General features: G+C 58.4%; 2 protein-coding genes across 4 annotated transcripts; one reads left to right on the top strand and one right to left on the bottom strand.

Moving 5' to 3' along the window:
- Nucleotides 1–47,470: 47,470 nt before the first annotated feature.
- Nucleotides 47,471–187,806, top strand: COL5A1 (collagen type V alpha 1 chain). 3 transcript variants are annotated; one of them, XM_055401113.2, is made up of 66 exons: nt 47,472–47,999; nt 81,449–81,616; nt 87,399–87,612; nt 88,661–88,823; nt 102,604–102,735; nt 104,037–104,174; nt 104,889–105,140; nt 106,044–106,211; nt 106,320–106,376; nt 108,461–108,502; nt 108,708–108,770; nt 115,102–115,176; nt 115,918–116,010; nt 117,369–117,425; nt 118,202–118,255; nt 118,560–118,613; nt 119,874–119,927; nt 121,062–121,115; nt 122,214–122,267; nt 123,563–123,607; nt 124,470–124,523; nt 125,057–125,101; nt 125,565–125,618; nt 125,835–125,879; nt 126,793–126,846; nt 131,790–131,834; nt 132,164–132,217; nt 135,795–135,839; nt 136,452–136,505; nt 138,515–138,622; nt 139,265–139,318; nt 141,361–141,414; nt 144,672–144,716; nt 144,845–144,898; nt 145,837–145,881; nt 146,363–146,416; nt 147,352–147,405; nt 150,245–150,298; nt 151,090–151,197; nt 152,862–152,951; nt 153,043–153,096; nt 154,271–154,378; nt 157,116–157,223; nt 158,176–158,229; nt 159,437–159,490; nt 159,587–159,694; nt 163,428–163,481; nt 163,578–163,685; nt 164,832–164,885; nt 166,539–166,646; nt 167,276–167,329; nt 167,596–167,649; nt 168,384–168,437; nt 169,002–169,055; nt 169,864–169,971; nt 170,079–170,132; nt 170,223–170,276; nt 170,564–170,671; nt 171,745–171,798; nt 172,635–172,670; nt 173,039–173,092; nt 173,667–173,922; nt 174,825–174,937; nt 178,091–178,159; nt 181,607–181,840; nt 187,290–187,806. In XM_055401113.2, the coding sequence occupies exons 1-66, from the start codon at nt 47,867–47,869 to the stop codon at nt 187,434–187,436; spliced, it is 5,553 nt and encodes a 1,850-aa protein (XP_055257088.1). In that variant the 5' UTR covers nt 47,472–47,866; the 3' UTR covers nt 187,437–187,806. The 3 variants fall into 3 exon arrangements, 2 of the variants coding, with proteins under 2 accessions (XP_055257088.1, XP_055257087.1); XM_055401112.2 differs by lacking the exon at nt 178,091–178,159 and adding an exon at nt 177,961–178,029; XR_008682561.2 differs by lacking the exon at nt 187,290–187,806 and having other exon boundaries at nt 47,471–47,999; nt 177,961–178,159; nt 181,607–181,679.
- Nucleotides 187,807–210,517: 22,711 nt separating this feature from the next.
- LOC129539675 (ficolin-2-like) lies at nt 210,518–242,248 on the bottom strand. Its single transcript, XM_088841005.1, is given in 12 exon segments — nt 210,518–210,750; nt 210,753–210,857; nt 210,860–210,946; nt 211,928–212,062; nt 212,911–213,041; nt 213,297–213,423; nt 213,811–213,843; nt 214,816–214,848; nt 215,238–215,294; nt 217,327–217,440; nt 218,737–220,035; nt 241,868–242,248. Coding segments are annotated over 11 exon segments (1,068 nt in total). The 5' UTR covers nt 218,822–220,035; nt 241,868–242,248; the 3' UTR covers nt 210,518–210,589.
- Nucleotides 242,249–280,218: the final 37,970 nt, after the last annotated feature.

Genomic DNA, 280,218 nt, shown 5'->3' with positions numbered 1-280,218 from the left:
TTCCTGCTCCACTCTCTCCCTGGGGCTGTGCCCCCCGACCCCAGGCTGGCCCTGCTCAGGGCATCACCACCCTAGACGCCCACCCTGCAGCCCTGCTTCCCCTCCGCGCCAACCCGCACCAGCGCCGCGATCCCTGCCGGCCGTCTGTGTCCCGAGCTCAGGCCCCACCCTCCACCCACGCCTGGAGCACGGGCCCTGGTCACTGTCAGAGGAATAACAGGGCCAGACCCGACTGCGCTCACCCGCCGGCCTCTCCCGCGCCCCCGTTTCCTCCGGGCCCGCTCGAGGGGAGGGGCGTCAGGGACCCTCCCTCTCTCCCTCCTCCCCTCTCCCCTCAGCCTGCCTTCCCTCCTCTGTCTGACCACCTCTCTCTTCTTGCGCCGGTTTCCCGGGGGCTCAGCCTCGCGCCTGGCACATAAAGCAGGCTCCATTAGCACCTGTAAACGGCCACATGTGTGCAGGGGCCTTGTGGGAACCCCTGTGGGGACTCAGTCCCGCCTTCAGCAGATAGACAAGCATCTCCGGAGTGCCAGGCACACCAGTGCTGTGCTGGAGCCCACGCCGTGGGCGCCCTGTCCAGTTGGCCCGGGCGTCCCTGGCTCTGTCCTGGGAGGGCCAGTCAGGGCGGGGGGCCCACGTGGACCCTCATAGCCTGTCTGCCCTGTGAATGGCTCCCTGGGGCCACCCTCTGGGCCACGCACTGACTGCAGGCCCCTTCTGTGCTTGGGGCAGGTGCTGATCTGCCTCTGGAGGTAGGGCTCTGGAGCCGGGGCATCCTCTGCCGCTGGGAGCTGGGGCAGGTGCCTACACGAGTGGGGGGCCGCAGTGCCGGGAGGCTGTGCCCACCCCCTCCACTCCAGACACTTCAGAAGGACACTCCCCACACAGGGTTGGGCACAGAGGGAGGTTTTCCCCTCCACAGGAGGCTTGAAGGGGTCACCCTCCTTGTCCAGCCAGGTGGCGGCCACAGAGACCTCATCACCGGGACCACAGAGGGTTCCTGCAAGGGCTGGAAGGGCGTCGGAGCACGGAGGAGCCAGAGGAGACCCAGGCCCGGCTTCAACACTGCAGTTGCCCAGTGTGGCTATTGGCAGTCACAGGGACGCCTGCCGTGGACGGGGGACGAGCAGGGCCTGTCTCAGTGGGTGCTCCATGCAGGACTCCGGCACCCATGACCCCCTGCCTTCCTGTGCGGGCCCCGCCTGCCACCCGGAAACACCTACTTCAGCCGACGCACCCAGGAAGGTCTCATGGATCAGTTCATCGAGGCCTTGCCCCGGGCCCCAGATGCTGCGTGTGCCCAGGATACACGCCTGAGCCCCCATTGCCCCGACCCAGCCACAGACCCTCTCGGAAGGGGAGGCGCGTTCCTGCCAGAACACCGCAGACTCTGGGGCGGGAGCAAGCTCCCCGCCCTCCTGCCCGGGCCCGTTTACTCCGTCTCGTTGTCCCAGACTCAGCCTCAGTGCTGCTTTCCAAGAAGCCCTTCCTCAGCCCCACCGGCCAGGGCCCCTTGTCGCACACCCTGGGGCACCTCCCCTCCGGGGTGTGAACCTCTGCTCCATCCGGAGCCTGCCGGGCGCCCAGCTCGGAGGGCCCTGAGGACCGCCTTCATGTGGAGGGAGGACCTGTCGAGGTGTCTGTCCCCACAGAGGGGACTCCCAGGGGCCTGGCCCTGAGTGAGGCCGCTGGGGTCTGCAGGGGAGGTGGAGCGGGCGGGGATGGAGCCCACCCCCCGCCACGGCCACAGGCCAGCCCCTTGGCCCTGGCCGAGCTGCAGGTCCTGTCCGGGTCTCGTGCCGCCCTCCATCAGAGGGGTGACATCAGGCCCAGCAGCCCTGGATCCACTCGAGGAGGCGCCGGGGCCCAGCGCTCAGTCACACAGCAGCCTCCATGTTTGGTCGAGGTGATGACAGTTCAGAATCGGTTGGCTCTGGCGAGGACCAGTGTCCTTGATAATCCAGGAGGGGAGGGCCTGACTCACCAGGGCAGAGTGGAGGCTTCCCTGAGGGGCGGAGATCCTGCCCCTGAGAATGCAGCCCGGCCGTGCTCCACCCCAGCAGTAGTCTGCCTGTGGGTTTCCCCATTGCCCAGCCAGTCCTCAGGGCCCATGGGCCAAAGCCTGCAGCTAAGTCCATTCCCATCTCCTGCTAGTCTGCATCTCTGCTTGACGCTGACCGATACGAGGTTTAAGGAGCCCACAGGTCTAAGCGTTCAGCTCCGACCCTGCGTGTGGATTGCGCTGGCTGAGAACCGGGCCTGGTGACCCAGTGGGTCTGCATTGCAGGAGGCCGATGGTAGGGAGCTTAGGACCGTGGGTAGGGAGCTTAGGACCGTGAGCAATGACGCTGGCCCATGGAGTCACTGTGAAGTGGCCTCGCTCTCTGGCACCTCAGGCTCCAGCTCTCGGCCCTCAGAGGCTGCAGAGCCCAGGGCCAGTCTCTGGCCTTGGAGGCAGACACGGCCAGAGCTCAGAACGTGAGGGACTAACTGTGGTCTGGCCTCACAGTCCCAGTGCTGTCCACCTGCAACTCGAGGACAGGAAAGCTTGCTGATGGCCTCGCAGAGGGACAGGACCAGATCCTGAACCTCAGAGTGGGTGAAGCCATTGCAGGCCCGTGTCTGCAGGGCTGCGGGCCCCTGCCGCTCTTCACTGCTTTGACATCCTCCTGCCCCACCAGCAGGGGGAGAGCCCCAAATGCAGCGCTCACAGTGACCGGTGGATGCCAGGCTCAGGCTCACTGTGGATGGCTGTGCAGGTTGCGTAACCTCAGGGCTCTGTCCACAGGCCAGGATGTGGCCCGTGCCTCCGGGAGTGGTGCAGTGGCCGTCTGCGCCACCGACACCATTTCCATCCGGGGCACCCGGTACCATGGGCTGAACATTCGTGTCCCTCCAGTTCCACAGGCTGAAGCCCTAACCCCCACCCCATGGAGATGGTACTGGATGTGGGGTCTTTGGGAGGTGATGAGATTTAGCTGAGGTCCTGGGGGTGGTGCCCCCAGGCTGAGATTGGTGTCCTCACTAGAAGAGGAGGAGAGACCAGAGCTCGCCCTCCGCGTCGACTGAGCGCTAAGTGACCCAGGGAGACGGTGGCTGTCCACGAGCCAGGAGCAGAGTCCTCACCAGGAGACAAGTCTGTGGGCATCTCGATCCCAGATGCCCAGCCTCCAGATACAGGGGAGACAGATGTCTGTTGCTGGAACCACCCAGGCTGCGGTTTTCGTTACAGCAGCCGAGCTGGCTAACAGGATGGTCATGAGTGACCCCCGTGCCGCCTACGCCTTGTCTCCACCTCTGCGGCTGGAAGAAGCTGCACACTGAACCGTGGCCTTGACCCTTCCCCGGGTGGCTAAGATTTAAAGGAAACGTTGCCGACGAAGAATCAGGAGATGGGACAGACCAGGGCTGCATGCCAGTCACTCCCCGTGAGTACCTTGGTTTCCCCTGGAGATTCTCATCCATGGCCTCTCCTGGGGCCAGAGCTCCATGTGTAACACTCAGGGGGCTGGGAGACAGCCTCCAGCTGGCACTGGGCCCAGCGGGGCTCCTGCTGCTCTGTGACTTCCTGGGCATCCCGGCCCCTCCGCCCTCACGCTGGTCTCGCTCGGGGGTGGGTGGGGCAGACCCCGGACGCACGCCCTCCGCCCACCCACCGCGAGGACCCAGCCTGGCCTTGGAGCCCCGAGACTTCTTCCCTTCTCTTCCTTTTCCTGTCTCAGCTGAGATTCCTTTGTGGCTCCGTCAAGATAAAAACCTGGCGTCATTGCCCTCCCTTCTTTCTCCCATCTTCAGACTTTTCTGCCTTGAACACCTATCCAAACAAAACTGAGATTGAAAGGAATAGATGCTTTTCTAGCCTGTAATCCCGTCTGAGCCCGGCGTCCCTATGCCTGCCTTCTTGTAACGAGCGAACATGCCACACACACCTCTCAACCCCCAAGCGCTGGGGGTTCCCGACAGCCCCACGGGGCTCTGACGATTCACTGGTTAGAAAAGCCGTGTCCAGGGCTAGACACTTGCATTCACGCCGCATAAGGACACGTAGGCTCTCTGTTTCTCCCTGCCAAAGGCGCTCCCTGCGGCCACGAATGGCCAATGCGTGTTCGCGGGTCCAGCACTGCTGCTCCGAGTCACAGCCCACGCGGGAGGTGAGCGGCCGCGCGTCCCCACCAGGCCCACCCGGAGCGCAGCGCTTGAACACGGAGGCCTGGAAGGGGAAGGTGGTTCCGCCCGCCTGTGCCAGGCCGGCCGCTGAGCCGGGCCTGCGATTGTCATTAGCGTGCTGTCGCCAGCGGCCACGGCCAGCTTGTCAGCAGGGCTGCTGGACGGGAGAGACTGGCTGTCCTGGAGCGACGAGGGCGTGGGGCTCCCGGGGGTGCACATCCCCAGCTGGTCCTGGCGGGGTCTGGGGGCTCTGCTCCATGGGGAGGAGGGCCCCCCAGGTGCGACCGTCCTGTCCTGTTCCCATGAGAAAAAGGGCGTGATTCTTCTCTAAATCACCTAAAACATGTGGATTGTTCAGCTACAAGCTGGCCGCTCGGGATCCAAGTTACATCACCTGTGGTTGTCTGGCTTGAGGCAGAGGAGGAGACAGCGACAGACCCAGAGACGGGGACCCAGAGTCGGAGGCGAGGAGTCGCCGAGGCCGACAGAGCGGCAGAGGCAGGGGGCCGGCAGAGACGCGGCGGGGACAGGGCCTCCGGGCCGGCAGCCCCCGCCAGCCTGGCCGAGGCGCGCATTCCCTCCTGGGGTTTTCACTGGAAACCAAGCTCTCCAACGGGAGCTCCGTCACATCTTGAGCTTCAGCTAAAAACGAGTTGACTCTGAACGATCAAGCGGAACCAGGGCTTTAGAAAATTAGACAACTCTGTCTTTGCCAGGGTGGAGCAGGCTTCCTTTCCAAAGGCGAGCCCGCTGGAGATCCCCGCACAGAGCAGCGTCTCTGACCCACGGGGGCTGCAGGGAGGCCTGAGGACAGAGCTCACGCAGGGGGTCGGGCGGTCACGAACAGCCACCGCGGGGCTGGCCCAGCTGCCTCAAGCCCACCTGCCCCGGCTGCCCCGCCCCTCTCCTCCTGGCCTTCAGGTGGGTGAAGCCCCACCCCATCACCAGGCTTTTCCAGGTTCTGAACAGTGTTAACTGGGGCGGACTCTGCCTGGGAATCTGGCCTTGCTTGCCATCTCTGGACAGGTATGGCAGATATTCCAGTATTCACCAGCATCCAGCCCCCTCCAGGCCTGGGTGGGGAAAGGCCGGTCATTTCTCCACAGAACAGGTAAAGGGCCGGTGCCTGGGTTGCGGAATGCAAGTGTCAAGGGGCACATGTTGCCTGAGGGAGAAGCACTCCCTTGTTCTTTTAAACCATGAAGATGGTGGGAGATGTTTGTTACTCAGCATAACCAGGCCATGCTAACTCGTACAGAAGGGAAATGTCCCTTCCTCACTGAAAAGGTCTGAGGTGTCCTTGGAGAGGTGACATGACTGCTCAAGATCACGACCCAACTAGCGGCAGAACAGAGTCAGCACCTACGTCTGGTCTTTAACCAAAGCAGGAGCCTGGGGGCTGCGGGGAGGGGCATCTGGCTGACTTGCCTCTCGCTTCTCCTGGGAATTGCTCAAGGTCCCTTCTTATGATTCTGTCCTCATAGGAGGACGAAAAACGTTCATGCACGAAGCAGCAGAAGCCAAGATGGTCTTGCTTTCTCTACAACATGAAATGCCAACCGAACCACCACCCTCAGTGCAGTTCAGTTCAGCCACTCAGTCGTGTCCGACTCTCCGCGACCCCATGAACCGTAGCACGCCAGGCCTCCCTGTCCATCACCAACTCCCGGAGATCACTCACACTCATGTCCATCGAGTCGGTGATGGCATCCAGCCATCTCATTCTCTGTCGTCCCCTTCTCCTCACGCCCCCAATCCCTCCCAGCATCAGAGTCTTTTCCAGTGAGTCAAATCATCGCATGAGGTGGCCAAAGTATTGGCGTTTCAGCTTCAGCATCAGTCCCTCCAATGAACATCCAGGATTGATCTCCTCTAGAATGGACCGGTTGGATCTCCTTGCAGTCCAAGGGACTCTCAAGAGTCTTCTCCAACACCACAGTTCAAAAGCATCAATTCTTCGGTGATCAGCCTTCTTCACAGTCCAACTCTCACATCCATACATGACCACGGGAAAAACCATAGCCTTGACTAGATGGCTCTTTGTTGGCAAAGTAATGTCTCTGCTTTTTAATATGCTATCTAGGTTGGTCATAACTTTCCTTCCAAGGAGTAAGCGTCTTTTAATTTCATGGCTGCAATCAGCATCTGCAGTGATTTTGGAGCCCAAAAAAATAAAGTCAGCCACTGTTTCCACTGTTTTTCCATCTATTTCCCATGAAGTGATGGGACCAGATGCCATGATCTTTGTTTTCTGAATGTTGAGCTTCAAGCCAACCTTTTCACTCTCCTCTTTCACTTTCATCAAGAGGCTTTTGAGTTCCTCTTCACTTTCCGCCATAAGGGTGGTGTCATCTGCATATCTGAGGTTATTGATATTTCTCCTGGCAATCTTGATTCCAGCTTGTGCTTCTTCCAGCCCAGCGTTCCTCTTGATGTACTCTGCATAGAAGTTAAATAAGCAGGGTGACAATATACAACCTTGACGTACTCCTTTACCTATTTGGAACCAGTCTGTTGTTCCATGTCCAGTTCTAACTGTTGCTTCCTGACCTGCATATAGGTTTCTCAAGAGGCAGGTCAGGTGGTCTGGTATTCCCATCTCTTTCAGAATTTTCCACAGTTTGTTCTGATCCACACAGTCAAAGGCTTTGGCATAGTCGATAAAGTAGAAATAGATGGTTTTTGGAACTCTCTTGCTTTTTCCATGATCCAGCAGATGTTGGCAACTTGATCTCTGGTTCCTCCGCTTTTTCTAAAACCTGCTTGAACATCTGGAAGTTCACGGTTCATGTATTGCTGAAGCCTGGCTTGGAGAATTTTGAGCATGACTTTACTAGCGTGTGAGAAGAGTGCAATGGTGCGGTAGTTTGAGCATCCTTTGGCATTGCCTTTCTTTGGGATTGGAATGAAGACTGACCTTTTCCAGTCCTGTGACCACTGCTGAGTTTTCCAAATTTGCTGGCATATTGAGAGCAGCACTTTGACAGCAAGATCTTTGAGGATTTGGAATAGTTCAACTGGAATTCCATCACCTCCAATAGCTTTGTTCGTGGTGATGCTTTCTAAGGCCCACTTGACTTCACATTTAAGATGTCTGGCTCTAGGTGAGTGATCACACCACTGTGATTATCTGGGTCATGAAGATCTTTTTTGTACAGTTCTGTGTATTCTTGCCACCTCTTCTTAATATCTTCTGCTTCTGTTAGGTCCACACCATTTCTGTCCTTTATCGAGCCCATCTTTGCATGAAATGTTCCCCTGGAATCTCTAATTTTCTTGAAGAGATCTCTCGTCTTTCCCATTCTGTTGTTTTCCTCTATTTCTTTGCACTGATCACTGAGGAAGGCTTTCTTATCTCTCCTTGCTATTCTTTGGAACTCTGCATTCAGATGCTTATCTCTTTCCTTTTCTCCTTTGCTTTTCGCTTCTCTTCTTTTCACAGCTATCTGTAAGGCCTCCCCAGACAGCCATTTTGCTTTTTGAAATTCTTTTCCATGGGGATGGTCTTGATCCCTGTCTCCTGTACAATGTCATGAACCTCCGTCCAGAGTTCATCAGGCACTCTGTCTATCAGATCTAGTCCCTTAAATCTATTTCTCACTTCCACTTATAATCATAAGGGATTTGATTTAGGTCATATCTGAATGGTCTAGTAGTTTTCCCTACTTTCTTCAATTTCAGTCTGAATTTGGCAATAAGGAGCTCATGATCTGAGCCACAGTCAGCTCTTGGTCTTGTTTTTGCTAACTGTATAGAGCTTCTCCATCTTTGGCTGCAAAGAATATAATCAATCTGATCTCTGTGTTGACCATCTGGTGATGTCCATGTGTAGAGTCTTCTCTTGTGTTGTTGGAAGAGGGTGTTTGCTATGACCAGTGCGTTCTCTTGACAAAACTCTATTAGCCTTTGCCCTGCTTCATTCCGTGCTCCAAGGCCAAATTTGCCTGTTACTCCAGGTGTTTCTTGACTTCCTACTTTTGCATTCCAGTCCCCTATAATGAAAAGGACATTTTTTTGGGGTGTTAGTTCTCAAAGGTCTTGTAGGTCTTCAGAGAACCGTTCAACTTCTGCTTCTTCAACATTACTGGTCGGGGCATAGACTTGGATTACTGTAATATTGAATGGTTTGCCTTGGAAATGAACAGAGATCGTTCTGTCGTTTTTGAGATTGCATCCAAGTACTGCATTTCGGACTCTTTTGTTGACCATGATGGCTACTCCATTTCTTCTAAGGGATTCCTGCCCACAGTAGTAGATATAATGGTCATCTGAGTTAAATTCGCCCATTCCAGTCCATTTTAGTTCACTGATTCCTAGAATGTCGACGTTCACCCTTGTCACCTCCTGTTTGACCACTTCCAATTTGCCTTGATTCATGGACCTAACATTCCAGGTTCCTATGCAACATTGCTTTTTACAGCTTCGGACCTTGCTTCTATCACCAGTCACATTTACAGCTGGGTGTTGTTTTTGCTTTGGCTCCGTCCCTTCATTCTTTCTGGAATTATTTCTCCACTGATCTCCAGTAGCATACTGGGCACCTACCGACCTGGGGAGTTCCTCATTCAGTATCCTATCATTTTGCCTTTTCATCCTGTTCGTGGGGTTCTCAAGGCAAGTATACTGAAGTGGTTTTCCATTCCCTTCTCCAGTGGACCACATTCTGTCAGACCTTTTCACCATGACCTGCCCCTCTTGGGTGGCCCCACAGGGCATGGCTTAGTTTCTTTGAGTTAAACAAGGCTGTGGTCCGTGTCATCAGATTGGCTAGTTTTCAATGATTATGGATTTAGTATATCTACCCTCTGATGCCCTCTTGCAACACCTACTGTCTTACTTGGGTTTCTCTTACCTTGGATGTGGGCTATCTCTTCACGGCTGCTCCAGCAAAGCACTGCCGCTGCTCCTTACCTTGGACAAGGGGTATCTCCTCAAGGCTTCCCCTCCTGATCTTGAATGTGGAGTAGCTCCTCTTGGCCCTCCGCAGCCGCTGCTCCTTGGACGTGGGGTTGCTCCTCTCGGCCGCCGTCCCTGACCTCGGATGTAATGGAACATTACTCTGGCACATCATAGAGCCTCTGTGGGCAGCACCCGTCAGCTGGGAGAGCCAGGCTGCTCATGGGACTGGCAGAGGCCTCTCCTGGGGCCCTCGGTATTCTGGGCAGGGAGCCGGGCCCCAAGAACCACCATCCTTGAAAGACCCTAGATTTCATGCCCAGCCGTTGTAACCCTGTGGGGTGGCAACAGGAAGGCGTCCTCCTGTAGGCAGCAGGCCCTTCTTGAAGATCTTTCTGAAGGGTGCCCTCCAGCTATGCATGGGGGCCAGATGTGGACCCCCACTGAAGGGAGGTCATGGGGTGGGCAGGGCAGTGAAAAACCCTTCCAGATAAATCCTTTCACATTTGGCTACAAAGCTGAAAAATGCATACCTGTCTCTGGAAGGCCTTTAAGGAACAAACTGAAGAGTGTACATTTCTAGAATAGTTGCCTGTATTGTGTGATGCTTTGGGACATGCGGGGGGTGAGGGGAGCGGGGGTGAGTCTGTTTTTTTGGGGGGGGCCTCAGTTTTTCTGTTTCTAGAAGAAAAACATAAAACCCATCTCTCGAGGGCTACCTTAGTCCATGGCTAGATTATCGGACGCAGTTGATGGTTTGGTAAGGACACTCTCCCAGCCCCCATCCTGGTCTCTCACCAACATTCCAAAAGTTTTGGGTGATAATTCACTATGGGGTTTTTCTGTGATTGCTTAAGGAACATCCTTATCCATGGAGTTCCAGGACACTCCGAGACATCATTTGAGGCTCCTCAGAGAATCCTAGAACCCGGGGTCAACAGCTACGCTTGTGGTCTGAGATAGTGAAAGGGTTGAATTCAGTTTCTGGGAAGGTTAACCTGTGACTAAGGCCTGTCCAGAGCTAGCCAGCCCCCATCGCCACCCCCAGATGGAGCAGACCGAGACGGCACCGGGAGCCTCCGGAACAGCACCCCCCCCACAGCCCGCCCCCGCGGTGGGCTAGCCCCGAGCCTCCGTCGGCTTTGGTTCTGTGGCTTTTTCCAAACCCAAGGCATGATTCATGTCCCAGAGCAACTCGTGGAATTTCTGAGAGCAGAGCGCTGAGGAGTCTGTGCTTCTGAAAGGCTCCCCTGCTCCCACCTTCAGCAGCGGCTGGAGAAGGAAGCTGGGAAAACACGCAGCGCATTCTTCCTGCATGAAGCACCGTCCCCATCGGGGAGGACACAGTGGCTGAGAGCCTGGTGACTCCTGGCGTCTCCACTGGCGCTTTGTAAATTCGTTCAGGCTGATTTTATTTGACCAGCCCACAGGACAGCTCACAGTTCACAACGCTGTCATTTGCTGGCAAAGCCTGTGGATTATCTCTTCCCATCGCTGTCGCTTTTCTTCTCAGAGCAAGAGGATGCCAGCCAGAGTGGAGGTGGGAGGCCCGTCCCCTGTCCTAACTGAGGACCACGGCCATCCCCTGGCCAGGTGGTCTCCTGGGAGGACCTCTGGTGCTCCCATACAGAAGAAGGTATAACAGAGCTGGCAGAGAGATGAATAAACCTGTCTAGTTAATTGCTGTTTGATTGCCCCATGCCGATGAGAACAGGCTGTTTTCTGCTGAGCTTTTATCTGGAATGGGTCTCATTCCTGCCCCGGAGCAGAGCAATGAGAGATAAAAGCCTCAGAGCAACAGCGGTCTCTGTGGGCCTCTGAGCCTTCGGGGGAGCGACAAGGCCGCATTTGTGCCACCCACAAAGGGCCGCGGGAGAAGGACCCCCCAGAAGGAAGGGATAGCCTGTGGGAACTCGTGCAGACCTGGAGTCTGCCGTGTGGGACACGTGTGGGGTGTGTGGGCACTTCCCTTACACTAGACAGTCCCTCGGGCTTCCCAGGTGGCTCTGTGGTAAAGGATCCGCCTGCCACTGCAGGAGACTCAGGAGATGCCAGTTCCACCTCTGGGTCGGAAGATCCCTTGGAGAAGGAAATGGCAACCCGCTCCAGCATTCTGGCCTAGGAAGTCCCAGGGACAGAGGAGCCGGGTGTGCTGCAGTCCGCGGGGTCTCTGGGAGCCCGCTGAGCCCAGACAGTCCCGACTCTGATGCTGTCCATCCATTGATTCATTTGTAGGTCTTATTTTTTAATTTTGGAAACGTTTCCTTAGTTGTCTGCACCAGGTCTTCCTTGGCACTCGGGATCTTCCCTCTTCCTTGCAGCTGCTGCTGCTGCTGCTAAGTCGCTTCAGTCGTGTCCGACTCTGTGTGACCCCATAGACGGAAGCCCACCAGGCTCCCCCGTCCCTGGGATTCTCCAGGCAAGAACACTGGAGTGGGTTGCCATTTCCTTCTCCAATGTGTGAAAGTGAAAAGTGAAAGTGAAGTTGCTCAGTCATGTCCGACCCTTAGCGACCCCACGGACTGCAGCCTACCAGGCTCCTCCATCCATGGGATTTTCTAGGCAAGAGTACTGGAGTGGCTTGCCATTAGGAGGGATCTTTATTTGTGCCACGAGAACTCTTAGTTGCAGGATGTGGGATCTAGTTCCCTGACCAGGGATCGAACCCAGGCCTTCTCCACTGGGAGCCTGGCGTCTTAGCCATGAAACCACCAGGGCAGTCCCTCAGCTTTATTTTTAAAAGCGGTTTTAGGCTCACTGCCAAGTGGGAAGTGCAGTTTGTCGCACACCCGCTCGTCCCACACACTCCAATTGCAGCCCTCCCCCACCCTCCTCGCCTCCTCCAGGGCTGAGACACGCGATGGGCCTGCCTGACGTGTGGTTGTCACTGGAAGTCCACAGTGGCCACTGCAGTCACTCTTGATGGTGGACGTCAGCGGGTTTGGGCAGATAGACACTGACGCGCGTTCATCCTTGTGGTTTCATAGCATGATTTCGCTGAGTGAATTCACTCTGAGAATCCCGACAGTCCTCTGGGCTCTGTCTGTTCATCCCCTCTTCACCCCGATTTTTTTTTTTTTTACTGTCTCCATAGGTTTGCCTTTTCCAGAATGTCATGCAGTTGGAACCACACAGTCTGTAGCCTTATCAGATTTATCTTCTTTCACTAGTAATGTGCATTTAAGTTTCCTGCTTGTCTTTTCAGGACTTGAGAGCTCATTCCTTTTCATTCCATTGTCTGTATGGACCACTGCTGATTCATCCGTTCACCTTCTGAAGAACATCTTGGTTGCTCTTAAGTTTCAATAATTATGAATAAAGCTGCTGTAAAGGTCTGTAAAGTCAAAGCTATGGTTTTCCCAGTAGTCACGTATGTATGTGAGAGTCGGACCAGAAAGAAGCCTGAACGTCGAAGAACTGATACTTTCGGGTTGTGGTGCTGGAGAAGACTCTTGAGACTCCCTTGTTCTGCAAGGAGATCAAACAAGTCAATCCTAAAGGAAATCAACCCTGAACATTCATTGGAAGGACTGATGCTGAAGCTGAAACTCCAATACTTTGGCCACCTGATGTGAAGAGTCGACTCACTGGAAAAGACTCTGATGCCAGGAAAGATTAAAGGCAAAAGCAGAAGGGGGCACAGGGGATGAGATGGTTGGACAGCACCACTGACTCAATGGATGTGAATTTTGAGCAAAATCAGGGAGACAGTGGAGGACAGAGGAGCCTGGCGTGCTGCAGTCCACGGAGTCACACAGAGCCAGACACGACTTAGTGACTGAACAACAAAACCTGCTATAAACATCCATGTGCGGCTTTCAAGGTGGACGTTTTCAGTTCATTTAGATGAATATCAGGGAGCACGACTGCCAAATGAGATGGTGAGCTGTGCTTAGTTGTCTCCCACAGGGGCTGTGCCGTTTGCCTTCCCACCAGCCAGAGTGAGTTCCTGCTGCTCCGCATCCCCCCAGCACGTGGCGGTGTCTGTGTTCTGAACCTTTCGTGTGCTGACAGCTATGTGGTGCTACCTCAGCTCATAATTGCTTTGACTTGCATTTCCCTAATGACATGTGGTCAAGAAGCAAGTCAGAACCCTGTAAGGAACAACTGGCCGAGAGGGGCAACCTGGGGTAACAGGCAAATTTGGCCTTGGAGCACGGAATGAAGCAGGGCAAAGGCTAATAGAGTTTTGCCAAGAGAACGCACTGGTCATAGCAAACAGCCTCTTCCAACAACACAAGAGAAGACTCTACACATGGACATCACCAGGTGGTCAACACTGAAATCAGATTGATTATATTCTTTGCAGCCAAAGATGGAGAAGCTCTATACAATTAGCAAAAACAAGACCAGGAGCTGAATGTGGCTCAGATCATGAACTCCTTATTGCCAAATTCAGACTTAAATTGAAGAAAGCAGGGAAAACCACTAGACCATTCAGATATGACCTAAATCAAATCCCTTATGATTATACAGTGGAAGTGAGAAATAGATTTAAGGGACTAGATCTGATAGACAGAGTGCCTGATGAACTATGGACGGAGGTTCGTGACATTGTACAGGAGACAGGGACCAAGACCATCTCCATGGAAAAGAAATGTAAAAAAGCAAAATGGCTGTCTGGGGAGGCCTTACAAATAGCTGTGAAAAGAAGAGAAGCGAAAAACAAAGGAGAAAAGGAAAGATACAAGCATCTGAATGCAGAGTTCCAAAGAATAGCAAGGAGAGATAAGAAAGCCTTCCTCAGTGATCAATGCAAAGAAATAGAGGAAAACAACAGAATAGGAAAAACAAGAGATCTCTTCAAGAAAATTAGAGATACCAAGGGAACATTTCATGCAAAGATGGGCTCGATAAAGGACAGAAATGGTGTGGACCTAACAGAAGCAGAAGATATTAAGAGGTGGCAAGAATACACAGAAGAACTGTACAAAAAAGATCTTCACGACCCAGATAATCATGATGGTGTGATCACTGACCTTGAGCCAGACATCTTGGAATGTAAAGTCAAGTGGGCCTTAGAGAGCATCACTACGAACAAAGCTAGTGGAGGTGATGGAATCCCAATTGAGCTATTTCAAATCCTGAAAGATGATGTTGTCAAAGTGCTGCACTCAATATGCCAGCAAATTTAGAAAACTCAGCAGTGACCACAGGACTGGAAAAGGTCAGTCTTCATTCCAATCTCAAAGAAAGGCAATGCCAAAGAATGCTCAAACTACCGCACAATTGCACTCATCTCACACGCTAGTAAAGTCATGCTCAAAATTCTCCAAGCCAGGCTTCAGCAATACATGAAACCGTGAACTTCCAGATGTTCAAGCTGGTTTGGAAAAGGCAGAGGAACCAGAGATCAAATTGCCAACGTCCACTGGATCATGGGAAAAGCAAGAGAGTTCCAGAAAAACATCTATTTCCACTTTATCGACTATGCCAAAGCCTTTGACTGTGTGGATCAGAACAAACTGTGGAAAATTCTGAAAGAGATGGGAATACCAGACCACCTGACCTGCCTCTTGAGAAACCTATATGCAGGTCAGGAAGCAACAGTTAGAACTGGATATGGAACAGCAGACTGGTTCCAAATAGGAAAAGGAGTACGTCAAGGCTGTATATTGTCACCCTGCTTATTTAACTTCTATGCAGAGTACATCATGAGAAACTGGGCTGGAAGAAGCACAAGCTGGAATCAAGATTGCTAGGAGAAATATCAATAACCTCAGATATGCAGATGACACCACCCCTATGGCAGAAAGTGAAGAGGAACTCAAAAGCCTCTTGATGAAAGTGAAAGAGGAGATTGAAAAAGTTGGCTTAAAGCTCAACATTCAGAAAACTAAGATCATGGCATCTGATCCCATCACTTCATGGGAAATAGATGGGGAAACAGTGGAAGCAGTGTCAGACTATTTTGGGGTGCTCCAAAATCATTGCAGATGCTGATTGCAGCCATGAAATTAAAAGATGCTTGCTCCTTGGAAGGAAAGTTATGACCAACCTAGTTAGCATATTAAAAAGCAGAGACATTACTTTGCCAACAAATGTCCATCTAGTCAAGGCTATGGTTTTTCCCGTGGTCATGTATGGATGTGAGAGTTGGACTGTGAAGAAAGCTGATCACCGAAGAATTGATGCTTTTGAACTGTGGTGCTGGAGAAGACTCTTGAGAGTCCCTTGGACTGCAAGGAGATCCAACCAGTCCATCCTAAGGGAGATCAGCACTGGGTGTTCACTGGAAGGACTGATGCTGAAGCTGAAACTGCAATACTTTGGCCACCTCATGCGAAGAGCTCACTCACTGGAAAAGACTCTGATGCTGGGAAGGGTTGGGGGCTGGAGGAAAAGGGGACAACAGAGAATGAGATGGCTGGATGGCATCACCGACTCGATGGAGGTGGGTCTGAGTGAACTCCGGGAGTTGGTGATGGACAGGGAGGCCTGGCGTGCTGTGATTCATGGGGTTGTGAAGAGCTGTACACTACTGAGCGACTGAACTGAACTGAATGGATGGAACAACTGATTGGTTCAAGGTTGAGAATGCAGTCCGCAGGGCCGTCTGCTGTCACCGTTTGTTAACCTCTGCGCTGAGCACATCATAAGAAATGCCGGGCTGGGTGAGTTACAAGCTGGAATCAAGATAGGCAGGAGAAACCTCAGCTACCTCAGATACGCGGATGATACCATCTGATGGCAGAAAGCGAAGAGGAACTAAAGAACCTCTTGATGAGGGTGAGGGAGGAGAGTGAAACAGCCAGCTTAAAGCTAAATATTAAAAAAAACTAAGAGTGAAGTAAGCCAGAAAGAAAAACACCAATACAGTATACTAACACATATATATGGAATTTAGAAAGATGCAAATGATAACCCTGTATACGAGACAGCAAAAGAGACACAGATGTATAAAACAGTCTTTGGGACTCTATGGGAGAGGGTGAGGGTGGGATGATTTGGGAGAATGGCATTGAAACACGTATGTTGTCATATGTGAAATGAATCACTAGTTCAGGGTCGATGCATGTTATAGGATGCTCAGGGCTGGCATGCGGGGATGACCCAGAGGGAGGATAAAGGGAGGAGGGAGGTGGGAGGGGGGTTCAGGAGGGGGAAACTTATGTAAACCCGGGGCAAATTCATATCAATGTATGGCAAAACCAACCAATATAATATTGTAAAATAATTTGCCTCCAATAAAAAATAAATTAACTACATAAAAAATAAATAAATAAATAAATAAAAAAAATAAAAAAAACTAAGAGCATGGCATCCGGCCCCATTACTTCACGGAAAATAGAAGGGGAAAGGGTGGAAGTGGTGACAGATTTCCTCTTCTTGGGCTCTGAAGTCACTGTGGACGGTGAGTGCAGCCATGAAATCAGAAGATTGCTCCTTGACAAGAAAGTGATGACAAACCTAGACAGTGTGTTGAAAAGCAGAGAGATGACCCGGCTGACAAAGGTCCACACAGTCAAGGCTGTGGTCTTCCCGGTGGTCATATATGCCTGTGAGAGCCGGAGAGTCAAGAAGGCAGAACACCGAGGAATCAATGCCTTCAAACTGGTGCTGGAGAAGACCCCTGAAAGCTCCCTTGTATGGCAAGGAGATCAAACCAGTCAATCTTAAGGTAAATCAACCCTGAATACTTGTTGGAAGGACCGATGCTGAAGCTGAAGCTCCAGTACTTCAGCCACCTGACGCAAACAGCTGACCCATTAGAAAACTCCCCGATGCTGGGAAAGATTGAGGGCAGCAGGGGAAGAGGGCATCAGAGGATGAGATGTCTGGATGGTATCGCCAATGCAATGGACACGCACTTGGGCAAACTGCGGGAGATGGTGAGGGACAGGGAGGCCTGGCGTGTTGCAAAGAGTCGGACTCGACGGGGCGACTGAACAGCAGCAATGACATACGGGGTATGATTTGGCATTGTGCCTGAAGAGTCAGAGCACGCTGGCCTGCTGCCTCGTGAAGTCACAAAGATTCAGCCACGAATTAGTGACTGAGCAGCAGCAACAAGACAAAGTCGTCTCCAGGCCCTCTAGGTTTTCTCTTATGGTCTCTCCCACGGGTTTTGTAATTTTGCAATTTGCATTTGAGTCTGTAATCCATCTGAGTTCATTTTTGTGAAGGTCTGTATTTAGATTCTTTTTGTTTTTGCACGAGTCTGCCTAGTTACTCCAGCGCCATCACTGAAAGGCTGTCTCTGTCTACCATGTGGCTTCGTGTCTTTAAACAAAGTCTTATTTTTAATGTTGGATTCGTCGTATGTCGTGTTCTTTGGGCCCTCCATGATGTATTTGCCCAGCTTCTGTGTTGGATTCTGCTTTTGTGTTCTTGTATCGTTTCGCTGGTGACTATCATTTTACCGTGCACTTGACCTAGGGTCTTTGCTGAGTCAAAGCCTTGGAGTGCTTCTGTAGCCCTTGACACATTGTCCTCAGAAATCTCAATTCAATTTGCCATCAAGATGGAAAAGGTCCCTTCACCCTAAACTTGCCAGCACTGAGGATTATCCCTGGAAAAACCTTGGTAAGTTGGAAGCTATACTGTTCCAAGGTATCCTCCTTTGGTTACTAGTTAACTTGAATGTTTAGTTCAAAAGTTTATTGGGCATTTTTCTGTGTGTTAATTTTCTGCTCATGTCATTTTAGCCCTTTGCTTTATGGGTTTGTAATAGTTTTTCAAAAGCGAGGAGTGTGAATCTTTGTCTTCTGTATTTCCACATCTTTCTCCAGTTTGCCTTGGCCTTTACTATGATTCGCCATGTTTGTTTTGCTTTTTTACTAATGGAGGTTTAAATATATTTTTTATGTTTTTTCCCTTTGCTTTTCATGCTTACCTATGTCTTTCCTACCTGCGATTTGCGTAAATATTGTCCTTTGCTTTTAATGTTGTTTTATGTTTTCACTTTTTACATTTGACTCTGATTCATTTGGACTCTGTTTTGGCAAAAGATGGAACTCTAGCTGACTGTTTTTCTAAATGATTAATTGGTTATCCAACTCTTGGCTGGGTTTTACATTCTATTTTGCTTATTTATTTCTGGCTGTTCTGGGTCTTCGTCGCGGCGCTCGAGCTTCTCAGTGCGGAGGCCTCTCCCATCGTGGCTCGCAGGCTCCAGGGCACCTGGACTTGGCAGTCGCGGCACACAGGCTTAGTTCTCCACAGCATGTGGGACCTTCAGGACCAAGGACTGAACACGTGTCTCCAGCCTTGGCCTGCGGAATCTTTACCACTGATCTACCGGGGAAGCCCTTGACTAATTCTTTAGTGCTTATTTACTTATTTTTGGCTGCATCTGGTCTTAGCTGTATCATGTGGGATCTTTTGCTGCGGTGTGTGGCCTTTCTCGTTGTGGCGGGTGGACTCAGCAGTTCCTGGTCCAGAGGTTGAAAACCCACCTTCCAGGGTTCCATCCCTGGTTAGGGAACGAAGATCCTACCTGCCACTTGGAAGCTCCACGTGGGTTTAATTGCCATGTGGCATGTGGGATCTTAGTTTCCCAACCAGGGATGGACCCTGCGTCCCCAACATTGGAAGGTGGGTTCTCAACCACTGGACACTAGCGAAGTCCCTCAGTTCTTGGGTATTTGGTGAAGAATCTTTTGTAGCTCCACTTATTCGAAAATCTACTTTTACACTGTCTGCTTCTAGACCTTTTGTTCATTCTTACTGATTCTTACTATTGTGACATGAGCTGGTGCCGTACAGTTAAAATTACTGAGGATCTATGTATGTACACACACACACACCCACAACTTCATTATAATGATTGGTTCACTTGATATAGAGGATGAGGTTTCAGGACCTGCCTTCAAGCTGGAGAACCAGGAAAGCTGACGGTGTAATTCAGTCTGAGTCCAGGGCCTGAGCACCGGGTGGGGAGGTGTCTGGCATGCTGACGCCTGAGGACTGAAGATTGACCTCCCAACTCAAGCAGAGAGCAAAGCCTCTCTCTCTCTGCTTTTGTTCCATTCAGGCCTTCGACGGACTGGATGAGGCCTCTCTGCATGGGGGAAGGCCATCTTCTTTTCTCAGTCTACCAGTTTAAATGCTGATCTCTTTCAGAAACACCAGACATACCCATAAATAACATTTTAATAGCTATCCGGGCTTCCCTTAGACACACATAATTATCAGGTTGGCACATACAATTAACCATCACAATGTGGGACAGTGCACGTCATGACTCACTATTATTTTTCCCCAAAGGCCTTGGCTACTATTCTCATTCATTTATTTGAGATTAATTTTAGAATCGCCTTGTCAAAATGCTCTCCTGGCAAGAACAAAGGGATTCTCGGAGGCAAAATGACTCAGTACACGTGGGCATTGATGAACCAGAATGGGCCTTCACCACAATGATCTTAGGTGACCGTCAGCTTCTGTGTTCATGGCCTTCCAGGGGCCAGTTCTGTTCAGTCGCTCAGTCGTGTCTGACTCTGTGACCCCATGGACCGTAGCACGCCTCCCTGTCCATCACCAGCTCCCACAGTTTACTCAAACTCATGTCCATCGAGTCAGTGATGCCATCCAACAACCTAATCAAGTCGTCCCCTTCTCCTCCTGCCTTCAATCTTTCCCAGCATCAGGGTCTTTTCAAATGAGTCAGTTCTTCTTATCAGGTGGCCAGTATTGGAGTTTCAGCTTCAGCATCAGTCCTTCCAATCAACACCCAGTGCTGATCTCCTTTAGAATGGACTGGTTGGATCTCCTTGCAGTCCAAGGGACTCTCAAGAGTCTTCTCCAGCACCACAGTTCAAAAGCATCAATTCTTCTGTGCTCAACTTTCTTCACAGTCCAACTCTCACATCCATACATGACCACGGGAAAAACCATAGCCTTGACTAGATGGCTCTTTGTTGGCAAAGTAATGTCTCTGCTCTTTAATATGCTAACTAGGTTGGTCATAACTTTTCTTCCAAGAAGTAATCACCTTTTAATTTCATGGCTGTAGCCACCATCTGCAGTGATTTTGGAGCCCAGAAAAATAAAGTCAGCCACTGTTTCCACTGTTTCCCCATCTATTTCCCATGAAGTGATGGGACCAGATGCCATGATCTTTGTTTTCTGAATGTTGAGCTTCAAGCCAACCTTTTCACTCTCCTCTTTCACTTTCATCAAGAGGCTTTTGAGTTCCTCTTCACTTTCCGCCATAAGGGTGGTGTCATCTGCATATCTGAGGTTATTGATATTTCTCCTGGCAATCTTGATTCCAGCTTGTGCTTCTTCCAGCCCAGCGTTCCTCTTGATGTACTCTGCATAGGAGTTAAATAAGCAGGGTGACAATATACAGCCTTGACGTACTCCTTTTCCTATTTGGAACCAGTCTGCTGTTCCATGTCCAGTTCTAACTGTTGCTTCCTGACCTGCATATAGGTTTCTCAAGAGGCAGGTCAGGTGGTCTGGTATTCCCATCTCTTTCAGAATTTTCCACAGTTTGTTCTGATCCACACAGTCAAAGGCTTTGGCATAGTCGATAAAGTGGAAATAGATGTTTTTCTGGAACTCTCTTGCTTTTCCCATGATCCAGTGGACGTTGGCAATTTGATCTCTGGTTCCTCTGCCTTTTCCAAACCAGCTTGAACATCTGGAAGTTCACGGTTTCACGTATTGCTGAAGCCTGGCTTGGAGAATTTTGAGCATGACTTTACTAGCGTGTGAGATGAGTGCAATTGTGCGGTAGTTTGAGCATTCTTTGGCATTGCCTTTCTTTGGGATTGGAATGAAGACTGACCTTTTCCAGTCCTGTGGTCACTGCTGAGTTTTCTAAATTTGCTGGCATATTGAGTGCAGCACTTTGACAGCATCATCTTTGAGGATTTGGAATAGCTCAACTGGAATTCCATCACCTCCACTAGCTTTGTTCGTAGTGATGCTCTCTAAGGCCCACTTGACTTCACATTCCAAGATGTCTGACTCTAGGTGAGTGATCACACCATTGTGATTTTCTAGGTCATGAAGATATTTTTTCGTACAGATTTCTGTGTATTCTTGCCACCTCTTCTTAATATCTTCTGCTTCTGTTAGGTCCTGTTTTTTCCAGTGGCCGGGGCACAGCAAAAGACCACAGCATGTCTAAGATTCTAACAGAGTCTATTGCTGCAACTCCAAAGGACTCACAACTGTGTTATTAAATATACCTGTAATGTTCCTCTGGGGACGCCAGGAAAGTGATATAAAGAATTTGGTGTTGAATGGAGAAAAATTTCTCCCTAAGAATTTATAAGCACAAAAAGCCTGCACATGGTTTGCAGCCCAAATTGAAACTACCTGGATGATCCACAGAGTCTCAACCTAAAACTTTAGTTTAGAAGCTTATAGTGTCCGTGGTCATGGGTTGGCAGCAGTGCGGTGCACTCAATTGAAGGGAATATAAAGCTTGTCTGGGGAAACTCGCCTTTCAATCAGGCCTCAAAGAATCACCAAGTTAAGCTCACTTCAAGAGTTTTGAGTTTATAGTCAAACTCACTCTACACACAGGGAAGCAGAGCCCCATGAACTAGACTTAAATGAAAAACAAAAAGCAAAATACAGGAACTGGCAGAGTCAGCCACACTGGACCTCACACACCGGAAGCGTCGGAAAGAACGGAGGTGTGTTTAGCACGTTTAAAGGAGTAGAGAGGAGACTGAAATGTGGGCAAGGAGCAAGAGCGCATTTAAAGAAACAGCCAAGCAGCTATGGAAAGAGCCAAGTGTGACGGCTGAAATGAAGAGATTCCAACCGAAACTAAAAACTCAACCGATGCGTTTAACTACAGATCAGACATGATAAAAGAGAGAATCGGTAAGCTGGGAGGCAGCAGTTCAGGAGTTGCCCTGGAGAAGCTCCGAGAGCAGGAGATGTGAGAGGGGTGAGGATTTACAGGGATAAAGTGGGAGACTTGATTCCGTCTAATCATGGGGAGTAGAGACAATATTTGGTGAGACGATGAGCGAGAATCCCAAGAACTGATAGAGACTCCAGCCTTCATGTCCTTCAATCCCATCACATCCAAAGCAGGGCACATAAAAACTGTCTCAGAGACATGTCTGTGAGAGTGCAGAGCCCTAAAGCATAACAGAGTAGATGAAAAATGCCAAAGGGAAAAAGGCAAATTTCCCACAAAGGAATGGCACCTGGACTGACGTCTACTTGATCAGTATAAACAGTGGACCCAAGAAGAAAATGGAATCATTCTTACATGGCAAAAATATAATTATTTACCTTGAGTATATGTACCCAAATGGAGTATCTTTCAAGAATTCAGGAAAAATAAAACTGTCTCTATTAACAAATCTTCCCTGGAAGAAATTCTAAAGGATGTATGTCAGACAGAATGAAGGTAATCTCACGTGGGTGATTTGATGCAAGGAGAAATGGTCACCAAATTATGTAGGCAGGAAAGGTAACTAGACATTGACAATGAGAAGCAACACAAATACTTTATAGAGTTTAAAAACTACCATAATAGAAAAGTCAGGGGACTTCCCCGATGGCAGAGAAGATAGGAACCTGTCTCTCAGTGCAGGAGACATGGCTCCATCCCTGGCATGAGAAGAGTCCACATTCTGTGGAGCAGCCAAGCCCAAGCTCCACAACCACAGAGCCTGCGCTCTGCAGTCAGGGAGCTGTATACTGAAGCCCTTGCGCCCAGAGGCTGTACTCAGCAGCAAGAGGAGCCCATGCACCCCGGCCAGAGAGCACCCTGCTCTCCACAACCAGAGACAGCCCTCACACAGCAGCGAAGACCCAGCACAGCCTTGGAGAAGGACATGGCAACCCGCTCCAGTGTTCTTTCCTGGAGAATCCCAGGGACGGAGGAGCCTGGTGGGCTGCCGTCTATGGGGCTGCATAGAGTCGGACACGACTGACACGACTTAGCAACAGCATATATATACATACTTAAGTCAGGAAGGAATGCTTGAGTCAAAGTGTTTTAAACCTTCATAGTTTGGGAGGAGGGCAAAATAGCAATTGACTTTGAATTCTGATAAGTTCAATATATATGTTAAAAAGTCTAAGGCAGCCATTTGCAATATAAATAGTGTGTTTAACTATATAAAAGGAAAATTGGAATAAAAGATTCAATCAAATAAAAGAGAAAAGAAAAAAAAAAGGCAAGATAAATACGTATAAAATAAGTGTTGCAAATACATCCACATAGCATCGATTAAAATGAACGTAAATAGTCTACAAACCCCCTTGCAGATAAAAAGGACACCCAAACTCCGAACACACAGGGTGACGCTGATGGATTTTAAAATTATCCTGAGTGAGAGACGGCAGTCACAAAAGCACAAATACTGTATAATCTTGTTCATTTGAAATTCACGAAAAAGCAGGGCTAATCTTCAGTGATCAAGCTGATAACATGGTTACCTCTGGAGGTGGGAATGGACTAAGAAAGTCAGGACAGAACCTTCCTGTTCTGGCAGGAACAGGAAATGATGGAAAAGTCCAATATTTGATCAGGTTAGTGGTCATATGGGTGCTGACGTGTATAATTCATTGAGATGCACACTGAAGATATCTTGCATTTTACCCTGTTTAACTGTATGTTAATAAAATACTGTTAAAATTTACCACTAATGATAATAAAATTTGAAATAGAAAATACTTGGAAATGAATCTAATAAAGTGTGTGCAATACTTCTGAGGAAGGAAATTACAAATTGTTTTAAAAGACGTGGAAAAATTTAAATAGGTGGAAAGCCATTATGTTCGGGAATGATGGAGTATCATGTCAATCCTTCCCAAATCCGTCTGTTGATAATGCAACTCCAACAAAACTCCCGATTTGTGAGTGTGTGTGTGTGGGCGCATGCGTTAATGACTACAACTTGAAAACTTTTATATTTGAATGTAAAGAATTTGAATAGAAGATCAAGGAATCATAAGCAGTAGAGATGCTCCTGAAAAGAACAGCGCTGTGGTAGAATTCAGACTTCCAGATCTCAAGGACGGTTAAAGAGCTGGAGTAACTGGTCTCAGAATGTTGCAGGAAGCCATGGGTGGCCGACGGCACCACACAGAGAGCGCGTGAAGAGCCCCGCAGAGCAGCGCTGCAGACCGAGAGGGGAGAGGGTGGGCCTCTCGGTGAGTCGTTACAGGGCAGCGGGCTGTCCGCGCAAAGCTAAAGAAATGAAACAAACTGGACCCCGGACACCTCACCGTATTTTGAAAAATTAATTTAGGTTCTAAGGGAGATCGATCCTGGGTGTTCATTGGAAGGACTGATGCTAAAGCTGAAGCTGCAATACTTTGGCCACCTCATGCGACGAGTTGACTCACTGGAAAAGACTCTGATGCTGGGAAGGGTTGGGGGCGGGAGGAGCAGGGGACGACCAAGGATGAGATGGCTGGATGGCATCACCGACTCTGTGGACTTGAGTCTGAGTGAACTCCAGGAGTTGGTGATGGACAGGGAGGCCTGGCGTGCTGTGATTCATGGGGTCGCGGAGAGTCGGACACGACTGAGCAACTGAACTGAACTGAACTGAACTGAAAGATCTTAACTAAAAGGCAAAATGGTGCAACTCTTAGAAGATAATATATGGTGATATATTTACAACTTCTGGATAGGAAAAGATTTCCAAATACCATAAGCATAAGGCTGGATTTCACTGCCTGCATTAAAATTCAGGACTTTTGTTCATTAAACAGAACTTGGGTGAAGAAACTACTTGTAACCCTTCTAACCAAAAAAAAGTGCTAGTGATCAAAATTTAAAAAGACTTTCTATAAATCAAAACGTAGAAACATGGTCCAAAGACTTCAAATAGGCACTTTCAAAAGAGGACACTTGAATGGTCGGTAAACAGAAAAAGATATTCCATATGATCAGTAACAGGGCAATGCAAATTGAATCCAAAATGTTACACACTTGCACATATCCTTGCACATATTGGTAAAAATTAAAAATTATAAAAATAACATGCTTGGCAAGGATATGAAATAGCAAGCATTCTTCTTATTGTTTCTTGGAATAGAAACTGCTCTTCTAAGTGCTTTGGAACAAAATTAAGTATTGTCAGGTCAAGCCGAATAGGTGCCACCGAATGACCTAGACACCTGTGGACTGGCAGCGCTGTTTCAGGATGCTGTGTGCTCTTGGAACGATGTTTATCACGATTAACAACAACAACAACAAAATCCCCCCAGTCCTCACTGACACTGGGTAGAATACAGAGATGGTATCACACTCCTAGCATGGAATAAACAAGAGCAGACATGCACAGAGAACCAAGGCTGCACTCGACCCAAGAGATGAGTCTCAGAGATAAAATGTTGGCAAAAAACACAGGAGGAAGAGAAACACACAGGGTGAGTCCATTGATGTAAATTTCAACAGCACGCACGCTGACAGACATAGAGATGGAAGAATACAAGGCAGAGCTCCACGGGAGCCACGGAAATGAACAGAGGACCCTCAGGAGGGGCGTCCCCTTGGCTGGGAAGCCCAAGGTGGGAGGCAGGGGTCACACGGGATGACCAGGCCACATTGGTCTGCTCAGGGTCCACAGAGAGCTGGCCCCTCAGTGGTGAGTGGGCCAGCAAACGGGGGAGGTCCAGAGGATCTCTGGGGGTGTCTGCGCCCTGACCTGCACTGTGGCCCCATCCATGGCGCCAGCGAGGGGTCTCGTCCTGGCTTTCAGCACAGTCCAGAGACCCTGCTGTCTTGAAACAGCAATGGGAAGGGCAGGAGGGGATTCTGAGGATGGAGGTGTGGTCCTGGGAGAAGGTCTTAGCCCTCAGAGCAGTTCTCAGAGAGGCTGGTGTGTGAAGATGTCCGGGGCTGCCTGGGCCCAAGGAGGTAGCTGGGAAAGATGGAGTGAGTCCAGCCTTGGAGATGCCCTGAGCCGCTGACCTAACCGCCCTCAGCTACACTGCTCAGCTCTTCTGCGTCTCCTGCCCCTGCCCCGGGTCTCAGAGCTAGCATCCCGGGGCTGCCACGACGCTGGTGCTCCTTCTTATGCGACCTCCGGGCAGAGCCGCCAGCCCCCTCTACCCTGACGGTTCAATCCCCAACCCCTTCCCTCGGGCCTCCGATCTCCAAGTCCCATCACCGGCCTGCACGTCCAGCCTTCTTGGCCCCAGAGAACTCATCTCTAGTTCATAGCACTAGATTTTGCGAGGTGCAGCAGAGAACCGACCCTGCCCTCTGACCCTGTGGTCCCCAGAGTCCCCAGACGTGGCTCTCCGGGGAAGGCCGCGCTGCAGGGTGGCCGGCAAAGCCCTCTCTCCATCACCGCACATCGCTCAGGCCACCCCACTTAGAACTGGCAGCTTTGATGAGCTTCCCGCAGGCCTGCACACGTGGGCTTCCTCACCCTGGAATGCCATGGGCTGGCATCCCCCCGATGCTTAGACCATCTGCTCCGGAGCCCCGCGGCCGGGCCGGAACCCTCCTTGGCGGCACTCAGCCCTCCTCTCGGCTCTCCTGCCAGACAGCGGGTTTGATGTTTCGCATTTCCTCTGCTGCACCAGCGCTCGTCTCTCCTGAGGCTCCTTCACTTCCCCTGCTGGGATGCGCAGACATGCCCAGCCTGCCTGGCCTCCCCCGGGGGCCGGGGTGGACGTGGAGCCCCGTGACTCCCACGCGGGGCCCAAGCCCCTCCCGCACCTGGCCCTGCATGGCGGCTCAGGCCCATCCCGGCAGCTCCAGGAACCTGGGGGGCCCAGGATCCTTTGCAGAGGGAAGAGGGTGTCCGTCAGGCTGTGGGGCGGGTTCTGGGTCCTGGAAGGCGGGTCCAGCTTTGCAGAGAAAAGTGCGGGGAAGAGAAATCCTCGAGAGAGGGGCTAAGGAGGAGGCCCAGGCCCTGCGGCGGGGGCGGCTCCACAGGCACCCACACGTGCTGCTGTTGTTTGGTCCTCAGTCTTGTCCGACTCTTTTCAACCTCGTAGGCTGGCAGCACGCCAGGCTTCCCTGTCCTCCACCGTCTCCCAGAGTTTGCCCAGACTCATGGCCATTGATGATGCCATCCAACCATCTCATCCTCTGTCGTCCCCTTCTCTTCCTGCTTTTAATCTTTCCCGCATCAGGGTCTTTTCCAATGAGTCGGCTCTTCGCATCTGGGCTTCGGCTTCAGCATCAGTCCTTCCAATTCAGGACTGGTTTCCTTTAGGATGGACTGGGTGGATCTCCTTGCAGTCCAAGGGACTCTCAAGAGTCTCCTCCAATACCACAGTTCAAAAGCTCCGGCGCTCAGCCTTGTTTATGGTCCAGCTCTCACATCCGTACCACCGCTCTGACCAGATGGTAAGTGAAGTCCTTTCACCGGCCCAGGTGTGAGCACGCTCTCCGGCCTGCTGTGCTCTCCCCAACGCATTCCGAGGATGTGGGGACAGGACTTTGCCCCCAGTCCTCAGTCTGGCAGAGTCAGGGTTCACCCAGGTCTCCAGGGTGCCCCGCGGCCCCTCCCGCCTTCCCCACGGCAGACCCTAATGATCTGTCTCCAAGTCTGTGTGTTCAGCGGATGGGGCGCCTCTTGGGCGGGGTTTGTACTCTGCCCTCTGGGAGCCCCGTGGCAGGAGGACTGGCAATGCCCGGGAACCCCAGGAGCTCGGGAACTGCCCTGGAGACGGAGCTGGATCAGGATGGGCGAGGACCCGAGCGCCAGGCCTCATCCTGGGGGGCACCCAGGGACGCAGAGGTGTCAGCGTTCGTGGCGCCCTGTCTCCACCAACTGTGGGTCACCCCTGAACCTCGGTCTCAGCTCCGCCTCCTCCATTTCTGACGCGTAACACTGGGAACCTCTTGTCTTGCTACACGTCCAGTCTTCTTGGGGGGTTTTGGACAGGATGCCACAGCAGCCGTGTGGGGTCTGAGGGGGTTCCCATCCATATGGCCTGGATGCAGGGCTTCTATGGGGAGCACAGCAGCCTCCTGGCTGCACTTCTGCTGGGTGTGGGGGAAGGGAGGGGCCATCTGGAACGATACACGATCTGTGGGCCGCCCCCTGGCCTTGTCAAGAACCACCCTTGACACTTGGGGGATTAGGAAAAGCGCTGCTTCATGAAGACCAGACCCAGGACTGAGCTTCCCGGGAAGGGCAGAGGGCAGGGGGAGGGCGGAGGGCAGAGGGCAGGGGCCAGCTGCGTGGTGACTGCGAGCCTGGGTTTACCCTTGAGCACAGGCCCCAGAGGAGGCAGGGTCTGACCCCATGGCCACGCTGTAACTGAGCCTCAGACCATGCAGTACAACCCCCTCTGTTCTGGGCAAAAGAAAGAGCACCCAAGGGTCCTGGCCAGCTGGTGCTTGGACAGCACCAGGCCTGACACTGGTGCCCTTCACGTGTGTTCCCACAGCCCCCGGGCTCCAGCAAGACAGGCACCCGGGTGAGTTGCTGGTGCTTCAGCCCGTATGCGGAGTCTCAGCAGGACCTGGAGGATCTCGCCTGCGGAGTGTCCACTGTGGGCACTCAGACACCGGGAGCTAGGAGCGGGGCCCTGGTGGACCCTGTGGGGTGGGGTCGCTCTGCGCATCTCCGTGTCCTGCTGGGGCCACAGCCTGCAGCACGCCCAGCAGGGCACATACCACAGGGCTCGGTGAGGGCACCCCGGGTCCCTGAGACCCATGGCCCCCTCCCCCGCCCTGAGTTTTGACTGGCAGAGCTCACCCATGGCTGCCTGGGCATTCTCGCCGAGACTGGTCGCCCACACGACCTCCAGGGCTCCACCCTCGCCCACAGCCGACGTGTCCTGTCCTCGGACGAGGCCCGGCCACTCCCGCCTGGCAGCCACCCCGTCCCCAGCTGGGGAGGCTGGCAATTGTGGTTCCCGGCCCTCCCCCTGCTGACCTTCAAGTATCAGTTTGGTGTGGAGATTTATGGACTGGCGTGAAATTGCCATCTTGAGAGGCCCAGAAAGCTTTAAATAGGACAGCCTGTCCCTGGAGGCTAGGCTCCTTTGGGGATGGGGGTGTTTCAGGCCAGTGCTGTGTGGGGGGCAGAGTGGCACAGTCATTGAGACAGTCATTGGTGAATGCTGTCGCCCCGGTGACGGAGTGGTCGTTCCTGTGGCCAGACCTGCGGAGAAGCCCCGGCTTCTGATAAGGCAAGTGCTCCTGACAATGGTGATTTTTCTCACGGGTGGGATCAGGCCAGGGCACAGACTAATCCAACCTCTCCTGGTAAGGTCAATCCCTTCCCTCTCACCACTGGACACGTCCTTTCTTTCAGGAAGAAGACTGCATCTCCAGCTTCAAGGGTGTCTGGGGAGATAGGCCAACTGGGCTGAGCCTCCCCTTGGGATTGGGTGTATGAACCAAGGGCCACCTTGTAGGATCAAAGACCCCCCAGGGCTTCAAGACTGGACATCTGCGCTTGCACTTCACAAGGGCTAACGGTGGTTTTTGTGTTTTTAAATGGTTGATATAGAAAAGCACCAAAGAATTGGTGCTTTTGAACTGTGGTGCTGGAGAAGGCTCTCGAGAGTCCCTTGGACTGCAAGGAGATCAAACCAGTCAATCTCAAAGGAAATCAACCCTGACTATTCATTGGAAGGGCTGATGCTGAAGCTCCAATACTTCGGCCACCTGATGCAAAGTGCTGGCTCACTGGAAAAGACCCTGATGCTGGGAAAGATTGAAGGCGGGAGAAGCAGGCAGCAGAGGATGAGGCGGTTGGACAGTACCATCGCCTCCGTGGACATGAGTTTGAGCAGACTCCGGGAGATGGGGAAGAACAGGAAGGTCTGGCGTGCTTCAGTCCCTGGGGTTGCGAAGAGTCGGACACGACTGAGTGGCTAAACTTCAACAGACAACAAAGCCGTGGGACATGACAGAAACTGGTTAGAACCGACTAGGTCCAAGATGGAAGCTCTGATCCAGGGGACCTTGAACCTCAGGACATGCTCGATGGACCACATTGGAGAAAGCTAAGTGACATATCCGTGGCTCCACGACAGTTCTGAGACTGACCATCGAAGACCAAAAAGGGTGGTGACTCGATTCCTGGAAATCTTGGCCCCTCCCCAGAAGAGCTGGAATAATCCTCGCCCTCGTGAGCCCATGGAATCACCCAGCCCATAAACGCCAGCCAGCCCGCATCTCAGGGCCTCTCGCCTGCTGCGAGGGCCCACACTCTGCCTGTGGAGGGCGTTCCTCTCCAAATAAATCCACTTCTTACCCATCACTTAGTCTCTCACTGAATTCTCTCTGCGCTGAGGCATCAAGAGCCCGAGCTTCTTTAAGTCCCGAGACCAGACGCGTGATTCTCAGGTTAAAGACCGTGGGGTCAAGTCCCGGACGGAGTCGCGTGCTTCTCAGCCGAGTAACGGAGGGCAGACAAGGCCCTCCATGCCCCATCACCGTCCCGGCCCCCAGCCCCCTCCTGGAAGCTGTCTGTGCTTACCTCCAACTGGAGCTTCCCTGGTCCCTGTGCTTCTGAGAGCTGCCCTCCCTCTGGCCTCCCTCCCGCCTCCTCCTCCTAGAATTAGTCTCAGTGTCCTCCGAGCTTACACACCACTTTGGACAAGCTTCCAGGAAGGAGCTCTTGGGGAGCAGCATAGGGAGGTGCCGACTGAGCCCCTAAAGCCAGGGCCCATGGTCTGTAGTAGAGCGGGACGTCGTGCCAAACCCGGCCCCTGCCACTGAGCCTCAGCTCCCCGATGACTGAATGGGGGCCCAGAGCCATCTGACATCACATGGAATCAGCACAGGGTCACGTGAGAGAGGCTGACTTTGGACGGGAGGCCGCTGGGGGGCTCCAGGTAAGGGAGGACAGGTTCTCGGGGATGGCTGGCCAGAGGTGGAGGGCTAGCAGTGTCACTCAGAGCCCTCCTCTGGGTCCTGCTGATGGATTTCACAGAACTTAAGTGAATCCAGAGTGGATTTTACAGACTGTGAATGGATACGAGTCAGCATCAGTCGTGCAGAGACTGAGGGCCGGGCTCAGGCCAACAGCAGATGAGTCATTTTCAAGAAACTAGTTTTTGGCTCCCTGGCTGATTCTCCGTCCTTTGGAAAGCTGTTTCCATTAAAACATTCTGGAGGGCTGAGGATATTTTTCAGTGGATTGGGCTCACACACGAGCTCTCTGACAATTACAGGGTTTTTGAGCCGCCGGTTTCAACATTGAGACGAGCAGTTGCATTGCTCTTTACCCGGAGTGCAGCAGACCACAATTTGGAGAGGCCGAGGGAGCCCAGGAGCCGAGGGAGCCTGTCTTTCACCTGGCAGACATGGAGGCCTCAGAGATGTAGATGGAGAATTGACTGAGCCTTTGGGGCCAACTGGGCTGCTCAGCAGATGATGGACACAAGTGAGAGCCCCTGGAGCAAAGCCCCATGCATGGGAAGCCTCTTCACCAGCTTCGGGGTTTTGCCACGATGCTGGGCCTCAGTGGCCTCAGAGGCTTGAGGCGGGGTATCTGTTAGTTTCTGTCTGTGTCCAACTCTTTGTGACCCCATGGACTGTAGCCCACCAAGCTCCTCTGTTCCAGGGATATTTTCAGGGAAGAACACTGGGATGGGTTGCCATTTCCTCCTCTAGGGGATCTTCCTTACCCAGAAATCGAACCCGTGACTCCTGTGTCTCCTGCGTTGCCAGCAGATGCTTTACCCACTGAGCCACTGGGGAAGCCCTGGTGCTTATCAGAATCACTCAGCAGCTTCTCATGCATGCAAATCCTGGGCCCCTCTGGTCAGCATCTCTGGGCGAGGAGCACACATATCTGTGTTTTGAACCCATGTCCTGGCTGACTGTGGGCCTGTGGAGGCTCTGGACCAACACTGTCTAAAGTCCAAAAGAACTCGGTGCACTGACGGGAATGCTCTATATTTGCCACTTGTGGCCAAAAGTTACCTGTGGCCATTGGACACACGCATTGTGTCCAGTGGAACCGAGGAACTGAACTTTACATTTTATTTCCTTTTGATGGATTTTAAATTGATATTTAAGCGGCCACGTTCTGGCCAGTTAATGGCATAGCGCAGTTCTGAAATGGCCGAGCTGGTTAGGTCCATGGCCACGCAGCACTAGACAAGGGTCAGGCATGAACTTTACAGCTGAGACTTGCTGAGTGCATGCGCTGTGCTTGGCAGAGGAGGAGCTCATAGTGTGTGTTATTCCATTTCATCACCAGAACCCAGGAGGTAGAAGCTCAAGTTCAGTGGGGTCAGTGAATTGCTCAGGGTCGTGACACCAGCCAGCATTTCCAGGCAGGGGTTTGTCAGTCTGTCTGTGCAACTGTTCAAAGATGTTCACTGAGGTGTGGTAATACAAGAGTCAGCTAGCTTATGTCTGGGTCTTCAAATTCTCTCAGAAAGAGTCTTCAGAACTGAAAAGAGGAGCCTCCAAAGTCCCTGAGGAAGAGTGGAACCAAAGAATCACCTGGCCATCTGGTCTACCTCATGCAGAATCTATGCACACAGCATCGTCCGCTTTCCAGAAGCCCCATTCCATCCGCTCTATGGTCTCAGGAAGGCCCGCACCAAGCTTACTTTCTGGCATTCTGCTCACCTTGACTCTGTACCCTGTGTCCTGCACGTATGTTAGTCACTCAGCCGCCTCCAACTCTCTGTGACCCCACGGACTGTGGGCCACAAGTCTCCTCCGTCCATGGAATCCTCCAGGCAAGAACACTGGAGTGGGTAGCCATTCCCTTCTCCAGGGGATCTTCCCAACCCAGGGATCAAACCCAGGTCTCCTGCATTGCAGGTGGATTCTTCACCACTGAGCCAGCAGGGAAGTCGCTCAGTCATGTCCAACTCTTTGCGACCCCATGAATTGCAGCACGCCAGGCCTCCCTGTCCATCACCAACTCCCGGAGTTCACTCAGACCCACCTCCATCGAGTCGGTGATGCCATCCAGCCATCTCATTCTCTGTCGTCCCCGTCTCCTCCTGCCCCAATCCCTCCCAGCATCAGACTCTTTTCCAGTGAGTCAACTCTTTGCATGAGGTGGCCAAAGTATTGGAGTTTCAGCTTTAGCATCAGTCCTTCAAATGAACACCCAGGACTGGTCTCCTTTAGGATGGACTTGTTGGATCTCCTTGCAGTCCAAGGGACTCTCAAGAGTCTTCTCCAGCACCACAGTTCAAAAGCATCAATTCTTCGGTGCTCAGCTTTCTTTACAGTCCAACTTTCACATCCATCCATGACCATTGGACATAATCCCAGAAAAGCCTCTTTTGGCTCTGGGTCCACCTACCTTGAGATCAGCATGACTCTGAGCTCCTTAGTCACCAGTTGGCCTGCCAGTAGGGCTGGAGAATAAGATGTATCTGGGGATGTTCACTGAAAACTGTGTTTCTGCAGAGGACAGAAGCTGTCTCAGTGTCTCCAACACCCACCTCCCAGCCCCCTACCCCAGCATAGCTGGTCATCATCTGTACCTTGGGAACCTCACGGGCTTTCCTGAGGGTGAATGAGACTTTCTTGCCAGTTGACTCACTCAGCCTGGGGCTGTTGCAGGGGGCGGGGGGAGTGTGTGTGTGTGTGTGGTGCAGAGTCTGTGGAGCAGTGAGTCTCATAACAAATAGAACCAAGAATAGGTCAGGCAATGGTTGAGCCCACAGAGCCTCCTGCCTTGAAAGTGGACACTTTCTCAAACAGATCCAGTGGCCTCTCAAATTCACATCCCCATGTGTGTCTGCACACAAGCCTACATCTCCCTTTGGATCAAGGAACACAGGTTCCCCAATAGGTGGTCTCTGCAGAGAAGGGAAGTAGTAGGGGCTTAAGCAGTGAGGACATTCGGGTATAAAGATGGGGGCCTGAAAGCACAAGGGCGGACCTGGGAAGACTTGGCCCAAATTCCAGCTTGGACGTTCCCTCCCCTTCCCTAAGCCTCAGGTTTCCTCTACAAAGCAGAAGCAACAGCATCCGTGTTTCAGGATTTGTTGTAAAAATAAAATAGGAATTTATGTCTCAAGTACTCCCAACAGTGCCTGGCAGGTACCAGACCCTCTGTTCTCGAGGTGTATTCCTTAGACCGTGTCATCATTTTTGTATCTTGGAGTAGCCATTTCCCATGGAAACAAAAACTGAACCAGCGGCTGGGGGAGCAGAGCTCTCACCTGGGCTTTGTCACACACAAGCTGTGATTTTGGGCAAGACTTGGCTCCCAAGGTGTCCTTTACTCTTTGTGAGTTTCTCACGGGGGCAAAGGAAAGCATGTGTTTGAAAGCATGGTCTGAACTGCAAACAACAAGCAAATAGAAGGAAATATTCATTATTCAGTGGATCGTCTCCATCTTTTTCCCAAAACACTAAGTTAAGACTGGTGTGAACAGATGCGATCGCTGCCCCTTGCCCTCAGACCACCAGTCAACACAATTTTCAGTCTATAGTGAGCGTTTTAATTTGTTTAAAGAGGAAACAAAATAAGACAGGGTACGCTGTGTCTGGGGTGTCCAGGTGATGGTCTGAAAGAAAGCCAATCAGTCGGTTGCTGGGAAATGCAACCCCAGACCCTGACCCCCACCCCGAGGGCAGGGGATGGGAGGCCAGGAGCCTCATCATTCCAGGTGCCCTTCGGGTGGGGTTTGGGGTGGGGACATGGACCTCCTCCGCAGGCCCGTGGAGTAGGCATGAGTGTCAACTCAGGGCTTGTTGAATGACAGCGTTGGCACAAAGCCTACCTCCAGAAGCCCATTCAGCTGTGAAGCTCTGCGCTTCGATGCGAAGCAGGGGTCTCTTGGTCACCAGGCATTGAATTCTTGCTACAGGGTAGGCCTGTGCAAAGAGCTGTGTGTCTGTCCCCTGCTCTTGGGAGGACATCTGGTGACTAAAGCAGGAGGAGTTGGACATGCCTCGTCAGTGGGCCCAGGAGGGATTCACTCACAATGCAAGTGAGCTGAGTTTTGAGGGGCTTCCCAGGTGGCGCTGTCGGTAAAGAACCCCCCTGCCAATGCAGGAGACGTAATGAGATCCGAGTTCAATCCCTGGGTCAGGAAGGTCCCCTGGAGGAGGGCATGGCAACCCACGCCAGCATTCTTGCCTGGAGAACGCCAGGGATGGAGGAGACTGGTGGCCTACAGCCCGTAGGGCTGCAGAGAGTCAGACACGACTGAAGTGGCTTAGCAGACGAGATGAGCCCTGGGAAGGCTCCCTGTGGCGCTAAGACATTTCTGGAGAGACAGGAAAAACTCCTCCCCCAGAAACCAGTGGCGTTTCTGGTCTCCTCAGGGCCCATATGGAAGGGCTCCTTTTCCACATGACAGTCCTTCAAACATCTGAGGACAGCTGTTTAGAAAAGACAGCTTCTTCAGAAAGCAGATGGCCGCCCCACAGGAAATCTGAGCTTTTAAAATGGATAAGGGAAAGATCTGCCCGCCCAGCCTCCCCTGAATGCCCGAGACATCACTGAAAGCTTCCGGGGAAGATGCCGGCCACCACCCAGGCCTCGGGGAAGTAGACAAAGGTCAGAGAGCCACTTAGGGGGAAACCGTTTGGATGGTGTTAATGTCTAATGACTGAGGGTAAGGAAAAAGCTTAGCTTTGTAGCGTTTGCCAATTTCTACGGTGTAAAGGGGCTTCCATGGTGGCTCAGTGGTAAAGAATTTGCCTGTCAATGCAAGAGACACAGGTTCGATCCCTGGGTCGGGAAGATACCCTGGAGGAGGAATGGCAACCCGCCCCAGTATTCTCCCCTGGGAAATGCCATGGACGGAGGAGCCTGGTGGGCTACAGTCCAGAGGGTCACAAAGAGTCGGACACGACTGAGCGACTAAACAGCAGCCACAGCAACAAAGGAGCAAGTCCTCCCACCACGGCTGGTTTCCAGAAGCACACGGCTGGCTGCTCCGAGCTGGTCCAAGCCAGCTCCAGCCCACCTCTGCCCCGCGCTAACGTCTGGCAAGAAGACAGGCCTCGGGGGAAACAGTCAGGGTGAAGATTAGATCTTTCGGGGTCTGCAGAGGTAACGGCGAGGTGGCCTGGGTGGCCTGGTCCCTGGGATGGTGGAGCAGGGGCTTCTAAGAGTCTGAGAATTGTTCCTGTGTCTGGAGCTCTGAGTATCCGAGGTTTGCATTCTGGCCCATTTAGAATTGAATGTGCCCCCAAGGGCCCACTGTTGGACTCTCCCCGATCCAAAGTCTGAGTGACAGCAGCCGGCCCGGACCAGGCACTCCTGCCTCCAGGCCAGCCGGTTATTTTCTCCCATTGAATCCTCAGGAAAGCCCGTGACGTTCCCATGGTACAGATGGGCAAACTGAGGTTCAGAGAGGCTGAAGAGCTCAACCAAGGTGTGCAGCCCCCACCCCACCCAGGAGCAGGTCTGATTGAACTACCTCTCTGTCTCACGAGTCAGGGACAAGAGTCAGCGTCTGTCCCTGGGGTCAGTGCAGGGAGGGGGCAGCCCACAGGGGTGGCTCTGGGAGCCCCCAGCAGGGAGAAAGGGATGGAGTGGACCGGGGACCCTGCCCACAGAACTCACAGGTGTCCTGCCCGGGGTGGAGAGCCAGGCCGCTGCTGCTGAGACCTGCGGGGTGGAAAACTGCAGCCTGGCTGCTGCTGGTTCCCATTAAGACAAATCTCCTTGTTGACAAAAATAAAGAGAACCCAGTCGAAGCCAGTCTTTGCCGTCGGCCCGCTGCTTTCATTCTCCTGCGAGGAGCTGGGTCCTGTGTTCCAAACTGGCTCAGACCCACAGGCTTCAAAGGGGAAATTCCGAAACAGGCAGGGGCCTTGGCAGGGTGCCCCCGAGAATGGAAGTGCCCCCTGGGGGGAGCGGCCCGGAGTTGCCCGAGCCCAGGGTCTCATTAGCGCCCGACACATTCTGTCTCATTTTCCTTGGCACAGAGTCTGCGTTTTCCTAGGCTGGGAGGTGGGACGTGAGTGCAGGACGGATGGTCCTGGCACGCTGGGCTGCAGAGCCAGCATTTTCTGAGCCAGGCAGGTTGGCAAGCCCGAGGTGTCACCGATGGGCCGGGCACTGGGCAGGTGGGCCCCACATTACCCCTGGTCTGGTGGGAGTCAGCTGGTTTCCCACGTCTTTGAGTTTTGGGTCTCTGATGGGGGCATGGGGAGCCTAACTTGCCTGATTTATTCATTTCTAGCAGAGACATCACGTTGCCAACAAAGGTCCGTGTGGTCAAAGCTATGGTTTTTCCAGTGTTCATGTATGGATGTGAGAGTTGGATTGTAAAGAAGGCTGAGTGCCAAAGAATTGATGCTTTTCAACTGTGGTGTTGGAGAAGACTCTTGAGAGTCCCTTGGACTTCAAGGAGATTCAACCAGTCCATCCTAAAGGAGATCAATCCTGGGTATTCATTGGAAGGACTGATGCTGAAGCTGAAGCTCCAATACTTTGGCTACCTGATGAAAAGTTGACTTGTTGGAAAAGACTCTGATGCTGGGAAAGATTGAGGGCAGGAGGAGAAGGGGGCGGGAGAGGAGGAGATGGTTGGATGGCATCACCGACTCGAGGGACATGAGTTTGAGCAGCTCCCGGAGACAGTGGGGGACAGGGCAGCCTGGCGAGCGCCGACCGAGCAGCGACAGCGCAGCGGCTCTGAGGAAGCACCAGCAGCCGGGTTCTGGGGGCCGAGTCTGAACCGAGGTGCCGCGGGGCCGCGCTCTCCCTGGGGAGGGGCCCTCCTGCCTCCTGCAGCTGCGGCAGCTCCGGGCACCCCCGGGCTTGTGGCCGCATTGGCTGGGTCTCGGCCTCTGTGGTCACGTGGCCTCTCCTTCGCCTGTGTCCCCTCCGTGTGTCTCTTGTAAGGACGTTGGTCACGGGAGTAAGGCCCTCTCCCATCCCGCCTCTCAGAGCCCAGCCTGGTGTGGCAGCCCCCCCAGCACCCCCTACGAGACCCACCCCTTTGGCCCAGCGAGCGGACAAGCGCCACCGGGCCAGGTCAGCTGAGGGGCCTGGCCTCAAGCCAGACCCGCCTCCCGGTCTGCCCCCACCTCGAGCCCACTCCAGGTGCCCCACGCTCTGGGCCTGCCCATCCAGGCCCCAGCAGACCGGTGCATCAGAGTCCGGCGCTTGTCATAGCAAACGACTACAGCCACGTGGCTAAACCTCAGAGGCTGACTCTCCCCCGGTTCTGGAGGCCAGAAGTGCAGGGTCGAGGGGCCTGCAGGCCGAGCTGCTTCAGGAGGCGCCAAGGGAGGGACCTTTGTCCCTTCCGCCGAGTCCAGATGTTCCTTGGCCGCGGGCCGCGCCACTCCAGCCCCGCCTCATCTTCCTACCGCATCTCCTCTGTGCATCTGTTTCCAATCTTCCTCTGTCTTCCTCTTCTAAGGACACTTGATGGACTTCAGGGCTAAACCGAGAGATCTCCTTATCTCAGGGGCCTTAACTAGAGAGCATCTGCACAGACTCTTCTCCCAAATAAGGTCACAGTCCAGGCTCTGGGCATCAGAGGGTGGGCGTGCCTTTGGGGGCCACTGCCAGCATCACGCAGCCAGACCCGCCCGGGGCCCCCAAAGTCAGCTCTGCACCCCCTCCCTTCCCGGCCCTGAGGGTCTGTGTGGGTCTGCGGGCACAATGTCTGCTGGGGGCAGCTGGGAGCGGGCACATGTCCTGGGGTGGACGGTGGATCCTCCTCCACTCGGGGGCTTGTCAGCCCTGGGGTCCATTTCTGAATGCTCCGAGTCTGAAAGCTCACCTGTGAATTGGGGGTGCTCAGCGTGAGTGAGTGACGGTTAAAGAAGGGGACGCAGCTACTGGGTCAGTTCCCACCAACGTCGTCGAAAACACCCCCACCCCCGGAACCCCAAGTCACCTGCAGCCTCCCAACTGCTCAGTTCAGAGACTTGAGCTCAAAGATTTGGAGGAGCAAATGAATTCGGTGTCTGCATTGAACTCCGCTTTGGGACACTCACTCTAAATTCTATATTCCCTTCTATTTCCTCTTATGGAAGAAAATCTTACCTGGGAGCTATTTCCATTAAAAATATTGATTTCATGTAAAACTGAAAACAAAACTAGGACCTATTGGAAAAAACAACGATACCGACGAGGCAGTGCTGGGCATCCCTGGGCAACGTGCGCCCACGCGCAGGGCTCCACCCATGTCTGTCCGCTTGCTGGCTGCCTTGTCCCCGCTGAGGCTCCTGCCAGAGGGGACCTTGCTCTCGGGACATGAAAAACACAGCGGGTTCTCTGTGCCTGCTCCACCAACCCCGGGCTCTATGCGTTGACCTCGGAGACTTCTCGGCCTCCGAGGTGGGGAGTGCGTGCTTGAAGCCCAAGGCACAGAGGCCTGTTTCTCTGTGTCCAGGACTGCAGAGGCTGGAGTGGGGGCCCTGGGCACACGACCTTAGTTGCATAAGACTTTGCAGATGTCAGGCAGTTGAGAATCTCGAGAGGAGGAGGCCCTTCTGGACTGTCCAGGGAGGATCCTTATGAGAGAGGGAGGTGGAGGAAGCTTCAAGAGCAGATACACGGGAGCAGTCAAGTCAAGAGGGCAGCCAAACGTGCAGTGATGAGGCCGCCAGCCAGGGAGCCCAAGATGCTGGCAGAGGCTGGGAACAGACCCCGAGGGCCTCCAGAGAGAGGGCAGTGCTGCTCACCTGGACTTCAGAAACACAGGGCACTCCCGGCGCTTCGGTCACCCAGGCAGTGGGCATTATTACAGCAGCCCCGGGACACACCTGCAAGGACCAGGGTGAGGCTGAGGATCCCAGGACATCAGCAGGGCGGTTTCGAGGAATGGGTAGGGGTGAGTCCTGCCTGGACTCTGTCCTGCCCAGGTCAGCGCCACTGGCTTGAGAGGTGAAGAAAAATGACCCGAAGGGTTTTGCCCCAAATCAGCATCCAGTTTGGAAAAGCTGGGAAAGACTGAAGGCAAAGGAAGAAGGGGGTGGCAGAGGATGGCGTCACCAACTCAGTGGCCATGAGTTTGAGCAAGCTCTGGGAGATGGTGAAGGACAGGGAGGCCTGGCAGGCTGAGGTCCGTGGGTCCCAAAGAGGTGGACAAGACTTAGCGACTGAACAACAGCGTCTAGTTTGCTTTTCAGGAATACCTGATGCCAGCAAGTGTAAAAATAGACCTCCCACCATGAAGCCAGCGCTCACACAGGGCCCCGCTTCTCCTTCGGCTGCTCTGAATTCTTCTTCATTTGTTTACTTTTAAGAGATTAATGTGTTTATTCACATGGCTAAGGCACATTCCCTATAATTAGAGAAGACTTTTGTTTTCACCTTATGAATTCTTGTGTGACTTCCTTTTCAAAACTGAAATATAGTTGATTTTTTTTTTTTTTTTCAGTTAAAAAACAGAGGCCACACAAGAACTCATGAAGTTGATTTACCTGCTTGGCTACTGTTTAAGCTGCAGAGGCGCGGTCCTCGGGCACAGCTGTCCTTGGGGCCGCGTGGAGAGGGGCTCGGGCCCCTCAGGCTCCAGTCCCCTTGCCCCACTCCCTCCTGGAGCCCACCTGTGGCAGAGGCGGAGGGGGGTCTCCTATGGACGTGTCCCGTGGCCGGGAAGTTTCAAAGAGCAGGTGCCCAGCTCCCGGGAAGGAGAGAGTGCTTGCCTCTGATCGCCGAGCAGTGGACGGCGCCATGCGGGAGCCCTGTGGGGGGAGACCAGGGAGGCAGAAGGCACAGGTCTGTGGTCCCCTCTCGGGGCGTGACGCCCTCACCTGTGAAATGGGGCGGTGGCCCGTGACTCCTCACCGGACACAGTGGATGAAGAGCCAGAGGCCAGGTGAACGGGGCCTTGGAGGTGGCCATGGAGGGGCATGAGAAGGGGGCGTTTGCATGGAGAACATAGTGTGGCCCAGCCCTTGTGGGTTGAGGACCCCTGAGGTGGGGAACTTCACCCTCTCATCAGTGGACAGGCAGGTGCTGGGGTGCGGGGGCCCCTTCAGGGTGATGGGCCCTGCACACACCTTCTGCAGCCAGCAGAGTCCACAACGAGGGCACTTGATTGGCTTCCTGGCAGGCCCCCTGGCCCCTGCACTCTCTGCCCCATCCCCACCCCAGCAGTGCAGCTCCGTGAGCTTTCCTCTGGGCCTGAGCTCTTCCATGCCCTCCGCTGGTGGGAACTTCCAGGGAGGGCATCCTGGAGAGGTGGCAGCTGGCCCTGGGTGACTTCTCTGGGACCCTGGGATCTGAACTTCCGTGTTAGCTCCTTAGGGAGCCCCCACCCCAGATGTGGGAGTCCTCAGATGCTGGCCCCCAGTCACCTCTGCCCAACACCTCCACTCACGGGCCAGGGCCTTATCCCCTCTGAGACTCTGACCCTGAAGGTGAGCATGTGCTCTGTGCCCGGAACAGATCCTGCCTCACCTCCAAAAGCAATCACACAGGCATCTGTGAAGGGGTCTCTCTGACCCATTTTCCAGATGGGAAGCTAGGGTCCGAGGCAGTGCTGCACGCCCGGGGCACTTGGCTCTGGGCTCCAGGGACACCTCTGCCTTCACCTCCCGAGGAGGGGTCCCATTTGGGCCGGTGGGGAAGGAAGCATGAGATCCCCAGGCTCAGTAGACGTCACCCTAGGCCGCCTACATGCCCTTTGCCCCTGAGCAATGGTGCTCTGGCCTCTTACAGAGAGCTCTTTATGAGAGTCAACACGGATTTTTCCAACTGACATTCTTCTGGGCTGCGAACTCAACCTCTGCCTGTAAAACATCTCCAGGAGGGTAACCTGTCCACCCAGTCTGAGGCTGAGAGGGATGGTCCACATCCCATTGTCTGAATAATTGCAAACTCGCCCTCAGCGTCAAAGCCCAGGCTGTCCGTCATGGGCTGTTTTGCCTGAAATCCCATTATTTCAAGTTCACTTGGCCCTGGACAGGAACACAGTGGGCATGACATGGAAACAGCTGTGCTGCACGGAGCAGGGGCGGGCCACACGGTGAGGGGCTGCCAGGCCTGACTCACCCACCCCATGCCAGCCGGTCCAGGGTGCCTCTGCTGCGGGCACTCCTGGCATCAGGCTCCCTGTCCCTGCCCCCAGTGGGGGGCGACTCTCTGACTGCCGAGAACCCTGCATCCTGGCCTTGGGTTGACACTCTGCAGTCACGAAGAGCTCCAGCCTCGGGCAGACTGGAGTGCTGGGTCTGAACCATGCCAGCGGCTGAGTCCTGGCTGGTCTGCTGGTGCAGGGCTGCGAGTTGTGGTTGGGCGCTTTTGGGGGGAACAGCCCCTGCCCTCTGCTGGATTCCAAGCTGGCTGGTGGGAGAGGCCTTCACTTCTCGGAGGTGTGGAAGTTCTGGCATAGAGGAGAGGGCTTCACGGGGAAACCAACGGAGAAAGCCCATGGGGTTCTAGGAGGATCCCGCAGCCCTGGGGAGCAGGGTGACCGCCAGGACGGGAGCCCCAGCTCCTGGTTTCCTGTGCTGCTTCTTTTCCTACCTGGTCTTGGGTTCACACAGCAAACCCTGTGGAGCACAGGCTGGGGCCTGGACCGGCCTGGGATGCTGGGGCCAGGCCCCCTGGGAGGAGATGCAGGCAGAAGCACGTTTGGAGGCCCGGCTCCCCCCCAGCGCAGGCTGCACCCGAGGCGCCCACACGTGTCACAGGGAGCTCGCTGCATCTGCCTGCAGCCCAGGGCTTCTCCTCAGGAAGAGGGAGGTGTGTGAGCATGAGGGGAGTGGAGAGACGGGAGGGAGCCAGTGCGGGGCGGGGGAAGCTGTGTCTTAGGTCGCTGCTGTCGTCCAGTCCCCCCCTTGGCTCATGCCTGCCCCCCTGCTCCCTGGCCCGGTGTGGACACATCACAGCCAAGGCGCTCAGCTCTACGAGCAGAAGGAGCGAGGCTGTCCGTCAGCCGGGCTGGAGCAGCAGGCACGGTGAGCCACCACTCAGGCTCCTCCCGCTGGACAGGGTCCAGGCCACCCCTCGCCCCTACTGTTCTGGAGAACAGACAGCCCCCACCCCAGGCTTCCTCAAAGGCCCACGGACCGCAACTGCTGAGGTGTCCTGGGTGACTGATGCCTTCCCCCACAGGTTTACACGCTGAACCCTGACCCCCAGCACTCCCGGATGTGACTGTCTTTGGTGAAAGGACCTTTAAAGAAGAGACAAAGTCGCCTTCATTTCCGGGTGAACTCAGCGAATGTGAGTTGTCCTTCTAGGGAGAGAGCAGGACACGGCCTGCAAGGAGGACAGACGTGGGGGGACGCAGGCCGTCATCCGGCTCAGGAGCCGTCTCTGGGGAACCAGCCCTGCCCACACCCTGAGCTGGATGTCCAGCATCCGGGGTTGTTGTTGTTTAGTCGCTAAGTTGTGTCTGATCTTTGCCGCCCCGTGGACTGCAGTTCTGCAGGCTTCCCTGTCCTTCACTATCTCCTGGACCTTGTTCAAACTCATGTCCATTGAGTGGGTGATGCCATCCAACCATCTCATCCTCTGTCATCCCCTTCTCCTGCCTTCAATCTTTCCCAGCACCAGGATCTTTTCTCAATGAGTCGGCTCTTCGCATCAGGTGGCCAAAGTATTAGAGCTTTAGCTTCAGCATCAGTCCTTCCAAAGAATATTCAGGGTTGATCTCCTTTAGGATGGACTGGTCAGATCTCCTTGCAGTCCAAGGGACTCTCAAGAGTCTTCGCCAGCACCACAGTTCAAAAGTATCAGTTCTTCGGCGATCAGCCTTCTTCATGGTCCAGCTCTCACATCTGTACATCTCGCAACTCACAGCCTCCAGGGTGAGAGAGCACATTCTGGGTTCAAGCCGTCTGGTCTCGGGTACTTTGTTGAAGGCACCCAAGCAAACCCGAACCCTGAAAGCCTGCCATCACGGGAGCAGCCCTCGGCCACTCCTGCCTGGGCTCCCTTCCACCTCCTCTGTCGCGTCACAGAGAAGGTGGGGAAGTACACCGTCGACCTCGGCCTTAAAGTGGTAACTGTGGAGGGCCGTCCGGAGCGAGAGCCGCCCCGCCTGAGTCCTGCTGGCTATTGGAGGGACAGCCTGCGGCCTGGGGGGGCAGGGAGGCGGCCCCTGGCCTGCCGAGGCTCCAGCCTGCAGGGGGCCATGGGCAGGGCCCGGGGTTGGGGCTCAGCTGAGGCAGAGGTGGGCTCCTGGGGTCAGCGGGATGAACAGCCTCCGTCCTCCCAGACGGCGGTCTCACATGGTTTTGGGGCCCATGTGGGGGCTCCGGCATCCAGTCCGGCTGGGCCACCCCAGCTGCTAGTCCTAGAACGGGTGGTCTCACGGCTCCCAGCCTCCACGTCCTCCCAGCCCAATGGGAGGGGTTTTACTCAATTGGGCTGGTGGTGTGGGTGAACGGGGTGAAGCCCTGAAGGGTCCAGCAGAGGCTCAGAGGGGTCGGAGGGAGCCCACCTGGCTGCAGGATGCAGGAGAGGGCAGGGAGGGCGCGAGGGGGCCCAGTACCCCGAGGGGCTCCTCAGGCCTTCCTGGTCCGGCTTCTCATCCACAGGGATCCCCAGGGGCCAGCGTCCTTGTCCCTGCTTCCCAGGGAGGAGTGCTAAGGGCCAGAGCCAGGGAGGAGCTTGAGGTCCGGGGCTGGCGATCCCTGCCGCTGGGCTGCAGCCGAGCGCGGGACTCCAGGGCTGGCCTGGTCCTGGGCACCAACTGCAGGACACAGCTGGGGACACAGTTGCCGGAGGCAGGTCTGCAGCACCTTCCCTGGGCAGCCGGAGGGAGCCTCAGGGCCGCCCCACAGCTGTGGGTGAGTGCGGGGGCAGCTCCAGCCACTCAGCCTGCAGGGCAGGAGCTCCCCAGATCCCTCCTGGGCCTGCTGGGCAGTGAACCCCTGGGAGGCAAGATCACTGGTTCCTCTGCCTCCCCCAAGGCTCTGCGAGCTCCCACCTGGGAGAGGGGGAGGGGGAGAAGGTAGCCCTTGCTCCGGGGGGCTTCCCCAGGAAGGGTGGGCTTCCCCAGGAAGGGTGGGCTTTCCCAGCCAGCCGAGGACCCCAGGAGGCTGGGTGGCCCCTTTGGGTGGCAGGGGGAATGAGAGAGGCCACAAGCGGGCCGTGCTTAGGGCCTGTCGTGGACACTGAGACCATGATCCGTCGCTTGAAAAAGTCGGCGAGGAGGCCTCACAGCAGAAGGGGAGGTGGGTGGTGGATCCCAGGTGCAAAGCTGGGCACACCTGGCCTGGCCTACGCTCCGCCAGGTGCCCTGGGAGACACAAGGCCACGGACGGCCAGGGGAGCTCAGAACCCTGGGTGCTGGCGAGTCCCTGCCACGGTGGAGCGCCGGCCGTTGAAGTCAACGCTCGGGGCGGGACCGAGTGGGACCCTGGAGCCAATTACAGGCGAGGAGGGAGGCTCACAGCTGAGCAGGTGCTGCTTGTGGCTTCGGAGCTGGAGCCACCGCGTGGCATTTCAGGCCCAGGGGAGGCGACGGGGGTGAGGCAGGGCCGGGGACGAGTGTCTCGGTCACTACAGGCGTCCTGGAGCCCAGAGGGAAAGAAACAGTTTCCAAAGGACTCTTCGTTTTAATCAGCTGCGGGAGGGTCAGGGATTCTGCTGGTGTCAGCCACCATGAGGCATTGTTTGCAAGGATCTGGGCAAGGTGATCCCCTTTTTCCTGCCCAAAGGCAAATCTGGGTTCAAATTTGGGCTTGGCCACGGGTGGATGCGCCGGTACTTTGAATAAAAGTCCCTCACCCGCTCTGATCCTCACCTTCCTTATCTGTAAGGGGGAGACATGCTGTGTTCTTTACGGCTTGTGTGACCTGGCGCAAGGGTGGCTTTGAAGTGGCCAACACACAGGTCTGGCTGGGTGCTGGACCCCCAGTTGTGGCCAGGCGTCACAGTCACCCTCCCACCATCCTGGGCGGACAGGGAAGGGTGCTCAGTTTAGGGGTTGTTTTCTGAGTTTCTCAGTGGGCTAGAAACTGACCTCCCCACCCAAGTCCAGGCACTGATGAGCCCACCTTTGTCTCAAGCATTCTCATTGCTGTGAGGTCAGCTCTCTGGGGGACACGGTGTCCCTTGACTATCAGCTCTTGGGGGACCAGATGCCCATCCTGAGTTTCAGGTGTCGGGAGGGCTGGCAAGCTGGCACAGAGTCACCGGCGACTCACGGAAGAGCTCCGTGTTGCTGGGGGAACGGAGCCCTGGGTCAGCATTATCTTCTGCATTATATTAACTAGACCACTGGCCTGTGGTAGCACCCAAGGCTTCAGGGGAAGCTGGCCTCCCCTAGTGGTGTGGGGAGGGGGCGTTCCAGGGGCCAGGTGGGCTGGGGGCTCAGGGGGTGTCCGCTGGAATTTCTCTCTCATGAAGGTGCCCCAAGGACCAGCTCCAGCTGACCGGCACATGAATTACAGACCTGCACACAACGCACACCCGCAGATCACAGATGTGATTCACACAGGTTGCAAACAACAAGGAAGAACTGTCTAGACCAGAGAGGACACTTCCCTTCACTTTGTGTGTTCCGTCCTTCACCCGAGCGCGGCTTGAGAGGCAGCGCGAGGCCGAGCCCGCAAACCCCCCTCACCCCCTCCCCCGTTTACAGAAGGGCGCAACTGAAGGGCGTTTGGGGAATTTCACGTCCAGTCTGGGGGCCAGGGGCGGGGTTCCCAGCACCACTTCAGCTTCGCTGGCTGAACTGTCTGTTCAAAGCAGAGGGGATGGCTTGGGTTCTGAAGAGCCCCCTGACTTACCTTCCCTCCCCTTTAAAAACCAGCACAGTTGCTCTTCTAGGAAGGGGTTTGAGGGAGACTTCAGCAGGCTTTTGAGGGGGCGGGGTGGATATTTCCGGGCTGGGGGAACCAAATGGAAGGGGCTGCCGCCCACCACCGCAGCTGGGAGGCTCCAGGGAGACCTCTAGGAGGCTTAAAGACGTGGAGGAAGAGAGGCAGTGAGTGCCCCACGGTGGTCCGGGGCAGCCGAGTCCCCAACCCTCAGCCTCGGCGGCTGTCACCTCCCAAACACGCGTCTCCTTGGCTTCCCTTTTTGTGGCAGAGGGGTCTCCACGCAGGAAGAGCGAAGGGGAGGGGGTGCTGGCGAACTCCGCCTGATTAATATCCCAGATGTGTGACCTCCAAGCTCCCCCCGGGGGACCTCTCTGGAGTCCAGACCTCAGCGTGGGCACGGATGCCCAGTCTGCCGTGCGGGAAGGTGAAGAGCGGGTCGTGGGTCGGGGTGGAGGCGCCTGCTACAGTCTTGGGCGCCCCGATCTGGTTGGATTGGAAGTCCAATCTCCACCCAGAAGAGGAGCTCTCAACTCCAAGTACGTGAAAAAGTTAGGCGGGGTGAGCTGCAACTTTTTTTTAACTCCAAATGCTCGAACTCAGGGCGCCTCCACACTGGTTCTGGGGCTCGGCCAGGTGTGGGCACCTGGGGCGGGAACGGTGGGGGTCCAGGATCGGCCTCGGGGGGGGGGCTCCGTCCGCGCGCGCACGCCGGCAGAGCAGGCGCCGTGCCCGCTCGGGTCCCCGCCCGCCCCGGGCCAGCCCCTTCCTCGCCGCCACTCGCCCGCTGGCCCCACCTCCCCGCCCGCGGCGCCCAGTGGGAAGCGGGGGCCGGCCCGGCCGAGCCCAGCGGCCGCTCTGATTTGCTGCGGGCGCCGGGGAGCCCCGGCCTCCGCGGGTGCCTTCCAGGAGCGAGGGCGGGAGGGGAAGGGGGAAAAGTGCTCGGCGCCCGAGGCGAGGTCGCACTCCTCCTTCGTCCCCGCGGCCGGCGCCGGACCTCACTCGCGCGCAGCGCCCAGGGGAGCGAGTCGCGGGGCGGCGGCGGCGAGGAGGAGGCCAGAAGGACCCGGAGGGGGCGAGGAGGCCGGGGCCAGCGAGCCGAGCGGGGTCCCGGCGCCCCGCGGACCCAGGTCGAGCCCTCCCGGCCGTGGGCGAGCGCGCCAGCCGACCCTCCCGGGGGCCACGGCCACAGAGAGAACGGGCCGGCGGCTGCTCCCATGCCTCGCTAAGGTCGTGCCGGCCCCGCTGAGTCCGCGCCCCGCGCCCCGTGCGTCCCCGCGCGCCCGCCCCGCGCCCCGCGCCGCGCGCCCCTCCGGCATGGACGTCCACACCCGCTGGAAAGCGCGCAGCCCGCTCCGCCCGGGCGCCCCGCTGCTGTCCTCGCCGCCGCCGCCGCCGCTGCTGCTGCTGCTGCTGCTGCTGCTGTGGGCGCCGCCTCCGAGCCGCGCAGGTAAGGGCGCGGGGCGCCGGGGCTCTGGGGGCCGGGCACCTCCGGGGCCGGCACGGCTGTCATCCCCGGGCGCCCGGCCTCTTCTGCGCCTGCACGACCTTCCCCGCTTGGCCTAGGAATGCGCGGCCCGAGACTCCGAATGCCATTAGCTGGGGGCCCCGGAGAGGGAGACGTGCTGGCACAGTCCTCCCCCGCGCCAAACGGGCCGTCCGCCGGGGCCGTCGGGGGACCCGAGGCTGGGGCTCCGTGTCGGATGCGCCGGAGGGGCTGTCCACCAGGCAGGCGGACTTTTGTCCCGAAACTTTATCTTCTCTGTCCCACATCGCAGGCGCGCTGCACAACTTCCTTTCCTGAAACCCGGGAAGGGTCGCCCCCTAGAGTCACAGCGGGTCAGTTCTGGCCGGGCCTCCTGGGATGGGGGGCCGCGAGGGTGGAGGGCGGGGAACAGGAATCCCCCCTCCCCCAACTTCTCTTGGGAAGCAGTTTTTCTAGGGTTTGCCGCCCAGAGACGGGATTCTAGGCGCAAGGCAGGGAGATGTTACCGGGTCTGGGCTGCCTGGGGTTTTCAAGATATACAGACGGGGTTTATGCCAGAGGTCTGCCCTTAGAAGGAGCGGTCTCCTGCAGGCGGCGTCCAGACAGCCAGCACCCACAGGGCGCCTGCTTGGATGCCTGCCGCCCCCACTGCCTCCCACACACTTTCCTGATGTTGGTGGTGTTCCAAGCATCACTTCTGGGGTTGTCTATCCCGTGGGGGTAGGTCTTCCAACACCTTAGTCCTCAGAGCTCGTGGCCCTCAAAGTCTCCCATTAGCTGATGGGAGATGGACTCAGAGCAGGCTCAGGGGGAGTGCAGGCAGAGGGAGGTGGCCCAGGGGACAGCTGGACCAGCCAGGGGTCCCCCCCACCCACACACAGAGAAAGCACCACTTTAGTGCCCTCACACTGCTCTGCTTTGTAGTTTGAAGACAGACAGGAAGAATCACTTCCACCTTCCACTTACCAATCAAGATATTCTGTCCCTTTTTGCTGGCACGTGAGCGCTTGGTGGGCCTGACAGGGAGAACAGGAATCTGGGTGTCCAGCTGGTCAGGGGCTGGGGAAGGCGTGGGGAGCCTAGCCTGGCTTTGGGGGTCTGGGATCTCAGCCCTGGACTGCCACCTGCATCTCCTGGATCCTGAGCTCAGCTCACAGGCTTTGGGTTTCTCCTGGGGTCATTGGAGGTGGGGGACAGCAGCAGCCTCCAGGGAGGTGGTGTGGAGCGGGCCAGGGGATGTGGTCAGGGCACCCATGTTGGGCATCCGTCAGGGACAAAACCACATAACCCTGCCCTTGCTCCTCTGCTGGGCTTTCCCCCAGGAGGTCAGGTGGGACTCCTTCAGGGGAGTCCACACCGGCACACGCTGGGGCTGGGGAGCACGCAGATCATGTGTTCATCTGGGTTTGGAGCGGGCTGTTCGCTGTCTCTGCCCCCTGCCTCCGCTTTCCTGTCCTGACTGAGGTGGGCACCGGGTCAGCGCCTGGGCCGCGGCTGTGGACTTAGACATTGGCTCCTGCCGAAGAGACGTTGAGAGCCTGCAAAGAAGCCACCTCTCTGGGTGGGTTTCGCAGACCTCCCCTCCCAGGGTGGGACCCTTTTGGAAGGCACCGTCAGTCCGCGGGAGCGGCTGTCCACTGAGATCCAGGGCGGGGGTGGGGGGTGCAGCTCGTCTCCTCTCCATTTTGAGACTCACCAGATGTTTTCTGAGTTCTCTCTGAACATGGCTCTTTTTCCTACCTTCTTCTTGGCCAAGTGTGTGAAGGCATGAAAAGTCAGATTGCATTTGGGGCCGTTTAACATTGTAACGGGCAAAGGAGAGTAAGTGAAATGAAACATGACCCCAATATTTGGAAATTGAGGTCATCTCCTCGGCACGCCATTGGTTGACGCCGGTCACGTGGTCGCTTTTGGCAATTATTTGGTTGGAAGAGTTGTCCAAGTTTTGTGGGACTTGACAGTCACCAAATGGTTAAATTTCCTCTGACTCAATCCAGTTGGCTGGAAAGACAGCCTTTTCCATCTTCTCCTCCCCTCCCCTCTCCTCCCCATAAAAGAACAGTCAGGGGGAGGGGTTCAGAAGCCAAGCTGGTTCCCCAAGCCTCTCTCTCCTCTGGTCCAGGTTTCCGTGGCCAGAGGGCTTGGAGCTGGGGTCACTGCCACCCGGCAGTGGCCACGGGCAGGAGTCCCCTCCCTGGGCTGGAAGCACAAAGGCCCTTCTCCCAGTGCTGCTCCGGGGCTGTTCCTGGGGTGCCGGCCAAAGCCTGCCCCACGACCCCACCCTTCAGATATTTCTGGACTCTCCCCACGGCCACGCCCTTCGCTGACACTGCCCGCCTGCCCGCCCTGCCTTCTGGCTGTCTGGCCCTGTCTCCCATCCCTGCCTCCGCCCCGGGTCACAGAGAGGGGCGGGGGGCGCAAGGGTCTGGGGAACAGACCCCGACGGCCTCCAGCCCCTCACTTACCAACAGTGAGCCCCCGAGGGTCGAGGAAGAGTCAGGCACCCAAGGCCCCGCTGCTGCACCCTCACAGGAGCCCCGGGTTTGCCACGAGGAGCAGGGCGGGGTTCCCGGCCCCCGGGAGGCCAGCCCGCGTGGTAGCATTCGGGGTGAGGCTGCTGGCCCTGCCGGGCGTACTGTTCGGTCTGTGCCCGCATCATTGTCTTGAACCCTCAGCCTGGCCTGTGGGGCAGCGGGGGGCTGAGACCCCAGACTCCGGGTCTGTCTGCTCTCTGTGCTCGGGTGCTGTGTGCTTCTCCCGGGAGGCCTGGGGCTCACCAGGGCTGAGGGAGGGTCCCATTTGGCCAGCCGGGTGCTTCGCTGTCTCCCTCCTTTCTCGGCCTCCTCCCTTTTCTGTCTCTTCCTGCCCCCTCCCCGCTTTTTACCCCAAGGCCATTGAGGGGCACCGTGGCCTACAGGCCTGCAGGCTCCACTCCCCTTTCACCAGGCCCTTCACTCACCCGGGTGAGCTGCTGACTCTGGAGCCCTTGCCTCGGCTAGGCCTGACTGGGGAAGGCAGAGGTGATAGAGGGCCCACAGGCTGGGGGGAGGCCCACCCGTGGACGCTGGTCTTTGCACTGTTCGTTCTCTTGGCCGAGCATTGTTGAAAACAGGGTGGAGGGTTGACCCCCTTGGGGAGATCCGGGGCGGCTTCCTGGAGGAGGTGATGCTAACTCAACCTTTCCTTTCTTCTCCCCCTTCCTTTTGTTGCCAAGGGGCCTCCTTAACAGGTGCCCGCCTCCCCCTCTGGCTGTTGTCTCATCCGTCCTCCTTGCTGGCAGGACCTTCCCAGCCCCACCGCTTCGCTCTTCTCCCAGGGCTGCTACCCACTGCTGGAAAGCCCCTCATTAACTCGGTTGGCGGGGCGCCCCCAGGGCTGCCTGCCCCGGAATGCTGTGCCAGCAGGAGTGGCCGCAGTAAGAGGGGAGTCTCGGAAGGGACAGGAGGGCAGCGGGGCCGTCCTTAACCCTCTCTGGGCCCCGCATCAAGACCACCTGAGGGATGCCGCCTGCCCTGGCCTGGGGGTCCTGCCCGCGTTGGGCCCTGGGTGGGGGACAGTCCTTGGCGGTCAGGTCACTGAACCCAGGGCTGCGGGGAGGGTTCCTCTGCGTCTAAGGGGTTGTCTGGGCGGGGGCCAGCCCCGTGCCTCAGCTTTCTCCTCTGGGAAACGGGGGGACACGGCTTCCTTGCTCTGAGAGTAGTTGTGTAGACGGATTGGGGTGATCCCTGAAGACAGTGAGCGGAGTGTGGGACGCCTTCTCTAATGAGCGGAGGGGCTTTTGTGGCTGCTGTTTGGGGTGGTGATTTTGCGGAAGGAGGAAGCACAGTGTTCCCACTGTCCTCTCTAGCTCTAAGTATCCAGTGGGAGGCTCTGGGCCCGGTGAGACCCCGGGGGCTCTGCCGTCCGCAAGTGGCTCGGCCCGGCCCGGCCCGGCCCGCACCCTCTTCAGCCCCCAACATGCCCAGGGGGTCTGTTTCCCACGTCTGTCACCTCACAGGATGGCAGTAAAGGTCACCCTAGGCCACGTATGTGAAAGGGCTTTACACATGTGTGCGTTTGTGTGTATTTGTGCATGCATGTGTATGCTTGTGGTGTGTTTGGATGTGTGTGTCTGCGTGTGTGAGACGTGTGTTGGTGAGTGTATACACGTACGCACAGGCCCCTGTGTTTTCACCGTCTGCCCAGGCAGGGCCTGGTGTGTTTGAGGCACCCATGGCCAGGCCACGTCTCTCCTCCCCGCGCCCCTGGGGAGACGGGAGGCGACGGTGGCCACAGAGCCCACCGGGCAGCCATGAGGCTGCGGGTCTGGCCCAGGACAAGCCGGTCCAGCTGGGTCTGGTAGTCTGAGGAGTCTTTTTTTTGCTCACAGGAGGGCGATGTTAGATTATAGCTCTGCTATTCCCTCTGTTTATTTCTCCTCTGTAATCGACTCATCTGGCCAGCACTTGGCCAAATATGCCTTAAGCTTTCTGGCCTGGCTCCTGGGGATACTTAGGTCCTGCAGGCAGAGCCTGTTTTGGCCCTTCTTGTGGGCAGAGCTGCCCTGCCACACCCGCGGCGTGGAGGCCCGGTATGCGTGATGCCTTGGGGTGGGCGGCCTGCAGCTGGGTCAGCATCTTGCCCACCCCCACAGGTTCCCATCTGTAGGAAAGGGTGGTGACTGTGGCTCCTGCGGGATTTTTTAAAGTAAGATTTTTTTTATTTTTGGCTGTGCTGGCCTTCGCTGCTGCTCGGCTGTCTGGCTGCGGAGAGCAGGGGCTGACCTCCAGTTGCGATGCACAGGCCCGTCTTTGCGGTGGCATCTCCTGTGGGCCACGGGCTCTTGGCGCTCGGGCTCTAGTAGTTGCGGCTGCAGGGCTCAGAGCACAGACTCGGTAGTTGTGGCCTATGGGCTCCTCGCAGACCGAGGATTGAACTTGTGTTCTTCACCACTGAGCCACCAGGGAAGCCCCTCCGGCAGGATTTTTGACGGGGTTCAGTACGTGATGTGTCCCCAGCACCGTCGTAACTGTTCTGTCTGCTCTGGGCCCCCAGGTGGCAGGGGCAGTGGGTCTGGGGCAAGTTCCCGGCTCTGCTCAGTGCTGGCCTTGTGAGTCACTCCCTCCGTCTTGTGAATGAGAAGGGGTTCTCATTCAGAGAGCCCCCCTCCCCTCCATGAGTTCATGGCTCTGTCTGCAAATCATTTGGTCCTGTCTGAGCCTCGAGCCCCGGCCTGGAGGTGGCGGAGGTAGTGGGCAGTCCATGTCCAGCACGCCACTCCTCAGGCCACCCCACTCAGGGATTGGGGCCCAGTGGTGGGAATGGACCTGCCCACGTCCCGTTTCAAGGACTCTGGCTCCTGAGACGTGACCATGGGTGATGGCTGATGGTCTGCCAGGGCATCTGGATGGGGGGAGCGGGGCCTTGCTAACTTGGACGCTGTTCCTGCATCCCCATGGCCCAGGCAGCTGGAGCAGAGCTGATGGAAGGAGGGGAAGGATGAATGCTCCGCTGGGTGCGTGGGGATGCGTGGTGGTGGGGGGACACTCTGTGTTGCGCCTGTCATACTGTCTGAGCCGTCATCCCATCAGCTTCGACTGTCTGTGATTTTTCTGGCAGATTCCCAGCCTACATCGTAAGCCATAGTCGGAGTGAATGTCTCCCCTCCTCGGCGACTCAGACCTAAGAAATGGAGCCACAATCTGGCCCACTTTTGTCCATGTTTCATTACACAGAGCCCCAGGGGCCCATTTCTTGTGACGCCTCTGTACGTGAAATGCGGGGGGGGGGGCGTGGATTCTTTTCTTTTCTGTTTCCTAGGCTTGTGTTCTTTCAGGGGAAATTCAATCTTCTGTTCTTTCCTGCCAGCACCTTGGCAACAAGGACTTTATTAGCCTTTTTATTTTTTAAAGAAATAAATGTACAAAATGACATCAAAATGTGTGTATGTAACTGGAGTGATTTAACTGTAAAAACCCTTGCATTGGAAACATCGCTTCCCGCCTTCCGCTGAGATTAAAAACAACTGTCTTGCGCTCTGCCGGCGGGATGACCAGAGGGCGAGGGCGAGGCCCTTTCTGTGTCGGTGCATAGGGGACACAGGAGAGGCTGGTCCTGTGGGGAAAGCTCGGGAGGGACGGTGGCTCTGCCTGAAGCCTTTGCAGACCTCACATGCGCGTCAGACCCTTGCCGGGCACCAGGAACAGGTGCCCAGGTGAGTGGAAGGTGAACATCTCAGCCCTGCAGGAGCTTCCGGTGCAGTGAGGGAATCAGACCTGCGAACAGGCCCTAGTGTCCAGTGAAGTGCAAAGTGGGAGGTAGTGAAACATCCACCAGCTGATAAAGTGATGCCACCAGCCAATCAGAGGGAGGCACCCGCCCTGGGCCACTGGCCAATCAGAGGGCGGTACCTGACAGCCCCTGTGGGGCTCTGGCCAATCAGAGGGAGGCATCCGCCAGCCCGGGCCACTGGCCAATCAGAGGGCAGTACCTGATAGTCCCTGGGGCTCTGGTCAATCAGAGGGCAGTACCTGACAGCCCGTAGGTCAGCAGACAATCAGGGGGAGGCACTTGCCAATGGGCCACTGGCCAATCAGAGGGTGGTACCTGACAGCCCCGGGCGCTGGCCAATCAGAGGCCAGCTTGCTTTGCCGGGGCCTATGGCTTTTGGCGCTCCACCCTCCTGTGAGTTTGAATGGAGGTGTCCCTCAGGAAGGGCTTTCTCCTTTGGCTCAGTGGTAAGGAACCCGCCTGCTGTGCAGGAGCCACAGGAAACATGCGTTCAGTCCCTGGGTCGGGAAGATTCTCTGGAGGAGGGCATGGCACCCCACTCTAGTGTTCTCATCTGGAGAACCCCATGGACAGAGGAGCCTGGTGGGCTGCAGTTCATGGGGTCGGAAGAGACAGACACGACTGAAGCAGCTTCGCACGCACACCGTTAGTGGCAGGGTCCGTGTGCTTCAGAAAGAGGCACGTGGCCTTCAACTGTGAGCAGCTTCTGCGCCTCAGCCTCAATCCTTCCTTCTTCATTTTTGATGCATAAAACTAGGAGCGCGTAGTCTCGTCTTGCCCCTCGTCAAGGTCGTCTTCTTTGGGAGGGTAGGAGAAGCTGTGCGCCCGTGGAACGCGGGCCCTGGCTCATGGTGGGCAGCTCGGGGACCCTGCTGTGTGGCAGGTGAGGGGAAAGCTGGCTGGGGACTGGGGCCTGAGCCCTGCCCAAGCGGAGAGGAAGATGGGCCTCCTCCAGCCCTGGGCCCTCAGCTTCAGTCTGCAGGGGCCCTGTCTGGGGGACGTCGTTCTCCAGTCTGCTGGGGGGAGGTCCCTGGGACCTGCCTTCACTGTTTCTCCTCTTTTTTGCCCTTTTTCTTTGGGGCGACTCTGAAATGCTGGTGGGCAGTTCTCGCTTCCTTCTTGAAGACTGTTCTGTGTCCTCCTGGGCTGGGGGTGGAGGGGGCGGTCTCCACGTCAGCGGTCTGTGTAGGAGAAGAGGGTCGCACATCCCGGTTGGTTTTGAGCGGAGGAGGAGGAAGGGGTGCTGCACCTTCGGCACCTTTTGGACCAGAAAAGGTTCAGGTCAAGAAGGTGGGGTGAGGAGCTCGTTCTTGGATGGAAGTGCAGGGATTAGGGCTTCTAAATGTCATTCTTTTCCAGGGAATTATTACTAATGTTATTTCAGTTCAGTTCAGTCTCTCAGTCATGTCCGACTCTTTACGACCCTGTGGACTGTAGCACGCCAGGCTTCCCTGTCCATCACCAACTCCCGGAGTCCACCCAAACCCATGTCCATCCAGTCGGTGATGCCATCCAACCATCTCATCTTCTGTCATCCCCTTCTTCTGCCTTCAATCTTTCCCAGCATCAGGGTCTTTTCCAATGAGTCAGCTCTTCGCATGAGGTGGCCAAAGTATTGGAGTTTCAGCTTCAGCATCAGTCCTTCCAATGAACACCCAGGACTGATCTCCTTTGGGATGGACTGGTTGGCTCTCCTTGCAGTCCAAGGGACTCTCAAGAGTCTTCTCCAACACCACAGTTCAAAAGCATCGATTCTTCTGTGCTCTGCTTTCTTTATAGTCCAACTCTCAATGTTATTTAAGTTCATGGTTTAGATCGGAAAGCACGGCTTGGGCAGCAGCTACGTGTCACTGGACCCTGGCACCCTGAGGAGCATCCAGGGGTCCTCTGTGGTGGGCCCGGCGCTCAGGTCGGGCTGGGGTGAGGCTGCGGGGCTCACACCTGGGCAGGGTGGTGTGAGGCTCTGCCCGCATTTCCAGGGAGGAGCTGGACCGCAGAGGGCAGGGGGCGTGGGAGGGCGGCCAGTTTTCAGACCTCCTCCCTCATCTGAGACAGGGGGACGGCAGGTGTCAGCACAGATGCTGGGGGCACGTCGGGGGGATGCATGGCGGGGCGTGGGAGGGCGGCCAGTTTTCAGGACGTCCTCCCTCATCTGAGACAGGGGGACGGCAGGTGTCAGCACAGATGTTGGGGCCACGTCGGGGGGATGCACGGCGGGAGAGGAAGAGACAAGTCCTCCCCCGTTGCGTGTCCTCCCCGCCCTCTAGAAGGAGCAGTGATGCTTCGTTTTCTTCCCTGCCGGAGGGTGAGCGCGCCCTTCTAAGGGAAGACTTTCATTCTGCAAGAAAGATCAGGGCGACTGGGAGGTGGGGGAAGTCAGCCTCAGGAGGAAGGGTTTACTGGGGCTTGGCTCTGAGAGTGTTGTTGTTTGTTGTTTTGGGGGGACAGATCAAACACAGAACAACAGATTCCCAGGTCCTCGTGGATTTGATGAGGATCAGCCCAAGGCCACTCTCACGTGATCCAGCCCCCGCCACGCCCCAGCACTCGCTCCCCACTCCCCTCCTCCTGTTTGCTTTGAGGCCCATCCCTGACGTCAGGTCTCACGCGGCTGTTCCTCTGTTTACTGTGGATCATGCGTGTGCACTCCATCTCAGTAGGGGAGGGACACCAAGAAGGAGCTCAGCCAGGTCCAGTGAGAAGGAGGGTGGGCCATTGCCAGCCCCAGGGTCTCAGCGCCCTGGTGAGCCGAGAGGGCAGGGCCCTTGCCTCCTACCTGTCCCCGTGTGTCTGGGCTCAGCACAGATGCTGAGGCACCTAGAAATACCTCTCTGAACCTTAGTCCCCCGATCTGTGAAATGGGTATAAACTAATAGTACCTGTCCCAGAGGTCTGCTGGGAGGACTAAAGGCTCTTGTCATTTGTGTTGCCATGTCTTAAAGCCCCGGCATCCGTATTTGGAGCCCCCAGATTATCCCAGTGGAGGACTGGGCCCCGCACTCAGCTTTGCTGGCATTTTGCAGAGGGTGGAGCCCTCCAGGCTTGGGGCACTGGCCCGGGGTTGCCTGGGAACAAGAGAGTCTGGTGAGCAGATCTGGTTCCCTACCAGGAGGGTTTTGATGGGGACCCTGTGAGACCAGAGCTTCAGCCACTGCAGGCCCTGCCTCTCAGTTCTGGGATCCAAGGCTCTGGGGTGGAGTCTGGGGCCTGCCCCTAGAGATTTGATGCCAATGACCAGCTGAGGGCACTTTGGGAAACATTGGGATACCGGACGGGAGGTCTGAACCTTCTTCCAAACCCCCCTCCCTGTGTGGGGCCAGCCTCCACGGCCAGCTCCCAGTCAGTCATTCCTGCAGTTTTCAGAAGGAGAGTTGGGGACGAGGCAGGAAAGCAGTGATGCTTCAGCACACGGAGACAGGGACCCTGACTTTGGAGGCCAAGAGCAGGGTCTGGACTCCCAGCCATGTGACCTCTCACGCCGCACTTAACCTCCTGGTCCAGTGTGGCTCATGTCCACGCCTGAAGGTGAAAGGTGGAAGGTGAGCTGCGTGTGGCCATCAGGCCCTTGTCGGGGCGCCCTGCATCCACGCTTCAGTGCAGGAGGGCAGACGCTGGAATCGCGCCAGGAACGGGAACTGCCGCCGTTGCCTCTGCCATGGCAGCCATTACCGTTCCACGTTAGTAACGATTATTCTGCATCTCTGTTGCTCTTTTGTGTTGTTATTGTGCCTGGCGGAGCAGGGAGGCTGTAACTGTATCAAGTTTCTATAAGGTGCTGGCAAGTAGGAATAGAGTGGTCACTTCGGGTTTGGGCTACAGCTGGGCCTCAGAGGAGGCCGAACACTCAGTGCAAAGGGCCCAGCTGGAGCCCGGGGGGCGAGTCCGCAAGGGGTAGGGGGTGCATTCTGCATACTTGAGGGGGGCGCCATGGAATCTTCCTCCTCATTTAATGTGGGAGCTGTTTCAGGCTTGCTTTTTCACCCCGGGAGTGCGGGGCCCTGATGGTGGGCAGGCCCAGCCCCCCAGGAGGAAGTTGGATGTTTTACTGGGAGGGCTCACGGAGTCAGTGGTCTGTCTGGCCTCCCGCCTGGCCGTGGTTTTGCAGATGAATAAACTCAGGCTTAGAGGACTAGGCGGTCTCTGGGGTCACAGGCGGCTGAGAGCAGAGGGGCAGGGGACCAGATCCCAGTGTGCGGCCGTCACCCGCTGGTGGGCTCTGCCTGATGTCCTGGGAACTGGCTGGTCTCAGAGCTCCACCGTCCGGGGAGGGCGTCTGAGCCTCGCAGGCTTGTTCTGAGACTCCGGGGCTGGAGGGAAGCTCAGGCCTCCCATCTCAGGGTTCCTCTGTCCAGGGTGGGTGTGATGACCGTTGTTTGCAGGTCACCCACCTTGGGGAGCTCACCTGGTGCAGGCAGACAACACCGGAGGAAACTTGCCAGAACCTGGCCTCCAGAGCCCCAGGGTTTTAACCTTGATAAAGGTTTTAACCTTTATCCCCAAACTTGGGGCTTCTGAACATCTTCAAGCTTCCTGTTTGCAGAACTGAAAGGAAAGCTGCTCCCTGTGGGAACGCTCTGTCTTCTTCCTTTTCACGCCCAGCCCCCCATCCTGGTGTCCCCAGCTGGGAGGGCGCCTGTCCTCCCACACCCTGCAGCGCCTGCCTCGGGGCCTCTGCGTGGACAGGCTCCCACCTCCCCTTCCTGGACAGGGCCTGTCTGATTACGAACAGCTGCCTGGCCGTGAGCAGGATTTGCAAACACTGGGGAGGGCTGTTGTCGAGGGCTGGGCTGCACGGTGGTGGTGGGGTGTTCTGCTCCCTGCATCCCTCCCTCCCTCCCTCCCTCCTTCCTTCCCTCTCCTGTCTCTCTACCTTACTCCAAGGGGTTTCATACATTGATTTATCCTGATGACATCTTTTCTAGGCAAGAGGTAGCCCCATTTTACAGGCAAGGAAACTGAGGCTCACAGAAGCCCCACAGCTAGTGAGTGGCAGAGCCTTTAAAATAGCATTTGCATTGTGGAAACTGAGTTTCACCCAGCCTCCTCGGACCTTCTAAGAGCAGACATCATTGTGAGGTGGGGTCTCAGCCCCATCTTTTTCCCTGGGGCCTTCATCCCGGCACAGAGGGGTAGGGAGGCTGGTGAAAGCTGGTGGCCGCCCCCCACCTGTCCCCCGGGGCCCAGGCTGGAGGTGGGTGCCTGCCCAGGGTCAGGAGGGAGTGGTGAGTGCTCGGCTCCCCTTCCAAAGCCCCTCTAAGTCTCAGGCCCTTCCGTATCCTTCTCCCACTGCTCAAGTCAGGTCGGCAGAATCAGACCCCGAGCCCAGCCTTTAGCTGTGTTTGTGTTCGGGGGTGAGCTGTCCTGGCTGAGTCATTTTTTCCGTTTTAGTGGGGAGGAAGGAGCGGTAGGAGAGGACTGTAGCCAGGTGGGTCCTGCCTGTTTAACATCAGTTCACACACGACCAGAGATGCGTGGGGCTCCTGCCTGGGAGCCAAATGTTGCCAGCGACGAGGGTGGGGCGCGTGTCAGGCCCCTCCCACTCAGCACCAGGTGCAGGCCAAGCAGCCTGTCAGATGTTTCCAGAGTGAAGCTGGGGAGGCTGAGCCACCACCTCTTCCGGGTCAGAGAAGCTGGGCCAGGGAAGAATCCACATCTTTAAACTGTCAGCATGTCAGAAAAGAAAAATAAAAAACCTGAGAAGCAGTGCCCAGAGGCCTGGTTTCTGAGCCCACCCTTTGTCGCAGGAGGCCAGTGGGCTTGCCAAGGGCCAGGCTCAAGAGTTCTGCTCCTGCTTTTCCCTTAGGATGGATCATGAGTCCTAGAGAGTTGTTAGAGTCCTCCAGAAAGTTTGCTCCTTGGGTGGCCCACCTACCCCACTGACAGGGCTAGGCAGATGCCACTGGGAAAAGTTAGGGAGTCGCAGCTCCTTTGAAACCAAGGGAACAGCACACATCCCGCACATGTGGTCCCGGGCATTTCCAGCTGGAGGTCCCGTCGGTGGGCAGAAGTCGCGGTGGACAGTGGGTGGGCGAAGCCCAAGTTCACTGTCACAGCACCCAAGCCTCATGTTTCAGGCCAGGTGGAGGTGTGGTCACCTTGAGGCTGAAGGAGGCACTGCAGCCTGGCTCTGGCTGCCAGAAACCCCTGGCATGGCCAGGGGGCTAGGGCTGCCGCGCTCCTGAGCCGTGACCTCCAAAACATCCTCTTTCTTCATGTGTGAAATAGAGCTGAGGGTGTCTTCCTCTTAGCTCTGGGTGAGACTTTAGGAGGTGCAGTTTGGATCTCCACGCACACAGGGTCTCTCTGGACCGTGCCCGCAGCGCGCGAGGAGGTGTCAAGGGAGAGCTGTGGGATGGAGCCAAAGGTGCCCCTGGCGAGTGTGGAGGGTGTTGGCTGACACGCTTTGAACTGGCTCTCTGGAGCAGGGTGGGTAGACCTGAGGGGCTCGAGCGGTAATGAATCCACTTGCTTATGCAGGAGATATAGGTTCAATCCCTTGGAAAGATCCCCTGGAGAAGGAAATGGCAACCCATTCGGTATCCTAACCTGGAAAATCTCATGGTCAGAAGAGCATGGGGTCGCAAAAGAGTCAGACACGACTTAGCAACTAAACAACGGAATTTACTGAGGCCAACAGGGATGAATGATTTTCTGTCCTTGTAAAGGTGTGGGGCCTGAGCTGTTCTGGGAGAGGTTGGGGGCCCCTCACTGTCTGGGGGAGGTGGGTGTTCTGGCTTGATGCCCCTGCAAAGGCCAGAGGAGAGAGGAGGTGGGGTGTCTGCCAGGGTCCCTCTGGAGTCTGGTCTGGTGGTTGTGGACAAGCAGCCCAGGGGGTGTGCCGGATGGAGTCCGAGGCTCAGGGCTGTGCGGATGGTCCATGCTGACATTGCTTTCACCTCCATAGAGCAGTTGGAACCTCCCAGGCAGACCTCCCAGGGGATCCCTAAGCCTGTGACCCATTTGCCCAGAGGGTGTGTGTGCGCGTGTGTGCACGTGTATGCGTGCATGCATGTGCGTGCGTGTGTGTGCGTGTGTGCATGTGTGCGTGTGTGCATGTGTGCGTGTGTGCACGTGTGTGCGTGTGCATGTGCGTGTGTGCACGTGTGCACGCGTGTGTGTGCATGTGCGTGCATGTGTGTGTGCGTGTGTGCGTGTGTGCGCGTGTGTGCGTGCATGCATGTGCGTGCACGTGTGTGTGCGTGCACGCGTGTGTGCATGTGCGTGCGTGCATGTGCGTGTGTGCGTGTGCGTGTGTGTGCATGTGTGTGTGCACGTGTGTGTGCACGTGTGTGCGTGTGCGTGCGTGCGTGTGCATGTGCGTGTGTGCGCGCGTGTGTGCACGTGCGTGCACGCGTGTGTGCGTGTGTGTGCGTGTGTGCACGTCCATGCATGTGCGTGCACGTGTGTGTGTGTGCGCGTGTGTGCATGTGCATGCGTGCATGTGCGTGTGTGCGTGTGTGCGCGTGCATGTGCGTGTGTGCACGTGTGTGCGTGTGCGTGTGTGTACATGCATCATATGCACCCTAGCAGGTGTGAGTGAGCATCGTCCTTGGGGTGTCTCCTGCCCTGTGGGCACGGATCCCCTGCTTGCCTACACTTGTGATCTGTCACTCCACCAAGCAAGCCCGCGAGGTCCGCCCTGTGAGGGTTAGTCCAGGTGGCTCCGCTAATGAGAGGGACTTGGGGTTCGAGCGTGGTTCCTGCGGGACCGCAGGCCTCCTCCGCCCCGCAGGCCCGCAGCCCCTCCAGCGTCTTGCTCCTTTCCCTCGCTGCCACCCTCCTTCTTATCTACAGTCTCTCCAGGTGGATCCTCCCAGACCCTTTCACCCCAGGCTCCTTTCATTCCAGGGTCAGTCATCTTACCCTTTAAATCATGTCCAGAGACTGTCAGCTGTGTTTTGAAAGTCTTTACATTCCACCAGCTTCTGTCTGCCCTGCTCACTTCCGAGTCCTTCCCTTGACTTGCTTCTGTTCTGCGGGACTCCTGGGCAGGTAGCAGATCACTCTCGCGGTCCCAGGAGGCCTCCTGGCGCCCCCCGCACGCCACCCCCACGAGCACAGATGTTGGCATCGGGCACTGTGTGCTCCAAGCCTCCCTCCCTCACCGAGCTCAGCCTGCGTCTCGGTTTCCACGGCCTGCCCTTCTGTGCCGAATGTAAGCCCCCCAGAAGCACTGGGCTCCAGGCATGCGCCTTTCCCATAAACTCTGATGCCTCGTCAGTGTCCTCTGAAGATTCAGGGTTGGTCTGAATCTTCCTACTCGCTCACTGAAGAGTCTCCTGCTGTGGTGCTGCAGCGGTGGAAGCGCCCGTGAATCGCTGCCCCTCGAGGCCCTGACCTGCGCGCTGTCTGAACGCCCTCCCGTCAGGTTCGTCAGCTTCACGCGCCGCACGTTTCTCCGGCGACTCACGGCTCTCTGTCAGGTTGCAGCCCCGATTCTTCCTTCCGCCCTGACTGATGGCGCCCGGGCAGCGGCGGCAGGTTCTGTCACCTCGCCCGTGCCAGGCGGGCAGGTCCAGCCCAATGCTGGCCAGGTGGGTGATGCTGCTTGCCCCCAGCTCCCCCAGGGGCGAGGGGCAGGGAAGCCTGGCCGGGGGGCCTCCTGGACTCATGTCTCCCGCCTGTCCTCGCGACCCTTGGCCCCTCGTCCTGCCCCTGGCCTTGAGGGGAGGGGGCTGTGGGCTGCCAGCCTGGGTGGGAGGGAGATGGCTTGCGAGGCGCGCTCGCTCAGGCTGGAACCCGGAGCCCCAGCTCCAGGGTTAATCCCGTCTGCGCTGAGTCTGTAACTAGAAGCTCCGCTGCCACTGGCCCGGGGGCGCATGCTTCCTCAGGAACGTGTTTCCGTGGGCCTCCGTGTGGCCCGCTGTCCCTGCGGTATGTGGCAGGAAACGCTCTGGAAGCATGGCTTCTGAATCAGACCTGCCTGATGTCTTCACGGGGGACCACGGCGCTGCGGGCGGCATGCATGGCTTCCCTGAGGGTGGCTGAAGAGACTGTCTTCCTAAACGCAGTTCAGCATCTACTGAGCACCGACTGTCTGCAGCTTCTGTGCTGCGGCCGTCGGGGGCAGCCCCGTGGGAAGGGCTCACCTGGCCCTGGGGGTGGTGCAGGGTGGGCAGGGGCTGACCTAACACAAGCTGACCCCAAGGCCTTGGAGGGGCCTGGAGTCAGGACCCGGCTTTTCCCGTCCACAAGTGTCCCTTTGCTGGTGCTGCCCAGCTTGCTGTCATACCCCGAGGGAGAGTGGACTGTGGCCTTGAAGCACGGGACCCTGGGGTCAGAGGGCAGGTAGAGCTTGCGGGGACGGCCTGGGGGGAGCTGGGGCCCCCGACGGCCTGGCTGTGGCCGCCTCCCTGCGTGCTGTCCCCCTTCTGTTCCCTCTTGAATTTGGGGCCTTGTCCCCCGCCAGACCTGCTCTCTGAGGGGAGGGCCACGCCCAGCACAGCCGGTTCAGGTGTTTTCATTTCGCTCGATCAGGAGGGCATGCTGTTCACGTCCGTGATCACCCTGATTTTCTTGACGGGTCCCCCAGTGTTGGACGTCGGGTCTTGCCCCAGATCCCTGATGTCTGCGCCGCAGTGCAGCACGCGGGCTGCGCTTACCCCTCCCCTCTGGGGCCCACCTGGGGGAGGAGAGTGTCCCGGGGGTCTGGGTGAGCAGCAGACTTCCCCTCTGTGTGGGACAGGATGGGGGTGCATGGCCATTGCTCTGCGGTTTTTGAGGCCTGGCAGCCGCAGAAATTTAGACTTTGATAAAGGTAGCAGTTCATGTTGGCTGGGAAAGGAAGGCTTAGTCATTGGACTGGGCTGGGATAAGAAGGAAGCCTCTGGGAAAAAGAACTTGAACCCGACTCGGTCTTACACCAAAATGCATTCCAGATGGCCCAATGATGTGAACTTGAAAAATGAAACCATAAAACTACTAGAAGAAAATCCGGGAGACTGAGTTTTATGATCTCGGATGAGAAGGCCTCTCTCAGTAAGACATAAATCCTAGAAGTTATATAAAAGGAAGTTGACTTCATAAAAAGTCAACATTTTCTCTCTGGCCAACTCCCCACCCCCCTCCAAACAACCCATCACTCTAAGAAAACAATATGAAAATATGTATATCAGAGAAAATGGATTGATATTCTAATAGTCAAAGAACTCCTACAAATCAATAAGAAAGGACCAGGAACCAAACCAAACCAAAAAATTAATAATAATAATGGACCAAAGATATGATTACTTCTTAGAAAAGAAAATGCCAGTAGCTTTTAAGCAGGTGGGGAGGTGTCTGACCTTACTCACAGGAAGGGAATACAGGCGAAGGCCGGGGAGACCAGCTTCTCTCTCGGCCAGGTGGACGAAGACGCACGCCGAGAGCAGGCGCTGCTGGTTCCAGTGAGGGAGTGGGTGCCCACGGGCTGTCCTTCCCGGAGAGGCCTCATGCAGTCTTTGTGCTAACTCTCTTCCGTCGTGTCCGACTCTTTGCGGCCCCGTGGACTGTAGCCCACCAGGCTCCTCTATCCATGGGATTCTCCAGGCAAGGATGTGGGAGTGGGCTGCCACGCCCTCCTCCAGGGGATCTTCCCGACCCAGGGAGCAAACCACGTGTCATTACGTCTCCTGCGTTGGCAGGCAGGCTCCTTACCACTAGGGCCACCTGGGAGCTCTCTGCAGCATCTACCGAAATTGGACCTGGCAGCTCTGCTTCTTGGAGTGTCTCCTGTGGATACAGGTGGACGTGTTTGTTTGCAGACGCGTCTGTTGCAGATGACAACGGACCTGTTGTGCTGTCTGCGGGTGAGCGTTGAAACCACCAGATGCCCGTCGGGAGAGCCATGTGAGCCATCAGATAAGTCCCTGAGCGGTTCCCGGGGAGGGTCCCTTAGCAGCTGCAGGAGTGATGTCTCTGTGACTTTGTGCTTCCTGAAACGGATCAGTCTCCAACATACGGAAGGAAAGAAAGCTCCTCTTAGGATGCATCTGTCTCTCGTGAGAACCCACAGAAACCCACACTGTGTATTTGTAGACGACAAGGGAGGAGGCCCAGAAACGGGGGCCCGTGGCTTTCTGTGGAAGGGACATCTGGGTGCACAGGCGTGCTGTTCTCTCTGGCCTCTTTTGAATCGGCTAATGTGTTGCTCAGACAGGTGGGCTGGTTGGAAGGTGGGCAGGTGTGTAGGGTATAGAGACTCGGGATGGAAGCGTGGGCTGGCTGTCCTGGGAGCTGTGTGCCTTCTTGCTGGTGGACACACACTTTTGGCTGGAATGACTCTGTCAATTATAAAAGCCGATGGTCCAAAAAAGAAGAAGAAAAGAAACAAGACCTATTAACCAGTGCAGGAGGGAACTGACTAGACTGATCACGTGTCATTCAATGACCGTGGGCAAGTCCGGGAGAGCCGTGGACGTGACCGCTTTTCTGTGGGGCAGCTTCTGTGCTGAGTGACGGGGTAGCACACAGTGGGCATGCCCCGCGACCTCCGACCCCAGGAGCACCGTCCTGGCTCCGTGATCACTCGGACCCTGCCTCATGGTCCCGTGCTCCCTCACCTGCTGTCATGAGGCTCGTTCCTTTCCACGGTTCCGAGTCACAGGGTCCTTCCAGTCTCCCCCGCTGGCCCAGAGGCAGCTCAGAGAGGACTCGAGGGTCCCAGTCCTGGAGGGCCCCAGGTGTGGACAGTCAGGGAGGGGCTTTCTTTCCCCGAGGTCCCTGCTGGAATGTGGGCTTCCAGCTCCAGTCACTGTACCTCCTCCCAGGCTGCTGCTCTGTCCCGCTGGAGCAGAGCTGGGGGCTGGGGAGGCGGGAGGAGCTGAGACCTGTTTGTCCACCTGTTCATCTGATGGTGTTAGGGGTGTGCCAGGCGACCTGGGTTGATCATGACCCCCATGCTGGAAACTAAAGGCTGGATGGAGCTCCCTGCCCTCAACTCCCATGTCCTGGTGGGATTCTACAGCCTTAGAGTGGAGATGAGTCTGTTTGGTCGAACCGTGTGCAGTTACCATTTTGTGCCAAAAAATCAGAGGGTCTCCTCACATAGTTCAGTCTCCTTCCGGAGAAGTGGGCGCTGAGGAGGGCCGCTCATCCAGCAGGGAGGCTGGGGAGCCCTTCCCAGAGGCAGCAGGGCCTGAGCTGAGGTCCGCATGGTGAAAGGGACTCACCAGGCATGGAGGGCGGGTGAACAGGACTCCAGACACAGGGAACTGAGTGTGCAGAGGCCTGGACACTCGGTCTTGGCCTCTGAATGCAGGGTTTAGCTTGGCCACAGCGTGGCGTGACTGAGTTGGCGGCGGAGGCCGGGGGTTCATCAGAGGTGAGACTTGGGCACCAGAGTTCAGCTTAAACTCATGAGGGCCTTTATCCACCATCCATCCTCCAGCCAGCCACCCAGTAGGACACACACATCACATTGGACGTCACCTCTGGCCCAGAAGGGAGAGTGAGGTCACCAAGGTGGGCAGGTTGTCAAGTAAAGGGATGGCATCTAAAGTCTCTGAGGAGTTAATCACCTGAGTCTTCAAGACGGTGACACTCCCTGCTCTGTTCACTCACTCATCCGTTTAGCCTTCTAACTATTTGCAGAGTTCATCCACCCTTCCTTTCTGTCATCTTTCCATTAAGCATCTACCCTCTGAACCTTCTTCCATCTGTCAGTCCGTCCATCCATTCATCCAACTATCCGTCCATCCATCCAACCAACCGTCCAACATCCATCCATCCAACCAACCATCCATCCGTACCTCCACTCACCCACCCATCTGTGATCCAGACTTTAAGCCCACCCATTGATCCAGCTCATAAGTCTGCTTACCCGCCCACCCATTCACCCATTCTTCCATCACAGATAGGGGTTGCCCCCTCCACCAAGCTGCTTTTCCTTTTTTCATCAGGGTGTATGTGGCCTCCCCAGGCTCCCACCCTTTACCCAGGGCTCCTTGAGGGCCAGGAATGGCTGACTCACTCCAGGTCCTGCAATGCCTAGCGTAGTACCTGGAGAAGGCGACGGCACCCCACTACAGTGCTCTTGCCTGGAGAATCCCATGGGCAGAGAAGCCTGGCGGGCTGCCGTCCATGGGGTCGCACAGCGTCGGACACGACTGAAGCGACTTAGCAGCAGAAGTGTGGTAGCTAGCTCAGTGAAATCTTCCTAGAGCTTGTTGGCCTGGACTGAGAGACGGGATGAATATAGTTGCAGCAGCAGGAGGCAGGGTAGCAAGGAGATGCTGGCCACTTTTTAGGCTTCTAAGAGAGAAGGGAAGCCTGTGACTCTGGAGCAGCTGGCGATGTGGTGGTCCACTGGGGCTCTTGGCGGAGGTAGGGCATGGACAGGTGGGGAGCTGCGTGGAAGCCTGCCAGTTGGCAGTAATATGTATAAGATGAACCCCATCTTGGGAGCCGGGAGGTGGAGAGTCCACATTTCAGGATATTTAGTTATTGATTCAGAGATTCTACTAATTCTCCAAATACCATTGTTAACTTTTCTTGACTGTAAAAATAAAGCGCACTTGTTGGAACAAATTTGGGAAATATGAAAATACAAGAATTTCTTTTTCTTTGCTTTCTATCTTTGGGCGGCTAGAATAAAACACCACAGCCTGGGTGGCTTAAAAACAGAAGAGATTTATTCCTCAGCTTTCTAGAGTGTGGGAAGTCCAAGATCAAGATGCCGGCCTGGTCGGGGAGGACCCTGTTCCGGTTCACGGCCGCTGTGGTCTCGCTGTGTCCTCTCGCGGTGCTGGGGGCGAGGTGCTCTCTGGAGCCACCATCTTTGGGGGCAGCATTTCACCCTGTGGATTTTGGTGGGGACACGGACTTGCCTCGCATTTCCCCTCTTCCTGGCTGAGCTTATGTAGAATCTGTGCTGTGGACGCTTCCTGTGTCATTCATTACAGACTCTTTGTAAGTATCTCCTCGGCTGCTGGACCTCCATCAGAGGCTTGCGTGGACCTCACTTAGCTGTTCTTCTCATGTTGGATTTGGCTCATTTCCAGTTGTCTGTGTTGTAAATGACACCTGGATGAACATCTTGGGGTGAATCGTCTCTGCCTCTATCTCCTTAGGGTGGATCCCTAGACACTGACACACTGTGACCATGCCCTGAAACGCGGTGAAGCCCTTTTATTGCAGAATGACATTCCAGCCGGCGGTGGGCCTTTACTGCCCCAGCTACTGTGCCCTGGGCAGTGGTGCTGAGCCGAGGTGCACCCCATGCGTGAACCGAGAACTGGGGTTACCCACTCTGCCATAAGCAAGGCACTCCCTGCCTTTCTGCTCTTGGGAGGCATCAGGGAGCTGTCACTTAATGCTTCAGACCTGGTGTGAACATTGCTGGGCCTGTGATTCATGTCAGGTCACCTGGGCCTTCAGGACACTGCAGTTCCTTATCTGGAGAATGGAGTGGCTCTTCCTACTGTGCGGGGTCATTGGCTGAAGTTGGGTCATTAATAACAGTTATAATGCACGTGTGTTCCTAGCTTTAGATATCTCCCCTTGTGTTGTCAGAAGAACTAGGGCATCTTCCAGAACCTAAGACAGCCAATAGATGCTAAGTGTCTCTTCTCCCCTCCCCTCCGTTTCCTGGGCCATCTGTACATTTGCTGAGTGCTTGCCGTGGCCGGTCGTGTGGACACTGGTATCAGGGTCCAGCTTGGTAGGACTTTCTCCCACCAAGGAGGTCACATGGACCAAATGTGTCTTCACTGGAGGTGTCTACACGGGAGGACCAGGGGAGAGTGGGCTGGGGTGAGGCTCACATCTGGGCGTGCCATGGAGGTGGGTGTGAGAGTGGCTGCCCTGGGCTGGAGTGGGGGCGGGTGTGTGGATGAAAGGGCCGCGGACCCCTTCTTGTCCACGGGGCCTCCGGAAGAAATGGGCTCTGCACACTGTTGGCCTCCACCCCAGGGAGAGGGGACCCTGAAACTTGACTTCATCACCCCACTGGGTGTGGCACTCAGAAAACTCAGGCAGAATGGGTGCTGTGGACTTACGGGTGATGACTGGAAGTCAGTTCTGGGCTTGCCACCCATAGGTACTTCTGCCCGGGGGGTTGATGGAGTCCACATAAAATTCTGTGTTCACTTTGTGTCCACGTGGCCTGTTTTGGGTCCTGGTTAGAGTGGCTCGAGGGCTTTCGTAGCTCCAGTGGTTGAAAGATGCCTACGGTTCCGAGGAGAAGCACTGTGACACACCTCGGCGAAGGTCAGAGCGGCCCAGCGCAGTGTTCCTTTCCTTGAATCACACAATTGAATGAAGTCATTTCAATGCCAAATACATAGAACCACCTAGACACCAGGATGATTCCAAGGCCTGAGCTCTGGCAGCAGCTCCATTTGGGACTGTGTGAAGGCATTAGTGGTCCAGACAGTGGCTTTAATCTGGAACAGGAAATACTCTAACTTCATCTGTCACGTTGTTTGCTGTGTGACATTTAATAGGTGTTAAAACCATCTTGTGTTTCTAAAGCTGTCTTCCCTAATGAGAATTTCAGGGCAAATCCCAGCTGATGCCAGTTTTAGAAAAACGAAGGAGCCAGCAGACACATTTGCCTTTGTCCACATGTCGGTGCAAAAGGGCAGGGCCGAGCTGGGCCAGGCCTGACCAAGGGGCCCTTTGCGGACCCCTGGGATGGGGATGATCCACTTCACATGTCAGACTCAGGAAGTGCAGACGTTCCAGAGACGTGCAATTACAGTTTTGTCTTATAAAGATCAGCTAAGTGTCGCCCACTATCGAGGCGGAGACCAAAAGATCTGTGAATGCCTTGTGTTTTAGGTAGGTGTGGAGAGGAAAGCTATTTACTTATGTAATGCTGTTTCCTGCTGGACGTGAACTGGCATTTGTTATGCCATTAATTTGTTATAAAAGCAATACGCGTCCATCATAGAAGCATTAACATGAAAATCCATCAGAGCCCCGCGCTTGTTTAAGCCACGGTGCTGGTGATGCTGAGTCTATGATGGTTTCTGTTAAGTGCAGCCAAATAAATTAGTAACTGAACTTTTTGATGTATTTATTTTCCAGTATTTTTTCTAGCCTGCTTTAATAAAACTGGGATTACATACTCCTTTGTAATAATTTTAAGTGAAAACTATGATGAGTAAATCTCTGTAAATGGGGAGTAAAAAGGAACTTCAATCTGATAAGGGATATCCATGTACAACCAACTATTGCATACACTATTGAATACTTTCTCCCTCAAGACTAGGGAAAAAAGCAAGGATGCCTTCTCTTACGACACCTATTCAATATTATATGGCAATCCTAGCCAGTGCAGTAAGGAAAGAAAAGGAAATAAAAGGCATATAAAGTGGAAAGGAAAAAGTAAAACTGTCTTTCCTTGAAGACCACGCGATTGTCTATGTTAAAAAATTCTAAGGAATTTACACAAAAGCTTCTCGAACTAATAAGTAAGTTTGGTATAGACACAGGAATCAAAATCAATACACCAAAATCAGTCCTGTGTCTAGATAGTAGAAATGAGTGGTTAGAATACTTAGAAATATATCTGATGAAATACAAGAAAATTATAAATCATCACTTAGAGATATTATACAGGATATGAAGAATTGGATAGATAAACCATTGCCATGGACAAAACACTTGCTATTGTTAAGATACCATTTTCCCCTATAATTGATTCAGAGTTTGCGCAATGCCGATTAAAATCCCAGCTGGCCTTTTTAAAATGGATGTTGACAGAATGATTCTGCAATTTATATGGAAATGCAAAGAACCTAAAATAAACCCCAACAATCTTGAAAAAGAAGAATAATGGAGGACTCATGCTATGTGATTTTAGAAACTTTCCTCCATCACTGGTGGGAATAAAACTTGGGGCAGCTACATTGGGAAACGGTTCAGCAGGTTTTGATAAAGTCAGTCCTACACTTGCCAGAGGACCCAGCAATTCCACTCCTAGATGTTTACCCAAGAGAAAGGAAAAGACGCATCTATGCGAAGACACGTGTGTGAAGGTTCCTGTGCCATTTATCGTCCCAAACTGCGAATAACCCACGTGTCCATCCACTGGTAGATGGATAAATGAGTCGTGGCATATCCATACGAGGGAATACCCTGAGCAGCAAGAGAGACGAATACATGCAACTGTGGTACAAACGCATCGTGTTATGTCAAAGAGGCAGACGCAGGCTGTACAGGACGTGACACTGTTTATGCGCCGTTTGAGGAAAGAAGCAAACGAGAACACAGTGCTTGCGAGAGGCCAGTGGGCAGCAGAAAGATGCGCGTTTTGACAAATGTCTAGTCCTGCAGTGACCACCGCCGTAGGACACGGGACGTTTCCAGCACCTCAGACAGCGCCCCGTGCCCCTCCCCACCCCGGCCGCGCCTGTATCTGATTTCTGTTTCTGTCGCTATCTCCATCTCATTGCTTGCTGTCATGGCGGTTATCTATTCCTGCATCGCAGCCACCCCAAACCTTGTGTCTAAAGACGAAAGCAGTCTTTTACTTTGCAATTTTGCTTTGCTTGTGAGTCTGCACCTGGGGAGTGGCCTGGCAGGAATGATTTGTCTGCTCCCGTGACATCAGGTTGATGTCTTGGCTGGGGCTGGAGGGCCCGTTTCTAAGGTGATTTTCCCGCATGGCTGGCAAGTCAGTCCTGGTTGTTGGCTGGGAGCTTGGCTGCGGCTGTCGGCCAGGGGTGTGGGCTTGTTTTCCCACGGGACCTTCTGAGAAGCTGCTTGGGCTTCCTCACAGCGTGGTGTCTGGTTCTAAAGAGGAAGATTCCAGACACAGGACGTAGAGACCACCAGCTGATTAAGTCTGGATCTGTATGCCAGCACGGTCACTTTCAGCACCTTCCTTGGGTCCTGTAGTCGCGGAGCCCACCTTGATTAAAAGAAGGGGCATGGATGCCCCCTCTCCATGGACGCTTGTACGGAAGCATCCGTTGCCATACCTAAAGCTTATGTTTGGGTTTGTTGCTGTTGTTAATAAAATGACGTACCTCTTAGGTGGATATGTGCTCACAACATTCTTTGCGGGGAGAGGTGCACAGAGGTGAGACGTGCCTCCCATCTGCCCTTCTGCCGGCCCTCACCCCCTCCCAGATGTACCCCCTTGACTGTCTGACTGGCGATGTTCTGGGCGTTTTGGGGGGTTCGCTTGCCTGGCATGTTCTCGGACTACACAGACATCTCTTCGTGCCTCAGCTGTCTTTCTGTGTTGGACCATCCAGATCACCCGCCTCCTGCGGCCTCTGCAGAGAATTGCACAGATGAGCTGTGTTTATTTAACCCGCTCCTGACTGATGGGCATTCATCTTGTTTCCAGGTCTCTTACAAGCAACCCTGCCGTGGACATCCTTGCATGCATACGGGCCTTTGTGCAGGATTTACCCCCAAAGCAGGGATGCCAGGTCCATCCATGCGCACATCCCTATTGGAATGTCTTCTCCCAGAAAGGTCTCTCTCCCACTGCGGTTTACTTTGAACCCCCAGAAGGCACGTTCCCTTTGCACGGTGGTTGGTTTCATTCACTGTCCTGAATATCTGCCCTGGGCGGGACTCTGTCCTCCGCTGTGACGAAGGCTCAGTTCAGTTCAGTCGCTCAGTCGTGTCCGACTCTGCCATCCCGTCAACTGCAGCACGTCAGGCCTCCCTGTCCATCACCAACTCCCGGAGCTTTCTCAAACTCATGTCCATCGAGTTGGTGATGCCACCCAACCATCTCATCCCCTGCTGTCCCCTTCTCCTCCCGCCTTCAATCTTCCCCAGCATCAGGATCTTTTTAAATGAGTCAACTCTTTGCATCAGGTGGCCAAAGTATTGGAGTTTCAGCTTCAGCATCACTCCTTCCAATGAATATTCAGGACTGATTTCCTTTAGGATTGACCGGTTTGGTGATGAAGGCTACCGCTGCCCCTTCTCAGGGAGCTCACAGTGGGGACATGGCAGGACCACAGGACCACCTCCTGCCATCCAACGCAGGCTGTGGTGGGGAGCTGGGGTGGCACGAAGGGGGCACAGGCCTGAGGCCGGCCCTGCTGTGCAGTGGGCCTCTTGTTCTCCTGGGGCTTCATTAAGAGAAGGGATCCCCGGTGGGCACCACCTTGACTTGGCATCGTAACTGGGGGGAGGGAAGGAGCTTGGAAATCGAGCATTTCCAGTGCTGCTAACGCTGGGTGAGGTTCACAGCTTCCCAGTGGAGGTGGGAGGCCCGGGTGACGGAGCCGCTGCTGGGTTGGGGTGTGCTAGCACTGGTCCCATCGTGGCATCAGTCTCCAGCCCTGGGTCCTGAGGGCTCCAGTGACATGTCCAGGAACCCCAGGCTCTTCCCAGGGACCCACCAGCAACAAGTGTGCAGGTCAGCGCACCTGGGCCCAGCCTGGCCTCTGCAGGGGTGGGATGGGGAGTCGAGAAGGCCTGGCCCTTCCCCGGGGCCGAGGCGCAGCAGGCTTGCTAGAGCGTCGCTGGGTGGAGGAAGCCCACGTGGCAGGCCGGGCCAGCCTCAGGGATGGGTCCCGCTGCTGCCCCGCCGGACGCCGTCCACAAGTCTGGTCCACAGCCGGGGCGGGCCTGTAACCGGCCTTAGCACGGCTCCCCAGGTGCCGGGCCTGGGCGAGGCCCTGGGTGCAGAGGGCCCTCAGCCAGCATGACCCCAGCTGGCCTGACCGCAGACAACCCTCCCTGGCCTCTTGGAAGCAGTTGGGGCCGTGCAGAGCCCGCCCAGAATAAACGCAGCCAACCTCAGCACGTGGCATCTGGCACTGGGTGCCATCCCCGCCCCTTTCCTCCAGAACAAGGAGACAAATTACCTCCGAGGAAACTGAGATTAATCACCCTGTTCCCCATCAGGCCTGCGGGCTCTGCTCCTGGACCAGCTCCTGCTGGGCACACGGCCCGGCCCGCTCTGCCCCGCGGCATCCTTGGCAGCCGGAGGCAGGGCTGATGTCCGTGGCCCATGGCCACTCGTTGAGGACAGATGGGCCCGACGGACATGGGTACGCGCACGTTTTCACAAAGGCAGGTGGAAGGAGATGGCCGACGAGAGGAAGCAGTGCCAGGCGCACACTAGATGCCCCCGACGCCAGACACGCCCGTGCATCTTAGGGTCCCAGCCCCTTGGCGATCACGCTTCCTCCCAGTTCTCGGTGTGGAGCCAAGTCTGCTCTGCAGCCGCCGCAGCTGTCAGGACGGTGGGAACGAGCCTGCTCTGTGAGGCCCAGCTCGATCCTGCCTGGGTGACTGTGTGCTGCCCTTGCTGGGTGGGCGAGCGTCTCTGAGCCTGGAATGTTCCTTGAGTGACCCCGGGTGACCCGGGGGGGCACTGTCAGCTCCTGGCCGCCCCATCTTCCCCTCTGCTCAAGGCTCCTTCCCAAGGGCTCTGCAGGTCACGTGAGTCCTGTGGGCAGCGTGACTTACTTCCCAGAAGCCGTGTGTGTGCTGAGGGGTGGCCAGGCCACCCTGTGGGTGCCCCCAGGCCGGGTGGTAGCACAGACATCCTTTCGAAGCCCCCAGCACCTGGGCTTAGTGTGGGAGCATGTGGAAGCACCGGGTGTCCAGACACCAGGTCAGCCTCAACGGGAAGTGGAAGACGGGCCTTCACAGCGTCCCATGTCTGAACATGTGCCCGGGGGAGTTGCTTCCCCACTGTGGCCACTCCCTGGTAACGCTGTGTTTATAGGCAGAGCAGTGTCTGTTCCAGCTGACATTTCGCCATAAAAGCTCCCAACCGTCTGTCAGAAGCTCCTCAGAGCTCTTGACTTTTCAGCCAAGAGGGGAGAGCCGTCGGGTTGGGAGACGGCGTGGAGTGAGATTGCTTTTCTGGTCTAGCCCTGGCACACTATGCCAGGCCCTTCTTGGTGGTGGGGGCCAGACTGCAAGTCCCCCGTGAGGTCCATCCGACTCCCTGGGGGAGACTCCACATGCGACCCCCAGGGAGGCCCTTCTCAAGGACTCTGAGCCAGGGCGCAGGTTGCCTCTGCTTGGGAGGAGTTTGCAGGGACTCAGACACACTCGTCACACGGGACTTCAGCTCTGGCCCAGAGGGACAGTGAGGCCACCAGGGGGAGGGCGGTGAAGGGTCGGCGTCTGAACTCTTCAAGGGGTTAAAGTGTATCAGCGGAGGCTTTCAGATGCTGGCCTGCCTTCCTTCATTGCCCAACTCGTTCATCCATCTATCCGTTCTACACTCACAGAGCCTTGCTTCAGCTTCACCCTGGTCATCTTTCCCCCAGCCGTCTGTCCGTCTACCCCTTCTTCCATCTGTCCATCCATCCGTCCACCCACCCTTCCACCCATCCATCATCCATCCATCACCCATCCGTCCATCCTTCTGTCCACCCAGCCATCCATCCATGATCCATGGATGGTGACAGGCAGTGGTGGAGTCCCCTTCGGTGAAAATCCCTAGGACCCCCTGCTGGTGGGTCCTCAGCCCTTCTTCAGAAATAGGAAAATGGACCAGAGGCAGGTGACAAGCACAACCGCCGCCAAGCCCCGCGGGCTGAGCTGGCCCCATCGGTGGCCTTTCCTCATCCCTATGAAGCGACGGAGCCTGACAGGCGGTCAGAGATGGTGCGAGGCAGGCAGGGGTGAGCCGGGCGCAGGGGACCCCTGCCGGGCAAGCTCCTTGAGTCCAGTCCCCCTGGAGACCCCAGCGCAGGACTCGTGTCCCGCCCTTCCGCTTCCAGTCCTCCCTGTCGTCTCTGCTGAGCCTGAGAGGCGGCCAGGTGAGCCCGGGCCCGAGCAGGGCAGGTACACTGGGCACCAAACCCCACCCCGGAGGTGCTGCCGCCCGGCTGGGGTGAAGGTGGGCCTGGTGTCAGGCCGAGGCGTCGGAGGCTGTAGGCTGCAGACCCAGGGATGTGCAGGAAGGGAGGTGTGGGAGCCCCAGAGCCTGTGGCCTCGCCCAGGTTCCCCGCACCCGGCTCAGGCCTCTGCCCCGTGATGTCCCGGGTGAGCGGCTGCTGGAGACCGTCTGGGAGGCGAAGGCTGCCAGCATCCTGCCAGCCCTGCCCCCGGCCCTACCCTCTGCTTTGTTCCCAGGGTTGGGTCATTCAAGAAGAATTTCGGTCGGAGCCTCTGAAGCGGCCTGCTTGTTTTCCAGCCTGCTGTGCTGACCTCCCTGATGGGGCCGCATGCTCTGTGCTGGGACCTCATGGGGAGGGCTGGCGGGGTGCTCGGCCCAGGACGAGGGGGCCCTGCGTGCCACCCACCCCCTCGCCGGCCGGGAGAGCCATGGCTCTTTTTGCTTCTGGAAATGGAAGCTGGGAGGTAGCAGGGACGGTGGGAAGGGCAGATGTGTCTCCTGGGGGACCTGCCGGGAGCCCCGCAGACTCAGAGCAGATGCTCCCTTCAGCGGCAGTTCCTATGAGAGTTGGCTGAGCGCCAGGGCCCCAGTGGGACCCGCCAGGCTGGGCCCTGCCTGCCCCCCTGCGCCCCGAGGCCCATGGCCCAGGAAGCAGACCTGTCTAACTCAAGGAATTAGATGTCTTTACACTTAAGGATGTGAGAGTTGGACCATAAAGAAGGCTGAGCACCGAATAATTGATGGTTTTTGAATTGTGGTTTGGAGAAGACTCTTGAGAGTCCCTTGGGCAGCAAGGAGATTGAACCAGTCCATCCTAAAGGAAATCAACCCTGAATGTTCGTTGGAAGGACTGATGCTGAAGCTGAGGCTATAATACTTTGGCCACCTGATGCAAAGAACTGACTCACTGAAAAAGACCGTGATGCTGGGAAAGATTGAAGGCAGGAGGAGAAGGCGACGACAGAGGATGAGATGGTTGGATGGCATCACCGACTCGATGGACATGAGTCTGAGCAGACTCTGGGAGTCGGTGATGGACAGGGAGGCCTGGTGTGCTGCAGTCCTCTGCTATGCTATGCCAGGTCGCTCAGTCGTGTGACCCCTCGGACTGTAGCCCGCCAGGCTCCTCTGTCCATGGGATTCTCCAGGCAAGAATACTGGGGTGGGCTGCCATTTCCTTCCCCAGGGGATCTTCCCGACCCAGGGATCAAACCTGGGTCTCTCACACCTCCTGCATCGGCAGGCAGCCGACTTTCAGGGGTGATTGTGGAAGTGCCTTTTGAGGGCGGCAGAGAGGCCATCTTCGTGTGATTGGTGCAGACACTGCCATTGGCAGCTGACATGTTTGACTCCTTAGCGGGCCAGTTGTCTCTGGGCATCTACCTCCCGACTTCTGCCGTTCACATGTATAGTGCCTGTCCATCCGTCCATCTGTCCATACATCTGTCCATCCATCTGTCCGTCTGTCCATCCACCCATCCATCCATCCACCCATCCGTCTGTCCATCCACCCACCCATCCATCCATCCGTCCGTCCGTCCATCCACCCATGCATCCTTCCGTCCGTCTGTCCATCCACCCATCCATCCATCCATCCGTCTGTCCATACATCTATCCATCCATCCGTCCGTCTGTCCATACATCCATCCATCCATCCGTCCGTCTGTCCATCCATCCAAGCACCCCCGCACACACACACACGCACACACACGCACACACACACACTATGTACAGTGTGCACAGCGCACGTTTCTGCATTTGAGCTCCTCCTTTGTAGCACTACTTTTCAGGGCTTTTGTGCTGCCTCTCTGGCACAGGGCGAGTGGAACTCAACTCTGTTCCCAAATTCTTTCTCAGGTTCCTCCTTTCTGCCTTAAAACTGGCCTCTCCCGCTTCCACTCCTTGACAGGTCTGGGGATGGAGCGCCTGGCTGTGCGTGTGCGGTCTCAGGCAGGCTCAGTGCACAAGCGGAAAGCAGGCAGGCTGCCGTAGAGGAAAGAGATTGGGAGCAGGAACCGGGGCTCACACAGCCGCTGGCGGAGCTGGAGGGGGCGTCACCGGGGCCCCAGTCACGGTTGCGCCACCAGAGTGAGCGGGGCCCAGACCTCACGAAGTCACTGCTGCAGATGTCAGTGGTCCCCACGACCCGGCCCCAGGTCCTAGCACGCAGGCCCACACCCTGCAGAAAGAAGGTTTCTCACATTCCAGCTCCCCTCTGGGTTTGCATCCTGAGCCTTTCCCCAGAGGGGTCTGGGAAATGTAGTTTTTGGCCCCCAGGCCCCACAGAGCAGGAGCACGTCAGAAGTACCCGAGTGAGTGATCACGGCCAGGGTAACAAGGAAGCCACCCGGCTCTGCTTTCCCGAAGCCTCGGAGCCGCCCTGTTGGCATCACTCCTGGTTCCCAGGCGCAGAGGGGTCCCTGGCCAGGCCGCACAGCCAGCCCCTTTTGTCTTTCCTGAACCATCGGACGCGTGGTGATATCAGCCCACAGGACGTTCTCTGCTTGGAGGCGGGAGCCGGGAGGAGGGCTCTCGGAGTGGAGCCCCCAGGTCCGTGGCCCCGAGATCATCTCCCCAGTGGATGATGCTGGACTTGAGCCCATGCCCATCTGTCCCCAGAGGTGGCATCGCCTCCCAGCAGAACTTTCACCCTGATAGGGACGCTGAGGCTGCCGGGTAGAAAGGGGACTTTGGCCTCAGCGGGGAGAAGAGTGCAGGGGGACGATCCTACTGGAGTCTCTCGGGCCTCACCACACCTTTGAGACAGTGAGAGAAATGCTTGCTGAGCTCTGGCACAAGCCGGAGGGGTGGCTTTTTCAGCATGTTGCAACAGAGTTCCACAAACATGGCCCGGAAGGCTTCTGGAAAACCGTTTTCCCCGCCGGCTGTGAAAGAGGCAGGTTCAAGAGCCCGTGCATCTGGGAAGACCATCATCGCGGCTCTTGGGGTGTGAGTCCCGGCACCAGCTTGGGTCTGTGATGCCTTCTGGCTGCGGCCAACCTTGGAGCTGAGACTCAGAGATGAGCCAGGGCTCGGCTGCGTCTCGGGGCAGGTGAGCCAGTGGCTGGCACGGCCGTCTCTTCCCACGGGCCGAGGCCAGGCCGGGGCTGTGCCGGGCACCTGGGCCTGGCCAGTCTGGCTCTGCGTCTGGGGTCAAGCGGACAGGTGCTAAGGAGCCCTGTGGGGGGCCGACCCCCCGTGTGGGGCAGACACCTGGGTAGGCACGGTCTCTTCACGGCGGACGCCCGCCTGGACCAGGCTGTCCTCGGTCCCCACCATGTCCCTTCCTCTGCAGGGGTGGGGAATCTCATCCCCCCAGTTTCTGGCCCCTTGATTAAAGGGACGGGTCTGTGGCAAAGCCGAGCTGTAGAAATGACACCGCTAGGACCGGAGCCCTCAGACGTGTGGAGTCGGGGCAGAGTGGTGCCTTGCAGGGCACGGCGGACGGTTGGGGTGCTGTGCTTAGTGATGGGAGCCCACCCGGGCCCCCCGGGAGCCTCTGTAGCCTGCCACCTCCCCCAACCCCCAGTGCCTCACGGAGGGTGGTCTGCAGGGCGTTGCCTGCACCTGCCTCTGGCACCGTCCACCACACCTGCCCTGAACGTCCTGCCCGGCTCTGGCTCCCCTTGTCGGCTCTGGGCGGTTCTCTTGTTAGGGACTTGCCCGGACCAGCAGCAAGGCTGCCTGGAGCCCCCGCCCCCCGTCCCCGATGGCTGCGCTGGGCTCCACGCGTAGCAGCTGGCTGCAGGACTGCTCAGAACTCAGCGAGGGAGAAACCAGCCTTGACGGTCCTTTCTCCCCTCCACAGCTCCCACCCTTGTTAAAAAGGGGAAACTTGGCTCTTGAGCGAGTCTCAGGCGTGTAAGGACCCTCTGGGGAGGAGAGCCAGTGAGCCGGGGAGGCCCAGAGACCCCAGGGGCACGCTCGTGTCAGCCTGGCTGTTGCACCCAGAAGTGAGTGCAGCCTTTCAGCAGCAAGTGTCAGCGCCTAACCCAAACTGGCATACACGCGATGACAACTTATTGGTTTGTGTAGACGAGTCTTCTTCAGGTACAGCTTGATCCAGGAGCCGGAACTGTTCGGCAGAAATCTGTCTGTCCACATCAGCAGGCAGGCCCTCCTCCCACGCCCAGGGGAAAGCCACCTGGGGCTGCAGGCTCATCACCCAAGTGTGAAGCCTGCGGAGCAGAGAGGAAGAGGCCCCAGGATGGAGCTTCCTCAGCCTGGGCCAGTCACGTGCCCACCCCGGGCCCAGCACCCGGGACAGGGTGGCGCTGCGCTCTGGCCAGGGGGACCCAGGTGTCCCGGTGGAGGGGGCGTGGCAGCCCCGCCCACACGCACGCGGACAGGTGGTTCCTGGTCACCAGGCTCCCCAGGAGCCCAGGGTGGCGCCCCGGCCGCACACCCCGTGACCTGTCACGCTGACTCTGAATTTGAGTTCGCTCCCTCTGCCTGGACTCCCAGGGCCTCTTGTCTGTAGTAACACTAGCTGCACTGTCCATCCAGGGCCTTGTTTAGGGCGGGGACCGTGTGGCTCCCAGGCCTGTGGCCCTCGCCGCCTGGAGGTCCGGGGGCTTTGCGACGCGGGTCACAGTGAGCAGGTGCGGAGCCATCCTTTGCCTCTGCGGTGGATGGTCCAGCTCACCGGGAGCGGCCCTGCCATCCTCGGGGCGCTCCCTCCTGTGCAGCAGGGGAGGGAAGTCGCGAACTTTCCGGAAGGGGTGCCAGGGCCCGACCTCTGCTGCCCTTAGTTGGATGCTGTCTGGCCCTGTAGGCCTGGGTCTTCTGGGAGCAAATGGAGACTACTTGTGGAAACGGTTATGGGAAAACTGCGTTTCGGTTGGATGAGGATGGGCGGTGAGATGTACCAGGAGTCTACACGCGGTCCTCGGTGGCACCCGGGGCGGGCCCGCGCTCGGCAGGGACGTGGCAGACATCCCAGGCCGTCAATCACTCCCGTTCCCTAAGACCGCCCTGGGTACGCCGGCTCCACCAGCCGTGGGCGCTAACGCCGCCTTTCAGCTTCCGTTTGGGGTGGGTTTCCCGTGACGCCAGTGAGAAGAGGGGTCTGGGAGCCCGGGGCTGGCGCGGCACCTCAGGGGAGACAGAGCGACGTGAGGGCCGGGGAAGAGAGGGCTCCGCCTGGGGGTGGCCGCCTGCAGGGACCGGGGTGGGAGCTGGCTGCGGGCCTTTCCGCAAAGCGCGGTGTCCTGCCCCCGAGAGCGCCCGACTTCCGAGCTGACCTCTCCGCCTCTTCTCAGGGTCAGAGGTGGTCCTGGAGCGGGCGGAAGGAGGGGCTGAGGGCTGGTTTCCAGCTCACCTGCACCCTGGGTGCCCCCGTCCTGCCCGTGGCTCACTCGTCACCTTCCCTTTGTCCTTTCAGCTCAGCCAGCAGATCTCCTGAAGGTTCTAGATTTTCACAACCTGCCTGATGGAATAACCAAAACCACAGGCTTCTGTGCAGCGCGGCGATCTTCCAAAGGCCCTGATGTCGCCTACAGAGTCACGAAAGACGCCCAGCTCAGCGCGCCCACCAAGCAGCTGTACCCTGGTAAGAGACGGCGTGTGTGCCTAGCGGGGGTGCGGCTCCGCTTCCCGCCCCAGCCAGGCAGGAGAACCGGGAGCCCGGAGCCGGGGAGGCGGGGAGGAACGCCTGGTGGAGGGAGAAGCGTGCTTGGTTTTCCCGGAAGGAGCCCGATTTGATGTCAGGGTAGTGAAAGCACGCGTCTAGCACTGGTCGCCGTCCACACCAGAGGTGGGAGCAGGGCCTGTCTGTTTGCACTGCTTCTCCAAGCAGTTTTCTCTCCAGCAGGGGGCGGGATGCCTTGGCTCCAAAGGCAACAGGGGGATGCGTGGTTCGGGGGCGGGGTGGTTAAGGAACCCCAGGGTCACGGGAAAGGAAACGCTTCCAGCCTGAAGCTTAATTGGTGGTGAGGACATCAAGAGACGCGCGTCAAACATCAGCGCTCCCAGCGAGAGAGTGCAGGCTTTTAATGAGAATCAATTGCCAAGGGTCACATCGCTGCTTTTAATTAACGAGCCCAGAGCGGGAGCGATGGCTGCTGCTCGGCCCCCTGCCGGCCTCGGGGCCGTCTGGACCGGCTGACCGGGTGACTGATAAGCTCTCCCCCCACTTCAGCAGAGCTCTTCTCCCCGATTGGGATCAGAGAGGGCCCGGGGGCCTGGGTGGATGCACTCACCCCGGAGATGTTCCGTTGCCCTCAGAAGCGTGAGCGTCACCTTTCTGGTGACGGCCTGCCTCACGGTCACTGGTCCTCCAGTCGGACAGTCCGGCTGGCAGTGGGTCTGTCAGCCATGTGCCCACGGGGCTCCGGAAGGATGTGCTCTTTCAGGGCTGCGTCTGCTTCCTCTGGCCCTCTGCTTCACAGCTGCGTTTTCTCAGCCTCTCTTTAAATCCACAGGGACTCTTAAGAGTTTGTCTCTGCAAGAGAGGCTGGGTCCGCTCTTTCCAGGAACAGCATTTGGGCTGGTGAGCTCCTTCGGGAGCCCCAAGGCCCTTCACTGTGTCTTATGGAGCCCCCCTTGACCACCTTGGGGTGCCAGACGTCCCCCCTCCAGAGTGTCTGACCATCACTGCAGACGGGCTCACCAGGGCCCCACAGGTCACTCGCTACAAAGAGCCTCGGAGATGTCACTCTGCTGCCTGTCCAGAGAGCCTTTCTTATCCTTTCGGGGCCAGTGTGTTCTCAGAATCACCCAGAAGCTGCCTGCTGTCCTGCCCGAGTCCCCAGTTTAGAGTTCCCCTCCTGGGGGGCTGGGGGGCTGGGGGCAGTGGAGACTTGGGGGAGCTGCTGGCCCTGCACCCTGGTGCCTGTGCTTCGGGACAGACGCCCACTGCGCGGCCCGAGTGCGGTGGTCATCTCACAGGTGTCCTGCCCCGAGGCCGTCTGCAGTCGCTTTGCTGGCAGGTAGTTTAATCTGACCCCTGCCTTGCAATTCAGGGTCACAGCCTGCTCACCGGGGTTGGTGTCCTTTATCCACGCCCCCCTCCATGTTATCTTGTGGTGAGTGACGTCAGAGGGTCTCAGGATACAGGCCGGTTACTGGAGATCTGGTGTGAACTCTGGAACAGCCAGACAGGGAATTTCTCTTAAGCCCACATTTCCCCAGGCTCTCAAATTAGGACCTTCATTAGGTGCTGCTGCTAAGTCACTTCAGTCGTGTCCGACTCTGTGTGACCCCATAGACGGAAGCCCACCAGGCTCCCCCGTCCCTGGGATTCTCCAGGCAAGAACACTGGAGTGGGCTGCCATTTCCTTCTCCAATGTGTGAAAGTGAAGTCGCTCAGTCGTGTCTGACCCTTAGCGACCCCACGGACTGCAGCCCACCAGGCTCCTCCATCCATGGGATTTTCTAGGCAAGAGTACTGGAGTGGTGTGCCATTGCCTTTTCCGTCATTAGATGCTGAAAGCGTTTAAAGGGCTGTTACAGGGCCTCCGAGCCATAATTTGCTCAAGGAGTCGAATGGGTCCGTGTGTAACAATCGCCTCCTTAACGCCAGGTGGAACTGGCCGCTCCTTCGGGATGGTTTAAGCGGACGTTTCCCGGGGTCTTTTCTTCAGCCAGGGGTGACGACCATGGCCAGCCTCCCTGTCCCTTCTCTCAGAGCCTCTCTCGGATGAGGCTCGGGGCCTCTGTGGGGCCCTGTCCCCCTTCCCCAGCCCTGACACCAGTTACCCCAGAGCCGCCCACACCAGCCTCGCCACTCACCTGTCCTCCAGTGCTGTGCCCCCACCTGCATCCAGGCCGTCTCCCGGGACGTCAGCGGCCACAGGCCGGCTTCTTCAGAGGCCCAGCCCCCTTCCCAGCGGTGAAGAGCAGCAGCGTAGTGTTCTCTGCTCTTGCCGGCGAAGAGGGCGCTAGCGTTCCTCCCTGATCTGAGAAGGATTTTCTACGCTTGCTTGCAGCCTGTACTCTGGGTTCTGAATTGGCAGGACCGTGAGCGTGACCATGCCAGGTGGTGCTGGGTCTCCTGACCCCGTCTGGGGGGAGCCACAGGGACTGAATCAGACCCGAGGACGGTGGTCTCTGTGGGGAGTGGGTGCCACCAAGCAGCCGGAGAGGGCTTCCCAGCTTGCCGGGCGGCGGGCTGGGGGTTCCTGGGCCTTGTTGCCCTCATTGCCTGCAGTGGGCGGCAGGGGACATCACATCAAGGTAAAGCCAGTCTGAGGCCCCGCCAGAAGCTGTCATGGGCCCTCCTGGAGTGCAGCAGGCAGGTGTGTCCCGGGGGACTGTCCGGCCGCTGGCGGGGCACCCCTGCATCCCCTGAGCCACTGGCTGGCTGCCTTTGCCCAGGTCCAGTCGCCCTCGCTGAAGGCATCCAGACATGGCAGCCTGCCCCTGGTCTCCTGGCCCCTCCCCTGTGCTCGTGCCCGGGCCTGGGGGCCGCTCCCCATTTCAGCCTCCCTCTGGCCACCTCGGGGACCCTGAGACTCTCCCTGCCTGGGATCTGAGCGGGGGATGGGGCATCATGATGTCCCTCCCCAACTGCCGCCGTTCTGCTGGGTCCTCTGTGACGGGCTGGGGCTCCAGAATCAGCCTGTGTCCACCAGAACATGAAACTGTTGGCCTAGTAGGGTTCAGTTCAATGGCCCGTGCATTTATTGAGCACCTACGGTCTACCCAGACTGTTCCAGTGCCTTTGGGCTTCGGCCCGAGTGAACAGGAGATGATCTAAGGGAGCTGGGCCTCTCACCAAGCCCACTGCTCAGTTTCGACGTTTCTCTGCGGGTAAGATATGAAGCAGTGGGCAGAAGGCAAGCTTCTCCCAAGGTGTAGGTCTCGAGGCACGCCAGTGTCCCGCCTGCACGGAGGTGAGAATGGACCGTCTCTGAAGTGACCGTCCGTCCGTTGTTATTTTGCCAGGAGAGGGATGACTGTTAGACGTGATTCATCCTTTCAGGTGGTCTGAGCTGAGAACACGTGTTACGGAAGCGATTCCAGCATCGGTAGCCAGCATCTTAAGGAGCTGGGAGTGAGGGCGTCCGTGGTCCTGGGCTGCGTGCCCTGATGGGCGGGGGGGCGGGGGTCCTCCCATTTCCTGTCTTTTCTCCACCTGAGGCAGGAGGATGATGTCAGCGGCGTGGGGTCGCCATGGGGTGGGCGCAGGAGGCAGGCTAACCTTTGAGGTGAAAGCGTGGGTCACGGACTCAGAGGGACTGTTGTCCGTCCTGGATGTGAGCAGGGACCTCTGAGATGCTTGGGGTCAAACGCTACCCCGGTCCCTCAGTGCCCGCTCGCACTCGGGGACCAAAGGTCCCGCCAAGGTCCTGGCTGGGGTCTCGCCCTGGGGCCTGCGTGCAGCCGCTCCCTCCCGCGGCGGTTCATGCAGGCTGGGGTCCCTGGTCCCCCAGCACGTCTCACATTCGGAGGATAGCATGGGACGCTGGTGACGGCAGCAGACCTCTTTTCAAACGGCTTCTCGTGCACGGAAGGGCAGCCTGAGTCGCTCCTTAATGAAGCCAGCCTCCCGCCAGGTGACCATGCTGACCACACCTCTCCCCTCGGACCTGGCGACCCTGGCTGGGAGTGGTGGTGCCCGATGTTCCCTGCATACCTACCCCTTGATCAAACTCTTCTGCAGCCTTCCCCTGACTCCACCGGCCAAACCCACCCCGTCTCTCCCTGTCCGGGGGTGGGTAGGGCCATGGCGCTGAGCACAGCAAACAGACCCAACTTGCAGCTTCTCAACAACGGGGCTGGACCCTGGGCTGTGAGTCGCACGCCTTCCTGCATCCGCACCTTAGCCTGAGCCAGACCCTGGGCTGCGAGCCGCACACCTTCCTGCATCCACACCTTAGCCTGAGCTTTGGGGCCCACAGGATGGCTGTTTCCACCTGCCCTCCATCACGGCCTTGAGAGCTCACACAGCTCTGTTGGCCTTTGGGGTTCGGTTTTTGTGCCCGAAGCTGCCATGACTCCTCTTATCCTCTGCCTAGAGAGACCCCTCCCCCCGGGTCCTCCAGGGGCCGCGGGGGTGGGGATCCCCCTCTCCCCCAGCAGGGCATTGGCTGGGCTCCCCCACAGTGGCCCGAAGCAGAGGCCAGCTGCCCAGCTGTGCAGCAGAGGGCGCCCACGGACAGCTTGCTCCCTGGACGTGGGCATGAAAGTCGCTCAGTCCTTTCTGATTCTTTGCAACACCGTGGACTATAGCCCACCAGGCTTCTCCATCCATGGGATTCTCCAGGCAACAGTACTGGTTTGGGTTGCCATGCCCTCCTCCATGGGATCTTCCTGACCCAAGGATTGAACCTGAGTCTCCAGAGTTGCAGGCAGATTCTTTCCGTCTGAGCCACCAGGGAGGCCCTCCTCACTGATCCCAGCTCAGGCACCTGGGCCATCTGGTTGACTTTGTGATAGTTCTGGAGGAGGGGTGGGTCCTTACCCGGGACTGGGGCCAGGCTTCAGCCCTCTGCGGCATGCTGGGCGGGAGGTGCTGTCAGCCTCAGGGTCTTGTCCTTCCCGGGCTGGAGTCTCCGCTGACGCCCCTGTGGGCCCGCTCCGTCCCCTGGTTCTGAGACGCACGCTGACTTGCGCTGAGCCTTCCTGGCCGTGCATCAACTGGCCCAGCCCCAGGCCCTCGCCCTCAGGGGAACTGCAGTCTGCGCAGAGAGGGCACCACTGACCCCACCACCCAGACGGGTGGAGGAGAGGGCCAGGCTCCGGTCCCGTCCGCGGAGAAGGGCGTGCGTGTGTGCAGGACTCTGGAGCCGGCGGGGCGGGGCCGGCGGGGGTCTGGCCTGTGCTGTAAGGAGCTCTCCCCCATCAACATACCAGGCTGGGGTTTCGTCTTCTGATTTGTCTTACCTTTTCTCTGAGTCACGTATCAACCAGGAAACGTCTGCCCTTTGAGTGGTAATCCCCAGCCTCTCGCCTTCCTTCCCCTCTTCTCGCTCCTCCCACCCTCCAGAGGGTGTGGAAGGAGACACACTCTGCTAGGTTCAGCCTTAGGCACTGCAGAGGGTCAAAGGTGCATCCGAAATAGCACCTGCCCAGAGGAGGCTCACATTCTGGAAAGTTCTAAGGATTTAGACATAGATGTCTTGAGGTTTAGGAAGTGAAAAGATAGGGCTGAAGGCTCACAGCCGGAAGGAGCAGTCAGGTTTCTTTTTGGACTGAGCCTCGAAAGGGGTCAGTTTGGCCATGTGGTGTTAAGGAAGGGCTGCAGGAACAGTTTGATCCAGGGGCAGGTGTGAAGCAGATGTCTGCACAGCGTGCTTCCAGGCCCCTGAGTTGGTTTGTTTGCAGAGAGCTGTGGCTGGGCAGGGTTGGGGGCTTCCCAGCTGCCTCCTAACCTCTGTCCTCTGTTCCAGCATCTGCGTTTCCCGAGGACTTCTCCATCCTAACCACTGTGAAAGCCAAGAAAGGCAGCCAGGCCTTCCTGGTCTCCATCTACAACGAGCAGGGCATCCAGCAGATCGGCCTGGAGATGGGCCGCTCTCCCGTCTTCCTCTATGAGGACCACACAGGGAAGCCGGGGCCGGAGGACTACCCCCTCTTCAGAGGCATCAACCTTTCGGATGGCAAGTACGTGGTACCGCTCGGCAACCCCTGCCTCCCCTGCCGGAGGGCCGGGTGGGTCACCTAAAGCCCGTGGGAACTAGGGACCTCGCAGCAGGATGCGATTTAGAGCAGGACAGTGTCAGCATGCCCACGGGTCAGAGCGAGCACTGGGCTTGGAGTCCGGGGGCTGGTCTGCGTCTGGGCTCATCCTTTGTGGCTCTGGAGACCTTTCCTCTCCCTGGGCCTCCATGGCCCCCTTGTAAAGTGCACTAAACAATATCAAACGCTAGCCTGTGAGTGTCTGCAGGGACGTGGGAGACTGTAGGTACACCCAACCTCTTCCAGAAAGGATTTGAGACATCCTTAAGGCTGCAGACACAAGGAGGGCACAGCACCCCGCTCCAGGACTGGTGCCTGGAGAATCCCATGGACAGAGGAGTCTGGCAGGTTACAGTTGACAGGGTTGCAGAGCTGGACACGACTGAAGCGGCTTAGCGCGCACGCAGGGGTGCAGTATGAGAGTGAGTGAAAACGGGGAAGCCAGGTTTCCCAGGACCCTCTGTTGGGTCCCTCCCGAAGCCCTCGTAGTTTGAGATCGCCCGTGTTGTGGCCCGCGTGTGTGAGGCCACATGCCGAGACCCTTCAGGAACCTAGGATGCGAGTTCTGCATTTCTCACTGACAGTCTGAAGCAGGTCCGTTGGTCCCCCATTCTCCTGACAGACTCGGTTTCCCCACAGCCTGCATTTGCGTTTGGGGGTTGGGCTGCTACACAGGGCAGTGCTACAGGGCCTCCCTGCCCTTGACCGGAGCCAGGTTTCAGGGCTGCGCTCCAGGCCTCACAGCTAACCTCACCCCAGAGATGAGAGACCTGACTTGAGGGCAGGGGTCTCCAATGGGGTGTGGTGTGGACCCGCGCCCATGCCTGTCTGACCGCCGTGGATCGGCTCTGAGCGACTCTGCAGAGAACAGATTTCCTCCTGCGTCTCCGGGGGCTTTCGGCAGAGACGCTCGTCGTGGTGCTTGGTGACACCGCCCCCCCGTCACCTGCTCGGGCTGTCTGATTCTTTGCAGGTGGCATAGAATCGCTCTCAGCGTCCACAAGAAGAATGTCACCTTGATCCTGGACTGTAAAAAGAAAACAACCAAGTTCCTGGACCGCAGCGACCACCCTGTGGTAGACGTCAACGGCATCATCGTGTTCGGCACCCGGATTCTGGATGAGGAAGTGTTTGAGGTCAGCGGGGGGCCGGGCCGTCCCACACCCCTGGGAGACACGCTGGTGTGTGGTCCCCGTCGGCGGGCCTGTCCTGCCCTCGGGGCCTGGGGCCAGCCAAGCCAACGCCATGTGGCTTGTATCCACGCTCCGCCGCGGTGGGGAGCCTGTGCTGACCGCGCTGCCTCTATGAAGGGCGGGACTGATGTCTGCCTGGGGAGACAGGCAGGCGGTCGGACGAGCCCTTGGGCTTGGAGCACACGGTGAGGATGCAGTTCTGGTCTCGTCCCTCTGCAGGCTCCTCCCGGGGCCACGTGGGTAGCCATGAGAGGCTCATGGGGACTGGTCTCGGTGTCGGCCCGAGGGGGCGGGACTTCCGGCCTCGGGCAGGTTGCTATGACGTTTGCACCTCAGTGTCTCCATCCGTAAAGTGGGGTCATGAATGCAGCTTCTTTACAGACCGTGGAAAACTTGGGTGGGGTTGAATGCAGTCAAGCACCACTGCCCGCTCCCAGCAAGCGCTTTACACATGTCAGCCTTGATCGCCGCCTGGTGTTGGAGCAGGTGGAAGGGTGGATGGAGCGCGGTCGGTCGGATGTGGGTTAGCGAGGAAAATCAGAAGAGCCGCCTCCGTGGAAGCAGGGGGTGGGGAGGACCAGCGCGTGAAGGTAGGCCTGCGCATCCTGCTGAGCTTGGCTGCTTTTCTGCAGAGCAGCTGTCCGGGGTGGCCACAGCCTGAGGGCCGCAGGGTGGGCTGGGCTCCTGGGCCCGGCTGGCGCGGCCAGATCTGGGATGTAATGTGGACACGCCCTCTGAGCGTGACTCCACTCTGACCACACTTGCCCAGAGACCTGGGATGAACTGCAGGACGGCTGGGCTGTCCTCACTCAGGCCTGAGTGGCTTCAGGGCTCCCCGGGGGACGTGGTGTCCAAGGCTTGGGGGTCGCACAGACTGGGATTGAGCTTTTTGCTGGTGTAGACTTCCTGCTGGTGCAAGGATCTGGGACGAGCAAGTGCCACTGGGGAGCTTCAGGACTCATTTGTAAAACGTGGGTGCTGGCAGCCTTGCCTTCATGGGGGGCTCACGGGGGCTCCCTTGTGAAGCGCTTGGCTTGGGGCCCTGCCCAGCGCCCAGGAGTCTGGGTGCCTGCCACTGCCCTCGCTCCTCTTGCTGGAAGTCTCAGTGCAGAGGAGGGTCCGTGAGCAGCCTGGGATTTGAACTCATGTGCCATGCAGTAGCTTGTCTGTGCAGGGCCTGGCCTGGATCTGCCTGATTGCTGGTCCCTTTCGTGTGCTGCTGGTGGGTCTTTTATTGTAAAGATTCAGGGGAAAGCTGTATCTATCTTAAGAGGATCCTATGCCAAATTCTTCTTCCCTGATTTTCTGAGCCGGAAGAGTTGTTTTCCCACGAGCACAAGCCTGTCAAGACTCCAGGGCTGTAGGGAGCCCTGGGAAGGTCAGGGCGGGCTCAAGTCCCAGCCGCTCTGTTTACGAGCCACGAGGTCTCCTCACCGCCCCAAGATGCTCGTGCGGGAAAGGGGTGGCTAAGGACGACCGAAGTTTCCGCCGCTGTTACCCAGGTTTCTGGTTAGAGAGGAAAACAGTTTATGATTTTCAAAAGAAGCAAATCTCAAATCGGATAGCCCTGGTTTTTCTCCTCTGCTTAGCCTTCTGACCGTCGGGGGAGGTCTTGCTCAGTAAGCAGACAGGCTTTTTGATTGCAGCTCAAAAAATAGGTTCGGAATTCCAGGAGCCCTTCTTCCTGGTCGTGGCTTTTGATCTGAGGCTGAGGGGCTGCCAAGCACCAGAGACTTCTGTTGACCACAAACTTCTTACATTGTGAGGGAAGCCGGAGGTGGGGTGCCCTCAGGGCCCCGAGCACCGTTTTTGCTTTTCTTCCTTCACAGGTAAATTTGGATGTGTGGTCCTCAGGTTCCCAGCCACCCTTTGTCTTGTGGCAAGTGAGACAGAATCTTTATTTTTATGTTTGGAAATAAAAATGATTTAACTCTTGACTTTTCAGCAGATTCCAAATAGCAGCATTTGCCATTTTAACTGTTTTGGTTCCTAGAGGCGTCTCCTTAGAAGGAGGAGCCAGCACCGTTGAAAACCATTTCCCAGCAGCCACACTCTTCCCCGGGGAGGGTGACTTCCCCTCATTAAAAGCTGGTTTGTCTTGAAGCTCTGCAAGCTCCGGGGGGGGGAGCCGGAAGGTTCTGGTACTTTGGTGGATGGCCAAGTGGCCGCTGACACAGACTGAGCTTTGCGATTTGCACTGTTTCCAAACGAGGACTTGCTGAACTCTAGAGCGTCTGTGGGGGGCACCAGGCTTTCCTGGGGTGCGTGTGGCCCCATGGAGGCCTCTTTATCCAGAGAGACAGAGCAGGGGGGTGGAGACCACAGGACCAAGGCAGACAAGCGCTTCCCGCAGTGCAGCGCCCGCTCTCAGGCAGTCCATGCCCTTCTGGGGGCCTCCCTGGTGCCGCCGCTGGCCTGGGCGTGTGACTGGGCAGGGAGCAGCCATGCCCACTCCTTGGGGCCCCCCGACCCCGGCCCTGGTGTAACCCTGCCTCTGACCCTGCATTTGGGGACACAGCGCCCCCACCCTTCCAAAACCCCCTGGGAGGAATGGGGTGAGCAGTGCGGTCCCTCAGACCTTCAGGCGCGTCCCCTCCAGCCGACAGCCTGGATCCCACCTCGGGCCTGGGGCCCTTCATCTGCAGAATGGGCACAGCAGGGCCAACGCTGGGGGTCCCGGGGTGCCCCATGACGTGTGTAAGACGACCGCACCGTGGGACCGTAGTGAACCACGCCCGCTGACGCCCTGGCAGAGTGGGTGGCCCATCGGCAGCACCCATCGGGGTCTAACCTGTCAGCCTTGGTGGCAGCCGTGACCGAGAGTCCCCCCAAGCCGGGGTCACGGGGTCACACGCTGTCCCGTGTCACACCTTGCAGCTTCAGTGCTGGCCGTGCTTCTTGGAGATGAGGGCCCCGCGCCATGCGGGGCTGGGCCGCCTGGGCTCACGGGCTCCCCGTCCTGGACCCAGAGACCCACGGGGAGGGTGGCGCTGGGTGGCCTCCACAGCCAGGGCGTGTCCTGGGAAAGGTCCCCGTGGGGGCCGCCCCTCCAGGTGCCCTGAAGGCTCAGGAAGGGGCTCGGGCTGGCTCCCCAGTCGCTGCTTTCCCACCTCGCTGACCTGATTGAGCCCCCGCCCTTGCCCACCTGTTCCCAGGTGCCTGCTTGCTTGCGCCTGCAGTGGCATTCCCGGGAGCTCCGTGCCCTGTGTCCTGTCCCTTTTCCGGGGGAGGGCCTGCGCCCTGGGACCCGAGAGCCGTTGGGCTTTGTTCTGCCCGCCGCGGGCCTGCTGTCCAGGGAGGTCGGGGGCCCTTCTTCAGAACCCCACCAAGAGTGGTCCCGCAGGCCCCAGGAAGACGTCGTGTGTTCACCCCGGGCTTAGGAACAAGCTCTGTGTTTTCGGAAACAGACGAGTCTGCCGGGGGAGCCAGTGCGTCTGGCAGGCGGTGGGAAGCGGCTGGTTTTCTTCGGGGGCCTGGGTGGGAAGCCAGGCAGGGCCGCCCGCAGGGCCCCGTGCCTGCTCACCGCTCTGCCCCCGCCGCGCTGGGTCATCCGGCACCAGAGAGGTTGACTAACTTACCGGAGGTCGCCCAGCGGGCTGCAGTGCAGTGATGTTGGTGCCCAGACCTGTTGCCCAGGGCCGGCGGCCTGTCCCGACGTTGTGATGGGGGGCAGGCACGACAGTCCCAGCCGCCCGGCGTCTACCACCCGACCGCGGAAACCAGGACCATGGCAAGCCAGGGCACCTCCCTGGTGGTCCCAGCTGTGCTGGCGGGTGCCTGGCCCTGCTCTGGGCCCATCATCCTGCACAAGCCCCGAGCACACCGGAGTCCCCTGGCTGGTGGGGTCTGGGAAGCCCTAGTGCCTGGCAGGCAGAGCTAGCACAAGCCACTGCCAGAGCCAGCCCTCCCTGCATGCCTGGGGCCCTCTGCCTGCCCAGCACCGTTCCCTGGTCTGGACTCTGAAGTGCAGGGCCCATCTGGTGGACCCTGCACCCCGCTGGGCTCCCCTGTGTGCCTGGAACTGGCTGATGCTCCAGATGGAGGGGTCTGCAGGGTGGGATGGGGTGTTCCAGAGGGTGGGATGGGGTCACATCAGGGCCCGGTGCTGCTCTGGGCTCCTGGGGGGAAGGACCGTCCCTCGGGTGAGCCTTGAAGGGGAGGGTGTTGTGGAAAAGGAGACCTTTCCTGGGGAGACAGGGAGCCAGTGAGTCCTGGGCCAGGAGCCAGATCCTCTTTTAAGGTGTTGAAAATTTCAAGGGCGACAAGACCAGACAGACTGTAAGCTGGAGGTTTTCTGTGCGAACCCCGTGGGAGCCAGCAGGCAGGGAGCGGCTTCGTGTCCTAGGAAGGGTCCTGCCGTCTGTCTGCCGTCCTCCACCTCTTGGGCGGCCCCGGTGGTTTATCTAATCCATGAGGCCCTTCTTCCAGGAGCCTGTCTTTTGCACTGACACCATCTTTCTTGGAATTCAGCTCTCCCAGGGCGGGAACTGGGCCACAGCCCGAGAAGCGCTTCCCCAGCGGTTCTCGGAGGCAGCTCGGGATCCCTCTCTCAGGAGGGCGGCGCGCGCTTCTCTCTGTGAAGGGCGTCTGGCATCAGGGCCTCGAAGCAGAGGGAGCAGTCGGTTGGTGTCCGAGGCCGAGGCTGTGACCTGTGATCCTGAGCCCCTCTGGGGACATCCTGTCCTGACCACCTGGCCAGGCCACCGGGTGCAGGACACTGGCTGGTCTGGTGGCTCCAGAGAGGATGAGGGTGGTGACAGGGGACTGCAGGCAGGGTAGCAGGTGGCTCCTGGGTCCGTCACGCCATGGGCGGTCTGCTGGAGAGTGTTCCTCTGCAGGCATGGCCAGGCCTGGCCCTGCTGGTCTGCTGGTGACCCGCGTTTGCACTTTTCTGCTCCCTTTCTGCCCACCATCCCATGGCTTTGTCAATGTCCCCCTAATGGCTGGAGAAGGGCTGCCATCACTCCCGGGCTGTGCTTTTTCCTTCCGTGGGAGGCGGTGCGGTGTGGGTCTGCTGGGGCCCGTCTGGGTTCACCTTCCGGTCCACTCAGACATCAGGGGGCCAGACGTAGGTGAGGCGGAGGGCATCTGAGGGGGCCAAGCAGCTCCGTGGGCTTTTTGGAGGCCGTCTCTGGGCTTCAGCCCCACTGGTTGACGGTGTTCACGGGCCAGGTGCCATCACCACCCCAGGAACACGAGTGTTTCTCCAGTGGGGGTTGCCAGGTCGGCCTGTCCTGGGTACGCAAGGAGCTGGGCTCTGGTGCCAGGCCGGGTGGGAACCGTGACTCCATCTGGACAACAGGACAGGGCGTTCAGGATTGATGCTGGGGTCCACTGCACACTCAGCCCCCGAGACTCAGAGCAGAGAGTTAGAGACCCCCTACGAGCGCTCTGCATGACCGTCTGCAGCCGCCTTACGACCACGTTCCCGCTGGACCCGGTAGCCCAGAGGCGGCCCTGCAGGTGGTTCTGAGTGCCGGGCCCATGTCTTCATCCTGCCCAGGCTGGTGTGGCCGCATGTGCCCCCCAGTGACTCCCAGGGTAGACCCTGACACTCAGAGGTGCCCAGCAGGGCCCAGGGTCTGCATGGAAAGGGTCACGGTCTACGTGTGTGCCTGGACCTTAGATGGGGTGAGGGGGCGGACGCTCCCAGGGCCAAGTCTTGGGTCCAGGACCCCCAAGGGGCACCTTCACCCCCGGCTGTCCCAGCAGGCTCCAGTCCTGGGCTGGGCCGGGCTGGAGGGCTGCCTTCACGCTGGTCCCTGCTCCCTCCTTCCCGTCCTGCTGCGCTTTGCCCAGGAGCAGCCCCTGCCGCCGCAGGCCCCATGCAGCAGCCGCCAAGCGCCCTGCGGGAGACCCTGGAGTGCGGGGGGCACACAGGAGCCACGGCCAGCAGCCCCTCTTGTTTCAACTCTGCCCACTTCACGGGGACCCGCCGTGGTCTCTGGGTGTTCCCTGGACCCCAGAAACAAGCGTCCTGGGTTGGGTCTCTTAAAGAGACAGGGGTAAGCTAGGTACCCGTTCTGGAGGCCAGAGATCTGCAGTGTGAAGTCGGTGGGGCAACGCTTCCCTGGGGCTCCAGGGAGGGTCCCTCCTGCCCCTCCCAGCTTGGAGGACGGGGACACGGCCCAGCCCAGCAGCAGGTGGGTAGTCCGGGGGGCACCACCTCAGGTGGCCTGGGGGCGGGCAGGGGCCCCTGGGGAAGTGAAGGCCCAGTGACCCCTCTGTGGGCGCCTCACCCCTCTTCCTGCTGCATCCCCACCGCCCTCTCCTCTCCTCTGTCTGCCTCTTTCAGGGACTCAAGTCACTGGAGTGGGGCCCATCTTAGTCCAGCCCAATCTCTTCTCCAGACCTGTCACTTAACTACACCTGTAAAGATGCCGTTTCCCTGGCAGGACCCGTCCCCAGGGGGTCCCTATCCAGCCTGCTGCTCAGGCCCGCGTGGGGAGGGGCTCTTCTCCCTTCAATGCCTGCAGGGCACCTGCGGGTTATTAAACACGTCTGCGGGCGTGGATATTTGCTTGGTTTCAAATTGAGGTCTTTCTTGGGTTGCCGAGTTGTCCACGGGGCCCGGGCGGCAGGAGTAGTCTCTTCCCGAGTGGGTGGTGGGGGCAGCCCTATGCACAGCTCCCGGCTTGAGTGGGCAGCTGACCAGCCAGTGAGGACCCTGAGCAGAGAGTTGGAGGTACGTTTCTGTCTTTTGGATCTCAGATTCGAGAGGGCCTGGGCCCTGGGGGCGCCAGGGCCACGACTCCTGTCTGGGGCAGGTGGCCGGCAGCCCTCAGGCTGGGGCGGTGCGTCAGCTGAGCCCAGGTCGGCCAGAGCGTGGTCACGTGCGGCCGTCCCAGCCAAGGGGCTTTCGTCTGGAATTGCCCCGCGGGTACACAGTGATTTGGGGGGGTGGGGTGCTGGCCCGGGTCACGCCAGGCACTCAGGATCTGTGTTGAGCCTAGCAGTGGTGGGGGCATCTCCACCCGGGCCGGCAAGAAGGGTCCAGAGAGACCCCACGGTGTTTTAGGCAGGCCCTCCTCTGCCCCGGCGCTGTGGGAGCAGCCCTTCCTGAGCCTGGTGGGGGCCTGCAGGTTTGTTCCATGGAAACAGTGAGCAGCAGGCCCACATCCCAGCCTGGCCGGGCTGACGCTGTGCTGGAGGCCTGCCTGGTGGCATGAGGCAGCTTACAGCGGACTCTGACCTGTGGGTCCCCTGGGAGGATGGCACCCGGGGACCCACAGGCCAGGACTCTAGGGAACTGTGGTGACTGTCAACTCTCTGGAGCCCCAGAATTCTGCAAATCAGTTGGTATAGATTATTCCACAAGCTAGTTCCCCTGGGCACCCACCGCTTCCTGCAGAGCCCAGCCTTGGTTTGCAGCTGGTGCTCCCTGGAGGCTGTGTGTGAGGCCACATCTCAGGAACTGGACGTGCGGGGGTCCCCGTGAGTCAGCCGCACCGTCGCACCCTTCCCTCCGGTGTCCAGCAGTGAGCGTTTGCAGTTGAGGTGGCAGGGACTGGGGGAGCCTGGGACCTTGGCTGGCATCGTACTGCAGGGCCTCAGTGCTCAAAGTGAGGCTGGATTGCAGCAGAGTCTGCTCAGGTCGGGGGTGCTGGGGGGGAGCCTGTGGGGCAGCCCTGGCCTCTAAAGTCGCCCCTCTCTGCCACTCCCCTGGCTGGCCCCCACGAGGAGTGTGTGTTCTGCATGGGAGTCCTCTGGTGGCTGAGGGTCTGCAGGAAGAGCCTGCATGTCACAGCCGATGCCAGGTTACTCCTGGTTCACAGAGTAAGATGCAGAGAGGTCTTTCAGGCTGTCTTCTGGGATTCAGTGAGAGCAAAGGTGGATTTCTGCAGTTGGGTTCGAAACAACCAGCTGGCAGGTGTGGGATGGGGCGGTGTGGGCGTGGGGTGGGCGTGGGGTGTTCACAGGAGTTGTGCAGCCTGCAGCGACCATGGTGTGATGTGGCGCCACAGTGACACCTTGCACATTGAGGGCAGGAGGAGGGAAGAGCTGAGCTAAGACCTGGAGTCGACCCAGAGCTGGTGCTGGGGTGGAGCGTCTCGTCCAGGCAGAGGTGCGGTGCTGGCAGAGTGAGAACCACGGGTAGGACTTTCACCATGAACGTCCACCGTGCGCCGCCTCCACCAGGGCCCAACCCTGAGGCCACCACCTCCAAGAAGGTCTCCTTGACTTCCCCAGGCAGGGCTATTGACTTAGTCTCCTGGGCAGCTCCTGAGGAATCAAGGAGAGCTTGAGATTTGAGCTCAGAGGCGCGACTCACCCCTCTTTGCGCCCGTGGCCCATGGTAGACCGGCTAAAAGTCCTAGTGAGAGGGCGAAAGAAGGAACAAGCAGAAGGCTGCCCGTGGCCCATTGTAGACCGGCTAAAAGCCCTAGTGAGAGGGCGAAAGAAGGAACAAGCAGAAGGCTGCCCGTGGCCCATTGTAGACCGGCTAAAAGCCCTAGTGAGAGGGCGAAAGGAGGAACAAGCAGAAGGCTGCCCATGGCCCATGGTAGACCGGCTAAAAGCCCTAGTGAGAGGGCGAAAGGAGGAACAAGCAGAAGGCTGCCCATGGCCCATGGTAGACCGGCTAAAAGTCCTAGTGAGAGGGCGAAAGAAGGAACAAGCAGAAGGCTGCCTGTGGCCCATTGTAGACCGGCTAAAAGCCCTAGTGAGAGGGCGAAAGGATGAACAGGCAGAAGGCTGCCTTCGGAGGGAGGGGCTGCGAGCCTCTGACAGAGACACGGCGACGGTGGCGACGACGTGGTGCTGATCGCCAGTGGTGGCTGTGACGGAGGTGGTGGCACTCACACCTGTCTTGGCCTCATCAGCTGCCAGGCCGGCTGGGCGTCCTGCACGTCCGACCACTTTAGCCACCGGGACACTGAGGTGTACATCTTCAGCTGTACTAACGTGTACTGAGGTACATCTCATTTCCCGCTTTGCAAATGCACCTGCGGCGGCCTGCAGAGACTCAGTGACGTGCTTAAGGGCACACAGCTGGTGAGGAGGGGAATCCTGTGCCCAGGCACGTGTGGTCACTGCCTCGCCCCTCCATGCCTGGTGCCCAGGCTCGTGCTTCTTTCTCCGTGGAGCTTGTCATGACACATGTGTCCCCACCATGTGGTCAGCCCAGTGCCCACAGGCTTGCTGCCCTGAGGGTCCAGAGAAGGGAAGGACAGGCCAGGTTTTCTCATGTGCCAGCCAGGCTGGGCTGCCCACCTAATGTAGCTGGCCGGGAAATGTCGTGAGCCCCGCCCCCGCCTTTATGGAGTCGGGTGGGCCCGTGAGCCAGCCCGGCCCCCGCCTTGGTTCTGCTGCTCTGCCCCTGGTCTGGGGATGAAGTGTCCTCCCTCTGAGTTCACAGAGCTGACCCTTTAGTCACTGCAGCCAGTTTCAGGGTTCAAGGAGGCTGGGTCTTGACCATTTGCCGCCGTCCCCGCCCCCAGCCCCTTTGTGGAGACTCGGGTGAGGCGCCCAGACCGGCATCGGCGCGGGGAGGGGGGTGGGGGGGGTGGGGGGGCACAGGTGAGACCTGGGCGGAGCCAGGGCGGCCATGCAGTGGGGGGAAGGTCACAAGCGCGAACCAGCAAGGGCCCTGGGCGCAGCAGGAAGTAGTTTCCAACCGCACAGAAGTATTTCTTCACCACTCACTCACCTGAGTGGTCTCCGATTCGCTCTCTCATGCCAAGGACGCTGCCAATACCGTGGAAAGAATTACTGAGAGCCCCTCTGGCTGGGCCCTTCCTTTTCCATTGTGAGACCCAGGATGAAAACTGTCTTGGCAGGGTGTGCAACGTGGCTTGCTGGGGCTGGGAGAGCTTGAGCAGGAGGAGAGCACTCGGGAGGCCTTTCTTGTGGGAAGTCTCCCAGGACGTCAAGGAGGTGCCTCGCTGAAGCCCCCTGCCTGCCCTGTGTGCCCTGGGCCAGTCCCACGTGTCAGACAAAGCAGGCTCCCCTGAGGAGGAACCCTCTGCGGGGTGGGCAGGGACCCCGTGTGCCCACCGCCCTTCTCTCGCTCAGAAGTAGACGGGCTCGGCTGCCCTCGCTCGGGCCAGACTTGCGGCCGGAACTGCTGCCGGAGCTGTGCTCTTGCTGTCGCTCTGTGGGCAGCTCAGCCCTCACGCAGCGTCGGGCGGGAGGCATATGTCCGTCTTCTCAAGTGATCATGTCTCCATTTATGCGTGGGAGGCGCTCCGGCTAAAATCAGCTGGAGGAACCACAGGAGAGGCCAAGTGCGTGGCCGGAGCCCCGGGGCCCGTCTCATTTAGCCGAGGAGGGCTCGTGGTGCCCAGCGGTCCTGGGGGGGTGCAGGATGAGGTGGCAGGCAGAGGGAGGGAGCGGGGAGCGAGCGGGGACGCTGCAGCGGCCCAGGTGGGTCCCCCTGGCCGGGCCGAGAGGCTGTAGAGCTGTCCAGCGGAAACTCTGCAATTTCCTCAGCTCACAGCAGGGGCGCAGCTTGGATGAAATCTCATTACGGGAAAAGGCAGAACCGATCCCCTCAGCAAAAACGCCCGCTCAGCCAAGGATGCTTGTGTGTGTGTGTGCCAGTGGCCCGGCCTGCCCTCGGCCAGAAGACGGACGGGCCACAGCCACCCTGGGTGCCGGGGCTGTGCGGGGCGTGGGATGGCCACGATGACTGCCGGGCCGGTGCAGAAGCTCCTAGGGCCTCTGCAGAGCCTCACTGACCTGGTGGGGCAGAAGCGCGGTGAGCGAAAGGAGAAGGCCCTGGCCGTCGTCAGCGCGAGGGAGGCTGTGACGGCCGCCGCTCGCCGGCCTCTCTGGGCAGGCGACGTGCCCAGCGCAGGGCATGGCACGTAGAGCTAGGGAGGGAGATTTAAGGGCATGGCCGGGCGTCGGAGATGTGGACGCTGGTGTCACCCATGGCCGTGAGGCGGGCGGGGTGGGCAGCTGCCCCGTGGAGGACTGCCTGGAAGGGGCGGCAGTGTTGCCTACAGGAGCTGGAAACTCAGATTGGCACAGGTGTGGGACTCGCCACTTGGCTCCAAGGAGACCAGGCTGCTCTGAGTCGGCACCGCCGGGCAGTGGCTCAGGAGCCCCTACTAGTGCCCATGTGGGAGTGCCCGCCCCCCCGAGCCTCAGTGGGCGCACCTGTGACATGGGGCTGGAGGAGAAAGGAGAGCCAGCTCCCTCGGGGAGGCCGTGGGCGCTGGGCTGGGGACGGGAGGGGCAGCGGCTCCCGGTGGGCACTGGGGGGAATCCACCCCTTCTGGGCCTGGGCGGCGGTCAGGACGGGGTGGGGGGCCCATACTGCAGCCTGGGCTGGGCTGTTGCTGATGGAGGAGGTGGAGTCGCAGCCCCGTGCCCCCAACTCCCCCCGGTGTTGCCCCAGCGCCCCCCAGAGGTCAGCTGCCTGCTTTGGACGGGGTCGCACTGACCTCATGGATCCTGAGGCCTGTGGGAGCCAGGGGGCCCCGTCGGGGTGCAGCGGGGCCTTCGGGGCTCACGGGCTGAAGGGGGAGCGGGCAGGCGGGATCCGGGCAGTAGCTTGCTGTGCAGGGTGTGCACCATTGCTCCGGGCTCTGCGGGACGGCTGTTGGGGGGACGGGAGTGCAGGGAGGGGGCAGCGAGTGTGAGTAAGGGAACCCCGCCCCGGTCACTGCGGGGACTTCTCGGGGGCAGAGGTGGCCCAGCGGGGACCCCTGGTGAGTGCTCCCAGCATCGTGGACGAGGGTCCAAGGCCCTGGTCAAGGGCCAGACAGCACCAGAGTCCCCGGGCGAGGAGGCACGCGGCGCGACCTTCCTGGTTTGACACCCCTGTTTCCCCATCGGTAATTGGGGGCTGGTGAGGTTCAGGAGAGACGTGTCTGGGGTGGGGGGCGCCCAGCCGTAGCCAGGGGCCAGCATTCCCCGGATTTGGGGCTCTTGGGCTGATCTGCTGCGGAGACCGAGGGACCCACCCCGACTGACGTCTGGTTCCATCTGTGAAATGAGACAGGTTTGGTGCATCGGGGACTTTGACTTTCTCAGAAAACCCTGTAAACTCATTCTCAACTCACATCTTTGGGGGCAGCCCGATGTTGAAACCTGCTGAAGACCCCTGGCTCCTCCGTGGAGAAGCCGAGAGGGGTAGGGTGGGGGCGCTGGAGACCAGTGGAGGGGGCTGTCCTGCTGACACTCTCAAGACCCCTAGGGGCTGCGGCTGCTGGTATCTCCCACCAGAGCTGCCGTGAAGACCCCAAGGGGCGGATGGTAGACCCCCGCCCTCAGAGGGACATGCCCACAGAACAAGCCGGTGTGAAAACCCATCCAAGGACTTGGCGAGGGAAATGGTTTTTCAACACGTACGGGCGTTTGCGGGGGAGGGTGGGTGCCGGAAATGAAGGGGGGTTCACGCTGGGGGGGCGCCCTTGCCTGATCACATGGTCATTGCCACCACCCGGGGGGGGCAAGGTGGGGACAGGCCTGCCCGAGGGCCGGGTCAGCAGGAGTGTCCCAGGGCCTGGGGTGCACGGAGGCATCTCTGCCGGGCTGGGCCTGTGTGTGGGTGTGGATGGCTGAGCCCCTGGCCTCCTCACCCCCTGGTGCAGGGCCTGGGAGCCCGGGTGCTGGGCCGGGCGCCTTGGGACACAGAGACGCTCCAGTCACGTCCGCAGCCCCGGGATCGGGGCTTTCCAGGGAGACAGGAACTGACGAGGGTGCCGGTTGCTCCATCAAGGGGTGCACCCCCTGCCCGGGGTCACGGCTGCCCCCACAAAGGCCCTGAGCCTCCTTTTTTCCAGTAGCTTCATTTGGAGAGCATATATTCCTAGGTGACGCTGGTGGTAAAGGACATGCCTTCCAAAGTGGGAGACGTGAGAGACTCGGGTTCCTTCCCTGGGTGGGGAGGATGCCCTGCAGGAGGGCATGGCAACCCGCTCCGGAATTCTTGCCTGGACGGGGAGCCGGGGCGGCTACAGTCCGGAGGGTCACCAAGAGCCAGACACGACTGAAGCGCACACGCGTTCAGGTGTCAAGCTGCCAGGCACGGGGAGAAAGTATTTTCTTTGAATTGGATGAAATTTGAAACGGGAGTCATATCGTTCAATAAAAACGTGTGGTTTTGACTCGCTGCTTTGTCATATGGTCCTCGTCTGCTAGAGTGTTTAAAGCGAAGGCTCGGACCTTCTGACACCCAAACAGGGAGAGGGTGGGGGCGGGAGGGCTGGGGCAGGGGAGGGTGGGCGGCGTGGGCGGCTCTGCCAGCCGAGGGAGCCGAGGGAGAGTGGGTTTGCAGGGGGCAGGCTCTGGCCCGGGTGCTGGGCGGGTCATGCTGAGCTGTGGGCTGTGGGGCCCTTCGCCTGCTCCACTCGCTGTTACGGGCCAGGGGCTGGGACAGCAGCAGGCAGCTCACCCCGCACGTCGCTGTCCGCAGTGGTGGTAAAGCAGAGCGGTGTTTGGGTGGATGGATGGATGGCTGGGTGGGTGGATGGGTGTTTGGGTTGATGGGTGGGTGGGTGGGTTGATGGGTGGATGGGTGGGTGGATGGGTGTTTGGGTTGATGGGTGGGTGGATGGATGGATGGGTGGGTGGGTGGATGGATGTTTGGGTTGATGAGTGGTTGGGTGGGTTGATGGGTGGATGGGTGGGTGGGTGGGTGGGTGGCTTGGGTGAGCAGCTCCCCCACAGGAGGTCTGGCCCCGAGGACCAGCTCTCAGGTGTCAGGCGGTTCTCCTGGGTGCCCAGCGGGCCCCCTCTGTGCCGCCTGCTCAGAGCTTTCCTCCTCTCCCAGGGTGACATCCAGCAGCTGCTCCTCGTCGCCGACCACCGGGCAGCTTACGATTACTGCGAGCACTACAGCCCCGACTGCGACGCGGCCGTCCCCGACAAGCCCCAGTCTCAGGACCCCAACCCAGATGAATACGTGAGTCCCGGCGGGGGCTGTGGCTGGACCTTGGGAGGGGCGGGGGTGGGGAGACATGGAGGCCTCGGGACCCCCGTTTCAGGCGAACCCCCTGGGTGAGACAACTCGGTCCTGGGGACAAGGTGGGTCCCGGGCTCGCTTTACGAAGCGCTCTGTGCTCCAAAGCGACGGAGTCATGGAGGACGCCGCTCAGGAGCGTTTCCCACGAGTTTCTGGGTCAGGAGAGCCGGAGCCGGGCTCAGCACCTGGGCGGGCACTGAGTGAGCGGACGCGCTGCAGGTGCCCTCAGGGACCGTCCGGAGCTTGTGGGGCAGGAGGGGCTCAGCGCTGTCCCAGCACAGCGATGGGTGCTCTGACCCCCAGAGCGGCAGGGACTGCGAGGGCCAGCCTGTCCCGAGAGCTCCTGGATCGTGTCTGATGGCGCCATCTGCCTACCGGGACTGGGTGTCCGGGGTCAGCCCGCCCGTCCACCCCACAGTCCAGCAGCGCCCCAGCTGACTTGATTGTCGGTTCTTTGCACTATTTTTCAAATCCTCTGCCCTCCCTGCTCAGGTTTGACTCCTGTTTCCTTTAAGTAAAATTCGGGCCTGCCGTTTACTTCTCCGCTGAGTGCCCCTTCTCTCACGGGCAGTCAGGAGGCGAGGGGGCCTCCGTGAAGCTCCAGGCTCTTGGCTCAGATGTGTCTTGGACTCAGTCACTAAGCCGTGTCTGACTCTTTTCCACCCTCTGGACGAGAGCCCGCCAGGTTTCTCTGACCCTGAGGTTTTCCCAGGCGAGAACGCTGGAGAGGGTTGCCGTTTCCTCCTCAGGGGACCTCCCCACATCCCGAGAAGCGGGTGGAAAGTGCTCCCCTCTGGGTCCCTGCAGCCAAGGCCTCCCGGCCACCCCCCAGGCGCACCCCCATACAGAGAGCAGTACCCTCTGTGTCGTCCTCCGGGAAGTCCCTCCAGTGTGGTCTGGGCCTTCCGTGGAGGTCAGGGGCCCCAGGCGGCAGCAGCATTGCCAGCAGAGCCCATGGTCCGGCTGGCAGTCCCGGCCCTTGGGTGTTCAAGGTCAGAACATCTGGACCTTTCAGAGGGCACAGGGGCCTGTTTCCTCCCCAGGACTCCCCATGGGGCTGACCCTGCTTCCCGGGAGCTGGGGGGGGGCGTCTAACAGGCCCATAGGGTTGGTGTCTGGAGCAGGGCACAGCCTTTGGGGTCCACTCTTACTGGCTGACCCCACGGGGGAGGGAGACACAGGCTGGTGTCCCAGCGGGGCAGGGGCTCCGGCCCTCCTCATGCGGCCCCGTTTGCTCTCAGTACCCAGACGGAGACAACGAAGGAGACACCTATTACTACGAGTATCCCTACTACGAGGACACGGATGACACGGGCAAGGACCCTGCCCCCACCCGGACGCCCGTGGAAGCTGCTCGTGAGACCACGGAGGTGGCCGAGGTCTGGTCCCCGGGGCCGCGGTGCAGGGTGGGGGTGTCCCTGGGGGCTGTAGTGTGGGGTGTGGGGGGTGGCTGAGGCCTGGCCCCTGGGTCAGGGGAGGGGATAAGGAGGCCTCAGCAAGAAAGGGAGCCGTTTGGTGACACGTGGACACCGGGCGTGGTGTGGGTAGGAGCTCGGCAGGAAAACGAGGGGCCATATGCACTTTGTTCTCATGGGGAGTGTGGGGCAGAGGGCTTCCCACGGTGAGGGGGACGCGGGGTCCTGGATATGATGGAACACAGCCCCCTCCCCACAGAGAGCCCGGGACACTGGCCTGTGTGGCTCTCAGAGTCTGGAAGCTTCTCTTCCTCTTATTTTTGGCTGCTGCATGGCTTGCGGGATCTTAGCTCCCCTACCAGGGGTTGAACCCAGGCCCTCAGCAGTAAGACCGTGGAGACTTAACCACTGGAGCACCAGGGGCTTCCCTGTTCTCTGCTCTTTAAGAAATCGTGAGAGACAGCTCACCCCGTCCGGTGCGTGACCGCAGGCTTAGTCATGCCCAGCACGGCCCAGGGCTGGGCTGCCTCCCCCGGACCGAGGGGCCCCTACGCCGGGTCCCCAGGGTCCAGCTGGCCGATGGGTCTGCCTCCCTCTCCAGCCTCGGAGGAAACCCCAGACCTGGTCCCGCCGTGCTGGCACCCCCCCTAACCCTGCGTGTCTGTGCCCGGCTCTCAGGAGCTGACCCAGCCCCCGACGGAAGCCGCTTCAGCGCCCGGCACCACGGCGGGCCCCGAGAAGGAGGCAGACCCCGGCGTCGGGGGCTACGACTACGTCCCCAGCGAGGACTACTACACGCCCCCCCCTTACGAGGACTTCGGCTATGGCGAGGGCGTCGAGAGCCCGGACGAGGACCCCGACCAGCCCCCGGACCAGGGCGCCCGGGCCGAGGTTCCCACCAGCACGGTGCTCACCTCCAACGGCTCCAATGTAATTGCTTCCCTGCGAGCGGGCCGGGCCCCGGGGCTCCCCCTCTGCCCCTCACCCTGCAGTCCCGGGGCGGCGGCCCTGTCCCCATCCCCACCCCACGGGGCGCTTGGCAGCCGGGCGTGTTAGATGCTGCCTGGGGCCCCACAAGTTTAGGCTCACCGGCTGCTGGACCTCAGTGTTGTCAGGGTTTGGTCAGCAGCGTGGGTAGGACGAGCCCCTGCTCCAGGCCTCGCAGGTTCAGGTGGAGATGGCTGAGGTCACATGTGTGCAGCCGTGCTCTTCTCTGTGGCCTGGGGGTCGGACAAGCCGACGGGACACGGCCCGACTTGAGATCTCCACCAGTGACTGACCTTGGATGGTGATCTCCCCATCTCGAAAGAGACCAGAGATCTCACTTACAACCTGGTGCCCGAGAGGCCCGCCGCTTGGGGTCATTGCCTTGTTTCCAGGTTGAAGAGGGGTTTGGCACGGCCAGGGCCCATAGCGGATGCTTGGCAATAGCCACTGTGTGATGTGATGCTCAGTGCTGGATGGCCAGAGGGCACACACACGGGGTTGTGGCAGGCTCAGAGCCCTCTGCCAGCAGCATGGGATTACGGACATGTTAGCCCAAGGCCCTGGGCCTGAGGCAGAGCCCCTGGTGGCCGGGGTTCCCCAAGTGCATGGACAGTCTGGTGCAGCATGGCTGTCCCTGTGCAGCTCTGGTTTGCCACGGGGTTGTAGGGGTTTGGGGTGAGTTTCCCCTTTATGAGAGGGAGACGGTGTCTCCCGCAAGTGCGCCGCCAGGCTCCCCGTGTCCTGTGATTGGGGAGGCTGTGGTCCTTCGAGCCTCCTGGCTGGGGGCCTGTGTCTCCTGCCTGTTACTTGGCGTCCTTCCGGTGACCCCCACTGCCCTCTCTGCAGCCGGCCCCGCCTCCGGAGGAGGGGATGGACGACCTGGAGGGAGAGTTCACGGAGGAAACCATCAAGAACCTGGACGAGAGCTACTACGACCCATACTATGACCCCACCATCTCCCCCTCCGAGATCGGGCCAGGCATGCCTGCCAACCAGGACACCATCTACGAGGGGGTAAGCGGCCGCGGAGGGGGACCCCGCCTCATCAGCCACGCGGATCTGGTGTAACCTGTGCCTTTTCCCTCCTCCTCCTCCCCTCTCTCTGCATCTCATGAACCCCAGATCGGAGGGCCTCGGGGCGAGAAAGGTCAAAAAGGAGAACCCGCCATCATCGAACCAGTAAGACACTTTCTTATTCTCTCTCTGGAACCAGCAGGATCAGGGTCAGGGGTTGCATCTTGGGGGCTTGTGGTGGGTTAGGTAGCATGGGGACCCTACTCTGTTCCCAGGGGACCCATGAACCTCCTTGCCCCGGGCCACCATGAGGAGCCACGTGACTTGCAGATCCTGCATGCTGCTTTGAAAAATCCCTGGGCAGGACAGTGTTCTGGACCTTGACTGGAGGGGGGTGTCTGCCAAGATTCAGATGGGTCAGGACCCTCGGTGCTGCACACCCAGGATCCAGGCACAGCACCGTGCCTCCAGTCCAGCTCGAGAAGGAGACTCAGCTCTGGGAGGGAGGGAGCCCCTGACCTGGGAGGGCAGAGGGGGTTAGCAGGCCGAGTGGGGACCTGGAGCTGCCGGTCCCCGGCGGGGAGGACCCGGTTCTCCTTCCAGCTGGTGAAACAGGCAAGCTTGGTTTTCAGCCCCCTCTAGGGGATTTAATAAAACAGCTCCACGCCCAAACTCCCATTGAGTAAAACTGCCCTGTGCCCAGCGACGGGGCCGGGGGAAAGTTGAACAAAATGACCATTGATAAAGCCTTAACCCTGGGAAAAAGTTCCATGTGCCCCTCGTGGGTTTGTGGGTGTTCGCGGGGTCCCACGTTCTCTGCCTCAGGGAGCCGCGCCTGGCTGGGAGCAGCAGGGCCCAGCTCGTGGCCTGAGGCCCCGGCCCTGACCCGGGGCGGGCAAGGAGCCGCGTGACCAGTGGCAGGAGGAGGGGCGCCCTGCAGCCGCACGTGGGGGCACGGCCTCAGGAGCCAACAGGCCGCTCTGGACGCGGGAGCAGGGAGGGCCTGGCTGCCGGGGCCCAGTCCTGCCACGTCCTCCAAAAGCGAGAGGGAGGAGACCCACGTCCTGGTCCCTCGAGAGTCGCCAGCCTGTGGCCCAGGGCTCGGCTTCCTCTGCCGCCAGCACCCAGGTCCTGGTGGCTGATCCCAGGGCGTGACTGCAGTGGAGGCTCCGGGGCCCCCTGATTCTGGGGCCCCTGGCATGAGAACTGAGGCGGCCCCCGTCCTCCTGTGGAACTGGGAAGGTTCTGTTGGAGCGTCGTCCCCCTAGAGGCACCAGAGGCCGGTGGCTGGAGCATCAGGACAGGAACGGGGTGATGGTCGTGCTGTGTGCTTCCCCCACCCCCTGGCCTGACCCAGCTCCCGCGGCCCCCAGCCCTCCCCAGGCCTGCGACCCTCCTGTGAGGGCCCGCCCGCTGCCCCTGAGAACAGAGGCGGTGTGTCTGCGGTGCGGCAGCCAGGGCTGTCTCCCTCAGTCCCGGCCGAGTTCTGAGCCTGCTCGGCTGCCGTGGTCAGAGGAGCCAGGGAAGCCGAGAGTGAAGAGGCGGCCGGAGGAGCTCTGTGTGCGCCTCGAGTGCACACAGCTCTGCGCGCACATCTGTGTAAACACAGGGTGTGTCCTCCCGGTGTCCGGGCAGCCCCGGTGGGGATGGTGAGGGGCTTGGTCTGCAGGGACCTGGTGTCCGACAGTGAGGCCTGGGGGCGGCCGCCTGGACCTGGGCTTAGTTGGGGGCGGGGCTGGAGGAGCAGGAGAGGGTCCGAGTGTCTGGTGGGCCGGCTGTGTTTCCCACTGGAGCAGGGAGGGGCGGGCCCAGCACGGCCTGTCTGAGCGGTCGGCCCCAAGGGGCCTCGGCCTGCGGACCCCCTCCTCTTGTGCCCCCCGACCCCCTGGGCAGCCATCTCACCGTCACTGGGTCCTCGGCCTGGGCTCCACGGCCCCCTGGGCTGCCATCGCCGAGGCCTGCCTGGGCGCTGCCCCCGGGACAGGAGGGGCCGGGATCTGGCGCCCTCTGTCCTCTGACAGGAGGTGCTCAGAGCTCTGTCACCGCAGCCCCCGCCTCGGCCCCACGGCAGAGGTTGCCACTCCAGACCCATCCCCGGGCAGAGCATGCGGACCTGGAGGCCTGGGCCGTGGTCCTGCGGGCCACCCGGCCTGGAAGCCGTCCTTGGGGCTGGGGCCAGGGGGCCAGGCCCACGTTTCGGGATGGGGCGGCCGTCCCGGGGGCTCAGATGCTTTCCCTGTCTCTTCCAGGGCATGCTCTTGGAGGGGCCACCCGGCCCCGAAGGCCCCGCGGTGAGTGACCTGTTTTATTTCCCGTAACTTGTGGGGGGTCCTCGGGGGTGCAGGGAGGCCCCTTAACGCTCCCGGATGGAAATCAGGGGCGGACGCCCTGGGGTGGGCACTCGCCCGACTCCCCACCTCACCCCGCCCTCTCCTGGCAGGCGGGCACCGCCCTGTGGCTGCATCTTTAATTGCCTGATTTTGTGTTTAATTCTAGGGTCTCCCAGGACCTCCAGGAACGATGGGTCCCACAGGCCAAGTGGGTGACCCTGGAGAAAGGGTAAGCATAGTTCCTGGGATCCTGGGCCCTGTGGCTCGTCCGGGCGTCACCCCACGAGGGGGCCGGCCTTGTCCTCACACACACGGGTGACCGTGACAGCCCGACGTCCTTCCCCAAACTCTCCCGACCCGGCCACGCCTCACGCCACCCCTTACTGCGCTTGCTCTCCTGCCGTCTGGGGTGGACCATCGCCTGGCCCTGAGCTGGGAACAGGCGACCTGCAAGGAGCTGGGTCGTGAACCCCTGGGGCCCTGGGGGAGGGGCGGTGCACGGTGCTGGCCCCGCGGCCGTGCGTTAGTGGGGCTAACACACGGGCTGCCTGGGGCTCCCGGGCCCGTGGTGTCCTCCCCCTCACTCCAGCTTCCTTGTTAGAAATCAAGCGACAGATGCTGGAGAACTTGCTCTGGGTCAAACAGACCGTCCCCGGCAGCCCTGGGTGGCTGTAGGCGAGACGCGGGCTGAGCCCGGACGCTGAGATTTCGCTCTGACACCTCGTGGGTGTTTGGGGTACTGCAGCCCCTGTGGCTTCTCGTCCACCTTGACTTTTTCCTTCTTGTTTTTCCCGCTGGTCTAACGGGTGCGAATGTGAGCGCGGCCAGACTCAGCGCTAATAACCGGGTGTGGCTGTAGATTAGAGGCCCTGGGAGCGTGTCTGCACCTAAGAGATGCCTGGCACACAGCCCGGGGCAGAGCAAGGACCTCACCGTTTTGGGGAGGACATGGCTGGGGTCTGCTTCCGAGGGGGAGTTTGGCTGTCGGGTGCCAGGGCTTTGGGGCGATGCTCTGGGCGGCATGAGGTGCCGCCCGCAGACGGAGCAGAGGGCCGCGTGGCCTGAGAGGGCAGCCGGGTCGGACTGGTCACTCTCACTGTGTTGCTTCCCTGAGCCCGTGGCTTGGGGGCCAGAGTAGGGGCCTGAGTCACGCCTGGCCTTCCCGCGCATCCATGCCGCTTCGTCCTCGGCTACAGCTGAACAAGTGAGACAGGCAAGTGAGGGGCCCGTCAGGACCCGGGACTGCCGTCTCTAACCCAGCTTGCTCCACAGGTCTGTGTGAGACGGGGTGACAGACCCAGGGGTGGGGCTGGGCTCAGACATTAGCAAGAGCAGACGTCTCTCTTGGACGTGGGATGGGGCGCCACCCACCGGGGCCACAGGCGGCACAGACCACGTCTCCCGTCAGCCTCGGCATTGCTTCTGGCACGCTCACCGAGGTCCACGGTGCTGGGCCCTGGTCTGGCGCTGAGGCTCTAAATGCTTCTGAAACACTTGGAGGGGCAGAGGCACCTGACTCTGGAAGCTGGGCCTTTTAGAGCTGAGCTCTCTGGAGTTCGAGGCACGGTCCAGGAGACGGGGACCAGGGTGGGTAGGCAGAGAGATCAGCTACTCGATAGCTGGCTGTTCTTGGAGTTGGAAGGGAAGTCGGCAGCCCCCCACTCCCCCGGGCCCCTTCCCAGGGGGACGGGCTGATTCTAGGAGCTGAGCACTGCCCACCCTCGGGGCCCAGTTCTCTTCCAAGGATTGTCCCTGCTCACAGCCCAGCATCCCCTCAATGCCCGGATCTCCTGGTTGTCTGCTCATTAGCTGTGAAAGAACCCTGGATGTGGGGTCAGGACCCCACACTGCCCCTGCCAGTAGGGTGACCTCAGGACCCCGTGGAGGAGAAGAGAGAGCTTTGTCCTCTTAGGTTTTGTCCATGGGGCCTGCAAATTAACCTGAGCAAAGACCTGAGAGGAGAAAAGATGAATCATCTCATTGATATTTCTGATTTCACACGTAGGGAGGGCTTCATGTAGACGCGAAAACCTGGTAAGTGGTTTGACTTGGGAACTTTTATACCATTTTAACAAAAACCAATACGTTGTGGAGGAGTGATTACGGAATTCATAGTGGGAGGGGCAGAAACTCACCGCAGATGAGGTGCCCACTCACCTGAGTGCCCACTGTCCGCCTCGAGTGATAAGGGTTGCCTGCTTCCCGTCGTCCTGGTTCGGGGGGATGCTGGGAATTCCCACCACCTTCGCAAAGGGAGGCGTGTGTCCTGCGTTTAGGCTGACTGGGGGAAGGCAGGGGCCTTCCCCGCATCTGTGAGTTCTCAGTTGAAGTGGCATGTTTTGGGCTGGCGTGTTCTGATCGCCATCGTCTGCTTGGCCTCACAGGCCCGTCTGCACGTGAGAGCTGCTCGCTGGGGAATCTGGAAGATCCTCGCCCACCGCCCCTGCTTCCCCCGATCCTAGGACTCTGCCACTCTTCTTTTTTAAAGAATAGTGTTGCTTGTTTATTTACGTATTTTTGGCTGTGCTGGGCATTCCTGGCAGTGTAGGCGTTTCGCTAGTTGTGGAGAGCAAAGTCTACTCTCTAGCTGTGGTAGGCTTCTCTGTTGCAGAGCCTGGGCTCTGGGCACACTGGCTAGATTTACGCTCAGGTCTGAGGACTGGGCACAGCCTGGGTCCCTGCCACGTGGCCAAGATGCAGCGTCCACTGAGACCCGTAGGTAGCTTCCAGTTCTGCAAAGGCCAAGGCAGGTGACTGCGGGTACCCTCAGGGCAGGGTGTTGTACCGTCTCCCGCCTCCTGGGGGCTGGGTGTGGGGCTTGGTCCCCCAGTGCCCCTGTGTGCCCAGGATGTCCTTCATGGAGACATCCAACCCAGGACACCTGGTTAGTCACCTGCTCTGCACAGCTGGGTGTCTCTGTGAGGTCCCGGCCACAAGCCGTGGTGATGCGGGCCTTCCCTGGGGGAGGTGGGGCCATCCTCTCTGTGACCTGCTCGCCCCTCTGCCGTGCTGTCATGCGGAGTTACTAGCATGGAGCTGGGGCCACCTGAGTCTCCTTGTTAACCCTGAACCCCTGGAAGCCGGAAGGACCCTTTTTCATATTAGGAAGCACACGGGTGGGGGCCCTCCCGAGAGGGGTGGGCTGGGAGCGGAAGCACCCAGTGTCTCCCTCCAGGCCTGTCTGGCCTCCTGGGCTCAGAAGATGTCAGTGAGCTGTCTGGGACTTCCCAGCCCCCTCCTGCTACAGGCATGACCAAGGTGGGCGGAGGGTGGGGGTCCCTGGGGGAGGGGTGCGGCTTCCCCCCAGGCTCTGGCCCCGGCTGCAGGGGTAGCCAGTGTTCAGATCTAGACCAGAAAGTGACCACGGAGAACGCCTCTGGCCTCCCCCAAACAGCGACTGCACGGGAGCGGACCTGAGCAAACCACTCCGATACTGAGGGTCTGAGGGCTGATGCGGCTCCTCTCCTTTTCCCGGCCTTTCTGAAGCGCGAAAGCAAAAGTATCCCAGCGTAAGGACTGGCCCGGTCCCGGGCGCTCCCCGCCAGCCCCGCTGCCTCTCTTTGTTGTGGGCTGCAGCTGGGCTTCGCAGCCGGACATGAGCCCGGATCCGCCTGCTGCTGAGTTCCGGGCTCTGGATCACCGGGGCTGGAGCCGGCAGCTGCTTTCAAAGTGTCTGAGCTCTCTGTTCCCTCTTGTCTGCACCAGCGCGATGCCAGGATGGCCTCGGGAAGCCCTCTGTTGACCTGGTAGGGCCCTGGTGTCTGTCCCTGGTCTGCATGTGACCTGCCCTGCAGCACCAGTGCTTTACAGCATCTGCCCGAGCAACTCAAGGCATCGATCAACAGACACACAAAGGCCGGGCGGCTCTTGTTACCTCGCCCTGAGCCTGGTGGCTGGGGCGTGCCCTGAGTCCGACACAGGCCGTGGACAGAGTGGCCCTGTCCTCAGCTCGAGTCCAGTGGAGGGTGGCGGGGCGGCTGGGATGCAGACACATATTTTGCCTTGGGGGGCAGAGTCTTTGAGAAACAGACCCCAGGGTCTGGCAGAGTTTGACTGATAGCTTTTTCAGGCAACGGTGGATACAGAGAGGACAGCTGGGGGTTGCGTGGGACTCACATCAGATTTTAAGGTGTCGGAGGATCCCTTAAAATGGGGGGTTCTCTCCCACAGGCAAACCTTCTCTCTCTCACAGGGTTTCCAGACTGTTGTCTGTCTACCGCATGCTCTTGGGAATTGTTTTCGGTGTAGCTGATAATGTCGGCACAAGGGCGAAGTTGCTTTGGGGCCCCGAGGTTGAATTTTCACCCCCATGGCTTAGAAAGAGCAGGAGGAGGGTCTTAGTGGGTGAGGGGCTGCCCTCCTGGCTTCCAGCAGCACACGCACACACACACACACACACACACGTGTGAGCCTGCACGACATGGGCATGGACACGACGTGGACGACTTCTCACCCCTGGGACATACAGACTCTAGGCTCTGAGTTGGGGGTTTGCTTTGGGATCAACTCCGAGGCAGAAAGCACAGAGGTGAGCCAGCTGTCAGGGCAGAATTTCCAAGAGGGAAGGCGGCTGGCAAAGCACAGCCTGGGTTTTTCTTTTTTATGTAAATTTTATCCTCTGGGAATTTTCTCTTTTTTCAAAAATGGCAAGCAAGGACCATGTAGCCATGCCTGTTAGCAGTAAATACCGGGGTGGGGGCCACAGAAAGCCTTCGACCTGGGAGTTCTGCTTCCAAGCACCTTCCTAGGAAAGGTGGTCAGAAGTTCCCCTGGCGGCCCAGTGGTTGGGACTCCATACTCCCACTTCTGGGGCTCGGGGTCCATCCCTGCTTGGGAAACTAAGGTTCCATGTGCCACGTTTCTCAGCCAAGACAAAAAAGAGGAAAGAAATATGCCTGAAGCTTCGTCACAGCAGCCTGTGTCCTAATGAAAACTGGACCCAAACACGTGTCGCAGGGGGACAGATTCAGCCACTGACGAGCCCGTGAGGGCAGGGACCTCCGAGGCCAAGCTCACAAATAGGCCTCCACGCGCGGCAGAGGGAAGGCGCCGACTGCCAGACACGCTACAAGACCACCTCCTGAAAAGCAGAGCCGCCTCCCCGCCGCTCGGCCCGAGGACTCACAGGCGTGATTCGTACTGCGTGTTGGGTGCGTGTGCTTCTGGCCTCCCTGGCACCTACAGGCTTTTATCCCCGACTACTCCTGGAGGAACAAGAGGGAGCCTTCACGTTCTGCTTTGCAGGCATCCATGTCCTGCCTCATTTCACGAGAGGAGGGATCGGCCCTGGAGTAAAACAGCTGTGGAGGAGAAAACGGGCGGGTGGGGGCCGGGCCGGGCCGGGCATGCCCTTCTCAGCCCATCTGGGGTGGACACCCATGCTTGGTCCTCCGAGCCGGGGCTCAGGAGTCAGTTGCATCTGCCCCGGGAGTGTCACGCTGCAGTGTGAGTTCATGCTGCTTGCAGGGCTCCATCAGCACCCTCGCCGTGGGTCGGTGGCGGTCCCTCTCACTGAGGGGGGTGAGCTGCACTTCTCTGCACGCGAAGCTCGCCCAGGGCAAGCTGCTTGGGTGTCTGTCTGCCTCCATGAGAAGCTGAGCGATAAAAACGTTTTGACAAGAAGCCGTGTTATTCATGTTGCAGGGGTCTTTCCAGGCAGCGCTAGTGGTAAAGAACCCATCGGCCAATGCAGGAGACATCAGAGACAAGCGTTTGATCCTTGTCTCTGGAAGGAAGTGGCACCCCACGCCAGTACTCGTGCCTGGGAATCCCATGGCCAGAGGGGCCTGGTGGGCTGCATACACTCCATGGGGTCACAAAAAGTCGGACGTGACTAAAGAGATGAAGCACGCATGCATCCGTGCTGCGTTCACCTGGGTCTGACCTGGGCTAGAGTCAATCAGAGGCTCTGCCGGGGGGCTGGGGGTGTCGTGGACCAGCCGGGTGAGCGCTGAGGTGGTGTCTGTGCAGAGGTGGGGCCTCGAAGTGCTCTGGAGGCCTTGTGTCCCTGTCCGCCCCCCGGAATGCCACCACCTTGTGTCCCTGTCCGCCCCCCGGAATGCCATCACCTTGTGTCCCTGTCCGTCCCCCGGAATGCCATCACCTTGTGTCCTTCCAAACGAGCGGACGCAGCCCGTGCAGCATCTGCTCCACCTGCAGAGCCGAGGGGGCGTGGGGATGAGCTGCCTCTCAGCCGTCAGCACCGGGGCCCTCAGGCTGCCCAGCCCAGGGGGGACACCCGGCAGGGACACTCCTGGGGCTGTGGAAGCCCCAACACCTCGCCCCTGCCTGCCTCCCACGGGGTGGTCTCTGCCGCTTCGGATCACAGACTCCAGGCTTTCTGCCTCTCCCCTCGGCTCTGCTTGGGTCCGGGGTCTCCTCGTCCGCAGCCCGCAGTGAAGCCCCCTCCTCTGGGCTGGGGGTCTGCCCAGCCCGCGCCGGGGCCTGTGTTGCTTTGTGGTTGCAGTGTGCTTCCTGCGGGCCCTGCCTCCGCCCTGTCATGTGACCCCAGTCCAGCTCCCTCCCGGACCCTGACCCACTCTCCTGCCCTCTGTCCACAGGGTCCCCCTGGACGCCCAGGCCTTCCTGGTGCTGATGGGTTGCCCGGCCCTCCTGGAACCATGCTTATGCTGCCTGTGAGTGTACCTGTGGGGACGGCGCTGGGGTGGGCGGGCTCGGGGCTCAGAGTGAGGGGGAGTCCCTGGGCTGCTTCCAGGCCGTCGATCCCCTGACCACAGACGGGCTCCAGCCTGGGCCAGCCATCCTGTGGAGACAGCTCCTGGGAGTGTCCTGCCGGCCCGGCAGGGTGGACACCGAGGTTGGGGTCTGCAGGTCTGACGGCGTCCAGGGCAAGAGCAGAGCCCAGCTCTGCAAGAAGCTGTGTGGTGTCCGCCTCCATCACCGCACACCTGCCCTCTCTCGGACCCCCAAGCCACCCACTCCTTCCTTGAACACGACTTGCTCCTGATCTTGGGGGTCTGCAGGGGACCCGGGCCGCCTCCCTCTTGGGGAGCCCAGGCCGGGAGGGCGAGTGTGGAGGGCTGGTCTGGACCGACGTCCATTTCTCCCTGAGCCCGCGTGCCCCTCAGCATGGGCGTTGGCACAGGGCTCTGGGGTCTCAGGAGAGATGCCATGGATGCCGGGTGGGGTGGGAATCCCCAGGGCTGGAATTGTCTGGCAGAGACGGGGCAGCCCTGCACAGGCAGGCAGAGTCCCGGGGCTGGAAGCTGCCCAGCCAGGCTTGCTGCGGCTCTGCTGTCAGCTGAGCGGCCTCTGGACACCCTCAGCCCTGGGGTCCAGAGTGGACACCCTCAGCCCTGGGGTCCAGAGCGGACACCCACTTCTGCGCACCCCCACTGACCGCATCTGTTCCACAGTTCCGGTTCGGAGGTGGCGGCGACGCGGGCTCCAAAGGACCCATGGTCTCCGCGCAGGAGTCCCAAGCTCAGGCCATCCTGCAGCAGGCCCGGGTGAGTGGCGCTGGGGCGTGGGGGGCGGCTCGGAGCCCAGCTTGCAGGGGTGCTGACTCTCGCTCACCCGGGACTCAGGAGTCCGGGGGCGTGTCCAGTCATCCCTGTGCATTTGGGGGCCCTGATGGGCACCATGAGAGGTGAGGGAGGCTTCTCGGGGCCCCTTGTCCACACCGGGGTCCAGGCTCCCAGGTGCGGACATGGCCGCTGAGCCCCTCTGGCTTCTGCTGACTCTGTGTCCTTCAGCCATCCACTGCCTCCCCGGCTCTGGGATGGAGACACCCCATGTCCTCCTGGGGGCCCTTGTGATGTGGCTGGGCCGAGCCTGAACCTCGGGGTGGGGGAGCCGGTGGGTCCCGAAGCCCCTCGCTCAGCCTGAGGGTCCCAAGGAGCCTCCTTACCACTCTGCTCTTGGCAAACGAGCTGATGAGTGAATCGCGTTTTAATTGACGAGGCTCCAGATTGCTGATTGCCATTGACAAGAGCAAATCCTACCCGGCGGGCGGACCATCCTTCCTTGGAGTGCCCGTAATGGGGTATCGCAAGGAGCTGCTGAGGAGGCCCTCGTTTGGCGATATTTATGTAGTTCTGTCGCCGCAGATAGATGCTAATGATCAGAGTACGTGGATAATGAATTACAGGGCAGCGAGTACAGAGTCGTTGCCATGGAGCAAATTGCCGTGTGATGCAGTCAGCGGGCGACAGACCCCATCCCCTGCCACTGGGCTTATTGACTGGCCGGCCTGGCTGGCCTTTGAATCTGTGGGTGTGTTGACTGAAGCCAAGTGGGTGATGGGCTCCTACGATTTTTAACACAGAATCTTCCAAAATTGAAATGGCATCATGCAGGGAACAATTGCACGATGGGTGTGGAAGAGGCCCTTTGAGAAAGCAGGCGGGAGTGAGCCTCAGCAGCGGGCAGGCAGCAGGCACCTGGGCAGCACTGCCGCCCATGGCTGGGGCAAGGACTTCATTCACCCCTGAATGCTCCCCGATATAACCCCAGGCACTGGAAGTGCCACTCGGGGAATGTGTGATTCAGCTCACGCACAACACATGCCTGGCCAGCCCCCGGGCAGCCGTGTTTCACACTCCCCGTGAGGGTGCGGGGCTGATGGCGGGGCAGGTGGGGAGAAGGAAGGGTCAGCCCAAGGCTCTGGGCACCCACCCCCAAGCAGTGAGCAGGCACCCACCCGGCTGCCGCCGTTTGTGCTTGCTGCCGGGAGCCCCGAGGATTGGAGGAGGTGGGTGTGGGGTCCCTGTGACCTCCCCCCACAGAGGCTCCTGTCCTTGGCCTCTCCCACCTGTCAGGACAGGTAAACCAGCCGTTTCTCAGCATGTCCCGTTTTGCCTTGCAGCTGGCGTTGAGGGGGCCTGCTGGCCCGATGGGTCTCACTGGGAGACCGGGTCCCATGGTAAGTCATCTTGGGGGTGTGGGGGTGGGTGCCCCTTGCTGGCCGCTGCCCATCAGGCTCCCAGCTCACTGGGTCAGAGCATCTTGCTGGGGCAGGGGGGCACCCTGGGCACTGGAGGCCTGGGCTGCCCTCGGGACAGGGAAGCCCTTGCACTTGAACTGACCGTGACTCTGTCTCACCACCCCGGGGGCTCCAAGCTTCTTTCTTTTGAGGCTATTTACCATCCAGACCACTTCAGCGTGAAGCAGACCCTGATTCCCGCCCGACTCCTTGGGTAGCGTGTGCCGGGCACCCCAAGGCTAGGGAGAGGGGTCTCCAGGGGGTGTGTGTGGCCCTTGCAGTTGCAAGGAGCCGGGGCATCGAGGCACACGGGTCCCTCTCTCTGTTCCCCAGGAGGGGGTGGGCTCGGCCCCTGGCCCTGGGGTGTGTTTCGTGCCCTCCTGGCATCTGGCAATCTTGCCCTACAGTGGACAAGGATGTCCACACATGGCCCTGGGCTGCGGGCCGTGACGACGGTGGGCAGATCTGTCCTGGAGAGAAGTGAGCATGTGCTGAGCTCAGGGGTCCACTCCCCCTGTCCAGGGTTTCCCACCTGGGATGAGATGCAAACCAGGAAAATGCTTGTCCCTCGGGGTGTGTCCAAGGCAGCGGGCGGGCTCTGTGGGGGCCCTGCCCAGGGTTCAGCCCCGGGTCCTTGCCCTCACAAGTCCTCCCCAGCCACCCCTACAGCCTGTGTACCTGTGCCGGGCACCCCCTAACCAGTCATGTCTCCCCAGGGTCCTCCTGGGAGCGGAGGTCTGAAGGGCGAGCCAGGAGACATGGGGCCTCAGGTATGTACCCCGGGCTTTCTTCTCTCCGTGAAGACGGAGCCCCATCACTGCCTCTGGTCAGGGAAGCAGGTAGAGCTGCCCTCTCTGATGCAAAGCTGGAGGCAGAGTGGCTGTGGGGCCCGGAGTGGGACTGCGTGGGCTGCTTTCCATCCCACCCTGGCTCAGGGCCGTGGACCCTGCGCCTGTCTGTGAGACGCCGTGTGCTGGCAGCTGGGTGGCTGGGGGGATGAGCATGGGGACCAGGCTTGGCTTTTCCTCCGAGAAGCGGACACGCTACTGACCTTTGCCCTCTGATCCTGGACAGGGTCCGCGGGGTGTGCAGGGCCCGCCTGGCCCGGCAGGAAAGCCTGGGAGAAGGGTGAGTGTTTTTCAGCAGGAGTCCGCGCTGTGTTTGCCGTGATGACGCTGCGTCTCTCTGGCCAGCCTCCCCCGCCTTCAGAGGGCACGTCTGTGTCCAGAGCTGGGCGGGTCCCGGGTCCCGCCCCACGGCAGCGAGCTCCCCTGCCCCTAACCTCTGTCCTGAGCGTCCAAACACAGTTTAGCATGTTCTTTTAAACTGGAGCATGATGGCTTTGCACTGTTGGGTTAGTTTCCGCTGTACAATGGTGTGAGTCGGCTCTGAGTGTACCTGTAGCCCCTCCGTCTTGAGTCGCCCTCCCAGTCCCCCGGCCCAACCCCTAGGTCATCACAGAGCCCCAAGCTGAGCTCCCTGTTAACCCACATTCTGAATTAAAGCGGTTTCCCAGGTCCTTTCGGAGCAAGCGTGTAAAAGACGGAATGTCAGTGGCCCTTCCTTCTCTGGGGCAGCCTCATCTCTCCAGAAATGGCTTCGGTTTTGTTGGGGGAAACAGCCGGGTGGCTTCTCAGAGCCCCCTGCACCCCACCCCTGTCCCCAGCCTCCAAAGTTCTCTGCCCGGGCTGGCACGTTAGTGGAGGGAGCTGCCTTGCCTCCGGTGACCATGCTGACTAGCAGAGGGAGCGTGCCTTTCTCACCTGACATGAATTAATGAATAGCCTCCTCGCGAGCTCGGGAAACCCTAACTAACCCGCGTCAATCCTCACTAGTGGATTTTTCCATCAACTGAATGTTTCTGCTGAGTGGAAGGGATCCTCATTTCTTGTGTTGATGAACCTCTGCAAGGAACGTCGACCACTGGTCTGCGAGTTCCTACTCTAGTTGCGAAGCACTGGAGGCCAAACAGTCATTCCTTAGTGGTCCGGGGCCTCTGTCCCGGGAGTTAATCGTAGTTAGAAGGGAAGTTCAGAGTGAATGGCTCTCAAGCATGGCTGTCTCGAGTTGGCCTGTCAAGGCCCCAGGTCCGCAGGCAGAGGGGTGCGCGGCTGACTCTGAAAGGGCCGCCGTTGAGATTCCTAACCTCTGCTGGAATTCAGCGGCCCGTGGCAGACACTGAGGTGGTTTGCTATGTTGCACCCGCTCTGAGGTTCGGGCTTGGGAAGACTAGAACCTGTGAGGAGCAAGCGGGACTCCTGGTCTGGGGCCTCTGGGCCAGCCCGTTGCGGGGCTGTGGGGCCCTCAGACGTCACAGGGAGGCCCTCCTCAGAGTCTCCGCACGCTGGCTGCTCCTTTGTGCTGACACTTTGCCCTGCTCTGTTCCAGGGCCGAGCCGGCAGTGACGGAGCGAGAGGGATGCCTGGGCAGACTGGCCCCAAGGTGGGTGCCGGTCACCGCCCCCTGGTGCCCGTGCGGTCAGCGTCACCCCTGCCGTCGACCTGTGACGAGTATGGTGGTGACGGGGCGAGTGCAGTCATCTGGGGGCAGGAGGGTCAGTCTGGATCAGCCCCTCCGGCACGCGAAAAGAAGACGGGGCTCGGCGGGTGGATTTCATGGGTCACTCAAGTCCAAGGCCTGGAAGTCCTCTTGCCCAGGGTGGGGAGTCTGAGCTCCTCGGGGTTGCAGGGAGCAAGCAGACATTGCACTCGGGACCTCAGGTGTGTTGGAGGGCAGACTGCCCTGGCTGAGGAGGTTGCAGCCCAGGGCAGCCCACGACCCCTGGCTGCCGTGGTGCGGCGGACCTGTTCCTCTGTCCCCGAATCTGGGGTGGACCGGCCCTGTTCTTGGTACCCATCCTTCTCGCCCTGCAAGAGTTTGTCCAGGGTCATACGTGGAGCCCACAGGGGGCATGGCAGCTGTTCTCAGGGGCGCTGCCCCTGCCCACCCCGGAGCTGGTGTGGATCAGCCCCCGGGTGCCCCCTGTGAGTCCTGAGCGAACCTGGAGCCCTCCTGGCCTCAGGGACCTTTGGTGACAAAGGAGGGGAAGCTTCCTGAGTCTGTCCCAGTAGGTTACTGTCTTGTTTCAACAGCAAAAAGCATTCCAGGCTGATCTAGCCTTCCCTTGTGTGGTTTGCAGCACACACGAGGCGGGCAGCTGGGCTTCAGGAGGCCCCCGGGTGGCGGGAGGAGGGCTAGCCGGAGTGCCCAAGGGCCCAAGGGCGGTGCTGAGCCGCCCAGCGTGCAAGAAGGTGTGCCTCCGGTGTGTGGGCACCGCTCTGGGCCCTGGCGTGTCACGGTGAGAGGCTCAGGCAGACGGCAGGCACACGACTGCGTGTTCTCACACGGTCACGGACTTTGCCGCCCTCAGCATCTGAGGTCTCACTGTCCGTGGCTCAGAGTGGCCTTGGTTGGGGTTTTGGGGAAAGCTATGGGAACATGGACCCAGGGCTGTGGCTGGTGTGCTGGGGGGTGGCCAGTGGGGGCCCCGGGCATGCAGGTACGTGTGGCCTGCCACCCGGGGCCCGCAGAGGGGCCGTGGGGCCTGCCCTGAGCTGCGCTCTGTCCTGCCCGCAGGGTGACCGCGGCTTCGATGGCCTGGCGGGGCTGCCGGGCGAGAAGGGCCACCGGGTGAGTGAGTGCTGGCTGGGGGCTGCGGGAGAGGCCTGTTAAGGGCCCTTCGGGGCAGCCTCAGGCTCCTGGGGGGCTGGGCTTTCGCTCCCAGGGTGGTTGCTCAGTGAGCCTCGTGGGGCAGGGCCGTGGACGGGTCGTCCTAGGGACACGAGCTCAGCCCGCGGAGGGCCCGATTCTCCCCTGCCGCTGATGGCCAAAGGGCCACTGGGGTCCATCCCTCAAGGGGGCCAGGCAGGGGAGGCCCCCTCTGCTCAGGGGCCTCCACACCGTCAGGACCCGACAGCTGCCCTTGCGGACCAGCCAGAGCTCCCTGCACCACTAAAGGGGCACCTCCGGGACGCGGGCCGGCCCCACGCGGCCTACCCCGTGGACGGCGGTCGGGGCGGTGGCTGCGGCCGGGCTCCCAGCAGCTCCGGGGACGGTTCCTCCCTCACCTGCTTTCTCTGAGGCTGTCGATTCTCCTTTGATGTTTGGCACATCCTGGGCCTGCAGGCACATGCATGTATGTGGCACACACGTGTGCATATGAGCACCCACACACGTGTTGGCTTTGTCACACGGGGCGCCCATCGCGCCTGTGCTGCCTTGGGAGGCAGCTGTAGAGCTCCAGCCAGAGCTGCTGCGCCCACGCTCTCCACCGCTCCCGGGACCCTGATCAGGCCGGGTCACCGACAAGCAGGCGCTGAGCGCCGATGGAGTGCAGGGCCTGAGGCTGCAGGGTGCTGGGTGGGCCAGCACTGACCCTGACAGGACAGAGCGGTAGCCCTTTCAGGTGGCGGCGTGGGGCTGGGGTGCAGCAGGGACCCTGGGGTGCCGCTCAGACCCTGCCGCGGGTCCTGGGGTGCCCGCGGGACCTCCGTGCTACCCTAGCTGACCCGCCTCCAGGACTTCCAGTCCCGGGGGAGCGTCCTGCCGGCCAGCCATGCCTCTCAACAAGCCAGGAGGCACCGTGTTTTCCGAACGGTCCTCTGTGACTCTGGGAAAGGCCCGGGAGGGGGGTGGGATTTTCAGCCTCAGAAGCAGATGAAACGGGGCCTTGAGACAGCCGTGCGTGTCTGCACGGGGGGCTGGCACTGACCCTGCTTGCCTTCCTAGGGCGACCCTGGCCCGTCCGGTCCGCCGGGACCTCCGGGGGAAGACGGAGAAAGGGTATGTACCCCGCTGCGTGTCGGGCGTGCCAGCTGCCCGTCTCCTCTGAAGACTGTGGGCGCTGGGGCGGCGGGCACCCATGTTGGGGGGGCGTCAGTGGGCTTCACCCGACTTCTGTCTGGTAGACGCGGCTCTTGGACCTTGACGCTGACGGATGTGGGCGTCCTGGGCGCTCTGACCGGTTGCCCCGGGGCGTGATCTCAGGAAAGCCGTCGTGGGGGAGCTGATGAGCTCAGCATCTGAGCGAGGGGCAGACAGAGGCCATGAGGGGCCGCGTGCAGGGTCTGGGGAGGGAGGGAGGCAGAGAGAGCCCTGAAAGTGACTGTCCTTGCCCTGGAGGTGGGGCCGACTGATGGGCGTGTGTGGCCCGAGCAGGGAGGGATGCTGGGGGTCTGGGCTTTCCCTCCATCGAGCCATCATCCGTCATCCATCCGGCTGTCTGCTCTCTGTTTACCTGCCTGTCTTTAGGTTTTCCGTCTGCAGTCGGTCTGTGCCTCTATGCGTGTCCGTCTCCATCTGTGTTCTATCGGTCACCCGTCTCTTACCGTCCCTCTCTCGTCTGTCTGCGCGTCTGTCCACCCGTCTGTCCGCCCGTCTGTCCGCGCGTCTCTCTGCCCGTCTGTCCGCCCGTCTGTCCGCGCGTCTGTCCGCCCGTCTGTCCGCGCGTCTGTCTGCCCGTCTGTCTGCCCGTCTGTCTGCGCGTCTGTCTGTCCATGCGTCTGTCTGCACGTCTGTCTGCCCGTCTGCCCGTCTGCCTGTGCATCTTTCTGCCCGTCTGTCTGCCCGTCTGTCCATCTGTCTGCGCATCTGTCTGCCCGTCTGCCTGCCCGTCTGCCTGCGCATCTGCCTGTGCATCTGTCTGCCCGTCTGTCTGCGCATCTGTCTGCCTGTCTGCGCGTCTGTCTGCCCGTCTGCCTGTGCATCTGTCTGCCCGTCTGCCTGTGCATCTGTCTGTCCGTCTGTCTGCCCGTCTTTAAATCCATCATCTTCCTGTCTCTACTTTCTGCCAGGCAGTTCATCTTTCATCTCTCTCTGCACCTGGCAGGTAACCAGGGATGTTTTCTGCCCAGCTTTCCCCTCCCTGGGGCTGTGGTCTGTGAGCCCTGAGCTCGCCTTTTGCCCTCTGGGAGGCGGACACACCGGGCCTTTCCTGCTGGTGCAAGGACTAGTAGCAGCTCTGGCGTTTGCCGAAGCAGCCCCAGGCCCGAGACTCTGGCAGAGATGACGGAAAGGTGTCTCTCTGGGGTCCAGGCCGCATGGCTTGTCCCTGACCTCTGCCTCTCTTCCCCCAACAGGGCGACGATGGAGAAGTTGGGCCCAGAGGACTGCCTGGGGAGCCCGTAAGTCCACGGATCGGGTGGGATTCTGTGTCTCTCGTTGATGTTCTGGGATCGACTCAGGGCCTAAATTACGGAGTGCTCAGCCTTGAGACAAACGAATCTGGGGACTCCTGGGAACGGAATGGGGGGCACACGGGGAGGTGAACAGGACAACGCTGAGGAGTCGGTCTGAGCCTGAGTCAGGGAGAGATCTGCAGGGCGCAGGGTCTGTGAGGGGGCGTCCGGGGTCCACGATGGTGTGTGTCCGGTGTCCGTGAGGGGGCGTCCGGGGTCCACGATGGAGGGCCCCTGGGGTCAGTGTGCACCCACTCGCTGGGAGTGAATCACCCCCCAGGTGTCTGCTTAGCCTCCAAGGGGGCTCATCCACAGAGCTCTCCTCAAAGCTGTGTCCAGGCGATGCCTTCTGGGTTATTAACTCCTGGAGCGTTTACGTGACTGGGCTTTAAAACCGTGAAGAACATTTAAGTGGCCGTGCACGTTGGGAGACTGGTCTCTTGTGTGGCGTCTGAGAAGGTTCTGCAGAATGAAGGGCCCTTAAAATCAAGCGCTGGCTGGTGAGGGGTGGGGAGCAGCCACGACGGCAGGTAGTGACCACGCTGTGACCCTCCTGAGGGCGCGGGGCAGCGCCCACCCGGCCGGGGATGGGGACTGAGCCCCAACCAGTCCTGGCCCCCTCGCCACTGGTCCCCTGGGCCCAGGCTGAGAGCCGGGCTGAGGTGAGGAGGGCAGCAGGTGGGGAGGGGCATTGGCCACGCTCCCCAGGCAGCAGAGACGCCAGGAACTGGGGTGCTGAGAGGGGCGGCGGGGCAGGGGGCCGGGATTCCGGGCCGAGTCTGACCCTCTTTGATCTTCCCTCCTGCAGGGGCCGCGAGGTCTGCTGGGGCCGAAGGGGCCCCCAGGCCCCCCTGGACCTCCTGTAAGTCCCCTGAATGTCTGCCCGGTCCCTGCCCCCAGCTGTGCCCGTGTGGTCCTGCGGGCAGCCCCCCACGCTGACGGCTGTGCGCCCAGCCCAGCACTCGTGTGAGGCATGGGGGCGATGGCCCGGCGGGTGTGATCCTGCAGGCAGAGGCTTGGAGGCTGGCTGGGCTCCCCCCACCTTCCCCGCACACAGCGAGTCCCCGGGACGCCCGTTTCCTCCCTGCGTGTGCTGGCTGGGACCCTCTCGGAGAGTCCTTGAGGGAGCAGCAGCCCGTGGTGGGGCAGGGCTCCGTCCGGGGGCAGCTTCCCAGGGCCGGGCCCCCCACCCAGTTGTCTGAGAACTCCAGGTGCGCCCCGCAATGAGCCTGGCAGCCGCATTAACCTGCAGCCAATCTCAGCATTTATCTGGGCTCAAGCCTTCCCCCTCCCACAAAGCACGAGCCGTCCTCTGACCTCGTGGGCAGGACCGAGCCACGCTCACTGGGCTTTGCCTGTTGAGCTTTGTTGATTCTTTGTCTCGATGCCACCCAGGGTGTGACGGGAATGGACGGTCAACCAGGCCCGAAAGGCAACGTGGTAAGTCCGGGGATCCTGCCCCAACCACGGCCTCACAGCGGTTGCAGCCACGCAGGGCATGGGAGGGGGACTCGGGCCACCCCCCATCAGAGGGGGCTGGGACAGGAGGTGCGGGCCTCCGGCAGGAGAGGACGGGCTGAAGCCCTGCCCCATCCCAAGCCTGAGCATGCCGGGGCTGGGGGACAGGTGCTCGGCGTCCTTATCCCCTGGCCGAGCTGGTTGAGGGCAGGGGCCGTGACAGCGCCCACCGAGACGCAACGCATGGGTCTCCTGTACGGGGAGACTTTAGCTGACATGGTGGCCTGGACAGAACCTTTCTCCTGGTGGCTCCCGTCTCATGTCCCTCCTGGGTGGCCGTGCCCTCGCCCACACCAGCTGAGGGCCCCGGGTCTGGCTTCCCGCCTGGGCTCGAGAGCACCCCGTGTCCAGAGCCCCCTTCAGTGCCTGCTTGTGTTTCCTGTAGGGTCCTCAGGGAGAGCCCGGCCCCCCGGGGCAGCAGGGCAACCCAGGTGCACAGGTGAGTGAGTGAGTCGGGCTCGTGGACAGTGGGAGCTGGGGGACAGTACCCGGGGCCTGAGTGGCCGCTGAGTGCCGGCCTGCGCTGCCAGTTGGCCAGCAGGGCCTGCGGCCTGGGGGTGACCTGGGATGGGGCTGGGGGATGATGGGCGGACGGCGGGGAGGGGTTCTGGGTAGAGAAATCCTTGACCTTTCCAACTCGCTCTTTCCCTCCCAGGGTCTTCCAGGCCCCCAGGGTGCCATTGGGCCTCCAGGAGAAAAGGTAGGTGGGCTGTGCTGGGCGTAGGTGGGGCGCACCCCAGCCCGGAAGCACAGTGCCTGCCAGCGTCCAGGCCCTGGAGGGCCGGTCACCGGCTCTGGGGTGGACCTGTCCCTCCCACCTGCCTCCCTTCTTCAGTTACGTGTTGATATAAGGTTGCCAGATTCAGGAAGAAAAACATACGGGATGTCCAGCAAAATTTGAAATCTGTTGTCTGAAATGCATTCAACTGGGCCTCTCATTTTGTCCGGCTTCCCAGGCGGCGCTAGTGGTAAAGAACCCGCCTGCCAGTGCAGGAGGCAGAAGAGACCCGGGTTCGATCCCTGGGTCGGGAAGATCCCCTGGAGGAGGGCACGGCAACCCACTCCAGTGTTCTTGCCTGAGAATCCCAGGGACAGAGGAGCCTGGCGGGCTACAGTCCGTGGGGTCGTAAAGAGTCGGACGTGACCAACATGATTTGGCTCACAGGCACTTGTTTCCTTGTTGTTGGCCTTGTTTTCTTTTTGCTAAATTTGCCAACTCTAAACACATCCTGGGCTCCCAAGCCCACGTGCTGGGGAAACAGCCTGGGCTCTGGCCTGGCTGTGGCTTGGCCCCAGGTGTTCAATAAACCCAACACCGGGCTGGTACCAGGTGGGATGTCCTCCGGGGGGCAGTTCTCAGGGCATCACAGCCCCTGCTCCTGTCTCCACTGGGCGGTGGTCTTGTTCCAGTAGCCAAACCCGAAGGCCCTGGCCACCGCAGAGGGTCCGCCGTCTTTGGGCGAAGCCTGCAGGAGCGGCGCCCCTGAGCCGCCTTTTTAAGCAAATGCTTTTTGAGCAGACATGTTGAAGAGTGGCTTTGAGGGAATGTAGGGAGGGTGAGCAGCCAAGGGCACCCTGGGGCATCGGCTCACGAAGTCCCTGGTTTGTTCTAGGGCCCCTTGGGCAAACCCGGCCTCCCAGGAATGCCTGGTGCTGACGGACCCCCGGTGAGTACCCTGGCCCCTCAACCTTCACACCCCCCGCCCAGGTCCGCCCAGGGATGGGGGCTGGGAACCCAGGCAGACCGCCCCTCCCCAGCTCTGGAGCTGGCTACCTGCCTGGCCCACGTTGCCTGTTCCAGCTTCTTCGATGAAGACCCATCTGATGGCTCAGGAGTTACTGGGTTTTGGACATGCTTTCCATCTCATGCCGGTAGCTTCACACGTCAGAGCATCCGCCGCCCACACGGCCCCGCACTTTCAGCTGTAATGAGGGCGGGGCTGGGCTCCGGGCCCTCGCGTGTGTTGCGCGCGCCGCGTGTATTTTTAGCGATCGCGCACCGGGAAGCGGGGTGTGCACACGCAGCTGTGGAGCTAAGCAGACGCCGCCCAGAAGCAGGGAGCTAGGGACAAACCCGTCCGTGGCCAAGCTGCGAGGGAGGGGCGGGACAGGGACGAACGCTGGGCCTGTCTGCACCCGCCCGCCTCCGCGGGAGCTGCCAATGGGCTTTGTACTTCTCGGTTATTTTTAGCATATCTAATTGATGTCAAGTAGAGAGCCTGTTTGAGAGAATGATTAGCGAAATTAATTGTTTCAGACGCAGTTATTTTGCTCTGTTAATAGCGCCATTAGAAATGAGCTGAGAAGTTCAGCCCGTCAACCGGCGATTGGTGGTTGGCCGGCGTGGGGCGGGGCCTTGCTGTTTTCTCTCTGAAAATCCTTTGGTCCTGTGAGTCACCCATCACACGCTTTAGATGAACCAACAGATCAGTCTCATTCCTGCTTGAGCTGCTTTGAGGGGAGGGGGTGTGCTCAGCCTCTGACCTGAGTTTGGTACAAAGAGACGAATATTTTGCAACATGGCCTTTTTGTACTTTCACATACATCGACAGCTAATTGTGTTTTCTGATGATAAAATACCTTCTTCTGGAAAATTAGGAAAAGAAGTAGCATGAAAGCCACCCTGATCCCACCCTCGAGGGTTGAACCCCGAGCGCAGGTGGACCTGCACCCTTCCCGCCACTGTTTTCCCTTGTCTGCAGTGTCGGGCGTCCGGGGGCGTTTCCCACGGCGCATCGTGTCAGAGGGCTCCCCAGGCGGCTCAGTGGTGAAGAGCCCGCCTGCCAGTGTAGGAGATGTAAGAGGCACGGGTGCAGTCCCTGGGCTGGGAAGATCCCCTGGAGGAGGGCACGGTAACCCACTCCAGTCTTCTTGCCTGGAGAATCCCATGGAGCCTGGCAGGCAATATCTGTGGGGTCACAAGAGTTAGACATGACTTATCACGAGTCATGCTGGGAAGGGGGTGGCTGCATGGCCCCCAGTTCCCTGACCTTACCTGGAGTTCCCCTCCCTGAATTGAAACTCCAACAACTAGAGTCCCTGAAGGGTCACCGGCTTCCTTTTGGATGCTGTGGGGCAAGAGGGGCCTTTAATGGGGACGCAGCCCAGGGAGACAGGGGGCCTCCCCTCACAGGCCCTTCGCTTCTCCTCCCCTGATCAGTGGTCACACTTTAAAATATGGGTGTACCGAGGATGCGAGGCGGGCGTTGTGCCAGGCCAACAGCGATGATGGTCAAAGCTAGAGGTAAAGAGGGGAACATCGGCGCTGCAGGCAGAGGGGCACGGAGCCCTCGAGGGGAACATCGGCGCTGCAGGCAGAGGGGCACGGAGCCCACGAGGGGAGCATCGGCGCTGCAGGCAGAGGGGCACGGAGCCCTCGAGGGGAGCATCGGCGCTGCAGGCAGAGGGGCACGGAGCCCTCGAGGGGAGCATCGGCGCTGCAGGCAGAGGGGCACGGAGCCCTCGAGGGGAGCATCGGCGCTGCAGGCAGAGGGGCACGGAGCCCTCGAGGGGAGCATCGGCGCTGCAGGCAGAGGGGCACGGAGCCCTCGAGGGGAGCATCGGCGCTGCAGGCAGAGGGGCACGGAGCCCTCGAGGGGAACATCGGCGCTGCAGGCAGAGGGGCACGGAGCCCTCGAGGGGAACATCGGCGCTGCAGGCAGAGGGGCACGGAGCCCTCGAGGGGAGCATCGGCGCTGCAGGCAGAGGGGCACGGAGCCCTCGAGGGGAGCATCGGCGCTGCAGGCAGAGGGGCACGGAGCCCTCGAGGGGAGCATCGGCGCTGCAGGCAGAGGGGCACGGAGCCCTCGAGGGGAGCATCGGCGCTGCAGGCAGAGGGGCACGGAGCCCTCGAGGGGAGCATCGGCGCTGCAGGCAGAGGGGCACGGAGCCCTCGAGGGGAACATCGGCGCTGCAGGCAGAGGGGCACGGAGCCCTCGAGGGGAACATCGGCGCTGCAGGCAGAGGGGCACGGAGCCCTCGAGGGGAGCATCGGCGCTGCAGGCAGAGGGGCACGGAGCCCTCGAGGGGAGCATCGGCGCTGCAGGCAGAGGGGCACGGAGCCCTCGTCACAGGTGAATCGGGAGGAGACAAAGGGCAAACCCTCTCCTTACAGAGGCATCACGTGGTTGCAGCCTGAAAGAGAAGACCTGTTCCTCTCACCCTTGTGTTGGTTTGGTGTGGCTTAAGAACAAAAGGAATAGATTTCAGAGCCGCTGAGAAGTATGAGAGATTTCAGGGCAGACACTGCTCTGGACTCATCGAGAAGTCGTTCCAGGCACACACGACAGGGTTCAGATAATGAATCTCGGGCTCCCGGGAACATTACAGAGCCAGGAAAAATCAAATTCCAGCAAGTATTCAGTGACAGGAGGAGATGCCCGTGGTATAATACTAAAGTAAACGTACGTCTTCTGGTGCCAGTTTTCCGTGCAAACGCGCACAGCAAATGGATTAGCTGCATCACACCCTTGGCCACCGTTACTGTGCGTGGTGAGGTTATGAAGGGGTTTAATTTTCTCTTCCACTTGCCTGATCATCTACAATGAACATATATTACTTTTTTTAATCAGAAAATATCAAATATACATAATTTAAGCTTTATTACTTTTCCATTATAAAATCCTGCTGGTTACAGGATTCTGGGGAGAGGTCAGCGAGCGGAAAGAGGGCAGAGATGGCCGTTCTTTCACGGAGGGAAGTCAGCCCCTCTGACTTGGATGGATTTCCTTCTGCAAACGCTCAAAATACGTAAGGGCGGTGCTTCCCCCACGAAGTGGCTGTCATCCTGGAAACACGGCTTAGAAGCCTGGCCTCCATTCCAACAGCAATGATCACTGTGGGGACTTCCCTGGTGGTTCAGGGCTTAGGACTTAGCACTTCCACAGCAGGAGCATGGGTTCAATCTCCGGTTGGGGAACTAAGATCCTGAAAGCTGTTTGGCGTACCCCCAAAAAACCCAGTACCCTCAAAAACACAGTGGTCAGTCCTTCTACTTTATCTGTCCAAAATACTGTGATCAGGCCTATTCTGTTTGTTTTTTAGTATTTTTTTGACTGTATCGATCAGTTGTGACACGCAGGCTTAGTTGTCCCAAGACACATGAGATCTTAGCTCCCTGACCAGGTGTTGAACCCGAGTCCCCTGAATTGCAAGGCAGGTCTTAACCCCTGGAGCACTCAGCAAGTCCCCAGGTCTGTCCTTATGGCCACCATGTAAATAAGGTCATCGCCAGATGGAGGGTCAGCTTGCTCCCCAGATATGAGGTCTGTTCTTGTTTGTGTCCGGGGCCTGGCCTTCACCACCCATAGTCACCCGTGACCTCAGTTCCTTCATGAAGAAATTCTAGGTTTGGTGGAAACGGTATGAAAGGCCTAGGAAGAACCCATGTGGCAGGGGGAGGAGGCCTCCCCTTTCTCCAGCGACCCCGGGCGGGACGCCGTCCCAGACACGTTTAGGTGCAGCCCTGCCGGCCTGGGATGCAGGCGGTGAGCCTCATCTCGGGAATGGAGAGGGCGGGCAGTGTGTCCCCTCAAGGACTCGGCAGCAGGCATGGTCCAACAGGGCCTGATTGTCCTCACAGGCTCCTGGCAAAGGAACTTCCACATTCTCCCCCTCGTGTGGCCACTGCCACAGGCTGTCTGCAGTGGCATCAAATCTAGTTCACGATAATCGCAAATTAAAAAGAACACACACAAATCATGTGTTCAAATGGGCAAGATCCGCGTCCCCACAACGCTGCTGTGTCCCATAGTAGAGCCCTAGAACTTTGGAAGGATCGAGCTGAAAGCAGGCAACCCACTCTCGCGTTACACACCCTCGAAAGAGGATGCCCAGAGAGGGCAAGCAACTCACCTAAGGTCACACAGCGGCTTGGGGGTTCCCAGGATTAGAATCAGGCTGCCCTGCCCTGCTAGCATCCCCACCCCACGCCACGGGGCTTCCCTTTACTGGCGCTCATGGGGGCGGACCCTGTTTCTGGACAGTGAACACTCAGCTTCTGCTTTTCTCATCCGTGTTTGGCTCCTGAGCTCAGAGGCACTGAACTTAGTGACCAGCTTGGGTCTGAAAGACAGAGAAGGTGAAGTTCCTGAGAATGGATTGATGGTGCTTGGGTAGAGGGGGCCGTGAGCAGTTCCTGGGGCCCCTGCTCTGCATCTCTGGGGGGATTCACCCCTTGCCCCCAGCTTCCCTCCCCATCTGTGTCACCTGGGGTGACCTCTGAAGACCTGCGGTGCCTGGGAACCTGGGAGGTCTGGTCCCCCTTCCCTGTCGTTGCTTGGCCACTGGTGTGGTTTTGCTGGTTGACCTTGAACACACGGCCTTGCTGTCACTGACCCCACCCACCGCAGGCTGGGTCAGGGCCTGGCGCACCGTGGGGCTGGGGCCCGTCTGTGGGTTTGGAAGCGCATCCCCTGCCACTGCCACGCCCCGGCATCGATCCCATGTTAACAGATGAAGCCAGCAAGGGTCTGGGCCAAAGGGCCGGGGGACCAAGGCACTGTGGGGAGGAACAGGAGGGACCCAGGCTCTGACCCTCACACTGGAGACCGCTGTGGGCGGAGCCTGCATTCCCAGTGGCCACTAATGCCAGCCTTCTCTTTCCCTGCAGGGGCACCCTGGCAAAGAAGGGCCTCCAGGAGAGAAGGGAGGGCAGGTGGGTACCGGTTGCACCCCTGGCCCCTCCAGCATCTCCCTCAGGATGGGTGGGACTGGGCCCCCCTCTGATCTGGGACCCATGCCCTGCTCGCATCCATCCTGAGAAGACCCGCTGTGGGTCCCCCTTCCCCGTGGAGCTGGGTGGTGCCCGCGTGTCTCCTCCTTCAGGCCTGGCCTGAGACACCCATCCGCTCTGCTCGCAGCGAGAGGGCTGTGTGCTGGGGGCAGGCCACTTTCCGGCTTGTGCTGGAAGGACCCTGCGTGGCTCGGGGTGAGCCGTGTCATCCACCTGAGATGGGGCTGATGCACTTTCCCGTCTGGTTTCAGGGTCCACCCGGCCCCCAGGGCCCAATCGGCTACCCGGGTCCCCGTGGAGTCAAGGTGAGCATCTCAGCCTGGGGTTTTCCTGAAGGTCGGGCTCAGGACTACGGGGCTCGGCTGGGCCTGTGTTAGGGATCCTGTGCTTTAACCTCCCACCCGCCCGCACGGGGGCAGTCCTGGTCTGGGTGACTGGCTCTCGGCATGTGAGCCCAAGCGGGTGGGGGACCCCAGGGGCCAGGAGGGGCTTCCATGGAGCAGGGCACGCCCCCCGGCGTCTGGGGCAACGCGGGCAGCTCGGTGGTGGCCTTCGCCAGGACGCGGGGCACCCTTCACCCTTGCTCTTTTACGGTCCCTGTTGAGTGGCCTTCTGGTCTTGGAGTCCCTGAAGGCAGCTGTCCTGAGCCCAAGCAACGAGCTGGGGGCCCTTTCCTGGGAAGTTTGGGACGTTTTCCTCTGGGCCATTCACACGTTGAGACAGAGTCTGTCCCCATCAGTAGCGTCTGGGCAGACCTTGCTGCTGGGGGGTGTGTCTGTGGGAGACTCCGTCAGTTCACACCCTGTCGAAAGGCTCCTGGAGCCTCATTAGCCGGGTGCAGAGCCCCCGTGCCCCAGACACGCGGCTGTCAGTTTGCCCTGAGCCGAGCGCTCGCTTTGCGCCGTGCGGTCTGGTCTCCGGCGATGCTGCGTTTGCCCCCCGCGCGTGCGCACCGAGAGCCCCTCCTCCTCGGGCAGGCTGCCGCCCTGTCTTCGGTCTCAGGCTTCCGAACCCACAGGAAAGCCAAGGGCGGCTCTTTCCTTCAGAACAGCTGTCGTTTGACCCGAAGCATCAGGTGTCTGTATAAAACACCTTGTTTATCTTGGCTGGCTTGGCTGGCTTGCGTGAACACGCCCATAAGCTCTGAAGGCCCCGCCCGTGTCTTTCACCCGCCTTTTTGCTTTCAAGCGTTTTGCACACCTGCCCTGCGGGGTGGAGGAAGGAGAGCCAAGATTCCGTTTTTCAGGGACCTCCCCGCAACTCCCCCCAAATCCACGCGGGTCTCAGGACTCATTCTAGGCTCGCTTATCCCTGATCAAGTGCCCCATCCTGACCCCAAGGGGCCCCAACTTCCATTTCCCGGAGTCGAGGTGTTCCAAGGTCGGGGCAGAGAGATGCCTCGGGTCGGGAACCTTGGACGGCGGCGTCTGTCTCTGAAGCAGGCCCTCGGCCCGCGCACTGCCTCAGGAGTTTACAAGGGCGGCTGTCTGGCAGCCGTGCTGATTGTGTGAGCGCAGAGCATGTTTATCTTACAAATTCCGGTTGCACAGAGAGCCTGTGCCAGCCACCATCCACGGCCAACCGCGGGGCGCTGCTGCTGCGAGCCGGAAAGGTGTCTGCTCCGAGATGCTCACGGAGAATGCTCTTATCTTGTCGGCCTGATCAGAATTCATCCAAGACACGAGCTGTCCCGCTAGACGGGCGAGCGGAGGGTGGGAGGGAGAGCAAGTCCAGATGCTGTTTTCTCGGATTAGTGGGTTCTCATGCCCATGTGCTTGAACACCCGCGGAGCCCCTGGTGTGACGAGGCCCGGAGGGTGGTGACTATGGAGATGCAGGCCGGCCCACGTGTCACCAGTGCCGTGGGATACCGAGGCCCTCCGCTTTCCTCCCGCCGAGTCCTGCCTTCCTCCCTAGAAAGGGGCCCCCTGAGCTCTTTGACCTCACTGACTTTTACATCTCCCCAGGTCGCCCCCCCAACATAGCCCTTTCTCAAGGGTCTGTTGGGCTTGACTGTGAGATCACACGGCCCCTCGCAGAGCCCCCGCAGGGCTGGGGGACTGGCGGAAGCCCCCCACACGAATCCACTCCAGGCCTGGGAAGCCCCATCCACTTCGGTGCCCTCACAAACAGAGACCCAGAGGGCCCTGCCCCTCCACTGTTCTATGACCTTGGCTCTCCCTCCTGGAACCCTGGGCCACCAGGGCTGCAGTGGGTGTTCTGGTCCAGGGGTCTCACCCGGGGTGGAGTCTCCCCCTGGGGACACCTGGAGACGTTTCTAAGCATCACGGCTTGAAGGGGCTAATACAGGGGCTACTGAGGGGCAGAGGTCTGCAAGGCTGCTCTACCCACTATGTGCCTGGGCAGCCTCGCAACAAAGAGCCATCCAGGTGCCGAGGTGACAGTACTCAGGCTAGGAAAGCCTGGTCTTCTATCTCCCTGGCCCCGTCCCCTGGCCTTGGACAGGTCATGAGGCCATAGAACTTCAGGTCTGGCAGGGATCCGCCCAATTCTGTCTCCCCATCGTCTTTCTGAACGGGCGTGGGGAGGTAAGGGAAGCCCACCCGGCCTGCTGGGCAAGATGCTGGAGAGCAGGTGCCAGAGCCCCGCCTCCAAAATCGGGGTTTCAGGGTCCCTGGCCTCTCCTCTGTCCGGGAGCAGGCCACGGCCTGGGATGGCGCCCAGGGCACAGGCCGAGCCCGCTCTGCACTCTCTGCTCTGTCTGAGCTGGCCCTCCGGGCCTCTGCTGCTCTTCTCAGCCCTCCAGGGCCTCCGCGCGCAGGCTCAGAGCTGCCGGTTCTGACCGGAGTTCTTGCCACAAGAGGGCAGCTGGCAGCACACAGGTCTGGCCGCAGGCTCAGCTGGATCCCAGCAGGAGGCCGGCCTCTCTGGGGCCCCGCAGGCCGGAGGCCTGAGGCAGCCTGGGCAGTCAGCAGGGTGGGCTTGCGCACCCGGCTGGCAGGCAGACTGGCAGGTGGGCCGCAGCCGCCAAGTCTGTCCCCGGGATGGAGCCGTTTCACTTGATCCGGCAGGCTCAGGCTGGTCCTGCCCTGACGGTTCTTGCTCAGCATGAGGATGAGCCGTGTCCTCAGCCGATACACTGAGTGACGGGGTGGTTGGTGCTGCTGCTGCTGTTAAGTCACTTCAGTCGTGTCCGACTCTGTGTGACCCCATAGACGGAAGCCCACCAGGCTCCCCCATCCCAGGGATTCTCCAGGCAAGAACACTGGAGTGGGTTGCCATTTCCTTCTCCAATGTGTGAAAGTGAAAAGTGAAAGTGAAGTCGCTCAGTCGTGTCCGACCCTTAGCGACCCCACGGTCTGCAGCCCACCAGGCTCCTCCATCCATGGGATTTTCTAGGCAAGAGTACTGCAGTGGCTTGCCATTGCCTTCTCCGATGCTACCAGGTGGTAATTAATGCTAATAAATGCTGTTATGATTATGACCACGTGTGACGGTAACAGAGAATGAAGACCATCAGATGGAACACAGCTCTGTCGATCGAGCATCTGCTGTGTGCCAGGCACAGACCCTGGGGATTCCCAGCAGGGGCAGGGTGAGGGCTGTCATCACCCCGACTTTCCAAGTGAACAGAAGTCTGGGCCCTCATCAGAGGCTACAGAGCGGGGCCTGAACCCGTCTGCCTGACTCTGGAGCTCAAGCTCAGGGCTCAGGTCCCCCTGCTCCCGAAGCCAGAGAGAGAGGGGTGTTTCTGGAAGAGAGCAGGGTGTGGGTAGAGGGGCACCCCGCATGCCCAGACCACTCTCTCCCCTGAGGCCGGGATGCTGAGGGCTGTCTGTGGGGGTGCTCAGCCTCCCGAGTGTTGGGGGTCAGGCCCGCTCTCAGCCTGGACCGTGAGTGCTCATCCTCTCTGTCTGCACAGGGGGCGGACGGCATCCGAGGTCTGAAGGGCACCAAGGGTGAGAAGGTGAGTGTGCCCGCCCCCCTCAGGAGCCGGGAGCCGGGGAGGGCCACCCTGGGGACCGAGTGACCACAGGCCTCTGACGTGTGAACCCCCAGTCCACTGACAGCACCGGTGCGCACAGTTCCCCTGTGGACCTTGGGACCCGGTGACCGAGCGCCCCTGACCACCTGCCCCTCCGTAGCCCAGCCTGGCAGGCAGATGGCGCCTGTCCCTGGCAGAGAACGCCCCCTGGCCTTCCTGCAAGGCCATCAGTAGCCGCCCCGCCCCTCTTGGGGGTCTTCTGTCGGTCTCCCCCTCCTCAAATCTACCTGTCACCCGCTACCGGGCCTGTGGTCATGCACATACGAGAGAGACTCTAAGAAAGGGGTTCCAACAGAGCTGGCCCGGGGTGCCCAGCGGAGCCAGGCCCCCAGGGCTGCAGCCTTCCTGCTGCGAGCCGGCCAGAACCGCAGAAGGCAAAGGGTTAACAGGGACACAGCTCCCGAGGGCCAGGGCCGGGCACTCAGAGTCCTGACCCAGCGCGTCGGCCATGGGGTGGGGCTGAGGCCCTGGGGTGGGGGGAGCTGGGTGGGGGTTCTCTCCCCCTGACTGAGGCTCTCTCTGGTCCCCCTGCAGGGTGAAGACGGCTTCCCAGGCTTCAAAGGAGACATGGGCATCAAGGGTGATCGGGTGAGTGTCGTGGGCAGGGAGGGGCGCAGGGCAGCCTCTCGGGACGGAGCTGAGGCCTCCGTGGAGGCTCCTGGCCACCAGCAGCGGCCAGCTCCTCCCCAGCTTCCAATGTGGAGCTGCGGCAGCCGATACCTGGTCCCAACCCCACCTGTGGGGTCACCTGGCCCCTCCGCCCTGTATCCATCAGGGGGTCAGTGGGGACTTTTTCTTGCTGGCCAGTACACTGGCCAGTGCTGCAGTCCACAGGGTCACAAAGAGTCGGACGTGACTGGGCAACTGAGCAACAGCAACCCTGGTTTGCAGAGCAGTGCTTCTGGATCATGACGTGTGACAGGTGTCCGGGAGGGAGAAGGGGTTGCCCAGCTCACCAGGGAGGGTCGCGTCCTGCCAGAGGCTGCAGGTGGGTTGCCAGCAGGGCCGCGCCCTGACTAGGGCCTGGGCTCTCTGCCAGCCCTTCGGGTGTCTGGGCCCCCAACCACCTCTTCAGCTGCTCTCCAGACCCCCGACCATAGCCCCCATGTTCTGGACCTCGGGCCGGGCTGTCCGAGGCTGACACCGCCTGGCTGGTTTTTAGTGAATATTCTGCCTCAGCTCCAGGGGAGCTGGCTGGGGTGTGGGCAAGTGCCCGCAGAAACCAGTGGCGGAGTCTCCATGGAAGGGAGGGTGACAGGTGATGCTGGGGGTAAGGGCTGGTGGGCCAGCTGCCTGCGGCTGTGGGGACACTCTGGAGACCCCCCAGTAAGTTCAGAAGAAACGGAGCCCTGCATCCCTGGAGGGCCCGCCGAGGCAGCAGCTGCACCCACAGGTGGACGGATGCCGTAGGCGGGAACGGGGCTGCATGTGGCCGGCCGCCCTGACCGTCCCCCAGAGAGCGGGCCCGCAGGCGCCGTTCCAGAGCCCGCCAGAACCAGAGAGCCTGTGGCTTGGCGCTTTGTCCCATGCTGGACAGGCAGGTGGGATCCAGGCCTCCGTCAGAAGGAGGGGAAGAAAAGAGAGGCATTCATGGCGCAGTCCTGTCCCAGTGACGTTGCTGCAAAGACGGCCCTTCTGGAATTTTCTCTTTGGTGATGGCTCCCCACATCTGAGGGGCCTCTTGCTGTCTGGCTTCATCTTCCTTTCCAACAACGTGAGGCACACGTTTCCCCAAGCCATCCCCCAGTCACACGCCGTGCCCTGGGCTTGCCTCTGGCTGAGGATGGACGGGGGGCCGGGACGGGGCCTCTTCCATCGTAATTTTTCCTGGAGAGGCATTTCTGCCGACGCTTGGCATTTCCTAATTTCCTGAGGGCTCAGTAAACATGGGAAGGATTGTCGGGTTGAGTGAGCAAAGTGCTTCTTAGGGACAGTGCGTCCTCGCCCTGCAGAGAGCTTGGAGCCGAGGAATGAGGGAGCTGTTAGCCGGCTTTATTTCCGCGACGCACGTTTCTGGGGGGGTTTGCACAGCTGTCCTGCAGCTGCTCTTGGACACCGGGGATCAGAGGAGGGCTCACACAGATGGCGCGGCCAGGCGGGCACTCTGCGGCCGGGCCGGGCCCCCGCTGCCACCCTCGCTTGGCCCCCAAGGCCCCCTTCCTGGTGTGGCTCAGGCCTCCCTGCCTGTACCTGGTGGAGCTGGTGAGGCTGCATTTCACCCTTCGGTATCTGGACACGGCCTGTGGATCTCCCGCGGGCGCCGACCCTCAGGCTGCAGTCCGGCTGGGCTCTTGGGCTGTTCTGGGACCTCCCGGGGCTTCAGGAGAAGAAGGCGGCTCCCCCCGCTGCCCACCCCCTGCCCAGTGGGGAAATAGCAGTTCAGAGCTCCTCGTTTAGCCAGGAGGTGCTCAACTAGAGGCCACTGGGAAGAGGCAGCCGTGGGCCTGAGAGTGGGCGCTGAGGCCTCCCAGGGTTGGGCCGGGTCTGCTTGAGCCAGCCCAGTGATGCTTGCCACCCACCCCTCGTTCCCAGATGGTGGGGGCACCCCGCGGACTGCAGTCTGGACAACGCCCTCACCTCCTCCTTCTGACCTGCAGGGGGAGATCGGCCCACCTGGTCCCAGAGGGGAGGACGGTCCCGAAGGTCCCAAGGGGCGAGGCGGTCCGAACGGCGACCCCGGTCCTCTGGGGCCCCCTGGGGAGAAGGTACGTGACTCGGGAGCCTGGCCGCTTCCTGAGGACCAGCCCTCCCGATGGCCTGGGGCGTCCAGGCGGCGGGTCGGTCAGGCAGAGCCCCGGGCGGGGCCGGTGTGCATCCTGACGTGGTGCAGGCCTGCTGGGCCACCGCACCCACTCCTGGGGGTGTTCCCTCCTCCGGCTCAGCCAGGGGCTGAGCCTGGCAAGCTTGGGGTTGGGAGTGGGGGCTCCTGACAGCTGCTCTTACACCTGCGGGGGGCCGCTCCCCTCATCTCGCTCCCCCACCCCCACCCCAGCCCCTGCACAGGAACCGGCTCACAAGTAGCCCAAACACCCCGCGCTGTCTGGCCCCAAGGCTGGGACACTCCGACAGAATTGAACAAAGCCCCACAGACAGAGTGCTTTTCCCGTACATGGGGTGTCACCCTCCACCCACCGGCTTCAGCAGGGGTGTCCATTCCTACTCGAGGGGCCTTGCTCCAAACCAGGCAGGGATTCTGTGGGAGACGCCGTCCCAGGAGGGCAGTCAGGCTCTCCGTGGAGGCCGTGGAGGCCGCACCCTGCTCCGGTCCCCCAGCCGACACACGCCGGCTTCCTCTCTGTTTCAAGCAGGGCCGGCCGGCTCGTAATGCACCTCCTTTGTCTCTGCAGGGCAAACTCGGAGTCCCAGGCCTGCCAGGCTACCCAGGAAGACAGGGGCCAAAGGTAACGTAGAGCCTGGTGGGGTCTGACCACGGGCGTCTCCCCTCTGCACACTCACCCACCTGCCCCGCCCCACGTAGCTGCTACGACAAAGCAGAAGGTCACGGTGGCCGTGTCCCGGCTCTGCCGGCTCACAGCCTTCTGCAGTGACTTGGTTGAGTCAGGAGGGCCCGGGAGAATTAGGTGGACCTTTCAGAGAGGCGCATCCCGGGCTGCACCTCCGAGTCCTCAGCCCCTCTGGCCTCTGAGGGACTCTGCGCACCGGTTTCTCCACACCCAGAGCTGTGTGCCTCCCACAGAGTTAATTCTCCCTGGAAATTCAGAGGTTATTTGCTCGTAACTGGGCATAAAAGGAAGATGAAAACTTTCTCATAGGCAGTCATGGTTTGTATTATGTGAAGCAGCTCCGTGAGGCTTTCCAGGTCACTTAAACCATTTTTTCTGTGTCACCTTTTATTATTCACGGCTCTTCCTTAAAGAATCGCCAGCTGCCTGCACTAGAGATGTAATTAGCAGCAAAAGAGAACTCACAGATCTGTCGGGTTTGTGTCTGTGCGTCCTGCCCTCCTCCGGCTTCAAGCCTCCGGACGCCCTCCTTGTTAGCAGAGGCAGGGCCCGCGGCGTCCCATGCGGCTGACGGCAGTGCCCTCAGCAGTCCTCCCCGGGGAACGGCAAGCGTCCCCACTCGGTGGGTGAGCCCACAGCCGCCACTCGGCGGGGAAGTAGTTTTGCTTCATGTCCATTAGTGACGCGCCTTCCGACCGCAGTGCTGGCCACTATACTTGTATGGAGAGAGCCTGATGGGCACGTTTTCTCTCCTGAAATGTGTGTCCCTCTGGGGGGGGACAGAAAGAGAGGAGGAGCTTGGCAGACGAGGTGGGGGTATAGATCGAGTTCAGGCAGCTTTGCGTAAAGGCAGAGGGAGAACCTTGAAGCTGCTTGGGCAGTGTGGATGGTCCTGAGGTGGTGACCCGCTCCTGAGCCGAGAGCCGTGAAGCCAGCATCCCTGGTTTTCCCGCCAAGAAGCCTGGTCCAGTCCCCTCTTTGTATCAGCAGGCAGGCTCACGGGTGGGTTGGCCAAGCTGAGCCCTTGGCAGAGGTGGCATCAGTAAACTTGTCCTGGGCTAAGCACACATTCAGGTCAGGATTTTAAGTCAGGTGGAGAGTAGAGACAGACTCAGCAAACGTTTAGACGGTGTCACCGGGAGCTCACAGAGTGGGCGTTTGGATATTTATCCAACCAAAGCTCTGAAGTGCTCACCTGCTTGTGCACACCTTGCAGAGTTCTAGAATTGAAAGAGCCATGCGATGCTGTGGTCGCTGCATAAATTTGCATGCACTTTTGGCTTTAGAAGCTGCCAGGCTTTATTTAGAGGTGCTCTGAGAAGATAAACCATGACAAAAAGGCCCCAAAAACAAATGTCACAAACGTGAGAGTCACACATCACCCCCAGCTGATCCTGGGGCACGCGCTCGTTTCTTCCCAAACGCCTGTGTTTTGCAGCCATGGGTGTGTGAGCGGAGGGTGTGCAGGGAGGGAGGAAGGGGAAGCTTGCTGAAGACTCAGTGCTGATTGTGAGATCTGGCGTCTGTGAGATGCTCAGGGATACTGAGTAGGTGGGTGCATGGGTGGGTGGACGGATGACGGATGGGTAGGTGGAGGGATGGATGATGGATGGAGTGGTGGGTGGTGGAGGGACGGATGGATGAATGGAGTGGGGGGGCGTGGAGGGACGGATGGTGGATGGGTAGATGGATGGTAGATGATGGACAGATTGATGGTGGGAGGGTAGATGGATGGATGGTGGAGGGATGGTGGGCGGGTGGTGGACGGTGGGTGGCTGGGTGGTGAGTGGAGGGTGGCAGAGGGATGGTGGGTGGGTGGCAGGGGTGGTGGACGGTGCAGGGATGGTGGTGGACGGCGGGTGGTGGTGGGGAGTCTGGTCCGGGGCTGGGAGCGTCGGCAGGCTCGTCCTCCGGGCACAGGCACACAGCTGGTCCCCGGTCGGTCTCTCATGCTTCTTGCCGTGTGAACTCTTTTTCAGGGTTCTGTCGGATTTCCTGGATTTCCTGGCGCCAACGGAGAGAAGGGCGGCAGGGTAAGGACCGCCTGGCCTCTGCCCAGGCAGTTTGTTCTGCCTCGGCATTAGCAAGTCTGTTCTCCAGCACAGCCTGTTTAATTCTCACCCACTTTGCTGCCAGAACCGCTTTCCGGAACAGCTGACCTTAAGTCTTTACACTAAGTGCTGGGGACTCTCAGAACGCTGGGCCGGGCGGGAATGCGGTAGATGAGGCAGCGGCCAGAGAGGCAGGCGTGTGGAGGACTCGCCACGATCGCAGCCGCTCTCGGGTCACCGGCGAAACCCAGGCTCTTCTCTTGCGGCCCAAGTGGCTCGTTTTAAAGGGCGGGGAAAGGCCTCGCCCTGCGCTGACGTCTCAGCCACTCCCTCATCTGGGGGCCAGGTGTGCGCCCTCCTCTTCCTGGGCTGCCGCCGTCACCGGGCACCCTCGGCGGGGTAGCGGGCCTGGCTTCCCTCCATTGTCATCGAGTGTGAAGGTGATCCCAGGGCCCAGACTGGGGGCTGTCCCCCCAGCCTCCCCAGTCCAGGCCCTCCGGCGGGAACTGCCCTGAAATCTGCTTAACGGCGTCACACAAGGGCACCTGAGCACTGCTCCTGGCTGAACTGGATCAAAAGGTCCTCTTGGGCCTTTGGAGTCTGAGCGGCCTTGACCACAGGCGTGTGGGGTGTGCAGAGCAGGCCTGGGCGGGTCCTCCCTGCCCGGACGGACAGGCTGCCCTCGTGGAGTGCTCACTCCGACCACCATTACTGTCTTTGAGCTGAGACAGTGCGGTCTCTTGAAAGCACGGGGGAAGACCTAAAGCCATCGAGAATCCATGTCAGTGGACGTGTTTGCCAGATTCAGGGAAGAGAAAATGGGGCTTCCTGACTGCAAGTTGCCCGCATGACACAGGGAAACCCTGAACTGTTTGTGTGCACCGGTGTCTAGACGCGTCTGCGCGTCCGTCTGTTGCTGAAGGTTTATATCACGTCTGTGTTGCCTCCTTGTCTGCGCAACTGAGTATTTCTGTGTCATGTCTGTACTACATCTGTCCGTGTGTCTGTCACCCACCGCCTACCTGTCTGCCTCGATCTTCCTGGTGGGGACAGTCTGACTAGCCTCTTGGGGAAAGGCGGTCACTCATGGAAAGTAGTCCAGGGTCTGAAAGCAGAGGAACCTGGGAGCCACAGAGCAGGCAGCCCCGGTGCTGGAGAACAGGGCCTTCCACACCACGTTGCCAAGAGAATCCCCAGGAGGGTCATGACGGCTAACAGGGGCCTGTGATGTGACCCCCACCCCTTTGCATGGAGGAGCCGGGCTGGGGATGCCCCGGAGGCCTGGCCGTGGCCCCGGGACTGGCACTCGGCTCCAAGCCCTGCTCCCCTGTCCCGCCCCTCAGCCGCTCCACCCCCGAGCTGAGAAGGCCAGGCAGGTGCCTGGACGGCCCCGGCCCCCACCGGCCGTTGTTCCAGGGCATCGGTCCACGGGTCACTGAGGGTGTCGCTACAAACGGGTGGTCAGAGAGCAGAGGGGCCTGGGACCGGGGACTCGCTTCTGGTCTGAGAGTCCGACTTGGTTCCCGGGGCCTGAAGCCTGGACACCTCGAGGAAACCGTCTACTTCAGGACTTTTGCAGATGCGTCCGGGGGCTGGGATACTGGACACGATGTGGCGTGTGTGCTGACACGCGTGTGCCCCTGTGTGCGGGCTGCTTGAGAGCCGGCAGGTCTTCTTCCACCCGCCTCGTCCTGGCTTCTCTGGAGGGGCTGGGTCGGCGGACCGCTGGCTGGGAGGTCCACGTACAGCTGGCTGTCACGTGACCAGTTGATGGCTTGTCCCTGTCACTGGCCTGCACCCCGGGCCAAGGCAGCGTCCCCGTCAGACCAGCTTGGGAAGAGCCAGCCCTTAGCAACACCACCAGCAACCCGAAGCTTCCATTGCCAGCTTAGGGCATCTCAACTCTAGTGAGGCCAGTTCTGGGAGAGCCCCTGCCTCCCCTGCAAGGCCACGCGGACAGGCGCTCATGGGAGATTCGCTGAGGAGGCCATGGGTGGGGCATCTTCTGTCCAGCCGCCTCCGTCACCAGGATGCAGACTCTGGCTCGTTTACGAGGAATCCTGGGAAGGCTGGTGCCGCCTGGGAGGCCAATGGAATCTGAGGCTGAGGCTGGGGCAGTTTGTTTAGGTTGGAACCAAGAGCTGGTCAGGCTGCAAGATCAAAACCATGATCCAGCTTGTGCTGTTGGATGGAGGCTTGGCATGAGCCTGCGTGCCAGCTGGACTCACCCACAGACGCCAGGAAGTAACCTGGGGGTGGGCCACGGTGTCTCGCTGGCAGGAGCCCATCAGTTGAAGAAAGCAGATGTTTCATTAATTCTCGCCGGCAAATATTTATTTGAAGCCAAGAGATACCGCCGCCTAATGAAAGCAGCAAGACCCACGTGCATTGTTTAAAAGCATCGTAATTACCTCATCATCATAAATGGTTTTATTAAATTTCCTTTCAAAACGGGAGGCTCTGGAAAGCAGTTTTGATTCTGGCGGCAAATGAGTGAAAGATGCTGAGAGGAAATGTATCAGGTGGCCCTTAGCAATGCAGATCCATCTTGGGCTTTGCCGTTAGAAACAGGGTAAAAAAATAATTCCGGAAAATGAGTGGAGGGCCTTGATCAATCCATTACTTGCTCACGCTGTAGGTAAACTGCACTTACAGCTATTATGTCTTTGCTTTGGGGAAAAAAATTGCAGTGCATTTGTTTTTCGTGGTTTGGAAAATGCAAAGCAGCAGAGAGAAGGAGTCTAAATTCTATTAGAAGAGAAGCAAATGACTCTTGGATATATGATTTATATATTAAGTTGCAAGTTTCTTTGTCTGCAGAGCCTGTTGAAAATTTAATGGCTAATATCCTTAACTGTAGCGGAAGTAAATTATGTATGAAAGGGGTTGACTTTCTCCTCTTGTAATAATGGTTCCTCCCCACCTCCACTGCTGCAAGAGATGAAGAGGGACGGTTGGGTGGGGGAGGGAAGTGGAGGAGTGGATGTTTTGAGGGGAGGAAACCAGAGAAGTGAGGTAAATATCCCTCAGGCGGCAGAGGGAGCTAGAGTTTCAGAAGGCCCTCGTGCAGACTGTGAAGCTGGGTGCATTGCCCGAGCGGTGCGTCCTGCCACCCTGACACGTCTTCCTTTAAAGCCAAGATAAGAGGGTGGGCCTTTCTAGCTTGACTTCCAGCGGTCTCTGCGCCACCTAGGCAGTGGCAGGCGTGCCCTGTGACTGACACCCTTCTCTGATTGCAGGGCACCCCTGGGAAGCCGGGACCGCGGGGGCAGCGAGGCCCAACGGTAACCCTGGGCGGAGGGCGGCCTCCAGTCTGGGCGCGGGCGGTGGGGCGCCTGCCTGGTGGGAGCGGGGATGAAGGCATCGTGCACGCCGGGTTGGGGTCCACCTGTCTTCTCTTCCGTTTATCCAGGGCCCACGAGGTGAAAGAGGCCCGCGGGGCATCACCGGGAAGCCTGGCCCCAAGGTGCGTGTGCGGTCTCCTCTGCGGCCGCGGCCTGACCCCGAGTTCTTGGTGCTGCCCACCCCCACAGAGGGGGCCCCACGGCCTTCTCCACTGCGAAAAATAGAAGAATGAAGGAAGATTTATTGGGGGTGTTTAAGAAGGAGCTGGCTGAGTTAGGTGAGGTCGGGTCACAGAGGCCGCCTGGGGCCACCGCAGCGTGGAGGTCAGGCCCGGCCAGGCTTTGGACCAATGTCCCCCCAGCTCTGATGGGGAGGCCTCATTTCTTTTCCTCGAGAGGGCTTTGGAAGAGACATCTTGCTGGGATTCTAAAGAAAGTTCTTTGCGCCCCATGAGAGTCCAGGCCCACCTCTAAGGCCTCTTCTCCCACCCTGGGGCCTTGACACCACCTCCTCCAATCGGCATAGAAGCAGACCTCAGCCAGGCAGCAGGCCCATCCTGTCCTGCCCTGTGCAGGGCGAGCTTCCAGCGCACTGTGATGCTAAGGACGTGGGCCGGCGACTGGCCGGGGCGGCGAGCCAGGCGGAGAGCTGGCCGGGGGCTGCCCGAGTCCCTCCGTGACGAGCTCCAGGCCCGTCATGCTCCCAGGAGGCTGACTTCACACTCAGCTGCTGCCTGGTGCTGGCTGGGCCCTGGGACGCAGTCCGTGTCCTGTCTTCTCGTGAGCTTTGGCCCCTGGCCCCAGAGCAGCAGCACCTTCTCCTGGGAGTGTCTCAGCCCCGGCGAAGCCAGCTGAGTGCCGGTGTGCAGAGGCGAGGACTGCCCGAGGCTAGTGCACTCTGCTCCATACGGAGGATCCGGCGGGGTGACTCCAGAGGGCACAGGGGCGCTAGGCGATTCTGCACCTGTGATGACGTCATGGGCCAGAGTCTTTTCATCAAAAACAGTAATGACAGAAATGGTAATAACAAGCTTTTCTTGCTCTTTCCCTGCCTTCCCAGGGCAACTCTGGAGGCGATGGCCCGGCTGGCCCTCCAGGGGAACGGGTAAGCGCCTAGACGTGTCCAGAAACACCCCAGGAGCGTCTGCCAGAGAGCTGCCTGCCCTCAGTGGCCCCCAGCGTTTCTTCCTGGGTGGGCGGGGCAGAGCACAGCCGGCCTTCGACCCTGGTGAAGGAGGGTGGTTCCTAAAATCCAGAGGTGGCTCGGGGGTGGCCTTCCCCGGGAGTAAGGTCTTTTCTGTTGGTTGGAGGTGACAACCCCATCCCCTTGTTCCTGGCCTTGGGGCTTGGAGTAGGGGCTGACTAAGATGTCAGGAAACGAGTCCTGGGCCCCACGCTGCCCCGAGGGACCTTCTTGTGTGACTGGACTTCCTTTTCACATCGGCGAGAGCAGGGCTGGAAAGAGCTTTTCAAAAGTCATGGGGAGCAGGGGTAACCGTGCCTGTGCTCAGAGACCGGTGGTGGGGTTGCCGGGCCCACGTGCTGGGGAGACGGCTGTCCTCATACCGGCTCTTGTCTGTCCCCAGGGACCCAACGGACCCCAAGGACCCACGGGGTTCCCTGGACCAAAGGGCCCCCCGGTGAGTACCTCATTTTCCCTGTGGGGCTCGCTCAGGGTGTCCCGGAGACTCCGGTCCTTCCCCAGGGCTCCAGGGAGGGGGGCCAGCCCAGGAGCTCTGGCTGGGGGGGCAGTTTGGGGCACACGTACCCCTCTGTCGTCAGACCATCACGACTGTCCAGTCGGCCCTGTGTCAGGGTGGTAACACTGTCATGGCAAATGGCCACCAGCCCAGCCCCTTAAAACCACAGAAATGCGTTCTCTCCTGTCTGGAGGCCAGAGCGCGAGCTCCCGGGGTCGGGGTCCGATTTCTCCCCGGAGGCCTCTCCAGCCCCTGGCCGCCCTGGGCTTGTGGATCCTCAGCCCCACCTCCGCCTGCATCTTCTCCTGGCCTTCTCCTCTCTCCTCCGCTGTCTCTACCCGCTGGCCCCTGGATGAGGGCCCAGCCTAACCTCGACCTGATCCCATCTGCAGAGACCCTGTTCCCAAATGAGGCCAGGGTTGCAGCTTCCCGGGGTTAGGACCTCAGCCTGTTTTTTCTGGTGGTGGAGGGGAGAGGCGCAGCTCAGCTAGCAACAGATAACAGTGTGTTTCCTCTGAGAAGGAAAAGCCCCTCATCATGGGAGTTGCTGCCTATCGGGACTGGCGTGGGCGCAGGTGTTAGGAAGGAGCTCGACCTCTGCCCCGCAGAGACGGGCCCAGTGCCTCCTGCGGCCGGGCCTCAGGGAGCTGCTGATGCCTTGGCTTCTCCCGTGGGAGACGACAGGGACACTCAGGGCGGTTGGGAGGGTTCAGGGGGGCGGTGCCCAGACCCGGGCTCCCAGCAGTGCTTGTCACTGTGGCTTAGCCGTCATCACCTTGGAAATGAAGTGGTGGCTTCTGTCCTCTGGGGTGGCACAAAGTCCGGAAGGTGTGTGTCTTGGAATGAGATGACCTTCCCTCCTTGGCTTTCTGCAGGGACCCCCAGGCAAGGACGGGCTCCCAGGACACCCCGGACAGCGAGGCGAGACGGTGAGTGTGGACGTGGCTGGGAGATGCGGGCGCCGCGCCCGACCTTCGCTGCCGGTCGGCTCGGGCAGGAATGAGGCTCAGCCTCGGGACGCTCCCTGAGGGCCGGCCAGCTCCTGTGGCTGCAGGATTCAGCCTGTGTGGGCGGAGCTCTACGGCCTCCGAGCAGCCCCTTGGCCTCTGTGTGTGAGGGCAGGTGTCGGCTTCAAGCCATCCTGGCCAGCCTGGTCCAAGGTCCCACGTGCAACCATTGTGATGCCAATGAAACCTAGAGGAGTAGCCTCCGCTTCTCCGGGAGGATCGGAGTGCGGCCTAGTGCACACCACATGTGTCTCAACTGGGCACTCCTTGGAAGGTCCTCCGTTTCCAGCTTGTCCGGTTACTTTATGCCCTGTCTGTCCCGGCCCTTCTGGCCTCGGCGGGATGGCAGGGAGCCAAATGGCTCCCCCCAAGTCCCCTTTTCAGTAAAGGGGATGGGTGGCTGGTCGGGTTGGAGTTTGGGCCCTTGGCTGTGCTCAGGGCCAGCATCTCTGTTGTCACAGGCTCACCTTGGCCTTTCCCTGACCTGTAGCAGTGTCCGCGACAGTCTTAGACAGCTGGACTTAATGGACGCCCACGTATTTTAGTTCCAGAAAAAACATTGGGATCACTTCCTGGTCCCAGGAGCCATGGGGGATTCAACCAAGCTTCATGCTGTTTTCCCCCCAGGCCTGTCCCTGCGAAGGGCATGGGCACACCTGTGACCTTGGGGCTCCCCGCTCTAGACAGCTGGGGTTCGCAGCACCTGGTGACCTCCTGGCCTCCATAGTGGTGGAGGGTGGCCCGCAGAAAGGCCCCCTTGTGTCTGCGTCCTGCGTCCGTGTGGCCAGAGATCTCTGACGGACTCTCCCAGGAAGAGCCGTCCCCTCGTGAAGTGTGATCGTTAGAAGCACACAATACATTCTTGGTGCCGCTTAAACCACCCACCCTTAGTTCCTTTCTGGCTCGTGGTGATGAAGCGTCCTCTAAATGTGCCGTCCTGGTGCCCTGTGGCTGATAAACAGAGTTTACTTTGCTCTTTTGTTTATGGAGAAAAATGAAAACACACCCAGCTTTGCAGGCTTTTCTCTAATGCTTCCCTGAGCAGACCAGACGGAAGGTTCTCATCGCACGGCGTGCGCTATCCCCTCTGCCTTGTTCTGGGAAGAGGCTGGCAGAGTGATTAAGCCGTTTGTTTTGCTGGGAAAGTAGGACAGGTTCTTTCCGGCACCCCCCCGCCCCGCCACACCTTGCTGCCCCCAGAGACTCAGGGGCACCCCCATCTGGACCCACCTGGGTGTTGCCTCCTCCGGGGGTCAGTCCAGACGCCCTGCAGAGACGTCCTCCTTGTGGTGATGACCTGTGCTTTTGTTAGAGAGCTGGAGACATGAGAGGTTGTGGCACCTCCTAAACACAAGCCCAGAGCCCACTTGTCACAAGGGGCTGGAGACGGACCCCGGCCTCAGCCTGCCTGGGTGTCCCCTCAGTGCCCCACACGGCAAGCCTTCCTTGCCTCCGCGTGGGCACTGCTGCCCAGCTCCCTGAGCAAGGGAGATGCCTTCAATCTGTCCAGTGTGTCTTGTTTCTGACCCTGTAAAGGCTGCTGGCCTTGCGGCTAAGATCAAGTGCAGCGTGGGGGCTTCAGAGCTGGCTCAGTGGTAAAGAATCCGCCTGCTGAGGCAGGAGGCACAAGGGATGCAAGTTCGATCCCTGGGTTGGGACGATCCCGCGGAGTAGGAAATGGCTACCCACTCCAGTACTCTTTCTGGAAAATTCCATGGACAGGGGAGACTGGTGGACTACAGTCCATGGGGTCACCAAGAGTCGGACACGACTGAGCACACAAAGGTCGCCTGCGGGGAACGCTGCGTCGGCCGTGGCCATGTCAGTCCCATGCGTGCAGCTCAGCTGGGCCTAAAGAGGGAGCCCTCCCAGACTCTGCCGTGAAGCCGCCTCTGCTCTGGGTCTGCACGGTCCAGCGGCTGAGCGTCAAGTGTCCCTCAGCTGCAAGCTCGCTGGCTGTCATGTGGTGGGTCAGAGGCCCTTGCCCGTCAGCCCCGTGGGCAGCTGGCCCCGCGGCTCTTGCTGCAGCCTTAGACGAGCCACTTACCTCTCCAGACGCCGTAGGGTTTCCACTGAGAGCCTCCCGGGCGCTGCATCTGCACGTCTCCCCCAGCGTCACGTGGCGCCTGCAGATGGCATCTTGTCCGCACGTGCCAAGCTCCACGGATGTGCCGGAAATTAAACCGGTGGTGCTCTGCCATTAGCTTCGCCTCTGGGGGAGTGTGTGCAGAGCAGCCAGGCGGCCGGGTCCGTGCCAGCGTGCGGAGCAGAAACGAGCGATTCCTGTTGAGCTGAGCTAAGAATACCTCCCAGCTGCCACACTGTGGAAGTGGCAGGTCCCCACTGCGTCCGGATTTCAATCAGTGCGTGTGAGACCGCCTGTCCTGTCCTGCCCTAGGGGCCTTGGCAACACCAGCAGGACGGTCCCCGCAAAGTCGCTAATGAGCCCAGAGGTGGCTCCCGAGTCTAGTTTCCAGTGGCTGTGACACCAAGTCTGCTCAGAAAATGGACGCTTAGTGGCGTGAGGAAGATGAACAGTTATAGAGTATATTTCTCAGCGCAAAGCAGGGTGAGGGAAGCAGCTAGTGAAACTAACCTGTCTGGTTTCCTGACCTTCCTAAATTCATGCGAAGTGGAACAAGAAAAATGGCCCTTTTAAATGAGGTCTTGGACGTCCACTGTTTTAGGGTGGGGTGGGGGCTGGGGGTGACCTTCTGTCCACCGCTTCAGCCATCTCAGTGGGCTGACTCTCTCTTTGCAGGGTTTCCAAGGCAAGACCGGCCCTCCAGGCCCCCCGGGTGTGGTCGGCCCTCAGGTGAGATACAGTCCCCGCTGGCATCTCTGGTCATCCCGGGTCCCCGCCCACTTGAGAGACACGGTCACGCTCGGGGTGGAAGATCCCCAATCCTCAAGGGGCGGGTGCAGCCAGGGGCATCATAAGGCTTAGAATACTCATTCAGAGGTGCTTTCCATGCAACAGAGCAGGTGCGGGGGGTGGGTGATCACGTGACGCCAACCGAGCGGGCAGAGCCAGGGGGCTGCCAACCCTGTGGGCACACCAGTCAGGCTCAGGGAGTCCGGCTTCCACCCTCCAGGCAGCCCAGCCCTTGGGGTCCATGCAGCCTGACTCCCCGCTCTGGATCCAATGCCCGGGGCTGCCGTTCTAACCTTGGATCTGTGTGAGAATGGGCTTGCAGGCTCAGGGGCACAAAACAGGGTGCAGTCACCTTGCTTCCCAGAAAGTCCATGCCCAATGTGTCGGTAAATAAGATACTGACCCAGGAAACGCGGGTGCGCCCCCTGCCCTTCCCTGCACAGGCTTCCCCCCGAGGCCCAGGAGACGCAGACCCCGCTGGCTTCATCGGAGATGACACACAGGACCACAGTGGGGGCCGGGCAGTGGCTGGTGAACAGCACCCCCGTGTGCTTTGCTCCTGCTGGGTTTTTACCAGAAGGAGAAGACCTTCCAAGGAAGGTGACGGTCTGGTGGGCTCGCAGCGGCCCTTCGCCTCTGCAACCAGCCTGTTCTTAGACTGAGGCAGAGAAGGTTACTTTCTTGCGTGTCCCTGGAACGTGTTTACTGGCTGACACGCTTTTTCCCCGCAGGGTCCCACCGGGGAAACTGGTCCCATGGGCGAGCGTGGCCACCCTGGGCCCCCGGGCCCCCCCGGTGAACAGGGGCTCCCGGGCCTGGCCGGGAAAGAAGGGACGAAGGTGAGTGGCTGGGACCTCATCCCTGGCGGACTTTCCGGGGGACGGTTTCGGCCCTTGGTCTGTGTCTTTCTGTTGCTTTTTTCTGATGAATGGGTGATTCTCAAGTAGCTGCTGTTCCTGCCAATGCACCCGCTCAGACCAGGGACTCAGCTTCTCTCTGCTCACTTTGAAGGAGGGCCTGAGCCGATCAGCTGCCTGGACAGAGATGATGCAGGACTGTGGACCACCTCTTCCCCAGCCACCTGGAGTGGCCGCCCACCCATCCCAGAACTCGGGCACTTCATGTGTCTAAACTGAAGTTAGCGGAAAGTGACCCTTTAAAAAATTCTCCACTTTAAGACATGAGAGTTGTCGTTCAGTCGCTAAGCCATGTCCGACTAGGGACTGCAGCAAGCCAGGCTTCCCTGTCCTCTACTACCGCTTGAAATTCGCTCAAACTCATGTCCATTGAATTGGTGACGCCATCCAACCATCTCATCCTCTGCCACCCCATTCTCCTTTTGCCTTCAATCTTTCCCAGCGTCAGGGTCTTTTCCAATGAGTCAATTCTTCGCGTCAGGTGGCCAAAGTATTGGAGTTTCAGCTTCAGCATCAGTCCTTACAACGAATATTCAGGGTTGATTTCCTTTAGGATTGTCTGGTTTGATCTCTTTGCAGTCCAAGAGACTCTCAAGAGTCCTTTCCAGCACCACAATTCGAAAGCATCAGTGAAAGAATAAATAATAAAAAAAATCCATCCCCAGACTGGGTGCCCCAAGCTGGGGACTGTAACTTCCTGTGTTTTTGCATGAAAAGGAACGGCCCTCTTCCTCCAGCTTTTCAGTGAGGGACTCAGGAGAGATAAGTTCTGCAGCCCTTTGCGTGACCACATACGGGAAAGTAAACTTGAAGAGTAATCTAAGAGTGGAAAGGTCACACACACAGGTGCGCATGCAGGCATATATGATGGTGTACAGACACACGTGCTATGTATGTGTGTGACGTAGAGACAGCCGTCAGCCGTAAAGAGAGCTGGCGGAGTTTGGAAAGGACGCCCCTACTCTCCCATGTGGAACCCCAGAGAAAGTCCTAGAAGACATCACAACCGTAGTGAATTTCAGGGAAGGTACATGGTCAGACAGAGAATCCTTTCAGAAAATGTGGTTCAGGCTCGTGATGAATATCTTGAGCAGCAAGTCCATTTCGGACAAAGCTTCCAATGCTTTGGCCACAGAGTTCTTCACCTGAGCCAGTTTTACAAGGATCCCTGGGTAGGTGGAGTTCTTCACCTGAGCCAGTTTTACGAGGATCCCCGGGTTCATGGGAAGCACAGGCGTGAGGGCCCTCAGCCCCCGCTCGGGCCGCCATGGCGCTGAAGGATGTGGTGGGGAGCAGGACTCCACGGATCATGACTGGAGTCCCAGACAGAGTAATTTCCCATGCCACACGTGGGGCAGGCTGGCCACGCAGGCTCCCAGGTGTGAGCTTGGGCCGTGCTCCAGCTCCTGGACCCGTCAACCAGTGAAGCAAGTCAAGACCCAGAGGTTCCTTTTAAAGCTGTGAGCCCCGGGAAGCCCCCCTCCAGCCCAGGTCCCGAGTGGATCTAGAATACCAGGCCCCGCCCAGCTCCCCGTCCACCTCAGCCATGGGCATCGCCCAAAACTGACCTGTGGCCCTAATTCCAGGGTGACCCAGGCCCTGCCGGCCTTCCTGGGAAAGACGGTCCCCCCGGGCTGCGAGGCTTCCCTGGAGACCGAGGACTTCCTGGTCCAGTGGTGAGTGAGGGGTCTGCCGGGGGATGGGTTGGATGTCCCCCCCGGGGAGGCTTCTCCCCGCGGCACCCCCTGACACCTCGTTGCTTTGCAGGGGGCGCTTGGACTGAAAGGCAGTGAAGGCCCCCCGGGCCCACCAGGCCCCGCGGTGAGTGTACTGGCCCACCAGAAAGCCTCTCCCACCCTCTCCCTCCAAGCCTGCTCTGCAGGAGGGCAGGTGTCCAGAGGGCCAGGGAGCACGTACACCGGCCCTGACGGTCCCCCGGGGATCCTGGGAAGGCTGTGGTGGAGGAGGTGGACTCGGGATGTATGTGGCCAGCGTGCCTGAGCTGCCAGCCAGTGACGAAGGCCCGGGGAGGGGCCGTGCTGTGTGAGGGGACTTGGGGGGCCAGGAGTGTGGACAAGGGCTGAGTGAGCCCCCCTAGCCCGTGGAGGTGCTCAGCATGGGTCCAGGCCTGGAGCACCCTGGACGGGCACATGCAGCTCCAGGGCCTCGAGCCGGGCTGTCCACACACCCAAGGCCGCTCGGGTCAAAGGTGACCCAGCACAGGCAGGAGGCCCGGCCCCCAGACCTGTGTTGTCTGTTTCCTTAAGTGGGTCCCTCCCAACCGTGAGATTCAGCTACACGAGGCCTAAAGATTCAGAATTTTGAGACCCCGGGCTGTGGTCTGGGGGATTCAGGGGCCACGTGAGGCTGTGCCCACAGACCCCCGCTCCTGTCTGACTATTTATGGGAAAGTGACACCTAATTCACTCCCCCCTTAAGACAGGGCCCGTCCACACCCCATTCCCCTGAGTGAGGGGCCGTTTGAGAGAGACGATGGGGAAGTCAGGTGGAAGTGAGGTGAAAAGTCATCTTCCTTCTGATAAAGGTCAGGGACAGGATGCCTCATGGGGGACCGGGGTCCCTCAGTGCTGAACCGCTAAAATTAGTCCAGGTGCCCACCTGTCAGACCTGGCCCCGGGCCAGAGCCTCCCCCATAAAGCAGACAGCATGGAGGAGCCGGGTGGCCAGTGGGTACCCCGGGGGCAGGCGGAGCCCACAGGGCCAAGTAGGTGCCAGGGTCCCAGAAGAGGACCCTCCGGGCCAGGACTTACGGAGGAGGTGTCCTCAGACGCTCTGCGGGGACTTGGGATTACGGGAGGGGCTCGGGAACAGCCTCAAGTGCTAGACCTGATAGTCTCTGCTCACTCGGGGCCCTGGGGAGCTACGGCAGGCTCTAGGGTGAGGTAGTGCATGGCATGATGGGGTGGGGCTTCAGGAAGTCGCACCCACGCAGCTGGAGAGCCTTTGGAATAAACCACCTTCTTGCCTCGCCCAGGGATCTCCAGGGGAGAGAGGTCCGGCTGGTGCCGCCGGGCCCATCGGAATTCCAGGGAGACCTGGGCCCCAGGGGCCCCCCGGGCCGGCTGGGGAGAAAGGCGCTCCTGTAAGTACTTCCCCGGAGGAGCTTGGTCCCTGCCCTGGGCTGCACTCCCTGGGCGTTTCCCTGGGGTTTGTGGGGGGGGGGGTGGGTGGTGAAGTTTGTCATGTGTGCCTGGCTGTCACGGTTGAGGTCCAAGGGCGGCCAGATGCTTCCCCAGAGTGGTCTGAGCTGGAGGGGTGCTCAGGGGGTGTCGGGACAGGCTTACTGGTCAGGCCTCTGCGTCTGTGCCCTGGGACATGCAGGCAAGGGCTGGGGGTGGGAGCACATGGAGACTCTGTCCAAACGTGGCCTTGGGCCCGGTCCAGGCTCTGGGGCCCCCACCCCGGCCTGGGCCCATGACTGGTCAGTGTTGGGGAAAGGTGGATATTTGGGATGGTGCTTGCTGCATTGGTCTGGGGGCAGGTGTGGAACAGAAAAGGGACAGGTGACCTGACGGGAAGATAAGCAACCTCTTCCCAGACCCCGGACAGCCGACGCGTCACACCTGACGAACCCGGGTGTGACTGCCCCCGCCCGGAGGCTTTGTGAGAGCTCAGGTGGGGGCTGGTCTGGAGTCTTGCCTTCCATGAAGGGGGTTAGAGACCCTTCGTATCTAGGCAGACGTGCGCTGGGAAGCTGACCGCCAGCCCCTCTCCACCAGTGTCTCCCCAAGCGCCCCTTCCTGGCCAGACGAGCCCTCACCCCAACCACATCTGACGCGTGCCTCATGATTGTGCAAACACCCACCTGCCCTCACATTCAGTCAGCCATGGAGACAGATTCCAGCTCAGAGCTTCTTTCCAAATTCCGAGTGTCACGGAAGTCTGAGTTCCAAGGGGACGGGCCGCCTGGATGATGTCCCGTTGAGTCAAGACACCTGTGAGGATTGAGTTCTGTTAGAGAGGGTGGTTTTCCTCGTGGGTTGCCCATGGCTCAGGGGCAGAAAGAGGGCCCTGGTTGCCTTCCCGGCCGAGAAGTCCGCACGGGAACCATGCTGGACACGTGGGCGCCTGGCCGATCTGTCCAGCGTGTCATCAGCAGTTCTGAGGCGTCCAGTCCATCCCCCGAGGCCCGCGGGACGCAGGTCCCCCTGGGTTCTGCCCGAGCCCTGCTCCTTCGGGCGCTCAGCGCAGGTATAGAAGATACGGAGCCGGGTGGACTGGCTTGGGCTCGTTGTTTCAAGAGAGTGGGGGCTTGAGCAGAAACCTCCCAGGGTGGCACCGTCCGCGAAAAGCTTGTCATGTTTCCAGCACAGCTACCCGAGGAGAAAAGGCCAAGCAAAGGTCAGGTGTCGTGTCGGCAGGAAGATTCCACCCGAGCCATGGTCTGCCTGGGCTTGTTCTGGCTTAACTGAGGAAGAGCCTGTACGGGGCATCTCAGTTGAGGAGCAGGGCGTGAATGTGCCGCAGGACAGGGAAGAGGGCGCAGGAGCGGGTGCGGGCACAGCGAGTCCCGCCAGTGGCCGTGAGACCACTCACTCTCCCGTCCGCGTCCCCCGCTGCTTCCATCCCTGCTCCTGTCGGGAGACGGGGATCCCGGTTTGGGTGAGAAGGTGGCAGCCGCTCACGGGGTAGCACACGGCTGGTAAAACAGAGCGAGGTCTCAGTGAGGATCATTTGGGAGAACTAAGGGGGCGATCAGGACAGTGAACCAAACTGAGGCAAGGAAGATGGGGGGGTGTGCACGTCTGTGTGCGTGTCTGTGCGTGTGTGCGTGTATGTGCGTCTGTGTGCATCTGTGTGCGCGCGTGTGCATGTGTGTGAATGTGTGCGCGTGGCTGTGCGTGCGCGCGTCTGTGTGCGTGTGTGTGCGCATGTGTGTGCATGCCTGTGTGTGCGTGCCTGTGCGTGTGTGCGTGTATGTGCGTCTGTGTGCATCTGTGTGCGCGTGTGTGAATGTGTGCGCGTGGCTGTGCGTGCGCGCGTCTGTGTGTGCGCGTGTGCGCATGTGTGTGCATGCCTGTGTGTGCATGCCTGTGCGTGTGTGCGTGTATGTGCGTCTGTGTGCATCTGTGTGCGCGCGTGTGCATGTGTGTGAATGTGTACGCGTGGCTGTGCGTGCGTGTGTACATGTGTGTGCATGCCTGTGCGTGTGTGCGTGTATGTGCGTCTGTGTGCATCTGTGTGCACGCGTGTGCATGTGTGTGAATGTGTACGCGTGGCTGTGCGTGCGTGTGTACATGTGTGTGCATGCCTGTGTGTGCATGCCTGTGCGTGGGTGCGTGTATGTGCGTCTGTGTGCATCTGTGTGCGCGCGTGTGCACATGTGTGAATGTGTGCGTGTGGCTGTGCGTGCGCGCGTCTATGTGCGTGCCTGTGTGGGCATGCGTGTGCTCCTGCTCGGGGGGTGTGGGGGGTGGTATTAGTAGAAAATTGGGAGAGTGAGCAAGTTGGCCAGAGCCGGAGCTCAGACACCCTGGCCACTGGCTTGGGCGATTGCGCACCTGGACCTGGGAATTGGGCTGCCCAGGTTTGAATCCTGGCTCCACTGCTTACAAACATGCCTCCGTTCCCCACCTGGGAGAGAGTAGCCCTTCCCAGGATGGGCGAGGGTTGACCACGGAGGCGCAGGGGGAACAGTGATGCAGGACTGGACTTGGCGCCGCCCGTGGCGCATCTGGCAGACCCATGAGGGCCTGGGGGATGGTCCCTCCCAGGAACCACCCGCTTCTGCCTGTGGGCCTCTCGCCAGGGGACGAGCTGCTGGCAGGACGCTCCCGCGATGGAGCTGCCTTTGGACAGTCATCTCCTCTCCTCTCTAGGGCGAGAAAGGGCCGCAAGGTCCAGCTGGCCGAGACGGTCTCCAGGGTCCCGTGGGGCTCCCCGGTCCCGCTGGCCCCGTGGGCCCCCCCGGAGAAGATGGAGACAAGGTAAGAAGAATTTGGAGAAGCCCCCGCCCCGTCTTGGAACCCTGAATGGCCCAGCTTGGCCAGCGTCTGCAGGTCGGAGCTGGACGGGGGTCCTTTTAAACCAAGGGACACAGGCGCTGTAGGGGCTCTGGTGACAGAGGGACCCCGAGCTGCATCCAGTGTTCTTGGCGTTAGCGGATGATTTTGGAAGAGCTCCAAATAGCGGTAATGAGTGAGACCTTGGACATGCTCAAGGGGACTCAGACAGCACTTTCTTCTTGCATAGCTTGGATGTCATCACAGACATCTGCTGCAACAGCCAGAGCAGGGAGAAGCACTCAACTATTTCAGATTCCAGATCTGTGGAGCCGAGTTTAATGAGGGTTTACTCAGTACCTATTTTTAAATGTCTCCAGTTGAATCATCAAGGCCCCCTTTCGTTGGGAATACGCTTTATAATCTGATGCTTTTACTGTAGTATTGTGTCCTCCATTTAATGAAATCAGAAGAATCCAGCTCTCTGGTTTAGCTTCCCATCTGTGAGAACTCTCCAGTGACATTTCCAACTTTATCACCTCTGCAGTGTTGATGCCTGGCCTCTCAGGGTGGGAGACGGCCCAGCATAGCAGAGGCACTGAGGGGTTTTAACAGCTCTGGAGGCACAGTAATTGAGCTGTCTTTATCACACTGTCCTGTCTTCCGATTTGATGAAGTAAATATTTCCATTATGATTTTTTGGCACTTTCAAATCTCCTACAATCCTGCAAAGCATAAAATCAAGGTCTTATCTCTTCCAGCTCTCTTATTAAAGAGGAAATCAGATTAATATATGGAAATGTTTCATCTTAGGAAAGTTAGAGGTCCCCCTGGAGAGGAGATGGTTCTTACTCTCTGAGAAAAATTAATTACGGGGAGCAGAGAACGTGCAAGTGGTCATTGGACCGTCTGATGGGTATTTCCTGTTTTCCCACAGGGAGAGATTGGAGAGCCGGGACAGAAGGGGAGCAAGGGAGACAAGGGCGAGCAGGTAAGGGGCCCCCAGGGCAGCCACAGCACAGGGCCACGTGCTCAGTTCGCTGCGCCGTCCCACCGACATTAACCGCCCTTACAAGGTAGCCGGGCTTCCCTGGTAGCTCAGTGGTAAAGAATCCACCTGTGATGCAGGACATGCAGCAGGAGCCACAGGATCGATCCCTGGGTCGGGAAGACCCCCTGGAGGAGGGAACAGGTACCCACTCCAGCATTCTTCCATGGAGAATCCCGTGGACGGAGGAGCCTGGTGGGCTATAGTGCATGGGGTCGCAAAGAGTCAGGCACGACTCAGCGACTCATCGCCAACAACGAGATACCAGCACTCACACCTGTAACTGATGGGAACTGGGTGATGGGCTTCCCCCCCGTTGAAATCTCATGTGCGTGCCTGTGCACACATGTGTGTGCGTCAGTAACACGTCTGTGAGTGAATCCCGTATTACCAGATGAACAGGACTCCCTCGTAGGTTCTGTGAAATAAAGCAAACGAAGCGTGCTTGTCCTCGAGGTTTTTGGTCCCATGGACATAGTCACCGCCCCTCAGTGCTGAGGGCTGTGGGATATTCCAGCAGCGGCGGCACCCTGACCAAATGCCTCTTAATTTCCCCTAAAAAAAATTCTGCTGAGAAATACAAGTGCGCTCTTGCACAAGCGCTGTCGCGTGGCTGCGGCTCCTCCCGGGGGCCGTGGAAGGAGGCCTGCGCTGTGGGCTTCTTCACTGACGTGTGTGTTCCCGGGCTGGCAGGGACCGCGTGCCTGCCAGCCCGGGGCGGGTCAGGCGCCCCGCACCGTGCGGCCTCTCCCCCGCGCTCCCTGGGCCGACAGTGGAACACACTTGGGGGCGTCCTGGGGGCGGTATCGGGCTCCAGGCATGGCCTTCGCAGTCAGGCGCTCGCTCAGCTGCGCGGGAGCCCTCTGACCTCAGGTCTCATTTCTGAACGGGGTCTCTGCGGCCTGTGTCACGGGTGTGTGATGGGGCTGAGGTGGTGCGCAGGGCCTTCTGGCACCATCAGAGTGGCCGCCCCGCCGCCCCCGACCGCACACGCTCAGGGCTGGACCCTGGGCCTCTCACCTTCCAGAGCCGCAGCCTGGCCGGGGCGGGCCCCGCGTGGGCAGAGCCCAGGTGAGCTGGGCTGCCAGCCCTTGCGCCCGGCGGCCTCAGCGACGACTCAGGAGCCACCACCTCTGTCTCTTCCCCACAGGGTCCACCAGGGCCTACGGGACCTCAAGGCCCCATCGGACAGCCAGGCCCCTCCGTGAGTATCCACAGCTAATGTCCCTCGGAGATGCCGACCCCTCGAGCTGCTGTGGTCCACTTCTGGTCCTCAGCACGCTCTTCTGTCTCCCCGCAGGGAGCCGACGGCGAGCCAGGACCTCGGGGCCAGCAGGGCCTCTTTGGACAGAAAGGTGACGAAGGTCCGAGAGGTTTCCCCGGGCCCCCAGGCCCCGTGGGGCTGCAGGTAACAGCGGAGCTGGCACACAGCCGGTTGACTGCCCGCGTCTGTGCTGCTCCTCCCCCACCCTCACGCCCCTGCCCTCCCTCCTACTGCCCCCTCCCTGGGCATACCCCATCTGTGCCCTGTGTGAGACAGGCAACTGATGAGAGCCGAGTGCACAGCTCCGGGAGCCCTGCTCGAAGCTCTGTATGACCTGAATGGGGAGTGAGTCAAAGCAGGGGGGCGTGTGTGTTTGCACGGAGCTGACTCTCTTTGCAGAACAGTCGACTCCAACGTGACGTTGCGAAGCAACTGTAGTCCAGTAAAAATTTTGAAAAATGGGGCTCCTAAGGAGAGCCGCAGGGCCTCCTCCACACACCTGAAGAGCTAAGAATTCGCAGAAATCCAGACACGCCCACCTTCGCTTCTCTTAACCCATGACATTCGTTTTCTTGTTCATTGTAGAAAATGTTGGAAACTACTGATAGATTATTAGAAAAGGGAACCAGACTGGCTTCTGAGGGCATGGGAGTGCACACCTTCTAAATGCCCCCGTGCAAACACACACACACACACACACACACCCCACACATCATACACACACAAACCACACACACGCACACCACACACACACCATACACACACACACACCACACACACGCAAACCACACACACACCATACACACACACATCCATACACACACACCATACATGCACACACACAGCCCACACATACACACCATACACACACACACCATACACACACACAAACCACACACACACATCCATACACACACACACCACACACACAGCCCACACACACACATCCCACACACCATACACACACACACACCATACACATCATACACACACACACACACCACACACACGCACACCACACACACACACACCACACATCATACACACACACACCACACACATCATACACACACCACACACACGCACACCACACACATCATACACACGCACACCACACACACACCATACACACACCATACACACACCATACACACACACCACACACACCACACACATCATACACACACACACCACACACATCATACACACACACACCACACACACACACACCACACACATCATACACACACACACCACACACATCATACACACACACACCACACACACGCACACCACACACACACCACACACATCATACACACACACACCACACACACGCACACCACACACACACCACACACATCATACGCACACCACACACACACCATACACATCATACACACACCACACACACGCACACCACACACACAGCACACACACGCACACCACACACACGCACACCACACACACACCATACACACACACACACCACACACACGCACACCACACACACAGCACACACACACACAGCACACACACGCACACCACACACACGCACACCACACACACACCATACACACACCACACACACGCACACCACACACACACCATACACACACACATCCATACACACACACCATACATGCACACACACAGCCCACACATACACACCATACACACACACACCATACACACACACAAACCACACACACACATCCATACACACACACACCACACACACAGCCCACACACACAGCACACACACACACATCCCACACACCACACACACACACACACCATACACATCATACACACACACACAGCCCACACACACACCATACACACACACACACCATACACACACACAAACCACACACACACATCCATACACACACACACCACACACACAGCCCACACACACACCACACACACACACATCCCACACACCATACACACACACACCATACACATCATACACACACACACAGCCCACACACACACCGTACACACACACACACCATACACACCATACACACACGCACACCACACACACACCATACACACACACACCGTACACACACACACACCATACACACCATACACACACGCACACCACACACACACAAACCACACACACACATCCATACACACACACACCACACACACAGCCCACACACAGCACACACACACACAGCACACACACGCACACCACACACACGCACACCACACACACACCGTACACACACACACCATACACACACACACCGTACACACACACACACCATACACACACACACCATACACATCATACACACACACACCATACACACACACACACCATACTCACAGCCCACACACACACCACACACACACACAGCCCACACACACACTGTACACACACACACACCATACTCACAGCCCACACACACACCACACACACACACAGCCCACACACACACTGTACACACACACACACCATACTCACAGCCCACACACACACCATACACACACACACACCATACATATCATACACACACACACAGCCCACACACACACCATACACACACACACACCGTAGACACACACACCATACACACACACACACCATACACATCATACACACACACACCATACACACACACACACCGTACACACACACACACCATACTCACAGCCCACACACACACAGCCCACACACACACACACCATACACATCATACACACACACACAGCCCACACACACACCGTACACACACACACACCGTACACACAGCCCACACACACACAGCCCACACACACACCGCCCACACACACACCATACACACACACACACCATACACACACACACACCATACACATCATACACACACACACCATACACACACACACACCGTACACACACACACACCGTACACACACACACACAGCCCACACACACACTGTACACACACACACCATGCTCACAGCCCACACACACACACACACCATACACACACACACACAGCCCACACACACACTGTACACACACACACCATGCTCACAGCCCACACACACACACACACACACACACACCATGCTCACAGCCCACACACACACACCATGCTCACAGCCCACACACACACCGTACACACACACACACACACACACCATGCTCACAGCCCACACACACACACACACACACCGTACACACACACACACACACACACACACCGTACACACACACACACACACACACACACCATGCTCACAGCCCACACACACACACACACACACCGTACACACACACACACACACACACACACAGCCCCCACACACACTGTACACACACACCATACTCACAGCCCACACACACACACACACACACACACACCGTACACACACACACACACACACACACACACACACGTATGCGCGTCATTCTACCCGGTTTTCACAAGATCTGAGTCATGCTGCGCGTATAGAACATTCAGACCAGACTTTCCTGCTTCCTGTTATGTTACAAGTCACGCCAAATGCCATTAAATGTTCTTGGAACATGTCACCTTTTATTTATTTTCGAAAACATGACTCTCAGTCACTGCCTTGTGGCCCAGAATATGGCGGTGACATAATTGACTCCAGCAGCTCCCTGCTGGTGGCTCATTAGGCTTATTGTTTTATGGGACACTCGCAATAAGCACCTTGTCCATAAATCCTTGGCCACTTCTCTGATTCTCTCCTCGGGCTAGTTCTGAAACGGGGTCTCACAACTGTCCTTACGTGTAGCTGAGACGCGCATCCCTGAGGCTTTGGGGGCGCTCAGCTGGAGGCAGCGAAGGTTGGGGGGGGACTGGAGCCGTGCCCACCAGCCGCGTGTCTCATGACCTCCCGTTCTCAGGGTCTGCCAGGACCTCCCGGAGAGAAGGGCGAGACAGGCGACGTGGGTCAGATGGTGAGTGGGGCCGCTCATGGGGCGCAGGCCGTGGCGGAGCTGGCGTTTGCGGGGAGGCCTGCCTTTGCTCTGGGCTCAACGGCTCCCCATCTCCAGGGCCCACCCGGTCCCCCTGGCCCCCGAGGACCCTCCGGAGCTCCAGGTGCAGACGGGCCGCAAGGACCCCCCGGCGGAATAGGCAACCCCGGAGCCGTGGGCGAGAAGGTGACGCATGCCCCGTGACTGTCCTGGCGTGTGAGCGTGCGTGTGAGCGTGCCTGCGTGTGCATGTGGAGACATGCAGGCACACTGCTGGGCTGTTCCTGCCTCACGCATCTCGAAACCTGGAAGACCGTGCGGTAGACCTGGGAGCCCCACCCTCCACCCAGGCCAGCCTGTGTGGGATTTCACACAACGCGACCCCCAGCAGAGGCCGCCGCCCCCGCTCCGAGAGTGGCTCCGACAGCTGGGGTTGTCTGTCCTTGATGTGTGTAGTTACTCCTCTCTCAGCTCCCGTTTCCCTCAAGTCCTGTCACCTCACAGCCCCGGGGCCTCGTCATCTGATCTGGCTCATGCCAGGGCCTGGGCCCTGGAGATGACGCCTGAGCACACTGGGTGTATGTGTGTGCACACTTATGTACATGCCTTACACGTGTGTGTGTGCCAGGCCCCGGAGATGACGCCTGAGCACACTGGGTGTCTGTACATGCCTTACATGTTGGGTGCGGTGGGCCAGATGGTGCCAGAGTCTGACTCCACCTGGGCCCAGGAGTCCGTCCACACTATTTCAAAGCACTGACCCCAGCTTCTTGGAGTAAAAGGAAGACGGGGGACATGTCCCTTCCATTTGCATTCCCTGCACACCTCCCAGAACTTCTGCTGAAGTCTGGCCATTCAGTTGGAACCCGTGTCCCATCGCTGCTCCCTTACTGTGATAGGAGAGCCACAGAGGAGCATGCCTGCTGAGCCCACCCCTGACGGCGGGCAGCCTCTGCTGGGGGGCCACGTCCTCCCCCACCCCCGCCCGCGACACCCCCCACCAGCTCGCCCCTCCAGCTGGCAGACCCAGGGAGCCGTGCTGTTCTCCCTCCGCCTCCGCCCGCTGTCGCCCCTCCCCTGGCCTCTCCCGACCGTCCTGCGGAGCCCCTGGGAGCTCCCCTTCCTGGGGGAGCCGTCTGTGACACGCGGCGTCTCTGCACATGTGTCACTGTCAGCCCTGCCCCCAACTCCTCACCTGTGTCTCCTGGGGGCTCCCGAGAGGACAGTGGCCGCGGTCTCACCCCGGCCCAGCGTCAGGGGAAGTTTGATGAGCGCCTGGCGCTGTGGCCTCTGCCGTCCTCACTGCTGTGGTCACTTTGTGTTTCCTCCTTAGGGTGAACCTGGCGAAGCGGGGGAGCCTGGCCTTCCCGGAGAAGGGGGCCCCCCGGTGAGTGAGTGGGCTCTGGGGCGGGGTGGGGCGTGGCGTGGACGAGTGCCGGGTGGGAGGGTCCCACTCGACCTCAGTTTTCCCTCCCGTGAAATGGGAGTCACGTCTCCTCTTGTGCCTCCATCACAGAATTGCTGGAAAAAAGGGAGTGTGGTGGGGAGTGAGTGTGTGAGTGTGCATGAGTGTGTGTGTGAGTGTGCAAGTGTGTGTGTGAGTGTGCATGTTTGTGTGTGAGTGTGTGTGTGTGAGTGTGTGTGTGTGAGAGTGTGTGTGTGTGCATGTGTGTGTGTGCATGTATGTGTGAGTGTGTGCGCGTGTGTGTGGTGTGTGTGCGTGTGTGAGAGTGTGTGTATGAGTGTGTGTACATGTGTGTGAGTGTGCGTGTGTGAGTGTGAGTGTGCATGCATGTGTGTGAGTGTGCATGTGTGTGAGTCAGTGTGTGTGTGAGTGTGTGCATGTGTGAGAGTGTGTGCGAGTGTGTGTACATGTGTGTGAGAGTGTGTGTGAGTGTGTGCATGTGTGAGTGTGTGTACATGTGTGAGAGTGTGCATATGTGTGTGTGCATGTGTGTGAGTGTGTGTACATGTGTGTGAGTGTGCGTGTGTGAGAGTGTGTGTGAGTGTGCATGCATGTGTGTGCATGTGTGTCAGTGTGTGTGTGTGTGTGTGTGAGAGTGCCTGTGTGTGTGCATGTGAGTGCGTGTGCATGTGTGAGAGTGTGCATGTGTGTGTGTGCATGTTTGTGAGTGTGTGTACATGTGTGTGAGTGCATGTTTGTGCGTGTACATGTGTGTGAGTGTGCATTCATGTGTGAGTCAGTGTGTGGTGAGTGTGTGAGTGTGTGTGTGTGAGAGTGCCTGTGTGTGTGCATGTGAGTGTGTGTGTATGTGTGTGTGTGTGTGTATATGTGAGAGTGTGCATGTGTGTGAGTGCATGTTTGTGAGTGTGTGTACATGTGTGTGAGTGTGCATGCATGTGTGTGTGTGTGAGTGTGCATGCATGTGTGAGTCAGTGTGTGTGTGTGAGTGTGTATGTGTGTGTGTGTGTGTGTGAGAATGCCTGTGTGTGTGTGCGTGCGTTGATGTTAGTGATGAACACCCAGGGCAGTCGGGCGTGGGCTGCCCCTCCATCCGTGGTGTTCTGGGCTCCGTCACGGGCTTCCACAAGCGTGGGGCCCGGTATCATCACCTGTGACCCCAGACCTGGGACATTCCTGCCTTTGCAGGTCAGATGCATGGTCTCTCGAGACCCGCCGGGGGCTGCTTTCTGGTCCAGGGTGCGGCTGGTGGGCAGAGGTGTTCTGGGCTCCCTCCACCTGAGGGCCCCGGTGCAGGGGACGGCCTGGGTCCCTGCAGCCCCTGGGGTCCACGCCGCCTGCTGGACAGGCGTCAGGAGGCAGCCCTGCCCTATTCACCTAGAAGCTGAGGCTCAGCCTCAGAGGCCCCGGGATGCCAGTGGGGTCCCGAGACCCCCTCGCGGCACCCGCGGGGCCAGACTTGTGGGCACTTGCCGAGGGCGGGGGCTCTGGAGGCAGATGACCCCCCCCAGGGGTCTGTGGCCTGGCCTCGGTCAGGGCACTTCCGCTCCACCTGGTGCCAGCGCGGGGCGGGCTGCAGGCCGGCTCTGGGAACACACTCGCCGCCTCTCCCCGCAGGGACCCAAAGGTGAAAGGGGGGAGAAGGGCGAGTCAGGCCCCTCCGGTGCCGCCGGACCCCCTGGGCCCAAGGGCCCTCCCGGAGACGACGGTCCGAAAGGCAGCCCTGTGAGTACCGGGGGCGCTGGGCTCTCAGCAGGGTCCCCCACTCCTGGGCCTGGGAGTGCGGAGGCTGCCTGACCCCCATGGGGCTGGGGTGACCCCAGGTCCTGAACAGTAGAGGAGGGAGGAGGAGAGACGGGCCGGGAGGGGGCACACCTCGGAGGCCATGTGCGTGGACCCGGCAGCTTTCCGAGCGGAACAGGCTCTGTGCGCCCTCCGTGGACCCGGCAGCTTTCCGAGCGGAACAGGCTCTGTGCGCCCTCCGTGGACCCGGCAGCTTTCCGAGCGGAACAGGCTCTGTGCGCCCTCCGTGGACCCGGCAGCTTTCCGAGCGGAACAGGCTCTGTGCGCCCTCCGTCCCACCCCGCCCTTCCATGGTCTGCCTCACTTTACGTCAGGAGGGTCTGCAGAGCATCGAGTCCTAGAGTTCAGGGTCCAGGATCAGGGTCAGCCCCAGCCCCAGGAGCAGATGTGTTGGCAGGAGGCTGCCCTCCGGGCCTCCAGAAGGCGAACGGCAGCCCTGCCTGGCCCGCCGCACAAGGCTGGCAGGAGACATGGGCCGGCCGTGTGGACACAGCCCCCTGAGTCCGGTGCACTCTGCGAGGGTGGCTGACGCTTCTCTTGCTCCATTTCAGGGCCCCGTCGGTTTTCCCGGAGATCCTGGTCCCCCCGGAGAACCCGGCCCCGCGGTAGGTGCCCAAGGCTGCAGAGCCAGGGGTCCCCACAGCCTGTGACCCGCATCCAGGCCCGTCTTTTCTCTTCCGGTTTTCTGTTCTGCCTCTCCTCGGGGCACAGCACTCACCCCCGTTCTGACGAGTATGCGGGGAAAGGCGTTTCCCCTCCGAGCGCCCTGGGTGGAGCTGGGTTTTGGGGTCGGGACCGAGGACCAGCGGGTCCTGGTGCCTGAACTTGGGTGTGTCCAGGGCGCAGAAGGAACCTGCTTTTGGTCCCACAGGGTCAAGACGGTCCCCCTGGCGACAAAGGAGACGACGGTGAACCCGGGCAAACCGTGAGTCCACCCGGGACCCTGGGCCCCGACGCAGCTGCTCAGGGAAGCGCCAGGCCTTGTAGCTTGCTCTAGTCATTCCGCCCAGTTGTCTTAGAGTAGAGACCCAGCCGAGAGTCCTTGGAGGACCCTTGCGAGCTGGGGACCCTCCTCCCAGAAGGGGAAATGCACTCCCAGGCCCGACGGTGGCCCTGCACACAAAGCCCGGTGTCCGCAACACTCCCCAGAAGCCCACCCAGCATCGTCAGGATCCCTGTTTCTGCCAGGTGGGGTCGGACATGCTCCTCCAAAGGCTCTTCCCACTGAGCCTCTGGAGCTGAGCTCACACTGGATGTGCCTCTCATCTCGTCGGGTTCCCGAAACATTGTTTCGAGCCTGCTTAGAGATACCGGCTTAGGACCCCGAAGAGATGTCTGCCCTTCTACCACTTCCTGGCCGGTGACCCAGGGTCCACCTCTGCAGAAGGGGTGCCAGCCTGCTTGCTGGGAACCTTCCCCAGACGCAGCAGAGCCGCAGGTGGAGTGGGCCCCCACACTGCTGGAGCCCGAGGGCAGGGCAGGGCGGTCTGGGACCACCCCCACTCAGGGTTGATTCTGCAGAAGACAAGATGGGCAGTTTCAGGGCTGACCGAACACTGACTGAAAGCTCTGTGTTTTCTTAGCCTCGGACCCACCCAGCCCCGCTGGGTCTTAGCTAACACCCTCAACTCTTAAACGCTCTGCTCTCTCCCACCCCAGGGATCACCGGGCCCTACGGGTGAGCCAGGCCCATCTGGGCCTCCAGGAAAAAGGGTACGTGATGCTGCCGGGCGCCCCTGCACGAAGCCTGCCCCTCCCCTGCCCTGCATGGACCCTGGGGCCCTGGGTCGCCCCGGGGAGGAGGAACGGGCTTCTCTTTGAAGCTCGCTCCCTGCTCGGCTTGCTGCCACGGCATCCAATCTCAGAGCCACCAGGTCGATGCGCCGCTCCTTTCAGGATGAGCTGACTGCGCAGACCTTCAGTTACGGCTGTCGTGGGAGAAAAAACACACCCACGAAGCTGAAAAAGCCTCTTTCTCCCGGATCAGACCTTTGGAAAAGTCAGAGCAAGCAAACTGAATCATCCAGCAAACGGAACCATCCGTTGCTGGGGCTGCGATGACTGCAGCCACTCTGAGTGTGCAGGAGTGGAGGCCACCGGAGTGCCCGCCCCCCAGCCCAGCCCGCTGGCCTTTTCTGGGACCGGAGGCCCCGGGCCTCAATCTGAAGGCCTGGGAGCAGCCCCACACCCCTGCCAGGCCTGTGCCCCACTGCACTCAGCTGCCCTCTCGGCTTCTGGGAGCCCACTCATCACGCGTTGCCCTCTTGCTCCCTCCAGGGTCCGCCTGGCCCCGCAGGCCCCGAAGGCAGGCAGGGGGAGAAAGGAGCCAAGGTGGGTGCTTTCCAGCCCGGCTGTGGCCGTGACCATGACTGTGCAGACCTTCCAAGGCGCACCGAGGGCGTGGTGGCCGCTTGGGGTCCAGTGGGGAGAGGGACTGGGGTGCTGAACACACAGAGAGGGGCTTGCGGGGTTCAGAGGGGCCGGCTCCACGCAGACCAAGGCGGGAGAGCCCATCCTCTGCAGGGGGAGGTGGGTCGTGCCTCCGGCCTGGGGGTCCCTGACCAGGCACTGCAGTTCATGTGCGCCGCCAGCCTTGGGGGAGGGAGGCCCGTGCTGGGTGCCTTAGGGCCTGGTGTTGACCTGGCCGGGCCTGGCTGCCTCGCAAAGCAGAGACAGTGGCAGCGCCCACTGCGGGGCAGAGCAGAGGGGCGGGTGCCCTGTGCTGAGGTTAAGGTGCAGCCCAGCACCCAGAGCCCTCACAGCTGCTCTCCCCAGGAGCCCTGGGTGGGATCTGGGTGCCTCCTCCTGGAGTGGAGGGGCCCCGGTGTCGGCTGAGACAGTGGAACTCGTCCAGTCCCCATCTGCTCAGGACACGCAGCCATGTCCACCATGAGCTCCGAGCTGGCCATAACTGCCGTGGTGCCGCAGTGGCTGGGCGGCTGGAGGCCGGTTGACTGAGGTCTTCAGTGGGTGGAGGGTGGGGCTGGGCAGCCTCTATAGGCAGGAAAGTTGGGGGAAGCCCCTGGGTGTGGGGGCATGCAGGGGTTTTGCCAAGGTTACTCAGGGTTTCTGGACAGTGGTTCCAGGCGGGGGTGACCACAGCCTCAAGCGTCGGGGCCCCACTCTGTCCTCCCTGCAGGGAGAAGCCGGCTTGGAAGGCCCTCCTGGGAAGACTGGCCCCATCGGCCCGCAGGGGGCCCCTGGGAAGCCGGGGCCCGACGGCCTGCGAGGGATCCCCGGCCCGGTGGTGAGTGGTCCCAGGGTGGGGGCCCAAGGGGTGGGGCGGCAACTGCTGAGGGAGGGGCGTGGGGACGTCCAGGGCGGGGCTCACGGGCAGGGTCAACTGTGTTTCAGGGTGAACAAGGTCTCCCCGGAGCCCCAGGCCCCGATGGCCCCCCAGGACCCATGGTGAGTCAGGACATGCCCCAGGGACCCCCGGCGGAGGTGGCGGAGGGCGGGATTGGGGACAAGAACTCTGAGCCCTCTGCCTCCCCACAGGGCCCCCCAGGACTCCCCGGCCTCAAAGGAGACTCTGGACCCAAAGGGGAAAAGGTGAGTGGGCTGCAGGCACGCATGCAGTTGAAGCGTGGGCCCTTTGAGAGCCTGTGCTTCGGACCCGACAAGGTCTGGCTCGTCCCCACCTGCGTCACCTGCTTGGGGTGGGAACATGAAGAGAACAGATCCGTGTGGCTTGGAGACCCGGCCGCTGCCCACTGTCGGGGCTGGCCCGGGGCACGTTTCCACCGCAGGAGCTTCAGGCTGGGCGGCAAGGTGGCGCTGCCACGTCTACCTGGCCCACGTGGCTGTTGCCACTGCAAATGCCCCTGTCATTCCCACAGGGTCACCCAGGCTTGATTGGCCTCATCGGACCTCCGGGTGAACAGGGAGAAAAGGGTGACCGCGGTCTCCCCGGCCCCCAGGGCTCCTCGGGCCCTAAGGGAGAACAGGTGCGTGGAACAGGCTCTGTCTCCAAAGACTCTAGGCTCGTTAGAGCCGGAAGGACGTCCCCTGTCCACGGGGTCAGGGCAGGAGCAGCCGAGGGGCCGGGCTCGCGCAGGCGCGCAGGGGACAGGGGCGGAACTGGAGCCCAGTCCCAGCCCTCACCTGCTGGCCTCTGCAATGAAGATCATCACCCCCGCCACACTCGGAAAGACCCTCTGTCCCAGCTGAGCGTCCCGGGGTCATTGGCGACGCTCAGCTGCATCCTGGCTCCCCCTTGACCCCGTATATGCGTGACTGACCCCGGACTTCCCTGGGAACCAGCCCCCGGAAAAGCACAGCCAGGAAAACAGCCTGCGAGGCTGGCCTGCCCTGTACCTGGGAGGTTCTGGCAGTGAATTCCTTGGCCGGGGAATGGGAGGGGGTGTGTGGGGGGTTGAGGCCTGTCAGGCCCGCGTCTCCTGTCCCCACAGCAAGGCCACGGGGCCTCATTGCAGTCTGTGAACCCCCGCTGCCCAAGCCAGGTGTGACAGCTCACACGTGCCCCTTAGCCGTGCCCACCTTGGCTGGCACCCGACCTGGGAGAGGGCAGGGTGCCTGAGGCAGAGCTGGAGGGAGGAGCCCCAGGGGGAAGGGACATCCCCTGCCTCACCCCACCCGTGTCTCTCCATGGCCCAGGAGAGAGGGTCAGTCAAAGGATGCAAGATCCACTGTGGGGAAGCCCCTGGGAGGCTGGATGGACAGATGGAAGAGAGAGGGCCCCAGGATGCTTGCTGCCCCTTGCCCGGGGCTCGTGCTCGGGGTGGACCCCCAGCCGGAGCAGAAAGCAACCACAGGGGCCCTGGTGGGGATGGCTCATGCTCAGGCTCCCTGGGGGTCCTTCCAGGCCGGCCGGGCAGTGGCCCCCGGGGTGCCAGGCCTCCCGGCAGGCGTTCAACCCCACCAGGCCCCACAGGGAGTGAGGAGTCTGCTCACACGTGTCCGAGTTGGGGAAGGAGGCCAGTGAGAGCCGGGGGACAAGGCTGCAGGACAGGCTCCCTCCTAATCCAGGCGATGACCACCGCGTTTCTGCTCCTTTCAGGGTATCACTGGACCTTCCGGCCCAATTGGCCCCCCGGGTCCCCCGGGCCTGCCGGTGCGTATCTGGAGGGGCACCTGGTTCCCTGGTTGTTCTGGGAGAGCAGAGTGGGAGTGGCCACGGGGAAGCTGTGGGGCCCCAGGGTGGGGTCTGCGGACCCCCCGGGTTTCTATGCTCATTATCTCTGATATGAGCTCTGAGCGATGGAAACCAGGAAGTGGGTCACTGGGCCCTGATTTCAGGTGCAGGAGATGGGGGCGAGCCTCTTTCTGCGGGCTTTTTAGGGCATTTTAGGGCATGTGGACAGACCTCTGTAGGCGTTTTGGGGACAGTGAGGACAGCGGCCAGTCCCTTCTGGCCCCTCGCCGTCTGCATGAGCAGGGCCAGCCTGGCCCGGACATGAGGAGCTGGGGTCCCGGCTTCCAGGCACCAGCTTGGGGCCTCCCCCTGCAGCTGGGAGACCCAGGACATGTCCCCGAGTGTTGAATTGCTTCTTGCCCAAACCAGTCGGCCTCTGAGCCCCACCCGGGCCTGGGTCCATGTGGCCCAAGGCAGCCCCAGCTTCTCTGCCACTGGCCCCGTGGCAGGCTGTCGGGAGGGGATGGGGGCCCCACGTCAGGGCCTCTGAGGCCTCCACACTGCTGTTGCTTGCCTGAAATGTGATTTCCCTGCCGGGGAGGGTGGGGCCTGGGCTGGGGCCCACAGGACCCCCAGCCTCCGTGTGGGTGCTCTCCCAACCTGCCTCTCTGTGAAGCAGGTGCCAGCTCAGACTCCTGGGAGGGGCTGCGGGCAGAGGCGGAGGACCAAGGGAGGTGGGGCTGCGGGGTGTGGGTCACAGCCGGGGCCCTGGGGGGACGGGGCCGCCCCCGCTGACGCCCTGCCCCTCTCCACAGGGCCCCCCTGGTCCAAAAGGTGCTAAGGGCTCCTCGGTAAGTGGCATCGCTCTGACCAGCCCCCAGGCCCGGGGTTGGAGGGGGTGCAGGCTGTGGGCTGAGAACCTCCCCCTTGCCTCTCAGGGCTGGTGGTTGACGCCCCTCCTCTGGGGCCGGGCTGCCCTGTGCCCACCTCCAGCCTGAGTCACCGCAGGCCACAGCTCCCTGTGCCCAAGGAAGGGCTCTGCCCCCCAGGCTCCCCCTCGGGTGTCCAATTCTCACATCTGGGGCTGGGGGGTGCCCAGCACGTTCGATCGGCCCCTCTGCCCTCTCCATGTGTTCCCGGGGATTGTTCTCGACCTCCAGGTGGACAGGTCCCGTCAGGCCTCAGTGGCCATGGCTGATTCTCTCTCCTTTCTCCCCAGGGTCCGACTGGCCCGAAGGGGGAGGCAGGTCAGCCAGGACCCCCTGGCCCTCCGGTGAGTGGCCCTGAGGGCTCAGGAGTTGGGTGGCTCCCCTAAAGCCGAAGGAATCGTGGGAAGCTTGTTTGCGTGGTTCGATCCCATAACATTCTGAACAGCGTGTGACGTGTGGTGGGGCGGGGCCTGGCCCTGGACAGATCAGCCCAGGGCGCCTCGCTCTCGGAAATCTGGTTGGGGAGAGATGAAGGGTGAGCACACACACGTGTGTGTGCGTGTGTGTGTGTGTGTGTGTGTGCTCACCTACATACCTCTGTGTAAACAGGTGTGTGTGCATGCATGCGTGTGTTGGGCGGGGGTCAGGCAGTACTGGGCAAGTGTGTGTGTGTGTGTATGTGTGCTCACCTACATACCTCTGTGTAAACGGGTGTGTGTGCATGCATGCGTGTGTTGGGCGGGGGTCAGGCAGTACTGGGCAAGGCCCTGCGGGATCATGTGGAATGTTCCAGAGACATAAAAAAGGGAAGAAGGCTGTGCCGAGATGGACAGGAGCCTGCGGCCCAGGCCCTGCAGCTGCGGCCCTGGCTGTGGGCCCTGCCCTCCCCCACCTACCACTGCCCTCTTTTGCACCCAGGGCCCCCCGGGCGAGGTCATCCAGCCCCTGCCGATCCAGGCGTCCAGGACCCGGCGGAACATCGACGCCAGCCAGCTGATGGATGACGCGGAGGGCGAGCAGTACATGGACTATGCAGACGGCATGGAGGAGATCTTTGGCTCACTCAACTCCCTGAAGCTGGAGATCGAGCAGATGAAGCGGCCGCTGGGCACGCCGCAGAACCCCGCGCGCACCTGCAAAGACCTCCAGCTCTGTCACCCCGACTTCCCCGATGGTAGGGTGGCCGCGGGCCTGGGGACACACGGAGCGGGTGGTGGCAGGGACGCAGGCCTGGGCGGGCACGCACCTCGCTCAGGTCCCCTCCGTGGGGGTATGGGGGTGCAGGGGCCTCTCCCCCGTCACCTGGCGAGGCGTCGCAGGAGAAGGGGAAGCCGTCCTGGGAGCCAGGAAAGAGGTTGAGGCAGGGGTCGCACGGAGCAGAGTCACGTCTAGGCTCCATCACTGTCGGGCAGGACTGCTCTGCCCGGAGCCAGTGCCCCGCGTCTGTAAATAGGGGTGAGACGCGTCCCCGTCAGGACGCACGCGCGCAGCTGTGCTGCCCCGCCTGCAGCTGCTGTCATGCCAGTGAGCCCTCATGCTGGTTTTGCTGCTGCGCCTGGGGAAGCACCGCTTAGACTCCAGAACACCATAAAAACGCAACCAGTCCTGCTCTGCTGACTCTGATCCCACGTGCCTGAGCTTCCAGGAGCATTCCCAGACACCACTGCACTCCCAGCCACCCACCAGCCCAGCGGGCAGAGCCACCCTCCTGGGTCCCCAGAGCTGGGCCCTGTGGGCCTCACGCTCCAGCTGTGCTCCTGGGGACCAGCCTGTCCCCATAGCTCCGGGCCCAGCAGGGACAGTGGGAGGCCCTTAGGGACGCCCAGAGGGGGCCGTGCTGCGGCACGAGGCTGGGCCTTGCCCGTGACTGCTGGACCACCCAGTGGCAGCTGCTTCTGTACCATCCAGGGGGAAGCTCTCACAATCTGCCTCCCTGACCCTGACCCTGACCCCGACCTGGACCCTGACCCCAACCTGGCCCCAACCCTGACCCAGACCCTGACCCCGACCCAGACCCTAACCCTGACCTCCACTCTGACACTTGACACTGACCCTGGCCCCAACCCTGTGATCCAGGTGAATACTGGGTGGATCCGAACCAAGGCTGCTCCAGGGACTCCTTCAAGGTCTACTGCAACTTCACGGCTGGGGGATCAACGTGCGTCTTCCCCGACAAGAAGTCCGAGGGGGTGAGTGCCTGCCACCTCACCTCCTCTCCCGGCAGGGCTGCCCGGGGCTCCCGCTGTGTCACGTGCACAATTTCAGGAATGAAAACCAGAAGTTGAAACCAGGAAACTAAAACCAGTTCCAAAATCAAGTTTCTCCCCCAGAAATAGATGGGAGTTTTCTCTGAGGAGAAACTGCTGGCGATGGGGCGGGCTTGGTGCAGTCTTGTTTGTGGAAGGTTGAGGAGTGCTTGGCTCACGGGTATCTTCCCCTGACTACCCCCAGAGCTAGGATTTCCACCACTGGTTGGTCAGATCCTTCCCAAAATGACCCTGTAGTCCTGACCTCAGACCAGCCTGAAGCCCATGGAAGGACTTTTAGGGCCAAGTAACCCAAATACCGGAGAAGGCAATGGCAAGCCACTCCGGTACTATTGCCTAGAAAATCCCATGGATGGAGGAGCCTGGTAGGCTGCAGTCCGTGGGGTCGCTAAGGGTCGGACACAACTGAGCGATTTCACTTTCACTTTCACACATTGGAGAAGGAAATGGCAACCCACTCCAGTGTTCTTGCCTGGAGAATCCCAGGGACGGGGGAGCCTGGTGGGCTTCCGTCTATGGGGTCACACAGAGTCGGACATGACTGAAGTGACTTAGCAGCAGCAGTAGCAGCAACCCAAATACACTGGAGAAGGAAACGGTAACCCACTCCAGTAATCTTGCCTGGAGAATCCCATGGACGGAGAAGCATGGTAGGCTACAGTCCACGGGATCGCAAAGAGTCGGACACAACTGAGCGATGGAACGGAACAGAACGGAACCCAAATACATCTTGTAGAAGGTGGCGTTTGCTGAAATTCTTAGTGGCAACTTCTAGGATATTTGCTCCTGAGAGCAATGCGTTCCTTTCTAGTGTGGTTAGTGAGGTTCTGATCCATGGAGGTTTTGTAAAGTGTCAATCTGAGTCACCAGTGGTCTTTTAGAGGCCTCACCTCTGCGGTGGCATCTCTGTGTGTGTGAACAGGTGTAAACCAGTGTGTGTGGATAGTGAGCGGATGACAGTGGATGGCACGTGGGTGGTGTATGGGTGGCAGGTGGATGGCACGGGGGTGGCAGGTGGATGGCGCGTGGGTGGCGTGTGGGTGGCAGGTGGATGGCATGTGGGTGGCGCGTGGATGGTGTGTGGGTGGCAGGCAGATGGCGTGTGGATGGCGTGTGGGTGGAATGTGGATGACACATGGGTGGCGCGTGGGTGGCATGTGGGTGGCAGGTTGGTGGCGTGTGGGTGGCGTGTGGATGGCGTGCAGGGCCAGGCATGTGTGGCTGGCTTGTGTCGCCTTCTCTCAAGCACGCATTGGAAGCCGGGTTCTCTTTGGCCCAGGACAGCTGAGGAAGGAGGGCGAGGTCTCTAGCTGGGAAGATGGTGCAGTCTTGGGCCGCGGTGCCCTCTGCACCTCCTGGACACTCTCTGCGACGTCCCTGCCGCAAGCCAAGGGTGGCGGGTTCCTGGAGCCGCCTGTCCAGGGTCACACCCGGCAGGAGTCAGGCACCCAAGTCCTCACCTCCCAGCGGCCTCAACACCCAGAACCGCTTCCCTCGAGGGGAGCTGCCGCAGTGACAGTCAGAGGTTCACCGTCCCCACGGGGAGCGCCGTGTCCCTGGGGGCCACCGAAGCAGGCCCTGAGCTGACCAGGACACTGCAGGGACCCTGGCTCATGCTCACGCTCCCCCGACCTGGGATTTTAAATCCTGGAAAAATGCACACCGACAGCAATACCCCTGTGGGTCATGAGGAAACCCAGCCCCTGGCCCTGCCTCTGACGGCCGCCCCGGGGGAAATTCAGGTGGAAAAAAGCTTTCCACGTCTTTGCATTGCTGTCTGTCCTCTGCAGATGGTCTCACTGCCAGGGAGCCAGGGGAACCCCCAGGAGCCTTCCCGGGTGGTGGAGCCGGGCAGATGGTGGGCTTGGGGCGCTGAGTGAGCCCCGCAGCTCCTTGCTCTTCCTCTGCTCGTCTGCTGACCTCCACGGGCCCACGGGCTGGGAGCCTTGGGCAGGTGGAGACGTTGTGCCCAGTCGCCCGGGCTGCAGGGCCCCCTCGGCAGCAAGGGGGCAGTGGAGAGGGGAGGCGAGGTCTGGGTGACGCCCTCCCCTGCCCGCAGCCCCGCTCCTTCTCCGGGAGGATGCTGTCCTCGCGCTAGCCGAGCACGACATGGAGGCTCGGAACCGGGGGCAGAGTCCTGCGGGACGGGAGGCAGGCTGGACTCACTGGCCCTCCCCTGGGGCGACTGCTCGGGCTCCCCTGTGTGTGCCCAGTTCAGGAGAGGAGCCAGGGATGGGGCCCAGGACCCACGGCACAGGCAGGGGACCCGAGTGACAGCTGGGAACAGGCTGGACGCGCGGGCATTCTCCCAGAGAGGATGCCCCACCACCCACTCGGCACACACACCACATGTGCCACCAAGGCACACGTCACAGGCAGGAAACACGTGTACATCTCACCCCCGGCTGGACCCTAGCAGGGTCTCCTGCCCACTCTCCCAGGGAGAGGCCTTGGAGATGAAGCCACGCTCCTAGATCGCCCCTAGATCGGGGGGTCAGGCGAGAGGGTGCCCTCGGGGTGCCCTCTGCACGTCAGCAGTAACTGGTGCTGTCGTCTGTCCTGTCCGCACCCGGTGAGAAGCGGGAGCAGCCGTGCGCCCACCCCCATTCACTCATCCGCCCCAGGAGCGTGCGTGTCTCTGCAGTCGCCAAGCGCGAGGCTCTGTACTTGGTGCTGGACACACGGAAGTGATCAGATGCAGACTCTGATCCTGCCCGTGGAGCCGGTGCTGACCCCTGGAAAGTGCCAGGGCCCGTCCCCGCGGTGGTCACGGGCCTGTCCCAGGGCGAGCGCCAGCTCCAGGGGAGACGGGGCGCCCAAAGGCGGGCCGGCGGCGTCGTGGCTGCTCCGCTCGGCGGGGGGCGGCACACCTGCGTCTCTCGAGGAGGCAGAAGTAACGCTTTCGTTCTGTTTCTCTCCCTCCCCGCCTCCCCCTCGATGTTTAGGCCAGAATCACTTCTTGGCCCAAAGAAAACCCGGGCTCCTGGTTCAGTGAATTCAAGCGTGGCAAACTGGTAAGACGGCCTCCGCCGAGCGCGCGGTGTGGTTTAAGCCCGCCCGTTTCCTATCTTGCAGAGTAAAATGGCCCGCTGGCCCAAAGAGCAGCCCTCCACCTGGTACAGTCAGTACAAGCGAGGGTCGCTGGTAAGTGGCCCCGGGGCTGCCCGCTTGCGGCTCGGCCTGGCTCGGCTCTGCATGGGACGGACCCCCAGCGCCGCACCTGCTCTCGCCCTTTGGCCAAACTGCTCCACCGCCGTGACCGCCAGGCTCAGGCCGGCCCCACCTGCCGCGCCGACGGGGGTCCACTCTAGCCAAGGGCAGCTGGACGGCTGTCTGATCAGGTGGAGGGCGTGAGGCGGGCTTTCAGAGCCCCCGCCGGGTGCCGCCGGGAACGGAGACCAGGGGCACCAGGAGTGGAGGCTTATTCTGCTCAGTCCTCGCGGGCAGCTCGGATGGGTTGGGCCCCGGCCTGTTAAGCCTTCCAGCCCCTCCAGGACTTGTGGCCCGTGCCCGGCGCTTGCTGCAGCCGGGGCCGAGGGGCCACGGGCTCCTCCATTGTGTCCCACGCGGCCGTGCTGGTCCCTGTGCGAACTTCTGGGGACCCAGCCTTAAGCGGTCTATCCAGAGGTGCAGACAGCTGGCCTCCCCCGAAAGGACTGGACGTGGTGGGTCTCCAGGGGTCAGGAGACTGAGGCCAGTCGCACCCGATGCCCTGGGGCTGTGACTGCTTCCGCCCAGGAGGGCGTTTTCCCAGAATGTTCTGGGCCTTTGACTCGGGCCTGTTTCTGGAGCCCAGTGCAGAGTTCTGTACCCCTTCCCGATGAGCTCAAGACCAGGTTCCAGATGCGGCCACGCTGCAGGTGCCAGCAGAGCCCCTCGCTTCCTGCGTCCCCTCCTCTGCCAGGGTCTGCCCGGCCACCCTGGAAGGACGTGCTTGTCTCTCAGAAACAGCTCTCTGGTCCACGGCATGGGCCTGACCCTCCGCCCTCGGTCGGCTCCCCGGGGGCCCAGGGCCGCTCTCCCCCGGGACTCAGAGCAGGGCCTTCCAGCGGTGCCCCCTGGGGACCCTGATCCAGACCCCGAGGTCCTCCGTGCTCAGTACTAACAGCTCACGCCCCGTGTCCCTGAGCCCCAGTCACCGAAGCTCTTTCTAGACACGAGGTCTGCGCTTGCCTCGCCGCGGCGTGGGCTTCCTGTCTCTGTGCGGACACCCGGCCCCCTCGCCCCCTCCCTCCTGCTGACTCTCCTCCCCATGCCGCCTTGGGGCTGTCCTCAGGACAGAGCCTCTGGCACGCAGAAGGACCTGAAGTGGGCGCCCCCTGGGGAGGGCAGTGCCTGGGGCACTTGAGCCTGGCAGATGGTGGTGGGTGGGCGCAGGACTCAGGAGGAGGAGGGGCTGGGGGGCTTCTCTAGACGGGGACCCTCACCCCCCACGCCCACCGCCTGACCCCGCAGACGAGGGCGCAGAGCACCCGCTCTCAGCCGCCGGCCCGAGCCCGCCTCCTCCTTGCGTCCGCTTCGCAGACAGCTGACCGAGGATGGCGGTGAGGGGCGTCCCGGGGACGGCAGCGCGTCTCCTCTGTGTTCCGGCCGCATCGTTTCTAGCTGCCTGTGCCCATCACAGTGGGCGTCACAGGGCGTAGATGCAGGCCCCCCCTGAAGAAACAGGCGCTTTTCTGGGCCGACTGCCCTGGGTGTCATGAAGGGGACGCCGCTCGGCCCCTTTCCCCAGGAGGGGCGGCGCTCACCCAGGGCTCGGAGATGCCAACGTGGGGCTCAGGGTGGGCGGAGCTGGGCCTCGCCCCTGCCCGGCTCCGGAGCTTCAGGTCCTTCTGCGTCCAGCACTGCCCCCGCCCCTCCCTGCGCACGCCTCCTGCTGCCAGTCAGTCACCTTCCCTCCAGGAGGAGCGCCTGGCGGCCCGGACTGCGGTTGGTATCCTCTTTCTCTCTCCTCAAGGTCTGGCTGGAAGTCGGCGGCCGGCAGCCATGTGGGGAGCTGGCCGGCCGCTCTGCGCTTTTCCCGCCAGGTGGGGAGAAGCAGGAGGCCGGGCCTGGCTCACTGCCATCAGCCGTCCTCACACAGAGGTCTCTAAATGTGTGGAGAGTAGTGGCCTCAAGTCCCCCTCGTGTGACCAGCACGGGTGTTGGGGCCCTGCCCGTGGATTTCCCTGCAGAGCAGGTCGTCTGCGAGCCCTTCTGGCTCTTCTTGGTTCCTGAGGCTGTACACTTGCCTCCAACCCTCTTGTTGAACAGAGTGGCCAGGGCGTGTGTCAGAGCTGGTCACAGGCCTCCCTGGCCGGGGGCAGGCATCCCAGACACCAAGCTGCCTCTGCATGCTTGGGGGCAGCCAGTGCACCTGCCTGGCTGAGCCAGGCGCCGGGGTCTGAGGCAGAGCAGAGGTGGAGCAGCCGTGTATCCGAAAGACCTGGGGTGTCAGGCCCTGACTCGCCTGCTCCTGTCTGATGGGGACCCAGGACGGGCCGAGCTTGCTCTGCTGGGTCTGAGAGGAGGGCCTTCGGGGGAGGAAAGACCTGCCTCGTCCCAGGGGTTTGAGAGCCCCCGCCCCTGCCGGGCACAGCAGCTCCCAGAGCCGCCGTTGAGAAGGTGCAGAAGCTGATCTGCCTCTCGGGGCGCCCGGCACCAACTGGCTGAGCTCCCGGCCTGTGACGCCAAAAAGTCACTTGGGAACCAGCCTGCTGTCTCTCCTGGGTGTCTTGCCCCGACTTCAGGCTGCTCGTTCACATGGGCAAGGCTGACCCCCTGACCCCTAGGCCTCCACAGCCGCTGTGTTCTCCCCTGGGTCCACGCCCAGGGAGGGGGCAGCAGAGGCCTCCGCCCTATGCTCAGGGAAGTGCCCAGTCCCTCCAGGCCTCTGGCTCTCGGCCATATGGCCCGTGACCCTCTCACAGGCTGGTCCTCCTGTCTTCTGGCCAAGCACCCCATACCTCATGCCCAACCGGCCCGTTCCTCTCCGAGGCCTCCTGCCCTTTCTGTGTCCAGTTCTCACAGCCCCGGCCAGGTCTTTGTACATCACAGCGACCAGCCAGTGGTCAGCACCATCTAATGAGCCCCTTCCTTACGCTGACCTCAGAGCACAGAGACAGGGGTGTGTGTGTCTGGCTCCTGTCCTCAGGGCACTTAGGTCCGAGGAGGGCCGTAGACCAGGCCCCAGGGGCCCCCAACACAGGCGTCCAGTGCTGGCGTGGAGGGCCCTACAGCCTGTAGGAAGGATGGACACTGAGCCAGGCCACACTGGACAAGGACATCTAACCCAGGCAGGCTTCCTGGAAGAGGAAGTTGGGTCCCAGAGGCTGAGTAGGGACCAACCAGGCAAGAAGGAGTGGGTGGGTTACTTGGGTCCTTGAAGGATATGAGGAGGGGTTCACTGTGTTCCAGGGAAGCCCCCAGAGAGCCAGCGCGTGCTGGCCTGGGAGCCCGGGTGTGTGGCTCGCTTCCAGCTGGGGCCCTTGGCATGGTCCACACTCTGGAGGAGACAGCTCGGGGCTGAAGATCCCAAGTCTGCCCGTGAACGAGGGGCCTTGCGCCGCCGCGTGCCCTCCCCCGCTGAGCCCCCGCCCTGTCACCCCGCAGCTCTCGTATGTGGACGCCGAGGGCAACCCCGTGGGTGTGGTCCAGATGACCTTCCTGCGGCTGCTCAGCGCCTCTGCCCACCAGAACATCACCTACAATTGCTACCAGTCGGTGGCCTGGCAGGACGCCGCCACGGGCAGCTACGACAAGGCCATGCGCTTCCTGGGCTCCAACGACGAGGAGATGTCATATGACAACAGCCCGTACATCCGCGCCCTGGTGGACGGCTGCGCTGTGAGTGTCTGCGCCGGGGCCGGGGCGGGGCGGGGCCGGACTCACCTAGTGAGGGCATTTGCTCAATACGAATTTCCCGGGCAGCTGCCGTGTGCCGGGCGCTGGGTGCAGTGAGGGTTGACCGTGGCTGGTGGATGTGGAATTCCGTAGCCCACAGCCGGACCTTCCCGAGGTGCTGGGGTTGGAGAGGCCAAGCCTGGGCCCCTGACAGAGAGCCTGGAGTGCCGTGAAGTGCTCTTGATCTGATTCGGAAGTTGAGACGCCTCCACTTTTTGGGAATGGCTGGAGCTGAGGCTGAGCCTCTGAGAACATGGCCCTCCTGGGAGATGTCTGCAGACAGCGGGCAGTGAAACTGCCCACTCTCCTGACACTCCCAGCCCACACTGGGTCCCCTCCCTGGACCCTGTGCCACCCTCTAGAAAGGACGCTCTGCTCAGGCCCGAGAGGCCGGCCAGGGCTGGGCTGCCTGCACTCCTTGGACCTTGTGCTTGCCCCCTGCACCCCTACATGTGCCCCCAGAGTGAAGGTCAGCCCCTCGACCTGAGCTGGGCCCTTGTGTCCTGGGGTCCTTGGAGATGTTCAGCGTGGCCATGCACGGGGCCCAGTCCTCGTGAGACCCTCAGATGGGTTTCCCATGCGGCCTGTCAAGGCTGGAGGTCAGGGGGCCACCAGGGGTCACCGTCCTGCTGGTCTTCTGCCGCGTCCGACATCCGACCCCTGACCTCTCACCACCTGCTTCCAGAGACCCTGCCCAAGGTCCCTGCCCGGCCTGGCTCCCTCGGGGGACTTGGCTAGTGTAGGCTCTGCCCTGCTGGGTGTCCAGGGCCCACTGCGTGGTGCTGGCCTCTGTGGACACTCTCCTCTGGAAGGCACCAGCCTCCCATCTTATGGTTGGGAAGCCCTTCCCTCCATCCTAGGACCCAGGTCCAGTCGGGGCCTTTGCCGTGGATTTCCACATGGAGTAAACCGTCTGCAATCCCTTCTGGTTCTTCTTGATTCCGGAGGTTTTACACTTGGCTTCAACCCTTTTGTTGAACAGAGTGGCCAGGGCGTCTGTCAGAGCTGGTCACAAGCGTCCCCAGCTGGAGGCAGGCATCCCGGGCACCAAGCTGCCTCTGCGTGCTTGTGAGCAGCCAGCGCTCCTGCCTTTGCATTCCCGTCCCAAGCTGTCAGAGCGTGTGGGATCTGAGGGTTCTCCCTAAGGTATGTCGAGGTGGTCTGGCCACTTGGCCAGCCTGGAGTGTCTGGGTGAGCCCAGAGGCCCAGCAGGAAGGCAGGTACTGACCCACTGCTAAGAGCAGGACTCAGGTAGAACCAGACTCACATCTTGCCTCCTCCCCTGGCTGCTCTGCTGGGACTGGCCTGGGCCTTTCGGCTGTGGGCGCTCCGGTCCTTTTTCCCAAAAAAGGATCTAGTTATAATCCCCAGGGTTCCTTGGGGATTAGAGGTGAGTGTGCGCAGGGCAGGCATGGGGCCAGGGTGCCCCGCGGGGCAGCCTGCCCCCCCACAATGTCCTGGCCCCTGGCCCTGGTGTGGGTCAGTCCTTCAGACCTGACTGTGGCCTGTGCAGAGTGGGTCCCTCCCTGAGGTCAGGGGATGCAGGGTACCCCGGGGAGAAGGACCCAAAGCTCCGGAAGCCCTGGTCGTCCAGCATCTGCTCACATTCCTGACGCAAACCCCAAGCTGCTTCCAGAGGTCGTGAGGCACCAACTAAAATCCTGTCTCGTGTCTGCCTCCTACAAAGGAAGACAAGAATAGCACTGATTCACGGGGCTGCTCCGGGAGGAACGTGCCGGAGGAGAGCTCAGAGCCGCACTCAGCTGCCGTGAGCCCAGAATCGTCGCCGTTCCTATTTTTAGGCAACTCGGGCTCCCGAGCGTGAGGCAGTCAGGTGGAGGAGGAGGAGAAATGAGAACTCGGGGAGGAGGGTCGGCCCTGGGGCAGAGCCTGCAGTGGGGCTGAGCTCCCCGGCTCCCCTGGCAGAAAGGGAAACACTGTGGTCGGCCCACACACATCATCTGGTAAAGGGCAGAGACTGTTTTTCCAGAAGAGGGGCCATTCCCTGAAAGGATGCTGGGAAAATGTATCTGGGGTGAAGGAGCAGGTGGCATTGCCACGTGAACCTCTGGGGACAAGAGTGCCCGGCAGAGGGCCACCATTCTTCAGGATGGACGGTGACAGTTTCCGAGTCACAGAGGGAAGGTCAGAAGGATCCGGCTCCTTGTCTCCACCCACTGAAGCCAGCCCAGCCGCCCAGACACCCTGACCCCGAGACCCACGTGAGACCCAGACTCTGAGCTGCTCCTTGAGAAAAACAGATCCAGGCGGCTGCTGCGACCCCAGGAGCCCTGGCAGCCACCGCTATGCTCCATGCCAGTCCTCCGGGCACCTCCGACGCAGAAGCAAGACTTGGCATCGTGGGAGTGTCTCCATTTGGCGCTTGACGTTTTTACTCCTGGAAAGAGTCTGTCTTTGACAAGGTGGAGAGGTTGTGTCTAAAGAGAGTAACCCAGCTGATGGGGAAAACGGGCTCAGCGGGCAGGCAGGAGAGGGGAGGCCCGGGTCGGGCAGAGCACAGAGCTTGGGCACCGGGCCCTTCTGGAGGACGGCCTGCAGAGGCCCGTGCTCTGCTCACCCTGAGCCACGCCGCCGCCCACCGCAAGCGCAGCCGCGATTTGCAAGGTCACACCCCTCACAGGTACTCATGCAGGAGGCTCAAGGAACGCAGGCTGGGGGCAGAGAGGCCTGCCTCCCTGGGAGCCTGCTTGGTCCACAGTGTGGTAAGGACCGAAGACACGGATTTGGACTCTGGTGTGGTGCGGCTGTGCAGCCTGACGGGCGGGCCGCTGAGTGCAGAGGCTCGAATCACTGGGCAGGAGGCCCCAGGAGCCCCGCCACATAAATCCCGTGGTTTGTGCAGCTCCGCACACCCAGGGGGCCACTGCCAGCCCGTGATGGTTATTTATGCCTCAGGAGTGATGGGGTGATGGAGCCCAGTGCTCACGGAGGCCCCTCTGAGCGCTCTGATAACCACAACGCTGAGGCCCCGTCCGTCCGGGAGGAAGCACCTGCCAGCTCGGCACACGCTGCCTTCCCTGGTGGGAAGAGGAGGCGGGCGCTGATGCCGCCAAGGCCTCTTTGTCCCCCTCCCCGTGGAGGAGAGGCAAGCTGGGCTGCCCAGCTCCCCGTGACCTCAGAGGCCCATCGGAGGCCAGGGCAGCCATCCGCTCGAGCCCCTGCTGGGTGGTGGTCAGACCAGGGCCAGAGATGGGGCAGAGGGATGGGTGGACTCTGAACCATCCTCGCGGGACTGGCCAAGGGAGGAAAAGGGCTCAGCTTCCTCCCAGGGCTCCCCGCCTGGAGAGGCGAGGGTGGTATCCCCCCTAGGGGCCCTGAGTCCAGCCCCGCTGCCCCCCAGTCCCTCCCGGCACCCACAAGGCTGCAGTGGTCCTTAGCCCCTACCCTGGCTATTCCCCCCAGGCCGGGCCACGGCCCGGTTGCTGGAAGCCCGTGGCATCTGTGCTCTTGGGCTCCTGGCCACTGGACGGGCCTCCAGACAGTGTTGCTCAGAGGATGACCGTGGCCCACCCAGAACTGCCCGAGACGCATCCGGCCCGCGCAGAGGCTGCATCCCGCTCTCGGCCTCCTGAGTTCTGTCTCGGGGACGGACTGAAGCCAGCGGTACTAACAAGGTCCCAGGAGGACACACCTCGACTCTGAAGTGTTGATCCCGGCGTTAAAGCAGTCCCAGCCTGGCCCGCTGAGGGTGCTCCCTTCCTGTGAAGGCAGGGCCGAGGGGAGGCGAGTCGGCGGGTTGTGGCGATTCTGAAGGAAACTCAGAGCAGGTCGCTCCCAGGCTGAGTCCAAAGGCGCCTTCATGGAGGCCGGGCCGGGAACCCCGTCCCGTGAGGCTTCGCTCATCCTCCCCACATCCATGGAGCACGGGTACCCGTCCTCCAGTGGAGAAAAGTGAGCCGCAGCAAGTATGGTGGTCATCCATTGCTTGTAACAAATTACCCTCCAGATTTAGCACCTAAAATAGCGGATATTAGTCACCTGATTTAGTTTCGGAGGGTGACGAATGTGGGGGTAGCTTAGCGGGCTGGCTCTGGCCCAGCATCTGTCCTGGTCTGTTTGAGCTGCTGGTCAGATCACTGCTGACCAGTGGCTTATCAACAACACACAGGCATTCTTGCAGCGCTGGAGGCTCATGTCCGGGCTGGTAGGGGCCCTCCCCTGGGCTGCCCCATTGCCCCTTCTCCTCACACGGAGTTAAGAGCTCGCATTCCAGCTGCTTCTTAAAAGGGCACTAATCCCATTCATGAGGCCCCATCCTGGTGACCTAATGACCTCCCAACACAGTCACCCAGCGGGTAAGGCTTCCCCAGTGGGTCTGGGGCTGCACACAGTCAGTCCCTGAAGGTGCCTGAGGTTGCTGAGCGACTGCCATGTGAAGCTCCCTCCTGAGGCTGTCCTCACCAGGCGGGCTACCCCTGAGGAGTGATCCACTGGGAAGTCAGGGGCCGGGGCAGTCCTGAAGCCTGCCACCCAGAGAGTGGAGGCCACTTCCTAGCAGCTGGACCCACTGGACCACCTTGCCGGGGCCACATGGGGCTCCGGGGCCTTTATGTGGTCACCCAGGTGATGGTTATGGCCTCCCTGAGAGGGTTGTGCCCATGCCATCCTGCTGGAGGGGGTTGAGGCCCCAGGAGGTACTGCCTTCTCCCTGAACTGGTCACCCGTCGTGGGGGACTGGGTGATGGACGGACAGCCTCTCTGGGACCAGGTCCATCTGAGGCCACACCTGTTCTCTGGCGAGGCAGAGGAGACCACTGGTACAGGACAGGCCAGCAGGCCGAGTCTGTGATGATCCTGGACCCTCATCTTGGGAGAGTTGCCGGGGGGCGGGCCCAGTGCGTCCCTGACCGGTGTCCTGGTGCTCAGGGGTGGGTATGGGTGGCTCTCCGTCCAGGGTGGATGTGCGCCGTCACCCCTGTGCTCTGGGGGACGTGGCCGGTGGGGGAGGGGAGCCGGCACTCCTGGGGCAGTTCTGTACCCCCTGGGGTTCACTCTCCCACCCAGAAGGTGGGGCTCACGTCCACCAGGGTGGTGCTGGGCGGGAACTCAGATGCTCACGGGAGTGAGGCAGGTGGTTGGAGCTGGGGAGGGCTGACTCATCCTAGCTGGAATGCCCTGGGGCAGATCCCTGTGGCTCAGTGCGGGGTCCCAGCTGGCGGGGATGGAAGCGTGGGTCCTGGTGGGCTGAGGACCCTCAGCACAGCCTCCCTACACGGCTTCCCGCTCCCAAGTGTTGGGGCTAGAAGGATGTCCTGGGCTGAGCTGCCTGCTCCCACGGCGGTCATCCTGCTGGGGGTGGGTTTCACAGCTAGGGAGGGCATGGCAGATGTGGACCGCCCTTGCCGACCCATCCCACTCTCCTCCTCCGCAGACGAAGAAAGGGTATCAGAAGACGGTTCTGGAGATCGACACGCCCAAGGTGGAGCAGGTGCCCATCGTCGACATCATGTTCAACGACTTCGGTGAAGCGTCACAGAAATTCGGATTTGAAGTGGGGCCAGCTTGCTTCCTGGGCTAGGAGCCGCGAGCCCGGCCCCAAGAGCAACCTCGTGACCTCAGCGCACCGCCTGCGGCGTCCGGACAGTGAGGGCCCCTCGCCCCTCCCGCCGCACCGAGAGCAAAGGGAAAGAGCCTCGTCCGCGCCCCCACCCCGGAGCGAGTCACATGACCTAGACGCCCCGCAGCCGCCCGCTTCCCGCAGCCCCGTCCCGGCGACGCGCACCCCCCGGGAATGAGCGGGCCCCCGGCCTTGCCCCCGAGCCCGTGGATGGTCTTCACGGAGAGGGGTAGGGCTGCCGTATTTGGAGATCACTCATTTAAAAAAAAAAAAATTCAACTTGAAGATGTGTATTTTCCCCTGACCTTCAAACCTTGTTCGGAGGCCAGCCTTGTAAAGGTCACCCCGCCCTCCAGAGCCTCCGTTTTCAACAAGATCCATTCACAGGCCAAATGTCATCCTGCATGTGCCTTTCCGATGGATTAAAGGTGCTTTTGTTTTTGTGAGTTTTAAGTAAATATTTGTATTGTATTGTCATACATGCTCAGTGTCCCTGACTTTCAATCATGCCTGTGAACCCCAATGCAGTCCCACTGGGGGAGCTGGAGAAACGGCCGGGGGTGCGTGCTGGGAGGCAGTCCACAGCCCCGCCCCCTCCAGGACGTGTGATGAACCGGAAACTTGCCGAAGGCGGCGAGCGTCCACTCTACCACTCCCAAAGCAGGTGCCAGTGCCCCTTGCAGACGAGTCTTTGATTAGGCCTGGATTTTTGAACGGGGAGAAAAAGGAAGGAGGATTTTATGCTCTGCCCTCGCCACGTGCGCTCAGACGGAGACGCTTAAATCGCCTCTCCTCGCCTCCTTTCTCACGTTTCTCCCTGCAGAGCCCGATGGGACAGTGTCCAGGGCAGGGAAACTGTGTTTTCTGTCGGTGATAATTGAATGAAAATCGGTGCTGACGTTTACACTCCTCTTTTCTGGTGCTATCTGTTGAGATCTCCTTGAAGGTGACACTGGGGCTCCCTGCTGTGCCTCGTTTCCCATCTCTCTCCCTCCTGGCTCTCGCCTCCAACAACCAGGTTTTTGCCACGGACATTAAGATAAACGCAGGCCGCCTGCCCTCCCGTAGCCCTGCTCTCCCAGACAGCAGCGACGCCGCTCCAGGCCGGGTACCACTCTTAGGCTGTGCATCTGTGACCGGAAGACACACACACACAGTATGCGGGTGACTCCCGCGTGATCCACGGCGTATCGATGGCAGATTGTATTCAGTTGCTGAATGTTTGTGGTGCTAATTTCTGCGTTGTTTCTTTTTTTTTTTTTTTGCAAGAACTGAGCTGAGGCAGCACGTGGCCTTCAGCGGGGCTGCCCTCCGTGTGGCCTCGGCAGACAGACAAATGTGCAATGAACTCCGTGAGTCCCGCCGGGGTCGCCAGCTGTGCCTGATCCCCATGAAAGCAGTTTGGGTTTCCGTCTGAAGGCGTGCTGGGCGTGGGTCTCAGCTGCTCGGGTGCTCGGGCCAGCCGGGCTCCGTCCGCTACCAGTCCTCCTCACCGCGCGAGGGCAAGGACTTGCTGGGCTGGCAAGGAAAGGCGGTTCCTTTACTGTGAAAAGCTGCCCCCGTGCAATGCCCTTTCCTGCCAGGATGGGAGAAGCGAGACGGGCCCTGGGGCCCTGTGCAGCCCCCTCTGGAGGAGCTGTGACAGGTCCCGGCCCTGGTGCTGTTCTCCGCCCACCCTGCCCCATCGGACCATGGTTCCAGCTTAGGAACCCACAGCAGAGCAACCCAGGAGTAACAACACCGCCCCCCCCCCCACGATCATTTCCCGAATCCCCTGGAAATTGAGTCTTGCTCTTGCCAAAGAAAAGTCTGGCTTTGAGAGTCTTCCGAATGCAGGATGCCAGCGTCTGCCAACGACCCTGTCCTTCATCTCTTGAAAAGAAAAGCCATATCGGCTCGTTGCCATGGGGCGCCCTGCGGGTTTTGTCTAGGTCATGTGATTCCATTTCAGTGTCTCATCCCACCAAGTTCTTTGTTTATTCTGTCAATCTTTTCCTCCATTGGTCCCTTCAAAGCTGTTGTAATTTGTACTGAGTCAAAACATGTCCCATTCTCCCCAGACCACTTAGCTATGATATATTGCAATAAAATTACTTCTTATATTTGCAGAAATTTTTTTGGTGTAATTTTATTTTTTTCCCCTCATCTATATAATTGGACAGATGTTGATGAAGAGAAAAGGGAAATGATCAAAAGAAAACCTATGGTAAATATTGTAGGACATTAAGCCCTTTAAAATAGAACGTCAAGTGACATATTGTACATTTCCCGAAAACCCAATAGACCTGCTCATACGTTTCCACTGTGATGCCCAGGAAAGGGTATTTTCAAATATTTTAAACCTGTGTAACAGGAATAATTGTAATAGTTTTTCAATAAATCAAGATGACTGTTTCCACCGTAAACAGATGTGATCGGCTGTCTTCTTAAGTGTGACCAGGGCCTTCCCCTGCATTAAACCGACGTGTGACCCCAATCTCAGGACAGTGGAAAGTCTCAAAACCCTTGCCATGGTCGCAGAAAGTGGAAGGAAGGCATGGGCCAGACCATCCGCCAAGGGAGCTCTTCCTCAGAAGAAGTGGCAGGGGGCATTGCGAAGACAGAGGTGTGCCCTGAGAGCCCTTGGGCTGTGGCCAGACATCAGCCCTCCTGCCTCGTGGGGGCATTTCCACAATCCTTGGTCATTCAGACCTTGACTGCCCTGCCGGGGTGCCAGGTCCCCAGGCTCCCGCTTCTGCTGTCCAGCTAAACAGAGAGAGATGATACTGCCTGGCCCTCTGGCTCATGACGGCTGATGGCCCTGAGAGGAAGTAGCATATGGCTCTTGCAGCCTTGTTGGTTCCCTCTTGCGTCTCAGCAGCTGTGTTCCTGGAGTGACTGTGTCTCCAGTGAGCACGTTCCCAGAGGGAGTCCCCAGCCAGACCGCCAGGAACTTGCAGCATGAGCAAGAAGCGTGCAGCAGTTGGGTCTCAGCCGTGGATGTCGGTGAGTGTTTTACTGTCAAAGCCACTGGGTCCGTGGGCCATCGGCAAGAGCATCAGCCCCTTGTTAGAAATGCAGATTCCTGGGCCCCGCAGCAGACCTGCTGAACTGAACCACTTGGGGGAAGCCCTGCCATCTGTGTTTCAACCAGGCCGGGGGGAGTCCTGGTGCTTGCTTGGGTTTGAGATCCACCAGCCTGGGCAATCCCAGAGCAGAGGGCAACGTGAGGCCGGAACTGGGCACTTCATTTCCACCAGTGTGGGTTGGCAGGTCCTGCTGCGGGGCGGAGGAGTCAGGAACTGCCGTAGGGGGATGGGAGGTGCCCCATACTCCCGGGGCAGAACATGCGGTCACATTGCTCTCTGTGACCCGTGAGAGCCTGCAGGCCACTCACGAGCGTGTGACTTGAGGAAAGGTCAGAAGCACGGCGGTGACGCAGGGTGCCTGCTCTCTGCCGCACTTGGCGTGAAAGGAAACAGAGTCTGCAGATCTGAGGGTCTCTAGGGCCCGAAAAGGCAACCATTTCTCAGCATCCGCGGTTAAAGATGAAACTGGGAGGGCTCCCCTGGAGGCTCGGTGGCAAAGAATCCACCTGCCAGCGCAGGAGACACGGGTTCAATCCCTGATCCAGGAAGGCTCCCATGCCGCGGAGCCACTGAGCCTGTGCTCTGCAACTACTGAAGCCCAGGCACCCTAGAGCCGTCGTCTGCAGCAGGAGAGGCCCCGGCTCACCGGGGCTAAGGAACGCCTCTGCGCAGCATCGAAGGCAGAACACGGCCAAAAATTAATCAATTTCGTAAAACATTTTAAAAGACAGTAGCGTCCCGAGTGAGACCCTTCTGGGGCGAGGCCCTGCAGAGTCCCCTGCTTGTCTCCGCCTCCTCCCTCCTCTGGAGACCTGACTCACGGAAGCACTTGCTGTAGGCTGGGCTGGAGGACGAGAGCCCACAGGTGCTGGCGCGGCCGGGTCCCGGAGCCAGGCGAGCACTGTGGGTCCTCACGGATGGGAGCAGGGAAGCCGGACTCGCTCGCGCACTGCTCCCCCCAGCGCCAGCCCCCACCCTCAACTGCAGCCACTGATGCCTGGACTGGGTCTTTCGAAGACCTGAGTGGGGGCATCTCACCGGGACTTTGCTCCCAGTCTCGGGAGAGGTGAGATCTGTGGAAATGATGGGCTCCGGGATCAAGGAAGAAAGGGTTGTCACAGGACGGGGCGGGGGGCCAAGCTTCCTCGCCCAGGAAAGCCCATGCAGTCAGAGGTCAGGGCCTGGACGTCCCTGGACAGTGCTGGCCAAAGCCTGTACCTGGGCCAGCTGGAAGGTTTATTAAAGCAGGTTCCTGTCCCTCCCTCCCTCCACGTGATTCGGCAGCTCTGGAGGCTGCCGAAGACCCACAATTCCGAAAATTCCCAGGCGTCCTGCTGCTAACTTGGAACACACAGGAATTAGCATTGGTAGCTTATTTAGTCTCATCCCCCACACAGCTCGGCTACCGGAAAGGCAGGTGTCTGCTGCATACTGGGTTTTACCGGATTTTACAAAGGCCACAACATATAGCCAGACCCCCTTCACCCCCAACTCCCCTGATGCTAAAATTCCCCTGTAGAGAAATGTGGTCCTTCTGTATAAAATGCATCTCTTTAAAATGCAAGTCTTCAAGACTTCAGAGGTGTTTCTTCTTATTAGTGATCCTCTGGCAAAAATCAGCTTGACACCTTGAGTCCGAGGGGCGTTTGGTGCAGAAAGACGGAGGCTGAGGAGGCAGGAACAGGTTCAGGGCCCCTCTGGTGGGTGGAGGTGACAAGGGTGGTCTCATGTCGGTTTCACCGCTGTCACCACTTCTCAAGGGAGGAGGGGTCTTCCTCTCCTGCCTGCAGCCCCAGTGGGATGACCACAGATGGGGGATGTCCGAGTCACACACCATGTTTGTCTCACACTCCCTCTGAGATGACATGACGGGGGCTCAGGCAGAAGAGAAGGAGATGACCGATGAGCAGAGTCTGCAGGTGCCCAGCTCACGGTCACGTGAGCAGTGACACGCCCGCTGCGTGTGGCAATGAGAGCATCCGCATGCTGGCCGGAAGAATAACAAAGGCAGTGGGGACACGGGCCTGGCTCAGATGTGATGGAGGCTCTGGACGCTCTGCAGGGTGGACAGCCTGTCTTGGAGCCAGGATCAGGCGTTCAGGGAAAGGTTTGGGGAGCAGGAGACGGATGAGATCGGGGCTGAGTTCGAGAGACGTGGACCCAGCACTGTGGTGTGAAGGGAGACCTGGCAGGTGCAGAGACGGGGGAGAAGGTGCTCCGTTCAGCGGCGGAAAGAACGTTAGTCATGGAGCGGGTGCCGGCACCCCGGTGCTGCGGGGCTGGTGTCGGCCCTCCTGCTCCGCCTCCTACCCACAGTTGCTTTCTCAGGCACCCGGCCTCCCGGCTTTTTCTCAAATCCACCAGGATCTCATCCTCTTGCCGTAAGACTCCCACCTGGAGTACCGTGTATCCCACCCACGCCTCTCAGCTCCCTGCTCAAATGTCACCTTTCCTGAGAGTCACTGAAGGACCAAGAGCTTAAAACAACTTGCCCTCCAGGCATCTTGGGTCAGATTGTTGGAAGATGGCTTTCATTGTACTAACCCTCCTGCCAGTAAAGCCTAGAGTTGTCTGTGAAAACACAGTTATTAGAAGGCAACGGAGATAGGAACTGGATGCGGGCTAAGATGGACAGTCACCCTGACCTCCTCCTGAGGGCCCCCTCACCCATGGGGTGCAGGGTAGCATCTCTCAAGCAGAGGCTGACTCACTGGGCTGGGGACTTGGGTAAAAGTCCAGGCTACCAGCTGGGCAGGGGGTGCAACCTCCTAAACACAGGAAGCCATGTTGCGAAAGCCTTCGGGACTGCTGCAAACCCTCTCCTGTCCCTGCAGACGGTCAATCTGAATGTGCTTGAGGGAAGATGGTCAAGACCTACTGCTGGGCAGGAGGCCAGCTGGGAGCCCACACAGCTGAGTGGAGGCGTCAGCACTGCCCGGGGTTGGAGGCAGTTTGAGTTCGACTCCCATCACTTTGGATGGATTTGATAAACACCTCAGGCTTCCCCCAGGGAGCCCAACCCTTAAGTAAAAGGACAGTATCCCAGGCCTGCCGCTTGTCCTGAGATTAAGGGCAAAATAGAGCCATAACAAACCTAGAGCCGAGACCCCTGGGCTCAAATGATCCCGCCCACCTTCCTGCCAGTACCGAGCACAGTTTGCTTCTGAGGGAGCTCAGAATGCAGACTCTGGGACTCAGTGTCCGTCTACTTTAGAATCAAGACTCACTCGACACATGAGAAAGGAAAGCGTGACCCATAGTCAAGTGGGGAAAGTAGAAACGAACAGTCACCTCCAAATTTGCCGCCAAGGACTTCGAGACAAGCAGGATAAATGTGTTAAATAATTCATGAGAAAAGGTGGACATAATGAGTAAAGAAACGGGACGTTTCAAGAGATAAGAAAACTGAAGCATGGACAGACAGTAAATGTTAGAAATAAAAATCGCCACATATGAAATAAAATATTCACTGGATAAAGAAGACATAGAGATGACTGATAGGCTCGTTAGAAAGAAAGTGTTCATTGTTGCTAATTATCAGAGAAATCAAAACTGCAGTGAGGTATCCCCTCACGCCCATCAGAATGGCCATGTTTTAAAAATCTACAAACAATAAATGCTGGAGAGGGTGTGGGGAAAAGGAGCCTCCTACACCCTGGAGGGAAAGTGAGAACGGAAAGAAAGTCCCTTAAAAAGCTAGAAACAGAGCTACTGTGTGACCCGGCAATCCCAGCCCTGGACGTGTATCTGGGGAAAACCATGATCCAAAAGGACAATGCGCCCCAGTGCTCACTGCAGCGCTATTTACAACAGCCGGACAGAACAGTGACTTAAATGCCCACTGACAGGCAAACGGGCACAGAAGGTGCGGTACGTGTGTCGTCACTCAGCCGTTAAAGGAGTGACGAACGCCGCAGCGTGGACGGGCCTGGAGACGACCACTTGGATAAGTAGGCCAGACAGAGACAAACTTGATATCCCGTACAGGAGTCTAAAAGGCGGTACAAACGAACTTATCTACAAAACAGACTCACAGATGCAGAAGACAAACATGGTTCCCACAGGGGAAGTGAGAGGGATAAACCAGGAGCTGGGGATTAGCAGATGCAAGCTATTACATATACAACAGATGAACAGCGAGGTCCCACTGGAAATCACAGGGAACCAGGTCAATATCGTATAATAACCTGCAGTGGAAAAGAATATGAAACACTGAATCACCTTGCTGTCCACCAGAAACTCACACAAGATTGTAAGTCGACTAAACTTGACAAACTATTATAAAAAACAAAAAGAAGGTCTATTCGTTGCCAAGCAGGTCATGTCAGCAGGAACAGGGAAGGCAGTTCTTCAGGCTGAGTCTCTTGGTGGCCTCACGGCTGTCCCATTGTGTCAGGGTTCACCTTGCATTAGTGTTTTGCAGCTGTTTGTCTGCTTAACTTTTCGGTCTCCCCTCATCGCGCAGGCGCCAAGTGTGCAGGGGCCTTCTCCGCTTCCCTGTGTATCATGGGGCCCAGACCAGCGCCTGGCACACAGCAGGCGTTCACTGAATACCCCTTTCTCTCCTGCTGGTTGTCAGTCGTGTCCGACTCTTTGCGACCCCGTGGACCACAGCACGCCAGGCCTCCCTGTCCATCACCAGCTCCCGGGTCTTGCTCAAACTCAGGTCCATCGAGTCGGTGACGCCACCCAGCCATCTCATCCCCTGTCGCCCCCGTCTCCTCCTTCAATCTTTCCCGCATCAGGTCTTTTCCAGTGAGTCAGCTCTTCGCATCAGGCGGCCAAAGGCTTGGAGCTTCAGCTCGCTGCCTCCTCTCGCTGGAGAGGCCGGTCAAACAGTAAGGGGAATCCCGGTGTGCTGGCCCAGGGCGTGCTGGTGGAGCGGCGGCAGCAGCAGCAAGTTCTGGAATTCGGGAGCAGGACTTGCCCATGTGCGAGGCGGCCAGTGACAGGATTTCCCTTTCCGACCATCATCCTGGGTTGATCCTTCGCCTGTGGCCGGAGTAGTCTTTCAGCTCCAGTGGGGAACCTCGCAGGACTGCTGGGACTGTCTAATTCCTGTGCGGGGACCGTTAGAGATGAGGGCTGAGCAGGGAAGCGTGCCCTGCAGCAGGAGCCCAAGCACAGGTTTGCAAACCCTCCCTGTGGGGGCGGGGACGTGTGCGGGAAGCGCAGGGCGGGTGGGAGAGTCAGGAAGGGGGCGGGCGGGCGGGGCGCCAGATCCCACGGACCTCGCGGGAGCAGAGTTCTGGCCCTGGCTCTCCACTAGAGGCTGTGCGCCCCAGGCAGGGTCTTTCCTTCTCTGCATCTCCATTTCCCACCCAAGGCGCCCCAGCGGAGCCAGGCCTGATCCTCGCCGTGTGGGTCTCTCTCCCCTCTGATGCGTCCATGCTGGCTCTTGCTCCCTTTCTGGCACAGGGAAGATTACTCCGTGTGCGACTGTCTTTTTAAATTAATTCAAATGCAATTTGTTCAATTTACTAAAATTATACATTTTAAAGTCCAGCGATTCCTGCAGCTTTTAAGCATCAACCTCGTTCTGTAATGTAAAAAGGCACATTTGAATCTCTTCCTTCACGGGACCTGTGAGTGACTCCTGTCCCACTGACTGACTCAGCAGCTCTCAGCGCTTTAATTGCATTTTCAGAATGAACATAATCACTCTTGCGTTTCAGTTGTCTGCCTTTAACGGAACCTTCCGAGTAGAAGCTAACTTTTAGGGATCTGCTAATGTACGCATACAAATGTGATGAATTTAGGGGCCTCTTAACTCTCAACTATAAACAATAAACAAAACGGCAATATCTCCCCATAAAATCACTAACTTGTTCCATTCCTCAAGGTCATGTTTTCAGCTGGATTGTCAGGTTGTTATTTTAACAGACCAGATTCTCTTTACTAAAGCTGGTACTTCCCCGATGGACTTCCCTCATAGCTCAGTTGGTAAAGAATCCACCAGCAATGCAGGAGACCTGGGTTCAATCCCTGGGTTGGGAAGATCCCCTGGAGAAGGGAAAGGCTACCCTCTGCAGTATTCTGGCCTGGAGAACTCCAAGGACTGTATAGTCCACGGAGTCGCAAAGAGTCGGACACGACTGAGCGACTTTCACAAAGCCGGTGCTCCAACCAGCAAACGGGGCATGGATTTCTGTCAAAGATTTATTTACGTACTTGTAAAGTCCGTCTAGTCAAGGCTATGGTTTTTCCAGTGGTCATGTTTGGATGTGAGAGTTGGACTGTGAAGAAGGCTGATCGCCAAAGAATTGATGCTTTTGAACTGTGGTGTTGGAGAAGACTCTTGAGAGTCCCTTGGACTGCAAGGAGATCCAACCAGTCCATTCTAAAGGAGATCAATCCTGGATGTTCACTGGAAGGACTGATGCTGAAGCTGAAACTGCAATACTTCGGCCACCTCATGCGACGAGTTGACTCACTGGAAAAGAGTCTGATGCTGGGAAGGATTGGGGGCGGGAGGAGACGGGGACGACAGAGAATGAGATGGCTGGATGGCATCACCGACTCTGTGGACATGAGTTTGAGTGCACTCCGGGATTTGGCGATGGACAGGGAGGCCTGGCGTGCTGTGATTCATGGGGTCGCGGAGAGTCGGACACGACTGAGCAACTGAACTGAACTGAACTGAACTGTGGGCGGGGCTGCGTCCTCGTTGTCGTGGTGACTTTCTCTCCTTGCAGCAGCGGGGACTCCTCTCTGGTGCGCAGGCTGGCAGGGCGGTGGCCTCTCTTTATGGGGCGCGGGCTCTGGGTGCGCGGGTTCCCCGGGCGGTGGCCTCTCTTTATGGAGCAGGGGCTCTGGGTGTGCAGGCTGCCTGGGCGGTGGCCTCTTTTTATGGAGGGGGGGCTCTGGGTGCGCGGGTTCCCCAGGCGGTGGCCTCTCTTTATGGGGCGCGGGCTCTGGGTGCGCGGGTTCCCCAGGCGGTGGCCTCTCTTTATGGGGCGCGGGCTCTGGGTGCGCAGGCTGCCCGGGCGGTGGCCTCTCTTTATGGAGCGGGGGCTCTGGGTGTGTGGGTTCCCCGGGCGGTGGCCTCTCTTTATGGAGCGGGGGCTCTGGGTGTGTGGGTTCCCCGGGCAGTGGCCTCTCTTTATGGGGCGTGGGTTCTGGGGGCGCGGGTTCAACCGTTGCCTCTGGCAGGCTCAGCAGTTCGGGCGCACAGCCTCAGTTGCTCCCCAGCAGGTGGGATCTTCCTGGACCAAGGGTCGAACCGGTATCCCCTACGTTAGCGGGCAGATTCTTAACCACTGAACCACCAGGAACGCCCGATGCCAGTTTCTTTACTCTAAAATGTTAACACCGTGCACACCTCTTGCCCCATCTGTGCCCGGTGAAAAGTTCAGCCCAGCCTGAGAGCGATCCCCCCCCACAGCGCGGGTGCCAAGGGGCCTCCCCTCCACACAGCGCGGGTGCCAAGGGGCCTCCTTTTGCCCCAGCTTGGCAGGTGTCTGCCTCCTGCTCTGTCTGCACATCCCCAGGGAGGACGCCTCTCCACCGAGCTCACCCCACGATGGATGGAGTCTGGTGTCTCCTGCTCTTGAAAGTTAACATCCTGGCAGCAACCCACACCCCCACGACCTGCCACTTCAGTGCATTGATCGTTCTGAGTGGCGGATGCTTTGCAGTTGCTGTTGCTCAGTTGGGCCTGACACTTTGTGACCCTACAGACTGCAGCGGACCAGGCTCCCCTGTCCTCCTGGACCTTGCTCAAACTCATGTCCGTCGAGTCGGTGATCCCATCCAACCATCTCATCCTCTCTCTCCCCCTTCTCCTCCTGCCCTCAGCCTTTCCCAGCGTCAGGGTCTCTTCCCATGGGTCGGATTTTCATGTCATGTGGCCAAAGTATTGGAACTTCAGCTGCAGCATCCATCTTTCCAATGGAAATTCACAGTTGATTTTCTTTAGGGTTGACTGGTTTGATCTCCTTGCAGTCCAAGGAACTCTCAAGAGGCTCTTGAGAAATGCAGGGGTGGCGTCCTCTGAACTCCCTCCAGGAGGAACTCAGTTGTCAGCCCCTCCTGGTGGGGGTGGGCTCCATCAACAGGGAAGACTGACTCTCGATTCATCCCGGCAGAGGAGACCAGAGGCCGACACACACTCAGACAAAGTGTGCAGTGGACCGTCTTGGCTCGGGCAGCCTGTCGCTGGGCCCTCAGGCCACCCCTGCCTTGGCCTGGCCTGCCCTGGCGCTGGCTGGCTCGTAACTCTTGCCTGACTGGCTGTGTCCCCGTCAGCCCTCTTGAGTCTGTTCTGGCTGCATCCTCCACTCAGAGAGAATCCAGAAAGGTCCCAGATGGTTACTACCCCCTTCCTCCTTGAGGTCCCTTAGATGGTCCCAGCCGGTCTAAGAACCACACAGAACCTCGGAGAGCGCTGCACGTCTGGGGCGCCGTGTCCTGAGATCTGAGCTGCTGCTCCCGGAACCCATGCCCCTCGTCTCCTTGTGCTGCGCGAGGGCCTGAGATGATCCAGAGCAGGACGGAGGGGGGCCGGCTCTCCTTCCCCTGGGCTGGCCCTCCTTCCCAACAGGCCCACTCCCACAGGCCTGACCGGTCCCCAAGACAAAAACTGACAAACTGTGAAATGCAGTGATTCAACGTGGCATCAGGAGTTCTGCCCCGGTAACAGGATCCCCCATCACCTCTTCTTTCCCCGAAGTCCTGGCTCCTTAGCGTCTGGGCAGGAAGGCAATCCCTGTGGGATGTGGACTCTTTGCCTGGGAACACAGAAGGCAGCTCCTTGCTTGCCGGCCCCGGGCTCGGATGCACCAGCTTCTAGGGCAGCTAAGACCTCACCTGCACCCCTGGGAGCCACAGTCAGGACCCAGATCCAGGGTTGGGGACTCTCCTACACACCCTCCACCCTGACATACCCATAGCATCTGCAGAAGGGACTGAGCCTTCGGCAGTGGAGAAATGCCCACTGGCTCAGCTGGAAAAGGCAGGACTGGGAATTTGACCCTGTGTCTTGGCCTCTCAGGCTTCCCAGGAGGCTCAGTGGTAAAGAATCCACCTGCCAGTCCAGAAGATACAGGAGACCTGGGTTCAGTCCCTGGGTCAGGAAGATCCCCCGGAGAAGGGAACGGCTACTCACTCCATTATTCTTGCCTGGAGAACTCCATGGACAGAGGAGCCTGGTGGGCTAGAGTCATCCACGGGATCGTAAGTTAGACACAACTTAACAACCAAGCAGGCCCTTGGCCTCTCAGTCCTAGAACTAAGATTGTCCTGGAAAGGCCCTCCCTGTATAGATGTTATAATTAATATCGTGGAATTGAATCTTGAGCAATCCTTCTTGAGAAAAAAATAATTTCTTAATTGTCATGTCATGATTGTGGAAAGCAAAAATAAAACTACTAAACAAGAAACACCCTTTACTTGACAAGCCAGAAAACTTTAAAGTGTTAAGTTTTAAACATGCTTAATTGAAAGGTGGATTGAGAATTTAAAAAAATAATTTTCATAAATAATATGAGCTTTGCTATAATTTATTTATAAATACTCCTTTGCTTTGGGAACTTGAGAAGACTTTATTTTTTCCAGTACTTGTGAAAATGAGGTCAAAGGTATTTGGGCGAGCAAGGGTGCTCGGGAACTAACTTCACGTGGTAACGCGTCCCCTTGCATATACGGGCCTCCGCCTTGCATACACGCGCATGTCCATCCCGAGGGGGCCATGGGAAGATGTAGCAGCCGGAGGGCGTCCGAAGAGCCAGGGGTCCCCAAGCAGGGAAGACGCCGGTCCTCTTTCCCCCAGGCCACCAGGGCTGCCTTCCAGGAGCAGGGCTTTGGGGCCGGCTGGGAGCCCTAGCCTGGGCCAGGCCCTGCCCTCCCTTCCTGCTCCTCCAAGGGCCTGGGTCTGCTCTGGGGGAGATGGAGGCAGAGGTCTAGGTGGGGCAGGGGGGTGTTCTGTGCACAGGCCCAGGTTCTTCACTGTGGCCGTGACCTCTGCCGCGGGATGGGCACAGGTCCAACCTGGCAGGGACTGGCTCTGGTGGCCATGACCCCCTACGACCCCTAGAGAGATGAGCTCCACTGAGACACCGCTTGTCTGGACGGCCCTGGCAGCCTGCCCGGAAGTCCAGCCGCAGGAGGAGGGTGGGTCTCCCCATCCAGGCAATCGAGGCTGGCTCCCACCCCCAAGAGACCCCTCCCCACCCTGAGATGAAGTGAGAGCGCCTCCTGGGGGCGGGGCGCACCCTTCCCCTGGGTTTCCGTTCAGGGTCCCAGAGAGGGCGGCTGGTCTCAAACACAGGTTTGTGGAGGGCACATTGGCCACCCAGGACTGTCTGTGCACTCGGAGGTTAGGGGTTCCCAGCATGGAGGGCCCAGAGGGTGCGGCTGGTCTCAAACACAGGTGCGTCTCTGTTTCAGCCGGTGGCGGGCGAGGGTTCTGCACCCACCCAGCCCTGGGCTCCCTGGGCCCTGCCAGGCTCAGGCGGTGTAACCTGGGGCAAGTCACTTGCCTGCTCTGAATCTTCTTTGCCGTGTGACTTGTGGACCCATGGATTGAGCAGAATAAGTGGGAAACACGGGGTCAGTGGGGTGTCCCAGCTGGCTCGGTGCTAAACAGGCTGCCGGCCGGTGCAGGAGATAAAAGAGACGCCAGTCAGACTCAAGGGTCGGGAAGTTCTCTTAGAGGAAAACTCGCAACCCTCTCCAGTGTTCTCGCCTGGAAAACGGGCAGAGGAGCCTGGTGGGCGCCAGTCCACGGGGCCGCCTGGAGTCAGACACTGGGGTCAGTGACTGTGAGGAAGTCACCTCCCCGCCGCCCCGCTGGCCTGACCTCCCCCCAGCAGCCTCTTCCTGCTTCCAGGGCCGCCCTCTGTGGACCGGCCACCTGCCCGGCCCTCCTGTACCAGCCTCTGTTCCCGGTGGGAGCTTCACAACCTGGGAGGAGGAGGCTGCCGGCTGGGGTCTGTTGTAAGCCCCTCCCCACCCCAGCCTCCCTCCCTGCCCCCTCCCCCTGGATGCCCCGTTGGGGGTGTGTCCTGGGGACCCCGCTCCGCTGAGCACACGGACCAGGATGGGGACTGGCGGGTGGCCCTCGGGGGGCAGCCCTCTGTCCTTCCATCGCCTGCTGCTCACAGGCGCCCGGGGTGTGAGGCCAGCGCTGCAGCCAGCCTATCGGCCTTCCCCTCCACCCCGGAACCCACTGGGGGAGCTGGCTTCCCCCGTGTCTCTCCCGCCTGAGGAACATCACCCCTCCCTCCAGTAACGCTGAACTTTGGAGCTGGGACTTGCCCCAAAGCCTGAAACCAGCCTGACAGGCTGGCCCCGGCCTGCTTCCCGTTTCCTTCACCACGCAGTTACAGGCTTTTCCAAGGATTCTACAGCTTAGAAACAGGTTACAAGAAAGGGGCTTGGAAAGGCGGTCTGGTCAGTGTCAGGCTTGGCTGGGCCCAGGTGGAGCACACTGTCCCCCGGAAACGCGGTGCCGTTCAGGCCGCGTTAGTGGTGGTGTGGGGTGCAGAAGCAGGGCGGGGGAAGCCGTGCTCATCTCCCCACACCTGCGCCCCAAGGTCGGAGTTTTGCACTTGAAAGCGGCCCAGGAGGAAGAGTCACTGGGATGGGAGTGACGAGCTGGGAACCAGACTCTTAGGGGAAAGGAGGAGGGCCTGCCCAGAGCAGGAGATGGGCCTGGGGCAGCGTGCCCCCCACCCCGGGAGGAGGAGTGATGTCCTGGGGCTCACAGGCCCCTCCCCACACTCCCCCTGCACCCAGAGTTATGCCCCAGGCTTCCAGCCTCTCCCCAGAGACTCTGGTCAGGAAGAGCAGGGTGACCCCCTTGTCTGGGTCACCCTGGGTCCTCCCGGTTTTAGCAGTGAACATCCCACACCCTGGAAAACCTGTCAGAGCTGGACAAACCAGGAGGGTTGGTCCCCATGAGGGGAGGCTCCGTGGACATTCAAGCCTGCGGGACCCCCCCGGCGATGCAGTGGTTAAGACTTCGCCCTCCAGTGCAGGGAGTCCGGGAGCCAGGATCTCACATGCCTCGGGGCCAAAAACCAAAACAGAACAGATACAGTGCTGTGACAAACTCGAGAGATTTCAAAAACGGTCCACACCAAAAAATTGTAAAGCAAGCAAACAACCGCATCCCAGTGTTTAGCAACAGAGGAAAATCCTCAAGCCTGGACCCCCTTTCCTCAAGGCTGGGCTGGCCTTCTGTTTTCTTCACTATGTTTGGTTTGTCACTGAGTCAGGTCTGACTCTTTGTGACCCTGTGGACTGTAGCCCGCCAGGTTCCTCTGTCCATGGGATGTCCCAGGCAAGAATTCTGGAGTGGGTTGCCATTCCCTCCTCCAGGGGATCTTCCTGTCCCAGGAATCGAACCCATGTCTTCTCCATTGAGGGCAGATTCTCTACCATATGAGCCACGTGGGAAGCCCATTTTCCACACTGGAACGGCTCTACTAGCTTAGTGATCAAAGACAAAAGCAAGCCCTCCGCCCCCCCTGCCATCCCTCAACAGGCATCTGCGAAGCCCTCTGTGGTGGGAGCACAAGTCTACGCCCCCTCGGAAGGCACGTCCGGTCTAGTGCCCGCACAAATGTGGTGAAGACGCACGTGGAGTGCACCAGAGCGGACCCTGTGTTTCTTTCACCCGGGCCCAGCCTCTCTGAGTCCATCCCGCCTCGCTGCCTGCCCGGCCTGGCTGGACTCCCACGTTTATAAAGCTACCTGCACTTGGACTGTCGACAGAGGCCGTGCAGCCCGACAGGCCCCGGAGCGCCCCTGGTCTCCCGGGGGGAAGCCCACGCCCCTCAGCGCACCTGTGTGCCTGCCCCACTTGCCAGAGCGGCCGTCAGCGCAGACGGACAGGAGTCACATCATAAGAGCGGCGGCCGGAGCGAGGGGCGGGGAGGAAGGCGGAAACGTGTTCAACATGAGCGCTGCTTCTGATAACTCGAGAGGCGGTTCCACGGAGGGGCCTCTGGGGCTCCAAGGAAAGACTGTGCAAATCCTGAATGTGTGTGCTCCTCTGCCTCGGCGGTCTGAGGAGGCATTACAGAGAAGAGAGAGAAGGCTTAGGGAAGAATTGAGCCATTTGCCAGCAGGAAAAATAAAATGAAGAGTCCCGCAAGCTGAGGTCTTACCAAGTCGGAAAATACCTAAACATTGCTAAACACCCAAAGGAAGGGATGGAACTTGTTCAAAGCTCTTGAGTTCCAAAGAGCAGTGAAGTGCTTTTTCTTTTTGGAATAGAGTGACTCAGCCTTGGGAGTAAGATCTTTCCTGCCCAAGCCTGGGAGCTCAGAGCAAACGCACGTTAAGATGGCAGATCCAGGGAGGCGTGGAGGCAAAGGAGCAAGGAAGGGTCCTGTGTCTTAGGACGGAAGAGCCGGGCTCTGGGGAGGAGGTAGGAGGGCCTGGATCTGTGGGACCGTGACAAGTTTGTATGGCATCACCGGCCTGAGCTCTGAAGCTGTGTATTAAGCAGACAGCTGTCACTTACTTACCTTTACAAAGAGGTGGCCCAGGGGAGGGACAGAGAGCAGGGAGGCACCAGGGGCCACCCGCAGCCTCGCCCTTGGCCTAAATCCAGCTCGGGTCTCTGAGCCGACCTTCCTCAGGCAATTTCCGATCCGTTTCTTCTGCCACCCTGGAGCTACTCAGCTTGGTCGCCATTGTCAGCGTGAGTAATCAACCATATGGGGGGCGGCCAATTATCCGATTCCTGGAGCCTCGCAGGAGGCTGCAAGCCCCCCCACCGCCCCGCCGCCCCCTCCCCACTCCAATACGTGGCACACGTCCCAGCCAGGAAGGCGGGAGAGCCCGGAACCATCTGGAAATGTCCATCTGTCCCAAGGGAGTGAGCACAGCCCTCCCAGAGTCCTGCGTCTGCAAGAGAGGTGTCCTACATTTTAATTGGGGTTGAAATAGAAATCGTCAGATTTCGGGGATGGAAGCGAGGCGTGGCTGCTCCAGTCCACGCTTTCAGGCCCCTGCAGCCCTGGATGGACACCCACTCCCTCCTGGCCCAGTGCCCTGTGGGCGGGGAACCCTGCTGCCCCCTTGAACCACTTTGCAGCAAGACCAGAGCGTCTGTCTGACCTCGGGGGTGCCCGTGCCTGTGCATTTGACCCTGTGTCTCGGGAGAGCCCTTCCACCAGGGGGCCGGGTACCCAGGGCCACAGGATGTCCACGCTGTGTACCCACCACCCTTGCACAGGCCCCATCGACCGGTGGCCTTGACAGAGGAGCTGAGGACAGAGGCGTCTTCAGAAAACGAAACAGGAGGCCGTGTTCACCCGGCCGGCAGTGAGGCTCTCGGGGCGGCGGCCAGGTGACTGAGCTGGGCTTTCTGGGTCTGACAAGCGCGGTGTCGTGAGTGGCCGGGGTGACTCCTGGTTGCTCGGCTGATGACTCATGTGACTTAGACAGAAATGTTCTCCCTGAATTAGCTCCACTCTGCCCTCCTGCAGCACCACTGCCTCCTTTCACACAACCTCTGCTCTGATGGGCCAGAGGCCCGGGGCTTTCATTCACTTGCCCTGAAATCATCCACAAGTACATTTAGCCCTGAAGACAGCATATTAGTGGGTTCCAAGTCTAGCTGTTCCTCAGAGCCATCTGGGGAGGCACTTAAAGTACAGATTCAGGTGTGAAAACAACCTAAACGCCCATCAGAAAATGAAAGGATAAGATGTGGTGCTGCTGTTCAGTTGCTCAGTCGTGTCTGCTCTTTGCGACCCCATGGACTGCAGCACGCCAGGCCTCCCTGTCCTTCACCAGCTCCCGGAGCTCGCTCAAACTCATGTCCATAGAGTCGGTGATGCTATCCAAACATCTCATCCTCTGTCGTCCCCTTCTCCCAACTTCAATCTTTCCCAGCATCAGGGTCTTTTCCAATGAGTCAGTTCTTCACATCAGGTGGCCAAAGTATTGGAGTTTCAGCTTCAGCATCAGTCCTTCCAATGAATATTCAGGACTGATTTCTTTTAGGATGGACTGGTTGGATCTCCTTGCAGTCCAAGGGACTGTCAAGAGTCTTCTCCAACACCACAGTTCAAAAGCAGCAATTCTTCTGTGCTCAGCTTTCTTTATGGTCCAACTCTCACATCCAAACACATCCATTAGACAGCTAATTGTGAGAAGGGGACGACAGAGGATGAAATGGTTGGATGGCATCACCGACTCAAGGGACACGAGTTTGAGTAAGCTCGGGAAGTTGGTGACGGACAGGGAAGTCTGGCGTGCTGCAGTCCCTGGGGTCTCAGTAAGTCAGACAGGGCTGAGCAGCTGAGCTGACGCCCTCCAGGGTGGGGCCCATGGTCTTCAGGGCATAGCCCACTGTGGCCCCCCTGCCTGTCAAAGCAGTTAAAGCGACTCTTCCACTTCACCCCAGACTCTGTCTCCACGTTTCTGTTTGCACCAGTGAAGAGAGGCTGAGTTTCGGCGACAATACATCCAGAGGTACGAAGGCTGTGCAATTGCGTAAGAGCAGCGTCTGGCAGGGCATCCAATAAAGACATAAAGTGTGTGCAGGTCAAGGGGGCCGCCGACGCCGGAGGGGCAGTGAGCTTACAGGGGCCAAAAGACACCCCTGGTCAGTGGCAGAGGGCAGGGGTGGACAGGGCTCCTCAGACACGGACACCCCAAGAGTAGGGAGAGTCCCCAGCACAAGCTGGAAGGGGGGGAATCGGGCAGTAGAACTATTCACTAGGAGACAGGTGAGGAGCACAAGCCTGGGGGAGTGCCCCGCCCTCTGACCTTGCGGCTGGGCCTTGCCCCCTCTCCTGCTCAGGAGCGGGTGCTGGGAGCAGACCTGGGGGCTTGCTTAAACACACACCCTCTGCCTCCCCCGCCAGGTGCCAGGGCAGAGCTGTTCTAACCATCACTGACTTTTGAGGATGTGAGTCTGATAGGCGCTTGTGTTTAGGAAAGGCTCGGCTTTTCTACATTTGATTTCTGAAAGCTACATATTCAAAAACTTTGCCTAATCTTTCACATTTGACATACGCATCTCATTTTTCCATTTGTAAGACCTGCAAATCTTAACAGGCACTTTTAAGCGTCTTTGAATACTACAAATCTAGTTCATTAAACCTTCAAAACTTTGAATTGTGATAATAAGGGTAATATATTCAATTTCTTCTTAGGCATTTCCATTGCCCAGCGGACAAAACCTTCTTAGTACTAATTAAATTTTAGAAATCTAATTATTTCACTTACAAATGCACTGAACCCAGAGCTTCTTGCATATTCCAGTACTGTGAGTAAACGCACTAAGATTTCTAGACAGCATTACAAGGCTAAGTCAACTGGATAATCACATATTTAACTCTGGATTGATGAGGCTTTCTTTACAACAGACCAGGTTCTTTAAACCTTAAGGGACCATTAGATTCCAAAGCTATTCAGATTTCTTAATATGAAAGTCCGAATTTTACGGCTTTTGGCATATTAATCACTTATAGACTTAAACGCCTTCCTGGGTTTATAAGCTGCTTACCTATTAAGGAAGGAAAGTGCGGTTTTAACTAGCAGGCTTTACCTCTGATGAGAGGTGGCGGTCGGCCCTGGGTGGGCTGAGGGACCCCGCCTCCGTAACCGAGTCCGTGACCATGGACGTCAGGAGGCGCGCGGGTCACCAGCCTCCCTGATCTGCGCACGTTCTTCACACATAGTCGTGAAAGTGAGGAGTGAGTGTACACGAACGCCCCTGAGAGGAAAACTGAGGTCTGGTTGCTGTGGTTGCTGCGCGGCCCATGGGCTTGTCATCACCGCTCAGAACCCCAGAGGCCCTTGGGGTCCCTGTCACATCCCATCCCACCCTCTTGTCTTCCTGGTATATGTTTACCACCTAAGCTGTTGTCCGGTCGCTCAGTCGTGTCTGACTCTTTGCAGTCCCACAGACTGCAGCACGCCAGGCCTCCCTGTCCATCACCAACTCCCGGAGTTTACTCAAACCCGTGATGCCATCCAACCATTCACCCTCTGTCATCCCCTTCTCCTTCTGCGTTCAATCTTTCCCAGGTCAGGGTCTTTTCCAATGAGTCAGCTCTTCACATCAAGTGGCCTAAGACTGGAGCTTCAGCTTCAGCATCAGTCCTTCCAATGAATAGTCAGGATTGATTTCCTCTAGGATGGACTGGTTGGATCTCCTTGTAGGCCAACGGACTCTCCAGAGTCTTCTCCAACACCACGGTTCAAAAACATCAATTCCTCAGCACTCAGCCCTTGATGGTCCAGCTCTCACGTCCGGGCAGGGGGTCGTCCCAAAGACTGCGGGTCTCTTTAACTTGTAAACCAGCCTCTTGGGGCACAGAGCCAGCAGCACGCCTGCTCCTCAGCCCGGCACCTTGTGTCTCCATCCTGGGTGTGGTCACAGCATCCAGTCCGCACCGCCGTGTGGCACCTGGCCCACGCCTGTCTTTACGTGACTGTCCGCCCTCTCCCGGGGGCCTCGGGTGGTTGCCAGCCTGGGACTGTTGTGAAGAGTTTGGCTGTAGATTCTCCTGCCCATGGTCCCTGGGGCGCACGACGCTCATTTCCACATTAGGCAGTGGGATTGCAGGTATGGGCCTGTGTGTCTTCTGCTCTGACACCAGACTTTTTCCCAAGTTGGTGGCGTCAGTTCACACTGCCACCTGCCGTATACGTAAGCCCCCCAACCCTGCCACATCACTGACACTTGGTGTGGTCAGCTTTCCAAATGTTATCAGTCCTGAAGACTGTGGAATAGCATCTCATTTTGGTTATAATTTGCAACAAAATAGAGAAGACTTTTATAAGTGTATTGGTCCTGTGGGTATCATTTTTTATGAAGTGTCTGTTCAAATCTCTTAACCCTTCTCATTAAGCGATTAAAATTCTGTTGATTGGTAGAAGTTCTTTGGGCTTCCCTGGTGACTCAGCAGTAAAGAATCTGCCTGCAAGGCAGGAGATGTGGGATAGAGAAGATCCCCTGGAGAAGAGAATGGTTATCCACTCCAATCTTCTTGCCTGGAGAATTCCATGGTTAGAGGAGCCTGGCAGGCTGCAGTCCATGAGCTTGCAAAAAATCGGACATGCCTTAGCAATTAAACAAAAAGAAAGAATTCTTTAAATACTCTGGGTATGAGACCATGCTGTTTTGTTGTTGTTTTTTTTTAATGGGTCATGGTAGACAGAATATGCTCCCCCTGCTAAAGAGCTCCTGCCTGATCCCCAGGACTGGAAGTGCGTCAGCTTACACGGTGACAGTGACTTGGCAGAGGTGCTTAAACGAAGGATCTGGAGATGGAGAGAGGCCCTGTGATACCCGGGTGGGCCCGATCGGATGCCAGAGTCCTTCAGAGCAGAGGGGCTTTCCCTGCCACACGCAGAGGGCTGTGCTCCTGCTGCTCTGAATACGGGGAGGGCTCTGAGCCAAGGAGGGCCAGGAGCCTCTGGAAGCTGGAACCGGTGAGAGGACAGACTCTCCCTGGAGTCTAGAGAAGGAACCAGCGCTCGAGCCGACTTGCTTCTAGTCCCGTCACACCCACACCAGACTTCCAGCCTGCACAGCCCTGTGGTAACACATTTCCCTCGTGCTTTAAGCCCCTGAGGTGTTGGTAATGAGTCGAGGCAGCAGTAGAAAACTAGCAACCTACGCGTTACTAAGGGCATTCCGGGAGCCCAGTGGTAAAGGACCTGCCTGCCTATGCCGGAGATGTAGGAGGCCCGAATTCGATCCCTGGGAAAGGAAGATACCCAGAGGAGGGCATGGCAACCCACTCCAGTATCCTTGCCTGGGAATCCCGTGGACAGAGGAGCCTGGCAGGCTACAGTCCACGGGGTCGCAGAGAGCTGGACACAGCAGTTTGTGCACACACGTGTTTCGAGGGATTTCTGTCCCTGGGTGAGTTTCCTTCCGTTTCCTATGTAGTCCTTTGATAAACAGAGGCTCTTGATTGAATGCGGCTGAACCCATCAACATTTCCCTTTCCTCCCGGCCCCTTTGCAGTCTCTGTTAAGAGACGTCTCCCTGGCCTGAGAGACAGAGAACTCTCCTCCGTCTCCCATCAGGAGGCTGAGCTTTGCACACTGAGGGCTGCGATCGTCCTGGGACTGAGGCTTGTGCGGAGTGAGGCTCCTGCCCTCGGGGTTTTGCACGTGGGTGCCCTGATGCCCTCGCTCTGCTGGGCAGACACAGCCCCTGTCCCGTGTGGGCTTGTGTGTGGAGTTTCAGCGGCTCTCGGGGGAAGCTGGCCCAGAGCACCCACTGCACTGACTGGAAGCAGAAAGTCCCTGTTTATAGCAAACACCCCTCTTGTTAACGAAAGTGACCTGTTTAAAAGCGTGTGATGCTGGGAGTGAGGTGGGAGGAGGCAGGAGCCTTTAGGGGAGGAAGGGGCTGCCCCATCTATTAACGGCGGGAGCTTAAGGCTGCGGCCAATGCTTGGGGGACACGGGTGATTGCATGTGCTAAGGGAGGCGAAGAATTGATGCTGTTGAACTGTGGTGCTGGAGAAGACTCTTGAGAGTCCCTTGGACTGCAAGGAGATCCAACCAGTCCATCCTAAAGAAGATCAGTCCTGGGTTTCATTGGAAGGACTGATGCTAAGGCTGAAACTCCAATACTTTGGCCACCTCATGTGACGAGTTGACTCACTGGAAAAGACTCTGATGCTGGGAAGGATTGGGGGCGGGAGGAGACGGGGACGACAGAGGATGAGATGGCTGGATGGCATCACTGACTCGATGGACATGAGTTTGAGTGAACTCCGGGAGTTGGCGATGGACAGGGAGGCCTGGCGTGCTGTGATTCATAGGGTCGCAAAGAGTCGGACACAACTGAGCGACTGAACTGAACTGAACTGAACTGAACTGAAGGGAGGCCCGAACTGCCCCTGGCTCAGCCAGGTCAGAAGCCCCTGCTGCAGATTGGTTGTGGGAAAATGCTCAGAAAAGCTCAAGTTCAAGGACGCAAATGAAAACCGTCAGGTAAAAGTATCTGTCAGAAAGCAAACTCTTTATTTTGTTTTTGTTTTTTAATTTATTTATTTTAATTGGAGGCTAATTACAATACCACGGTGCTTCTGGCGAGGCTGTGGGGCTCAGAGCTCAGACGCCGACAGGAGGGGCTGAACCCTGTGGGCCTTGGAAGCGGAGGCAGAGGGGTGGCGGGGCCCTGCAGGGGCCTGGCCTTCGCCGGGGACAGAGCAAAGCCCGCGGAGGCTGCGGCCACAGCTTCATCTCTGACGCCTTGTAGCTGTGGTTGTACCTTCCCCAGGACTCCGGTTGATGCCGTTGGCATAGCTCGCGTGCGGCCCCCTGAGGTAGCGGCCGTTCAGGTTGGACAAGTGGCAGCCGTGGTAGCACCAGGCCCCTCGAACTGCACGGCACAGTGAGAGGCACTCTCGTCAATGCCGCGGCCTTTGGTGGAGAAGAAGTGATTTCTGTGGTCCATCAGGGGATCACCTGCTCGGGGAGGGGAGCGGGCAGAGTGGGGTGTCGCTGGTCCCGGAGGGAGCCGCCATCGGGGGCCCTGCCACCCGCCCAATGCACCTCCCTCTAGAGACCCCCAGGGGGCTGAGAGCCCACCTCACCCGTGGGGCAGAGGGCGCCTCCTGGCCCCGGAACTCTGCACCAGGGCGTGAGCCTCCCTCCAGCGTCACCTGTTTCCTCCCGGCTCCCCAGAGACCCCCAGGCCCTCGGGGCCCTCTCCTCCCCAAGCCCTCACCTCCCTCCCCCACTGGCTTGCCTTGGTCATCCCAGGGGCCCAGCACCACCTCACCAGGGGCCCTGGCTCCAGCTTCAGTCCCTGGCGTGCAGCTCCCCTCTGGCCCCCGCAGTATCCACGCCCCCACGCCTGCCTGGCCCTCACCTACACCATGAGGTCAAGGGTCCCTGCCCTGCTCCTTCCTTGGCGGCTCAAAGGAGGCGATGTGTGTCAAACAGGCGCTTGAAGGCTCCAGTTTGCCATCCCCTCCGGTATCCCAGAGGGGCTTGCTCTCTGGAGCTCTGCTTCAACACAGTCCAACAGGCACCTGGCACCTTTCCTGAACACGAGTGCACCCTGGACGTTCCAGGATGCGCCACAGGAAATACCTTCCCATAGTCTGTGACCAGGGGGTCTTTCTGGCCAAGAACATCCCACAGGGTCGGTATTCTGTGGAGCCACTTGGGAACAGGACTCTAAGGCCTCCTATGAGATGACTGTCCTCTTCCAGGTGTTAGCGGGGACAAGGTCAGTGACCTCAGAGCATCGCAGACCCCCAGGTTACACAGAAAAGTGGGCACCTTCTTGTCTGCATCCACAGATGGGGAAGCTGGGCCCCGAGAGGGAAGCCCCCAGCCCAGGGTCTCTTGGGGAGACAGAGCCAGGCCCCCAGCAGCTTCCCTGCTTCCCCAACCCCGAGCTGAAGCCCCGGCCCCCGCAGTGCCCCTGCGGACTCTGACCTGCACTGCCCTCCACGAAGTCTCCCAGGACCAGCTTGTACTTCTCAGCTTCACCCGCCATCCTGAAGGACTGGTACTTAGCAAATCGGTGGTTGCCCTCAAAGTCCATGAGGTCTACCCGGAGCTTACTGGTTCCTGTTGGAGGAAGGCGTTCAGGTTTCAGCAGAAGGGAGCCTCCACCTCCAGGCAAAGGAGGTGGGGATTTGGGTAAATTCTGGAGGGATGTCTGAACTTAGCATCCGGGGAAAATTCAGCGGGGAATGTGAGAAGTTGGTGGATGTGAGGGTCTGAGGAGGGCTCCCTGACTTCCAACGGCTCCCCTTCTTTTTCATCAGCCTCGCCTGAAATCCCACGGTTGGTGTTCCTTGAATGGAATGAAGCCTCACTCTACTGGAAACCTAAATTCTCCTCAAACCGCTATGAATGCCAGGGCAGGAAAGTGTGTTTGTATTTTTCAAGAATTTCAGGCATGTGCGTGGACACCGTCAAGGTTGCCATGAGACAGTGGAAGAATTTAAAATATGGTTCACAGGTTCACAGGTGAACTCAGGACCACCCGTGAAGCTGATTCTATGAAACAGCAGTGGGCTGAGGGGGCCCGTGTCAGGACCCCCCCGTGCAGTGACCCAGAGAAGGAGGGAAGGGGCTCTGTGGGCCTCAGAGCCCAGTTTCAAGGCATTACCAGTGGCTGGAAGAGAGAGGAGGGCCACCCCAGTCCAGATGGCCTCCTGCATCCTTCCTCCTCTCCAGTTCTAAGGTCTGTTTGGTCCTGAGACCAGAAGACATCTTCCCTCCAATAACCCCCCTTCTCCCAATTCAGACCCTCAGAGAGTCTGAGGAGCGCGCCCCAGGCTGGCACAGGCATAACCTTCCTGCTGTCAAAGGGGAGCACGCGGAGTGTGAGGTCTCCACACGGCCCAGGGCTAGGGTCTGGAGCTGTGGGCTGCAGCCACCCAACCACAGAGCCCCCACCGTGGCCCAACCCTGGGCGGTCAGGGCATGGATGTTGTCATTCCCCAGCCAGAATTCGCCCAGCTGACTGCCGAAGCCCTGCTTGTACGCGGTCCAGGTCCAGAAGAAGTCCACAGAGCTGTCCCTCCTTTGCTGGAAAACCTGTGCATGGTGGGGGTAGGTGGGGGCTGGGAGACAGGCCCCGACTGCCGTCCCCCCGCGGGGCACCCCGCCACCCGTGAGTGCAGCACCAGCAGCTCACAGCGCTTCACAGTCTGGGGCCCAGGAGCCCGAGCCTGGGGTTAGACAGTCTCACAAAGGCCTCTAAAGACTGATCTCCCACTAGAGGGGCCTCCCGGGCATGCCCACCACTGCCCACGGGCCACGTGGCCGTCTCTGGGACCCCCGCCAGCTCATAGTCCACCCCCTGCCGTCCGTGTCCATGTCACACAGCACGGTCAGGGGCCGGCAGTCGGGCAGGTAGACGGTGTGCCAGCCGCTCAGAAAGTGTCCCCTGGTGAGCAGCTCCTTGCAGGTCTGAGGTCCTGGGAGGGGAAATGGGATGGATGCCAGGTCAGGAGCCTGGGCAGGGCAGGGGCAGCGGAGGGGGCAGAGGAGGGGACATCTGCCTGGAGGAGGGTGGCACTGAGGCCTGGGACAGACGGAGGCCACCCCCACCTCCCAGAGCTGTCCCCACCTTGGTCTGGGCACCCCGTCTTCCAGGGAAAGTTATAAGCTCCCCCAGGAAGACTGCTATGGAAGACACATATCATTCAGGCAGCAGCTGCCTGTAACTGGGGAGTGAGAGATATGCAGAGAGCATTTTGTCTCTGGATGCTGGAACTGTGCAGCTGGCCTTCTGGTCAACCACCCCAATGGGAGCAGGTCCTGGCTGAGGTCTGGGGCTCGGGGGCTGGCGTGTGTGAGGTCACCTGTGGCACATGAATGAAGCTGTCCCGGCTCTCCTACTGTGGGAGAGAGGACGTGCGTGTCACACGTCTGGAAACAGCCCCGTGCCCCTCACCCCCTCTGCTCCGTGAACACGGCGCCGAGACTAGAAACTGTTGCCCAGCTCTTCCAGGACGGACAGCCCCCAGCCCTGGGCAGCGGCTCCTAGACTCAGCCGCACAGGCTCGCTGCCGGCAGGCGGCCAGCACTGCCGCTTGGGGAACTGGCTGGACCACCATACCGGCCCCCTCTCCTGGGCTTTGAGGCTCCCGGCACTGAGGCTCAGCTCCTCTGGGCCCATCACTTTCCACCACCAGTGTCTGCATCAGAGCCTCTGGTCTTGGAAAGTCCTGGGGGGCATTTGGGGCATGCTTGGGCCCCAACCAGTACACTTTATATTTGTCGTCAAAGCATGTGGCTGTGTCTCGTGAGTGCTCAGTCGTGTCTGACTCTTTGCGAACCCACGGGCTGTAGTCCGCCAGGCTCCTCTGTCCACAGGCCTTCTCCAGGCAAGAATACTGGAGTGGGTTGCCACGCCTTCCTCTGGGGGCGTCTTCCCAACCCCAGGATCGAACCCAAGTCTCTTCCATCGCCTATCCTGGCAGGCGGGTTCTTCACCACTAGCGCCACCTGGGAAGCCTGACTGTGTCTTGGTGTTTTACCTTTTCCTACTTTTAGAAATTTTTAAATAAATGGGCCTAAATCAGAAAAGAAAAAAAAAAAGCGAAGCGTCCACAGGTCCTGCACTAAATCAGCGTTCCCAGTCTCCGGGGGACAAGACTGGCAGCCGCTCCTCCAGCCTCCAACCACCAGGACCACCCCTCTGCCCCCACCCTTGGACTGGATGGGCGGAGCCAGGGGCGTGGGCTGAGCTCCTCCCCCAGACGGTCTCCTGGGTCCCGGGGCACCTCCTGTACCCAGGCCTCTGGGACCACCCCCCAGCCCCCTGCAAAGCCTGCCGGGTGCCCCCGGGGAGGGAAGGGGCTCACCTTTCTCTCCATGGGCACCCTTCTCCCCTCGGGCTCCTAGAGAGAGACAGAGGATGCAGAGGACGCCTGCCGGTGGACAGTGACCCTCCGCTCTGGAAGCTGCCCCAGGCTCAGCTCTTGCATGCTCCGCGGCTCACATGGCTTTCAAGTGCCTGGGTCTTGGCGGAGCGGGTGGGCGGCTGGGGACTTGAGGCCTGGGATCCTTCCCTGGGTCGCACTGGGGACCCAGGACCCTGGGCCGGTTCACACACCGCCTCAAGGCTCTCAGGACGCGGGCGGGAAGACAGGCGCGTCTCTGTCTCCCGCCGCCCTCCCGCCCGGCCTGTCATCTCTCTCCACCTCCCCACCCCTCCCGGTCTGTCTCTCCGTCTCTGCAGGCCCCAGGGTCCTGCTGGGGGGTCACAGCTCTTCATCAGCTGTGCTTCCTTTGGGTCCAGCCGGCCCTGCCTCCCCAGGGACTCCGGGCGAACCTTGTTCTCCTGTAAATCCCAAAGACACACCATTGAGGGAAAGGCCATCTGAGGCATCCTACTTGAGCTCTGACTGCCCTGAGGAATAAAGTCCTGACCCTCCCATCCCTGCTCCACTATCCTCAGGGTCACTGCCACAGGGACTCAGCCTGAGGGTGACAGCAGAGGCAGTGGGGACAGAGCGCCCACGGCCCCCGGTGCAGATGGCCGGCACCCCAGGGTGCCACTGGCTTCCAGCCCCTGTAGACCTCTGTGTAGCAGGCCCAGGCCCACACTGCCACACAGAGCTCTAGCGTCTAGTCGGGGCGTGGGGCCAGGAGCACGTCCTCACAGACCCTATCACTCAGGGGCACCTGGAGACGCCAGCCGTGGGCCCAGCGCTCTGTTCCACCCTGGATGCAAGGGATAGTGTTAGCTGCTCAGTCATGTCCGACTCTTTGGAACCCCACAGACTGTAGCCCACCAGGCTCCTTGTCCATGGAATTCTCCAAGCAAGAATACTGGAGTGGGTTTCCATTCCAGGGGTCAAACCCAGGGATCTCATGGATAGCAGGCAGATTCTTTACTGTCTGAACCACCAGCGAAACCCAGATGCAGGGAGGTCAGACCCAAGTACATATCCCTCTGGGGAGGCTCCAACTCCACCTCCAGAGGGGAGGGGTCAGCAGCCTGAAGCCCCAGTTCAGTTCAGTTCAGTCGCTTGGTCATGTCTGACTCTTTGTGACCCCAAGGACTGCAGCATGCCAGGCCTCCCCGTCCATCAGCAACTCCCAGAGCTTGCTCAAACCCATGTCCATTGAGTTGGTGATGCCATCCAACCATCTCATCCTCTGTCATCCCCTTCTCCCAACTTCAATCTTTCCCAGCATCAGGGTCTTTTCCAATGAGTCAGCTCTTCGCATGAGGTGGCCAAAGTATTGGAGCTTCAACTTTAGCATCAGTCCTTCCAATGAACATTCAGGACTGATTTTCTTTAGGATGGACTGGTTGGACTCCTCACAGTCCAAGGGACTCTCAAGAGTCTTCTCCAACACCACAGTTCAAAAGCATCAATTCTTCGGCACTCAGCTTTCTTTATAGTCCAACTCTCACATCCATACATGACCACTGGAGAAACCACAGCCTTGACTAGACGGACCTTTGTCGGCAAAGTGATGTCTCTGCTCTTTAATGTGCTGTCTAGGTTGGGCATAGTTTTTTTTTCCAAGGAGCAAGAGCTTTTTAATTTCATGGTCGCAGTCGCCATCTGCAGTGATTTGGGAGCCTAAGAAATAATGAGTCCCAGGTCTGCCTTATTAACCTTGGCAGGAGGCTAAGACCACCCAGGGCCCCTTTCGCTCCTCCCCGGCACTGATGGAGGGTCAGGAGAGGCAGCCCCAGGCTCAGCAAAGGAAAGGGCAGGGGTCTACCAACAGGCTCACCGCCTGGGGGAGTGGAGTGTGGGGAGGGACAGAGGGGTGGGGCCGCTTCCACTTGGGGCCGGCTAAACACACCCCCTGGTGGGCAGCGGACCAGACGTGCCCTCCTCCCAGGTCCCCCAGCAGAACCACATCTCGGAGCCCATTTTAGGGCCCCAAACCTTGTAAGGGGGGTGGCCCCGTGGGCAGATGTGTGGAGTGCTGGGGGCCCCCACGCAGGGTGGAGACCCAGCTCCTCCCTCCCTGGCGATGCCTGGCTGCTCAGAGCCCCGGGTTTCTCCTCTGAGGCGCAGGGAGGAAACCTGGGGCCCCGGGTTCCAGGTGAGCCCACCGGGCACTTTAGGTGCAAAGCTCCTGCCAACGGTCACGGTAAAGCCAGCCCTGATCAAGGGCCCGGAAGCACATGCTCCATGAAAAGACACCCAGACGTGAGCTGGAAACAGCTGAGACCAGCGCCCTCCTCCAGGGATGGCAGTGCCGGGGGCCACCGGGGTCACCTCTGGCAGAACCCATGACCCAGACTCCCAAACTGAGACCCCCCACCAGGGGGCACTGCCCCGCTCGGGCTCCAGTTTGAGAAGAGCCGGCGCTCAGTGACCCCGTCCCCGACCCAGATCACGTACCCTTCAGTCCACCGGCGCCTGCCTCTCCCTTGGGCCCTGGGGCTCCGGGCAGCCCTGGGCAGCCTCGGAGGATGGACAACTTGTCGGAGCCGTCCAGACCCACCAGCTCCACCTCTGCAGAGAAACGCAGAGTCAGGGTCCGGGTGCTCATCACAGGGCTGACGACAGGCCGCCCGAGCCGAGAGTGTCTGCCACGAGGTGACCTGGCCCCTCGGCTCCAGCCCGTCTCACTGGTCTCTGATGAAAGGTCAGCCTGGCAGTGAGCTTCCTGCCTCTGGCGGGCACTGGTCAGGTGGGAAGGCCATGCCAGGCAGGGCCCTGGCCTTGGAATCCACCCTGGCCAATTCCCAGCCCCCCACCTCCGTGCTGTGTGTCTTTGGGCAAGTCACTCAACCCCTCTGAGTTCTGGGCATCCAAATGGGGACAGAAATAAGGCTGTGGGGAGGATTAGATCAGATAATGCAGATTTTTTGATTCTTGGTATCCTTCACGGCATTTTAAAAGAGCCTCTTAAACAGTGGATGCTTCCACTACATGACAGCAATGAATGTTTATAAGACTTGGGGAGTTGGGGACAGCAGAACGTTTTCAACCCCAGACCTCTGACTTGTGACCATAGGGCTCCTGAATTGGAAGGGGTCCCTGTAGGTCCCCCCGGAGAGAAGATACATTTGATCTAAGAACGCAGGGCAAATTCCAGTAGAATAGGGACCAAAGGGTCATTTCCTTCTTGGAAAAAAAAAAGAAAACTTAGTTTTGTTGTTTTCAAAACTAAAGCATCTTCACGAGAGACAACTTAGAGCTTGTGGGAGTCAGCCAGGCTCTCACTGCAGACACCGGAGCTGCTGCTTTGGAGTCTGTCTCCACCAGAGACTCTCCCAGGGGGACAAGTTTATGCTTCCCCCACAAATACATCGTCAGTTCAGGGTGAGGCTGGTCTGTCCTCAGGGGCAACCTCTTTCCAGGCTTGGGCCCAGCTCCCTGCACGGAATCAGAAGGGAGGCCACCCCCTTTACAGCTCGAATCTGCCGATTCACACTCTGGGGTGAAAGCCGAAAATCTGCAGTAACAAATCCCAAGGGAGCGTGGGAGCCCTGGGATTAGGGAAACTTTCTGAAAAGTCCAGGAGAAGACAGGAAGCAGGGGGCATTGTCCTTCTTGGCTGCAGAGCCGAGACCCGACTGGATGCTCCGTGGAGCAAATCTGAGGCTTGAGAGGGAGACAGACCCAGATTAAATTCCCGCTCCTCCCACATGGCCTTGGGCTGTTCGTTGTCTCCTGGTCTGAGGATGAAGCTGAGCTGCTGGGTCTTCAGAAGGTGCAGGTGGAGGGTTTCACCCTGGATGCTACCTCTGGTTGGTGAGTGTGGAGCCCCAGCATTCAGGGGCCAGAAACTGAGGTCCATCTCACCTGGACAGGTGTCTGCAGTCTGGGCAGCGAGGGTCCCAAAGCACAGGCACACGAGGAGCGGGCCGGCCGTGCCTCCCAGCTCCATGTCCCCCAATCTTGAGCGCAGGGGAAGCCAGCCCTTGCCTGGGCCTGCGGTTTTTCCACTCCAGGAGGACGCCCACTTCCTCCCGCCTCTTTGTTTGCATCAGCAGGAGGTGCCAGAGGATGGCAAAGGGCGTTTCCTTCCCTCTGGGCCCCACCAGGCTGCCCGCTGAACTGGGCTCACTTCTGCTGGCAGGATACCCTGTTCCCAGTTGAGAGAGGCTCCCAGGACCCCTGTGTTGGAAGGGGTCTGCCTTCTTTGTGGCTTAAGGAAAGTTCCATCCCCAGACCCCTCCTTATCACCCAGCTCCGCCCAGGCAACACCCGAGGCTTTGACTGGGGTGTGAGGAGTAAGACCCCTCCCTCCCTCACCTGATTTCCAGAATGTTCTAATGACAAAGCACCTAACACAAGGGAAGAGAAAAAAAGTCCTGAGCGCTTCTTAGGTGCCAGCTGCATCAGGAAGGCACTGTGATCTGAATTTCACAGTGGGGGAACTGAAGCCGCTCTGCTGGAGGGAGCCAGACATTTTCCCGAGTCTGTCTGAGGCGCCAAGGACCACCGGGTCTGGTCTTGACACCTGAAGCTGAGGCTGTGTCTTGTCCCCCAAGATCCCAGAGGCTGCCCTCCACGTCTGTGCTATGACCACCCTGAACCAGGACAGGCGGTGGGCGTTCCGGGAAGGGCTTCTGCAGACGTGTAGAGGGTCACGAAGCAGAGCAGGATGGTGCCGGCGGGGAGGAGCTGGGGATGAACCTCCTTTGTGGATTCATATATCTCCAGTCAGCGTGCGTGAGCCAGCATCCTAACCACACTTGCTGTCTAACTAGGAAAGAGGCATGGGATGGCCAAACCTGAGTTTTGCAAAAGGGCGCACAGGACCCAGCGTCCATCTCTGTGGGCTCCGGGATGACACCAGACTTGGCACAGTGTTGTGCAGTGGCTCCAGCCCCCTGGGACAGAGGGAGAAAGAGATCGCCTTGCCTCAGTCATCACTCAGCCGGCAGCCAGCCACGGATCTGAGCTTTGTCTGCTGGAGAAGAGCTAGTTCAGAGTTGTTCACCTGGTGTTAGGACGGGGAGAGAGGTGGCCGCTGTTAGTCCCGCTGCCCCATCTGCAAGCAAGCGCTTCCTCTTCTCATTGTTGATAGGGTGACTGTAGGTGGGACGGTGGCCACACAGTCAGGTGTCACTTTAACGTCCCTAAGAGTATGTGGACCTAAGCAGATGACAGAACGCAAGACTCTGTCAAGTTCAGATCTTAAAGTGGAATCAACCGAGGTCATGTGATTTCCGGCAATGACAGGTTAGGCATTTGAGGCCATCGGTCCTCAGAAAGACAAACAGTGAAAGTGTGTCCCATGCTTTGTGACCCCATGGACTGTAGCCTGCCAAGCTCCTCTGTCCATGGAATTCTCCAGCAGGAGTGGTTAGCCTGGAGTGGAGTGGGTGGCCATCCCCTTCTCCAGGGGATCCTCCCAACCCAAGGGTCACACCCATGTCTCCTGTGGCGCCTGCACTAGAGGGCAGATTCTTTCCCACTGAGCCACCTGGGATTTGAAGCTCCAGTGAGGTCTTCCAATATCTCTGTTGCCTGCTTGCTCCAAGCTGAACCCAGCACAGATCTTCTCAGAAGACTGGTGTCACCCCAAGACTTAAATGATTTCCGCAAATATGCGTGTCTTTCAAATTAAGCCTTAGAAGGCAGGAGAAGACAACCAGGCTCGTGAGGACGATGGACAGCACGTGCAAGAACAAACAGAGACGACAGAGCACAGAGACAGACCTCCAGAGACGACAGAGACAGACCTCCGGAGACGACAGAGACAGACCTCCGGAGACGACAGAGCACAGAGACAGACCTCCAGAGACGACAGAGACAGACCTCCAGAGACGACAGAGACAGACCTCCGGAGACGACAGAGACAGACCTCCGGAGACGACAGAGCACAGAGACAGACCTCCAGAGACGACAGAGACAGACCTCCAGAGACGACAGAGACAGACCTCCGGAGACGACAGAGACAGAGACAGAACTCCGGAGACGACAGAGCACAGAGACAGACCTCCAGAGACGACAGAGACAGACCTCCAGAGACGACAGAGACAGACCTCCAGAGACGACAGAGACAGACCTCCGGAGACGACAGAGACAGAGACAGAACTCCGGAGACGACAGAGCACAGAGACAGACCTCCAGAGACGACAGAGACAGACCTCCAGAGATGACAGAGACAGACCTCCAGAGACGACAGAGACAGACCTCCGGAGACGACAGAGACAGAGACAGAACTCCGGAGACGACAGAGCACAGAGACAGACCTCCAGAGACGACAGAGACAGACCTCCAGAGATGACAGAGACAGACCTCCAGAGACGACAGAGACAGACCTCCGGAGACGACAGAGCACAGAGACAGACCTCCAGAGACGACAGAGACAGACCTCCAGAGACGACAGAGACAGACCTCCGGAGACGACAGAGCACAGAGACAGACCTCCAGAGACGACAGAGACAGACCTCCAGAGACGACAGAGACAGACCTCCAGAGACAACAGAGACAGAGACAGACCTCCAGAGACGACAGAGACAGAGACAGACCTCCAGAGACGACAGAGACAGACCTCCAGAGACGACAGAGACAGACCTCCAGAGACGACAGAGACAGACCTCCAGAGATGACAGAGACAGACCTCCAGAGACGACAGAGACAGACCTCCAGAGACGACAGAGACAGAGACAGACCTCCAGAGACGACAGAGACAGAGACAGACCTCCAGAGACGACAGAGACAGACCTCCAGAGACGACAGAGACAGACCTCCAGAGACGACAGAGACAGACCTCCAGAGACGACAGAGACAGAGACAGACCTCCAGAGACGACAGAGACAGACCTCCAGAGACGACAGAGCACAGAGACAGACCTCCGGAAGATGACAGAGACAGACCTCCAGAGACGACAGAGACAGACCTCCAGAGACGACAGAGACAGACCTCCAGAGACGACAGAGCACAGAGACAGACCTCCGGAAGCCACGGTTACCGAGATGACAGCACAGTTAACGGGGGACTGAAACGAACCAGGCTGCTTGTGCATCGCCACTGCCGGTCAGCGTATGTCACGGTCAGAGCAGCAAGGCAGGAAAAACAAATCAGATGTACACGAGTCGGAGAGGCGAGTACGAGGCGGCTATGACTTTTGAAGAAAGTTCAGGGGAATCTGAAACTTTTAGAATGAATGAGCTTGGCAGAATTCAATTATGTTCCTAAAAGTTAAACAGTGAGTTACAAAAAGAAATGTTAAACATTTGCAGTAGAGACACCAAACTCAAATAACTGAATAATTCCGGTGAAATACACACGAGTCCTCCATGTAGAAACATCAGATGTGAACGAGAAGTCTTTAAACAGAACAACTGAGAGAATAGTCTCTGTTCACGGATTCAAATGCTCAACGTTATGAAAATGTTAGTTTCTCTCTAGCTGATCCACAGATTCACTGCGCTGTCAGTTAATGCCCCTTTAATGGGAAACGTGACAAGGTGAGTCTGAAATGTGTTTAAAGGTTCAAGGCCAATAATTGGGATGTCCTGAGCTGGAGCAAGGAAGGATGACTTGCTCTAGTTGATGCCGTAATTGTGAAGATGAAGTCACTGAGACAGTGTGGGACCAGCTCCAGGATCCAGACCAAAGCGTCAGAACCGAATAAAGGATTGAGAAACAAATTCAGGCATACACAGAACCTGGACGCGCGGCAGGGGCAACACCACAGAGCCAACGGGGAAAGGACAGACTGTTTAAATGGGAGAAGAGTCTATTTACGGTGCTGTGTTAATTCCTGCTGTCCTGCACAGTGATATGGTTTATACACACACACACTTATATATTCTTTTTAGTATTCTCTCCATTATGGGTTATCACAGGGTATTGAGTGTAGTTCTCTGCACTGTGCAGTAGGGTCTTGTCTATCCATCCTGCATCTAATAGCTTCCCAGGTGGCACTAGTGGTAAAGAACCCGCCTGCCAATGCAGGAGATGAAAGAGACACAGTTTCCATCCCTGGATGGGGAAGATCCCTGGAGGAAGGCACAGCAACCGCCCCAGCGTTCCCACCTGGAGAATCTCACGGACAGAGATTCTGTCCTCACGGACACAGGAACCTGGCGGGCTGCAGTCCGGAGGGTCACAAAGGGTCAGACACGACTGAGGTGACTTAGCACGCATGCATGCCTCTAAGAGCTTACATCTGCTAACCCCAGCCCCCTCTCCATCCCTCCTTCCTTCTCCTTGAATAAACTTCCAATAAGTACTGTGAGCTACTGGGTAGTCACACGGGAAAACCAGGAATGAAACTGGGCCCTTTCCACAGCGCAGAAACAGAGCCGTGTTGGCAGAATCATAGGCCCAAATGTGAGAGATGAAACAGAGTCTTGGCCACAGCACGAGACATCAGATAACTTTGGTGATATCTCATGCAGGAATGAAAAGCACTAAGTGATGGACAAGTGTGAAAACTGACATTGAAATTAAGAATACTGGGTTTTCAAACAACAACCCTGAGAGAGACAAAAGCTGCCACGGGGTGGAGAGGAGGTTTTTTACGCACGTCGGGGTGACAAACTGTTGTGTCCAGAATAAATAAGGAATTGCTGTAAACTGATGCTCCTATGCAAAGTGGGAAAGTGACCTACACAGATACTCCTCAAAAGAGAGTATTTCAATGGCTGATAGAAAAACGATAAGGCCCTTGACTTGATTAGAGATCAGAGACATGCACGCCTGCACCTGCTCGATGACCCGCAACCTGGAGCTTGGCCCTACCCACCCGCAACGTGTGCCCAGGCAGAAGACCCAGGAAGAACAGTGTCCCGCTCCAAACCACAGCAGCCAAGAGTCCATCCAGAGCAGGACAGATCCCGGGCCTGACTAGTGTTCAAACCGGAGCAACCTGCAGAGCATCACACAGACAAGTTCCTGCCTCCCACAGAACCATCGTGGAAATTCACAGGCACAGCATCTCAGGGGAAGTGGCATCAGAGAGCGGGCCTTCTTTGATTGCATCTGTATGTAAAATGCAAAAGCGGGCCCCTCCCGAGAGCCATGTTGGGATGAGGAGAGCAGGGCCGGGCGCCCCAGCCAGGGCAGCAGCCCCCTCAGGAGGGGTCCTCGGAGCTGGAAAGGGACTCGGGGGCTGGCCCCACCCTCCAGCTTCTTCTGATCCACTTCGTTTCTGCACTCTGGTGAGGAAGTTATCATCCACTTCAGGAAGGAAGTTTAAACACAACGAGATGGAGCCTGCAGTGGCCACAGGCAATCTGTACCGCTTTCTGCCGCAGTAGCGGTCCCCAACAAGCACGGAGATTTGCAAGGGCCCTGTGTCCCGCCTGGCTCCTGGGAGGCTGGCTGTCAGCACCCAGCAGGGGCTGCGCATCAGGGCTCTCCTGGGGCCTTTGCACGTGACTTTGTGGATTCAGGAGAGATGTGAGCCCCCCAGTGATGCTCGAGCTCCGAATCCCCCGACCCAGGTCCTGGCTCAGGGTGAGGACCACAGCATCCACCAGAGCTTCAGAGCTCCGGAGCAGGAAGGGCGGGTCTGACTGAGATTTTGAAGTCTGGACTAGGGTGGGTCTTCCAATGGGGCCCAGGGCGGGGGCACCATGTCATTGTTTAGGACTGATAGATGCAGCAAAGTGAGGTTTTTTAATTGACAGGATTCTGCTCAAAACATTGATTTCTGTTGATGAGTTGATGGGTCTTCAGGGGAAATGCTTCAGTGAGTAATGTGGCATTTGCAGCCTTCAACTTTCTTAGGGGAGTCTGTAGACAGCGTATTAAAAAGCAGAAACATTACTTTGCCAACAAAGGTCTGTATAGTCAAAGATATGGTTTTTCTAGCAGTCACATATGGATGTGAGAGTTGGACTATAAAGAAGGCTGAACACTGAAGAATTGATGCTTTTGAACTGTGGTGTTGGAGAAGACTCTTGAGAGTCCCTTGGACTGCAAGGAGAGCAAACCAGTCAATCCTAAAGGAAATCAACCCAGAATATTCATTGGAAGGACTCATGCTGAAGCTGAAACTCCAGTACTTTGGCCACCTGATACAAAGAGCTGACTCATTGGAAAAGACCCTGATGCTGGGAAAGATTGAGGGCGGGAGGAGAAGGGGACGACAGAGGAAGAGATGGTTGGATGGCATCACCGACTCCAGGAGATAGTGAAGGACAGCGGATAATATAGTCCATGGGGTTGTAAAGAGTTGGACACGACTGAGTGTCAGAACAACGCCAGGAACATCAGGGACCCTGGGAGCACAGGTTCAAACCCTGCCCCACCCACAGAGAGCTGGCTGCTCCAGGCCCCCAGTCCTGGCCTCCTCCTCCCAGGGGTAGGGCGTGTCCCCCAAGGTAGGACGTCCCCTGTCCCTCCACTGGTTCCCTTCCTTCCTGCTCCTGCAAGGACTCGTGTTTGAAGGGCCTCAGGAAAGGGGCCGCGTGTCGGCTGGACCTGGCGGGGTCCCCCTGATATACCCCAGAGGCACCTTCGTTTGGCTGTGAAGACTGTCTACATCTGGAGCCCCTCAGCGGGAGAGAGGCTGCCTGCCAAGTCCAGTCCAGCCTGGAGCCCAGGGAAGGGACGCTCGCCAGCTGTCTGTGGCTTTCTATCTGGGAGAAGGAGCACGCGGGGCTTGCCCTGAAGGATGCCCCAGGCAGCACCCACAGGCCCGGGGTCTCCTGACCCAGGCAGTGCGACCTTGAGCCTGTCGTTTGACCTCTCTGAGTCTTCCTTGTCATGCGACTCGGGATACCAGGGTGGATTTGAGGACCCTGTGGAGTGAGGATAAGAAGTTAGAACCACGGGGTCAGTGACCGGGGGGAGGTCAGAGCCTACCTTCCCCCAGCCCTGACTTCCTCCCGGCAGCCTCTCTGCCGGCTCCCGGGCCACTCTCCAGGCCTGGCCACTTGTCCCCCAACCACCCTCCAGCCACCCCAGCCTGTGCCAAGCCTCTGTTTCTGGTGGGTGTTTCACAGCCAGGCAGGAGCCCTCTGGCTGGCGGTGTTGTAACCTCCTCCCTGCCCCAACCTCCCTCCCTGCCCCTGACTCTTAGCAGTTGGGCTGGGTTCTGGCCGTCCCGTCGAGCATGCTAGGAGCCGTGCCCTGGGGACCCCTGTGTGCTGTGCACACTGGCCAGGCCTGGGGCCGGAAGGCAGCCCCCTTGGTGGGCAGGGCTCCTCAGGTGTGCGGCCCCCACTGGTCCAGGAGTGCCTACAGTCCCTGGGAACTTCTGTGCATGCATGCTCAGCTGCTCGTGTCTGACTCGTTATGACCCCATGGACTGTAGCCTGCCAGGCTCCTCTGTCCATGGGATTCTCCAGGCCAGAATACTGGAGTGGGTTGCCGTGCCCTCCTCCAGGGGATCTTCACCACCCAGGGACTGAACCTGCATATTTTGTGGCTCCTGAATTGCAGGAGGATTCTTTTACCACTGAGTCATGGGAAGCCCATGACAGCTCCTAGGGGGTCCACAAAAATATTCTTGATGTCTTTCAAAATCAGAAGAAGAAATTAGATAAAATATGGCCAAGGTTATATTCAACTTTGAACCTCCATCATTGTAAAATACAATTTTTAATGATTTTCTGTGGAGGAAGGGGCCCAGTGAGGCGAAAGCACTGGGATCCCCAAAGGGGAGACCCCCTCCCCAAAGCCCCTCCTGGCACATCCTTGCAAAGCTGGGGTGGGGGCGGGGGTTGGCGCTGTGCCAAGCTGTCAACTGCCAGCAGGAAGCTTTCTCTTCCCCACTGCTCATCGGCCTGAAACGTCCCTTCTCCCGCCATAAACAGCTCCCCCAACAGGCTCGCTCAGCCCTGGCGCCAGTGACATTTTGGCCCAGACCGCTTTTGGAAGGGAACCACCCAGTGCCTACCTGATGCCAGTCGCATCCCCGCCCGGAGTCACGACAGCCAGAAATGTCAGCCGGCATTTCTGCCGAACGTCCCCTGCGGGTCGGGAGAGTCACCCCTGGCCGGCACTGTGGAACCCCCACCTCCTCACTGTCACAGACCCCCGCGGTGACCTGATTTCTAGGCCAGCGCCCAGCGTCGGACCGGCCCCAGGCCCCCTCCCTCGCCTCCTCGGCCTCGGCTGTCAGCAGGGACATCTTCTGACTTGAACAACGTTCTGGGAAAGTGCACACGTGGCGCCTGCCTTTCCGCGTAGGCAAATGGCGCTTACTGGCGCTCATTCTGGATTCTGCTCCCTCCACTCAGCCGTGTGGCCGCGCATGTGTCTGTGTGGGCCCGCGACTTTCAGGGACACGCATCCTGGTGCGTTTATCTACGTTCAGCCTGCTGCTGCCGGCTGCCAAGGCTTCATCGCTGTGGTCCGTGTTTCCTAGGCGGTCTCCCGGCTGAGCCCAAAGCCCACCCTCCTCTGCCACCGAGGTCGCCCTGCCGTCTTGCAGGGCCCTGTGTTCACACCAAGTGACTCTTGTGGTCTGCGGAGCCTGCATCCGGCTCCTGAAGGGACTGTCCTTCAGAAGGGACGTGCCCCGCAGGGTCCCCCCGTCTGCACTCCTCAGCTTTCTGGTGGTCGCCCGGGTCCTCAACAGCTCGCCCACGCTGTGGCTCCGAGGTTTCCTCTCACATAGCGCGCCCTCGTCACGCATTGTCACGCATTGGTCTCAGACGCCACAGGCATCTGCTCCCTTCCCACCAGCTCCTTGTTAGCTTTGCCTGTGGAGTCTTTCGCACTTACCATTTTTGCTTTTAAAGTTTTATTTATGAAGCCTTTCCCTCCCCCGAAGTCCCAAAGATAATCTCCCGCATTTCATTTTCTAACTTTATTCTCCTTCTCCCATCTGGCTCTTTATTCCCTGTGGTCCGCCCAGTTTCTAGGTAACCCCCCCCCCGCCCCTCCCCGACACGCACGCACGGGGATTCATTATTATGCTCCATCTCATGGGCAAGTTTCTGGAACTGTCTGGAACTCTGTCCTTTCCTACTGGGTTTGTGGGGCCACCTTGTAATGAATGAAGATCCCACAGGCGGTCAGTGGGCTCTGCCCCTGAACTTTGGAACCCAGTCCACCACTCAGTGTCAAGACCACATGGGATTCCTTTCTTTGTTTTTGCAGGATGTCTTGCATCTTTCAGGATGGTCCACACTCTGCTCTTCTTTTGTAAAGCTGGTGACGCTTTTTGTGGGCCTTAATACATCCACATAAATCTTAGATCACGTCTGAGTCTTGCAAGAAATTTTTTGATTGGGGTCACATTGGACTTACGGGCTGCTTTGAAGACAGCTGGCGTCTTTGTAGCATTAGCTCCTTCCATCAGAGGGCCTGCGTCTTTATAACATTAGCTCTTCCATCAGAGGGCCTGGGGTCTTTATAACATTAGCTCTCCCAGTCAGAGGCCTGGGGTCTTTATAGCATTAGCTCTCATCAGAGGGCCTGGGTCTTTGTAGCATTAGCTCTCCATCAGGGCCTGGGGTCTTTATAGCATTACTCTCCCATCAGAGGGCCTGGGGTCTTTGTAGCATTAGCTCTCCCATCAGAGGGCCTGGGGTCTTTGTATCATTAGCTCTCCCTCAGAGGGCCTGGGGGTCTTTATAACATTAGCTCTCCCATCAGAGGCCTGGGGTCTTTGTAGCATTAGCTCCCATCAGAGGGCCTGGGTCTTTTATAGCATTAGCTCTCCCATCAGAGGGCCTGGGTCTTTGTAGCATTAGCTCTCCCATCAGAGGGCCTGGGTCTTTGTAGCATTAGCTCTCCCATCAGAGGGCCTGGGGTCTTTTATAACATTAGCTCTCCCATCAGAGGCCTGGGGTCTTTGTAGCATTAGCTCTCCCATCAGAGGGCCTGGGGTCTTTGTAGCATTAGCTCTCCCATCAGAGGGCCTGGGGTCTTTGTAGCATTAGCTCTCCCATCAGAGGGCCTGGGGTCTTTATAACATTAGCTCTCCCATCAGAGGGCCTGGGGTCTTTATAGCATTAGCCTCTCCCATCAGAGGGCCTGGGGTCTTTATAACATTAGCTCTCCCATCAGAGGGCCTGGGGTCTTTATAACATTAGCTCTCCCATCAGAGGGCCTGGGGTCTTTGTAGCATTAGCTCTCCCATCAGAGGGCCTGGGGTCTTTATAGCATTAGCTCTCCCATCAGAGGGCCTGGGGTCTTTGTAGCATTAGCTCTCCCATCAGAGGGCCTGGGTCTTTGTAGCATTAGCTCTCCCATCAGAGGGCCTGGGGTCTTTATAACATTAGCTCTCCCATCAGAGGGCCTGGGGTCTTTATAGCATTAGCTCTCCCATCAGAGGGCCTGGGGTCTTTATAACATTAGCTCTCCCATCAGAGGGCCTGGGGTCTTTGTAGCATTAGCTCTCCCATCAGAGGGCCTGGGGTCTTTATAAGCATTAGCTCTCCCATCAGAGGGCCTGGGGTCTTTGTACTAACATTAGCTCTCCCATCAGAGGGCCTGGGGTCTTTATAACATTAGCTCTCCCATCAGAGGGCCTGGGGTCTTTGTAGCATTAGCTCTCCCATCAGAGGGCCTGGGGTCTTTGTAGCATTAGCTCTCCCATCAGAGGGCCTGGGGTCTTTGTAGCATTAGCTCTCCCATCAGAGGGCCTGGGGTCTTTATACATTAGCTCTCCCATCAGAGGGCCTGGGGTCTTTATAACATTAGCTCTCCCATCAGAGGGCCTGGGGTCTTTATAACATTAGCTCTCCCATCAGAGGGCCTGGGGTCTTTATAGCATTAGCTCTCCCATCAGAGGGCCTGGGGTCTTTATAACATTAGCTCTCCCATCAGAGGGCCTGGGGTCTTTATAGCATTAGCTCTCCCATCAGAGGGCCCGGGGTCTTTATAGCATTAGCTCTCCCATCAGAGGGCCTGGGGTCTTTCTAACATTAGCTCTCCCATCAGAGGGCCTGGGGTCTTTGTAGCATTAGCTCTCCCATCAGAGGGCCTGGGGTCTTTGTAGCATTAGCTCTCCCATCAGAGGGCCTGGGGTCTTTGTAGCATTAGCTCTCCCATCAGAGGGCCTGGGGTCTTTATAGCATTAGCTCTCCCATCAGAGGGCCTGGGGTCTTTATAACATTAGCTCTCCCATCAGAGGGCCTGGGGTCTTTATAACATTAGCTCTCCCATCAGAGGGCCTGGGGTCTTTATAGCATTAGCTCTCCCATCAGAGGGCCTGGGGTCTTTATAACATTAGCTCTCCCATCAGAGGGCCTGGGGTCTTTATAACATTAGCTCTCCCATCAGAGGGCCTGGGGTCTTTATAACATTAGCTCTCCCATCAGAGGGCCTGGGGTCTTTATAGCATTAGCTCTCCCATCAGAGGGCCTGGGGTCTTTATAACATTAGCTCTCCCATCAGAGGGCCTGGGGTCTTTATAGCATTAGCTCTCCCATCAGAGGGCCTGGGGTCTTTATAACATTAGCTCTCCCATCAGAGGGCCTGGGGTCTTTCTAACATTAGCTCTCCCATCAGAGGGCCCGGGGTCTTTATAACATTAGCTCTCCCATCAGAGGGCCTGGGGTCTTTATAGCATTAGCTCTCCCATCAGAGGGCCTGGGGTCTTTATAACATTAGCTCTCCCATCAGAGGGCCTGGGGTCTTTATAGCATTAGCTCTCCCATCAGAGGGCCCGGGGTCTTTATAGCATTAGCTCTCCCATCAGAGGGCCTGGGGTCTTTCTAACATTAGCTCTCCCATCAGAGGGCCTGGGGTCTTTGTAGCATTAGCTCTCCCCATCAGAGGGCCTGGGGTCTTTGTAGCATTAGCTCTCCCATCAGAGGGCCTGGGGTCTTTGTAGCATTAGCTCTCCCATCAGAGGGCCTGGGGTCTTTATAGCATTAGCTCTCCCATCAGAGGGCCTGGGGTCTTTATAACATTAGCTCTCCCATCAGAGGGCCTGGGGTCTTTATAACATTAGCTCTCCCATCAGAGGGCCTGGGGTCTTTATAGCATTAGCTCTCCCATCAGAGGGCCTGGGGTCTTTATAACATTAGCTCTCCCATCAGAGGGCCTGGGGTCTTTATAACATTAGCTCTCCCATCAGAGGGCCTGGGGTCTTTATAACATTAGCTCTCCCATCAGAGGGCCTGGGGTCTTTATAGCATTAGCTCTCCCATCAGAGGGCCTGGGGTCTTTATAACATTAGCTCTCCCATCAGAGGGCCTGGGGTCTTTATAGCATTAGCTCTCCCATCAGAGGGCCTGGGGTCTTTATAACATTAGCTCTCCCATCAGAGGGCCTGGGGTCTTTCTAACATTAGCTCTCCCATCAGAGGGCCCGGGGTCTTTATAACATTAGCTCTCCCATCAGAGGGCCTGGGGTCTTTATAGCATTAGCTCTCCCATCAGAGGGCCTGGGGTCTTTATAACATTAGGTCTCCCATCAGAGGGCCTGGGGGTCTTTATAGCATTAGCTCTCCCATCAGAGGGCCCGGGGTCTTTATAGCATTAGCTCTCCCATCAGAGGGCCTGGGGTCTTTCTAACATTAGCTCTCCCATCAGAGGGCCTGGGGTCTTTGTAGCATTAGCTCTCCCATCAGAGGGCCTGGGGTCTTTGTAGCATTAGCTCTCCCATCAGAGGGCCTGGGGTCTTTGTAGCATTAGCTCTCCCATCAGAGGGCCTGGGGTCTTTATAGCATTAGCTCTCCCATCAGAGGGCCTGGGGTCTTTATAACATTAGCTCTCCCATCAGAGGGCCTGGGGTCTTTATAACATTAGCTCTCCCATCAGAGGGCCTGGGGTCTTTATAGCATTAGCTCTCCCATCAGAGGGCCTGGGGCTTTATAACATTAGTTCTCCCATCAGAGGGCCTGGGGTCTTTATAACATTAGCTCTCCCATCAGAGGGCCTGGGGTCTTTATAACATTAGCTCTCCCATCAGAGGGCCTGGGGTCTTTATAGCATTAGCTCTCCCATCAGAGGGCCTGGGGTCTTTATAACATTAGCTCTCCCATCAGAGGGCCTGGGGTCTTTGTAGCATTAGCTCTCCCATCAGAGGGCCTGGGGTCTTTGTATCATTAGCTCTCCCATCAGAGGGCCTGGGGTCTTTATAACATTAGCTCTCCCATCAGAGGGCCTGGGGTCTTTGTAACATTAGCTCTCCCATCAGAGGGGCCTGGGGTCTTTGTAGCATTAGCTCTTCCATCAGAGGGCCCGGCGTCTTTATAACATTAGCTCTCCCATCAGAGGGCCTGGGGTCTTTGTAGCATTAGCTCTCCCATCAGAGGGCCTGGGGTCTTTGTAGCATTAGCTCTCCCATCAGAGGGCCTGGGGTCTTTGTAGCATTAGCTCTCCCATCAGAGGGCCTGGGGTCTTTGTAGCATTAGCTCTCCCATCAGAGGGCCTGGGGTCTTTGTAGCATTAGCTCTCCCATCAGAGGGCCTGGGGTCTTTGTAACATTAGCTCTCCCATCAGAGGGCCTGGGGTCTTTGTAACATTAGCTCTCCCATCAGAGGGCCTGGCGTCTTTATAGCATTAGCTCTCCCCATCAGAGGGCCTGGGGTCTTTCTAACATTAGCTCTCCCATCAGAGGGCCTGGGGTCTTTATAGCATTAGCTCTCCCATCAGAGGGCCTGGGGTCTTTGTAGCATTAGCTCTCCCATCAGAGGGCCTGGGGTCTTTGTAGCATTAGCTCTCCCATCAGAGGGCCTGGGGTCTTTATAACATTAGCTCTCCCATCAGAGGGCCTGGGGTCTTTGTAGCATTAGCTCTCCCATCAGAGGGCCTGGGGTCTTTGTAGCATTAGCTCTCCCATCAGAGGGCCTGGGGTCTTTCTAACATTAGCTCTCCCATCAGAGGGCCTGGGGTCTTTGTAGCATTAGCTCTCCCATCAGAGGGCCTGGGGTCTTTATAACATTAGCTCTCCCATCAGAGGGCCTGGGGTCTTTGTAGCATTAGCTCTCCCATCAGAGGGCCTGGGGTCTTTGTAGCATTAGCTCTCCCATCAGAGGGCCTGGGGTCTTTGTAACATTAGCTCTCCCATCAGAGGGCCTGGGGTCTTTGTAGCATTAGCTCTCCCATCAGAGGGCCTGGGGTCTTTGTAACATTAGCTCTCCCATCAGAGGGCCTGGGGTCTTTCTAACATTAGCTCTCCCATCAGAGGGCCTGGGGTCTTTGTAGCATTAGCTCTCCCATCAGAGGGCCTGGGGTCTTTGTAGCATTAGCTCTCCCATCAGAGGGCCTGGGGTCTTTGTAGCATTAGCTCTCCCATCAGAGGGCCTGGGGTCTTTCTAACATTAGCTCTCCCATCAGAGGGCCTGGGGTCTTTGTAGCATTAGCTCTCCCATCAGAGGGCCTGGGGTCTTTATAACATTAGCTCTCCCATCAGAGGGCCTGGGGTCTTTGTAGCATTAGCTCTCCCATCAGAGGGCCTGGGGTCTTTGTAGCATTAGCTCTCCCATCAGAGGGCCTGGGGTCTTTGTAGCATTAGCTCTCCCATCAGAGGGCCTGGGGTCTTTGTAGCATTAGCTCTCCCATCAGAGGGCCTGGGGTCTTTGTAGCATTAGCTCTCCCATCAGAGGGCCTGGGGTCTTTGTAGCATTAGCTCTCCCATCAGAGGGCCTGGGGTCTTTCTAACATTAGCTCTCCCATCAGAGGGCCTGGGGTCTTTGTAGCATTAGCTCTCCCATCAGAGGGCCTGGGGTCTTTGTAGCATTAGCTCTCCCATCAGAGGGCCTGGGGTCTTTGTAGCATTAGCTCTCCCATCAGAGGGCCTGGGGTCTTTGTAGCATTAGCTCTCCCATCAGAGGGCCTGGGGTCTTTATAGCATTAGCTCTCCCATCAGAGGGCCTGGGGTCTTTGTAGCATTAGCTCTCCCATCAGAGGGCCTGGGGTCTTTGTAGCATTAGCTCTCCCATCAGAGGGCCTGGGGTCTTTGTAGCATTAGCTCTCCCATCAGAGGGCCTGGGGTCTTTGTAGCATTAGCTCTCCCATCAGAGGGCCTGGGGTCTTTGTAGCATTAGCTCTCCCATCAGAGGGCCTGGGGTCTTTGTAGCATTAGCTCTCCCATCAGAGGGCCTGGGGTCTTTGTAGCATTAGCTCTCCCATCAGAGGGCCTGGGGTCTTTGTAGCATTAGCTCTCCCATCAGAGGGCCTGGGGTCTTTCTAACATTAGCTCTCCCATCAGAGGGCCTGGGGTCTTTGTAGCATTAGCTCTCCCATCAGAGGGCCTGGGGTCTTTGTAGCATTAGCTCTCCCATCAGAGGGCCTGGGGTCTTTGTAGCATTAGCTCTCCCATCAGAGGGCCTGGGGTCTTTGTAGCATTAGCTCTCCCATCAGAGGGCCTGGGGTCTTTGTAGCATTAGCTCTCCCATCAGAGGGCCTGGGGTCTTTGTAGCATTAGCTCTCCCATCAGAGGGCCTGGGGTCTTTCTAACATTAGCTCTCCCATCAGAGGGCCTGGGGTCTTTGTAGCATTAGCTCTCCCATCAGAGGGCCTGGGGTCTTTGTAGCATTAGCTCTCCCATCAGAGGGCCTGGGGTCTTTGTAGCATTAGCTCTCCCATCAGAGGGCCTGGGGTCTTTGTAGCATTAGCTCTCCCATCAGAGGGCCTGGGGTCTTTCTAACATTAGCTCTCCCATCAGAGGGCCTGGGGTCTTTGTAGCATTAGCTCTCCCATCAGAGGGCCTGGGGTCTTTGTAGCATTAGCTCTCCCATCAGAGGGCCTGGGGTCTTTGTAGCATTAGCTCTCCCATCAGAGGGCCTGGGGTCTTTCTAACATTAGCTCTCCCATCAGAGGGCCTGGGGTCTTTGTAGCATTAGCTCTCCCATCAGAGGGCCTGGGGTCTTTGTAGCATTAGCTCTCCCATCAGAGGGCCTGGGGTCTTTGTAGCATTAGCTCTCCCATCAGAGGGCCTGGGGTCTTTGTAGCATTAGCTCTCCCATCAGAGGGCCTGGGGTCTTTATAGCATTAGCTCTCCCATCAGAGGGCCTGGGGTCTTTATAACATTAGCTCTCCCATCAGAGGGCCTGGGGTCTTTATAACATTAGCTCTCCCATCAGAGGGCCTGGGGTCTTTATAGCATTAGCTCTCCCATCAGAGGGCCTGGGGTCTTTATAACATTAGCTCTCCCATCAGAGGGCCTGGGGTCTTTATAACATTAGCTCTCCCATCAGAGGGCCTGGGGTCTTTATAACATTAGCTCTCCCATCAGAGGGCCTGGGGTCTTTATAGCATTAGCTCTCCCATCAGAGGGCCTGGGGTCTTTATAACATTAGCTCTCCCATCAGAGGGCCTGGGGTCTTTATAGCATTAGCTCTCCCATCAGAGGGCCTGGGGTCTTTATAACATTAGCTCTCCCATCAGAGGGCCTGGGGTCTTTCTAACATTAGCTCTCCCATCAGAGGGCCCGGGGTCTTTATAACATTAGCTCTCCCATCAGAGGGCCTGGGGTCTTTATAGCATTAGCTCTCCCATCAGAGGGCCTGGGGTCTTTATAACATTAGGTCTCCCATCAGAGGGCCTGGGGTCTTTATAGCATTAGCTCTCCCATCAGAGGGCCCGGGGTCTTTATAGCATTAGCTCTCCCATCAGAGGGCCTGGGGTCTTTCTAACATTAGCTCTCCCATCAGAGGGCCTGGGGTCTTTGTAGCATTAGCTCTCCCATCAGAGGGCCTGGGGTCTTTGTAGCATTAGCTCTCCCATCAGAGGGCCTGGGGTCTTTGTAGCATTAGCTCTCCCATCAGAGGGCCTGGGGTCTTTATAGCATTAGCTCTCCCATCAGAGGGCCTGGGGTCTTTATAACATTAGCTCTCCCATCAGAGGGCCTGGGGTCTTTATAACATTAGCTCTCCCATCAGAGGGCCTGGGGTCTTTATAGCATTAGCTCTCCCATCAGAGGGCCTGGGGTCTTTATAACATTAGTTCTCCCATCAGAGGGCCTGGGGTCTTTATAACATTAGCTCTCCCATCAGAGGGCCTGGGGTCTTTATAACATTAGCTCTCCCATCAGAGGGCCTGGGGTCTTTATAGCATTAGCTCTCCCATCAGAGGGCCTGGGGTCTTTATAACATTAGCTCTCCCATCAGAGGGCCTGGGGTCTTTGTAGCATTAGCTCTCCCATCAGAGGGCCTGGGGTCTTTGTATCATTAGCTCTCCCATCAGAGGGCCTGGGGTCTTTATAACATTAGCTCTCCCATCAGAGGGCCTGGGGTCTTTGTAACATTAGCTCTCCCATCAGAGGGCCTGGGGTCTTTGTAGCATTAGCTCTTCCATCAGAGGGCCCGGCGTCTTTATAACATTAGCTCTCCCATCAGAGGGCCTGGGGTCTTTGTAGCATTAGCTCTCCCATCAGAGGGCCTGGGGTCTTTGTAGCATTAGCTCTCCCATCAGAGGGCCTGGGGTCTTTGTAGCATTAGCTCTCCCATCAGAGGGCCTGGGGTCTTTGTAGCATTAGCTCTCCCATCAGAGGGCCTGGGGTCTTTGTAGCATTAGCTCTCCCATCAGAGGGCCTGGGGTCTTTGTAACATTAGCTCTCCCATCAGAGGGCCTGGGGTCTTTGTAACATTAGCTCTCCCATCAGAGGGCCTGGCGTCTTTATAGCATTAGCTCTCCCATCAGAGGGCCTGGGGTCTTTCTAACATTAGCTCTCCCATCAGAGGGCCTGGGGTCTTTATAGCATTAGCTCTCCCATCAGAGGGCCTGGGGTCTTTGTAGCATTAGCTCTCCCATCAGAGGGCCTGGGGTCTTTGTAGCATTAGCTCTCCCATCAGAGGGCCTGGGGTCTTTATAACATTAGCTCTCCCATCAGAGGGCCTGGGGTCTTTGTAGCATTAGCTCTCCCATCAGAGGGCCTGGGGTCTTTGTAGCATTAGCTCTCCCATCAGAGGGCCTGGGGTCTTTCTAACATTAGCTCTCCCATCAGAGGGCCTGGGGTCTTTGTAGCATTAGCTCTCCCATCAGAGGGCCTGGGGTCTTTATAACATTAGCTCTCCCATCAGAGGGCCTGGGGTCTTTGTAGCATTAGCTCTCCCATCAGAGGGCCTGGGGTCTTTGTAGCATTAGCTCTCCCATCAGAGGGCCTGGGGTCTTTGTAACATTAGCTCTCCCATCAGAGGGCCTGGGGTCTTTGTAGCATTAGCTCTCCCATCAGAGGGCCTGGGGTCTTTGTAACATTAGCTCTCCCATCAGAGGGCCTGGGGTCTTTCTAACATTAGCTCTCCCATCAGAGGGCCTGGGGTCTTTGTAGCATTAGCTCTCCCATCAGAGGGCCTGGGGTCTTTGTAGCATTAGCTCTCCCATCAGAGGGCCTGGGGTCTTTGTAGCATTAGCTCTCCCATCAGAGGGCCTGGGGTCTTTCTAACATTAGCTCTCCCATCAGAGGGCCTGGGGTCTTTGTAGCATTAGCTCTCCCATCAGAGGGCCTGGGGTCTTTATAACATTAGCTCTCCCATCAGAGGGCCTGGGGTCTTTGTAGCATTAGCTCTCCCATCAGAGGGCCTGGGGTCTTTGTAGCATTAGCTCTCCCATCAGAGGGCCTGGGGTCTTTGTAGCATTAGCTCTCCCATCAGAGGGCCTGGGGTCTTTGTAGCATTAGCTCTCCCATCAGAGGGCCTGGGGTCTTTGTAGCATTAGCTCTCCCATCAGAGGGCCTGGGGTCTTTGTAGCATTAGCTCTCCCATCAGAGGGCCTGGGGTCTTTCTAACATTAGCTCTCCCATCAGAGGGCCTGGGGTCTTTGTAGCATTAGCTCTCCCATCAGAGGGCCTGGGGTCTTTGTAGCATTAGCTCTCCCATCAGAGGGCCTGGGGTCTTTGTAGCATTAGCTCTCCCATCAGAGGGCCTGGGGTCTTTGTAGCATTAGCTCTCCCATCAGAGGGCCTGGGGTCTTTATAGCATTAGCTCTCCCATCAGAGGGCCTGGGGTCTTTCTAACATTAGCTCTCCCATCAGAGGGCCTGGGGTCTTTGTAGCATTAGCTCTCCCATCAGAGGGCCTGGGGTCTTTGTAGCATTAGCTCTCCCATCAGAGGGCCTGGGGTCTTTGTAGCATTAGCTCTCCCATCAGAGGGCCTGGGGTCTTTGTAGCATTAGCTCTCCCATCAGAGGGCCTGGGGTCTTTGTAGCATTAGCTCTCCCATCAGAGGGCCTGGGGTCTTTGTAGCATTAGCTCTCCCATCAGAGGGCCTGGGGTCTTTGTAGCATTAGCTCTCCCATCAGAGGGCCTGGGGTCTTTCTAACATTAGCTCTCCCATCAGAGGGCCTGGGGTCTTTGTAGCATTAGCTCTCCCATCAGAGGGCCTGGGGTCTTTGTAGCATTAGCTCTCCCATCAGAGGGCCTGGGGTCTTTGTAGCATTAGCTCTCCCATCAGAGGGCCTGGGGTCTTTGTAGCATTAGCTCTCCCATCAGAGGGCCTGGGGTCTTTGTAGCATTAGCTCTCCCATCAGAGGGCCTGGGGTCTTTGTAGCATTAGCTCTCCCATCAGAGGGCCTGGGGTCTTTCTAACATTAGCTCTCCCATCAGAGGGCCTGGGGTCTTTGTAGCATTAGCTCTCCCATCAGAGGGCCTGGGGTCTTTGTAGCATTAGCTCTCCCATCAGAGGGCCTGGGGTCTTTGTAGCATTAGCTCTCCCATCAGAGGGCCTGGGGTCTTTGTAGCATTAGCTCTCCCATCAGAGGGCCTGGGGTCTTTCTAACATTAGCTCTCCCATCAGAGGGCCTGGGGTCTTTGTAGCATTAGCTCTCCCATCAGAGGGCCTGGGGTCTTTGTAGCATTAGCTCTCCCATCAGAGGGCCTGGGGTCTTTGTAGCATTAGCTCTCCCATCAGAGGGCCTGGGGTCTTTCTAACATTAGCTCTCCCATCAGAGGGCCTGGGGTCTTTGTAGCATTAGCTCTCCCATCAGAGGGCCTGGGGTCTTTGTAGCATTAGCTCTCCCATCAGAGGGCCTGGGGTCTTTGTAGCATTAGCTCTCCCATCAGAGGGCCTGGGGTCTTTCTATATATTCAGGTCCCGGAGTCTCGCACTCAGGTTGCGTTAATTCCTAGACTCCTTATGATTTCTGTTCCTACCCTGTGGCTCACACCTTTGGAAAAACTCATATTTTCTCATTGATCATCACTGGCGAAAATGGATGTTATTTGTGTCAGTTCAATACGCCCACTCAATACGTGCAACAGACATTCCTGATACACCGGCTGAATGCATTGGCTTTTGTCTAGAGAAATGACTTGATGAGGAAAAACTGAGGATTCACTAAAAGTGGAGCTGAGAAAAACCCGCTCCCTCTTTTCTAGAATGAGAGCTCGCTCTCTGCCTCTCTCACACACACTTCCATGCACACAAGCAGGCGTGCACACACAGCTACGCGTATACACCTGTGCACACACCTACACATGTGTACCCACACACATCACACACGTATGCACCCATGCACACACATCACACACAGACACCTGCACGCATGCAAAAAGAGCCAATCTCTCTTCTCCCCCACAGAGTCCTGTGGGCCCTGCTGGGCACCAGGGCACGTACTCTGTCAGCCCCATGTGCCAGGACACAGGTTGGGGCTCCTACCCTGAGGGAGCTCAGCTCTGGCTAGGGGAGTGCAGCACGTGCGCAAAGACTCAGGGAAGTGGAGGGATGAGCTCTGCCTTGCCGTCACCCGGCCTCAGTGACCATCACCTCCTTTCTCTTCCTGGGACGGCAAGGGTGGAGACCTACCCAGGATGAATGGTGAGACCCTGATGGCAGACAAATCCAGGAGATGGTTGGTTGCCCTCTGCTAGATGAACCTGCCTGCTCCAGTCCTCACGCCGGGGCTGGGAAAGGATGGGAGGAAGCAGTTCCCTCTGTGGCTTCAGGCTGGTCTGCAGCCTCAGGGGCACCCAGCTCTCTCGGACCCTCAGTTTCCCCATTTTCCAGGGGACATTTGGACTGGATGTGCTTTCTGACCCTTCTCTGCTGAAGCCGGAACCCGCCCTCTGCCCCCACCCCCGGCCAGCTGCAACCTGAAGCCGGTGTCCCTGGACCCTGGCAGAACCCGGCCCTGCTCCCAGTTGTACTTTCACGGCTTGAACCTCAGGGAGCAGGTGAGATTCCCCCAGCTCTTGTTTCTGGACTCCGCTCAGGGCGGGGGGCGGTGAAAGATCCTAAATTCTGCAGGAACTGGGACCAGCCTGCAAGACTATGTCTCCATGGGGATGTAAAGCGACTTGGAACGAAGTTGCTCAGGAGGCCGGGACGGAAAGCAGGACAGCTGCTGGGAAAGCTCCCGGGACTCAGGGCCGCCTCACCTCCACCATTCCCCTCCCCGGTGCATCCCCAGGGAAGTGATGACGGACATCCGTACGAGAACATGACCCTCCTGTCCACAGCAGCCCTGCTCACAGTGGCCAGAAGGTGAACACAGCCCAAACGCCCACTGGTCGATGCATAAATAAGTAAACCGTGGTCTAGGAGCCTGGTGGGCTACAGGTCACGGGGTCACACAGAGTCGGACACGACTGAAGCGACTCGGCACGCACGTGTACACGGCTGCTCGCCCAACAGGACGCTGTCAGAGCAGAAGCACTGATCAGGCGCTGACTGAGCCTTCGGACAACATCGAGTAGGGAAGCTGGTCACGAAACCGCAGGCTGCCCGACTGCACTGATTCGAAACGTCCAGAAGCGGAGAGTCCATGCGGACAGGCCAGGATTGCCGGGGCAGGGGAGGGGTGCCGGGGTGAAAGCAAAGGGATGCGAGCTGTCTTTGGAGATGATAAAAATGTTCTAGAATGTTCTTGAATATAGAATATTCACCGGCCTCTGAAGCTTCACGGCTCTGCAGATACACAGGAAAGCTTTGAATGTGCGGTTAAAAGGGTACATTTATGCAATGCGATTTAGCGCTCAATGAAGCTGTTAAAGAGAGAGTTCTGTGGGGAAGGTGGGGGTGGACCAGGGGTGCTGGCACATGGGTCCCTAGAGTGGGGGAGCCGACCTGGAGACCCCTCCCCACAGGGGACCCTCTGCCCAGTGGGGCCATCAGGGGAGAGACCCTGGTCTTCTGTTTCACACAGGGGCCTCTTCTTCCAACCCCCCACCACCAGGCTTTCTACACGGCTCCTCCTCCAGTGACCCAGGAGCACTGCCGCCCACTCCCAGGCCCAGAGGTTGGGGCAGGGGAGGCCGGACACCCTGGCTCTGGCAGGAAGTCATCCTCGACCTCGGGCCGTTTTAATTTCCAGGAGATAATGACACCAGCCAGAGCATCCCCCGGGCACCTAAAGACAGACGACCAGTGTTCGCAGAGTAATCGCTCGTGTCAGAGTAAATTGGAATTTATATCTCAGGAGGCAGATCATTCCCACAGAGCCTTCGGCATCCCGGGATTGGAGGCGCTTGCACCAGGCTGAGGACAGCAGCAAAGGCAGCTCCCCGGGAGATCCGACTCGCCCATGTGCTGTTTAATATCTTAATCGAGTCTGCAAGCCCGAGGACACTGTGGGGAAAGCAGATCTCACAGCGTCCTCCTCCTGATTTGCAAGGGATGGAGGTCATTTTCACCTTCCGGAAACCTAGAGAAAACCAGCCTAGAAGCAGGAGTTATTTTGTTTTGTTTGTGGCTGTTGCTTACTTCTTGCATGCATTTTTAAAGCTTGCGAACAGACAAGAAAAACCCAGGAGTCAGTTATCATCCAAGTTAAACTAATTCTTAAAATCCTAAATCCTTGCCTAGCTCTTTGTTTCCGGGGACCAGAATACAATCTGCTTTGCTCCTGACTTGAAGGCTGGCGAGCTGGATGGGGACTGTCATATATAATGCATGAAATGAGCAGCAGAGAGACGAAGCCGTGTTGAGCGCACACGTTACCCGCTCTGGAGCTCTGTTCCCAGAGCCGTTGTGCAAACATATTTACTCTGCATAAAAGAATAGGCTGAGGCTGCCCACGACATTTGTTCATTGCAGTGGATTTAATTTTTAAACCTGCATTAGGACAGGATTAACCTTGCTGAAGGGTATTGAGATGTGGGTGGAATGGATAAAATTAATCCCAGACACACAGTGCCACAGAGAAGCGCTGAGAGCAATTCAACATTTATTGCATGTAAATACCTTCTTCTTGGCTCCTTCTTCCCGAGCAGTCACCTCAGGTAGCAAGTTCTCTGCCCAGTAGAGTGGAACACGGGGCCCGGCCTCAGGTCTGGACACACCACGCTGCCTTCCACCCTGCCAGCACCCCTTACCCTGGCCCTCTCAATGACAAGAGGTGGCCGAGGGCAGGTGGGTGGACTTTCAGACTCCTAGGAGCATACTTGCACCCACGTGGATCTCTGCCTGGGCTCTTTCATTCTCCAGAGACAGAGCAAACATGGGCTCACTTGCAGATAAGTCACCATCATCCTGGTCTGTGAGCTGGAGGCAAGAGAGAGTATGACCTAGCAACTACAAGTGAAGAATCCCAGGGAAGCCTCTGATTGGCTCGCCACTGGCCAATCAGCATGATGGAGCTTCTGGGCACAGACAACCACCATAGGGGACGTTCACCAACTGGTTCCATCTGCCCAGGACTGTCCTCACTTCAGCAGTGAAACTTCCATGTCCCGGAACCCTTTGGTCCCGGGCAACCCAGATGGCAGGTCACTCTAAGCTCAGGAATCCACCCCAAAATTTCCAAACTCAATTAGCGAGTTCCGTGAGCGAGTCATAACCTGTTTTGCAAGCATTTCATTTGGGCAATTTCCCCACAAATTGTTTCAAAAGAGATGACAAATAAGAACTGAAACCAGGTCAGGGTGCATCTCATGAATTTTTTCTTTGGCAGCTTGCCAGGCCCTGGGGCACCTCTTGGTTAAGCCAAAACCACAGTTTGGGGCCCTGCACTGATCCCCAGCCTCCCAGGGAGGCAGGTTCCTTTCTTAAGAGTTGCCAACCTGGAGCTTCTCAGAAAACACTTGGGGTCAGTCAGCCTTACATATCAGGCACAGCAGTTTCCCCACTTCCTACTACAAGCCCCTCTAAAGAAAAATCAGCGACGTTGTCATAGTAATAACAACCCCAGTGGAGGGAGTCTTGAGTTGCAGGGCAACCCAGACGTATAGATATTTTAAGTTTCCTTCAAGCAAGAGGACCAAGGCCTGAACAGCCCCCTGGCCACTCCATGACCTGCACAGACAGCAGAAGAGGATGTGCGGGCCAACCTGGGCCTGTGAGCCAATGACAGCAGTGGCCTGGGGCCTCGGGCCACCCTGGGCCTGTAAGCTCGCCGATGACAACAGTGGCCTGGGGCCTCGGTCACCTGGCCGTGCGGCTGTGAGCTCGCCCATGACAGCAGTGGCCTGGGGCCTCGGTCACCTGGCCGTGCGGCTGACGCAGCACGGAGCTGCAGGATGCATGGCCCGCAGCACACAGCACCAGCCACGGGCAAATTTCAGCCTTCCTTGATGTAAAGAAAGAGAGCTTGTGAAAGTTATGGTTTTCCAGTAGTCACGTATGGATGTGAGAGTTGGACTTAAAGAAAGCTGAGTGACAAAGAATTGACGCTTTTGAACTGTGGTATTGGAGAAGACTATTGAGAGTCCCTTGGACTGCAAGGAGACCCAACCAGCCCATCCTAAAGGAGATCAGTCCTGGGTGTTCACTGGAAGGACTGATGCTGAAGCTCCAGTACCTTGGCCACCTGATGGGAAGAATGGACTCATTTGAAAAGGCCCTGATGCCGGGAAAGATTGAAGGCAGGATGAGAAGGGGATGACAGAGGATGAGATGGTTGGATGACATCACCAACTCGATGGACATGAGCCTGAGCAAGGTCCGGGAGTTGGTGAGGGAAAGGGAGGCCTGGCGTGCTGCAGTCCATGGGGTCACAAAGAGTCGGACACAACTGAGCGACTGAACTGATCTGGACTTATGTAAAGAAAATCCACAGTGACATCAGTTGCAGCCGACAGTCAGCCTGCGCTGGGAGGGCTCCAATGACTCTATGGCTGTTCTTCTTCTTTGCAACCTGTGGGCTGGGCACTTCTCTCTGCATGTGACATTGGGGAGCCGGAGGCAACCTGGTGGATGTCACAGCGAGCCAAGGTGGAGAGCATGGGTGCCGGCTGGCAGTGAAACATGGCTCTGCGAGGAGGACGAGGAGACAGAGCCTCGCCTTCTCCAGGACACAACTGCTGTCCCCTGACGCCCGGCCGTCACCAGCATCCTTTAGGGGCCCTTCCCCATGAGCCCTAGATTTCAAGTTAGTTCTGTTTCCTCTAATCAAACCTCTGGTTTAGCTCAGCCGGAGCTGATTAAAAATTACCTGATTAAAATAATTTACATGGGCCTTTAAAGACTGATCAATGGAAACTTCCTGAGAGTTTTTGCCTCCCCCTTCCTTTTGAACGTGCATCAGCCACAACTAGATGGTTGACCTGAGGAGGTGACTGATTACATCTCTGCCCACCCCAGCCCCTCGGGCTTCCAGGTGGAGCTAGTGGTAAAGAACCCATCTGCCAATGCAGGAGATGTAAGAGACGCAGATACAATCCCTGGGTCAGGAGGATCTCTTGGAGGAGGGCCTGGCAACCCACTCCAGTATTCTCACCTAGAGAATCCCATGGACAGAGGAACCTGGTGGGCTACAGTCCACAGGGTCGCAGAGTTGGACACGACTGAGCAACTTGGCACACGCGACCCCTCAGGCTGGAGGAGAGCACTCGGCAGGGCACACCGGGGGTTCTGGAGTACCATCGGGCCCCCTCCTCTGAAGACAGCTGGTTTGGGGCGGGTGTGGTCCCTCTGTGCTTTTGCACTTCGCTTGGGCGGGCTGCTGTCAGGAGGAGGGGCCAACCTGCGCTCCCCTGGAGCTGACAGTGATGGATGCAGTTGGATTTGGAACCAGACAGGGATGAGCGGAGGTTCTCATCCTGGTCAGCCCAGCCTCCCCAGGTCCTGCTCCCCAGCTTCAGATCCAGACCTTGGGCTCCTCCAGCTATCAGGAGTCTATCTGCATGGACTCAGGGGGGTCCTAGCAGCGTCTCAGGGCACGGGGCCTTGTCCTGCTCACAGAGGGTGGGGCTGGGTGCTGGGCTTTGTCACGGGCAGGGGAGGAGGCAGTAGGGGCGCCTCAGAAGCTCCCTGTGGAGGGCACTGCTCACCTCTCAGGAGGGCCCTGCTATTAGCCCCACTTTCCAGGTGGCAAAACTGAGGCTCTGTCAGTGGAGGGAGTCTGCCCATCTCCGCCAGAAACGGGGTCTCCGCGGGGCTCCTGGACCCTACCCTTGAGGGGCCTCTTGCCTCCCTGGGTCTCACATTCTCAGATCCCATCTGATCTGACAAGTTCAAATGCCGCTTTGCAGGACAGGACACTTCAGTGGGTTCCCTGGAAGTGTCAGCAGGGGTTAAGGATGCCCACTCAGCACGGACCCTTCCTATCCAGGGTCACGTAGCGGCTCTGCTCACTCACGGGCAACATTCATGTTTAAAAGGCTCCATTTGTCTCTCCCCACGAAAAGACCCCAGAAAGGAAAGAGCGGTGCCCAGTGGTTATGGCCTCAGGCGGGGTGACCAGGGCAAGTGTCCTTCCCCTAAGCTTCTCCCGTGACGAGGGTCTGGCCTCCAAACTCCAGCTGGAGGCCCACGCTGACAGCCTGCCCCCAATCTGGGACAGGCTCTCTGAGGGGCCAGGACACTTTCAGCCAGCTCAGGGGGACGCCAGTTCGACCCCGTTTCCATCCCACATGAAGAGCCATCCCTGCCTTTCGCCCGCACTTCCGAGGCCCGTCTCCATCTGAGGCCACGTCGTCTGAAAAGCCTCCTGGAGCTTCTGTGCGGCTGCAGAGAGAGCTTTGATTCTCTGCTGAGAGTCCGTACCGCGGGCCCCGCCGCGGGAGCCATCCCTCCGAGAGGAGCGGGAGGAAAACCATTTTGTCGACTCCAGGTAATTAAGTCGCCACGCAGTCACGGAACACGCATTATATGATGATTAATCCCCAGGATGGTGAGGGCATTTTTCATCTTCGAACCGCTCCTCTGCTGTTCATTAATCACCTCAGCCCCGGGGAGAGAAGTGCTGATTCTCGTCCCAGGAGCCGGGAAACTGAGTCCGCCGTGCCCGCGCCAGCCCCTGGGTGCGGTAGACGCAGCCCCTGTGGGTGCCGGGGCATCTGCTTGCTTCTCCAGCCTCGCCAGGGCAGGCCTGCGGGAATCAAAGCCCACGCTGCCTTTCAGAAAAGGAGAGCCGCCCAGCTCCCTGCTCTGCCGCGCGCGGCTGTCATCAAGGGCCTTCTGCGCGTGACTTTGTTCTTATTTTTTCTCCAGCACCTGCATTTCCAGCTCGCACGCAGCCTCCCCTGGAATGCTGTCAGCCTGGCCGTTTTCGAGGCGAGCAGTTTAAAAGAAAGTGCTGTTTTGCTCTCATATACCTTCCTCTCCAATTGGGACGCACTGCTATAAATACAGCACGTGCCGCTTGGCACTCAAATTGCTGGGAAAGTTGGAGGCTGTGGGTAAAATTCTCCTGGTGCTCAAGACAGCATCACTATTCTTTTGCCCCCAGGTCTTGGAACCGGGTTAAACGAAACCCGTCTTGTGCGCCCCACACCCTGACACAGACCGTGGCATGGGGCTCTGCTCCAGCCGTGAAGGGTGAAGGTGGCCAGGACCGGAGCCAGACCAGAGCTGGGGCCGGGCCTGGTGAGGGGCGTCCTGAGGGTGCAGGTCCTGAGTGTGCAGGTCGGGGGCGCGTCCTTCTGACCAGGGCTTCTCACTGATGCTTTCTCCGGGCGGTCTTCCAAGAGGAGAGGTTATCCTCAGAGCTCAGAGGTCGTGTGGTCCAAGCTGGTCCTTTGACACAGGGGAGAACTAAGGCAGAAAAGAAATTCCTGGAGTCAGTTCTCCAAAAACAGCTTGTGACCACAGTCTGCCCAGGATCGGACCTGGCAGCCCCCCTGGCGGCCTCGCCCACATCCTGGGAAGCGGTGTTTCTCCCCAGGGCTGCTGGTGTGGCTCGTGGAGCGGGGAGCACCGCCATTTCTGGAGGAAGCGGAGGCCGCGGGTGTCTTGGGTAGAAAGAACTCAGTGGCCAGGCGCGCATCTCAATATGGGATCTGGAGTGACTTGTCCCCGACTCTGACCCTGCATGGGAGCCCCACCCTCCACCCCAGCCCCAGAGTCCTCGGCTCTGCTGAGGCCTTGGGACCCTTCAGTCTGCACCGACCCACCAGACGCTTGACTGTCTGCTGCTTCACGGGGGAAGGAGATGGGGCGGGGTGGGCCTCGGTCAGTGATGAAAGCTGACATGTTTTCTGGGCCATGTTTCACCTCTGCCGGGTGTGCCTCCAGGAGTGGACTTTAGGGTCCCGGGGTTCTGCTCTGTGGCGTTGACTGGCGTGTTCCCAATAGCGCATGACACTGAGTTTCTTTTCATGTGTTTATTGGCTGTTTGCATATGTTCCTTAGAGAAATGTCCTTTGCCTGAAACACAGTTGGAGTATTTCTTTTTTCTGTTATGAAGGAGTAGCGTTAGTCACACATTCTAGATGCAAGCCCTTGCCGGAGACGCGATGCGCAAATATTTTCTCCCATGCTGTCAGCTGTCTTTTCAGGAACTCATGTCCTTTGATGTACGAAAGTTTTTAATTTGAAGGCTGAATGATGTACTTTCCTTCTGTCCCTTGTGCTTTTGATGTCATTTCAAAGAGACTCTTGCCTGGTCTGACAAAGACACACGCCTGTGTTTTCTTGCAAGAGCTTCGCAGACATTTAGGTCTCAGTACATCTTGAGATAGTTTTTAACGTGTAGATAATTTCTGTGTGCACATGTGGCCACCCAGGACCATGTGTTGAAAAGACTATTCTTTCCCATTGGAGCCCTTGTAGACAGTTGACCACAAGAGCGAGGGTTTGTCTCCAGACCCTCAGTGCCATTCCACTGACCTCTGTCTGTCCTTACGCCAGAACCACACTGTCTTTAGTGTAGCTTTGTGGTGGGTTTCCAAACTAGGACGGGTGAGTCCTGGAAACTGATTCTTCTTTTTAAGGATTGTTTTGGCTACGCTGGATTCGCTGCATTTCATGTGAATCTTGGGATGACATTATCTGCTTTCACACACACAAAGCCAGCTAAGATTTCAATAGAAGCTACACGGAATCCACAGATAAACTTGAGACGTGTTACCGCTGGAGCAATAAGCCTTTTGTGCGAAGACCTTGGAACATCGTTCCGTTTATTCAATTTTACCTTCTGTCAGCAATGCTTTGTAGGTTTCGACAAGTCTTGCCCTTCTTTTCCTAAATTTGTTGTTGCTGTTCAGTCTCTCAGGTGTGTCTAACTATTTGCAAACCCACGGACGGCAGCACGCCAGGTTTCCCTGTCCTTCACCATTTCCTGGAGCTTGCTCAAACTCATGCCCATTGAACTGGTGATGCCATCCAACCATCTCATCCTCTGTCGTCCCCTTCTCCTCCTGCCTTGGATCTTTCCCAGCATCAGGGTCTTTTCCAATGAGTCAGTTCTTTGCATCAGGTGGCCAAAGGATTGGAGTTTCAGCTTCAGGATCAGTCCTTCCAATGAACACCCAAGACTGATCTCTTTTAGGATGGACTGGTTGGATCTCCTTGCAGTCCAAGGGACTCTCAAGAGTCTTCTCCAACCCCACCATTCAAAAACCATCAATTCTTTGACACTAAGCTTTCTTTATAGTCCAACTCTCATATCCATACATGACCACTGGAAACACCATAGCTTTGATTATACAGACATTTGTTGGCAAAGTAGTGTCTCTGCTTTTTAATATGCTGTCTAGGTTGGTCATAGCTTTTCTTCCAAGGATCAAGTGCTTTTAATCTCATGGCTGCAGTCACCGTCCGCAGTGATTTTGGAGCCAAGAAAGTAAGGTCTTTCATTCTTTCCATTGTTTCCCCATCTGTTTGCCATGAAGTGATTTACCCCTCCTGCTGCTGCTGCTGCTGCTGCGTCGCTTCAGTCGCGTCCGACTCTGTGCGACCCCACAGACGGCAGCCCACCAGGCTCCCCCGTCCCTGGGATTCTCCAGGCAAGAAAACTGGAGTGGGTTGCCATTTCCTTCTCCAATGTGTGAAAGTGAAAAGTGAAAGTGAAGTCGCTCAGTCGTGTCCGACTAGTAGCGACCCCATGGACTGCAGCCCACCAGGCTCCTCCATCCATGGGATTTTCCAGAGAGTACTGGAGTGCTTGCCATTGCCTTCTCCAGATTTACCCCTAGACATCCTAAACTCACCCCATATGTCTTATTCGTGTCACTACTATTATGAACGGGATTAGTTCCTTACTTTCACTTGTGGCTGTTCGTTACGAAAATATGGAAACATACTGATCTTTTATATTGATCTTACATTCTGCGACACTGCTGAGCTCTTTATCAGTTCTATGAGTCTTCTTCAGAGTGGGCTACTTGAGATCTTCTATGTGCAAAATCATATCATCTGCAAAAGAGATAGTTTACTTTTTCCTTTCCTTTCTGATTGGCTTTTCTCTCTTTCTTTTACCTGATTGCTTTGACTAGAAGCGTCAGTACAGCATTGGGTGGAAGTGGTGAGAGTGGACATCCTTGTCTTGTTCTTTACTTTAGGGGAAAAGCATCCTGTTCTTCCACCTTAAACACCATGTTCTCAGTGGGCACTGTGCTTATTTTTGCGCCAAATCACTTCAGTCGTGTCCAACTCTTTGTGACTCCATGGACTGCAGCCCACCAGGCTCCTCTGTCCTTGGGAATCTCCAGGAAAGTATCCCATGTGTTGCCGCGCCTCCTCCAGGGGTTCCTGACCCAGGGATCAAACCTGCATCTCTTGTCTCCTGCATTGGCAGGCGGTTCTTTACCACCAGCGCCACCTGGGAAGCCCGTGGCTACTTTAAACGGTGCCAAAACCAGGTCTCCTTCCGCTCTCTCGACGCCTGTCTCAGCCACGCGTCTCCGGAAGCCCTCCGCCTGCTCCCTCGTGCTCGCCCCCCCCGCCTCTGTCCTGACCCCCCCAAGGTTTCAAACAAAAACCCCGCAGCTGCTTCTACGCTGCTCTCCACCCTCAGCTGCGGTCGGAACCTCAGGACCAGCCTGAGTGCACAGCGCCTAAGCCCCCAAGGCGGGAGCGCCTCCAGTCTGCCAACTGGGCTTCTCCACGGGGCAGCCAAGGACCTCCGGCGCCCCCTCCGTTTGGCTCTGCAGCTGCCGCAGACCCTTTAGGAGCGCACGGTTGGATGGGTGGATGGAAAAAGGCGGGGCGTGGTTCTGACTGAACCGCCATCCAGTGTCGGGAGGAGAGCAGAATCCGGAAGCAGCGCTGACCCGCATCCAGCATCCCCATCTTTGGACTCAGCACTTTCTCCTCTAGTCATCTGGGTCGGGCAGGGCTGGCTGCCCCCGACTGAGTGAGGTTGGCCAGGGGACTTCCATCACTAGGGACCTGCCATGTGTCCACGCCTTAGCCTGCCCTGGACACTGACCTCAGGAAGAGCAGCTGACAGGGTAAGAAAGGAAGGAGGATCCGTGCTGGCTTGTCCACACTCTGATGTGACCCTTGGCCTGAGGCTGGAGTGGGATCTTCGCTGGAGCAAAGGCTAGTGGACACCGGAGCTGAAGGCTGAGGGCCATGGGTCCAACCTCTGACCTCTGACACCCGGAAGGGACGCTGTCAGAAGAAGGCGAGGAGTAAACATGGTTGCCGAACCATCGTGCTGTTCAGTTGCTGTCGTGACCTACACTGTGACCCCATGGACAGCCACATGCCAGGCTTCCCTGTTGTCCTCCACTTGCTCCCAGAGCTTGCTCAAACTCATGTCTGCGGAGTCGGTGATGCCATCCAACCATCTCACCCTCTGACGTCCCCTTCGCCTCCTGCCCTCAATCTTTCCCAGCATCAGGGTCTTTTCCAGTGAGCCGGCTCTTCTCAGCAGGTGGCATAAACACGCTTTTCTCTGTCCAGTTGGCCTTTCCACAAGCCTCCGGTTTCACACTGCATGATTCACTGTGGGGTTTCAGGGGAGCATAACACTGAAGATGCACACGCTGATAAACGATGAACGGAAGCTGACTCCGGGCTCGGACGAGGTTTCCTGGGCCCACATGGGAGGCCGGCTGATGATGAGAGTGCCCCCTGCAGAATGACCCTCGCCACCCCGGGACGTTCAGACCCCGGCTGTGTGCTCTCCCCACGGGTTTGGCCACAGTGTGGTACTGCAGCCTCCCTGTCCCTCTGGGCCAGCCGGCCACTGCAGTGTGAAGGCCGTGTCCAGACAGACGGGGCCACCACATGGTTCTGGGCCAGCCCCCTCGTCTCCATGTGGCCGGTACCATGGAAAGAGCTGCCAGGATGGGGTGATGACCTGAGCCAGTGACATCTGTACCTCCGTGTGCAGAGCATCTGTCCGGCCCCTGGGCAGGCAGCTGGGAGGCAGTGGGGGCAACCCAGGTGAGCCCCCAGGAGGTGCTGCTCACACTGTGAGCCCCGTGAGGAAAGAGCCATGACCACAAAGACTCACGCCCCAGCCTGTGGCACAGACCTCCTACCGCAGGCCCTCGCCGCCCCAGCCTCCCTTCACTGCCAACGGCAACAGGAAATAATGTTTCCAGAGACCCTTCTCCTCCTAAAGTCTCAAAAAAGTCAACAGTAATGGCGCGTCCACTAGGATACCCTTGAGGTGCCATTTTTCCTGGCCTTTCTTTAAAACGTAAAATGGGGCTGAAGTGAGCTTTTGTATCTCTATGTGCGTGGCTGGTGTGTGTTGCATGTGTCTGCAGGTGAGCTTGTGTGTCTGTGTGTGCATGTGTGTGTGTGTGTGTATGTGTGTGTGTGTCTGTGTGTCTGCATATGTGTGTGTGCACCTGTGTGTTTGCCTGTGTCTGTGTGTGTCTGTGTGAGTCTATGTGTGTGTGTCTGTGTGTGTCTGTCTCTGTGTGTGTCTGTGTGTGCCTATGTGTGTGTGTCCGTGTGTGTGTGCCTGTGTGTGTGTCTGTGTGTGTGCCTGTGTGTGTCTGTGTGTGTCTGTGTGTGTGCCAGTGTGTGTCTATGTGTGTGTGCCTGTGTCTGTGTGTGTCTCTGTGTGTGTGTGCCTGTGTGTGTATCTGTGTGTGTATCTGTGTGTGTCTGTGTGTGTGCCAGCGTGCGTGTCTGTGTGTGTCTCTGTGTGTGTCTATGTGTGTGTGCCTGTGTGTGTGCCTGTGTGTGTGTCTGTTTGTGTGTGTCTGTGTGTGTGTCTGTGTGCCTGTATGTGTGTGTGTGCCTGTATCTCTGTGTGTGTGCCTGTGTGTGTCTATGTGTGTGTGTGTGTGTGTGTGTGCCTGTATACGTGTGTGTCTCTGTGTGTGTCTGTGTGTGTGTGTGTGTGCGAGTGCCTGCACACGTGTTTGCTCTAGTCACCAGCCCTTGCCATCTTGATCTGATGAGCAGAGCAACCGCAGAGCCCCTGTGCCCCGGCTCAGGGGGATTGTTCTAAAGGGCAGGAGCGGTGTCTGTGCATTCCGTGTGTGATCTTTCAGTGGACAGTCTGGCTGGCCTCAGACACTCTCATCATCCTCCTGGTGACGGCAACACACCGCAGAGGCCCTTCCTCTCCTTTGGGGCTGGGGGCAGGGCCCACTGCTGAGAAATGAGGTCAGGGTGGGGCTTTGATCAGAGAGGCAGGACCCTGGGAGATGTAGTTAAAGGGTTTATTACAGGACTTGGCCCTGATGTGATCGTGGAAGCTAGAGACACAGTCGACAGGACGCCCTGCTTCTGCGTCCACCAGTGGCGCCTGAGGTCACGGGCAGCCTGCCAGGGGTGGAGGTAGCTGTCCAGTGGGGAAGTAGGACACCGGGAAACCGCTGGGATGTGTGGACCCTCGAGGGTAGCCTCACTGCCACGGCCTCCAGCTTCGAGGCCAGGTGCCCTGGGGAGATGCTGGAGGCCTTTGACAGGAGCTGAACACACACATGGAGGGGTCGGCAGGTGCTGGCCACAGAGAAGAGACAGGCTGTGCCCGGCGCTGCCCCGACATTCCTCTCAAGGCCACGACTGCCCTTGGGGACCAAACCAGCCCACGGCTGTGCAGGAGAAGGTAGTAAGTAAGCAGGCAGCATGCCAGAAACCCATGACGTCCACCCTGTCAACGCTTTACCCTACCAAGCTCGTCTAAGTCTCAGTGCCCGAGAAAGAGCAGGGTCCAGCCTTAGCCTGACATGATGCTAATGACCTCCATAAAACTGAAAACACGCTAAGTTTTGCCCAAAGCGAGCACAGAGCCCTTTCCTCACCCCCGGGGGCTGTTCCCCCTCCTCCCACTGAGTCACGCTCCGCTTCAGTCCCTGTGACTTCAGTACTGAGAGTGTTATTTGTCTATCACATGGGGGCTGTTTGACACATTTTCCGAAACTTAGGGGCTTCACTGATACCCCTGAGGACAGGAATCTGGGGTGTCTTAGCCGAGGCCTCTACCCAAAGTCACCTAGAGCTGTAGTCGGGGGCCAGCAAGTGCTGATCTGGAGCCTGGACTGGAGAGGGGCCTCCCGACAGCAGTAAAGCCGGTCTGCCGACAGCAGGCTGTGGTGAAGGAAGTGCAGCCTTTACTGTCAAGGCACCAGGCAAGGCGAGGCGGTGGCTTGTGCTCTAAAACCCTGAACCCCCAGAAGGGTTTCAGCAAAGCCTTTTTAAAGGCCATGTGAGGGGCGGGTGTCTGGCCGGCTCCTGCACACCGTCCATTATTGACGGGGGTGTGGGGGTAACAGGGCGTGTCTCAGGGGTTCGCGTCATCCGTCCTCAGGCACCAGTGTGTCTGGGGCTGTGTACTCATGGCCACCGATCATTAAGTCCGTCCACTTTGTGGTGCTTCAGCATCTGTAAGACAGCTCAGAAGTGTGCATCAGATGCTGTTGGCCGGGCACTGTGGAGGGGCTGCAGCAGAGGATATGGGGGAGGGGTCTGTCCCGGAAAGATCCAGAGGGCCCTGCTTGGTTACACTCACATGCCCACCCACACGGCTGTCAGCTGAGCGGTCAGGTCCTTGAAACACGAGCTTCTCCGAAGGGGAGTTTGTGCCCCTTGGAGCTAGGGCTCCAAAGGATCGAACCCAGGTCTGCTGCATTGCAGGCAGATTCTTTCCTGTCTGAGCGACCAGGGAAGCCCGAGAAGGTGGAGTCCGTGTCTTCTTATAAGTGGCGTCTCAGACGTAATGGCCCAGCTCGGGCCAGGCTTTATCCATTCACTAGCATTGAGTTCCTGGTGAGCCTGTACTCGAGAAGGAGGTTTATGTAAAGCTGTGAATACAGGGCAGCTCAGATGCTGCCCCCAGCCCCCATGTAACTGAGACAGACAAGCAACTGCTCCCAGCACGACTTGGGCTAGTGGTGGGACACGGAGCTGGGAGTCAGAAGAGCATTCGGTGAATGTGTGAACGACACACGCGTGTCTGGATGAGCCATACCTGCTCACGCGGCCAAGGGAGTGTTGCTAACTGCCTCCCCACCCCGCTCTCAGCCTCCTCCCTCCTCCTCGCTGGTGAGGCTCCTTGCGTGACCCAAGCCTCCACTCCCGAAGCATCTGAGCTGTTAGCATTGCCTGTGGGTTGGACTGTTGCTGCTTTCCACTTTAGCTGTGGTGTTTTGAGCATCGCAAGAAGGCAGACGCTGTAGAGCTGGGTAATTACCTTTCTAGGGCCCTGTTGCTGCCCCAGGGCCTTCCAGATGGATGGAACCTGAGCCGCAGCTCCAGGCTCCCCCTGGGGATCTGAGGCTGGGTCTGCAGGAGAGATCTGGCCCCCAGCCGCCTGCCTTCCAGCTCCGCTTGGGAGGGGTCTTCCCAGGAAGTCTCCCCCCTTGGGGGCAGCTCCGGCTCTGGGTGGACCACTTACCCTGCACCAGTGCAGCACCAGTCAGCCCTCTGACTTCTGCCCTGTTGTCAGGAATCCTGCCAGGGTTCCCTACATCCTTCATCCGTTCCCTGAGTCGTTACAGATCTGGCGCTGAGACGGCGAATGTCGACAGGCAGGGTAGCTACAAGATGGAGCCAAGTCCGCAGCGGGGATGAAGCACTCTGCCTCGTTTAGGGCCTAAGTCCACTTCATGGGCAGCAAAGAGGTGGACACAGTCCAGGGGCAAGCCTTCATGGGAGGGAGGCCCCTTTGATGGGTGTCAGCAAGGTGGGCCCCAGGCAGGGCCCTGGCGGGGCCTGAGGGTGGGCATGCGTCACCCAGTCCTGCACGTTGGCAGCTGGAAGGGACGTGAGAGGTGGAGAGGCCCAGCAAGGCCAGGCTGCTGCAAGCCTGGAACCGTCCTGTCGACTGAGAAAAAAGAAACAATACATGCAACCTGAAGGTCGAGAGTTCCATTTTATTCAGTGAGAGTTTGGGGGACTTGAGCCGGGGAGGCAGCGTCTCCAGTCACCCTGAGAGAACTGCTTGGAGGAGGGCAGTGGGGGAGGCAGGTTAGACGGACGTTCTGCAGTGGACGACAGGCAGTCTGAACATCAAAAAACTATTGGTAATTAAAGGAACCCTGATATTTCCAGTTAGGAACTTAGCACTTTTCTCCGTTTGGTGAGATGCAAGAGCCTGAGCCCACTGGAACCTTTCCTTTCCTGTGCGTCTCAGCTAAGGGTCAGTCTCCTGTGGTTTTCACACCTTGAGCTTCTTGGGCTCACCGCTGGGAGTGGCTGCAACCTGATACCTGCCAGATCACATGTATTCTTCTCCTTCCTGAGCTCCCTTAGGGCTCACATTGGAGGGCTGCAGTTGCTGATGGCAGTGACATCCTTGTTTACTGATTTGGCAGGAAACACTCCACTTCTCAACCCCAACAATGGGGACATGGTGTGGGCAGGGCTCACCGCCCTCTCCAGCCGACCCAGGAGGGAATGTGCCTGCTTCACTGCTCACACCAGAGCGTGGAAAGCCCCCTTTTCTGATCCTCTGAAACACTCATTCTCTGGGGATGACTGCAAGGGGCCTGGGTACTGTCTGTGTGACTGGCAGGGGCAATTCTGAGGCAGACGGCCCAAGGACACCTGGTTGGGGGGATACCCAGGCAAAGACAGGGGGCGGGACCCTGGGAAGGAGCATGCCCCCTGCAGCCAGTCACAGCCACTTCCTCGGGAAGAAGTGAGCAGCACGCAGGAGGAAGAGGCCCCGACACCCGGTTCTGGATGTGGCCCGGGAAGAGGGCAGGAAATGCTCCCAGGGTTTTCCGGCGTCTCTGGGAGCCTGAGGAGAGGGATCGCTCGGGCTGCGCACATGAAGCCAATTAAGAACCAACGACCGTCCCCTCCCAGGCCCTGCTCTCCAGGATGCGCGGGGAGAGGCGTAATTAAGGCCTGTGCAGCTGCAGGACCAGGGCTCCAACCTGGCTTTTAATTAGTAATTAGGCCCTTTCTGCAGAGCTGTGCTGAACAGACAAGGGCGCTGTGACCTTCGTCCCCAGAGGGATGGTGACACAGCCCAGCTGCTTTGCAGAAACATCAATGGCTTCTGTCAAAGCTGCTTGCATGAAAGGACATGGACGAGAGGCTCGGCCGGGAGGACAGCGCAGGTCTCTGCTCCTGGGTGCCGGGCACGGCTGACGCAGTTCCCAAATCTGCCCTGGGCCTGGGATGGCCGGTGTCGTGGTTTTTCCCGGGCCAGCACACAGCAGTACAGGGGCAAGCTGCCTGGAAGGTGCATGAAGCATCACGAGGGCCTCCCTGGCTCCCTAGGACCAGAGAGCTGCAGACAGCCAGCAGCCCCTCCGGCCAGCTCCAGGGAAGCGGGTGGTCCCTGGGCCATCGGCCCCCACACCACCCAAAGCACCCAGGACCCCACAGCCAAGCCGCCCTTTTCTGTCTAAATAACCCTGTGCTGTCGAACCATACAGCCTTCCAGGTGGCCCACCTGGAAACTAACTTCCCCCACAGAGGGCAGCTGCGACCAGGAGCTGGAGGCCGAGCCGGGACCAGGGCCTGGGCCTCCCGGTTCTCTGAGCTCTCCCTGAAGCTCGTGTAAGATGCTCACAGTAATGAGCGCTTAGTGAAAAAGATGTGACCGAGGTTCTCGGGGGGACTCCCGGGGCTTTGAAGAAGCCCCAAGTCCCGGCGCCCTGCAACCCCGTGTGGTCTCCTGAGGGTGCCACTCTCACCTGGGCCACAGCCCCCAAATCTCCCTGCCAGAGGCTCACCTCGCAGCCCCTGCTGGGCCTACAGACCCCCAGCACCCCCCACCCGCCCACACAGGCTGCCCAGCCTTGGCTGTCCCACGTCCCTCCACCTCGGCGCCAGTACATGGACACGTGCAGGAGTGAGTAAGGCCGAGCTCGGGACTCTGGCCTTCCCGGCCAGGCTGTTGGCGCCCGTGTCCTGGGAGCTCAGCTCACAGGGGTGATCCGCCAGCCCTTGTCCACTTCACAGCAGCTGAGCTCCCGCCAGAGCCAATGGAAATGGAGGTCCACGGGTGCAGTCTCTCTGGCTGCAAGGTGAGTTCTAGGGCTTTGCTAAGATGGTACCAACCTCCCAAGAGGGAACCACGCCCTTTAAAATAGGCGCAAAGGACGGATATCAGGCTGTGTTCTTACAAGGGGAACAGAAGGTCACAGGGAAGCTTTGGGAGGTGATGGGTGCAGTTAGCACCTGGGTTGTGAAGGTATCACGAGTGTGTGCCTGCGTCCAAACTCAGCAGGATGCCATTAAAATATGTCCATGACTACACAGAAGGGAGAGAACCACAAAGCCCCGGGGGAGTGGTCCAGAGGCGGCGCTCCCCCTCTCTGCTCCTCTGGCCTGGGGACCAGCCGATTGTCAGGCTCCCCGGGAGGGGCTCTGTGCCAGGGGAGCCCCACAGACGAGACCTCACACAAACCCGTCCGTGTTTGCTACCCAGCCAGGGCCTACTGTAGAGCACAGGGAGCTCTGCTCAATGTTCTGTAATAACCTGGACACAAAACGCATCTGAAAAAAAATGGGTGTGTGTACACGTATACCTGAATCTCTAAGCTATGCCCCGAAACTAACACGACATTGTAAATCAACTGTAGCCCAATAAAATCTAAAAATCTAAGACAAACTGCTTAATGGCACAGGGGAAAACGATGTACACATTTAAGCGGGCATGTGCTGGGATATCGGTTGCACCTCAGTAAAGCTCAGATTGTTCCGGGAAGTGGACGGAGGCCTGTGATGCTCCCAGCAGTGTCGATGGACACACTCTCAGGACGGGCAGGTGAATGGAACTCATTCCAGGCACCATCACAAGAACACCCCCGGCTGCTCTGGGGGGCTGAGGCCTGGGTGCCACCCAAGCGGTCAGCAGTGCAGGTGTCCCCGCAGCTCCGCCCCCAAGGGCCCTCACCCGGCCCCCACAGCTGAACCCTGACCCCCACGGGGCGGGCTCGACCCCAGAACGCGGGAGTGTGCAGGGCGCTCCCCCTGCAGCAGCCGGGGCCACACAGAACACGGACGGGTTTGCTGCGAGTTCTCGTCCGCGGGGCTCCCCTGGCACAGAATCCCTCCCGGAAGCCTGACAATCAGCGGGTCCCCAGGTGCCCCTCCTCTTGACCCCTCCAGCCGTGACTTTATGATAAACGGGAGGTCCGTCCTCCCAGCCAGAGACATAAACTTTAATTATGCTTTTTAAAGACCACAAAGGCAAATAAATGCCTTAAAGAATCTCTTCTTTAACTTGCTCAGAGCATAAGGGTGACTTAGCTGTGGTCATTTGAAAGGCCAGGAAGAAAATATCTCCCACGTAAATGCATGTTTGTATCAGGCGCCCGGCTTTTGGGGCAGCGCTAACCAGCCGGGCACCTCCAGCCTCTGACGCAGAGGACGTGTCCTGCCTGCCCTGCGAGGAAGCATGTTTGAAATCAGAAGCTGCATTTGAGTCCCAGCTAGGCACACAGCCCTCGGTATTTCTGAACCTCACTTCTCTCCTCTGTATAATGGGTTCATTAGCTACATGTCTTCCACTAACCTCATGGGCTTATTGGGAGGAACAAGCCTGCCAGGGCTGATCGTGAAAACACTGCTGGACCACTGTCACCTGGGCCCTGTGACATCACTTTCTGCACCAGAGATGTGGCCCCCGTGATTCCCGTACATGGAGGGGAACCCGAGGCCCAGGAAGTCAGGGCACTCACACTCCATCCTGCAGAGATGTCCGGGCTCAGGTTTGGCCCGCAGTCTGGTGCCTCTAGCTAAGTGTGCCGATAACTGTGACAGTGGACGGGAGAGAGCCCTGGGAGCAGGGGGACACCCTCACACACTCACGCCCGCAGCCGCTTGCTCCTCTCCCTGAGAACTCATCCAGAGGCACAACTGTCCTCTGAGTTGCTGAAATAAAATGAGGCGCCTCCCTGTGCGGTTCTCGGTGAAGAGAACGGTTCCAAACGGGGAGTAACCGACTGTCCAAGACCCAGCTCTTGCCGTGGAAATGAGATGCGCTGACAAGCCAGAGGAGTGGGAACAAAGCCACCGGCAGTGAGACCCGGGGCAGGTAACGAGGACGGCCCAGCGGTTTCAGAGACGAGACAGGAGTCGGGGGTCTGGAGCTGCAGCCGGGAGGTCACACAGAGTGAGGGGGCGCTTAGCACAGGGTGGGGCGGCCCCCGGAGGCGTATTTATGGGACTGCTGACAGACACCTCCTCAGACCTGGCAGACACCTGGCCCCAACCTGCTTGGAGGGTTAGGACCCCCTTCAGCCAAGCTGCCAGCCAGCACTTTCCACACAGCCCCCGTGTCGTTTTGCTCAGCCGCCATACGTAGACCAGGCAGCTCAAAAGGCACACCCTGCAGGCAGGGTGTCCGGGACCGGGGTGTCCGCAGGGCCGGCCCCCTCTGAGGCTGCCCTGTCCCCGCGCCCTCACGTGAGGCCTCTCTGTGCCCACGTGTCCCCGTTTGATAAGGACACCGGTCATGCTGGAAAATCCGAGGGACAGAGGAGCCCAGTGGGCCGGAGTCCACGCAGTCGCAAAAGAGTCAGACACGGTTTACTGACGAAGTAGCAACATATGGGTTAGGCCTCACCCTGATGGCCTCATGGTAGCGTGAGCTCCTCTGCAAAGACCTTGTCTCCTAACACGGCCACTCTCTGAGGCCCTGGCTTAGGGCCAGGACACATCAGCTTCAGGGGCAACCGCTTGGACCCTCACATTTCCCTCAGCCCTTCTGGTTTTCACTCATTCACATGATGAACTTCACATGTGCCTACTGTGTGCGCAGCTGGGCCAAGACAGAAGCTGCCCTCAGCAGCTCGGCCCCCATGGGACACCGGCATGGCGCGTGGGCACTGAAGCAAGGTCAGAGCCAGGCCGGGCCCACCTGCGCTGCAGCCCAGGCACCCAGCCCTCCAGGGCTCGCACAGGCTGCTCTTTGAATCGTGTCCACATTCCTGCACAGATGCCGGACCGAGCCAGTCTGCCCACTCGGGCAGCCCACCATCCAGGACAGGGTGGGTGGCTCCAAGACCTGAGAGCAGGGTAAGTCCCGAGCCCCAGTGAGCACCCCAGTGGCCACTCGGCCTCGTGATGGAGCTGGCGGGACCGGCGGCCAGGCCCCAGGGAGGCCCCAGGAGGGTGAGCACCGCTCGTGGCGGGCGGCACTGCCATGTGTCAGCATTTAGAATGCCTGTGCCCTCTGACCCAGCACCCAGCCCCTGGAGGACATCTCCAGAGGTCACTGGACAAGGGCGCAAGGCTGTGGTGGGCTCCACCGGCTGGTCCCCAAATCCCAGGGGCTTCTCCCAACAGAAAGCCCACGCAGTCACTCGAGGATCCAGGCCCCTGCCTTTCAAATAAAGAGAAAGGGAGAGTGAGGGCTGCACGCGCTTCCCCACCCGCCCTCGCCCCGTGCCCAGTGGGGTGACTCCTGCACCTGGTCACCCCCAACCGCAGGGCGCCTTGAGAATGAGGCTGCACGGGCCCTGGAAGAAGAGATCCCAGGCAGAGCGCCAGCCAACTCTGACACCACGCCCACCCAAAGTCTGTCTAAAGCAGGTAAACTTTGACTGCAACTTGAGTGGCCGGTGAACCATGAACTAAATACATTTAATGGTGGCTCCAGGCATTCGGGCAACATCCATCATCCCATAAACACTGACCCTGACATCACGCTGTGCGACATACTACACAGCCCAGAAAAACAGTGACGCGCGTTGGTATTAACAGATGCTGGTTGAATGACAAGACCAGGATTCAACACAGATTCATCCATCTTGCATGTGCCTTCTGCAGCCCTGGTCTGGCCGTTCTGTGCGGCTGCCCCACAGACACATTGATGGCAGACTCGAGAGAAACAGGAGGCAGGAGCTCTCATCTGGGCGGCCCTTGAGTTCCTGACCCACTGACGCCATAAGATGAGCGCTGTCTGTCAGTTAAGCCTCTCCGTTTGAGGGTAAGTCGCTACCCGACTAACACACCATCTTTGCAAATCAAAGGGCTAAGACTCTGAGCCTGCCTTCCATTATCTCCCTCTGCGTCCACTCAGAGTCTGACAGCCCCCTGGCTGGACTCAGGAAGTCAGCTGAGGCCAAGGGGCCCTGACTGCAGCAACTAACGGTTTCTCAGGGCCTCTCGGGGAAGAACAGGGGCCCCAGACCTGACTCTCTGTCTTCCCCCAGGGAGCCGCCAATGCTCCAGCCATCCCCCTCCAAGGCCCTCAGTCTGGACAAAGCCAGCTGAAACATCACAACCATCGATTCTCGGAACGCCGGGACACATCTGCACCAAGCCCCCTGAGAGCCCACACACATCCTTGCGGGGTGGGCAGAGGAGTGTAGAGAAAAGTTTGTAGGATTAATTTGTGTGACCTTTGAAACTAGGGGAATAAAGTACGTAAGACTTCTCAGATGGTGCAGTGGTAAAGAATCCGCCTGCCAACGCAGGAGACCTGGGTTTGATCCCTGGGTGGGGAAGATCCCTTGGAGAAGGAAATGGCACTCCACTCCAGTATTCTTGCCTGGAGAATTGCATGGACAGAGGAACCTGGTGGGCTACAGTCCATGGGATCGCAAAGAGTTGGACACGACTGAGCACACACACACAAAGTATCTAAAAGCAAGTGCGTTGGTGCAAGACTCCACGTGAGCAGGGAGAGAAGCAGTGGCGTGACAGCTCCGCGGGCTGGCTCCCGAGTCGCCCTCCAAGGTGCCGGGCAGCCTCGGGCTCTGCCCACACCGCTCCCTCCTCCTAGCCCTCCCCTGCTGACTCCTGGGACGCAGAGACTATTTCCCTGGAGTCTTTAGTGGGCGGAAATGGGCTCACTGGTTGGTGGGAAGATCTAGTGCAAATGGACTAAGGACTTTGAAAACACGATTAACAGAGCTGGACGGGGTGTCCGCCCCATCCCTGGAGGGTCCCCACCTGCTAATGGACCTTCCTGGAAAGACCACTCAGGGCTGGTCCCCATGTTCCGTGATGGGCTGAGCAGGTACTTAGTGGTCTAAGGCCACAGCGGGAGTAAGAACCACTTTCCCAGATTCATTTCCCTTGCAGGCCTTTCATGCGTGAGGGTGGCCACGCCTCACCTGATCCACGGCCTTGCTCTGGGGTCGGTTGGAGGGAGGAAGAGGTGGAGAGAAGCACCAGATGGACTCCTGGTGGCCTGGAGCCTGCTCTGCCTGCCCTGCTCTTAACCGTCACGGCCCTGAGGGCTCAGAACCAGGTGGGCAGTGGCCCTGGGGCCGGGGCCAGTCACCGTCCGGGTGCCAGGTCATCCTTGCAGACCCTGATCCATTTTGTCCTCTGTGATGGGAAGCTGCGGGCAGACCCGTGGGCTCTGAAGACGCCCTGTGAGGGATGGTCCAGGAGACGGCTAGGGAGCCAGACCAACCAACGGGAAAGCAGTAAAGATGCCCCCAGGTGCTGCCCTGCCCTGGATGGGGAGGAAAGGGGTCACGGTGAAGGACAGCTCAGCCCGGGGAGACCAGTCACCTTGGGAGGAAGATACAGTCACGCAGCCCCGTGACCAAGCCTCCGGGGGTGGCGGGAGGCACCGGGCAGCTGATGGACGTCCTGAGTCTCAGGTCCCTCGACTCGAAGATTGTGAGCAGCACAGCCTGCCTCGGAGCGGCCTGGGGAGAGGAGGAGGGGAAGGTAACACAGTAGAGCCGCCCAGCTCGGAGCCGGCCAGAGGACGGGGCTTCCAGCCACCCGCAGGCAGCGCCAGAGGCCAGGCTTGCATCGTCATCAATTTTAAAAGGGGCTAAAGCGCTCCTCAGCTTTGCCGACTCTGCCCCTGACCTTGAATGAGCAACCTGGCCCTGCGCGTCTCTACCAGCTCATCCCTGCTGGGGAAACACGATTGCCTCCAGGCTCCCACGCTCATCTCAGATTTCACCCCCACCAGGAGAAAGAGAACAGCTCCTTCCATTTATAAAAAGCGTGTCCGTGGGCAGGAGGCGGCCTGGTGTGGGCAGCCGCTGACAGCTCAGAGGATGCGGACCGGAGTGGGGCGCGCAGCCCGCCTGCCGGACACGCTAACACCACCCTCAGCTCTCAGCCTTGGCACATCCAGGCTGCTCAGGTCCTCCCATCATTTGATCAATCAAGGGAGGAAGGGCTGCTGGGAAGATAAAATCATTTTTTCTCATTTCTGCCTTCTCAATATTTTAATTTTTCACAGTGCTAAATTCTGCTTCCTTCTTCACAGAAAAAGAGGAGAGAGAGAGACACAATTGGGACAGTCCTCTGTTCTATACCTTCCCTCTTATTCAATCTCAAAAGTGTACTTCCGAAGGAGCAAGTTGTTTGGGGGCAAGAACTCAGTGGTTAGAAGCCGGAAATGAGGCCTGAATTTCAGCAAAACCCAGGGGCCAGACTTGTCTCCACATTTGCTGGTGTCCCCCGAGCAGAGGAGTGATGCAGTCCTAACAGCAGAGCAGCGCCCTGGCCTGTGCAGAGCCCCCGCCCCACTGGCCGCCCCCACCCCAGCTCAGAGGCAAGGCCGCCCTAGAGCTCACAGCTGTGTATGCTAATGCTGCACGGGGCCAGCTAGAATCCTGCTGGCCCAATGCGCGGAAAGTGGGCCGTGCATTTACCAGCTTCTACTTGTCAGTTGTAACAAATCAGATACTTGCCTTCTGTACCGAAGGCAAATGAAGACTCTGCAGTGGGCTGCTGGGAGCAAGGCCCCCAGGGAGGCTGAAGGGGACTCCCGGGGGGCCTCCTGGGCCTGGAGCACCTCCTTCGACATTTACAGTCCTCGACATCCCCGGCTGGAATTTCCCACTCCCTCTGACAGCTCAGGGTCTGGAACTCTGGGAGCCTGAACCCTCCCCTGCCTGCTGGCTTCCCCCTCTCCCCAGCTTTCCTGCAAACCCCCCTCCTGAGGGCCTCCCCAACCCCTGGGAGTTGCCACCCCTAGGACTGCCGACCTTCTCTCCTGCCCGCTTCCTGCTGAGCTCCATCTAAAGACTCTCGCCCTCGAGGAGGGCGCCGCCTCCCCCACAAACACTTCTCCTGCAACAGCCCCGCCCACTGCTCACAGTGCCTGGGCTCTCCCTGCACGGCTGTTCTCAGTTCGCTGTCCTCTTCCCCCTCGTGACTGAGAGCCAGGGAGCGTGTCTGCTCCCCACGTCCATCCACTGACCGCCTGTGTATGGCGAATGAGTGAGTGGACATCGACAGCCTGGGTGCTGACGGAATGCTGACAGGAGGACACCGGCAGCACCGCCCCTGGTAGGGCTGCCTCACGCCTTCAACGTCCATCAATCCGCTTCAAATGATAAAGTGTCATTAAACCACGCACAGTATCTGTCTTATTAAACTGAAATTAAGTTCCTTATGGAGACAGCTAAGGTTGACTGAGTTCTTGGCAGCCGTGGGTGCGCCCATGGGTTAGGCTGGAAATGTTCAGCCCGGCGCCTCTGACCCCCCGGCTGACCTCACGTGTAGCCTGAGCACTGCCCGCCCTTCCGTGCCTCTCTCATGACCCTCGGGTGGAGGAGAAGGGCTGGCGGCGTTTCTCAGAGCAGCTCTGGTATTGACCCAGAGGAGCAAGGGTGGAATCGTTTATCATCCAATTAACAGTGTCAGCAGAGTCATTATTATAATGAGCAGCCACATGTGTGATCCATCTTTAATGAAACAGTAATTGTGCTTCCCGGTCGATGAGCACCCAGCCTCCCCCCAAACCTTCTTGGTGTGAACAATAAATAGCGATGAGCTCTGCCAGGGCCAAGTGACAGTGGGTGGGTGCTTCTCAAGGGACTTGGGTTCAGAAATGTCACACCTGCCAGGGAAGGAAGGGCTCGTGAGTCCAGCCCCTGCTGCCCAGTCCAGTGTGGTCATCGGAATGGGCTTCCTCCCCCAGACAGGTGTCCAGCCTCAGGACCACTCTGGATACACAGGCGAGGTGGCGAGACAATGTATTGCTAGAGCTGTTCGTGACGCTGACTGTCGCGCTGTTCACACTGCTCACACTGCCCACACTGTCCACAGAGTTCACACTGCCCACACTGCTCACTGAACCCAGGAAAGGCAAGGCTCGAGCTGCGAGGCTAGAAGAAGCCTCGAGGAGTGGCAGGAACCCCAGGCACGTGCATTTTCTCCTGCCTGGCATGGCTGCCATGACACAGCCTCTCTCGGCTGGCGGGCAGCCACAACGTGACCACAATTAGTCACAAGATAGCCTCACATAAACGTGATTATCACGCCACAACAGTGCAGCCCCGACAGAGGGCAAAGCCTTCCCTGGTGGTGCCCATGCAGGCGCGCTGAACAAAGCAGCCGGAGACCGAGCGAACCCCACGGGGCGCACGTGCGCGGTGCTGTGAGTGGCGAACCCCGCGGGGCGCACATGCACGGTGCTGTGAGTGGCTTAGCTGCTGCATAAACGTGCAAAGCCATTGTTTACAGACCATGTGGCAAGAGGGCACGAGAGAACACGGCGCCGTCTTACCAACGTCCCCACACAGGGACCAGACGTCAGGGGGTTTGGGCGTTGACGGCCAGCTGTCAACACACCTCCACCTTCTTACATTGATACAACGTCAGTTGAAGCTGTCCGACACCCCGCTTCTGAGTCGTTTCCCATCTGAAAGGTCAGGCTGAAGAAGGCGAGGCCACAGGGCTGATCTGTCTCTGGCTGAGCATCTGGGCTCTGCAGGAGGGCGGGAAGGACCAACACGGGGTCCTGCCCGCATGTGTGTGCTGGGCATCTTCATGCCCTGGTGCCGTCCCTGGTCCCCAGCAGCCCCGATGCAAAGCCGTCTGGCACTGTTTGGCACAGCAGAAATGGGCTTCTCCCTGCAAAGGTCCTGGGCCCTCCTGAGGGAAAGCACGCAGCTCCAGGGAGACGCGGGCGCGGCAGCCCCAGCGGTGGGAGGTCTGGAGGTCTGTTTCCTGTTCCTCGGGAGGGAGCGCCGCCCCGTCCTCCTCCCCCAGTGTGCCCACCTTCCTGCAGCGCTCTGGCTGGAGTGCCCCCTCCACCCTCTGTCTCCTCCCTGGAACCGTCACACACCACGTACACAGTCTGATGTGGCCTGTGAGCCCGTCACGCCCCCCACGTTCTGAACTCCCGCCACCTTGCTGTTTCCTTACGAGCACTTTCATGCCTTTCCCTCCCCCGTGAAAGAGCCAAGCTGCTCCTTTGTTCTTGAACCCGCAGCCCCTCACACCAGCTGGGCACCTGGGAGCTGAGTGCCCTCTGCTGCTGTCTGACAGCGGAAACAAGAGGCTGCAGAGACGAGCTGCAGGGAGATGGAGTCTCCCGGGGGCACAGGTGCAGGAGCCACGGGTGTTCTGGGGGCCCCTCCTCCCTCCCTCTCCCCACGCCCCTCTAGCTGGGACCCCCTCACTCCCCACCTGGTAAATCCAGTGGCCATTTAGACCCCCTTCTGCTCTAAGTCTGCAGGGGAAATTAATCATAACTCATTATCTAAGATGTGCATTTCATGAATGATCACATTGACTTGATCACATCTGCTTGGACACTGTCAGCCTGGATAGCCCTCGGGGAGCACAGCTACAGGATTAAACAGCTAATCGTGAGACTCACGTAGTGTCTCTCACTTCCGAGGGCAGCCGTCCTGTCTATTCACTGCTTCATCTCCCCCTGTGTGGCCCTCTGCCCAGCACACTTACATTCAGTGAATAAGTGCTTGGTGAACGAATGTGATGAGCAAAACCTTCTCTTGGAGGAGCAATATTAAAAATTAACGTAGCTTCCTGCCAAGATAAAGTGACAGAAACTAAACCATTCCCACTCTTGAAAGAACAACAACAAAAAAACCCAAACTGAAAACAAAAACACTGGGCTAAGTATATCAAATAACAGCTCCAAAGATTCTGGACACCAGACAAAACCAAACAAAAAGTATACCCCGAAAGGTATATACTTAAACAAAGGAAGTGAGTCCTGTGACTGTTCCTGCCGCTGCCCACGGAGAATGTCCAGGATGTCAGCAAGGAAGGAACTCGGGAGATGCCGAGGTCGCTCACAGCGGAGGAGCTGGAGCTCAAGGTTCAGGGAGGCCAGGGCAGCTGGAGTCTTCAGGGACAGAGCTGCAGAGAGCCTAGACATCAGCAGGGGGACCCACAAGTTTTCAGCAAATCAGCGCAAGTAAGTGAGGAAAATACCTGAGGCTGGAGGGGAAAGCACCCAAAAGGATTACGGGGAACAGTCCTGGGAACTTGTGCAGGACTAGGAAGAATGTCTGTTTTCACAACCAGAGTGTAAGACATCACAAGCCACAGGGCATCGAGGGGCATTCTCAAAAGAGACCACAGAAAAACAGCACTCAACTCAATATTGCTCTGCTTTTGTCTGAAAAGGTCACCAAAAATAAAAAATGTTCCCCGGAACTTAACTTCCCAGAGTAAGCTCAAGAATATGTATAGGATTGTATATAATGTTATTATTAACAAGACAAAATTCATGATATCTAGTATCTAACCAAAACTCGCAAGACATGCAAAAAAGAAGAAAATACAACCTAAAGAGGAAAATCAATCAATTGAAAGTGACCCAGAAATGACCCAGATAATAGAATTACTGAATAAGGAGTACACAGTTAGTCTAACTGAATTCCATGCATTCAAAATGTTATAGGAGAGTAAATATATTAAACAGAGACTTGGAAGATATAAAAATACTGAAATCACACTTCTGGACATGAAAACGACGATGTCTAAGATGACATATATTAAACAGAATTAATGACAAGTTGATATTGAAGAATGAAGAGTAAACAGTGAGATTTAAGACAGAGCAATAGAAACGTCACAAAATAGAGCATAGGTTTAAAAAAATGACTGAAGAAAATAACAGAGCATGATAAACACGGAGCTGAAGTTCTTAATGGAGAGAAAAGAGTTTAAGCTGGTTTAAAACTCAGTATTCAAAAAACTAAGATCATGGCATCCAGTCCCATCACTTCATGGTAAATCAGTTCAGTTCAGTCGCTCTGTCATGTCCAATTCTGCGACCCCATGGACCGCAGCACGCCAGGCCTCCCCGTCCGTCACCAACTCCCGAAGTCCACCCAAACCCACGTTCATTGAGTCGGTGATGCCATCCAACCATCTCATCCTCTGCCGTCCCCTTCTCCTCCCGCCTTCAATCTTTCCCAGCATCAGGGTCTTTTCTAATGAGTCAGTTCTTCACATCCACTGGCCAAAGTATTAGAGCTTCAGCTTCAGCATCAGTCCTTCCAATGAATATTCAGGACTGATTTCCTTTAGGATGGACTGGTTTGATCTCCTTTCAGTCCAAGTACTCTCAGGAGTCTTCTCTAGCACCACAGTTGGAGAACACAGTTCTCCAACGTAACATCATGGCAAATAGATGGGGGATAAATGGAAACAGTGGCAGATTTTATTTTCTTGGGCTCCCAAATCACTGTGGATGGTGACTGCAGCCATGAAATTAAAAGACGCTTCCTCCTTGGAAGAAAAGCTGTGACCAACCCAGACAGTGTTTAAAAAGCAGAGACATCACTGTGCTAACCAAGGTGCATGTGGTCACAGCTGTGGTTTGTCCAGTGTTCACGTATGGATGTGAGAACTGGACCATAACGAAGGCTGAGCACCAAAGAACTGATGCTTTGGAACTGCTGTGCTAGAGAAGACTCTGGGGAGTCCCTTGGACAATAAGGAAATCAAACTAGTCAACCCTAAAGGAAATCAATCCTGAATATTCATTGGAAGGACTGATGCTGAAGCTAAAGCTCCAATACTTTGGCCTCCTGATTCGAAAAGCCTACTCATTGGAAAAGACCCTGATGCTGGGAAAGATTGAGAGCAGGAGGAGAAGGGGGTGACAGAGGATGACATGGTTGGGTGGCATCACTGACTCAATGCATATGAGTTTGAGTGAACTCCAGGAGAAAATGAAAGACGGGGAAGCCAGGCGTGCTGCAGCCCATGGGGTCACGAAGAGTTGGACAGGACTTCTCTACTGAACAACAGGACAGTGACAAGCTTAACACACATACTATAAACACCAAAGAAATCAATAAAACACTCCAACAAGGGTTTATAGCTAATTCACCAACACAGGAGTTTAAAAAATCACAATTGATTTTTTAAAAAACTTTAAAAAAGGACAAAAAATAGAGGCATCAGATGAAAAAATATCAAGATGGTAGATTGAAAATCAATCTACTGATAATTACATTAAATGTAAAAGATCCAAAACCCACCAATTAAAAGGCAATTACTACAGATTAGGTAAATAATCTGAATTATAAGAAATCCATATTACTATAAAGGCAGAAGCAGGCTACAAGAAAACAATTCAGAAAGGACGTTATGCAAACACTGATCAAAACAAAGCTGGTTTGGCTATAAGACAAAGAATACTTCAGAGCAAAGATATCACCAGGATGAAGAAGGTCTTTTCATAATGATAATGGTGTCAATTCATAAGGGGGCATAAAAATCTTAAACATTTATGTACCTAAGAACAGGTTCAAAAGCATGCAAAGCAAAAGCTGATAGAACTGCAAGGGAGCTGACAGCTGGAGATTTTGTGCTGACCTCTCCCCAAAGCTGGGCAGCCAGGTCATCTTGGAGGGGTTCTAGCTGGTGCATCTCTGTGTCCACCACTGGATCCTGAAGTCCTTGGAGTCCACCTTGATTGGGAACAGAAGGGCCTCTGGCTGTTTGTCCTGGGATTGAGTGAGGACGAGATGGAATGGGGGAGTAGTAAGGCTGGGCATCCCTGCTACATGTGATTTTACTCCAAGCTTTAAATGTGTTCACCCAGATCTGCTCACGTTTTAGACCCTTGAAAGCTCTCTCCTCAGGGGATGAGGAGTGCACAAGAAAGGGTTACTGTTGGGACATCACAGGTTGGAGAAGGAGCCCTTGACAGGGTGTTTGACAAGAAGACAATAATCACGGCATTGAGAGGTGTTGTGACGGGTCAGGAAAATCACGTAAAATGCTCCGTGAGCGGCAGGGGCCCCGTGAGAGTGCCAACGAGACCTTACGGTATTTCATCCTCTTCATCTGCTCCACAAATGTCATGCTGGAGACCGGCAGGCATGAAGGCCCTTCCACTCTGAATCGGACACCAGACAGCTCTGCACAAGCTCACAGATTGCTCGTGCCCTTTGGCACCTACTAATGACACCCTCGATGTGATTCTGGATGCCACCTGCCTCCCACTCAAACTCTCCCGGGACCATCATGTGTCAAGCAGCAATTTTACTAAGACCTGCTAGCCTGTGGCTCTTGACGGCATAGAAAGGGTATCATACATCTTCCTACAGATAGTCACACTGTTGTTTTCGACTCTGTAACCCCGTTGACTATAGCCTGCCAGGTTCCTCTGTTCATGGGACTTCCCAGACAAGATTACTGGAGTGGGCTGCCATCTCCTCCTTCAGGGGATCTTCCCGACCCAGGGATCGAACCCATGTCTCCCGCATCTCTTGCACTGGCAAACGGATTCTCTACCACTGAGACTCCTGGGAAGCCCAGAATCACAGGAAGCGCCCATCTGAGGCTAGTGGTTTGTAACACTGAGGTTTTCCCAAGGATGTTCAGTTGTTTGCACAGCAGGACACAATTCCTGCCATCCCTGAGCACAGGCCCCTTTCCAGCGTGACTCTGCAGCTCTTTGTGGAGCTATTTTCCTGCCCTTTGCACCAGGGCTGGCCTCTAGGCCTGCTGTGACCAATAGGCAGTGGTGGACAAGGCTATGGGAACTGGGATTGGGGGGGGCGGGGTCTCACCCTCAACTCACTGCCCTGAGACGACACGTAAAGGAGCCCAGGTTCAGAGGGGAGGGAGGCCCAGCCAACGGTCAGTCCCAACCGGCCCGCGTGTGGGTGAGGCCATCTGGAACCATGCAGGACCCGCAGCTCAGGAATCACCCAGATGAGGCCAGTCCAGACTGCTGACCCACAGAGCCTCGGGCAAGTAAGACCGGCTGATTCAAAGCCGGCGTGAAACCACCCCTCCCGAAAACCACACACCCCTGCACACCCTCGCGTGACTCCTTCTCTACGCCCCTCTGCTTCCTAAAAAGGACCACACTGCTCACCAGTTAATTCCCCCTCATCTGTACTGTCTTTGTGGTGGTTTAACGGGCACACGCTTTATCTCCATGATCAGACTGTGAGTCATCCAGGACAGAGAATTTATGCACGGCCGGGACTCAACCAGCAGCTGTCTGCTTGGACACGTTTTTGTTTAGGCATTCAGGGGTCACCACCCTCAGTGGTGAAGCGCAGCTAACCGCAGTGCCTTTGCACATGAGATCAGCGTGCAAGGAATTTGACCGTGCAGTGGGAAGAAGGCAGTGTCCTTCTGCTCTGCTTTTAGCCTCCTGGGTGTGAGAGGCCGCGGCTTGTGTTTCTACCAGCTGTCCACATGGATTATACCGGAGCTTCGCTTCTGCGATGGTGTTTCAACATCTTAATCAAATTACGCCTGAAGAGCTTCAGTGAACATAACCCCTTGCTGGCAGAGCAACTGCAAACTGTTAGGAAAGAAATGATTGAGTGAGGCTATCGTTTCATATATCAGAGGAAGAACAAGATGGTCCTGGGCAGAGAGCCCCTGACTGGGAAAGGGGGGGTCTCTGGAGGGTCCCAGTTCTCTCAGCAGGACAGAGGGGCCGCCCCGTGGTGCAGCGAGCCCCACACGAGAAAGGTCACCAGAGAACAGAGGCAGGTGACAGGTGCACGGTGGGGCTGCAGGGAGAGAGCCTGAGGCCCACTTGTCTCTCCCCGCTCGCTGCCTGGGGGGCCCGCACAGCCTCGCGGGTACTGATCTTGCCCTTGACCGCAGGCGTCCATCAGCTGTTGCGGGAGCTGCCCTCAGCTTCCCCCACCCTGCTCCCGCCAAAGCCCAGAATGCTGACTGTCAGTGTCGACCCCGGGGATGGCGCTCCCTGTGGGCCTCACGGTGTTGGGGCCGACTGCACACAGCATCAGGACACAGCTTTTCAACCCAGAAATTTAGGTTTCCTGTGATTTGGCTCCAGGCTCTGGTTTCAGCTAAAGAGTCATGGGCTGGTTGAGATGGGGCCGAGCCCTTATCACCCTGGGAGGGTCTACACCTGACCCCGACTTCCCTGGAACTGGTGGCCCCTCATCTCCCCAGCAGGAGGGGCTGCACCCCCAGGACCCTGGCCTCCAGGAGTCTGGGCAGCTGGCTTTTCCAGCCTCCACTACAGATCCCCGGGGACCCACTCAGGTGCCATGACCACCTGCTCAGAACTTGGGGAGCAGTGGGGCCAGCTCCTTCCCCTGGAGCTTGGGGCCGGTCTGCTTGGGGGCTGGGGACTCGGCCTCTCTGCCCTCTGCCCACAGTTCCAGTTGGCACAGCAGTGCCCTTGGCTAGTCTGCAGCAAGTACTACTGCAGTGGCCACCTTTTCAGGTCACCAGTGGGCTGGGTACTTTCAGAGCTGAGAACAGAGCTTACACACTGAGCAGAATTAGGGAACGAACAATTACTCCTCATTTCCAGTAATTTTTTTAAAGATTTTTTTTAACGTGGATCATTTTAAAGTCTTTATTGGACATGTTACAGTAATTGCTTCTGTTGTTTATGTTCTGGATTTCTTGGCTGTGAAGCATATGAGATCATAGCTTCCCGATCATGGATTGAACCCACTCTCCCTGCATTGGACGGCAACTTCCCTGGACCATCAGGGAAGTCCCTCCAGCAGGGTTTTGATCTAGCAAAACAGACCTGGTCATCGAAGTCAGAGCAGGCTCCGGGTTGGAGAAACAGTGGACTTGGCACAACTGTGGGAAGCGGACGAAGGCGTTGCCTAGCCTGGATCGGACCTGGGGCTCAACTGTGCGGCCTTACTCCACGGCCCAGAGTTTCTCCCGGCGCGCAAAGCCGTGGGGCCAGCCCTGGGGCGTGGCCAGTGTCCTCCCACCGCGGACAGCAGAGCTTCTCTGGTCGAGGCCCCGGCTGTCAGCGCCACGAGGTCCAGTCAGAGGCGCCGGGGGAGGCGGAGGGCGGCTCCCACCAGCCAGCCCAGGGACTCGGCTGCCGCGCTCATTTACACCTGTTCAAAGGACGTATGGATCTCGCTGTAATTTAATTTTAAGGCTTACAGCTCAGTTAAATAGGCTTGTTAAGTCCCGGCGGTGTGTTTCTGCTTCCAGCACAGAAACAGCCTTGAACGTCACAAGGATTTTCGCCCTTGAGCTTGGAGGTGAGCGGGCCAGGCCGAGCAGGGCGGCCCCCGCTCCTCCCCAGCCCGCTCGGCCGGCACAGCGCCTGGGGCATCTGTTTCCTAACACTGGTGCCCGACTTCCTAACACCTGCCTGAGGCCAGAACACAAAGGCTCTTGCTCTTCAAGGCCACTCGCTCACGAGCCAGTGGACCAGAGGCAAGAGCCGGCCTTCGCCTCGAGGGGGAAACCGGGAAGGCGGAGGGGCCGGCGGCCACGGTGGGCGGGGCCGAGCATAGTGGGCGCGGCCCGGGCAGGGTGGGCGGGGCCGAGCATAGTGGGCGTGGCTCGGGTCACGGTGGGCGGGGCCAGGGCGTGGTGGGCGGGCTCGGGCAGGGTGGGCGGGGCCAGGGCGTGGTGGGCGGGCTCGGGCAGGGTGGGCGGGGCCAGGGCACGGTGGGCGGGGCCGAGCATGGTGGGCGGGGCTCGGGTCACGGTGGGCGGGGCCTGGTGCACAGTGGACTGGACCTGGGCTCAGCTTCCAAGTCTGCTTTCTTCAGCTGGGGCAGCCACGTGGAAGCAGAGCCCAGGGTGCGCGTGCATCACTCAGCAGTTGTCACCAGTCCTGCTGGGCGTGAGGGACCTCTGACGGGTGGCTCTGCTCTGGAACGTCAGAGTGTTGAGGCTGGGGAAGGGGGTCCTCGGAAAAAGACACTCTCCCCCGGGACATGACTGCTTTGTCCCTTTGCACTTCACGTGAGAGCATTGTTAGGAGGAACCGCCCTCTGCCCAAAGCACCTGCTGAAGAGCCTGGAACGTCCTCTGCCATCAGGACCCACCAACTGCCTATTTTTATCAACGTTCTGATTTCTAAAAATGTACCTACCCGCTGTGGCCTGGCAGCCGGGGATTTGGAATTGAACTAAGTGGTTCGTGCATGCTGCACCTCCCGGGCTTTGGGCTCCAGGGACACACACAGGTTCCAGATCGCCCTCTGCAGAGCCTGGGCTCCAGTGATGAGGGGGACGAGGTGGTCACCACTTCTCCCAGTGGGAAGGGGGCAGCATCCGCCTCTGGGCTGGGACTGCAGGCATCCGAGGGGAGCAGCTACATGCCGGCCGTGTACCCCACTAGACTCCCGGCTCTACTTCCCCGCACACTAGCCGACTCAGCCTCCATCTGTTCCTCTTGCAGGGGCTGGGGTGTGGGCATTGCTCTCCAGGCCTGCCGTTGCCTTGGACACGCCTTGAACTGTCACATGGTGATCTCCAGGTGAGATTCCAGGCTCCCGAGAAGAGGGAGCAGCCCTGTTTCCTCAGCCTCCCCCTGGAGCCCTGGGGCTCTGTACTGGGAGAACCTGGCCATGGGGCAGGAGTGAGGTCCACCCGTGGGGCCACACCGCCTCCCCACGTGAGCCTTCCCCAGGGACCTTGGGGAGGGTGGGGGAAGGTCTCCTCACGGTGGGCTTGTTGCTCTGTATGTAGGCGTCAGCCATGTGAGCGTCTCCAGAGACTTCTAGAAAAGTGGTGCACAGACTCCCAGGCCCCCGCCCTGCTCCAGGCTCACACAGCCAGCTCAGGCTCGGAGTGCCTGCTTTTACCAAGTGTTAGGCGGCTCAGACGGTAAAGAGTCTGCCTGCGGTGCAGGGACCCAGCTTCAGTCCCTGGGGTGGGAAGATGCCCTGGAGAAGGGCATGGCTACCCCCTCCAGTATTCTTGCCTGGAGAACCCCATGGACAGAGAGGCCTGGGGGACTACAGGCCAGGGGGCTGAAGAGTGGACAGGACTGAGTGGACTCGCTTTACTGCGCGTCGGGCCATCTTTTGTGTGACCTCACCCTCAGGACACCCTGGTTTCACTGATGGGACAGCGGGGTCACAGCAGCGCTGTCACCTGCCCAAGGGCGTGCTGTCTACGGGCGGCAGGCCCCCCGCCACCTTGCCAAGCATGCTGTGAAAGGGCTGGGGCCTCCTGGGACCCCAGCGTCCTCGGAGCTTCTCGCTGTGAAGTCCTGACCCCTAACTCTTCCTGGTGCCCAACCCAGTTCTCTCTGGAGCACAGCTGAGCATTTCCGGGCGCCCCGCCCATCCTGGTGCCCATCCTGGCGTCCAGGAGTGCGGACCACCACGCTGTCGATTTGTGGATCAGGCAGGATGCCTGCCTGCCTGCTGCACACCCCCCACCCCCACCGTCTGAGCCCTAAAGCCAAGGAGAAGATGAGAAAATGTACAGATTAAATTCCTTTTGCAGCAAAGATTGGCTTTAACTGTCCCTTTGCCATTTAGCTTTTGAAGACTCTGGACACTGAGGTCCCAGGCCTGGGGGACGTGGTCCTCAGCTCTAGGCGTGACCTGGGCACCTTTAGAGTTCATTGCTCATTTTTCACTTTGCTGCGTGAACATCTTCAGAAACACCAGAAGGTAAAGAGTGCCTGCCACCCACATGGCCAATGCCCAGCTGTCAGTACCTCTGCACGGCAACGTGATTCTTGCAGAAAAGCCGAGCTCTGGGTCATTTGTCAGGCAGGCGGTCAGGAGCCTCGGGCAGAGGCCAAAGGGTGTGGCTTGGGGAGCAGCGAGATGTGGCTGGTGTCTCGGCCTCTTTGTTGTGTGGCCCTGTGTTGTGCTCAGCGCTCAGTCGTGTCCAACTCGTTGGGACCCCGTGGACTGCAGCCCGCAGGGCTCCTTTGTCCATGGGATTCTCCAGGCAGGAATACCAGAGTGGGTAGCCATGCCCTTCTCCAGGGGATCTTAATCTTCCCGACCCAGGGATCTAACCCAGGTCTCCGGCACTGGCAGATTCTTTACCATCTGATCCACCAGGGAGCCCTGGGCCGGTGGATCAACCTCTCTGCACCTAAGCCTCCTCATAGGCACAATCGCCATGACAAGGCCTCACCCACGGCATAGCTGGATGAGACCGGCTCTCCTAACTCTCTCTGCTCGGCAGTTGTCACGCACACACCAAGTGCTCAACAAACAGTGGCTTTTTTTTTCTTTTTTTTTAACGAGAGAACAGATATGAGAGAGCTTTGGAAACTGCAGTCGGTGCCTGGGAAAGATTTGCCTGGCGGATTCTTGGAAAGCTGAGTTGCCTGGGCCTGATCGCAGGTTGTGATCAGCTTGGAAGGAAGCACTGTCCATTTTCCAGCAAGGAACAGAGGACGCCCCTAGTCCTGGCAGACACACGGTGGGGTGGGGGCTCTCATCCCCTCCTTAGATTCAGTTCCTATTTCCCTTGATCACCTCCCAGGCTTGTTGGAGAAGAGCCTGAATCTCCAGCCTGTGTCAGGGAGCATGTGTGTGTATGCTCAGGCGCTCAGTCGTGTCCAACTCTTTTGCGACCCCATAGACTGTAGCCCGCCAGGCTTCTCTGTCCATGGGACGCTCAAGGCAAGAATACTGGAGTGGGGTGCCATGCCCTCCTCCAGGGGATCTTCCTGACCCAGGGATCAGACTCTGGTCTTCTGCACTGCAGGGGGTTCTTTACCACCAGCACCACCTGGGAAGCCATCAGAGTAATCTGTACAAATCCCGGCCTTCCCGGGGGTCGATATGCTCAGTGCTCCCCCCACAACCCAGACCCTCCCCGGCTCTGGGGCAGCAAGAGGGCTGGATGCAGCCCAGCGCACCCAAGGGCAGGTGGTTGGGGGTGGCGCGTCCGGGAGTCTGGGCTGCGGGCCCGCCCTGGAAAGGAGGTGTTTCAGCCTCAGGGTACCCTCTCATCCAGGCCGACTCATGCAGGGGTGGCATTCACCGTGGACCACGAGGGGCAGAGGGGATTGAGAGGCTGTAGAGAAGGTGTGATCTGCTCCAGAGCTCGGCCCTTAAAGACCTCCTGTCAGAGCGTGGAGTGCAGCTTCGGAGGGAAGGCCGCTTGTCACCGCGTGGTGCCTTGGCTGCTCCTGGGAACCAGCTTGGCCCTAGGTTTGCAGCACCAGCGTCCTCGGTGGGGCAGGCGGACTGGTGTGACGCGATGCTGGTGAGTGCGGCACGGCGTCTGAAAACAACACCCCCTCCCTCCCCACTTCCTTCTCCTGACAACAACGCTTACTGAGTAGCTGTCAGGCATCAGGGAGGCCAGACTCTAGAAGGTGGGACCGGGGACCCTTTGCTGCAGCACTTGCACATGGACACACGTCTCCTCCAGAAACAAAACACAGAGACTGTAAGGGACTAAAAATAACAGCAGGCACGCTCATGTGTGCAGTTTGGGCAAATTATGGACAGGCTACAAAAAGACCAAAAAGCCCATGGCTGCTTCTAAACAACCAGCAGCCAAAAAAGCAAAAAAGCAGGGTGTACTGCGCATGGCCTCTGCATTCACCATCACCTAAGGGGTGGGCAACCCTCCTAACCACCCCTCTGGGCCAAACCCTGGACACACCCCTACTCACCCCGAATAAGGAGCCAGCTCAGCTCCCTCAGTGAGCGAGCGAGGGGAGCTGTTTGCTCTCGCCTCCCTCTGCTGCAGCAGGGGCCCCATAAAGCCTTGCCTGAGTTTCTTGTCTGGCCTCTGATCAATTTCTATTGATTGGGGAAGGCCAAGAACCCTGGTTGGTATCAGACTCAATCCTTAACATCACCCTGTGAATTAACCTTCTTGTTCATTTATTTGACAGATGCCCCTGAGTCTCGGGCACTGGGCCAAGGGATGGGGTCCTGCCCTCATGGGGCATGAGGCCAAAAGTAAGGACACAGCCAGCCACGAGTACAGGCCCAACCAAGGCCGTGTCTGGGTGTCGGTCAGAGCTGAGCAGAAGACCAAGCTTGAACAAAATACAGGGACTCTGTCAGACCAGAGGTGGCCGATGTCCAGTCCCACAGTACTTTGGAACCAGCCCTGGAGGAGGGGTGGGCACCCCACCGGGCCACTCACCAGGGTGGACCCTGGACCCTCACTCCTGTCCCCAGCTCACAGGTGGGAGGGGACACTGCCAGGGTCCCAGGGCTGTTGCATGTGCTGAGTGAAATCCAGGCCAAGAGGACCCCGTGCCAGGCACGCGAGTCGCCCACAGGTGTTGAATGGCACTGACCAAGCCCGGTGTCCCCGGCGGCCGTGAAGGTGGTGTTTCCCTGGAGGCCTGACGTGGGGCGGGCCGTACCCCAGAACAACGCCTCGAGACCGCCGGGGTCTGCGTGACTCACCAGGGCCAGGCCCGCGGCAGGGTCGCCCCAGAGCTCTGTGGGCCGCATCTGTGTCTTCACCTCAGTGACTTTGGAGAGACGAAAAATGGAGCTGCTAACATTTGCAGAAATCGTTTCTAACAGTATCAGACATTGCTAATTAAAATGACTCATGCTGCTTCAAACTGAGTCAAATCAATAATTTTTTAGCAAATCAAAGGCTGTTCTTTCCTCAGCAGTTTTGGGGAGCAGACGAGCAGTTGGGCGAGGGGAGATTGCCCAGGCGTCTTCTGCACGGGGCTGGGGGATGCAGCCAGGCGGAGCCCCTCCAGGCAGATGGACACCCTAAGCCTGGGTTCAGAGGGTTTCCCGGAGGCCTTGTCCTGGGACAGTCACCACTTTGCATCTCAGTTCTGTCTTTTCCTAACTGACTCTGAAGTATAATGCGTATTTACTGCATCCCCCGCTTTGTGCCAAGTGGGAGAGACTGTGGCGAGTGAACAGGATGCTTTGGGCGACGGGAAAGGTAGGGGGTGGGAGGGAGGAGGTGGGAGGGGTGGGCTGGGAAAGAGACAGTGACAGGGGATAAAGCAGCCGGTTCCCGGAGTGTTCAGAGCCCGGGAGACAGCGTGTCGGCTGGAGGGTGACTGTGGGGGGCGGGGCCCCTGAAGAAGGGGCAGGAGTGGGGGCTTTGCGCCACCAGGGGAGGGTGCAGGCAGGAGCAGGCGTGCAGTGGCCTGGGCCCTCTTCCAGAGCTCCACCTGCCATTCTGTGGGGCTGGGCGTGGGAGCACAGCTCTTCCTGGTGGTCCAGGCAAGAGCGCTGGCAGCCGGAGATGGGGGGATGTGTCCCAGAGGTGGAATGAAGAATCCTTGGCTGGGGAGGAGACGGCTGGACGGGGCAGGCGGTGGGGCCATCTCCAGGTGGAGGCCTCTCGGGGAGTGGGCTACAGAGAACAGCTGAGACGGAGCGCCTCGGCAAGGTCCGAACCAACGTGCAGAAGGAAAGAGCGACCCCCTCCAGTATTCCTGCCTGGAAATCCTACGGACAGAGGAGCCTGGTGGGCTACAGGCCACGGGGTCGCAAAGAGTCAGACACGACTGAGCACACACACACACACACACACACTCACACAGAGTCACCAGTCTACAGATGGTGTCCAGATGCTGGAGGCTGCTTTTGGTCACCTGCAGCCAGCAGGTCGAGAAGGGAGGGGAGTGGGGGAAGCCACATTGAGGCGATGAGGGGGAGCCTGCAAGGTGAAAGGGAAACCTAGAGCCTGCTTCAGGAAGGGCATGATCCAGAAAAGCTGCTGCAGAGACCTGTGGTTGGGGCGGTCACGGGGTGGTCCTGAGGGACTTGTCAAGGTCAGTGTGAACAGTGGAGGAGATGGAAACCGAGTTGTAGCCACTGGTGGATCTGAGCAACACGCTCAAGACCGGAGCAGGCTCCGCCGCCGGCGAGAGCCCCACCTGGCTGTGCCGTGTGCTGCCTGTACCACCTGGGCGACAGTCAGAGCCCTGAGCCCAGCTCCCAGGTGCTCAGAGGGCAGGACGAGGGACAAACTCCATCTACTGGAGCCTGGGAGGGCTTCGCGGAGGAGGTGATGCCAGTGGAGTATGCGGGCACTTTCCAGGTCAAGAACAGGGAGGGTGGGAGGCAGGAACAGCCATGCAGTGACCTGGGCTCTGCTTTCACAGCTCTGCCTGCGGTTCTGTTGGGCTGGGCTTTGGGGGCTGGGCGGGGGAGCACAGCTCTTCCTGGTGGTCCAGGCACAAGTGCTGGCAGCAGGAGAGAGGACGGTCAAGGT

This window comes from Moschus berezovskii, chromosome 11 (assembly GCF_049115385.1).
Source record: "Moschus berezovskii isolate FMDL1 chromosome 11, NW_MosBer_1.0, whole genome shotgun sequence".
In the NCBI taxonomy this organism is placed as follows: domain Eukaryota; kingdom Metazoa; phylum Chordata; class Mammalia; order Artiodactyla; family Moschidae; genus Moschus; species Moschus berezovskii.
The sequence above is the reverse complement of the archived record's forward strand: the minus strand, read 5'-3'. Positions and strand labels throughout refer to the sequence as shown.

What these genes read in the sequence shown, in the direction of transcription:
- COL5A1 (XM_055401113.2), top strand. Translation starts at nt 47,867, where the DNA reads ATGGACGTCCACACCCGCTGGAAAGCGCGCAGCCCGCTCCGCCCGGGC. An exon ending in CGGGCCCACCAGGCCCCGCG is followed by an intron (nt 153,097 to 154,270) that starts GTGAGTGTACTG and finishes TGCCTCGCCCAG; the next exon opens with GGATCTCCAGGGGAGAGAGG. An exon ending in CCGGAGCCGTGGGCGAGAAG is followed by an intron (nt 163,686 to 164,831) that starts GTGACGCATGCC and finishes TTTCCTCCTTAG; the next exon opens with GGTGAACCTGGCGAAGCGGG.